Raw genomic sequence first — 269591 nt, 5'->3', positions numbered from 1 at the left:
CTTCTTTCACCTACCCCCCCTTTGCAACTTGTTCCAGGGCATTACTTAGTTCACTTGAGCACCTTAGAGTGCTTCCAAAGAATCAATACGATCATCAAGAGTAGCAACAGCAAGAGCAGCAACATCAGCGTGATTTGTACTTGTTTGTTGTCGCCTCCTTGATCAACCTGCCCTATCCTCTAGCTCCTAGGACTCCTTTTGGCTTATGGCAATCTTTAGAACCTTCCTTGACATCTTTGGCATGAGTTTGGGCATGAGTTGGAGCTCTTGGGTTTAGCCATTAGCTCATAGTTTATGAGAATTTGATGTATTATAGTTCTAGATAGTCACTTATTCTTCTCAGGATATCTATTTGATATTAGATCATCTTGGGATGTTAGGCCAATGTATTGGAATGCTATGAGACTAATTTGATCATTCTTGTGCTAAGTTTTATAGATGTTTTCTATTGTTGCAATAACCACATTTGAACCTAATTTAATTAGTGAGATAGATACATATTGCTCCTCAATGCTTACCAACTACTTGGATTAATATACCGATACTTATGGTTCATGTTACATGCTTGGTTATGCTTCCGAATTGCCTTTGAGCTAAGATTGGAGCTTTGAATCTTGACATCAATTTCCATTCACTGTTACATATGGTTATTTGATGCTCCAAATTAAGCACTTTGCAAGTTACTTGGGTCGAATGCTTCCAAATATATGCTACTTGGATCTTGAATGTACGGATGCCTTTCACATGATGTTTTGAGCTTTGTTTGCTTGTCTGGCATTCACCTTTTGTTCCAGTTGGAGCCACTTCTTGACATTTGGATTAATATTGAGTATTTGGTTATGTAGTTAAGCCTAAGGGTCTTACAATGAGACCTTGGGATTTGGTGACATGTACATGCTCTTTTCATGCTTTATGTACATAGTTGATGCTTGATGGGATGATCTGACATTACTTTTGGGCCGGCATCTATCTATATCATGATGTCGTTAGTGATGTATACATCTTGGATGGTTATGTATTAAGCTTCTGTTGCATTGCTCAGTCTGTTGTGCCTCTAGTTTGTCTCTTCTATTACCTATGAGAGCCGCTCTATGCATGATGATTATGTCTATGGGATGCATTCCAGTTTGACACACTGATTCTTTGACAGCTCTCAGTGCTAGTCGCATATTCACTCACTGCTAGAAGTTGGAGCTATTTTTTGGTGGTTGCAACTTGCCTTATATCAATGATTGTCCCTCTTTGGCATTGATTTCTTATTAATGTACTTCAATTTTAGTATGTTGTAATTGCAATTTTACTGCATTGTTTATGTGGACAGTCACCTTCATTTGATAGTTCTTTGCATTGAGTTTGTGGATAGTTCCTTAATTGCTTAGTATCCCGTCTTTTTAGCTGGATCTAGCAATGGTTTTACGACTACTTGTAGTAATTACAATAGCTTGTTTTGATAATTTGTGCACTTGTTTGCCTTCATTATGGCTAGTGGTTCGACTGATAGTGCTATCTTTAATATTGACAAGTTGGATGACACCAACTACAACTATTGGAAGGGCTAATTTGACAAGTTTTAGTGCAAAAGATACATGCTAGGCCCTTCAAACATGAGGATATCAACCCAAACTTATTGATGCAGATGATTGGGCTGAATTAGATGAGCTAATGGGAAAAGATTCACAATGTCTATGACAAGCAAAGCCCCACTTCTCAGATGTGTTGGCTGAAGCAACTCATGGACCTTCGCATGAAGGACGGCACTTCTATGTTAGCTCACTTAAATAAGTTTCATTCCAATATCAGTCATTTGTCTTCACAAGGGATTTAATTCAAGGGCACTCTTCTTCCCTTGTTCCACTTAGTTACACTACCTGAATCATGAAATACATTTTGTATTGTTATGTGTGCACTCTTAACTGAAGAAGCTAACAAAAAGAATGTCGATGCTGGAGGTAAAGGTGCCTCCGCCTAGCCGCCCGTGTATTACTACATTGACAGTACCCGCCACTGCACACTCTGCAGGTGGCGGGCGCTCGTTATAGTCACTTATTCTTTATTTCTTTAGTGATAGTTTGAATAAAGGAAGGCTTGACCACACATTGTGGTTGTTGGAGTTCCCACTTTTGAGTCTCTCTCTCTCTCTCTTGGCTCTTGCTCTCCATTTGCCATAGCTCTCACCGCCAAGCTTCTTCCTCCTGGGTTCCACTTCCCTTTCAACTGGTATAAGAGCAAAGGCGTTGGAGCTTGCCCGGAATTCTCTTCAGCCCAGATTTGAAGAGCTTTAACTCGAGCTTCAATGGCAGCCATGGCACCTTCATTTGCAGGTATGTTTTGATCTCCCACCTCCTCCTCGAGCTTTCAGACCTTCATCGGCTTCTTCCTGGGTTGCATTGGAGCCCCCTTGACATTGCTGAGTATCCTCAAGGCCTGTTGAAGACCCCCCAATCCCCAGGAATAGCCAATGAAATTCTCGACGCATTTTTAGGGGGCTGGGCTGACCTACTCCTGACATTTCCCTGCTCTTCCTCGGCTTCCCGGCACTCTTGGCAACCTTTTCGAGCATTGTTCGACTCCCCGACATCAGTGCTTGGCTCCTAGTGATCGATTTGAGTGCTTCCCCCTTTATCCCTTTGTTGTATACATAGTCTAGGACTATCAAAATAGGGCAATACTTAACATTTACTATTTGATGCTTCTTGGCATTGCTCGTTTGATGCCTATTGATTCCCAGTGATGCCCGGATGTTACGGGATGCTATGTCTATAATTTGGGACTAATTTGGAGTAGATCTGAGCAACGTTTGAGCTTCATTTAACAATAAATTTCTTGTTGTAATATAGTGGCCTAAAGCTCATTTACTTGGTGCATGCATTGGTTCATGGATACAGGGTGTTTATTGGAGATTTGAATGATCATATCGATGTATTTGGAGGTTGTCAAAAGCTTCTTCTTGGTTCTAGAATTCTTTTGAGCTTGGAATAGGCTCCGCCTTGGTCATCATCACTAGCATTTGGTTTCAGTTGGCATACTTTGGACCGGTTTATGCCTATTGTCACTGCTTGACATTTAGGCTTCTTGCATTTACGCTTTGGTCAGATATGGATGCCACTTGGTTTGCCCATGTTTGACAGCTACTTGGAGCTTCATCTTCAGATGTATTTGAGCATTTTGGATCTACTGGGCATTACATTTGGTTGTCAGTTACATGCTCTTTGAATGCTTTCAAGCTTATGCTTTACGGATCTGAGATAGCTTGGGATTTATGCTCCGGATGTACCCTACTAGGATTTGGCATGTCTGATGCTATGTATTCAATGTATTAGAGCGTTGCTTGCTCTCTTTGCATCTAACTTTACTTCTAGTGGGAGACTCTTGGTACATTCGGATGTACACATAGTCTTATTTACACTTGAGCTTGAGCTTGTGGAATAGTTACATACATTTGCTCTCTTGAGAGCTTTATGTCTGCAGTTAGTCTGTAGTGGGCTGATTTGATATGCCTATTGGGGCAGGCACCTATCTCTATCACAAGTTTGTTAGTTTTGTATGCATCTTGCATGGTTATGTATTGAGCTTCTTACTTTATCAGTTCTGCTTATGCTTGGTCTCTTCTCTTACCTCGAGACCTATTACATGCATGACCTCTAGACCTATGAGATGTCTCTTGCCTAACAGGTGATTGGTTTAACAGTCCTTGGTACCTTCTTACCCCTGGACACTCACTGTTGGATGTATCTTGCTACCTGGCAATTGCAATGACATATGTATTAGTGATTGCTTCATTTTGGGACAGTTTTACATATTGTTGTCCTTTATTACAACAAGCTGAAATTTGTAGATTTTGAGCACTTCTATGAGGGTAATGCTTACTATATAATGTTATCTTAGTCATATTTGATGGACATGTGCTTCTCTTGGTGAAATCCACTCTTTCAACTAGTTTTAGCAGTGGTTTTAGTGCATTTTTTGCTAATTACAGCAACATGCAATTTTGCTTTTTTGCTTTGACTTGGGACAGTATGGCTGGTCATCTAAAAGATACAGCTCTCTTTAACACTGCTAAGTTGGATGGTACCAACTATGGGTATTGGAAGTCCCAAATATGGTAGGTTTTGGTGCAAAAATTGCAGATTAAACCCTTGCACTTCAAGGGTGTTAAACATGAGGATATGGATGATAATGTCTTGATGGAAGTTGATGAGCTATGCAAGTCTACCATTATTTTGTCACTCTCAGAAGAGGTCCATCATAATGTTGTTGAAGATGAAATCAGAGTGCATGGGATTTATGGAAGAAGATTCAGGAGCTCTATGCGCAGTAGAGTCCTGCGTCACAGATGTATTGGATAAAGTAGTTTAATGGACCTTCATATGAAGTAGGGGACCTCCTTTTCATCTCATTTCAGTCAGTTTTATGCTATCATGAAGATTCTGTAGTCATAGGATATTGAGTTCAAAGACAACTTGCACCCATTGTTTCTGCTTGGCACCTTGCCTGAATCATGGGATGTCTTCCGTACTACCATATGTACGAACAAGCTTGATGGGCTGAAAATCAAAGATGTCGAGAGTGCTTTATTGATTGAGGAAATCAACAGGAGAAACAATGATGCTTCGCGCTCTTCACATGCATTGACCGTTAGAGGTGGTAGATATGGCAGGCATGATAATGATCATCAGGGCAGGGACTCTCAGAAGTCCAGGTCCAAGTTATGTAGTCGCAGTAAGTTTCGTGGGGACGGAAGTTTGATCTTACCTGTCATTACCATGGAAAAGCATGACATATTAGGCTGCAATGCCATAAATTGCCGATGAGAAGCGCAAGGAAAAGGGAAAAGAAAAAATGCAGGAAAAGTCTTCTGAGCACAGTATTGTATCTGCAAAGTCCAGAGTGAAGATAGAAGAGGTTAATGTCATGCAGGCCACTAATTTAGATGATGATTACATACTTGCAGCTTCTTTGTGCAATGCCTTACAGGATTCTGAGATACATTCTATGTATGCGCAGTGCTAGCTCTTGGATTTGGGCACGTCCTTTCATGTGACACCATGTAGAGATTGGTTTCAAACCTATTGTACCATATTTGGTCCTGTGCGTCTTGGGTGATGACAGGTCTCTTGACATTGTGGGCATTGAAGATGTTAGGCTGTAGTTTCCTTTTGTCAGTTCTTTTGTTTTGCACGATGTACGCTATGTATGTACGTTGACTCACAACCTTATGTCAGTTGGATAGCTTGATAATACAGGGTATTTTGTGTCTTTTGGAGACTCTGCATGGAAGATTACTTGTGGCAGGCTTGTGCTTGCAAGAGGTGCCAAGTCTGGCAGCCTCTGTTCCTTACTTGTATCTAGAGAGCTACATTGGATCATGTTTTGTCTGTTGATTTTATTCCCCATGTATCCCTTTGGCATGCTCGTTTGGGGCATATGTCTATTAAAGGAATGAAAATGCTCAGTGCTTTGCAGTATCTTCCGCCTTTTGACTCTTTGCATTTTGATTCTTGTGATCATTATTTGTATGGCAGGTAGACGAAATACACGTAAAAAGTTTGGTAAGAAATGCATGGGTGAGCCCTTGGCTCTTGTGCACTCAGATGTATGTGGGCCCATGCCCTATCAATCACTTGGTGGGGAAAAGTACTTTGTTACTTTCATAGATGATTACTCACATAAGGTTTGGGCTTATCCCATAAAGAGAAAATCCGATGTCTTAGACACATTTCAGCATTGGCTTGCATTGGTAGAAAATCAGTCTAGGAAAAGGCTAAAATGCCTAAGGTTCTATAATGGGGGTGAGTATGTATCACGTGCTTTTGAGCAGTTTTGTGATGAGCGGGGTATTAAGTGTCAGTTGATCTCCCCTTACACCCCTCCCCAGAATGGTATGGTTGAACGCATGAATAGGACCATTTAGGAAAGGGTCCATAACATGCTTAGCCAGGCTAGCTTACCAAAGCACTTTTGGGTTGAGGCAATTACTACTGCAATGCATCTCATTAACAGGTCGCCTAGCAGTGGCATTGACTTTCAGGTTACAGAGGAGGTATGGACAGGCAAGCCCCCCCTCTTATGATAATTTGCGTGTCTTTTGATGTGAGGCATTTTGCCATGTGCCCAAGGACAAACACAATAAGCTGGATCCTAAAAGTGTCAAATGCATTTTCATTGGCTATGGAGATGCAAGAGAGATGGGTTACCATCTATGGGATCCGCAGCGTGGAAAGTGATCCGCAGCCATGATGTCATCTTTCATGAGGACAAAATGCATATGCAGCCTGAGAGAGTGGTTGAGGTACGCAAAGTTATCTCTCAGGAGGAGCCACTTGCTCCCATTCAGCCCGCTCCACGACCAGCTAGACAACGTGCAACATCACCTAATGCTCATGGCCCAAATGCTAGACATGCTGATGTTAGATAGGATGTCGGTCAAGCAACAAAGCCTAGGTTGAGTCATTCAACTAGAGATAGACGACCTCCTAACCGTTTTTCGCGCTCTATGGATTATGTATTGGTTACTGATGTAGGAGAGCCTCTCACTTATGATGAGGCTATGCACAGGGGTGATTGTCACTCTTGGGAGAGGGCTATGCAGTCTGAGCTTGACTCATTGCACAAGAATCAGACTTGGGATTTGGTTTCCTTGTCTCAGGGTAAGAAAGCTTTGCCGTGCAAGTGGGTGTACAAGCTTAAAAGTACCCCTGGACACCCCAAGCTGGCATACAAGGCTTGATTGGTTGTTAAGGGTTTTAAGTAGGAGCATGGTGTTGACTTTGATGAAGTCTTTTCTCCTGTGGTCAAGATAACCACCTTGCGCTTAGTCTTGGCCTTGGTTGCACAACTTGACTTGGACTTATACCAGATGGATGTCAAGATGACTTTTTTACATGGGGCTTGCATGATGAGATTTACATGGAGCAGCCTAAGGGCTTTGTAGACCTTGGCAAGGAACACCTAGTGTGCAAGCTAAAAAAGAGTCTATATGGCTTGAAGCAAGCACCTAGGGAATGGTACCATAAGTTTGAGTCACAGGGCTATAGCCACAATATTATGGATCTGTGCTTGTGCATGAAGAAAGCCCGTGACAGCTCTTTACTGATTTTGGTACTCTATATGGATGACATGCTTTTAGCAGGGACAGCTCATGAGGAGCTAAATGCTCTTAAGGCTCAGCTCAAGAAGAGCTTTGAGATGAAAGATCTGGGACAAGCCTCTCATATACTTGGTATGCTCATTACGCGTGATAGATCTCAGGGACTACTCTATCTGTTCATAGAGGGAGTACATTCATAAAGTCCTTGAGCGCTTCCGCATGTAGGATGTTAAGCCTATTGGCTGTCCATTACCTTCTCATGTGAAGGTTTCACAAGCCGATTGTCTGCAAACAGATGAGCAGAGGGCCAAGATGGCCAAGATTCTGTATGCATAAGCCGTGGGCAGTCTTATGTATGCCATGATAGCCACCCGTCCAAATATAGCTTTTGCAGTTGGGGTTGTGACATCTTATATGGCTACACTTGGCAAGAAACATTGGGATGCCCTAAAGGCTCGAGGCGGTCACCTTATAGAAGCCCTCTATATAATGTGTGTTCAAAGGATACTTTAAAAACCCATTTTTTAAAAAATTTCACCATTTTGTATACCCCTTTTGTGAATTTTGAAGGCAATAGTTATACCCCCTTTGTAAATCTAAAATTCAAATCAAATGTGCATTTTCATGACCCCTTCATGATACTACAGTATTTTAGCCATGGAATTCTCACAATGATCCAAGATGGATATCCGAGCACGATGTTGATATTATGAAACTTTTACAATAGCACTGCAACATAGAGCTATACACAAAAGACTCCAAGATCCACATGTCTAAATCATGTCTTATACATTTGGATTGTGTAGTATGATAAAGGCTGTATATTATAAAAAAGAATAATACATAATTATGTTGACTTCATTGCTTTCATTGACTAGCCATCTCCATGCATTATGCTGCTTGAGAATCCCAAAAGATCAAGACGCCACAAAATTGGTTTGAAATCAAAACAAAAACAAATTCCCTCTCATCAAGCACTCACACATCAATAGTGTGTGCAAAGTATATAGCATAACTAAAATCAAAAGAAAAAGATTAGATATTACTTACAATATATGCACCATATTTTAACCATGATGTAACAGTGATACATCACTTTAACACTTCAACTACAAAAATATACTTCTATCAATGTAGCACATTACCATATGACTACTTTGAAGATATCTCAAAAGAACTCTTCGGTTGCAATACTCCATCTGCAAAGAGTATACCCCAACCTTGCTAAGTTCTAGCTTGAACGCTCATTACCTACAAGAAAGAAGACACTACAATAAAGGTAATGACCTTATTTAGAAAGGCGATACAAAGCTTATCATAGATTAAAATCACTTACTTTGAGCATGAAAATGATTACTCAGTGCATTTGAGAAAGTCATTAAATATCTTATAATCATTGCCATCTAGTTGGTATCTATCATTTGATGCATTGTATGTTGAATTTGCCAATGCGATGCCTGACTCCATAGCAATCATATTCAAGTTAGTTAATTCATACGTGAACATACGTTGTCCTTTCACCCTCTGGTACCAAAACCGAGCTGAACTTCTATCCCTTGAGGTCAATTTGTCAAATTAAAGGCCCGTTTATAATCCACATATCTACATCCTACTTTCTTCCTCATCTTTTGGACTCGACCAAGATACCATGTGCCACGAGACTTATCCATTTTATTTAAGTTTGTGGCTTTTCCATCTCTCTTTGGATGCTTGCTACTACCTTGATCTTGTGTGTCATACACAAAATATACCACACAATCACAACCTATCCCAAAGAAATTCACATTGCTTGATGATTGTGATTTTGATTCGTGAATGAAATAGACACCTTGCCTCACTCTTGTCGATCAATCTTTTGACAATGTTGAATTCCCATTCAATTGGCTGACCAATGTGGACTTAAAGATATAATTTCCATCAACTTCTACTATTGGGTTGATCTTTTGTCTCTTTGCAATAGTGTCCAAGTCATGAACTTCATCCAAGATCCCATCGATTTCATGTCGAATCTTACTAAGAGCAATGATCTCATCCCCATCTGGAACCTCTTGTAATTGCTGGTCATCACCGCTTGGTTGTGCAAAGTCATTGTACTCATCAGCCTCCCCCATCTCAACATCTAGTTTTGACCATGTCAAATCTATATCCTCCCAGGGGTGTAACCACCAATTCAAGTTATCTGCCTTGCTAGGTTTCAATCCCAATGACTAACACAACATTTGTGATTGATGCAAGCCCTCTTTCAAGGCATCCACTATTACATCATCTAAAGACACACATTCATAGTTGCCTAAATCTACTTTTACAATTCCATCTTTTTTATTCAAGCATTTTCATATATGCTCTTGTTTTTTTATGAGCCGTTGAGAAAACTAGCCCATCTGAACTACATTCATGCATGGCAATCTTATTCAAGGTACCAACACTATGCAACAAATCTCCAAAGTCAAAGGCTCTCTCTTGTCCAACCATACCTCCAATTTTACTGAAATAAATTTTAGTTGCATCCAATCTAGTGAGATGCAATGGACACTTGAGAGTAGGATAAAAGTCACAAAAAACCTTTATGAGAAGCACAACAAAATGGCATGAGAGTTGAATAGCTGTGTAGGCCTCTCTACTTATGAAATTTATCTTCAAGTTGTACATTGCATGTCGATGTATCCACAACCTCCAAAGCTTGAAGAAGAAACTAGCCTTAGCCGCTATCGCCACATGATCCTTCAAATTTAGATACGGTGATAGGAAAACATCAATGTAATCAGCCACAATATGCAAATATGCCACAGTTCCTTGCATACTTCTCTCTTTCTTCTGTAATTGTCTCATACAACATTACACTTGTCTGCTTGCAACCCTTTGGGTAGCTGCCCAATTTTGACGATCATTTCTTTGTATATCTCCATCTTATAGCTTGTGTTCATCAATGGAAAATGAGTTATAGATCATTGCAACATGATTGAGTGTAATCCAAACTTTACCAAATTGCAAGTTGTTGAGTAGGGCTATCAAGTGGACTAACAAGCTTTTTTCCACAATGTACAAAGTCATGATCATGTTTACACATGCCCTTCTATTATTCTCCCTCTTAATTTTCATCCACACCAATTAATAAAGAGTTGGTTGTTATGCTCTCCAAGGTAATCTTCAAGCATGAGCTTGCACCGTCTACTATCTCCATGTGAAGCATGCCCAATTATTGGACCTATTGTATCCTTTAGCTTTGCACTCCATAAACACTCCACAAGATTCCATTGATTTCTAATAAAAAAACTATCAAAGCGATTACATGTGACTTGCACTACCAAAGCTAGTCGTGGAAGACTCTCATAAAGAGGGTTCACTATCAAAAGTCTTGCATGATTTCCCACCACATGATTTTGAAAGGCATCCACTATCTTATTATAACCCTGTGACCCCTCTCCCATAATAATTGTGTCATTTGTAAGGCATTTGTGATGTTCTCATTTACTTCCATAGAATCTAATAAGAGTGTCATCCTTTGCATTCCACATGCATAAATAAAAGTTCGCTTTAACGTTCAATCTTACAAACTTCATTTACATGATTGAAAGTAAAAAAATGTTGCAAACTACAAGACATTAGATCTATTAAGCTCACCTTATGCGACATTTGATGGCTGTCTCATCTTCAACAATGATAATTGGCACCATTGACATTATTCCATGTTTACTTTTTGCATCCATGTATATCTTACCCACTGCCTCAAATATATACTCGTGCTCTCCAGGCATGAAGTGAATTGCTTTCTTCCCTTGCCTTCTTGTAGTGCACATGGATGGCCCTCCAAGGTTAGTACTCATAAATTCATGCAAGCGTGGCCCGCCCCAAAGCCTAACAAGCTCAAACATGGCCTTTGTGGACTCATTGAATCGTTGTGCTTGTTTTGTTCATATTATATTTTTTGCTACATCTTGAAAAAAGTCCCACAAAGCTTGTTTACCTCCAAATTTACCTTGTCGGTGGGCCTCAACTATAATATTACAAAAGCACCGCACATCCTTCCTGTTAAAGCATTCAAAGTTTCCTTGTTTCAAGGACCTAATCCTCATGGAAAGCATGACAATTCTTGCTTCTAACCACCATAGCTTTCTCTTGGCTTCTTTCAAGTCTTTCTTGGACTTACCTGTCACATTTTTAAACTCTTCACTGCTAAGATAGTCTAATCGCCTTCCTCATCTTGTATTCCTAACCCCTCTCTTCTCAATAGCAGTACTCTCTCTATATACTCTCATGCGAAAATAATCATAAGTGGGAATTTTTTTACAATACTCACAAGTAAAACTTTCAAAGGGATTTCCACCACATGAAATACAAAGGCAATTTATGTGCATGTAGCATCCATCTACCTTAATTTCAAGAGATCTGTCATATAAGATGGCTTTTGTATATGGCTCTGGATACCATTCCTTTCCTATTTTAAGGTCATGTAGAATAGATTTTATGTTGACATCACATGCTTTGTAAGGCACGGTCCTTTGCGATAATCCCCAATAGAGAAAATTTGAATCACAATAAGAAGGCGTATATAGGTCACCTGTACAAGTAGAAGGTCCTTCTGAATCTATTAGTATGGTACTTTCTTTGGTTGGGTGGATAAAAGAGCTTAGTGACTTTTGTTGTGGATCTGCATGAAAGAGCTTCTTTGGTCGCCCTCTAGCATTTGTCAAAACTACATGGTTGGTAGATGTTTTTTTGGATATAGCCATGATGTAAGACTTTGACTTGATATGCTCTATGAGAATCGCATGCAAGTTTGATCTTAAAGGGCACAAATGCAACCATTTTTTATCATACTTACATACAACTCTTACTCTCCCTTTATCTTTGTAGTCATTCAATGTTGCCTCAATAAGCTCAAAATCAGATCCTATACGATTTCAAGTCGAGACTTACAAATTAATCTCCAAAATGATTAGAAATTATCCCTAAGATACATATACAAAAGTGATTTAAAAACAAACCCAAACCTTACTAAAACTCAACTCTTTCATAAACTAGTAATTGTCGTATATGAAAATAACATTTTATTGGAGGTTTCAATGGTTAAAAAGATGTCACTTGCCTTCATGAGTGCTATTAAAAATATCCATCTCCCCTACTGCAGCTAAAACTGCAACCATATTATCTTCATTGCTTTCTTCTACGTCTTTTGAGCTAGATGTCGGATTTGTCAAATATCTTATTTGATGCGCTTGACCTAATAATATATGGGTTCGCATGAAATTAGAAAGACACAAATAAGTGGATTACTTGCTAATGACTCATGATCCATAAGGAGCTTCACATTCATGGCACCATACTTGAGCCAAGGGTGCACCATTAAGATATTCTGTGGCAAGCTCAAACCTATCATCTCTTAGTGGGTTTTGCTCCCTCAACTTCTTGTGAGTCTTCTCACATTGGTTTAGCCAGCTTTCAAGAGTAGACTTTGAAATCAATGTGCTCTTGAGCATGATTTTAATATGCTTTATGTTGTCACCTGACTTGTGCAAACTATGATCACCTTCATCGCTTGCATTGAAGTTAGTGTCCTCAAGAGTATCCTTCAAGCCTTCACATATGCATTTTCTAGGCCTGCCCTCATCCCCAACCTTATCTACCATGCTTGAATCTCTCTTTATACCAATAAACTTGACATTCTCTACATGCCAACGTTCTTCTTGTACTGGGTTTAGGGTGCAACCATTGTCATCATCTTCATCTTCAATTATGAAATTAAAGGGACCACATATAAGCTCATCTTGTGTAATCTCTTGTCGTATTGCATTATACGTGGAATCAACCATAACTCGAACATAATCCAAAAGTTTCTTCTCGCTAGACCCATAATCAAAGACCTTCATGCGAGTTCTTGAAGAAATGAATGATCAACCTTATAACCAAACACAAAGTAAAAAATAATTTAGTAACTTCTCATATGTAAAAAATACACTAATATTTTTTAAAAAACTTAGAAGTGTTTCCATCACATAACACAAGCATCAATTTCTACTCAGTGAAAAATATACCCCACGTTTTTAACTTGTAACTATAAAAGCAATGCATCTAGTAAAGCCTTAAATATTTATATGATAAAGCCTATCCATAGAAAATAAAGTACATAGAATTAGAAATGATAACAAGATATAAAATTCACCAATACATTCTACACACTTGATCACGTTGATGATTAAGCTTACAAAACTAGGGTATTTCTCACAGGAGAATGTATACTTGCACTAGTGGAGGTGACAAGTTATTGCATCACTTCAAAAGCAATAGTTTGTTGGGGAAAGTTTAAGAGGTTTGGTATCATCTATAATTGCGGGGTACAATTGGTCATTAGTTTTTTAATAATTCATTTATAATGTATTATTGTTTTCTAATCATTAATAATTTAAAATGCAATATGAATACAATGTGAAAATCGTAGCTTTTTAAACCATTGAAGTAGTTCTCTTTCTTGCATGCTTGTGTGTTTACAACAACAATATCTCCTTGGAAACTTTAAAAAATCGCACGTATACAGCACTTCACTTGCATAATCATATTTAGCAAAGAAAGTAAGACAGATTGAAACTTTGTATATAGATTAAATGGTTCGTGAATGTTTCATGTATGCTAGTTAGAGACTATTTATAGATATAAAATCTACACCATTATACTAAATATGAAACAATGTAGTTATTAAATTTCAAAACTTGAGAAAGCCAGCCATGCAAATTGATGACAATACACATAAAGACATAGAATCTTGAGATAATTTCTCTTGAAGATGTATATTCACATACTTAACTTAATCTTAAAGCATAAATTACAAGTTGTATTGTATAGAGTATAGAGCTTTACAAAAAATATACAACTATCCTTGGTTTCATGAGTCATAGAGACTCCAAAAATTGATAGGTTGTTTTACAAAATACAAGGAGAGATTACAAGAGGTGGGCTGTTCAAAAAGGGTGAGCTAGAATAGGGCCAAGCTCTACAAGCGGTCTTTGTGCCTTTGTAGGATCAGTGCTGCATTGTGCTCTCAAAAAGTCATCGAGATCTACAAAGGACATTCACATGGCCTTATCATCTAACAACATGCGATCCCTTGCCATGAACTCTATTAAGTGCATGATGAATTCATTTGGGGCATCTCTCGACTCCCTATGCAACCACAAACGTTGGCCTAAGTGCCCAAACTCAACGCGACAGATGATGAGCCAACCAACTGTGTATACATCTGACTCCTTGTTGTAAGTAGACTCGCACAATGGATCATAGATCTCAAGAGCAATCCATGGCCTTCTCTTTCTTTCCAACACTCCTTTTTGTCGACGCTCATCTACGATGTGCATGGGCTCATTTGGTCCCCCAGATGGGTAGTTGAGAGCTCGTCTTTTCATACCAGAAATAAGCATGAGACCCCAATCTATGATGCCCACCCTGGGGATGTTATCTCTGGTGAAATCCAACACCATGTTCTTGGCATGTAAGTCCAAATGGATGATACTAGCACCATGCACGACCTTCATCCCATCCACCAATGCATGAATAATGTTTGGCATATTATTGATGACGCCCACGATCCTAGCCCTCTCCTCTGCAATAGGCACCATGTCGTCAGGATCAGGTATGAACCCTAGTGATGGCTTGTGGAGGTGCTCCATGGTTTTCCTATATTTGCATGGTTGAAAAGGTCCCCACATCAATATATCATCTATTGTACCACCATTGAAAAGGAAAGACCATAACCCAAGGGGGTTCATAAGTAAAGCCAATGCATCGTACAATGGATGCATTGACCTTTTGCATCCCATGCTCCATTTGGAATTGCTGCAGCTTAACATTGTTAAAGCCCTTGTACATTTTGGCGCAATATGTTAAATCTAAAGGAAACTAAGTAATATTATCTATAGTAACTTGGACACACTGTCCAAAGGAACCTTCACCAATGACTTCACCTAGCTTGATGGCGTCAAAGGGAATGCCAATCGTTGGTGCGCATTGGTGATTCCTCAATGTGTGCAACATACTTCATGCCCCTAATGGATTCTCTGTCTCTACCTTCTTGCAGAACTAGAATTGGGACTTGCATTTATAGTGGTCTTTAGACGCCTTGGTAGAGAGGTTGTCTCGGACAAGTCCTTTGCTTGCTTTAAGCGTGCCACCTCTTCTCTCCACTTCATGTTCCAAAAGGCTAAACTCTCCTTCGATGTAGACACTGGTGCTAACTCCTTAAGATCTTCAACGATCTTGGGTGCATTCCCAAGTAGTGTATGACAAATATGCAAGTTCTTCTCAGGATCCCAGAGTGCATCAATGACTAGGTGTGAAAGCCCTTGCTGTTGCAACATGGTCTGCATGAATGTACATGCTAAATTGCAAAAGTTGACAAATACAATTTCATTACTATTGATGAGTGATATTTGCTCTTTTGTGCTGGATGATATAGCATCTATCAAGCAAATGTGTAGTGCTTTGGCAACGTTCAAGGCCATCTTCACAAATTGTAAACTCTCTACAATAAAGAAAAGAAGTGTATAAGCATAATGGCCAAGGCTTAAGCTACCAATTGTAAGTTAAGCTACATAACTTTAATATAAATGTATGACATATAATCTTTGATTAACAATACAATTGTATGATATCAATCTTAATTTATATTGGTGTTGCATATGAACTTCAATTGCATGATACCATCTAAACATTGAAAAGGTAACACAAATTACATCAAGTCATAACTTATAAAAACATACAAATGCAAGAACATGATAAATTGAAAAAAAACTACACATAGGTCAAGACATTTTTTGGCTGAATAGACGACCTAAATGCCCATCCCATCGAACAATATCAAACAATTAATGTATCAGGACATTAATCAACTGAATACATGATCAAATGCCCATCACTTATTTTGTGTGTAGCCTGTCAGGACACTATTTAGCCAAATTCACGACCAAGTGCCCATCTACACCCAAGGGGGAAGAGAGGATATCACAACCAAAGTGACACCTCTATGCCGAGTTCACGACACAATGCCAAGTCAATTGTGACATACTTATCAAAAGACACTCACTTGCCAAGTTCATGACTAAGTGCCTATTTGACAAGCACCTTTTGGCCCTACGAACTCATCACAAGACAAACATATCATGATGCATTCATCCCCTAAGACACACTCATCCCCTGAGACCCTTGTACATAGTGATGATTCTAATCATGTGTGTGTACCTATGTTATGCATTCAAGGAGGCAAGGGAGCATTAAGTGTTAATCATAGAAGTACATATACATAAATACATACATCTATTAAGATAGAAGTACATATACATAAATACATACATATATCTATTAAGATATTAGTACATAAGAAATCTTTCAAATTATACACATTACTTTGCACATTTGTCATAAAATTCTTTTTCACAATCCTCTTCTTATCCCCTCTTAATCAAAGGGATTCTCATTACAATTTTGAAGCTTTTAAATCAATTTGTAGGTCCTAGGGAGGGTCTAAGCAATAATATATTATCCTATTTTCAATATTGCAGAAGTAAATCTCCATTCATGCTAATTCAACCAAAATAGGAGAGGTGCACGCTGAATAGAAAGATGAAATACCAGTACGAGAAAACCATCTATGTTGGAAAGCATTTCTCTATGACATATAACGGACCAAGCATCTCGGAGTAGATGTCTTAATTATTCTTAAAATAAGAACACAAAATTGGATTGTTGAAACTGCATAGACCTCAAAAAAGATGAGGATGAGAAATATAAATTGTTAGCTTTGAGCACACCTATATGAGAGAAAGAAAGAGAGAACACACACTTGATCAACCAGAACTACTCACCCTTGTGTAGGCTTGGCAGCCTTCTCCTTGTTCCAAGTCACCAAGGTGTACCTACAAATTATACAAAGTAAGATAAAGATGATGGAAAAGAGCTGATTATATGTCCTACATGGGATGGTTTTACAAGGGAACGATTATATTTAATGAGTGAATAAATACCTCCTTAAGCTTTATCGCCATTCATTCCATGAAGCGTCTATTATGTTCTTCCTAGTCACATGCTAGTCAATGTAGCGGTTATCACATGGAGCAATGCTTATATGTGTTTTCCCTTCCATTTTTAATAACCACTACTTTGGTTCTGTGTTAACTTTGGTGCCAATAAATTGCATTGGAAAAGAGCGTAGATAGTCGAGGTGATATAGCGTGGTAATTATTTCTAGCAAATCCTCTCGTTGGAGAATGACAAATCATATAGTATTATCGTGATGGCATTCTCCAAATCATACAGTATTATCATGATGTCACCTGTTTGCTAGCACAAAGTAGATGGAAAGGGATCAGCTGAGAGGACAAAGTAAGACTCTTTAGATAAATTTTGAATAAAATAGAAACAAATTTGGACTTAAATAGGCATCATCGTTGAGGCGTGGGGCATCTTGGTGAGAGGGTAGGAGCTCACGTGTGCTTAGCAGCATGGGGTAGCTTGTTGGCGGCAAGAGGCAAGGTCACTTGCGGAGGACTTCTCATATGCTGGGTAGCTCAACAGCAGCATTGGGTAGCTCCAAGAAGTCGTCAGCTTAGTAGCAGCATCGGGCAGCTCCAAGTAGCAACATCGGGCAATGATCATCAGCTCAGCGACTGTCAGCTCAATGAGCATCACAGGTAGCAGCGACTATTAGCTTAATGACCGTCAAGTAGCAGTGACCGTCATCTCAAAACCGGTAGCTCAGTAGTAGCGATCACCAGCTCAATGACCATCAGCTCAATAGCAGCATGTAGTAGCTCCAAGTAGCAGCATCGGGCAATGACCGCCGTTAGCTTAGTAGCAACATCGGTAGCTCCAAGAAGTCGATAGCTCAATAGCTAAAAAGGGATCAGTTGAGAGGATAAGGCTTCATCCTGAGAATTAGTACAAAGCTTCAAAAGGGCGATAGAAGCATGGCTCAGGCATGGGGCAGCTTGGTGAGAGGCAAGGAGTTCAAAGCATGGGGAAGCTTGTTGGTGAGAGGCAAGGTCACCTGAGGAAGACTTCTCGTATATGTTGGGCAACTCAATAGCAATATGGCGCAGCTCCAAGAAGTCATCAGCTGGAGAGCTCTCGACAGAGTAGACTGGAAGATAGGAGAGAGAGAGAGAGAGAGAGAGAGAGAGAGAGAGAGAGAGAGAGAGAGAGAGAGAGAGAGAGAGAGAGAGAGAGAGAGAGAGAGAGAGAGAGAGAGAGAGAGAGAGAGAGAGAGAGAGAGAGAGAGAGAGAGAGGTCGATGGAGGGGATAGAGGGGACCTAATTGTGATCTAGCAACCTCTAGGAAATTTCAACCATTAAATCACTATCTTTATAGAGAGTGGCAATTATGAGAGAAAGAGAAGGTGGGCAATTATGACAGAAAATATGTTTTTAAAAAAATTAAAGGAATGAAGCACCTAATATGCAAAGATGCTTACTTGGTGTAGCAACCTCGAGCAAAGTTATTGGTAGCATTCTCCTTGCCATTGATTAGTCGCTCAATGTGAAGTATGTTCATGTGTGCACTCCATCGATCGTAGTGGCCTCCACATCAACAAAGACAACCCATGGTACATGCTTTCTTTCCCGAAACATTTTTTAAATAATTGTTAAATAAGGTTAAGAAAGTATCACAAACTTACAAGGCACTTACAAGTCACTTGCTAGATTTGAAAGAAGTTTAGCAAGCCCCTCGTTGTACGACTGCAATTCTACACCTTTTCACTCTTCTTCTTTTTCACTTTTCATGAATTCCTCATGGAGTCCTCATGCTACATGATAGTTTTTGTTTTACAAAACTTTTATATTCATCAACCTAGTCAACAACCCTAGGGATTACATAGACTATATCCCGCACTACATCCCATACACAGGACTTTCATCAAAAACTTTCCGTGATTTTGTAAATCTACCACACTTAGGATACATATCCATTAGAGCATTTCCAAGCACAAAATTTCCCTCCAACAACCCTAGCCTAGCAATCTCTTCATGAATTTCTTTGTCCTTGTCAATGGCTCTTATGTCAGCACACATGCTTTCAAGTCAGTCAAGAAGGTGACTGCATTAGGAATGTGACCCTCTTGTCGTGGCTTGTCAAAACATTTTAGTGCTTCCTTACATTGCCATGTTGTGCATTACCTACGATAAGTGAACTCCAAGAAACATCTCTAATAGGGAGCTACTCACCCTTCCTTTGCAAATGCACTACACTTGGCATACATATATTCACCACAAAATCGCTAGGCACACTCTCTCTCTCCAACCACCCTAGTCTATTTATCTTATCATGAATTTCTTCACCCTTTACAATTGTTTTTACATCTCCACATGCTTTCAAGGCACAAGCAAAGGATTGTAGTGGGGTAGTGCCCCTCATATCACATCTTATTGAAACATTTCAATGCCTCCTTCCCTTGCCCATACTGTGCATACCCTACACTCACTCTACAATTCATGCACTCCAAGACACTAATAGTGCATAGGAAGCTTGCCCAAGAGCTCGTGCACTTCTACAAGTGCACCAAATTTGGCATACATGTCCACCAAAGAATTGCCAAGCATAACATTTCAGCCCCCAACCACCCCAATCTAATGATACAGTCACAAATTTGTTTACCCTTGTCAAGTGCTCCTACATTGGCACATGCTTTTAAGGCACAAATAAATGTGACTAAAGTGGGGGAGTATCCCTCATGTTGCATCTTATTGAAACATTTCAAAGCTTCCTTGCCTTGCCCATGTTATGCATACCTTGCAACAACTACTGCATTCCAAGTGACTACATCTTGGACAGGAAGTTCATCCAACACTCCTTGTGTTTTTCCCAATGCACCACAAGTGGCACACATGTTCACCAAAGTAGCATTACTAACAAGTACAACATATTTATCCAACAACTTTGATCTAACAATCTCATCACAAATTCATTCACCCTTATTGAGTGATTCTACACAAGTATAGGCTTTCAATGCACATGCAAAGGTAATTGAATGTGGAAAGTGGCCTTCGTGTTGCATCTTATCAAAGCATTTTAGAGCTTCATCATCATGGCCATTTTGTGCATATCTTGCAATCAGTGCAGGTCATGAGAATCTATCCATGAACAATACCTTCGTCAGGTACTTGTTGTGCTTTTGCAAGAGCACCACATTTAGCATACATAGTTATTAAAGTGCTTGTAGCATAGGGGCTTCTTTCAAGTAAGCGCCATTTGCAAATGTCCTCATGTAGCCTTTGCCCTTGAATAGATTGGTTTGCTTTGCACAAGCCTTAAAAAGTCCCATAACATGAGTAGTCTCCTATCAAAAAGTAGATCCTTTCTCCTCTTGAGGCTCCGTTTTGTTCAAATCAAGTATCAACTTTGATTTGTTTTTCTAAGCTCTTCAAAAACCTAGGTTGGATTGTACTGGCAATCCAACCACAAGACTTCTATTGTCACTTTGTACTTGAAATCTAGAGACCTTTTCACTGGCTTGCGGTTGGAATGGGTGAGAGAAAAATCCATGTCTCTATGATAGCTCATAAGATTTCATGTTTTGCAGAGGTTGAATATGTCATGATGAGATATGTCAGGGCAAACTAACTTATTGTTGTAATTGTCCTACCACAACGAGAGATCTTTAAACTACTGCATCCATAATGGCTCCATCTTCACTTTCTTGATATTTGATTGAATGCAAAGGGGAGCTACTGATTGCCAGACAATCTCTTTTATTGAGACTTGTAGAAATGCTACTGGTACGAATGATGATTTGATTGATGACAATGGTGAATGATGATGATGATGATACCTCCTCTTCTACATCTCTAATTGTAGGAAAGGATGGAGAAAATTTGTCTAGTATCAAGTCATCAGGCGACCATTTGATGGTCTAGTATGCATTAACCTAAAATAAAGGACTCCTTTTTTTGGAGGTGACTAAGTATTGTATTATTACTAATGGTGTCAAAAAATAATCTATGGGTTACAAAATTAGAAGCCATTTGGCTAGCTAACTTAACTCATTATTGCTAAAGTGATTCTCCTTACAAAGTCCCCTAAGATATCACCGAACTTTTGGCCATATTGCAGCCTAGACAACTTGCCCATCTCCTTCTCCTAAGAAGAGTTTAACATGTGCCTACCATATCTCACGTACTGTAAATCACCTAATTATGTTAACGGCAAAAGTTTGCGAGCTAGGATATAGGATTTTGGGTTGTGAATAGTTAATCCCCATTGACTCAATTTGGGAAGAACCTCCCTCCAAATATGGGGGGCATGGAAACCATCCCAGAACAAGTGTGAAGGTGTTTCACTCCTCCATAGACACATAGGCAATCTAAAATGCCTTTGTTCTTTAATTTTTAACATATAAAGAGAGCACCCGAAATGAGTTTCCAATCAAATACTCTATCTCTAAGAGGAGCCCTAATGTTCCAAAAATGAACAAGTGCCCCCTCAATCTCAACATCTCACAATTCAATGCCCCAGATTCTGCAAATGTGGCTAAAATCAAGTCTACACCTTAACAATAGCTTCCTAACATGAGTGGAAGACAATGATTGGTTGAACTTCTTGCCTTCTATGCAAAGAGGGGGGTGCTATCCATACTAAGATGCAATTTACTATTACACCATTGTACCACATCTATTTTGACCACTATCCATGATAGTTTACAAGGTTGAGTGAGTTGAACAACCTCTTGATTGCCCTCCTCCAACACTTCTAATCTGCCTTGATGTAGCCAATGCCTAATTTTAAGGACTCATTTTTTTCCAAGATCCACAACTCTTAACTCATAAAGTGGGCCACTTTACTCTAGTGAGCCACTTTACTTGAGTTAAGTGTGGCTAATTTTTTGGAGCCATGCACTGCCTTGCCATGCACCATTTTACTAGCATATTCCCTAAAGGGAAATGCTAATAAAATTGCAAGGAGAGGGAAGAATTATGGATACTTTGCCTCACCCGACAAAAGCACCTGTGTTGCCTATAATCCTCAAACTTGGAAGTTTTCTAGATTACAATGTGAACACAAGGTAATTTCATATTCATGAAAAACTATGATAGAATCCCCCTCCCCCCCTCCCCCATGCTAGTTGTAAATATTTGTCTCATGAGAACATATATGCATTTAATTATTGATTCCCCTCCCCTCATCTTCCCCCCACCTATCCCCTTCCCATCCCACACACACACCCTCGCTCCCCCCCTCGCTTCCCTCCCCCCCCCCCCCCGCGCGGCTCCCCAGAAAAGTGTGCTTCTAAAAAAAGTTGAATAAAAAAACCCCTTAATGTAAATTTTACATGAGATGCATTTATAAACCCCTTCTGTTTTTGGAAAACTGTAAGTCAACATAATAAAAATACCCTTTCTCTTGAACTCACATGGTATATTATATGTTCTATAAGATGACCCCCCAAGCGTAAAGGGTATCATGAGGTACTTGAAGGGCACAACAGATATGTGCCTTTGTTATGGCGGCCACGATACAGGAGTCATGGGGTACACTGACTTTGATTATGCAGGACATGTAGAAAGTAGGAAGCCCACTTTTGGCTATGTGTTCACTTATGCTGGAGGGGCTATCTCCTGGATGTCCAGGCCGCAGAAGTGTACGGCCCTTTCTACTACAGAGGCCGAGTATATTGCAACTACAGAGGCTTGCAAAGAGGCTATCTGGTTAGACCGTTTGATTGCAGACCTTGGTATGACAGATGCTATGCCTACACTGCATTCAGATTCTATGAGTGCCATTCAATTGGCCAAGAATTAGGTCTTCCATGTGAAGACAAAACATATTGAGGTGAGGTATCACTTCATTCACCAGGTCGTTGAGAACATGCGTATTTATCTTGTCAAGATTCTGATTGAGTAGAATCCTACAGACTTGCTCACAAAAAGCCTCACTACTGAGCACTTTCCCTTCCTCAGGAGATTGATGGGCATTGGATGAGATGATGTCTTTTCCTCATCATGTTGTACATGTGTACATGTTGTACTGTCTTTTCTATTTTCTCTCTCATTTTGGGGCAGATTCGCCTTTAAGTGGGAGGTTGTTGAGGGTAAAGGCGCCTCGGCCTAGCCACCTGTGTATTACTACACTGACAGTACCTGCCACTGCATACTGCACGTGGCCGGTGCTCGTCAATCACTTATTATTTATTCTTTTAGTGACAGTTTGAATAAAGAAAGGCCCGGTCACACATTGTGGTTGTTGGAGTTCCCACTTTTGAGTCTCTCTCTCTCTCTTGGCACTTGCTCTCCATCTGCCATAGCTCTCACCCCCAAGCTTCTTCCTCCTGGGTTCCACTTCCCTTTTAGTCGATTCTTCCTACACCTCTCATATTTTGATAGGTAGAGACAATAATGGTAGAGGCATTAATAACCGCCATGGGAGAGACTCTCAATAGTCTCGCTCTCAGTCACGTGGACAATCTCACAGTAAGTCTCATGGTCATAAGCCCTCATTGACTTATCAAACTATGGGAAACTAGGGCATATTTGTCCATAGTGTCATAAGATGCATGAGGATAAGTGCAAAGAAAAGGGAAAGGGTAAAGTACAATACAAAAATGATGATCACAACATTGTCCCTAACAAGTCCAATGTTAAGATTGAAGGGGTTAATGTTATGCAAATTGATTCTTATGATGATTTCATACTTGTAACTTCTTCTCTTGACACTTCATAGATGGTTGATACTTTATTAGGATATATTCAGTATTGGTTGATGGATTTAGAGGCTTCCTTTCATGTGATTCCTTATAGAGAATGATTTCACTCCTATTGCAGTTTGACTAGATTTGTTAATTTGGATAATGACCTGGCATTGGAGATAGTTGGTATTGGTGATGCCCAACTGTAGTTTATTTCAGGTTTCATGTTTACTCTTCATAATGTACATCATGTATCAGCTCTCATGAAGAGCCTTATCTATGCTATTGGCACTTTGGATGATACATGTTATGTAGTTTCTTTTGGTGATTCCTCATGGAAGATTACCCATGGGAATCTTATCATTGTACATGGTGCTAAGTCTAATACTCTCTACCCCTTGCTATATTTGGGTCAGTCGACCATATTTTGGCAGTGGATGAAATTCCACATGTATCTCTTTGGCATCATCGCCTTTGGGTATATATCCTTGAAAGAAATGAAAAGGCTTACACGTTTGTTGATATGCATAGGTGAGCCATTGGCTCTTGTTCATTTGGATGTATGTGGTCCCATTCCTTGCAAGTCGCCAGGTGGAAAAAAGTACTTCGTTACCTTCATTGATGACTATATGAATAAGATTTGGGCATGTCCTATTAAGCAGAATTCAAAAGTCTTGGCTACATTTTAGTGTTGGCTTGCATTGGTTGAGAACCAGTCTGGTATAGGCTGAAATGCCTAAGGTTAGATAATGGGGGTGAGTATATCCCTAAAGCCTTTGAGTAGCTTTATGACGAGAGGGGTATTAAACCTCAGTTGACTGCCTTGTACACCCCACCTTAAAATGGTATGGTGGCTGAGCACATGAATAGGACAATTCAAAAGGAAGCTCGCAATATGCTTAGCCAATTAGGCTTACCACAATATTTTTGGTCTAAGGCAGTTACTACTATCATACACTTGATCAATCGGTCCCCATGTGTACTACTCTTGACTATCAGGTTGTAGAGGAGGTATGGTGTGGGAAACCTCTCTCATATGCTCATTTGTATGTCTTTACTTGTAAGGCTTTCTGCCATATATCCAAGGACAAGCGCAATAAGTTGGATCCTAAGTCTAGGAAATGCATATTTCTTGGTTATGGGGATGTAGGTAAGATGGGCTATCGCCAATGGGATATGTAAGCTTAGAAGGTTATCTATAGCCATGATGTTTCCATGAGGAGAAAATGCATAAGCAGCATGAGCATATCGTTGAGGTATGCAGGGTGATATTTTAGGAGCCTCCTATTATTATGCAGCCAGCTAGACAACCTACATCAACCCCGCTCCTGATGCCCCAATGGCCTAGGTCCGTGATGCTCTATAGGATATATACACCCTAGAGCCAGCTTTGAGGTGGTCTACTAGAGATAGACATCAGCCTCTGTGATTTGAGTCCTTTATGGATTATGCTATAGTAACAGATGTTGGTGAGCCTCTTACTTATAATGAGACCATGCAGAGAGGTGATAGTCACTCTTAGGAGAGGGCCATGCAATCAGAGTATGACTCATTGCAGAAAAATCATACATGGGATTTGGTTCATTTGTCTAGTGGTAAGCGTGATTTGCCATGCAAGTGGGTGTACAAGTTTACAAGTACCCTTGAATATCCCAAGCCAGGATATAAGGCCAAATTGGTTACTAATGGCTTTAAGGAGGAACATGTCTAGACTTTAATTAAGTCTTTTATCTTGTTGTGAATATGACTATCCTACACTTTGATACTAGCTTTGGTTGCTTAGCTTGACTTGGATCTTTATCAGATGGATATCAAGATGGCTTTTCTTCATGGGAACTTGCATGATGAGATTTACATGGAGCAGTCTAAGGGCTTTGCAGAACATGGCAGGGAACACCTAGTGTGCAAATTGAGAAAGAGCCTTTATGGCCTTAAACAGGAACCTAGGGAATGGTACCACAAGTTTGATGCCTTTATGTATTCATAGTGATATTCCCATAGTGATATGGATCCATATTTATATATAAAGAAAGCTCATGATGGTGGCAGCCTTATGATTTTGATCCTCTATGTTGAGGATATGTTGATTGTTGGAAGTGCTCAAGTTTGATGCCTTTATGTATTCATAGCGATATTCCCATAGTGATATGGATCCATATTTATATATAAAGAAAGCTCATGATGGTGGCAGCCTTATGATTTTGATCCTCTATGTTGAGGATATGTTGATTGTTGGAAGTGCTCATAATGAGTTGGATGCCTTGAAAGGTCAGCTCAAGAAGAACTTTGAGATGAAGGACATGGAACATGCCTTGCATATTCTTGGGATGTGTATTGCACACAATTGCTCTAAAGGGGCTCCTCTACTTTTCATAGAAGAAGTACATCCAGAAGGTCTTCGAGTAATTTCATCTTCAATATATCAAGCTTATTAGCTATCCTTTACTTTCTCACATAAAGGTTAGTCATACCGATTATCCAAAATCAGATTGCCAAGATCCCTTATGCATTTGTAGTGGGCACTTTGATGCATGCCATGATAGCTACTCGTCCTGACATAGCATTTGCAGAGGAAGTTGTAGCATGTTATATGGCCATACTTGGCTAATAGCATTGGGATGCCGTCAAGGGTATCATGAGGTACTTCAAGTACACATAAACTATGTGCATTTGTTATGGTGGCCAGGATAGAGTCATAAGATATATTGAATTTGATTATGCAGGACATACAAACATTAGAAAGTCTGGCTATGTCTTCACCTTTGCCAGAGGTGTTTCTTGGATGTCCAAGATGCACAAATGCACGACCCTATCTACTACAGAGGCAGAGTATGTTGCAGCCCCACTAAGGCTTACAAGGAGGCTCTTTGATTAGGCCGACTAGTGATACATCTTGGCATTACTTATGTGATCCCCATATTGCATTCAGATTTTATGAGTGTAATTCAGTTGGCCAATAATTCGGTCTTTCATGTAAATATGAAGCACATTGAGGTGCGTTACCATTTTATATGAGAGGTCATTGAGGACAAGTCCATTGAGCTTGTCAAATCTCAATTGACCAAAATCTTGAAGATCTACTCACTAAAAGCCTCTTAGCGAAGTGCTTTGCGTTCCTTAGGAAGTTGTTGGGCATTGGATGAGATGATGTCTTTCCTCATCCTATTATACATATGTACATTGGTACATTGTCCCTTTTTTCTTATTCTCTCATCACTAGGGAGACATTTGCCTTTAAGTGGGAGGTTGCTCAAGGTAAAGGCACCTATGCCTAGCCACCCATGTATTAGTTACACTAACAATATCTGTATACTCGTATACCAGTACATTGTAGATGGTGGACGCCCATCATTGTAACTTCATTCTTTATTCTTTCACTAACATTTGAATAAAAAGAAGGTCGATCACACATTGTGACTATTGGAGTTCACACACACACACACACACACACACACACACACACACACACACACACACCTCTCTCTCTTGCTCCTTCCACCATAGCTCTTGCTTCCACTCCATGCTTCCATATATAAATAACAAGATTATGAAAATACATTTAATTTAAAGATAAATACTTTAGATATTTATAAATATAGAGCTATACTTCACAATTGTAATTGTTAAATATGTGCATAAGTATGTCTATAAGGACCATCATCATACAACTATTAGATTTACAATACATTTTTGTTTCTAAAATATATTAGTAAATATTTGAGAACCAATTTTATAATAACAAACTTGATATACAATGCTTAGGGATTACTTCCTTCAGTATATATATGAAATTAAATATCACCACTTTCAAGTCTTAGTTGACCACTTAAAAGATATGAAAAGTAATAAAAAATGTATTAGCATTGTCACGACTTAAAAGTGATCTAAAAGTGATCAATATTACAATTCACTACCATGCACTATGACTTGAAACTTGTGTTCTACCACTTACCAATAACACTATAGTACTACTATGAGAACACTTTTATATCTAAGATTTTAATTAGTATACAATATCTATATTATATGAACAACCTTTGCTATATATGTGATGAAGCAAAATATATTTGTACATAGCTATTATTCTATAGTCTTGACACATTACTATATTTTTTGGGCTTCACATTTTGCCCCAAATTGTTGACCCAAACTAGCCATATTAAATATTTTATACCAAATGTAAACACTGGCTGATACTAATATGTTTTCATAGATGTGTCTTCTACCACATTTACACATTGATTATGCATGCCTCTTTTGTAGGGTAAGGATACTAATTACACAATGCATACATGCAATAAACCTAAGTTGTTGGGGAACCCTTATGCAATGTTCTTTTTCTTTAGCGGCATGCCCTTCCCCAAGTCTAAGATGCTTTCACAACTTGGTTCTTCATCCTAAAAATAGTCACCACAAAATACAATATCTACATGGTGAATGATGATTCCTATAAACCACCACAAAATACAATACCTTGGAAACAATATTTGCAACCTTAATGATGATGCATATAAGCATGCATGTAGTCCATAATATTTACATGATGCAAAACCTTCGAGCCTATATAGCTACACATGTACTAAGAGCACGATACTATGCAGAAGCAAAGACCAAAATATTCAAGAAACAAAGCAAAGGAGAATATCTTATACTTCAAAAACAAGTTGGTTTGGCTAGTCTAGATTTCTTAATAGCTATACATACATACATACATACATACATACATACATACATACATGCAAACATATAGACATATATCTATATATATGTATGTAGCAATTTTCAATGTGGCAAAAGACTGCTTTCTAGTGTTACGATATTGCTTTTTAGTTATATAAGACGACTTTTTAGTGGTATTATACCACTTTTAAGTGATATATGAAATTAGAAAGTACGACTTTCAAGTCTTAGTTGACCACTCAAAAGTAATCTAAAAGCAATCACATGTCTTAGCATCATCACCACTTAAAAAGTGATTTAGAAGCATTCACCATGACAATGCACTACCATGTGTGCTATGACTTGAAACTTGTGTTCTACCACTTACCAAAAGCATTAGACTGCTCCTATTAGAGGGCTTTTATAATTAAGCTTTTAAATAGTATGCAAGATCTATATTGCATGAATAATCTTTGTTATATATGTGACAAATCAAAATGTATATTTGTACATATGTATTATCCTATAGTCTTGACATCTTACTATTATTTTTTGGGCTTCACACTTTGCCCAAGATGTTTCAGACTTGAAATGGTCTTGATGAATGTTTTATGCCAAATGTAAATACACACTAATTCTAACATGTTTTCAAGTATGCCTCTTTTGTAGGGAAAGTATACAAATTACACAAATGAATGCATGCAACAAACTTGACTTGTTAGAAAACCCTTGTGTAGTTCTTTTTCTTTAGTGACCATACACTTCCCTGAGTTTGAGGAAGACCCTTTTGCAACTTGGTTGTTCATCCTAAAAATAGTCATCACAAAATACAATATCTATATGATGAATGAAGATTCCTATAAACAATCACACAATACAATATCTTGGAGACAACCCTTTCGCAATTTGAATGATACATTCGAGAAACAAAGCAAAGGAGACTATCTCGTGCTTCAAAAATGAATTGCTTAAGCTAATCAAGATTTCTTAATAGCAATGTGTGTGTGCGTGTGCGTGTGTGTGCGTGCATGCGCGCATAACACTTTTCAATGGTGGTAGACTACTTTTTAGTATTGTAAGACCGCTTTTTAGGGATGCAAGACTACTTTTTGGTAGTGGCTACCACTTTTTAGTTATGCATACTACTTTTTAGTGGTGGGTACCACTTTTTAGTGGTGTTATACCACCTTCTAGTGCTAAACCACTTTTTTGTGATGGAAATCCACTTTCTAGCAGTGATACCACTTTTTAGTGGTATATGAAATTAAATGTCACCACTTTCAAGTCTTAGTTGACCACTTTTTAAAAAATCTAAAAGCAATCAAAAAGCTCTTAGCATTGTCAGCACATAAGAGTGATCTAAAAGTGGTCTAACATCACAATGCACTACCATGTGCTATGACTTGAAACTTATTACAATGCCCCTATTAGAATAATTGTATAATTAAGCTTTTAAATAGTATGCAATATATATATTATATGAACAACTTTTGCCATAGATGTGATGAAGCAAAATGTATATTTATACACATCTGTTATTCTTTAGTCCTAGCATCTTACTATATTTTTTTGGAATCACACTTTTCCCCAAACGTTTGAGACTTGAAATGGCCATGATGATGGTTTTATGCCAAATGTAAACATAGACTAATTCTAACATGTTTTCATATATGCCTCTTTTGCCAAATTTAAACATATTGATTATACATGCCCCTTGTGGGGAAAGGATACCAAATACACAAATGCATACATGCAACAAACTTGACTTGTTAGGGGACCCCTGCGTAGTGTTTTTTAAGCTTCAATGGCATGCCCTTCCCCAAGTCTGAGGGAGTCCCTTTTGCAACTCGGTTCTTCGTCCTAAAAATAGTCATCACAAAGCACAATATCTATATGATGAATGATTATTCATATAAACAACCATAAAATACAATATCTTGGAAATAACCCTTTTGCAACCTGAATGATGATTCATATAACCATGCATGCAATCCATAATATCTACATTGTGCAAAATCTTCAAACCTATATATAGTTGCATATGTACTAACTACATAATTAGAGGCAAAAATATTCAAGAAACAAAGCAAAGGAGACTATCTCGTACTTCAAAAACAAGTTGCTTCTATTAGTCAAGATTTGTTGATAGCTGTGTGTGTGTGTGTGTGTGTGTGTGTGTGTGTAATAATAAGGATGGAGAGTAGAGTCAAAGAGAGTTGTCAACGAAGATTTACACTTATATCAGTGCAACCTTAATGATATGTAAAGTTATCCCACTTCCAAATTAGTTCATAAATCAAACTTCAATAGAACTTCATGTATCGTCAAAAATCTTTTTTTGGTCACCACCTTTCAACGAGAGCCTACACAAGTAGAGGTTTGAGGTAGGTAGAAAGATATAGTAATAGAAGAAAAAAATTCAAGATTATCCACACATCAAGGTGACTTGTGATTCTATCACAAATGGTACCTCCAATTATACAACACTAGGAAGTGAGGTTGCTAGGAATCACACAAATGGTATGCACTATTTGAGATACCTTCATACTCTATACTCATTTTGTATATCACAATCATCAAGCCATGTTTGAGGTACATGTAGCAAGGTATAGAGGCATTAGATACCTTTATTTCAAGATGGTAAGCTTGGTGATTTATCATATAACCTAACCAAGATTTTCCTAGTAATGCCAAGTGAACTCAAAAGCACCCAACTTGGAAATTGTTCAACTTTGCGATGTAAATCATAGTCTAGAGAGGCATTACCTATGATGGATTAAGCCCAAGTCCCCATGAAAGGTGTCAAAGAGGGTGAGAGCCCCGTTGAGCTTAGATCCTATCACTCCATGATGCACCATCGATGAGTCAAGTACCATCTTAGACACCTATATTCTCATTTGGCATAGTAACTCTCAAGTTTTCTTCATTGACTTATTGCATTGTCTAAAGCAATTAAAAATAATAGATGCCATACCTAAAGCATTCATAAATCAATTAATGCATATGATACATGATAGATCGTTCTTGATTATGCCATCATATCATGTATATAATGGACTTGTTGCATAACCTTGTAGTCAATTGGACCACATTGCAATGCCATGATATGGGAGTATTACCGTCTCACATTTTCATACAATGGGTCTCTTTGGTTTTGGCAATATGTTTGTTGATGTTGTAGCAGTGAATATATTGAAGCTTGGTTGGAGCACTAATGATCACCTTGGCTTAATTTTTTATGCATTGATAATTGAGCACTCTCTACAACTACACTATCACTTACCTTCTCCTTGTCTATAATGCTTGTAACATGTCCCTAATCCCCACTATACAGCTATGGGATTTAACCAACAATGGAGAAGAGAGAAACGAGAGAGTGAAAGTAAACAATGAGTAGACAATGTGAGCTAAAAACGATAGATTGTACTTGCTAAATTGAAAGGAACCTTAGGTCTAAGGTAGACCAAACCCGAAACTTAACTCAAGTTAGCTAACTCTAGAAGTGGTAACACAACTTATTAACATACTTGTGTTCACACTGCAAACCAACTCACTAAAGCATTGGGCATTGCCCATAAAATTGGTAAATTCTAATACCCCCATGTAGTGCCAATGTAAAAGTACAAGATGATCAATTACCAAAGGGTAGCGAGTTCAAGGACTTTTGAAAAGCCTCAAACTTCTCACAAGGAAGTGCTTTGGTAAAAATGTCTACAACATTCTCGTGTGTAGGGGCATACATCAAACTAACTCTCTTGCATAGCCTCTCTCTGAGACATAATGGTAATACACCTCAATGTGTTTTGTGCAAGCATGAAACACAAGATTCCGTGCCACTGCAATAGCACTTTGATTATCAAAAAGAATGGGTGTAAGACCCTCCATAGAAATCTATAGATCAACCAACAACCTATGCATCCATACACATTCCACTTTTGCGATAAAGGTTGCCCTATACTCAACCTTCAATTTACCCTTGCCCTTATATTTAGAGAGGTATGGCAACATCCCCCGACCTCATAGCAACATTCCATCGAGTTTGTTCCTCTTTTAGCAAGAGGCCTTCCAACTCCACAAAAGTAAGAGGTTGCTGCACCCCCTCCCCCCCACTCCCCCCCCCCCCCCCCAACCCTTCCAAAATGGTAAATTCGGTGAGGTGTGAAAACCAAGATAAGCTCGAGGAGTGAGTTCAAAGTGACATTCACCATTTCAGCGTCCAAAAGAACCTCATCAATGTTCAACAACTCCTAACAGATATCCTACAAGTGTGTGAGGTGATCAATCATGTTGTCACTCTCATCCATATGTGCATTAGTCAATTCTCTCCATACGTAGGAGATTTTGGCTTCATTACCAGCTGCAAACATGTGCTCCAAAATATCCCAAGCTACTTTAGAGGTTTTGCGAGACCATATATGCGGTATGATGACTCTTTTCACTAACAAGACAATCAATGCCAACACAAAATATTAAATCAAGTGCAAAATTGTCAAGACTCCCTTCTCAAAAAACGTGCCACACTACAACTTACAATAATTAAAAATCCCTCATTTTTAAGTGCAAATTTTAGATTTACTAAAATCTCTCTCCAATGTCACAAACAGCAAAATAATGCTATTCCAATACCTATCCACAGCTTTGGAATGTGTGCCAAGTAAAAGCCCTAAAACTCGATGAAAAACTTTTGAGAAATTTCAAAGATCTATACTTATAACCTGAAAATCTAGTGGAATGTCACCTCCAAATGTGTATCCACAGTAACCAACAACTCCAAAGGTGCCTTGGGATGCGTGCCAAAATGCAAGAATCACAAAAGCCCCAAATTTCATGTGCAAATTTCGAAGCAATGGCACAATGTGAGGATGTAGGACTTCGATTTTGCAAAAAGCCCCAAATTTATAGGTGCTTCCACCTCCTCGAGTAGCGTGCAAGCAATTGAGGCGACATCACTATTGCAAACACACGTGTGCCCATGGCCGTAGCTGATGTGGTAGCCGCTAGAGCTGGACAAGACAGGTGGCACCAGCGGGATAGGGCGACTCGACATCTGCTAGTGGATGCCACCTTCTGTAGCACGCAACTCAAGCGGCAAATAGGGCTATGTGGACTGCGACTCGACAGACTCGGCCAGCGCAAAGCGGCACAGACTGGAGGCACCTAGCAAAGAAGTGGAGTGCAAGCAGACAGGGAGTTTGGGTAGATGTAGCAGCCACTACGGACTAATAGGACATCACGTGGTGGCATAGGCAGTGCAGCTAAAGCAGAGGTTAGGCGGCGCTGTTGGTAGCAAGGACTAGCACAGTCAGACAAAGTTGGAGCTGACAGGGTTGCTGCAGGGTGGCACTGGGTGGTGGCGGCCTACTAAGACAACAGCTGTGCAATCCTGGACAGTCTTCTCCTTCTTCCTCCCCGCTAACGAGCATAGCTAGTGGTTGCAGGACCTCAAGCAGAGTGGCACTGACTGGCAGTGGCTGAGCGAAATCTGCGCATTGAGTTCTGCTCTAATACCAAATGTTGGAGTTGACCGGCAATGGAGGAGAGAGAAAAGTGAGAGTGAGTATAGACAATGAGTAGATAGCATGAGCTGAAAACAATAGATTGTACTTGATGAACTGAAAGGGAGTGTGAAAGTACAACCTTAGGTCTAAGGTAGACCAAACCCCTAACTGAACTCAAGTTAGCTAACTCTAGAACTAGCTCTAGAAGTGGTGACAACATATCAGCATAGTTGTGTTCACACTACAAACCAACTAACTAAAACGTGGGGCATTGCCCATAGAATTGGCAAATTCTAACAACAGCTTCAAGATCTATCTATGCACCTCTCTCATAGATCATATCAAGGAGATCTAGGGTGAAAGCCGAGGTGTCTAGCGAAACCAAGATTCACAAATGGTCTAAGAGAGTAGTCCACTTGTCTACTGTCTTGGCATTCCACCTCACTAACACGACTTATTTGATCACTCTAGCAAAGCAATATCTAGCCTTCTATACCCTAAGAGAACTCGAAGGACCCCTCCCTCTTGTGAAAGGCTCTCTCTAAACATAGCACACACCAATTATAAATAGAAAAGCCTCCTACTCTCCCTCTTTAAGCCTTTAAACTCTAGTCCTTTGATCTATTAATACTCCAAAGTCTCAAAATTTTTGAAGTTTTCCAAAAATCCAAAAGTCTACTACAGTATCTGTACCACCATCTAGAATCAAAAGGCAAACCTCACTCTAATTTCAATCAGCACATAGATGACCTGACCCAAAAAACCTACCTACTACAATGGACCCATGGTCTCTCAAACAGCCTTAGTCTCAGTCCAATTGAAGTGCATACCCTCCACCCCTACCATATGCATCCAATTGAGTGCTTCCAATAGCTGAATAAACCTCCTAAAAGCACTTTTCTAACACAATCAGCATGTGACTTAAGGTGCTTGTATTCCTAAAGTGATAGAATGTCAATTGGTTCCAACAAGGTTGGTTGTAGATCCTATCAAACAACCAATCTCCTAGTCTATGAGCTCACTAAAGTAGAGGTTGCTAATATTCCAAGATGCTAAGTCAATACTTATGATGGCTCAGTGTGTATCTGTCCATCGCGTTGCTGCCCCGCCATCATGCCCAGCTTCCCCCTGCCCCCCGTTCCCCTGCTCTGTTACCCCTCCTCATGTGTTGAGCCTCCCCTTCCCACTAGGCAATCCTCCTCCTCACGCTCCCCCCCCCCCCCCCCCCTGTGCGGCCCTATCCGGCAAGCCCCCCACCCGTGCTGTTCCCATTAGGAGCTGGCCATCCGTGGCATGCATCGCCTCCCCCACCACCAAAAAACAGCATCTGCCCCTCCTCGCCATCGTCGTGGAGGATTTCGCGCTCCACAATAGGTTTCTTAGATATCCAATCACCTTACTATTCCCTGGACTGGCAATAGAGTATCGTCAGTTAGTGGAGGACTTTGGACAGCTCTTTAGCACAGTTCTTTCTACCTCCTTCGCGGATGTAGTGACAGTTGCAAGAATCCCAAAGGTACGGGTGGCTGTGAAAGATACAAAGAATATACCAAAGTTTCTGGAGATTGAGGCAAGCGGACACTCCTTCAGGCAATAGGTTATTGTGACTAGGCAGCTAGGGCAGTGCTTGTGATGCCATGACTTTGGGCATTAGGTAGCAAATTGCATGCGCTTCGAAGCCAAGGCGGCTCCGTCGACAAGCCCGCAGGTGGATGCTAATGGCTTTACACGGGTCCAACGAGACGATAGAGAGGGAGACGGCAGGGGGGGCCTTAGTCAGCCCCTCAAACAACCACGGCAATAGAGAGCAGGAGGGCGAGTGAGGGAACCTCGACAGCCCCAGACAAAGCACCCCGCAGCCTCCCCTAGCTCATCCCACCTGACAGGATCACAGACCTCCACATCCACCACCCACGGAGGCGTCATAGGCTACCTTAGTCGAGATCCCCCCGCTCCCCCCCCCCCCTCCCAGACCCTAGCCCACAATCTCTCCCTTCCAGGGCCACCGCCCCCCCCTCCCCACACCTGCCTCATACCTCCGATCACCCCACCATCCCTCTATCTTCCTCCTCCCCACCATCTCCCCCACCGATCAGTCCCCCTGATCCTCACCCAATACAGGTGACCCGCCCCCCGCCCATCCCCCTTCTTCCCACAGGAGGTGATGAGCCTTATATGCCTATATCCTCCCCTCACCAACAGCCTAGTCCCCCCCACCCCCGCTTCCCCACACAGCCACCAGCTCATCTGTCCCTGCCGCCCGTCACACTTTCCCCTGAGACAAGCGCAGCTGCTACCACATGAGTTTTTCCACAGTGGTCCATGGTCCTGGTCTGTGGTCCTACTTGAGAGTTACGGAGCGCAGAGAGTTTCCACTACCTCTAAAGGTGGGGATCTTTGTGGTCCGCAAGTCAAGGAGCGGCAAAGGTCCATTTACTAGCACCACTGAATGGACCAAACTATACTTTCTTCCTTCAGACCTCTCATTTAAGAGACTGTATGATGACACAGATAGAGGAGGAGGTGAAGGGCAAGGTGGCAAACCACATCTCCAAGTGGATGAGAGGAGGAGGACTAGCACTCTTTTCCCAGCAGTGGCCAGGTTGCATGATGGACATCAACTGGTGGGCTGGAGTCGAGATCCCACATCTGAGCATTATTTTTCAAGCCCCTCCATAGTGGAGAGCACCCATGGATGTGATTGAGTTGCCCTTGGCACAAGCTACCCGTTTCTACCAGTGTACAGAGTCACGCCTCTCAGCCTGGCTGATAGATGCCCTAGTGGTACCACCTGGAGTATCTATTACTCCCATGGTCCGCGTCCGAGGGCCACCATGGAGAAATGGAGTTCACCTTCCAGACCTGCGGCAATGCGTATTTGCATGCCCCATAGCTCTTCTTCTTCTTTATCAGTAGCTTCCACGCTTGTTCGATCAATCACAGGCTTCTCTATGAGTCTACATCTAGCATCTTGGAATCTAGCCTACACTACAATGGGGCACGTGGTTCCAAGAAGTTGATTGTTCGACAAGAGTTGTAGCCTGCCCCTGCCAGACAGATTGACATCTGACTTCTGCAGGAGCACAAACTCACCCCTGCCCAGGTCCATCGGGTAGGGAAGGTACTCCCATGCAGTTCACACACTTACTGGGAGTACTCTATCAATGCCCATGGCAAGAGTGGAGGCGTATGCACCTCTATTGGCCCGAGCCTCACCGCTTGTGTACGTGACCACAAGACGATTATGGCAAGGAGGGTCCTATGGATCAGATTGGATATTGGGGACTTGTGCCTTAGAGTCCTCAATGTTTATGCCCCTACTGAGGTTAAGGCACCTAGCAGGTTCTAGGTGGAGATCGCAACAGGACTCCCAGAGGTGGACTCCTAAATTGTTAGAGGAGACTTCAACAACCTGGAGGCCTTAGAGGACCAGCAGGGCAGAGGCAAAGACTACTAGGGTATGGCAGGGGAGGAGCAAGAGGCATGGGAGGTCTTCCTCCTCGCAGTAGGAACACGTGATGCTTGGCGGGACCCAGCTTTCCATAAGAGGGAGAGATCATTGGACCTCTCTTGGGGATACAGGTGGCTGGGTGGAGCTCTTTTGGAGCGGTTGGACAGGTTCTATGTGGGAGAGTGGGGGTGCTCTCGCGGAGGCCAAGTAGGGCAGTTGGCTGGCACCACTTTGTCTTATCACTGCCCGGTCCTCCTTACACTCGATGCTCCAGTTTCAGCCCTAGACACGCAATCCTGTCGGATCCCTGACTCGATCTACACGACGGAGGAGGTGAGGAGGCAGATTGAGCAACTCTGGACTAGGGAGTGGGATAGGAGGGACCGGATCGTAGAGGACGTTGCAGAGGTCCTAGTCGAGTCGAGCAGGATCTGCCAGTAGGCAGTGCTACAGGCCAGGCAACAAAGCTGGGAGGAGGAGAGAGCACTCCGGCGAGACCTAGTAGCCACACAAAGACTACTCGAGGACACACCAGGGGACCCCACTCTCCACGCACAGGAGGTATGCGCAAGGGCAACCCTCACCGGTCTTGAGGATAGGCACTCGGAGTTTTCCTTCCGTACCTCAGCAACCTTTTGGGCATGGAGGGGGACACGGAGTGCAGGGAGTTTTCCCAAGTGCATCAGCCTCGCACCTTAGGAGATCAAATTCGCAACCTCCATAATCAGTATGGGAGGATTCGCTCTAGCCCAAATGAGGTGATGGAGATTGCCACTAAGTACTACAAACACCTTTTTCAGCAAGAAGCAGTCTCAACCAGAGAACAACGCTATAGACATTAGGTATGGGGTCACATTCCGTCCCTTGTCATAGAGGAGATGGGACGCTCCCTCCCAGACCCCTTTATAGAGAAGGAATTAGAGGAGGCTTTCCATGCACAGGACGGGCAGAAATGCTCGGGAGAGGATGGCCTTTCTAAGGCCTTCTTCACTACCTACTGGGAGGTGGTGAAGGATCCCCTACTGCTAGCCTTCTAGGAGATCTTCAGCTTAAGACGGATGCCAGGGAGTCTATCGGCAGGTCTTATTAGTCTCCTCCCCAAAGGGAGAGACCGGTTGGAGCTATCCCAGTGGAGACCGATCACCCTGTTGTCAATGGCCTATAAGGCACTGGCCAAGATGATCAGTAGGTGACTCCGCCCCGTACTTCTAGACATCATTCATGACACATAAGCACGTTTTATCCAGGATAGGAGCATCCTAGACAATGTCTTCACCTTCTTCGAGACGACTGAGTGGGCCCAGCACAATGGTTAGCGATTGGCTGTACTTCTCCTGGACTTTGAGAAAGCCTATGACAGGGTTGACTGGGACTTCTTAGAGGGCACCATGGTGAGGTTAGGGTTCCCCAAGCATGGATCTGCGAGGTTTCTGCACTTAACAGATCGGCTATCAGTATGGTTCTCATAGGTGGTAGGAGAGGGGAGGAGTTTCGGCTCGAGAGATCGGTCCGGCAGGGCTACCCTCTTGCCCCATATATGTTCCTACTCTTTGCAGAGGCGATGTTCTACTTCCTCTGGTCACATCTAAGTGGGCTACGTGGTCTTCGACTTCCGGTGAGGGAGGAGACGGAGCTGTTAGATTTAGAGTATGTAGATGATACTGCCCTTTATATAGAGGATGATGAGTTGATGCTGGAGAGAGAGAGACTAGCTCTGGAGGTGTTTCGTACTGCAGCTGGAGCAAATATCAATTGGCGAAAGTTGGTTGGTTTTCTTACGGACCTAGACTCTAGCACGAATTGGGGTGTCCACTTGGGATTCAAATGGGTGTGCAGAGGACAGACCGTCCGATACCTAGGGTTCCAGGTGGGACTCGATATCACTCTTGCCCAGCAATTTCTTCCAGTTCTCGACTCTATCAGCAGACGAAGCTGACCTATTGAAATATCACCGCCTCTCCTTAGTGAGCTGAGCCTTGGTGGTCAACCCGGTCCTCCTAGCAACGGCTTGGTACATTGCCTCGTGTTGGTGCTTCTCATCTTGTGTAGTTCACCTTCGCACTTAGTGCATAATTTTCTCAAGGCCGGCGGTTTCAGGGATTCTCAAGCCAAGGTGGCGTAGGTGACTATCATCTTGCATCTGTGTGAGGGAGGGCTTGGGATCATAGACCTAGAGTTCCAAAGCCTGGCCCTTTTGGGCAACCAGGTCCTCCTAGCAACGGCTTGGTACATTGCCTCATGTTGGTGCTTCTCATCTTGTGTAGTTCACCTTCGCACTTAGTGCAGAATTTTCTCAAGGCCGGCGGTTTCAAGGATTCTCAAGCCAAGGTGGCGTAGGTGACTATCATCTCGCATCGGTGTGAGGGAGGGCTTGGGATCATAGACCTAGAGTTCCAAAGCCTGGCCCTTTTGGGCAAGCTAGTAGTCCACGGGCTCACACCAAGAGGGCAGACTTGGAAGGTCCTTTTGTAGGAGGGTCTCTAGGAGTGCAGACCGAGGCTTGATGGTGATTGGAGGCCATCCTTGAGATGGATCTTCATGACGGCCCAAATCACGCCACCCAGATTCTCCTTCCTCCACAGCCTACTTTGTGTGTGGCAAGGCCTCCACAAGGCCGTAATTCCTAGCCCCCCATGATGCCAGGAGGAGATAGACTAGTCTGGAACCCCCAGGTCTAAGATCGGGACAGAATACAAATTGGCGAGTGCTCCCACATCCAGTGGGCTGGATGGGAGCCTGGCCCTGCTCGTACTATCAGGACATGGCGGGAGGTGAATAGGATGGTGGACCAAGAGGTGCTGTAGCAAGCATCAGGTTGTTAGCAAGGAGCTGAGTTTAGGAGAAGGAAGATTGACGCAGCGATCCCTCAGGAGTGGCTTGACCCCCCAATCCGAGAGTTGGTAGAGCCTGGCGAGGTGTGGGCCGCTAGATTCTCACCGGCAAGTATCCCCCTATAGGTGATAGGTAGAGTGGGTGGTGTCCCCTATGGGATTTTCTTCACCGTGCAGGATGGGGGGCGTTTGGTCCTTGACAGAGGGCAGCAAGATGAGGAGATCGTTGGCCTTCCTTGAAAGAGGATTCATCTGGTTGGTCTCCAGGGGAAGACCTAGCATCTGGACCCTTATGTGTTCTGGGAGAAGTTTCAGGAGTGGCGCCTTTGGATATGGGAGAGCAAGCCACTTGATGAGCTGGAGTGGGACCTTGGAGAGTGGCTATGGACGGCCACTGCGGTCACCAAGAAGCCATTGAGGTTCTTGGAGTACACAGCCAGGATTGGCAAAAATGTACTGATGCAGGAGGACGTGGACTGGGCGCCTTCGCATAGCAAATACTAGGCGGAGCATAGCATCACGAATGCCTTCCGTCCAACTTTCTGGTGCCGCCTATGGGACAATTGGAGACCAAAGAGGGTATCGTATTTCCTATGGCTTTTGGCACATGGAGGTCTAGCGGTTGGCTAGCCCAAATGCAGCAGGATGGAGGGTGTAAACGCTGCCCACAGCACCTTTTGGAAACTCCAAAGCACTGCCTTTGGTCTTCTGAGGCGGCACAACTCGTGTGGAGGAGGCTGCCGCATTCTTCACCATCTGGTACCCAACCTTGGATATATCTCGTGGGGAGCTTTTTGCTGGTAGGTAGTTAGCCAGGGCTGTCACCTTTTGTATGAAGCTGGGATGCAGGACACGATCCTCATCATTGAGGCTGGGTCTTGTGCAATGGTCGGCTTGGAGGCTTTACCCAAGCACCAAGTACTGGAGCCCACAGCAGACCGCTCTGAGGTATGGGAGATCGTAAGGAGTCTTACAAGATGGCACATTTGGAAGGCACACTGTCAAGAGGTTTTTGGCGGGGAGTGCCTTTCGGTACAGGTGACTTTGGCAGATCTTTGGACTTCCATCATCCACTCCCTCTGTGGCCAGTGGGACTAGGTGCAGGGCAAGTCTCGAGCTCGTCTCAGGAGCTCCATCTTCACTTTCTACGCACCTAGGGTGGCTAAGACCTATTCTTCATGATGCAGGCAGGCAGCCCCAGATGGCGATACACCCCCCTCCATGGCTTCTTGCCCCCATCCCCCCCAGACTGCCTTGAGAGGCTTGTATACATGATGTATTCGTGACTTTGCATCAGCTCCAACTAGTCTGTTGAGCATGAGCACTCCGTTGTAGTCAGCCTTTTGAGTAATATAATTAGCCACATTTTACTTGCAAAAAAAAAAAACTTATGATGGCTCCTTATAGGCATCAAACACATTCCTATTCAATGTATTCGGAGATGAAGTGGTGAAGCTAGAAATCATTTAGCTGCCAGTTTAGAGGGAAAATTTGCTTCACTGTGCTTGCCTAATGAGGGCACACGAGAGGGGTGGTGTTGCTCCTTGAACCAAGGAAAAGTCCTCTATCAATCAAGAAGTCAACTATGCCTATGTAGCGATTAAAAAAGAAGCCATCTATTGGCACCATCCACTCAATAATGTCCATAGTTAAACCACCACTTTCAAGTGGTTCGAACAATGATCCTTATGAGACATTAATAAAACTTATGATGCCAAAAGATGTCCATCACACAAGTGGGCTATTGCTCAAAGAGTAGTACAAACCCACGATACCAATCAATACAAAATATACTCTTTTGCATGGCTTTTGATGGTCTCCTCTACCAACTTCTTTGAACATGCACAAGCGTTTGGTTTGGATAAAGTAGTAGTTGAGAGTTGGAAACATCAAGAGAAGTCACTAGATGATCATTTTATCCTTCCCTTTGCAAGGATTTTCACCATCCACCCTACGTGTCCCTATCCCTCCTCCACAAGCCACTCATGCAGTCACCATGCCCATGCCTAGTCAGTCCATTCCCACTTTTGGATCCACTGTGCAACTTCACGCATGCATGGTGGGCACTCTAGGATTCATTCCCAATTATACTCCATTCCCTCACCCTACCCACCTTTATCCTCCTACAACACTACCACTCCTATTGCCACAACCAACATTATCTTCACAGATAAGACTCGTTTTAATAGATCAAATTTTACCAATTAGTTAAACTTCATGCAACAAGTGCTTGAATCTCAAGGTCTTTGGGACCTAGTCATTGGTCTAGAGCCTATGCTTAACAAACTCACCCTGCTCACATCCATCACTAAAGAGCCCTCAATGTCACAACCAATGTTGAGTTAATGCAAGGATTGCTTCCCAAGTTTCATTCTCAGTTACAGTGTTTTTCCCTCACATTTGAGAGTTGGAGTCATCTCATTGACCACTATGTGGCACAAGATCGCACTCGATGTATCAATCTTGACCTTGAGTCTCAAGAGTTTTCCATTAAGGAAGGGGATGATTTGAAAGTCAAGTTGGTTAAATATCGGCAATTACTCGCTGAATTTGCCACTAATAACTCACCAAAGTTAAATGACCTTCTTTTTTAACAAGTTTCCTAAAAAATACTTCCACTTCACCTTGCACATTATTTGGTCGCCCGGATTGCCAACCTTCTATGAGTTTGAATGTCACTTCTTGCGTTATGTGAGCCCACATAATCAAGTCACAAGAAGTCCTTTCCACATTCTAATTCAACGAGGGGTCTAGTTGCCTTTTATTCACGAAGAAAACCGGAGGTGGCACGAACTCACAAGATGCTAAGGCAACTCAAAACAAGGGTGATACCCATTCCTCAGATGGAACCAAAGCACCTAAACGCATCTAGCAAAAAAAAGAGTAGGTTTTATACACACTATCAGAGATTGGGCCATGTGGACCAGGAGTAATGTGCCAAGGCCCAAGGTCCCCCACGTAAGAAACCACTGCAGACCACTGCGATTGTCTCTACTCTTGCAAGACAATCCAAGGGGCCTATGCCTCCAATTGCTGCCCCATCTGGTCCTTTTAACATAGTTGTCGCTAGACATGTGGCACACGAACAGCCTCAACAACCAATATCTTTCACTATCCCTAAAGGATTACCTGATTGGTCTATTGGTTCCTCACCCATTGCATTATTTGCATCCATTCCGAGGTCTTGTCCTACACCCCATCCTAGGCACACTTCTCCACCCCATCACCTGTTTCATTGCAGCGATCTACTGATGGCCGTACATGTTGGTGGCCACACCCTTAGGTTAGCACTTCTGTAAGTCCCTTTGAACACCCTAGGTTAGTCTAGCATTCCTTTAGATCTTTAGTCTTCTACTACACTCACTTGTACACACATACTCATTCCATTGTTCGTTCAATTAGCTTTACTTTTCTATTTTGTTTTGCTTTGGAGTATCTCACCACTAACCTTTGTTTTGCAAATCCTAATCTCCCTTGCAAGGTTGTGTCTTTCAATATAGGGCTAACATGGAGATTTGCATCAGTCCTTGAGCTGGACACATGGGCTGTGCATCATTTCTTTCATGGTTTCATCTTCCAGGGAGATTTGCTCTTCGACTTGTACAGAGGCTTCCCCTCTTGAGGCCAGTTGTACAATCTCTCTTGATGCTATCATGGCGGTGACTTCTACTTTGCTCTTCTAGTTGGGGTGCTTCATCTTCATCTTCATCTATTATCATGGTTCTTTGCACCACCTGAAGAGCGACATTAGATTCTTATTCCTCCTCCCGGATCAACATCTATGATTGAGAGGGGGTTATCAAATCCCCACAAGCATTTGCAAGTCTAAGAGTCTCTTTCAAGCGAGTTTCAACCTTGTATAATGACTTGTCACTGACAAATTGACTCAGAATCCACCCAACAAAGCATCACCAGCACCTATTGTGTCAACTGCACTCAATTTAAAGCTAGGAACTTTTCCACGAAAATCCTTGGTATATTATCTGCAAACTTCCTGACACTAAATCCCATGTTTGATTCTTAATGATGGAATCAAACTCAGCTTGCATTGCCGCCATCCAATGCACATTATGTTGTGCATCCTCAAAACATTCAGGCTCCTCATCATCAACTGTATTTGCTGCCATAACAAACTCCATGGTATGTGCAATATCATGCATACGAGCTTGCCTTCTAGTACAACCAGCCATGGAAGCATCCAAATGACCATCTTTCATAGTTTGTAAATACCATCTAGGCATTTGTCTTGCCTCCTGACTGTGCACAAGCTCTTGCTGAATTTCAAATTCAGCACTTTGCTGAGTATTCAGATCAGCAATTGACTGATTTTCTGCGTTTCCCAATGGAGCAGCTGGCTGAACATTAAGTTCACTTCCTGAAACTCTAGCTGAATCACCAAATGTAATGGGCAGCAGCCCTTCAAATACATCATTGGTAGCTTGATATGTGTCAAAACTAGCAAGGGATAATTCTGATTTTTCATCAAAAAGTACATCCCTACTAACAAATATCTTTTTAGAGACAAGATCATATAGTCTGTATCCTTTGCTCTCATTGATGTACCCCACAAAAATACATTTAATAGCCTTATTATCCAACTTTTTTGTAAGTACCTTGGGAATGTGTGCATATGCAAGACATCCAAAAGTATGCAAGTACCCAATAGAAGGTTTTCGGCTGTTCCAAGTCTCAAAAGACATGACATTATTTAATGCTTTGGTGGGGCATCTGTTCAAAACATGGCAAGCACACATAGCAGCTTCCATCCAAAAACTGTGTGGCAAGCTCTTTGCTTCCAGCATACATCTGGACATCTCCATGAGTGACCGATTCTTCCTCTCTGCAACCCCATTTTGCTGTGAAGTATAAGCAGTAGTGAACTGATGAACGATGCCCTTCTACTTAAAAAAGGAATTCAGCATAGAGAACATATATTCCCCCCTCGGTCCGAACGGAGAGTCTTCACCCTACAACTAGACTGGTTCTCAACAAGTGCTACAAAAGCCAAAAATGCATCATACACTTCTAACTTTTTCACTAAAGAATAGACCCAGCAGAAGTGAGTAAAGTCATTAATAAAAGTCACAAAATAGTAACATCCATCCAATGACTTTGTCTGCATAGGGCCACATATATATGAGTGCACAAATTGTAACCTAGCTGTGGCTTTAAAAGCAACATTACGGAAAACGAAAACCGATGCATTTTTCCCAAAATACATCCCTCGCATAAGTGCTCAGAAGGTCTCTCCGAAAGAGATAATCCATCTACCATCTGTGTACGTTGTAAGAGCATCAAGCTACCATAGTTCACATGCCCCATGCGAGCATGCCATAACTCCACTTGTAACATAGCAGGAGTAAGAGTGGACGCTAAGTACGCTGACAGATCAACTGAAAGAGCATCCAACTCATATAACCCATGACATAGAGTGCAATCAAGACCAAAGTCATGTGCTCCTTATCTCGCACCGTGCATCTGTCATCATCAAACGTGACTTGCAAACCACACCATGCCAAAGAAGAAATAGATAACAAATTCTTCTTTATGCTTGGCACAAACAAAGCATCCTGTAGGCAGAGAATAGAGCCATCAATGGCTGTAAGCACAATCTCCCCAATACCTCTAACAGGATATGATGCATTGTTGGCACACTGTACAGACTTGCCAACTAGAGCTGCACCAACACAAGCAAACAAATCTTTGCGAGATGTGATGTGCCTAGAAGCACCACTATCAAAAAACCATATGCTTGCATCCTTAGTAGAGCTAACTGCTCTATCAGCCCAAGAAGAGCCATAACTGCATGTATAAAAACAAAAGTCCCTATCTGCAAAACATAGGATGCTGACGCAGTCGCAATGGAAGGAGCATCAGAAACAGACATCCACGACTCCTCCTTGACTATGCGTTTTCTACACTCAGTGATGTTTTTTTTTTTGCAAGTAAAATGTGACTGATTATATTACTCAAAAAAACTGATTACAACGGAGTGCTCATGCTCAACAGACTAGCTGGAGCTGATGCAAAGTCACAATTACATCATGTATACAAGCCTCTCAAGGCAGCCTGGGGGGGATAGGGGCAAGAAGCCATGGAGAGGGGGAGGGGGGGGGGTATTGCCATCTGGGACTACTTGTCTGCATCACGAAGAACAGGTCTTGATTGCCCCAAGTGCGCATGAACTAACAACGGAGCTCCTAACAAGCTCTGGACTCGCCCTGCACCTGATCCCATCGGCCGCGTAGGGAGTGGATGATGGAGGTCCAGAGCTCTGCTAAGGTCACCTGTACAGAAAGTCTCTCTCCGCCAAAAGCCTCCTGATACCGCGCCTTCCAGATATGCCATCCAATAAGACTCCCCATGATCTCCCATACCTCAGAGCGGTCTACTGTGGGCTCCAGTACCTTGCAGATGGGTAGAGCCTCCAAACCAACCATTGCACACGACCTTGCCTCAATAATGAATATCGTGTCCTGCATCCCGGCCTCATAAAGAAGGTGACAGCCTTGGCTAACTACCTGCCAGCAGAAAGCTCTCCATGAGATACATCCAAGGCTGGGTGCTATACGGCGAAGGATGCGGCATGCTCCTCTCCACACGAGCTGCGCCTCCTCACATGACAAAAGACAGTGCTTTGGGTTTCCAGAGGCTATTGTGTGCAGCGCTTACAACCTCCCTCCTGCATTTGGGCAAGCCAACTTCCCACCGCCAAGCCTCCATGTGCCACCAGCCATAAAAATACGAATCCCTTCTCGGCCTCCAGCTATCCCATAGGTGGCGCCAGAAAGTCCATCGGAAAGACTCCGTGATGTTGTGCTCCGCCCAGTGTCTACTATGTGACGGCGCCCAATCCATATCCTCCTGCATCAGTACATGTCTGTCAATCCTGGCAGTGTACTCTAAGAACCTCAGTGGCTTCTTAGCGACCGCAGTGGCCGGCCATAGACACTCTCCTGGATCCCACTCCAGCTCATCAAGTGGTCTACTCTCCCAGATCCAAAGGTGCTACTCCCTGAGCTCCCTCCAAAAAACATAGGGGTCCAGCCGCCATGTCTTCCCCTGAAGGCCCACCACCCGAATCCTCCTCTACAAAAGGGTAGCTATCCCCTCATCCTGCTGCCCTCTGTCAAGGGCTAAACGCCCCCCCTCTAAACGGTGAAGAAAATCCCTTGCGGGACGCCGCCCACCCTAACTGCCACTTGTAGCAGGATGCCTGCTGTTGAAAACCTAGCGGCCCATATCTCCCCAAGCTCTATCGGCCCTTGTATCAAGGAAGCAAGCCACTCCAGAGGTATCACTGCTTCTATCTCCCTTCTCCTCAACTCCACTCCTCTCTGGCAGCCTGATACACGCTGTAGCACCTCCTCGTCTGCCATCTTGTATACCTCCCACCAAGTCCAAATGGTACGGGCCAAGCTAGTCTCCCAACTAGCCCACTGGATGTGGGGGCGCTCATCAATCTGTACCCCTTCCTGATCTTTGACCCGGGTTTTCCTGATCACCTGCAGACGATCTATCTCCTCCTGGTAGCCTAGGGGGCTCTGGATTAGGACCTTACGGAGACCCTGCCACACGCGGAGTAAGCTACGTAGAAAAGCTGATCTGGGGGGGGGAGGGGTGATCTAGGCTGACGTGAAGATCCATCTCAGGGACAGCCTCCACTCCCCACCAAGTCTCGGTCTACAATCCTGAAGACCCTCCTGCAATAAGACTCTCCAAGTTTGCCTGCCTGGTGTGAGGCCGCGAACAAGGCCGTAGACAACTAGCTTGCCCAAGAGGGCCATATTCTGATACTTTGGGTCTATGATCCCAAGCCCTCCCTCTGACCGATGCCGTATGATGGTCGCCCATGCCACCTTGGCCTTGGAATCCCTGGAGCCATCTGACCCTAACCAAAGGAAATTCCACACTAGGCGGCGAAGCTGCACTACGCAGGATGAGGAGAAGCACCAACACGAGACGATGTACGACGCCGTCGCTAGGAGGACCTGGTTGACCATCAGGGCTTGGCCAGCTAGTGACACGCGAGCCGTGCTCCAGTAAGTCAGCTTTCTTCGAATAGAATCAAGGATAGGGAGAAACTGCTGGACATGAGTGATGTCGAGTCCCACTTAAAATGCTAGGTACCGGACGGTCTGCCCTCTACTCACCCATCTAAATCCCAGGTGGACGCTCCACTCCGTGCTAGAGTCCGGATCTGTGAGAAAGCCAACCGACTTTCGCCAGTTGATTTTCGCTCCAGCTGCAAAACAGAGCACGTCAAGAGCCAGTCTCACTCTCTCCAGCATCAACTCATCGTCCTCAATGTAGAGGGTTGTGTCATGTGCATACTCTGAGTCTAACAACTCAGACTCCTCTCTCACTGGAAGTCGGAGGCCGGGTAAACTGCTCACACATAACTTGAGTAAGTGAGACATCGCCTCCGCAAAGAGTAGAAACAGGTATGGGGCCAGGGGGCAGCCCTGCCGGACCGATCTCTCCAACCGAAACTCCTCCCCTCGCCTTCCACCTATGAGAACCCTGCTGGTGGCCGATTTGTAAAGTGCGGAGACCCCACAAATCCAAACCTGGGGGAAACCCAGCCTCACCATGTTGCCCTCTAGGAAATTCCAATCCACCCTATCATAAGCTTTCTCGAAATCCAAGAGTAGTACAACCAGTCTCTGCCCACTATACTGAGCCCACTTTGTCGCCTCAAAGAAGGTAAAAACATTGTCTAGGATGCTCCTATCCTGGACAAAGCCTGTCTGTGTGTCATGGATGATGTCTGGAAGCATAAGGCATAGTTGCCTACCAATCATCTTTGCCAGTGCCTTATAGGCCACTGACAATAAGGTGATCGGTCTCCATTGGGAAAGCTCCAACCGGTCTCTCCCTTTGGGGAGAAGACTGATAAGGCCTGCCGAAAGACTCCCTCGCATTTGTCTTGAAGTGAAAATCTCCTGAAAGGCCATCAGTAGGGGGTCCTTCACCACTTCCCAGTAGGTAGTGAAGAAGGCCTTAGAGGCCATCCTCTCCTGGGCATTTCTGCCCATCCTGTGTATCGAAAGCCTTCTCTAGTTCCTTATCTCTAAAGGGGGCTAGGAGGGAGCATCCTGTGACGAGGGATGGGATGTGATCCAGACCTGCTATCTACATCAATGTCCTCTAGCTGAGGCCGTCTCCTACTGGAAAAGGCGCTTGTAGTAGTCAGTGGCAATCTCCATCACCTCATCTAGGCTAGAATGAGTCCTCCCATACTGATCCCGAAGACTGCGTATTTGCTCTCTTGTAGTGCGAGGCTGGTGCACCTGGAAGAACTGCCTACACATCGTGTTTCCCTTCCGCGCCCAGAAGGCTGCCGAGGTGCAGAAAGAGAACTCCGAATGCCTATCCTCTAGACCAGCAATGGCTACTCGCACGCGCATCTCTTGTGCGTGGAGGGTGGGATCCCTTGGTGCCTCCTGTAATAATCTCTGCATGGCTACGAGGTCCCGCCGAAGTGCTCTCTCCTCCTCCCAGCTTTGCTACCTGGCTTGTATAGCTGCCGCTTGGCAGATTCTACTCGACTTGGCTAGGACCTCTACAACCTCCTCTATCTATCTCGTAACCTCCTCCCTCTTATAGATCCAATTAGGGATGCGACAGGATCGTGTGTCTAGGGCAGACGCTGGCAGATCAAGTGTCAAGAGAATCGGGCAATGATCGGACAGCGTGGTGCCCGCCAATTGCTCAATCTAGCCTCCACAAGAGTCTCCCCACTCTCCCACACAAAACCTGTCCAACCGTTCCAACAGGACTCCACCTAGCTGCCTGTATCCCCAAGAGAAGTCCAGCAACCTCTCCCTCCAGTGAAAGGCAAGGTCTCTCCAGGCATCGTGTGCTCCGACTGCCAGTAGAAAGGCCTCCCATACCTCTTGCTCCTCCCCCGCCATGCCCTGGTAGTTTCTGCCTTTGCCTTGCTAGTCCTCCAAAGCCTCCAGATTGTTGAAGACTCCTCCAACAATCCAGGAGTCTATCTCTGGGAGTCCATCCACGATATCCACCCAGTACCTACTACATGCCCTAATCTCCGTAGGGGCATAGACATTGAGGACTCCAAGGCACAAGTTCCCAATGTCCAATCTGATCCAAAGAACCCTCCCTGCCACTATCATCCCGTGGTCTCGTACACAAGCGGTGAGACTCGGGCCAACAGAAGTGCATATACATCCACTCTTGCCGTGGGCACCTATGGTGTGCTCCCAGTAAGTGTGCGAGCTGCCCGGGAGTACCTTCCCAACCCGCTAGGCCTGGGTGGGAGTGAGCTTATGCTCCTGTAGGAGTAAGATGTCAATCTATCCGGCAAGGGCAAGCTAAAGCTCTTGCCGAACAATCAACTTTTTGGAACCACGTGTCCCACTATAGTGGAGACTATTCACATTCCAGGATGCAAGGTGTAAGCTCATGGGGAAACCCATGACTGACAGAATAGTAGGCATCTGTTCAGTGTGGAGGCTGCTGATGAGGAGGAAAAACTACGGGGCATACAAGTACGCTTTGCCGCTAGTCTGGACAGCGAACTCCAGTCCCCCATGGTGGCCCTTAGTTGGACCATAGGGGTGATAAATACTCCAAGTGGTACTATCAATGCATCTATCAGCCACGCTGAGAGTCGTGACTCTGTACATTGGTAGAAATGGGCCGCCTATGCCAAGGGCCACTCAATCATATCCCGCGGAGCTCTCCACTGTGGAGGGGCTCGAAAGATAATGCTCGAGTGTGGGACCTCGACACCAACCCACCAGTTAATGTCCATCATGCAACCAAGCCACTGTTGTGCAAACAGTGCTAGTCCTTCCTCTCCCATCCACTGGGAGGTATGGTCCACCACCTAACTCTTCAGCTCTTCCTCTATCTGTGTGGTCGTCCACTCCTCTAAGTGAGAGGACCGAAGGGAAAAAGCATAGTTTGGTCCACCTACTGGTGCTAGTAGATGGACCTTGCCCCTCCTTGACTTACGAACCATGAGGATCCCCACCTCTAGAGATAGTGGGAACTCTCTGCACTCCTCATCTCGTAGGTAGGACCATGGGCCACTACGGAAGAGCTCCTATGGCAACAACTATGCTGCCTATCTCGGAAAAGTGTAATGGGCGGCAGGGGCGGATGAGTTGGTGGCTGTGTGGGAGAGGAAAGACTGTTGGCGCAAGGAGAATGTAGGCGTGTGTGGCTCATCACCTCTTATGGAAGGAGGGGGCGTGGGTTTGGGGGGGATCACCTGAACCAAGTGCGGATCAGGGGGAGGTACTCAGCAGGGGAGATGGTCGAGGGGAAGAGGGTTAGGGGGGATGGTGGAATGGTCAGAGGTACATGGCGGGTGTGGGGGGGGGGGGTTTTGTGGACCAGAGTTAGGGGGGGCATGGGAGGTTTTTTGGGGGGGGGGGGGGGGGAGGGGGCTGTGGGTGTGGGGGCTATGGGATCTTAGGTGAGGTAGTCTGTAGTACAGGTGGTGGATGTGGGGGACTGCGGTTCTGCCGAGTGGGGCGGGCAGGGGGGCTGTGAAGTGCTCTACCGAGGTGTCGCCCGCCCTCTTGCTCCCTGCTGTTGAGGCTGGGTCTGAAGAGCAGGCTGCGGCCCCCCTGCTTTCTCCCTCTCTGTCATCTCTGGACCTGTGTAAAGCCGTCAGTGTCCACCTATGGACCTTTCGGCGGAACCGCTCTGGCTCCGAAACACGTACAATCTGCTGCCTGATGCCCAAAGTCATGGCACCGCAGGCACTACCCTGGTTGCCCAGTCACAATGACCTGCTGCCTAAAGGAATGACCTCCTGTCTCAATCTCCAAAAACTTTAGTGCACTTTTTGTGTCCTTCACGGCCACTCGTACCTTTGGGACTCCTGCAGCTATCACTGCATCCGCAAAGGAGACAGGAAGAACTATGCCAAAGAGCTGTCCAAAGTCCTCCACTAACTGGCTGTACTCTACCACTAATCTGGGGAAAAGTAAGGTGACTGGGTGTCTGAGAAAACTGTTGTGGAGCGCAAATGTCTCCACTGTGAAGCCGCTATACCAGAGAACCATGTAGATGATCCCCTTCGTGGGGACATAGGGCGAGCTCTCCACTAACTCACGAGTTGCGTCTGCAGAGCTGAGTCGAACCATAAAGATACCTCGACCCATGAGGACTGCCTCCACGATCTGTGCTGTGCCAATGCGCAGCGTGGAGTGAAGCCAGTCCTGCAGCTGGGCCCTCGATAGGGAGTGCCCAACGACATGACCAAATATCGTTGTTTCTTTTAGCTTCAACTCTGTGGCCCAGACGGCTAAGAGTTGTTCCTCAGAGAGGATGATGCGCAAGGTGTTTGACTGGGGGGCACTCGCAAATGTGCCAGCATCTGACCAAGGGTTTCCATTGCACGTCCCTGCTGGGAATCTACCAATCGAGCAGGGGGGAAGGGAAGACTATCAAGCAGGAGGGAGGGGAAGGACTGTCGAGCGAGGGGGGGGGGGGGGGGGGGAACTGGCGTAGGGCGGGGGGAGGGGACTAGCGCAGACGGGGAGGGAGGAGACGACTGATGCGGCGTCGAATTAGACGGAGGTGGGGGGGCAGCTTGCGACATGATGGCGGGAGCTCAACTCAACTCACTCAGTGATGTAGTGACCTCGCTTCTTGTAATAATGGCATTTTTCCTTTTTGGCTTGCGTGCGGCATCCCTTGTTTCTTATTACCCTGTGAAGTGCCTAAATTTCCAGAGCTCTGCGGAGCATTCTTTGCTTGGCTGCCATTGCCCTTCTGTCGTGCCATGAAAATCTGCTCAGAGGCTATAATATCCACACCACTGTTTCTTCTTGTCTGCTTCTCCTCTAAGAGCAAACTAACCAGCTGAAGAAAAGTAATCGATTGTGGGGCAATCCTCATGGTGAGGTTCAAGGCCATATGAAAGGCCAAGTACGAGGGCGGCAATGAATTCAATGTAGTAGATATCAATTGTGCACCTAAGTAATACTCATCGACATTCATAAGCTGCTCACGTAAGTCCAGAATTTTGTTTAGGTGATCCTGCATAGAATCACCCTCATCCATCTTCAGTGTCTCAAGCTCTTTCTTTAAGGAAGAGATGCGGGTCTCATTCTTACCATCAAATATCTACTCCAAAGTCAGCTAGGCTTCTCATGAAAAAGCTGCAGACCGAATGTGAGGGATAATAGACCACTGAACTGCCAATGCAATTAGCAACAAAGCTTGTGCATCCCGTGTATCCCATGCCTTTTGAGCTGTTGATCGTTGGGGAAGTGGCTGAAGTGGAGCAGGCTGAACAGGCTGAGTTGCCCATTGTCCACATCCTCTTGGAGGAGTAGCAGGAGCCACAACTCTGGGCCTAACTTCTTCTCCGCTTATGTAGTTCCAAAGATTCTTCGCAATCAGCACATTCTTCATCATGAAGGACCAGAGTGAATAGTTGTTACTATCCAACCTATCCTCCTTGGATACATAGGTAAATACATCACCTCCCTGATTTGCCATGATAATCAATGCCAAGAAAAGAGCAAAAGAGCAATGTCCAAGCTGGACCAACCTAGAAATCTCAAAATTTCTAGAAATTACAGCAAATAGCTTGCTGCAATTAGCAAACTGAAGTACACTCTGTCAAAACTGTCTGTAATGCATGCAGGTCAAAGTGCATTCAATACTCAGCAACACTGTAGAAGCAAAAACCCCAAAATTTCTTGCCCCAAAATGCTCAAAAAACAGCCTATTTCAAACTGCAACTACTTTGCATGTACCAATGTCTTCACAAAACCCAAAAGCCCCAAAATTCTTGACTTATTTGCCAAGAAATTTTTACATCAATCGTGTCCCAGACACCTATCCTGATTGTTGTGCTTGCCCGAGCAGAAGCCCCTTTTCCAGAGATGAATCTAGAATAAAAAAGTATTGTTTTTTATTTTACCTTAGAAACCAGTCGAGCTGGTGGCATTGGGCACAAGAGCGCAGGGGGGGAGCTGTTGAAGACAGGGTGGCGCAGGCTGTCGGCGCTGGCCACTGGTGGTCAGGGCATATGCGGGCGAGTATGGAGCAGTAAACGCCACTCACAGACCAAGGGCGGTGTGGAGACCAGGGGTGTCAAGAGAGGCAGAGCGCTTGCGGACTGCAAGTGAGTGCAGCACTGGGCGCACAGGTGAAGTATTGGCAAGCTGCGATACAGGGCGCAAAGGCGGAGGGTGCTAGGCCAGGGCGCGAGCAGCGCAACAAGAGCACAGACGGGCTGGAGGGGAGCTGCTTAGGCCGGCACAGCGCTGGGCTGAGACGGCTCAAGAGTAGGGAAGCTGCGTAGTCGGACTTCTCAGGCAGCAGCTTTGGCTGACTGGGCAGCACTGTTTGCAGGGTATTGATTGGCGTAGAAGGGAGCTGACTGTTCCAGTTGAACTGAGCTGTACTCAGCTTTGATACCAACTGTGAGAGATGGAGAGGATCGAAGCTCGACTGAGAGTGGAGTAGATAGTGTGGAGAGTGAAGCACGACACCCAATGCAATAGACTGAAAGTGTAAGATGAAAGTACAAGGTACAACCCTTAAAACTTAGAATTGTAAGAGGGTGTTCACACCCGAAAGTGTGTGCAACATGATAAGTGCCCGTAAATGTGTAACATAGGCACATAAAATAAAGAGAATAAATCTGGGGGAAAAAACCTCTCGTACGGAGAGTAAAAAGTGCCCCAGTGTCCTATTGATCACCAACACTCCTCTGTGAGTGTAGGCGTGAGTGAAACCCAACATACATCCTTCTACATCATAGTATTATGGGAAGAGAATGGGAAATATTGGCCATGATTTGCAATATGGCCGCCCCTCTTTAGATTGAGGACAGGTTTGCTATAAGGACACTGAAGAATGTGGGTGAGATAGTACTCTCCATTGACATTTAGCCTGTCATGAAGGCGCTTGGGGCTGCCGCTTATTATCCCCATCAGTGATAAGCCTTAAAACAGTGGCTTTGTTTCGCAAGGCTGGAATGGCTCCTCTTTCAGTGGTTATCAAATTCCCACAGGCATTTGCAAGTCTAAAAGTCTCTTTCAAGCGACTTTCAACCTTGTATAATGACTTGTCACTGACAAGTTGACTCAGAATCCACCCAACAAAGCATCACCAGCACTTGTTGTGTAAACTGCACTCACTTTAAAGCTAGGAACTCTTCGATGAAAATCCTTGGTATATTATCTGCAACTTGCTGTCCTCCTTTATCACATCGGCCTCCTCCCAGATTCTGAGAATTCCTTCACTTGCTGCATCAATCAAAGGCTGTGTACTCCTGTAGCTGGCCACCATGACCACCTCCACCTATTCAATCTTCTATTGTTGTTGATAGTCTGGTGAGAGGCCTATTTTGTCACGCAGTCAGGCCACATTAAATGCTGAATAGCTCCCAAAACAGCACCGACTCCTTCACATTCAGCGTTGATAAATAAACGAAAGGGTAGTCCTCCTCATGCATCTGTCTTCTCTCCATGGTTAGAATGACTTGCACATCATCCGGGCTCTCCAAAACTCCAATGCTCAAGGCACGATCACTGCAGTGAATAATGTTGACGAAAGAACTAAATTGTGGAGATGGTCATGTAGCTCTAGCAATTACATCGCACAATCAGCCATGAAATGTCTCTTTTGCATTAGTGCTGCTCTCTTCAACGCTGGTACTTCCTCTGATGCTCCCAGAAGAGCTGGCTCAAAACCAGTCAGATCTCATCCTCTCCACTCTGCCTAATATGGCAAAAACTTTTCAGTGGTGAAGATGAAGTTCAGAATATGACCCCCTAAGCTTTCCCTCCTTCCCATGCACCCGAGTCTTCCATATCCAAAAAGCACATATTCTTTTTGTAAAGAACATGCTTGTTTTTTCTCTTACCCTCCACTGCAGTCCTCTCTTCTCAAAATTGATCATTAATAAAGGTGATTGCTTAACTGAGCCTTTATCCTCATCATTGGTGGTGTTAGCTGGTTGATTGGCTAATTTTAACTCCATTGGATGGAAATTAGCACAAAGACATGTTATGTTGAACTCTTTCTCCCCGAAATGATTGTAATAGCCTTCATAAATAACCTCCCATGTAACACTGGTTAGCAACACTAAGAGTATAGATACACTACTTTATGTAAACATTCTCTTATGTCCTCCAAGGTGATTGCCAAATCCTGAGACCTCATGTGATTCTTCAGAATGATCACCAATCATTGAGTCTCTTACCCCTTTCTGACACCCTCACTTTTCCTTCATCCATGCAAGAGCATGGAGGAAGCATTACCAAAAAGCACATGACACTTCATGTACGCTTAACGTGTGTATTGCCACCTACTTCTCTATCAAAGTACTGAGCCCTTCATGAATCTTCTTAACTCCTTTCCATAGCATTGCAAGAATCCCAGCTTAAACCCTTAGTTTTCTAAACTGGCAAAACCTAAAGTAAGCAACAATAGCTGCACAAACTACACTGCTCATCAAACCAAAACATGTAGAAGTGATGCTAACTTTATTCCCACTAATCAATTGTCAAACATCCTCCTTCCAAGGTTTTTCGAGAGTGAATACACAGCATCACAATACCAGCTTTGAAGTCTTGGTAGGCCACCAGGCAGCCGACGAGCACCCTTTGTCCGATGCCTTGGCCTCTCTGGATGATCACTTGGACTCGCTTGGTAAGATAACCATCGCCTCTGTAGTCTTGGTAGGCCAATGGGCAGCCGACGTGCACACTTTGTTCGATGTCCTAGTGATTGGTGGTTATTGTATTCGGAAACCATCTTTGGTGGTCAACACACATCGACACCTCCCTCAGCCCGCCCCCACAAGAGCCACCAACTGTTGGACAGCCCTATGTTTAAGCATTCTGTGCATTCTCTCATTCATTCACAGCATTGATTCATTCACTTCAGAGTTCTCTTTCTTCTCTGTTTGTGTTTGTGTTTTTGTGTTTTGTGTTTTGCGTCTTGAGGAGGTAGCGAGCAGCAAGGAGTGAGACACGAGCTGGCAGTGGTGACAAAGGGCATCAGTTGCTCAGGCAGGGAGGGGTGGCATTGGCAGACTGCAAGGAGGCAGCAGTAGAGAACCTACATGAGCGGGGCGGGGTGTAGCAGTGATGGGCAGCAATGGGCCCAAGGGGGAAGAACTGGCACTGTGGGGAGCTGGCAGTGGCACAGTTGGTGAATGGGATGGAGCAGCTAGTCGAGCATTAATGATCAAAAACATTTCTCAGAACTCAAATATAGGCCAGATTGCAGCAGGTCAAAGGTCCCTAAAAGTGCAAATTCAGACGATGTCAGTTAATCTTGTCTTCAACTTAGTAACTAGGTCCCCAAAATCATTCAAGATCCGGAGGCAATGGAACAATTGAATGTATATACTAGGTGTATCAGACATTCCTCATGCAGCAAATGTGAATGAACTTAAACTACTAGACTTGGGAAAAGAGAACTGGCAGGCCATAGTCAGTACACAAATATAGGCAATGACTTGTTAAATGTTGTATGTTTCAGAAAGTTTCTGAAAGCTAGAAAGGTCAGTACTTTGACCGAAAATTTGACATTCTAAAGAGAAACAGGATAAAGTCTTTAAAATAATACCTTTTGTAAGTATGCAAATCAGAGCAGTTCAAAAATCTGCAAACAGTCATACAGAATTATGTTTTAGTATGCCACCTTAAACCATAGAGACGACAGCATCAAATTAACTTTTGATCAGAATTAAATTTAGAACACCTGAATAGGCATCTCATCAATGACAATACCACATCCTTCTTCAAGATTCTTCAAAATGCCAATTTCACCTCCAACCACCATGCTGATTGCAATACCACCTGGACAGTTGACAAGCTCCACTCAGTACGATTTAACACATTTAGTACGAAGTGTTGAAATCATACATCTCTTGAGCACATGAAATACCTGATGTCCCAGTTGATGTATGACCCAGGCATGCAGCTAATCGTCTCTGATAGGCTTCCTGTATTTCAGAATGATTGGCTTCAAAATGAAAGGCCAAACCTATGCTTTAGCAGGGTCTTTATTTGAACATGCATACATAGTAAGACTGTCAACTAACCAGATTACTTCCAGAAGAGGGCACAAAATCAATTACCTTCTTAACAGGAAGATCATAATTTATTAAGACCCTGCCAGATAAAGGGCTCTCCCCAAGTGCTTGAGAAGGTAAACAAGTATCTGTAACTACGAGAAGATGAGAATATGTTTCTTGCAGCTCAGTATTCAGGCTGGTCTGCAGAATGCCATCTGAAGAATCATTCCAATTTGCTACTGTCTTCTGAAATTTTTGGAGTACTGTAAAGCGCTCAGCCTCGGAGAGATCACTGTGCTGAAACCCAAAGATACAACCCTTGGAAATTAAATTACTCCGGACATGAAGACCATGGAGTTTATGAGATTATAAATAGATTAAAGACAAGCAAGACTCTCAACACCTCTATTTAATAGGCAGAACTTAGTTGAATACATTATATCAAATTTTTCTCTTCCAAGAAGCTGGAAGAAACACTCAAAGGTGTCAGTATGCACAGCATATCATATAAATCCCAAAGAAAAGTCTTTGAAAATTTGTGTGAAAGGCATTTGCAAAAATCATAATGCATCTGGGCTTTCTGCACACTTCCCCATTGGAAAGTCTGAAACACAAGATTTTCATTTGGCCTTGTTCCACAAAGTTTAACAGTTGAAAAACTGGGTAGTGCATTACACATAAGAATGCACGCATGGCTGCACACATGGTCTGTGACTAAAACAAGGCCAAATTGACATTGGCAACTGTCTAAACAGCATCGCATTGGAGCTGGCTGCACAGGGGACACATGCTTCTTGATATGTTCATATGCATTACATCAAACAGCCAGGCACCCATTTTCAGGCGAGTCACCTGTGCATACGGACATTCTAGCATTGGAAAGGTAGCACAATACTGAAGTTAGACTCCATCTTTCTCACCTTGAGGGGCTGCTACTATTTTCCCCCGTTGTCCATATTAGTTTCATTTTTTGACTACCCAAATTGTTGGATCCTTGCTTTGCTACCCAAAATGTTGCTCCAGGCAGATGTTGAGAGTTTTTTGTGCAGCTCCATTTTGGCACCGACAACTTTCTACACAGGCTTGACCTAGTGACCAGCTGAATTGGACTGTAAATGCTCAAATTGATCAAATCATTTCTGTTCAAAACCTGCCTTGGATATCCTATATTTGCATGGCAAACTACAGTTCATTTTTATCTCAGTTCACCCACAGATTCACATATTGCACCAGCATTCTTTCAACTTTGAGTTTGTTTTTCCATTTATTTTACTTTTCATTAGTTTCATCCAATAAAATTAATTCTCAAAATATTAATTCTGAAAAGTAATTTAACTATCAATTCTTTCTCAAAAAATAATTATACCAGCCAACAATAAATTGGCTAGGCTAATTTGTCATCCAAGTATTCTTGAGCATTTAATAGCTAATGTCATCATTGACATTAATGGCTAATAAGATCTTCTCGGCCAAAATTTGACACCAAGTATCTGGTACCTGATTAATATAACTTATTACCACTTTTGCCTTTGACACCCACTGACTTCTAAGGGTCCTTGGCTTGTCACTGTGAAATAACTAACTTGCACATCACATGTGCACCTCACATTTGCATATTTGATTAACAACTTAATCAAATGCTAAGCAAAGTGTCAAAATTTCACATCCTTGTGGCACCAATCCACTCAAAGACATGGAGGTTTGTTATTGTGTTTACTTTGCATATTGTGTTTCAGCATCTATTCTTATTCACTTTGAGTCACTCTTCACCTTTGGGTTCTACTTTTTATCACACACTTTGTATGTTTATCTTCTTTGCTTGAGTATTTCTTTATATGCTATCAGAGCCACGTACACATTGAAGATACTTTAGCCTTGATTGAAAAGCTCAACATTGAAGAGAAGTAAGAAAGTAGAAAGGATGATGCCTTTAAACACTTCATCACCAAAGCAATCTCCAACTTAACCTATGCCAAGGACCGAACAGGAGTGGTATTCATAGCTAACTCCCAAGAAGTCCAACGCAGGTGGAGATAACACCAATTACTATGGACATTATAGGGCATATCGAATCTCTCAGGCTCAATAAGATTTGACCCTCAATGTGTCAGATCCAACAACTTCTTGAAGGTAACTATTACAAAGTCCCTTCAGATTATGTGTACAAATCTTAGGAACTTGTGGGACAGTCGGAGCCCCCGATTGGGACTGACCCTCCAATAAGACAAGGAAACACAAATTACATACCATTATTGATCTTCATCAATGAAAGATAAACAAGTTGAAATTTCTAGTCATTTCTCCATTGCTCCTTCTGTTAGATATGATATTGGATTACATCATGAAGAAGATCACTTCTAGTTTGTTGACAGAAAAAGAGATGATTATAATAAAAGCCAGCTATATCTTCTTCAAGTTATCATTCTACTAGTCAGAGTTTATTTTTTGTGCTTCATCTTCATCTTCACAAAATCCATGATCAACATTTCTATTTAATTCACAAAATCTTCCCACCTCATGCACTTCACCTCCATCCACACCACAATTTCAAATCCACCCATCCCGCCGTTTCCTTCCATTGCATCTTCATTCTTTCCTTCATCTATAGCACCTCACATCACATCGGGGGGACCATCAAACTTAGACACATATTACTTCTTGAGGCATCTACTTTTGTGCAACTAGGTGGTGCACATGCACTAGTGGCAGGGCCTTCTCTCCCAAAACAAGCACTTTTGGGGTTCTACTTGTAAGGCTTACCCAACCCAGCATACCTAACCCTCTTGTGTTGCATGATTGGTACTACAGTTTGCACATATGTCCTTGCTAGAAGACCTTTTGGCTATATTTCAATGTCTCAATCAACAATTGGGCAAGGGTCTCAAGTTCCAATGCTCCTCGTTTGGCACCTTTTGGTATCACAAGCTCGATTGCTCACTTTCCACCCTAACCCTCTTATCTGACACCTTCAAGTTCTTATTCTTCACCTGCCTCTACAAAGAATGCTTTCACTGATAATGTAATATTCCTACTGAAAAATATTATATACACACGTGAGTCTCAGGCAATGATGATGCCGGCATTGAATATATGGACGATGCAATTGTACAATCTCCATTGGCATAAAAAAGACCAAAGAAAAAGAAACCGAATACCCTCATATGAACCTCCTCTTGGGAGGAGGTCAAGAGGATAAGGATAATATTGGAATTAATGCAAAATTTTTTAAATCCTCTTTCCCCTAGCCGAAGCGTGGCTAAGGGAAGAGGATGGTGCTAAAATGGGAGAGTGTAGAGGTGGAGGGGAGTGACTGCATGCAGGCACCACCTGGGGGAGGGAGGCCTTACCCCCTCTTCCCATAAATACCTCCCCCTGTAAGGCCGTGAGAGAGGGAGACGAAAAGAATAACGTGAAACTGTCAGAGGAAAGGAAGAGGCTAAAGTCGTGAGGAGGAAAAGATTGCGCAGAACGTCCGCCAATTGCCGTCGAGAGGCTGAAGGAGATCCTGAAGAGGAGGGGACGCTACCACTGCTATCAATCCGCCATCTGCCGCCAAAGCTCTGCCACGGCCATCATTCGGCCTTGCCACCAACAAGCCGCCATTATTAATCACATCTCCTACACGTGTAGAAGCCACGCCTATAGAAGCTTCAAGAAGCTTCTTGAAAAGCTTCTAAGGGGGCTTTCATAAGCCCCCCTTCACAGGCGATCTTTACACCCCCTTTCCCCATTTTTCAATCCACTAAGTCCATTTAGCCCCCCCCCCCCCCCCCCTTTTCCTGTGGGGTTCCATACAAATCCCTTTTTGGCTACTTTTAACCCCCGGGTTTCTTAAAACCCCTTTCCTATTGCCTCTCAAGTGGGTTTTTATAAACCGCCCGAGATTTAAGCACCCCCTTTCCCGTGGGGTCCCACTAAAAGCCTATAAGCTCACCTTGCCCAGGGTTTAAAGTAAACCTTCCCGTGGAAATCCTCACTTCCGGGTTTCAAAACCCCTTTTCCCATCGGCCCTACAAAGCGGGTTTTTTTTCAAACCCGGAATTTAAGCCCTTGTATTCCACAAGCCAATTTTAACCCTTCCGTGGATTTTTTCCCCCACACAAGTTCTTTAAGGGCTCCCATGACGTTCCCACTGAAACCGTAGTAGAAAGTTTTACACCCTCTTTCATTAGTCCTCCTTAAGTTCACTCTAATCTTCTGGATTCAAGAACCATCTTTCCTATTCAACTCCCACAAGCCTATAAAGTCTTCTAAAGCCCGATTCCGAAAGACGATGCAATCAGTCAAGGAAGCCGAATCAGTCAAGGAGAATTGCGTACGAAGGAGACATGCGAAGATCATAAGTCTGGGACCAAGGCAAGAAGGTCGAAGTCTCGATGGCTCCTAAAAAGGCACAAGGCGCAACCGCAGGAGGATCATCTCCTAACATCCATGTGGACATTTCATCGAATCCACAAGTCCAGGTTTTCTTCCTATTTTTGATTTACATCGGAATATCGTAATTATGCATGGTTAATTCACGAAAGTAAGATGCACTTTTACGAATGAAAAACATTGGCTATCTTAGGGAAAATAACTCACAATTGAAGAATCGGTCATTTGTATTTTTTCAAAGGAACGAATGAAAAGAAGGACATAAGACATCTATGCATTCTTAGCCAATTGTTTATAGGCATTGCAAAGTAACGAAATTAGATCAACTAATGATCATCTTTACAAAGTCGAATTTATTGTTGTACACTTCGATTATGCATGGAAAGTATAAATCGCATGTCGCATTATTAGACATCTTTTCTTCGCAATGATTCGTTAAAGAAAGTTGCTAAAAAATGTAGGAATTTGCAAGGCATGGAAATGATTCTAGGGCTGCATGAAGTAGATTAAATTCTAGGAAATTGACATAAATCTCGATCAATTACGTAAGTAGTTACGAAAGGTTGTGTAAATTCAACATACAAATAATTCCTTCAGAAATGAAATTAGGAAAAGGCTACATGGTTCACATAAAACCCTAAAGCTTAGTAGCATGAATCTTGATTGCATGTTATAGAAGGATCATTAGAAATTATGCCATAACTTAACATACGCTTTGATCTTAACCAAAAAAGTTAGGGTTTGTAAATCTACTCATACGTAGGCAATGAATCATGTGATTACGAAAATGGTATCGTAAATATCTTCAAGAATAGACAAGTAAATTGGTTTAACCTAAATACCTAAAACGCAAGGGACTCGCTTAGGAATGGTTAAATCGATGCAAAACATCCCAAAGTGCTAACTAGGGTAGCACATTGAGGACGTGACCTAGTCGCATTTATTGCCAAGTTGAAACTCTCATACCATAAAAACCTGTCCACATTCATGGAATGCAGGGACAATAGGACATACTTGCGAGAAATGATCTAGGGTTTCTACCCTAAGGATCGCTCGCTAAAAAGATGAAACTCGGTTTGAATTTGGAACCCTAGGACCGACAATGTCGGCCTAGTGCATTCAGAAACGGATTGTTATGAAGACACCCTAACCTTGTTTCCTATCTAATCATGATTCCGTGATTAGAAGACTCCGTTTGATGGGTAAAATAGTCCCATGGATTAGATGTGACACTTGTGCAACAGGTTGCAGAGTCGCATGATCTTGTAATTTGATCACAAGGGAATGGCCAAATTCCTCGGAATGAGATTGGCAGATTCTTGCGCAAGTTTATCTTGCAAGAGGATGAGTAATCATCCTGACATAGCACCTTTCTTGGAAAAAGTGACCAAGATACGGGGATTAGATATTTGCGTGGAAGCAAAAGACCAATCAGTAAATTGGAATAACATATTTACTGCTAATAGAACTTAAGGTATCGGTTAAGTTGGGTTAATAGGGTACGGCCCTAACCCAAGGATATAAGGGTTAACAAATAAACCCTTGGGAATCTTGCCAAGTCGCAATTGATCCCGGATTGAATACTGAATGCATTCGGAAAGAATGATTCACTCCTTAGCAGTTGGCCAAATAACGATCTCTGGAAATGATTGTGCTTGTAACAGTTTTAAAGAGCATTGTTTGCTTTGTTTGCTCAAGGAATTAAAGGATGAAAAGATATCTAATGCTTCAGGTTGAAGGCCTGAAGGGAGAGGCAGTCTCAGTTACCCCCGGCTGCCTGCCTGACCCTAACCAAGGGGGTTGTTAACCGTGCCGGGAAGGTGGACCGAACCCACCGCGAGAGGTCTCTCCGTGAGCGCTACTTGGAGCAGGAGGACGCTTGGGTACCAGGGGGGCTCTGGCCGTAGATCCCTTGCCTTCCGAGCCCTGCACAAGAGACCAACGTGACTCGGGATTGGCTCTCGAGGCCCGCATACTAGTCTACGGCGGAATCTTGGATTAATAATCCCCGTGGATTGCTGGATAGCCTTCGGGCGGATTATGGATAAGCCTACGGGCTGGATTTTATAAATGTATTCCAAAGATAAAAATGATAAGTTGTTAAAAAGGAACTTGTTTGACATTGCTTTTCTATGTCAAGTGCTATGATTACATGAAGGAACCAGTGCCTAACGGGGTAATTAAGGAAGCTGATTGATGCATGTCCAACTAAACGTGGTAGGTAATTAGATAACTAAATCAACCTGAGGAAAGTGCGGTGAATGTGGCCATGGGTCCGTCCTACGGATGGATGGTCCTGGTTGGCCGGAAAATTTTCTCAATCATAAATGATAGCAAGAAGATCGTTTCAAAGGACATCAACAGCAAGGGCACTGACCTAGAGTCTAAGTTATAATAATCCCGATTTACGTTGTTTTAGGGAACGGAATGGGGCTATGCCTAATGGCAGAGAGGTTGAGTTTTGCATCCCTCTCGTTTCCCATTCTCCTTGAACCAAGTGCAGCATGAATCCGAGTCATGTTTATGACTGCGATGCATTCCCCGGATTATCGACAAAGGGTTGAGATGATGAAGATCCTAGATCGTATCTATAATCCATCACCTTTGTACATGGAACGAAGATGGACGGGAGACTCAGGAATCTACTATATAGCTGCCCACCGGTTTGCATACCTTCAAACCAACCTAAAGAGGATCAAGTGGTTGGAAGACCTGAAGATCGTGAAGTTGTTCAATTTTGTGGAGGCTCACGTAAACTCAACTTTACATATTCGAGGTCGGAGGGTTGAGCTAAACTCATATGTATATAAGAAAGTGACCCGTGTAATCCCCGCCGACAGGATCAAGGTATTGGGGCGCTATGAGAAGAATGGGTTCCAAAGGAAAAGATACCCTAATCTTCCGATGACTTATCGATTCCTGAAGATCCATGAATTGAAACCATACTATTATCCAGTTCCCGTAGATAAATATAATACAACATTGTTATCCCCAAACTAATGTAACAATTGCACTATCATCTCTGGAAATGTTGTACTCCGAAAGGACTAGGCCCACATAAATGGAATAAGACTTCTTTTTATCAATGTTTGTTTCTGTCTATGAGAATTGATAAAAATTCAAGTGGCTAGATTGCTTGGTTGATAGCTGAAAGGGAGATGAAATATAAATCATAACGATTAACGAGTAATAACGTTAAGAAACCTTTATCCAGGCACAACCCCAGGTACAGATTCCCAGTTCGCCTCCTACATCAAGTACTGCAGTAATCCAAGAGAAGAAGTTTCTTCTCAAGCAGATTAAGCCGCCTGAATTTGACGGGAAAGGCAGGTCCATCCAGGCAGATGCTAAAATTTGGATTGAATCCATGGAGGATTACTTTGAAGCAGCCGGTATTGTACCCGCCAACCAGGCTATGCTCGCCAAGCTGAAGCTCACCGGCGAAGTCAGGCCTTGGTGGAAGCAATGGTGCAGAGATCAAGGGATCACGGAAGAATCTGTTACGTGGGAGAAGCTAAAGAAAGCCGTGCAGGGAAGATTTTAACACTTGTGTATCGCACGCAGAAAATGAATGAGTTCTACGAGCTGAAACAACTGGGACTCACTCTTGACGCATACTACTCTAAATTCGTCTCACTTCTTAAGTATGCGCCACAAATGGACATGACACAGCAGGTGTCAAAATTTTGTATTGGTTTAAATCCACCAGTGAATACCCGTCTCGAATCTATGCACCCATCAGATCTTCAAGACGCACTCATTCGAGCTACGCCTATAATTCAAGAGGTGCAAGCTAGACCAAGAGGTAACAAAACTTGGTCTTATAATGACCTGAACAGAGGAGCATATAGACCTCAAATGAAGAGAGTTCAAGGTCAGAATTGGGAACAAAGAAAGGAAGCAAGGACTAATAATATCAACAACTTTGTCCCTACCCAAAGCAATGGCCGAAACCTCCGTTGTTTCCACTGCAACGAGCCCGGTCATTTCAAGAGGCAATGTCCCAAGCTTGGAGGAGAACATCACCAGGCACCTTTCCAAGGAACGGGCCGTGGCTAGGGAGCCGCTACCCGCGACAGGGGAAGAACTGCCTGTGTTGCCAACAGGGAAATGTGAGAATAAGAAGATCCAACCATGGAAGCAGATTTTGAAAGGGCGACAATCCATACCGCTCTTCACAAGAAAGGGCTGAATCGCCAGTTCTCGGTGATTCAGACACCGTCAGACTATCAAGGTAAAGGTTTCAAGACCTTGATTGATTATGGCAGTACACATTCCTTTATCTCACCAGCTTGTGCAAAAAGATTAGGAATAGCCACAGTAGAAGCACCTACCTTGCTTGTGGAATTAGCAAATGGTCGTAAAGTCAATTGTACCGGGCAAACTGCTAAGGTGGAATTCTTTCTGGGAGGAAAGACGACTTTGGTCAAATTCAGAGTCATGAACTTAGGTATCCATGAGTGTCTACTCAAAATGGATTGGCTTAAACCTAACGACGCCCACATTCACTGTGGAAAGGGCCAAATTTCCTTTCGGAACTCTGAAGGGGATTTAGTCACAACTCAAGGTGAGGCAGGAAAGCCAAAAATTCAATTGACCAAAGCATCTCGGATTGTAAAGGGAGTTAGAAAGGGACTACCTGTCTACTTGATTAAGCTCAATAAGTTAGATCAGAAGTAGGAGTCTAGTGAAGAACCTTCTTGGCTAAAGGAATACGTGGGCGTATTTCCTGAAGAGTTGAGAGAACTCCCGCCCCAAAGAGAAGTGGATCATGAGATTAAGCTAGTGCCAGGAGCTGCGCCAATTGCAAAGAGACCCTATAGAATGTCCATACCAAAAGCAATTGAGGTGAAGGAACAACTCAAGCAATTGCTAGATCAGGGTTACATCCGTCCTAGCAGTTCACCATGGGGAGCTCCAGTACTATTCCAGAAAAAGAAAGATGGAACGCTTCGAGTGTGTATTGATTACAGAGGGTTGAATCAATCAACTGTCAAGGACAAGTATCCTATTCCTAGAATAGATGAGCTTCTTGATTGTCTTCAGGGTACAAAGATCTTCTCCAAGATTGATCTCAGGTTTGGTTACTATCAGATAAGGATCAAGGAAGAAGATATCCTAAAGATAGCCTTCAACACAAGATATGGACACTTTGAGTTTCTAGTTATGTCATTCGGACTTACGAATGTGCCTGCCACCTTCAACAGGTTAATGTAGGATATCTTTAGGCCATATCTTGATGACTTCGTGCTCGTCTTCTTCGACGACACTTTAGTCTATTCTAAACAGGAGGAAGATCATAAACCCCAACTTCGGATTATCCTTGAGACAATGAGGCCACACAAGCTGTATGCCAAGATAAAGAAATGTGTATTCATCAAACGTCAGATTGAATATCTGGGATTCATTGTATCAACGGAAGGAATCTCAGTGGATCCGACCAAAGTCAAAGATGTTCTAGAATAGCCAATACCAACAACTGTCAAAGAAATACGCAGTTTTCTTGGATTGACAGGATGGTATAGGGTCTTCATAAAAAATTATACTTTAATTGCAGCACCTCTGACGGACTTACTGAAAAAGCAAACATCCATTGCATGGTCAACTGCCGAACAAACCAGCTTTGATAAATTGAAGCAAAGTTTGGTATCAGCACCTATCCTAAAACTTCGAGACCTCAGTAAGGAGTTCGAGGTAGTAACCGATGCTAGCACGCTTGCCTTAGGTTGTGTGCTCATGCAGGAAGGTCATCCTGTAGCATACTCTTTAAGGAAACTGAACAACCATGAGAAGAATTATGCTACCCATGATCTAGAACTGTTAGCTGTCATCCATGCCCTAAAGCTTTGGAGACACTACCTGTTGGATAACAAGTTTACACTAGTGACTGATCATAAAAGTCTCAAGTGGATCTTTACCCAGAACGAGCTCAACATGAGACAACGTCGGTGGATTGAAGTGCTGGAGAAGTATGACTTTGAAATCAAGTACCGACCGGGAAAGGAGATCCCTATCAAGGACCAAGACCAAAAGCTACAGGCTAAGTATCATGAATTCTCTATCAATAGTGGACTTGTCTACTATAGAACGAGGTTATGTATACCGGCAAGCCAGTCACTTAAGCAGAAGATAATATGGGAAGCTCATGATTCCCCTTTCTCAGGACATCCTGGCTATGCCAAGACTCTCAATGCAGTTAGCAAGAGCTACTATTGGGAGAGGCTTAAAGGTGACATTCTCAAATATGTCACTGAGTGTTTGTCTTATCAGCGTATCAAAGCCGAACATGTCAAGATGCCAGGGAAGTTGCAACCACTTGACATTCCCCAAATGAAATGGAAATTCATCAGTGTGGACTTTGTTGTTGGCCTACCCCAAGTTCAGGGAGGATACAACTCCATCATGGTTGACATGCTTACTAAGGTTGCACACCTTATTCCGATAAAGACAAACTATAAAGCCTCAGACATTGCAAGGTTGTTTATCAAGGAGATATTCAAGCTACATGGGCTACCCAGAAGAATCATTAGTGATCGTGATTCTCTCTTCACATCACACTTCTAGAGAGCTATCTTTGAAGCCATTGGGACTCAACTCTGTTTTAGTACAGCTTACCATCCCCAAACTGATGGCCAAACGGAGCGAGTCAATCAAGTCATTGCGGATATGCTAAGGGCACACTGTTGTCGTGAGCCAAAAAGGTGGATTCAATACTTGCCTTTAGTGGAATTTGCCTACAATGCTTCTTACCAACAAAGCATTCAGATAACCCCTTTCCAAGCATTGTATGGTCATGACTGTCGAAGTCCCCTAAACTTCTCAGATCCAACCTTGAGGGTTGAAGCTTCAAGGCAAATGTTGGAAGAGATGGATAACCAAGTAAAGTTAATAAGACAGGACACCCAAGCCGCCAAGGATAGACAGAAGGCATACGTGGATTTGAAGCGTCAAGATAGAATCTTCGAGGAAGGAGACATAGTCTTCATTCGCGTATGCCCAAAGAAGAGTTCTCTATCCTTAGGAGATTGCAAGAAGCTAAGTCCAAGGTATCGTGAACCATACAAGATCCTCAAGTGCCTAGGACCTAATGCGTATAGACTGCAACTCCCTGAGAACCTGAGGGTTCATAATGTATTCCATATCAGCCTATTGAAGAAGTATGTACCAAATCCTAGTCATGTACTTAATGACCAACAAGTTGTAATGCCTAGTCAAGGAGTCCTTGAACTATGGCCTGACAGGATCTTAGATGTTAGGGATAGACAACTGACATCCAGAACCTTGAGAGAATGCCTCGTCCAATGGAAAGATTATCCTCAGGAGGATGCCACTTGGATAGATGAAAACACTCTCAACCATCAATATCCCCAATTTATCTTGAGATGAGGATATCTCGATTCCTCCAAGGGGGAGAGAATGTAATATTCCTCCTGAAAAATATTCTGTACACGCGTGAGTCTCAGGCAATGACGATGCCTGCATTGAATATATGGACGGTGCAATTGTACAATCTCCATTGGCATAAAAAAGACCAAAGAAAAAGAAACCGAATACCCTCGTATGAACCTACTCTTGGGAGGAGGTCAAGAGGATAAGGATAATATTGGAATTAATGTAAAAAAAATGTAATCCTCTTTCCCCTAGCCGAAGCGTGGCTGAGGGAAGAGGATGGTGCTAAAATGGAAGAGTGTAGAGGTGGAGGGGAGTGACTGTATGCAGGCACCACGTGAGGGAGGGAGGCCTTACCCCCTCTTCTCATAAATACCTCCCCCTCTAAGGCCGTGAGAGAGGGAGAGGAAAAGAATAACGTGAAGCTATCAGAGCGAAGGAAGAGGCTAAAGTCGTGAGGAGGGAAAGATTGCGCAGAACGTCCGCCAGTTGCCGTCGAGAGGCTGAAGGAGATCATGAAGAGGAGGGGATGCCGCCGTTGCTATCAGTCCGCCATCTGCCGCTGAAGCTCTGCTACGGCCATCATTCGGTCCTGCCACCAACAAGCCGCCATTATTAATCACCTCCTCTCCTCCACATGTAGAAGCCACGCGTACAGAAGCTTCAAGAAGCTGCTTGAAAAGCTTCTAAGGGGGCTTTCATAAGCCCCCCTTCACAGGCGATCTTTACACCCCCTTTCCCCCCTTCTTCAATCCACTAAGTCCATTTAAACCCCCCCCCCCCCCCCTTTTCCGTGGGGTTCCATACAAATCCATTTTTGGCCACTTTTAACCCCCGGGTTTCTTAAAACCCCTTTCCTATTGCCTCTCAAGTGGGTTTTTATAAACCCCCCGAGATTTTAAGCACCCCCTTTTCCGTGGGGTCCCACTAAAACCCTATAAGCTCACCTTGCCCAGGGTTTAAAGTAAACCTTCCCGTGGAAATCCTCACTTCCGAGTTTCAAAACCCCTTTTTCCATTGGCCCTACAAAGCAGGTTTTTTTTTCAAACCCGGAATTTAAGCCCTTGTATTCCACAAGCCAATTTTAACCCTTCCGTGGATTTTTCCCCCACAAGAGTTCTTTAAGGACTCCCATGACGTTCCCACTCAAACCGTAGTAGCAAGTTTTACACCCTCTTTCATTGGCCCTCCTTAAGTTCGCTCTAATCTGCCGGATTCAAGAATCATCTTTTCTATTCAACTCCCACAAGCCTATAAGGTCTTTTAAAGCCCGATTCCGAAAGACGATGCAATTAGTCAAGGAAGCCGAATTTTCAAGGGAGTTTCGCGTACGAAGGAGACATGCGAAGATCATAAGTCTGGGACCAAGGCAAGCAGGTCGAAGTCCCGATGGCTCCTAAAAAGGCACAAGGCGCAACCGTAGGAGGATCATCTCCTAACATCCATGTGGACATTTCATTGAATCCACAAGTCCAGGTTTTCTTCCTATTTTTGATTTACGTCGGAATATCGTAATTATGCATGGTTAATTCACGAAAGTAAGATGCACTTTTACGAATGAAAAACATTGGCTATCTTAGGGAAAATAACTCACAATCGAAGAATCGGTCATTTGTATTTTTTCAAAGGAACAAATGAAAAGGTCATAAGACATCTATGCATTCTTAGCAAATTGTTTATAGGCATTGCAAAGTAACGAAATTAGATCAACTAATGATCATCTTTACAAAGTTGAATTTATTGTTGTACACTTCGATTATGTATGGAAAGTATAAATCGCATGTCGCATTATTAGACATCTTTTCTTCGCAATGATTCGTTAAAGAAAGTTGCTAAAAAACGTAGGAATTTGCAAGGCATGGAAATGATTCTAGGGCTGCATGAAGTAGATTAAATTCTAGGAAATTGACATAAATCTCGATCAATTACGTAAGTAGTTACGAAAGGTTGTGTAAATTCAACATACAAATAATTCCTTCAGAAATGAAATTAGGAAAAGGCTACATGGTTCACATAAAATCCTAAAGCTTAGTAGCATGAATCTTGATTGCATGTTATAGAAGGATCATTAGGAATTATGCTATAACTTAACATACGCTTTGATCTTAACCAGAAAAGTTAGGGTTTGTAAATCTACTCATACATAGGCAATGAATCATGTGATTACGAAAATGGTATCGTAAATATCTTCAAGAATAGACAAGTAAATTGGTTTAAACTAAACATCTAAAACGCAAGGGACTTGCTTAGGAATGGTTAAATCGATGTAAAACATCCCAAAGTGCTAACTAGGGTAGCACGTTGAGGACGTGACCTAGACGCACTTATTGCCAAGTTGAAACTCTCATACCCTAAAAACTTATCCACATTCATGGAATGCAAGGACAATAGGGCATACTTGCGAGAAACGATCCAGGGTTTCTACCCTAAGGATCGATCGCTAAAAAGATGAAACTCGGTTTAAATTTGGAACCCTAGGACCAACAATGTCGGCCTAGTGCATTCAAGAACGGATTGCTATGAAGACACCCTAACCCTGTTTCCTATCTAATCATGATTCCGTGATTAGAAGACTCTATTTGATGGGTAAAATAGTCCCATGGATTAGATGCGACACTTGTGCAACAGGTTGCAGAGTCACATGATCTTGTGATTTGATCACAAGGGAATGGCTAAATTCCTCGAAATGAGATTGGCAGATTCTTGCGCAAGTTTATCTTGCAAGAGGATGAGTAATCACCCTGACATAGCACCTTTCTTGGGAAAAGTGACCAAGATACGGGGATTAGATATTTGCTTGGAAGCAAAAGACCAATCAGTAAATTGGAATAACATATTTACTGCTAATAGAACTTAAGGTATCAGTTAAGTTGGGTTAATAGGGTACGGCCCTAACCCAAGGATGTAAGGGTTAACAAATAAACCCTTGGGAATCTTGCCAAGTCGCAATTGATCCCGGATTGAATACTGAATGCATTCGGAAAGAAGGATTCACTCCTTAGCAGTTGGCCAAATAACGACCTCTGGAAATGATTGTGCTTGTAACACTTTTAAAGAGTACTGTTTGCTTTGTTTACTCAAGGAATTAAAGGATGAAAAGATATCTAATGCTCCAAGTTGAAGGCCTGAAAGAAGAGACAGCCTCAATTACCCCCGACTGCCTGCCTGACTCTAACCAAGGGGGTTGTTGACCGCGCCGGGAAGGTGGACCAAACCCATCGCGAGAGGTTTCTCTGTTAAGCGCTACTTGGAGCAAGAGGACGCTTGGGTGCCAAGGGGGGCTCTGGCCGTAAATCCCTTGCTTTCCGAGCTCTGCACAAGAGACCAACGTGACTCGGGATTGGATCTCGAGGCCCGCATACTAGTCTACGGGCGGAATCTTGGATTAGTAATCCCCGTGGATTGCTGGATAGCCTTCGGGCGGATTATGGATAAGCCTATGGGCTGGATTTTATAAATGTATTCCAAAGATAAAAATGATAAGCTATTGAAAAGGAACTTGTTTGACATTGCTTTTCTATGTCAAGTGCTATGATTACGTGAAGGAACCAGTGCCTAACGGGCTAATTAAGGAAGTTGATTGATGCATGTCCAACTAAACGTAGTAGATAATTAGATAACTAGATCAACCTGAGGAAAGTGCGGTGGATGTGGCCATGGGTCAGTCCTACGGATGGGTGGTCTCGGTTGGCCGGGAACTTTTCTCAATCATAAATGACAGCAAGAAGATCATTTCAAAGGACATCAACAGCAAGGGTGCTGACCTAGAGTCTAAGTTATAATAATCCCGATTTACGTTGTTTTAGGGAACGGAATGGGGCTATGCCTTATGGCAGAGAGGTTGAGCTTTGCATCCCTCTTGTTTCCCATTCTCCTTGAACCAAGTGCAGCGTGAATCCGCTCCGGCCCTGGCGTTTCTACATAAAGTAGTGGGAACGGCCAGAATACTTCCGCTACGTGGCAGACGTGAAAAGTCCTAGATCACAAACCCCCTGACATTCCGAGGGAGTGCCAGGCGGAGCTTTCTAGATCTCCTTTCTGATGGATTGCTAAGACGTGTCTTAAAGGGAATAGGTGGACACGTTACAGATAATATTCCTTTTAACACGCCAAATTACACAATATGGTTGAATCTCATGAGGCATGTTTTAGATTCATTAATTTATGGTATGCAGCTAGGTGGCAAAGGTGCACTGGTGGTGGGGGCTTCTCTCCCAAATTAAGCACTTCTACTCCCAAGGGTTACCCACCCAAGAGTGTCCACCCCTCCTGTGTTGCCCAATTGGTACTGCAGTTTACAAATATGTCCTTACCTAGAAGATTTTGGCTATAGCCTGTATTTCAATGCCTCAGTCAACAATTGGGCAAGGGTCTTCGGTTCCACTGTCCTTATTGGGCTCCTTTAGGGAATATCTACTCTTGTAAAGCAAGAAATGCTTCAGCCATAGTTAAGTTAATGCAAGGTCTTTTTCTAGAATTCCAACTCACAATTGCAATATTTTGACCTAGCATGTGAGTGATGGAAACACTTGATTGACCACTATGTACCTTATGATAGGACCGGTTGTATCAACCTTGACCATGAGCTCCAAGAGTTCAAAATCGTAGACCAGGATAACCTCAAGGTCAAGTTAGTAGAATACCAGTATTTACTTGCTCAGTTTGCCACTATGGGGCTTCCTAAGTTCCCTAATGACAAAGTCACATTGTTCCTTTTAACAAACTTCCACATAAATATTTCAATTTTATCCAACAAGTGATCTCACAATCTAGTATGCTCACTTTCTATGAGATTTGACTACCAACTACTACAATACACACAGTTGTTTGATCAATTTCATAAGAATGCCTCTCTCATACCTTCAAAGGGGAGCCCCTGTTTCCACTCCTCAAAAAGGGAAGAAATGAAAGGGAAAAAGGATCAAATTAAGATCAGAAATCTAGTTGCTCACTGTTATGGGAGCACCGGAGTGTGCTTGAGAGACTAGGCTAGTTGCAAGATTTGTTACAAGAATTTTGATTACAAGATAACCCCATGCAACGGCACAAGGTACAATGATAACTTAAAAAGATATGGAAAATCCCACAACTTCGGACCGTAGGTATGAATACAAGATATAAAAAATACAAGATCTCCCTTGACGGGGATGAACAAGATACAAGATAGTACTAGACAAGATCTCATACTACGAGATTACAAGGTGACAAGACAACACGAGTATAATGGAAGACAAGACAAGACTAGATACTATGACTAGACAAGAAATAGAACTGGAACTCAACATTACTTACTTGGAGGTCTTGACTCCTTGGGCTCCAAAGACTGGCATTGGCAAGACTGAGGAGCTCTATGGTGAGCCCCTTCCTTTATAGATGTTGGAGGGTAGCTAAAGATATTATAGAATGTTTCATGATGATATCATTGATGATGCAAGCAATGACTTGGCATATCTTCTGGAAGGTTCTATAATGACATGGCAAGGGTGGATTCGTATGGTTGGCTCGAGGATATCTTGTTAAGGGTGGATTCGCATGGTTGGCTTGAGGATATCCTGTTAAGGGTGTGTTCGCATGGGGTGTGGATTCATATGGTATGAGCAAGAATTAATCTGTGCACTTCATCATGGTATGTCCGTTACATCACCCCCTCCTCTTGCAATGAGTTTCACGAGGAGTGGCTTGGTGGTTTGTTCCAAGATTCGTTGGATTCCTCTTGTGAAATTCTTTAACTTTGAGAGGTACTCTTTGGAGATATTCTGTAGGTTCCCAAGTGCAATCATTAATATCATATCCTTTCCAGTGAACAAGGTATTCCAATCGACCTTGGGAGATCCTCGAGTCTAAAACATGCTCAACTCAAATTCTTCATGATATTCAATCTAGACAGGTGATGGGAGATTAGATCTCTACCCCCTAAGTGGTGAGCTATGATATGGCTCGAGCAAGAAAATATGGAAGACTAGGTGGATCTTCATGGTTTTGGGGAGTTGGAGTTGGTAAGCAACTGGGTTGATCTAGGCTACGATAGTGAAGGGCCTGAATCTCTAGTGATCTAGCTTGGTGGAGGGCCTTGCTGTCTTGAGGTTATGCCTGAGTAACCATATTTTACCACCGACTTTGCATGTTGGATATTGGAGAAGATACTGGTCCGCATAGTGCTTGTATTGATTTTGAGCCTTTTGGATTTGTTGCTTGAGTTCTTGGTGTATATTTGCTAGGTGTTGAGCTTTATCTCGGGCGACAAGGTTCTTTACTTGATTGGAGAGATGTACATCCGTCCTTGGATACTGGCCATAGTTTTGCAAAGAAAGGAGTTTACTTGGAAGATGCATGGATACTATAATTATAAGAAATCTCTACAAAGGACAAGAGCTCAAACCAATCATTCTAAGGTAGTTGATGGTGCAACAGAGATATTGGTCCAAGACTTGATTTACCTGTTCTGTTTGACCATTAGTCTGTGGATGATAAGCTATGTATAACTTAACTTAGACTCCAAGGAGGTTGCAAAGGCTTTCCAAAAACTAAATATGAATTGGGGACCCCTATTGCTAATAATGTCGTTTGGGAGTCCATGTAATCTGAAAATTATTTGAGAAAGAGTCTAGTGGTAGCTACATCTGTGATGGTCTTGGTGGTAGGGATGAAATGTGCCATTTTTGTGAACCTATCTACCACAACAAGAATAGAGTCATATTTGTCTGATTTGGGAAGATCTGTTACGAAATCCATGAACATAGAAGACCAAGGTCGCGTTGGAATGCGCAAGGGTTACATGAGGCCATGTGGTTTGTGACGAGGTACCTTGACCTTGTTACAGGTATCACATGATTTTATATATTCCTTAACTTCTTTCCACATTTGGGGCCACCAAAAAACTCTTGAAAAAAGCTCTAAGATCTTATTAACTCCAAATTGTCCTACTGCTGCTGGGGTGTCATGGCATTGTTATACCTGGAGTCTCAACTTTCCTAGAGGAATGTAAAGTAGATCCTTATAGTATAACAATCCATTAGTTTCTTGAAACTCATAAACTTCATTTCCTTTTCCCTCTTGATTTTTTATCTTGACATTGTTGGCCAAATCATCATGCCACAGGGCTTCATGGATTAACTAGATCAAGGTAGGGTCGTCTTGGTCACAACTAGAGATGGCTACTAGAGGTGCTCTGGCTTGAGTAGTATTTCTCATAGTTAATCAAAAGATTCTTCTCCCTTCTTAAGTGCCAAGTAGGATCTTCTTGATAAAGCATTTGATTGGTATTGTTGGCGTCCTAGGCGATAGGTAATGACAAAGTCAAACCTAGATAAAAGTTACTCCACTAGGATTTTCTTCGATTGAGAATGGGGGTTGTAAAAAAGTATTCTAGATTTTTGCGATCTATATAGACGATAACTTTATGGGCTGCACCCTCTAGATGATGGGACGCCAAGTATCGAAGGCATCTCCAAGGGCAAGGAGTTCTTTGTCATGGATCTCACAGTTTATCTGTGGAGGGGAGAACTTCCTTGAGAGGAATGCCACTAGATGCATATGACCATCATCTCCATCCTGCAATAAGATGGCTCCTAAGGCATGGTCCGATGCATCAGTCTCCAAGAAAAATGGCTTGATAGGATCTGGATGGACTAGGATTGGAGCAATGGTGAAAGCGGTCTTCAGGGTCTAGAAGACCTTCTTGACTTTTGGGGTCCATGAGAACTTTGAGTTTCCTGTGAGTCTCGTGAGTGGTGTGACTATCTTTGAGTAATCCTTGATAAATATCCTATAGAAGTTAGCAAAGCCAAGGAAACATTGGACATCGCGGACAATGTGGGTGTCTGCCAGTCAGGAATAGTCTCGATCTTCTTGAGGTCCATGAAGATTCCTCTCTGGGAGACATTGTACCCCAAGAATTCCACTTCTATCTAATGGAAAAAACACTTCTCAAGTTTTGCATATGGTCCTTTTTCTCTGAGCTTTTTCAGAACTAATTTTACATGGTGCTCATGCTCCTTTGGATCTTTTAAGAATATCAAGATACCATTCAAGTATATAACTATAAAATCATCTAGATGCTCTCAGACGATATCACTCATCATATGTTGAAACATTGCAGGAGCATTGGTAAGACCAAATGGCATAACAATATACTCAAAGTGACCATACCTTGTGCGGAAGGCTACCTTCTGTTCATCTCCTTCTCTAATACGTACAAGATTGTAAGCCCCTTGTAGATCAATCTTTGTGAAAATCTTGGCTTTTCCAAGGCGTTCCAAGAGCTCTGGTATCAACAGCAAAGAGTATCGATTCTTGATTGTTATCTTGTTGAGTCCTCGATAATCCACACACATTCTTCTTCAAGAACAGAATTGGGGCACCAGCGGGAGACTTTGAGTGCCTAATGAACCCCTTAGCTAAGTTCTCATCAATGTTCTTGCGTAGTTCAACTAGTTCATCAAGGGATAGCCTGTAGATGGGTCCAAAAGGTAGTTGAGCCCCCTCATGGAGTTCTATAGTCTATGTTCAGGCAAGAATCTGCATTTTCTTTTCCAAAGACATCTTGGAATTCTTAATACTGGCTTGCTAGCTTGACTGACTCATTCTTACTAGGTTCTTGAGTTGGTATATGATATATCATCTAGGTCAGTTCATGCCTTGTTTTGTGCATAAAGGCTTTGGCTCCTAGATGTACTGACTTTTCTTGATTTTCACAACATGTAATCTTTTACGTAACCCAATCAATTTCTGGGTTGTGTTTCTTTAGCCAAGGCATCCCAAGGATGATTGGATTTGTGGGACTAGATACAACATTAAAGCATACACAAGATTTGTGATTGTCAAGAGTTACCATGAGTGGTCAAGTTTCCTTAGTAATATCTCCAGATACTAGAGATCTTCCATCCACAACTTTAGCTGTTGCAGGATTGTTCATTTGAAGTACTCGAATATAGTATCTATTCACAAAGCCATCATCAATGAAACATACAAAGGCCCCGGAGTCGACCAGGGCTTTGAGAGAGAGGGTCTTTCTCAGTAGGATCATCTAGACTGTAACAAGGAAAGTTTCCATGGGTATGGCTCGGATCAAGAGACCTTTTCTTATATCAAGGCCCAATTATACGGTCTCATTTACAACCGGATATCCTTGTTTTCCTACTCAAGGATGGTTGCAGCAACTCTTGGGCTTCTTGCCCTCTTATTTGGGCAAAATTTAGGGCGATGTGTCCAGGGTTTCTACAACATAGGCATACATGATTGTCTTCGCTTTTCTTGTAGGGTCAAGGGCTAGAATTCGGTATTATCTATTTGCATTGGTTCGAGCTTGGTTTTTTCTCTGATTGGATCTCTCATGGGACTAGGTTCCATTGGCGAGGCCTTAATTCTTCTCGCTTTTCTTGCTTCCTCTCAAACAATCTATTATCACATTGGATGGCTTGCATGATATAATCATTGAGTGTTTTTGTCTCACGCATAGTGAGCATGAGATCCTTGATGTCATCTCAAAGACCCCATCTGAATTTGCTGATAAAATACTCCTTATGCCAACAAGTGAGATCACAGATTAATTGCCTAGATTCAGATGCATAAGCAGAGGCATGGCCGTTACCTTGTCATAGCTTCCTAGCATATTCTTTTCCAAGATCGAGGCGAACCATGATAAAGCTTGTTGACCACAAAGCAAAGTCCCAATGAATCCCACCTTGGAAGCATCATCTAGCCAGTTGCATGTGGATATAGAGCTTTACTTGTTGCAAGAATCCCCTAAGCTTCAAATGGTCACCATTAAACTTCTCTGGCATGTTGATCTTGGGTTCTCTTGTTAGGGGCTGATAAACACGCGGAATCATCTAATCACTTCCTCTGTTGTTTTGCAAGTCTTGGATTTGGTCTTGCATCTCTTGAAGCGCAAGGCTTAGATGCATAGGGTATTCTATTTGAAGTTGCGCTTATCATTCCTTCAAGTCTTGAATCTATTGTTGAAAGTTTTGAAGGGAGGCCACGATTCTTTCAAGGGTCACCTCCATGGTGCTCAGTAGAGCTAGAAATGAGTCTTGCCAAATTGTTATGGGAGCACTAGATTGTGCTCGAGAGACTAGACTAGTTGCAAGATTTGTTACAAGAATGCTGATTACAAGATAACCCCACGTAGGGGCACAAGGTACAATGATAACAAGATACGGAAAATCCCACAACCCGGAACCGTAGATATGGATACAAGATATCAAAATTACAAGATCTCCCACGATAGGGATGAACAAGATACAGGACAGTACAACACAAGATCTCGTACTATGAGATCACGAGGTGACGAGACAACACGAGTTTAATGGAAGACAAGACAAGACTAGATACCATGACTAGGACAAAAACTAGAACTGGAACTCAAAGTTACTTACTTGGAGGTCTTGACTCCTTAAGCTCCCAAGGCTGGCATTAGCAACACTAAGGAGCTCTATGGCAAGCCCCTCCTTTTATAGGTGTCAGAGGGCAGCTAAAGATTTTCTAGAATGTTCAGTGATGACATCATTAATGATGTAGGCAATGACATGGCATATCTTCTAGAAGGTTCTATGATGACATGGCAAGGGTAGGTTCACATGGTTGCCTCGAGGATATCCTATTAAGGATGTGTTTGCATGGGTTGTGGATTCATATAGCATGAGCAAGAATTAATCCGTACACTTAATTATGGCATGTGTGTGACACTCATAAGGGAACACCCAATCACAGCTCAAACCAAGATAGCAGAATGTACCCAAGAAAAATAGATACTACCAACACTATCAAAAGGTTGGCCATTCTAACGATGAGTGTCGATCGAAGCCAAATGGTACCCAATCCAAACCCCCTCCCCCCCAACCGAACCCTCACCTCATAGTTATAGGATAACCTCCCACAATCAAGGCAAGATAGTGGCAATCAAAAAAAGCATCGACACTGGAGATCTCACAATCCCTCTATACAGTCATTCTTCACAATTGCTCTATCCTCGACTCTGAAGGGATTGGTCAGTGATAGACTTCAGTCCTCAAGCCCAACCCATATCTATAGAGATTAGAGGATGAGAGCTTGATCCACATATGTGAGTTTCCCACAAATGAAGCTATCATAGAGGCCCACCCTACATGATCTTATGGCCATACAACTACCTTGATTGTGAAAAGTACTACCACATATCACATAACCTAACTCAGTAACATATATTTCTCTCCTGGTCCTGTTGCAGTTGGGAATGAGCGGTGTAGTACCAACTTCTTTGCCAAGATTCAAGGCATTGGTCACATCAAGTGTGATACTCATGATGGCCTGGATCTCACTTCGTTGGATGATGTATATTATGTCCTTGAGCTTTGGGTAAATCTTTTATCCATCCATCAGCTTTGCTGCTTGGGGAGAATAGTTTGCTTTACAACGACCACACTCCAAGTACTTGATGCCAAGTTTGGTTTAGGGGTTGCTTGTAGTGAGGTACAACCTAATGGCATCTATCTCATGTCACAACTTCTATCCCACTTGACAATGGTGGCTGAGGGCTTCAAATTCCATAGACTTCATGGCCTAGTTGCTACTAAAGACCCTATGAATTAGAAGCATCTCTAGCATTATCGCTTATGTTACCTTGGGTATGACTCTCTTTACAAGTTGTCACATTGTGAGATAGTTCAGGGCCTTCCACGCCTAAAACTAACCGAGGATGTCAATAAAACATGACAGTTGGGAAAACAACATCACACACCATACCCTCAACAAACCACACATTGAGCTAAGGGGCCCTTAGTAAATAAATACTCGAACACAGAATACAAACACAATTGTGCAATAAAGCACAAATAGATAGAAAACCTTAGTAGGGTTAGGGTAACTCAAAGATGATGAACACTGAAGATGAATGAATAAGTACAATGCTCAATGCAACAAACACACTATGGTATCAATCTGTGTAACAAGCTGCTATAGGACTGGTAGTCCAAGGGAGGAGGCCTTCTAACAAATTGCCATTACAAAAGCTAGACAACAGGCTAAATATCAAGGGAATCCAACTTCCATGCAGGAGAGAGCACTTGATACCACAAACCATGTTGAGTATTTCAAGGTTGCCACCAAATGATATAGGAGGGACTACCAAAAAAAAAAGCATTGCCAATCCCAAACCTGAACAAAGCCTACACAAAGAAAAAGCAACTAAAGCGTGTGATGATCCATAAGAAAGGAGAGCTGAATAAGGGGATTGAGATCATCAAGAGGCATGCTATCAATACAAGGCATCAATTGAAATTTTAATGGAGAGAGTGGAGTCAATGATAGAAGTGCTTCAAAGGGCACATTGTACTTGGCATATACGACATAGAAGAAGCCTAGATGAAGGATGGATCGGCGCAATATTTGCACCTCCAACTCTCGTGTCTCTGAAGGACTGAGGCAAAGGATATGAGCTCAAGAGTGTGTGGTTGTCGCAAGTGCAGAACTACACTACCCTAACTAAGATGACAGCTGGCTGGAAAGTGAAAATGCAAGCTGCAACAGGTCAAACAGCAGCAAACACAGCCTATGAAGGATGTCTCACAATGGGCGAAGGTTGAAAATCAGTTGCCAGAAGAGTTGGAGAAGTAACATTGATCAGCAAACACAAAAGGAGGGCTGCAAACTCTCGCCAGTAGCTGGAGGAGGGATGGATGTAGGCATCAACTAATGGATAGCAAAGTCAAACTGATATATTGGCCGGAAGGAGTGCAAACAGCAAAGAATAGGCGCCAGCAATCTACAAAATAGAAATCTGGCTGATTAGTGGTCAGCCTGTCTATTTTAGATTATTGAATCCTCCCAATTAGGGCTTGGCTTATGGGCACACATACTCTCTAGGAAATGCTAGTAATAATTGGGTTTTCCGGCTGTAATGCATTTTTTAGCTCAAAACCCCCTTCTCAAGCCCAAAATTGAAACCAGGAAGGGACTACAAAGCATAGCTTAGCCCATAAATCATCCCAAGGTGTCCCACCCCACGGCAACCAAAGCTATTGTACTCACCAAGCCAAACATGCAAACCCCAAGGTATGCCAAACATGTGATTGGCCTCACCAAGATCCTTCATATCAAAGCTATTGTGTAAGCTTTACTTCAAGGAGTCCAAGGCATGAACATCCCTGCTTGCAATCAACATGTCATCCACATACAAAACCAAGAGAATAAGGTTGCCATCTGCTACCTTCTTGGTGTATAAGCAATGATCAACTTGAGAGCGATGGAATCCCTGAGATTGCATAAATGTACCAAATTTATGATACCATTCTCATGGTGCCTGTTTCAGCCCATACAAACTCTTGTTGAGTTTACATACCATGTGCTTTTTCCTCTTTGCAACAAAACCCTCAAGCTGCTACATATAAATCTCCTCATGTATATCACCATGTAAGAAGGTTATCTTGGCATCCATCTGTATGAGTTCCATATCTTCAAATGCAAACAAGCCCAAAATTGGTTGCAAAGTAGTCATTTTGACTACAGGAGAAAAGATTTCATCAAAATCAATTCCATGTTCTTGCTTGTACCCTTTAGCAACCAAGCGCGCCTTGTACTTTGGCAAAGAACCAAAAGTGACTTTCATTTTGTAAACCCATTTGCATGATAGCACTTTCTGCCCTTTAGGCAAATGCATCAAATCCCAAGTATCATTTTTCATGAAAGATTCCATCTCTAACAGCATTGTCTTATGCCATTTCTTAATGTCTTTTCCGTCCATTATTTCCTGGAAGCATGACGGCTTATCACAATCTATCAACATGACGTAATCAACCACATAGTTAACACCAGGAACGAACCTATTTGGCTATCTTTGCACTCTGATCGACCTACGAACCCAATGGTCAAGATTTGTTGGCTGTTCAGCTTGCAAATCTGCATTAACAGCTTGTTGTTCTTCAAGTTCGACATCATGTACAACTGGTCCTGGTTGTTCCAAAGGCATTTGTTCTTGCTAAATTTGCGGTACGTTATAGGCAAGATCTTGCTGATCATTTTCAGCATTATTCCCTGCATTTTCAAAAACATTTACAGCAAGTATTTACTGCTGTCTAACGGGCATTCTTTGCTGTCCTATCGGTACATCCTCCCGGAATACAACCCTTCTGACCTCCTCTCTCTTTTCAGGCTGTTTGTTCATGCGATCTTCCCGGAAAATAACATCATTACTGCGTACTACTTTTCTTTTCTTGGGATCCCATAATCGATACCCCATCTCACCTTCATGACCAAATCCTAGGAAAATACGTTTACAGGACTTTGGCTCAAGTTTTCTATGTTCTTCCTAGCGAATGTGCACAAATGCCTCACAACCAAACACTCTCAAGTAAGCATACGAAGGTGGCTGCCCGACCACGCTTCTTGAGGGACCTGTTTGATGATTGATTAATCAAATGTATGGCTGTCATAATAGTCTCTACCCAAAATCCATGAGGTAAAGCAACATGTGACAACATTGTATGGACCTTGTCTTAAATGGTCATTTTCATGCGCTCTGCAACACCATTTTGGAGTGGATTATGAGAAGTGGTGAGTTCCCTTTTCATCCCTTTGCTATCACAAAGGTCCTAAAAGGCTTTGGACACATATTCCCCGCCATTGTCAAAGTGAAGACACTTTAATGTCTTGCAGGTCTCATTTTTATTAAGTGCCAGGAATTTTTTAAATCTATCCAAGGCCTTGTCTTTGCAACGGATTGGATAAACCCATATTTTGCATGTGGCATCATCAACAAAGGTAATGAAATACTTTTTTTCCCCTAGAGATAATCCTGACATTTGACATCCATCTGAATGTACCAACTATAAGGGTAAAGACTTTAGATAAAGAGATTTCTTATGTGACACTCGAGCATATTTACCATAAATACAATGATCACACTGTTCAAAATTAGTATACCTCAAAGACGGAAAATAACCCAAGCAAGAAAGTACTTTCATTCGAGTGTGACTCATGTGTCCCAACCAGCTATACCACAAAGAAACACTTGGTTGCTCGGTTATGGCGACTACATGGTCACGCACACTAGATACATGCAAAGGATACAAAGTATCACTTTTGGAGCCTTTGGCAACAATGTGAAAACCGTTACAAATTTTCCATTTGCTATCCCCAAAGGTGGTATAATAGCCTTCATCATCTAGCTAACTTGTGCTTATAAAGCTCCTCTTGAGTTGAGGTACATGTCTCACATTATGCAAAACAATACGGAGCCATGCTGAAATTCTAGTTTCACACTGCCAATGCCTGCAATTTTACAAACATAGCCATCCCGCAAGTGGACAACACCACGTGCACCACCATTGTAGTCAAAAAACCACTCATGATGTGGTGTTACATGAAAGGACGCATCTAAATCAAGTATCCAAGTGTGCATGTCGTCCTCAGAATCTGCAATCAATGCATGTGCACTCAAAGAAGAAGAAAAAAGTACATCACCATCACTATCATTCTCATGAGTGACTACATTGATCTCTTCTATTTTTACACTGCTCTTCTTTGCAGGCTAGCTGCCCTTTTCCTCAGCCCTGCTATCTTCAATGTTTTTAATTTTGCCTTTCTATTTCTTCAATTGAAAACAATCCTGTTTATAGTGCCCTTTTTTGCCACAATGATGGCACTCCAATTTTTGTCACAAGACTTGTTATGTGCTCTATTTTCAGAACTACCCTTTTGCTAAAATCTGCCTCTAGTGTGCAATGCATTAGAAGACTTGTTTGCTGAATTACTTTACCTATTGAGTTCTTCCATTAGCAAAGAACTCTCCAAGATATTGTAGCATTGTTTTTGCCATATTGCCAAATTATGTGCACCCTCACGCTTCTTGATGTGCAAAAGATTGTTGTTGTCATTGTTTCCAGCCATAATTTGCAGTACTAAACTAACTAAAAAATCACCAAATGCAAGGCCGAGTGTCACACAAGTAACCACGGTACACTGCAAGTAACAACTAACAATGAAAATCTAGAGATTGTAGAAATTTCAGATCTGCAAATAGATTTTCAGAATTAGAGAGTGTCTGTTGCTACACTCCTCAAGCAATTACTAACACATTTAGAGGCCAAGGCATCAATTACATGTGCACTATCCCCAAAATTTGATTGCAATTTCTGCTCCAAAAGCATTCCCGAGCACAAATCTGATAATTTTGGTCAAAAGCCCCAAATTTTCAGAAGGAAATCCATCTAAATTGCATCAATACATGTACCCAAGTGCATGTTGCACAAATTGAAGGAACTTTGCAAAAGCCCCAATTTTCTTGGGTCCTTGGGTAAATGTGCACCAAATGTGCAATTTCTAAGTCACATTGTCTTGTCCTGTATTGAAGCCCCCAAATCCAGGAAAAGCCCCAATTTTCTTGGTCAAATTTGCATACTATGTTTGTGCATATGAATGCCTAGCAAAGGGGAGAAGGAAAAAATTACAGAAATTAAAGAAAAATGAGGGAAAAGAAAATGGGTCTGTCCTAGCGTTGACCAAGACCCATCTCTCAAAACCTGCATTCATATCGCCCACCTAACCAGCCGACCAAGTTCTCGCCCGTCGGCCTTGCATTTGTGTCGCCTGCTTGTCTAGTCGACCAAGTTCTCATGCCGGTTCTGCACACTGAGTGTCGACCTGTCGCTTATGCCCTCCGTCTAGCCTACGTGCTGCGTGTCAACCTATCACTTGCGCCCTCCATCTGGCCTGCGTGCTACATGTCAATTTGTCAACTGTGACGAATGCCTTTGGTCTGACCTACGCAACTCGTCAACTGCTCACCTGTCTACTTGCACAACCCATCAACTACTCGCCTGTGATAACTCACCAACTTGTCCGCACCCCGCTCTAATACCAGTTTGAGAGCAAATGCTAGGATCGAGACAGAGTACAATGCAGGCTGAGTGCACAAAGAAAAGTGAGTTGAAGCAATGAGTGCACGACACAATCAGTATTTGGTACAATGATGAGTGTACCACTTTAGGTTTAGATAATATATAAAGTACAAGAGTGTAAGGGTGCATTCACACCCGAACACCGTAAAAGGCACGGTGAGCCTTTATTCTCAACAAGGCCTTTATATCTACAATGGTAGTAGAATCTGAGCTTATAAGAAGTAAATCATCAATGTACAAAAGGATACAATTGACCAATTCTGAAGTAGTTTTGAATATGAATTTGGATCATATGGGGTAGAATTGTATCCATGCGTTCTAAGAAATCAATCCATCCTATGGAACCATGAATGCAATGTTTGCTTCAACCCAAGCGAAAGACCTTAACCTTACAGTCTAAACAAAAAACCCAAGAGACTACTATACATAGACTTTCTCATCCAAATAGCCGCTCAAAAAGACACTTTGGCATCCATCTAATAGAGCAATCAACCATGGTGAGCGGCTAGTGCAACAAACAGGCAAAATGATGTCGACCACAAAATTGGAGTAAAGGCCTCTTCATAGTCAACTCCATGCTTCTCTCGAAACTCTTAAACCACAAGGCAAGTGATATACTTGTCTAAAGTCCCATCAACTTTCAATTTGTTCCTAAAGGTCCACTTATTCCCAATGACCTTGTGGTGATAAAATGATACCAAACATCAATATGTTTGGTACATGCATGAAACATAGCATTCTTAGCCACGCATACAACACTCTAGCTATCACATCCAAGTACATGTGTTTTGATGGGCATCCCAAATCCTTGACTAAACAACCAGATCAAACAGCTTCTTTTGAAGCTTCAGTGGCTGAAATATATTCAATTTCAGTGGTAGAGAGTGCTACTATCTTTTGCAATCTAGAGCACCAAGAAACTGCCCTATCACTCAAGGTAAATATGTACTCACTAGTAGACTTGCGAGTATCCAAGTCACCTGCCATGTTTACATCTAGTGTACCCTTTCCATAGAAAATACATTTTCTTTATGGGCCCTTAAGGTATCGTAAGATACATTTCACTGCTTTTCAATGTGCTTTGCTACCATGATTTGACATAAACCTCCTCACAACTCCCACTGCATAAGCAATGTCAGGTCTAGTAGCAACCATAGCATACATGGGTAAACCACAAGCTAAAGCATAAGGAACACCCTTCATAGAGCTAGCTACCTTATCATCTTTTGGGCAATCTGCTTTGCTAAGCTTAAGATATGGTGGTAAAGGAACACCGAGGGTCTTAGCATTAGCCATAGAAAAACAATCACGTACTTTGCTGATATACTTTTCTTGTGAGAGAAATAAGAGCTGATGTTCTCTATCTCGTCACATGTATGCCCAAAATGTGTTTAGTTACACTCAAATCCTTCATGGAAAAGGCTGAATTCAGCTGCCTTTTCAATTCATTAATCTGGCTTTTATGCTTACCAACAATAAGCATATCATCCACATAAAGCACAAGTATAATAAGGCTTCCATCATCAGCTTTCTTAATATATAAGCAATGATCTGCATTACTTCTTTTAAGCCCACGTGATAGCATGAAGGCATCAAACTTTTTATACCATTGTCTAGGAGTCTGTTTCAAACCATACAAGCTTCTCTTTAGCTTACATACCAAATGCTCCTTTCCTTGTATAACAAAACCTTCGGGCTGTTTCATGTATAGCTCTTCTTCCAGATCACCATGCAGGAATGCAGTTCTAACATCCATCTAATCAAGTTCAAGATCCATAGATACTACAATGGCAAATAATACTCAAAGAGTGGTCATTTTGACAACAGGAGAAAACACTTCCTGAAAATCAATGCCCTCCTTTTGTGTATAGCCCTTAGCTACAAGTCTGGTTGTGTATTTGAGTTTGCCATCCACACATTTGATTTCATAGACCCATTTGTTAAGAATGGCTTTCCTATCCTTGGGTAATGTAACCAAATCCCAAGTATCATTCTGATACAATGACTTCATTTCTTCCTGCATAGCTAACTCCCACTTTTTCTTTAATTCACATGATAAAGCCTCTTCATACATAAGAGGCTCACCTTCATCTGTGAGCAAAACGCAGTCCAAAGAGGGATCAAACCTTTGTATAGGTCTTCTGACACATGTAGACCTTCTTACCCAATGATCTGTGTTATCGAGTAATGGATCCACATCCAAAGGAATGTCAATGACCTCATTATTTGGCTGCTGAACTGCATGTTCAAGTTGCTGTAATACAATTTCAGGCTGTTGTAACTCATTTTCAGCATGCTGATTTTGTTGCCCTAGCTGATTTTCAGCATCCCCTTGCTGCCCATTTTCATCTGGCTCAATAATGATACACTGATTATCATAATCAGCATCAAAAGTTACTGAATTTCAGTGGCTGATGGTTGTTCAAGTGACTGATCATACTGAAATTTCACTTTCTTTTTGTCTAAGTCATTAGATGTGACATTTTTCAGCAACTTTGACTCGTTAAATACCACATCCCAGCTGCGTAGCACCTTTTTTATGCTTGGAACCCAAACTCTATAGCCCATTTCACCCTCATCTCCATAACCCATGAAGATGCCTTTATGAGATTTCATGTCAAGTTTGGTTCTACTATCAACAAGTACGTGTACATAGCATTCGCAGCCAAAGACTCTTAAGTGGTCATATGAGGCAGGTTTGCCAAACCAAACCTCTTCAGGAATGCCACTTTCAAGTGTACAATGTGGAGATCGGTTGCAAATATACAGCGCGGTTTTTTTAAGTGCCTCTCCCCAAAAATTGCGGGAGATTAGCTATGGACAACATACACCAAATCTTCTCACATAACATGTGATTCATTTGCTCAGCCACACCATTAGATGATGGATTATAAGGAGATGTAAGCTCCCTTTTAATCCCATTGGCACCACAAAATTTATTGAATTCTTTAGATACATACACTCCCTCGTTATCTGTTTTTATGCACTTTAATTTTAAACCCTTTTGAGTACTAATGGATCCTTGGGAGGGGGACCCAAGGAGCTGAAGACTTTGCAAGTGGATTAGGAGTAGGTAGTAGATCTATGGCATTATCTCGAATAATGTAGGCTTAACAATCGGCCCAAAGGCCGGTGCAATGGGTTATACAATATCCCTCTCATCAAAAACTACATCTCTTCGATTAATGACTTTTTTAAATTCTAAGATCAAACAAGAGGTAAACTTTTGCTTTGAAGAAATAACCTACAAAGATCGAGAGATCAACAAGGCTTGAGCTTTTCTATTTTATATTTATTAGGAGTGTGTGTATTAGCAAGACTCCCAAAGACTCTAAGGTGAGAAATGAGTTCGTCAAAATGGCCAGTCTTTTTGACAATGTTGATAGTACCTATTTCTCTTAGGTACATTCTACCACCTAAGTTTGAGAGATGACTGGGAGTTACCTTGTGATTCATTATTTTAATATGGAGTTTGAGTTTGCTTTGATTTTGATTTTGGTTTTGTGCTTGCTTGCCCTTCCCTTGCTATCCCTTTTGAGAAGTGGTAATAAGAGCCCTCTCTAAAGAGTGACTTGAATTGTTGTGAAACTCGTTGAATAGTTGAGGGTAACGAAATGGTTGATACTCAAATTCATAAAATTTGAACATAGATGGCTATGAAATCACTTGTTGAATGAAATTAAAATATTTATTGGAAAGCTTGTTCAAGAGCAAAGTGACTTGGTCATTAGGGAACTTAGGACCCCCTATAGTGAAGAAATCTAAGAGTAAATGACAATATTCATCCATCTTGGACTTTAAGGTCATCTTGGTATGAGATCTCAAATTCTTGGAGCTCATGCTCGAGATTTATATGCTTTCTATCCATGGTTTAACATAGCTAGGTAGTCGCATGGTCTCTACCCAAGATGTTGTGGCAATTGAGGATTCTTCCACAAGTTCTACTCTTTGGATAGATACTCAGGAGGGTGGGATTTATAAGCTCGTTGTCCTTCTTGTGCAAACTTCCCACCAGCTTGGGCTACTTTGGCATACCCGTTATGGGCACCTGAATTTGGACTCCATTTGCAAGGCTTCTCTAAAGAAGTTAACAAAGAGACTTTTAGATTTTCCTCTCGTTCTCACTTTATACCCTAGTTGCTTACAAGGCAAGTGGCATAGGCATTCTCAAACATAGATTGCTTCTTAGAGGGCTACTACACCACCAAAGTTGGTGCACACTAACTTATGCGAACTTACGGGAATGCCTCCCTTGGGAAGACTAAGTATTTGATGCTGATCATTAATGATTTCAACGTATATGTATGGCCGTACTTCTTGAAGTACAAGAGTGAGGCATACTCCAACTATTGGACAGTGTTTGCAAAAACACAAATGACTTTCAAGGTTTAAGGTTTTCAAGCTGACCTCAATGGCGAGTTTTATTCTAATGTTTTTTCTAAGTTTTGCAAGCGGGAGCCCGGCTATAAATAGCCAACAATCAGAATCATATTAGCTAGCATTTAGACCCAAAATAGCAATCAACCAGCCATATGACTAGTTGGCCATAAAATAGGGACCAATAAACTATTGCCCACTAATCCCCACTAAAAAAGAAATGCATAGCCCACTAGAACACATCTAGACTCTCACATAGATTGACCAATCTGCTAACATATTCTCTTAAATCATGGGTGATCTAGTACAATATAAGAGATTGATAATGACTCATCATAGTACATACAACAATGACGATCAAAATGGACCATGGATACCTAAGCAATGGGTGATCAAATCATTGCTTGGGTATCCATGGTCCATTTTGATTGTCATATTGGCCAGCATTTAGACCCAAAATAGCAATCAACCAGCCATATGACTAGTCGGCCATTAAATAGGGGCCAATAAACTATTGCCCACTAATCCCCACTAAAAAAGAAATGCATAGCCCACTAGAACACATCTAGACTCTCACATAGATTGACCAATCTACTAACATCTTCTCTTAAATCATGGGTGATCTGGTACAATATAAGAGAGATTGATAATGACTCATCATAGTACATACAACAATGACGATGAAAATAGACCATGGATACCCAAGCAATGGGTGATCAAATCACCACCAAGGTGCCTCACAAAAAACTTGATGTGGAAGACCATCATGCCAACTCCTAAAAATAGATAAGAATCATAGCAATTGTCTATGTTTGTCAAACAATCCATCTGCAATAGCATATGTGACCATCAAGTTAATAATGCCGTTGAGCTTGTGTGACCATAAATTCCCCACCTTTGGCCAAACTGCCAAAATGTCCCCCTTATGTGAGCTCGATGACTAGGAGCCAATCCCAGTCTCTGTCAAAAAACAGCCCATCGTGAACCTGGATGTCAATCCGAGCTCCTAGGATTTCAATACCTGCGACACTTCAGTGGATGCATCAAGGAATTGGGAGAGTGCAATAGAAGAGGAACATGAACACAAAGAGAAAAACAGAAGAGAAAGACAGCAAGAATGAAAGAGAGATCTGCATAAATCTCGAAGGAACACTAAATATAATGATGGACTGATCAATCCCTGCACCCAGCCCAAAGCGATAGTGAGGCACTTGATCAAAGGTTGAAGATGATGGCAGCACCGAAGATAGAGACAGAGACGGAGTGTGCAATCTGCAAAAGATAGAAGATGATCTACCCAAGACAGACTCGCTGCTATATAGCAGAAAGCCAGTCAAACGAGCGGACTATCAAAAAGATGTTGGAGTGCACGGGTAGCGGAAGCGTGAAGATTTGCAGCAGAGGAAGTGAGCAGGTGAGTGAGAGTGAGAGTAAGAGTGACGAACTAATTTGGGTGTATCAACAATGTGTTGGTACACAAAGAATAAAATGTATTTATACTTAGGGCCCGTAAGGGTGCATTCACATGTACAACATAACAATACACGTGTAAAATACACGGAGGTGAATAAAGGACCTTTACATCCCAACAACCTCCCACTTAAAGGTCCGGAGTGAACCTTTAACCAACTCCCACTAGTCGTATGCAATGCTCATGCTGAGCCTTGCCTAGACTTTTAGTGAGAACATCTGCAAGGTTGTCCTGTGTTTTGATCTTGGTCAATGTGATTAAACCATCTTCCAGAATCTGTCTGATAAAGTGATATCGCACATCAATATGCTTTGTGCGTGAATGATACATGGCATTCTTAGCCAGATACACAGCACTTTGGCTATCACATCCCAACACTAGAGTACTCATAGACATGCCGAGATCCTCTGCGAGTCTGCTCAACCATATAGCTTCCTTAGACGCTTCAGTAGTAGCTGATATGTATTCAGCTTCAGTAGTACTCAGTGCTAGGATGTTCTGCAACCTAGAGCCCCAAGAGACGGCCCCTCCAGCAACTGTAAAGACATACCCGCTAGTGGACCTGCGAGTGTCTAAGTCACCTGCCATGTCTGCATCACAATAACCCTGCACATTAAGTACACCCTGCCCATAGCAAATACACTTTCTTTGTGTACCCTTCAAATATCTAAGAATACACTTGACAGCCTCTCAATGTGGTTTGCCAGGATTTGACATAAACCTGCTGACAATTCCCATTGCATGAGCAATGTCTGGACGAGTAGCCACCATAGCATACATAAGAGAGCCACAAGCTGATGCATAAGGGACTCCCTTCATAGCATTGGCTTCCATGTCATCTTTTGGGCTATTGGCTTTACTAAGCTTAAGGTATGGAGGTAAGGGTACTCCGACAGGCTTAGCTTCAGCCATGTTAAATTTGTCCAGTACCTTTTCAATGTACTTTTCTTGAGATAAGAACATCAATTTCTGTGTTCTATCCCTACGAATGCTCATGCCCAATAAATGCTCTGCATTCTCCAAATCTTTCACGGAAAAAGCTGATTTCAGCTGATCTTTGAGAGCATCCAAGCTAGTCTTTCTCTTCCCAGCTAGCAACATATCATCCACATACAAAACAAGTATGATAGAGCTGCCATCTGTATCCTTTTTCATATACAAACAATGATCTGCATGGCTGTGTGTAAACCCATGAGAGAGCATAAAAGTGTCAAACTTTTTGTACCACTGCCGTGGTGCTTGTTTCAGCCCATATAAGCTGCGTTTTAGTTTACACACCAACTGCTCTTTTCCAGGAACTACAAAACCCTTGGGCTGTTTCATGTAGATCTCCTCATCAATGTCACCATGCAGAAAAGTTGTTTTCACATCCATTTGGTACAGCTCTAAATCCAATACAGCAGTGAGAGCAAAAAACATACGTAGTGTGGTCATCTTCACGACAGGTGAGAAGACCTCCTGGAAGTCAATCCCTTCCTTCTGTCCATACCCTTTGGCAACCAATCTTGCCTTGTACTTGGGTTTCCCATCAACTGTCTTTACTTTGTAAACCCATTTGTTTGGAAGAGGCTTTCTTCCTTTGGGCAACGACACAAGATCCCAAGTATCATTAGCATACACAAATTTAATCTCTTCCTGCATAGCTAACTCCCACTTATTGCTGAATTTGCATGACTTAGCCTCTTTATATGTAAGAGGCTCACCCTCATCAGTAAGTATCACATAATGCAAAGAGGAGTCATACCTATGTGGCTGCCTTCTTAGGCGTGTAGACCTGCATACCCAATGATCTACATTCTCAGGAATCGGATCTACATCTGGAGGCATGTTATTTTCAACATTTATTGGCTGTTGTAAGCCATTTTCAGCATGCTGTTCATGCTGTACAGCACCTTCATTTTCATTTCCAGCACCTGCATTTTCATAATCAGCAAGTCTCTCTTGCTGTCCATGACCTCCCTGTGCTTCTATTTGCTGTCCATCATCATCTGGCTCAAAGATAACCGGCTGATCATCAGTTTCAGCCTGTGGTACAACACCATGAGGCTCATCATTTGAAGTAATAGGTGGCTGCGAATTCTGAAAATTGGCCTTTTTCATGTCTTCATCAGAGGCTAAAGTACTTTTCAGCAACTTTGCCTCATTAAACACAACATTACGGCTGCGAACAATTTTCTTAGACTGAGGTAGCCACACTCTATAGCCAAATTCACCCTCATCACCATATAGCCCATGAAAATGCCTTTGGTGGATTTCGGGTCAAGTTTATTCCTCAGCTCATCTCTAACATGCACAAAAGCATAACGGCCAAATATTCGTAAATGGTCATATGAGGTCGGTTTGCTAGACCAAACCTCCTCAAGGATGCCATTATTTAAGGACCTGTTTGGAGAGCGGTTGCAAATGTGAACCGCAGTTTTAAGTGCCTCTCCCCAAAATTCATGAGGGAGATTAGCAGTGGACAGCATGCACCGCACTCTCTCACATAGAGTCCTATTGTATCTTTCAGCCACACCATTTAAAGAAGGGCTATAAGGAGCTATAAGCTCCCTCTTGATTCCATGTAAGTCACAAAAGGACTTAAACTCATTAGATGTGAACTCACCCCCATTATCAGTTCTCAAGCATTTCAACTTTCTACCTGTTTGAGTGGTCACAAATGTATGAAAAGTTTTAAAAACAGTAAACACTTCACTTTTCTTTTTCAACAAATAAACCCAAATCTTCCTGGAACAATCATCAATAAAAGAGGCAAAGTATGCAGCACCACCCAACGATTTCACAGGCATGCTACATACATCAGAATGCACTAACATTTGACTTACGGGAGACACCAGAGTAAAAGGAATTTTTCGTTTGCTTTCCAAACTGACAGTCATTGCAAAAATCAAGTTTAGAGCCTTTTCCATCAACCCTCTTCAAAGAGATAAGGACATCAAGTCCTTTCTGGCTCATATGGCCTAATCTCTTATGCCATAACTCCAAATGATAGCCAATTTCAGCAACTGCAAGAAACTTGCCATTCAAAGCTTTATAGTGCAGACAATACAAAGTGCCCTTCTTGGTTTCTTTAGCAATCAGCATGGAACCCCTTTTTAATTTCCACAAACCACCACCAAACAGTGTGGTGTAACCATGCAAGTCAAGCTGTCCAACAGATAGTAAACTCTTCTTGATGCCAGACACATATCTGACATCTTTCAACACAAGTTCTTTCCCATTATCCAAAGACAAGTGTATGGTGCCAATCCCATCAATGCTGCAAGCATGATTATTTCCAAGGTAAACCTTGCCATAACAGCCTGCATCAAAAGTAGCAAAGCACTCCAAGCATGGAGTCACATGGAAAGAGGCACCAGAGTCTACAATCCAAGTCTGAGTGACACCATCATCAACTAACAAAAGTGCATCAATCACATCAGCCTTGGTGATCTGCATATCCTGCATGTGACATACAAGGACATCATAATCCACTGCACATAATAAATCAACCTCTGTATCCAAGAGCTCCTCTATGACAACACTGGAGGCCACATTGGCCTTTTCCTTGCCTTTGGCTACCTCAGACGCATCTGTCTTTTCCTCTTTCTTCTTTTTGTCTCCTACATTCTTCTTTCTCTCTTGTTCCTTCTTGTAATACCTACAATCAAGCTTCTTATGGCCCTTCCGACCACACTGATAGCATGTAACATCACTCTTTTCTTTTCCTTTGCTCTTGCTCCTGCTTCTCTGTCCAGCATTTGCATTTTTCTTTTCAGCCCTGCCTCTAACATTATAAGCTGAGTTGCTGCCTTCTCCACTAGACTTACGTCTAATTTCTTCATTCAAGATCGAACCCCTCACACCATCATATGTGAGACTAGGGTTATTACTGAGAGAAACAACCAAAGTCTCCCAAGAGTCAAGCAATGTCATGATCAAAAAGATCGCCCTCAACTTATCATCAAAATCCAAACTTGCATCCTTGAGCTGATTTAAAATGCCAGTAAATGCACTCAAGTGCTCAGCTACAGGCTTGGACTCATCCAGCCGCATATTCACCAACTTGCGCATTAAATGCACCTGATTAACAGGTGTGGTGATCTCATAGGTAGTTTTCAACTTCTCCCATATTGCATGACCAGTGTCTAAACCCTTAATGTCTGTCAAAATGTCATCAGTGACACCCATCTTTATATAAGCCACAACCTTTTTATTGACTTTGGCCTAATCTGCCTCAGACATTTGTGCGGGTTTATCCTTTTGCAAAGCATCCTCACAATCCTTTAAGAACAGTATGCCCTGCATACGATCTTTCCAAAGATCAAAGCCCTGACCATCAAATCGCTTGATTTCCATCAAACTTTTAATGTCAGAACTGGAAGAAGTTGCAGCCATTTTTATCACAAGTATAAGTGTAAATACACTGAACTACAAGAGCACAAGCTAAATCAGCAAATACACTGCTGTTCTTGCATAACCAGCAATAATCCTCTGCTGTTTTTACATAAACCAGCCACTACACAGGCAAATAATGCAGAAACTTATCAAATTCTGCACAAAATCCCAAATTTCCAGGTCCAAATGTGCACAAATGTCAGCCAAACTGACTCAGCTGAGCAAAATTACATCAATACATGAAAAGCCCCAATTTTTCTTGGTCCAGTGCCAAGAAATTTTACTCGGATGAGCAAAATTTCAACAAATTTGGAAAAATCCCCAATTTACTTGAGGTCAATGCGCACAATGTCTGCAACTTCTGCCATAGATGTCACTGTCAAGCATAAACAGCATCAAATCTGGGAAAAGCCCCAAATTTCCAGGCTCAAATTTGCCCAAATCTGAGAACTGTGCTTACGCGCGCGAACTCCCATCAGTGGCAAAGGGGCTGCTTGCAGCAAACCTTAGAAAAATTTAAAAATTTTCTGGAAGAAAATGTGACGAATCTGCAGCCGTTGACCTTGCGCCTGCCCATCAGCCCATTGCCTGATGCCACACAGCCTGTCGCTGTCGCCTGATGCCACGCAGTCTATCGCTGACTGTCGCCTGGTCAGAAAGTGACGAACTGACCTGTCGCCTGCTGCACGAGCTGTCGCCTGACTGTCCTGAACAGACACGTGGCTGAGAACAGTGACGACCTGACCTGTGCTGACCTTGAATGGCTGTGCCTGACCTGTCTGATTGCAGACTGAGCAAAAACAAGCCTGCGGCACTCTCGCCTGTTTCTCGCGTGCTCTCGCTTGACCAGCAGAGATGACGACTTGCTGATTTCTTGTGAGCAAAACACTGGCGATGTCTCGCACGGGCTCCGAGAAGCGCGCACACCTTAGCCGAAGCTCTGATACCAGTTGTTGGAGTGCATGGGTAGCGGAAGCGTGAAGATTTGCAGCAGAGGAAGTGAGCAGGTGAGTGAGAGTGAGAGTAAGAGTGACGAACTAATTTGGGTGTACCAACAATGTGTTGGTACACAAAGAATAAAATGTATTTATACTTAGGGCCCGTAAGGGTGCATTCACATGTACAACATAACAATACATGTGTAAAATACACGGAGGTGAATAAAGGACCTTTACATCCCAACAAAAGAGCCCCAAAAAATAGCAATCAGTCTGCTAAAAAACTGGCAGACCAATAATATCTGGTGGCAAAATGCTAACGTGGCACTATCTAGGCTGATCGCTAATGCACATGCTGCATGGTCCATGGCAAGACCTATGGAATGGCTATAAACATTATGCATGCACACCTGACACAAACTTGGAGAGGAAATGCACACAAAATTAAATGGAAAAGACAATCAGAGCTCCAATGCCTCTGTCAAAATGCACAATTCTTCCGAACAAAGTGGTACTAAACCTCCATGTGCTTCGTTGAAACATGAGGTTCTTCGCCGGAGCTAAGGCACTCTGGTTATCCATACACAGTTGTGTAGGTCCTATCTGTGAAAAGCCAATCTCCACTAACAAGTGACAGAGCTAAACTACCTCCTTAGTTATAGAACAAGGAGCACATTACTTAGCCTCTGTAGAAGATAAGGCTTTCGTAGGCTTCTTCTTACTACTCTTATGAGATAGCTCCTGATCCGAGGAAAAAAGTAAAACCTATAATGGGGCATTTCCACTCCATATCACATGTCCAATTTGAGTCACTCCATCCAGCAAGAGTGGCCCCCTCTCCATTATAATCCTGCAAGACCAAGTCCCTTGTAAGTATTGCAACATGCACAAAGCAGCTCTCCAATAAGCCTATGTAGGAGTCTTCATATAAAAGAAGACAGCAAAGCACCACAAAAGAGATGTCTAGACAAGTATGAATGAGCCACATCAAGGATCCAACAAGACACATGTACTAGGTAGCATCAAGAAGGGGATATCTGGTAGTAGCATAGTTGCCAAGGATTTCTAAAACCGGAGGTATGAAACAAATTTCATAGGTTTCATACGAGTTTCGTTAAATGTTAGAAATGGGTTTCATTCGAGATATAAAAAAGTATGAAAGTTTTATATATATACAATGTATGACTCATGTAATGTAGAAAACACAACTTGACATTATTCATTATTTTATTCAATGCAAATGAATATTCAATGTACCATCAATATTTGCACACATCATGGTCCACTATCCATGCCCAACATCAACTTTAGTTGTAAAAGGAGCCATCAATATATGCACTCATCATGGATAACAACTCAAAAAAAAACTCTGGCAAGCAATGTCAATATCCATGTCAACATGTGAAGTAACTTCATGATAAACAATGTAAGTCCCAAGACATTTAGATTATGGCATTTATGAAAGTTTAACATAGGTGTTTCATACATTTATAAAATGCCTAGGTATGAAATGAGTATTTTAACCTAGTCTTATGAAAGGTAAGTTAGGTGAGTTCACTACAACTCGAGTTCACTACATGATCCTCCTTCCCTTGCACAAGAAAACCAAGAGGCTGTAAAACACAAATGTGCTCCTTGAGTATGCCATTCAACCACTCACCTTCCGCTTACGTGGGCACACAACCAACTTCCAAGTTTGGTTACACTCACCAAAAAGGGAAAGGGCATGCTTGCCCCTCCTTTTGTTGCCTTCTAGTGTTGGTGGTGTGGTCATCCCTCATAGTCATAAGTCTCCAGTGCCTAAGAGGGAGTGTGAGAGGGTGGTAAGGTGGAGCAATTGGGCCTCATCTTTACAAGTATACACGCGCACACGATCCAAAGAGGATGTTTCCTAATGTATCAACTAAAGTCTCGCAATTGTTAAAATCTTGGAATTAGGATTGACATCCAAGTTCATGATGGGTTGTTTTCCAACAGAGACCCAAATTGGCTCCTAATAATCGAGCTCACGTAAGGGGACACTTAGGGAATCTGACAAGGAATCCATGGTCACGTATACTTCGAGGCATTACTGATAGGATGTTCACATATGCTACTAGAGATGGATTGTTCAACAAACATAGAGAGCTACTATGATTCTTCTATATTTTTAGGAGCTAGTAAGATCAACTTCAACAATCAAGTTTTCTCTAACGCACCTTGGTAGTGGTTTGATTACCCACTACTTGGGTATCCATAGTCCATTCTTATGGTCATAGTTGTATGTATGTGATGATTCGTTATCATTGACTCTTGAATTGTACCAAACCACTCATGATCTAAGTGAGTGTTAGTAGATTAGTCAATCCATGTGTGAGTCTAGATAAATTTCAATGGGTTGTGCATTCCGTTTTCAGTATGGATCAATGGGCACCCCTTATAAGGCCCTCTTTTATGGATGACTAGCCATTATGGCTGGCTGACTCCTATTTTGGGCCCAAATACTGGGCAACCTAATACTAATTGTTGGCTTTTTATAGTTGGGCTTCCTCCTCACAAGTATTTATCAGCATCATACACTATTACTTGCAAGTCCTATTGGAGAGAGATAGCTAGTGCTAGTAGCCCACTCAATCACTACTCATATTGTATTCAATCGTGTCATGTCTTGGTATACAAATTCTATTTTCCAAGCATCCTCTTGAGTTCATTCTTTGTAGTGTTCTTCTCATCCTTTGTGGTCTCTCTTCTCTCGTATTGTGCGGTCTATTACAACAATTTCACGCGCCCCCATCATTGCACCCACTTCTAATACAATATTGCACTCATTAGACACGGTGCATAGCCACACCTCTTAATCCCATTGTGAAACTCTCTAAGGATCCTCATGCACAACCTTTTGATAAGCATATCTATCATTCCATGGTGGCAGGAAAGCTCCTATGGTTGATTCACACCAAGTTGAATTTAACATATTTAGTTTCATTGCTCAATCACATTTCAAAATTCAATTCACTGAAACTTTCACATTGGATTGCATGTTTGAGTGTACTAAGATATGTTAAATGTACTTATTCCTTTGGCTTACATTTTGGTAAAGGTTTGATTTTACAAGGGTACGCTGACTCTAATTGGACAAGAGATCTTGAAACCCGATGTTTCCATGGTGGCTACATTTTCTCTTTGAACACAGCTTCAATTTTTGGTAAACCGATAAATAAGAGACAGTTGCTTCCTCCACTACTAAGATTGAGTATTAGGCTCTCCACAATGGCACCACAAAGGCCATCTATGTGAGCAGGTTGTTGGCAGAGCTTTATTTTCCAACTATGATCTATTATGACACCTTAAGTGTGATAGCACTAGCTGATGACCCCATTGTCAATCCAAAGATGAAGAATGTTAGTATGCACTATCATTTTACCATAAATCAAGTAGAGCTAGACACCATTCATTGTACCATCGTCAACCAATTTTGCAAATATTTTATCCAAACCCGATTCTACATCTTCTTCCATGAATTGGCATGGGTGCTCCCTCCCCTTCAACATTGGCATGATAGTGAGAGGCAAACCCCATAGCTTTCCCTTTCAAAGGCCATCTGTGTGAGGAGGTTGTTAACAGAGCTTCATTTTCCATACTAACTATGATCTACTATGACAACTCAAGTGTGATAGCACTAGCTGATAACCCCATTGTCAATTCAAAGATGAAGAATGTCGGTATGCACTATCATTTTACCATAAATCAAGTAGAGCCAGACACCATTCGTCATACCATCGTCAACCAATTTTGTAAATATTTTAACCAAACCTGATTCGACATCTTCCACGGATTGGCATGGGTGGTCCCTCCCCTTCAACATTGGCATGATAGTGAGAGGCAAACCCCATAGCTTTCCCTTTCACCGTCCAATGGTGAGAGAAAGCGGCTTGTTCTCTTGGTGCTTATATGATTTTGGTCACTATTCCTTTCGCTACATTTGTACTTTAGATCATTATCCATTTGCATCTTGATGACCACAATTGTAAAAGGGCACTTGGGCAAGTAAACAATTCCCCAATGAGGGCCCTATCCAAGTGACATTGTTGCATAGCATTCTATTTTAGCATAACACTTTGCATTACCCTTTGCATACATCATGCATTGGCACTGTGTTTTTGTGAATGCAATGCTTTGGATGTGGGGCAAACCTATATTTGCACAAGCCCATCCATCAAAATATCCTTACAACTATGAATTCTATTCATTTTCCTTCATCACAAAGCGGTCGACTTGGAATCCACTATATTCACAGTATATGATATGTTAACTTGAGACCTCTATTGTAGTACATCCTATGGCAACATACAGCACATACCTCTATATTTTCCCTCGTCACCACTATCCTAACAGATGGTTGGGATATTCTTTTGTTTTGTGATGTTGGAGCCAACAATCCTCACTCTCCCCAAGGGCACAAACTTTACATGAAAAAAAGACCCAAACAAACCTCTCCCCCCTCCCCAAAAAAAAAAGAGAGAAGATAGTTCAATGCAATTTCATCACCTTTGCAATTAGTGGTAAGCCACTAGATAGTCGATGAGCATCCTTTGGCTAGTGTCTTGGCCTATCTAGGTGGCCCTTTAGGCTCTTGAGGTAAGATAACCATCACCTCTATCGTCTCCATAGGTTCCAGGGAAGCCATCATGCACCCTTGGAGTGATGCCTTAGTTGTCTTGGGATGGGATGCCTTTGTGAGAGTGGAGGTAGGATCGAAGCTCAGCATAGAAAACAGTAGACAATAGAGAGTGAAGCACGACACCCAATGCAATAGATTGAAAAAAAGTGTCAACTCAAAGTACAAGGTACAACCCTTAAGCCTTAGGGTTGTAGGGGGGTGTTCACACCCGAATACGGTAAGTGCCCGTAAGTGTGTGTCATAAGCACATACGAAATAATACCATAAGTCTGGGGGAAAAAACCTCTCCTACCGAGAGTAAAAAGTGCCCCAGTGTCCTACTGATCACCGATACTCCGATGTGAGCGTAGACGTAAGTGAGGCGTGAGTGAAATACCCAACAAACCCCCCTGGAGTGACGAGTGATCAAGAGTACAAGCATCATCCACCACCAAAGGAGATCGAATTTAAAGCATTGCGAAATGCTTCAAATTTGTCACGTGGAAGAGCTTTGGTGAAGACGTCTGCCACATTACTGGTGGTAGGACAATAGACAAGGCTGATATCACTTGCATGTAGCCTCTCTCTGACAAAGTGATAATGTATCTCAATGTGTTTCGTGCGTGCATGAAACAATGGGTTCCGTGCCACTACAATGGAACTCTAACTGTCAGTGAACAGGAGTAGGCTCCGTAACAAATACATCCAGATCAACAAGCGTCTAATCCATACACATTCAACTATGCTAGTGAAAGCTGCCTTGTATTCAGCTTCACATGACGATGTGGCAACAGTGGACTGCTTCTTGCTAAGCCAAGATATGCAAGACGAGCCAAGAAAGAAACAATTGCCACAAGTGGAGTGACGTGAATCATAATCACCGGCCCAATCAAAATCAGTGTAAGCATGTAACTGCAATGGTCCCCCCTTGGCATAAAGCAATCCAAGAGATCTAGTACCCTGCAAGTAACGGAAGACACGCTTAACAGCTTGCCAATGTGACATGCGTGGCTGATGCATATATCTGCTCAGGGCTGAAACTGCAAACTGTATGTGTAGCCTAGTGTTGCATAAGTAAATAAGACATCCAACTGCTGGAGCATGTGTGTATATCAAACAAATCAATGTCATCATGTAATGACAGTTTAAGTCCAGGTTCCATTGGTGTACAAACTGGCTTGCAATCCTATAAGCCAAACTTCTCAAGAAGTTTACCAATGTATCTTGACTGTGATAACCCAATACCTCTAGCATCATGTATGAACTGAATGCCCAAGTAATAATGCAAAGACCCCAAGTCTGACATGTCAAAAGTTTGCTGCAAATTTTGTTTAAATGTTGAAATCTGATTAGCATGTGTCCCTATAAGCAAGAGATCCCCCCTCTTTACATACGTAAAGGGTAGACTCAGATGAGCTGTTAATGAACCCTTGGCTAAGCAAGAAAGCATCTATCTTTGCATACCAAGCTCTAGGAGCTTGTTTCAAACCATACAAAGCTTTTTTCAGCTTGCAGACCAAGTGTTCCAAGCCCTCAACTGCAAAACCAATGGGCTGCTGTACATATACTTCCTCATGAAGTTCCCCATGTAAAAATGCAGTTTTAATATCCAATGGATGCACAGTCCATCCATAATGAGCAGTCAAAGCAACCATAGACCTTATGGTCGTCGTACGGGAGGTAAGAGCAAATGTCTCCTCATAGTCAATGCCTTTTTTCTATGCATAGCCTTTAGCTACAAGCCTTGCCTTGTATTTGTCAATGGATCCATCTGCATTCCGTTTCAGCTTGTAGACCCATTTTGTTCCAATGGCTTTCTTCCCAAATGGCAAAGACACCAAATCCCATGTTTGATTCTTAGTGATAGAATCCAATTCAGCTTTCATTGCTGCCATCCAATGCACACTATGTTGTGCGTCCTCAAAACATTCAAGCTCCTCTTCATCGAAGGTGCCTGCTGCCATAACGAACTCCATGGTATGGTATGTGCAGTATCATGCATACGAGCTTGCCTTCTAGTACGACCAGCCATGGGTGCATCCAAATGACTATCTTTCATAGTCTGTAAATACCATCTAGGCATTTGTCTTGCCTCCTGACTGTGCATAAGCTCTTGCTGAATTTCAATTTCAGCACTTTACTGAATATTCAAATTAGCCAATGGCTGATTTTCTACATTTTCCAAAGGAGTAGTTGGCTGAACATTGAGTTCACTTGCTGAAACTCCAGCTGAATCACCAAATGTAATGGGCAACAGCCCTTCAAATACATCACGGGCAGCCTGATATGTATCTAAACCAGCCAGGAACAATTCTGATTTTTCATCAAATAGTACATCCCTACTGACAAACACCTTTTTAGAAACACAATCATAGAGTCTGTAGCCTTTGCTCTCACTACTATATCCCATAAAAATCCATTTGACAGCCTTGTTATCCAACTTTTTCTTGAGTACCTTTAGAATATGTTGCGTATGCAAGGCACCCAAAGGTACGAAAGTGTCCAACAGAAGGTTTTCGGCTGTTCCAAGCCTCATAAGGCGTAATTTTCTTCAATGCTTTGGTGGGGCATCTGTTCAAAACATGGCAAGCACACATGACAGCTTCCATCCAAAAACTGTGAGGCAAGTTCATTGCCTTCAGCATATATCTGGCCATCTCCATGAGTGACCGATTCTTTCTCTCTACAACCCCATTCTGTTGTGGAGTATAAGCAGTAGTGTACTGATGGACAATGCCCTTCTGCTTTAAAAAAGAATTCAACATAGAGGGCATGTATTCCCCCCCTCGGTCCGAATGAAGAGTCTTAATTTTACAACTAGACTGGTTTTCAACAAGTGTAATAAAAGTCAAGAATGCATCATATACTTCTGACTTTTTGACCATAGAGTAGACCCAACAAAATCGTGTAAAGTCATCAATAAAAGCCACAAAATAGTAACATCCTCCCAATGACTTTGTCTACTTAGGTCCACATACATCTAAATGCACTAACTGCAACCTGGCTGTTGCTCTAAAAGCAACATCATGGGGAAACGAGAAACGATGCATTTTCCCTAAAATACATCCTTCGCACAAGTGCTCAGGAGGTCTCTCCAGTAGAGGTAATCCATCTAGCAATAGTAACATCCTCCCAATGACTTTGTCTACTTAGGTCCACATACATCTAAATGCACTAACTGCAACCTGGCTGTTGCTCTAAAAGCAACATCATGGGGAAACGAGAAACGATGCATTTTCCCTAAAATACATCCTTCGCACAAGTGCTCAGGAGGTCTCTCCAGTAGAGGTAATCCATCTAGCATCTGCGTACGCTGTAAGAGCATCAAGCTGCCAAAGTTCACATGCCCCATCCTGGCATGCCATAACTCTGCCTGTAGCATAGCAGGAGTAAGAGTGGATGCCAAGTACGCTAACTGATCAACTGAAAGAGCATCCAACTCATATAACCCATGACATAAAGTGCCTGTCAAGACCAAAGTCATGTGTTCTTTGTCTCTCACCATGCATCGGTCATCATCAAATGTGACCTGCAATCCACAACGTGCCAAAGAAGAGATAGAAAACAAATTCTTCTTTATATCTAGCACAAATAAAGCATCCTGTAGATAGAGAATAGAGCCATCAATGGCTATGAGCACAATCTCCCCAATACCTCTAACAGGGTATGATGCATTGTTGGCACACTGTAGAGACTTGCAAACTGGAGTTGCATGAACAAATGCAAATAAATCTTTGCGAGATATAATATGCCTAGAAGCACCACTGTCAAAAAACCAAGTGTCTACATCCTCAGTAGAGCTGAATGCTCGATCTGTCCAAGAGGTGTCATAACTGCATGTGTAAAAACAATAGTCCTTGTCTGCAACAAAGGACGCGGACTTAGTAGCAGTGGAAGGAGCATCAGAAACAAACATTCCTGATTCCTTTTTCTTCTCTTTGGCAATGCGATTTCTGCACTCAGTAATTGTTAACGATATTTTGAGAAGGCTGCAGAAAGCGCAAGTGCTGGATACTATTTTTTGGTGGATTACTATTTTGTGGAGCTTCATTGTATTACTTTGGACACTTGTGTATTACTTTTTACTCATGGACATCATCAGACTATCATGGTTGTATTATTTTGTGAGAGCTGGGCTCACTCCCGTGCACATTGTATTTATCACCCGTACTTGTATTTGTCGCACCCGCATGTGTTGCGTGGGTTACGCACATGTAATTGTGATTAGAATAGTGTAGACTTGGTCTATTTAGGCTAAGGTTCAAGCATGTTTCAAGGATTGACCGGCCTAAAGCCCACTATGTGGGTAGGATGCCCAAAGAGGGTGCAAACCCTAATTCACAGTTGTGGAAACCCTAAACGCAAAAGGGGCGCAAACCCTAACCCTAATGCTATGTCTATATAAGGGTGGGAGGTCTCAGTTGTATTCACCCCCTTTGGCACATTCATGCTGCAGAAGCTCTGTTAGTGCAACCATTCAATCTTTCTATTCTATCATCTTGCTTCCATTGTGTTGAGAGTGACTGAGAGGGAGAGAGGGAGAGGTGTGTTGAGCGAGGGACTGAGGGAAGGTGAAGCTCTTCGTCGTCTTCTTGCTTTTCTCGCCGTCTCTACTAGCTCTTCGACTCGTTGGTGTGCTTGGTGGTGGATGCGAAGGAGCGACGGCATCGGATCGTGTTGATCGTGGTCGTGGAACTATCTTCGAGCCTTTGAAAGGTAAGTCAGGTGAGTTCACTACAACTCGAGCTAGTCTTGTGTTCTTGCTTCCTTGGGTTGGAGAGGAGAATGCTTGGTTAGTTAGAGCGGAGCGTGAGAGACAAGGTGAGAGATTGTCGCCAACGTGAGTTGCAGCTTCTGAAAGAATAGAAGTCCGTCCAAAGTCCCGACTGTTGGTGCGTTTGCCTCAACATTTTGGTTCCGTTGCCGGGACCTAGGATGGTGCAACTGCCGAGGTTCTCGCACTCCCACCGTGTGGCGGAATAGGAGGCTTGTGCATGGGCGTAGATAGGATCGATGTGGTTCCGATCGTCCGCGTTTGTGGCTAGCTTCCGAAACCCATGCGGCTAGGTTAGGAAGGGCCAAATCGGAAGGAACCGGTTTGTTGGATTGAGATTGGAATAGGGTAGAATAGAAGAAAACACAAACCATAAACTCAAAAACACAAAAACACAAGAAAACACAAAACTCAAAACTCAAAGCGCTCTTCTTGTTGTTGGACATCTTGTGTGGGAACGTTGGGAGATGAGAGTTCATCGTTCTTGCTTTTGTCATTGGTTACATACATGTTTATGGTTGAGATCTAACCAAATATACTGCTTGCCTTTGTACTCGTCTTCTAAAGTTCTTGGCTTGTGAGGTAGAGGAAGGAGAAAGCAAAGAAGGCCAAGAAGAAGTAGATAGAAGATGGTTGGGAAGAAGAAGAGATAGATGAAAAAAAGGGTGAAATAGAGAAAAAGGAAGGGCAAGAGGTAGTGAGGAAGAGAGCTAGAAGAAGAAGAGTAAGAAGAAGAGAAGAAGAATACAAGAAGAAGAAGAAGAAGATGCAAGGATTGAGATAGAAGAACGATAGAAGAAGAAGAAGAAGAGGAGGATAGAAAAACAAGAGAAGAAGAAAGTAAGAAGAAGTGAGGAAGAAGAATAAGAGAATTGGAAGAAAGAGGGGAAGAAGGTGAATAAGAAGAATAAGAAGAAGGGGATAGAAGAAGATAAGAGTACGAAGAAGAGGAAGCGTAGGAGAATATGAGAAGTTGAGGAAGAAGACTAGGAGAGAAGGGAAGTGGAAGCAGTTGAGAAGGAGAAGCGGATTAACGAGAATAAGTAGGGAAGTCGGCCAGAAGGGTCGGTAGGGGAATAAGAAAGAGATATATATATATATTTTTTTAAATTTATTTATTTATTTATTTTCTCTTTTTTTTTCTCACCCTTGCTCTAACACATCAACTCGCACCACCTCACTTACTCGCACCACCATCCTTGAACCGCCTAGGGTTTGCACAATCTTACAACTCGCACCACCTCATTTGCACTAGGTCATACTCATTTGCACCACCTAGGTCATACTCATTTGCACCACCTCATTTGCACCACCTAGGTCATACTCATTCACACCACCTCATTCGCACCACCTAGGTCACACTCATTCGCACCACCTCGTTCGCATTCGCACCACCAAGGTTTAGCAATGGTTTATGCAGTTGAGAAGTTTCGGCATTATTTGCTTGCCACTCCCTTCACATTTTTTGTTGATCATCAAGCTCTACTTTATCTTGTGAACAAGCCATGTGCCACAGGCAGAATTGCACGGTGGTTGTTGTTGTTGCTTGAGTTTGATTTCTCTGTGGTTGTGCGGAAAGGGAAGCAGCATTACATGGCTGATCACATGTCTCAATTAACCAGTGGAGAAAAGGCTACAGGAGTTGATGATAATTTACCCGATGCCCATTTATTCTGCCTTCAACAGGAGGCCCAACTGTTCAAGGCTGATCTTACACCTCATTGGGCCGATGATATTGTTGCTATTTTAGAGAATGGAATTCCTGAACGGCCCATTGAGAAAGCTCGTCTCACTCGCTTGTTGATTAAGACCCGACCCTACCATATGATTGCTGGTCAACTTTATCGACTAGGGCAGGACAGTCTTCTTTGACGATGTGTTTGTGAACATGACATGGAGCGTGTGCTTCAGGAAGCCCATGGCGGCATTGTTGGCAAACATTTTGATGGTCAGGCAACAGCACGTAAGGTCTTACAGGCCCAGTTGTGGTGGCCCACCTTGTTCAAGGATGCGACACGTTTTGTTAAGCATTGTGATGAGTGCCAGCGTACCAAACTTCCTATTCGCAGGGACAAGATGGAACTTTCACCTATCATTGCTAGACAACCTTTTGAAAAATGGGGGATTGACTTTGTAGGACCTATCACTCCAGCTGCTCAGTATTCACAAGCACGCTACATCATAGTCGGAACAGACTATATGACAAAATGGGCTAAGGCACGTGCCACCCGTAAGAATGATGCTCGTACAACAACTAAATTCTTGTGGGAACATGTGATCTCTCGCTTTGGCTGCCCGATCGAGTTGGTTAGTGATCAGGGGACTCACTTTTTGAATGAAGTCATTGAGCATTTGCTCTCCACCTTTCTTATTATCCACCGCAAGTCATCTCCATATTATCCTCAGGCAAATGGCCAAGCTGAGTCCTCCAACAAGATTTTGCTTAATGTGTTGACCAAGACTGTTTCTGCTTCACGCTCTGATTGGGATAATAAGCTTATGGCTGCCCTTTGGGCTTACCGCACTGCCTTCAAGACTGCAACTGGCCAAACTCCATTTCGACTCACCTATGGTACTGACGCTGTTATGCCAGTTGAGTTTCTCATCCCCAGTCTTCGCATTGCAGTATAGGAGCGTTGGAAAGGCACTAGTGCTTGGACCAACCGCCTTGTGGAGTTGGAACGTCTCACCGAAACTCGCCTTTTGGCCACACATGCTCTCCTTGCTGAAAAGGCCCGACATAAGGCCTGGTTTGATCGACATGTGCAACAGCGTTCCTTTGATAAAGGTGACTTGGTGCTCTTGTATTCTCTTAAGGGCCATAAACAGAAATTGAAACTTCGCGGCCTAGGACCGTATCGCGTTCGTCAAATTAGCAGGACGGGCAATGTTGAGCTTGAAACCCTAGAGGGGGAAGGCATAGGACATTTCAATGGCACCCGCATTAAGAAGTATTACCCCCCAAACCATTATTTGCATGAACGCCCCATGCACCCTCCTGATGTTCCTGTCAGTGCGGTCATGGTGGCTGAACAAACCTGGTATGAGCAACTTGAGCAGAAGGCAGATGCTCGTAAGTTGGCTTCATCTAGCACCACACAGAATTCCTCTTCATTTTTTAATGTACGAGCTGTTTCTATTTCTTTACTTGACCCTGAGGATGACCTTGTCATTCCCCCGGCTTTCCTTCGAATCCAGTTGACTGCTGCCAAGCAGGTCGCTACTGACGCTCTCATTGATGAAGGTTCTGACTTCAACACCCTTCCATATAACCTGTGGATGGATTTGGGCCAACCCACCTTGACACCCACTCACACTAAGCTTAACCCCTATGGTGGCCAACCTTACTCGCTCTTGGGTAAATGTAAGCTTTTGCTTACTATTGCAACTGAGAGCATCCCTCTTCTTTTTTATGTTCTTCCGAACCGCAAAGATGTGGGCAAGGAACTTCTCTTGGGCCGACCTTTCAAGTATCAAGTTCCATGCACTATCAACTATGTTGATCAGCGCATTACATTGCAATTTCCAGGTGCCCATGTAGTTTCTGCTTTCAGTAAAGGGGATCTTTCTGCGGGGCCAACGCCAATTCCTCTTCCCACCCCTTCTCAGTCCGATAGTTCCTTATTTCATCAGTTGCTGCAAGCCCAACATCACCATGCTACTCCTGTTAGTCGCGCCTCAAAACCCACGCCTATGAAGTTTCCTCACTTCCAGTGGCCACCTCGCCTCCCCTCACCACCTCCATTTCCACCTTCACCACCCTCAAAGCCGTTGCATCGCCAACTGAGTCGACGTCGTCGAACTCCTCCAAAGCCCACAATTTCCTTGTGTTGGGTGGCACGTGCTCTCTTGGAGGCTCAGGGCTATTACCAGGGTAACACCTACATTTGGATTCCCAAACGATCTAACTTCTCATCTATCCCTTTTTCTTGGGCTTCGTCCACCGTTCCTCCAGGCTGCTCGAAGCGCCGAATGTCTTATCCGCGGGTTTCTCATTCCTTCCTACCTCCAGTCACCCCGTCTCATGACGAGTCAAAGTCTACGCCCCATTCCGCTTCCCTTAACCAACCACCTCCTAATAAGAAGTCATTTCCACTATCTTCCTCTGTCTCCTCATCTCCATCTTTCGCTCCGGAACCCCCTCCTGACCCTCTTCTCACACCTTCCCTTGGGCCCTCAGCTTCCTCTGAGGCATCCTCCTCTTCCAATCTCTCTCGGCCAGTCCACCAGTTGGATCCGGCAGCCCAAGCTAAACTCCAACATGAACGCGGGGACCCGGTTCCGCCTCATCTTCAGATTAGTTCCACCGCTCCTGATCCCCCTTCTGGTCTAAAACCTCTGCTCATTTGCCGCTCTCTTAGTGGCATGGCTGCGGACTTGGCCACGAAGGACAACTCCTCTGACGCTAGTTGGTTACTCCAATTCGATTCTATGTTTACCACCTTTGCGAAATTGTTTGCTATGATTGACCTCGGTCTTGCTGACAATGAGGCACTTGAACTTGCTACTCGATGGAATCCCACGTGGGAGGAGCATGAACATCTTTTCCGCAAAAGTCTCTTGGTGCAGGCTGAGTACGTCAAGACTCTTCCTCAGAAGCGTCTCTAGTCCTCCCGATTAATCTCTTCTTATGCTCCAGTGACCAAATGTGTTGATTCCGCCGAGCTTGCAGCTCTTACCACCAAACAAACCACTTCTAGTCTTTTCTTGCGCCTCTGGTATAACCATCGGCTTGAGATTGCTCAGGCTGGCAGTCGTCTGATGACCACTGCCGAGCAACGGCGCGCCATTAGTAACCTTCGGTCTAATCCTACATATCATTCTCCTGTTTCACTCCATGCCATCATTTTGGCTCGTGACCTAGAAGTGCCTTCCAATTTGCAACACCATCCCCTGTTTAATAAAATTCTAACGGCGGAAGAACTACATGTGGCTAGTCGCTTTGCTGGTCCATGTCTCCTCACAGATATTACCACTTATTTGTGTGGTTTGGCTATGCGCCCATTTAACCTTGATACATTTGCGGAATTGGAGTATAACCCCAACTTTTACGCTTTTGGTGGATGTCCATCCTTCCTTCATTTTCCCCGTCCACCTAGTTGTCTTTCCATTTTCTTTGTCCATACTTCATCTTCTTTTTCTTTTTCCTTTTTGTGTTGCCCTATCATCTTTTCCGTCCTTTGTTGCTTACCCCTGCAAGCTAGAAAGCTTGCTAGGTCTTTTTGTTGCAAGAGGGCAATTGGCAATCCATTTTGGCATTAGTTTTATAAAAAGGCAAAGGTATAGTTTGACTTTTATATTTTGTGTAATGGTTAGCTAGAAATTTCAAGGTATAGTTTGACTTTTATATTTTGTGTGATGGTTAGCTAGAAATTTCTCAAGATGTGGTCTTATCTTTTGATTTAGCAGATGACAGGTTCATAGTTTGAAATGTCTACAATGTCGACATTGGTGGCTGTCAAGGATCATCATTATGAGGACAGGGGAGTATTCACTATGGAGCAATGCAAGGAGTTTGGTCTAGAGACCAGCATATGGAGTTTTGGGGCCTTGAAGTTTCGTCAACTTACCAACTTGGAGAATATTGTCAACAGGTATCCTAAAATTGGGGAGTTGGTGGCTAAATGTGGGCTAGCCAACTATATTAGAGCAACCAATGGGCCTATTCACTTTGCCAATTGCTACAACTTTGTTCAAAACTACGATCCTAAGACTAAAACAAGTAGGATGAGCTACTGGGATGAAAAAGAGTAAAAAGTTGGGGAGGTAGCACTTACTTCTAAGCTGATAGAACAAGCCTTAGGTCTTTGTCAAGGGTCAAGAGGGCATGGTAAAGCTAGTAAAACTCATCTAGTGGATCAAAGGTGGGAGGGAAAGCCTAATGTTACTACTGGTGGTCTATTGTTCTCTGCCATTGAGGAGTTGGATCTTAGAGCCACTGCACAGGTGTTTCACCATTTGTTTACCTACAACAAAACCAGCACTCGTGCAGGGAGAATACCCAAGGGCTTCATGGAAGATATCTTATCAGACAGGATACTTAATGAGGATTTAAATAAGTTTTGGATGGATCAGATTTGTGAATCCCTTGCCAAGGCACATGAGACTCTTCCTAAAACTCCTGAAGGGAGACTCACCACTACTGAGGCCAAGATATGCATGATAAATTATGGTGGTGCACTCAGTAAGGTCATCACCACAGCCTTGGGACTCTCCGAGCCCTTTCAGGTGACACCCGCAGTTGCTGAGATGGGTCAACTGAAGGACAAACGACCAAGGGAGGAACAAGAGCCAAGTGTTGAGAGTTCACTAAAGAAGATAGGTCAAAAAAAGAGTAAGAAAGGAAAATTTAAGACAGAGCACCACGTAGCGATCGAGGAGTCGCTAGAGAATACACAACACTTGGGGGAAGCTCTCCACAAGGAAAAGGAGAATCAAGCCACAACCATACAGGAATCATCCATTAAGGACATGAGAGGGAAGGAAGCCTCCGCTCCACAGGAAGTTGAAGAAGACGTTGCTAGGAAACCTGGAGATTCTGACAAAGGAAAGGGAAAGACTCAAGGAAAACAATCGGTGATTGGTCCAGGAGATTTTCAGATGCTCATGACCACTTTACAAACCGTGCAAGCCCAGATAAACATGTTGGAACATGGTAGACAGAATGAAGAAATTACAGTCACTTCTAGTGTAGAGAAGCTGCGACCGGATGAGACTACCACTAGTTCAAAAGTTTGCACAAGAAGGACACCAGCGAATTTGGATGTTCTTACCACATTAGAGCTCTTATGTGAAGAGTTGAAACAGGACAAGGATCAAGCAATTCTGGAAAAAATTGAATTACAAAAGAAGTATGAGGCAGAGAGATCATCTCATCAAGAATTTTTGAAACACTCAGCCCAGCAGTTACACGACTTACAGACTCAGATTGTGGAGAACAATAAGGAGATGGAGGGGCTAAGGGAACAGTTGCAAGAAGTTGAGGTCCTGAGGAAAAGGGAAGAAATTCTCTGTGCCCAGGTTGCAGATCTTGTGGTTCAGCTAAAGGAGGAAAAGGCAAGGACATCAACTCTCACCAGAGAGTTGTCAAAAGCACATCGGACTCAGATGCAGATGAAGATAGCCTTTACAGGGTTGCAAGATACAATTGCAATGAGTCTGACTACTGCTATCAATCAAGTTGAGGAAAAATCTAACAAAGCTTACCAGGAGATGTTACAACAGCTACTCACAGACTTGGCTCATTCCCTTCACAAGGAACGCCAGTTTAAGCTTCATGCAACTGCCTATCAACATGCACTATCATTACAGCAGGGGCTTTATCATCAGGCCATTTGCACTTTATCATCCAAAAGCACCGATGATGTGGAGGAACTCAAAGCTCAGTTGGGAATTGCTACCAGTGCCTTAGCCGCTTTTGACCAGGGTAAGGAGCTCATGTTGTTGACCTCAGACCCAACTAGCAGCCAGATGATTGATCATTTGCATGACATGGGCTATAATGATCAAGAATTGAGGGATGTAGAAATGATGCAGCCAACATCTACTGAGCCATGTGACTTACAATATGAGACACTTGTTGAAGACCCTATTGCAGTAGAGCCTTTTGAAGATATGGTTCCTTCTGAGGATTATATGGATCCTCAAGATTTTGCTGAGCAGGAAGATGGAGCTACTGAGGAAATACAGGTACCCCCAACAGTGTCGGACAAGGAACTTGAGGTCCAAGAGCGCTTTGATAGGATGGTTCACGTTCTTAGGGCTACCCCTCAGGATGTGCCAGAGTATTCCATTGACATGCAAGGCATCGAGGCACAGAGAGAGGATCTAGATGAGCCCATTAAGACCTATCATGAGAAGCAGACGAGGGAGGAGACCATCATTTTTGATTTCAATGTCTATGGAGATGCCAAATTCAGAACACCCTTACCAGTCAGTACAGTGCAAAAGCTTATTAAAGTGGGAGAGAAGATTGCTAAGAAGTGGTTGAAGAAACAAGATAGGTCGGCTTTGAAAGGAGCTTGTAAGATTCCCAAGGAGAAGAACAAGAGGGAGTATCTCACCGAGAAGCCACGAGAGGTGTGGAAGCTTCAACCAAAATGGCGATATCCTATCCTTGAAGCGGATGAAATGGCCCATTCCGCCTTTTGCTACTCAAATTGGAAGACAGATGTACTCCATTGCCCCTATCCGAGAAGGTATGGCAGAAACTATGATGCTGAGAAGCATGGCAGGCATAACTTTCCCAAAATTCCCAATATCAATGCTCCGCATGAGAGTGATATCTATCACTTCCAGTTGCGTGATCTGCTACCCTCTTTTGACAGTTTCCTTAAACTCTACTACTCAAATTGCCCCGATCCTGCCTTCATAGTCACTTGCAATTATCTCCGCCTCATAGTCAAGCTCTTACAGCAGCCACCGACTCCCTATGAGGATGGCCTGCCACCCTTATTCTTCAACATCAACACAGGGATTGACCGCATTGCCATGGCAAGACTTCTTCTTCGAGCTGTATTATTCCCCTCTTACTACGTAGCCTTGCTTGAGGATATGGTGGATAGCAGATTTGCTCAGTGTACCCATCCTTTTTATCCAGAATTACCCATTTATCTCCGAACCTTTCTTAAGCCATATCTTTTGAGCAAAGGGTGTCTTTCACTTACCTTGCAGCCACTTCCTGAGAAGTGACTCCCTTGTGCATCACATGATGGGAAAAAAAAAAAAAAAAAAAAAGCAAAAATGTATATATATATATATATATATATATATATATATATATATATATATATATATATATATATATATATGCACTCACATGCACTGCACTGCACCTAGGGGTCCTCAAGTTGGATGCGTCCAGTGGCTTTGGTCGGCTGGCTCCGTCTCTAACCCCCTAGCCCTTTTTCCATTTCCCCACACATTTTCTTAAGGCACATCAAGGTCAGGACATACCTAGGGAGTCTCGGCTCGCCTAGGTTAGACCTGTCACCCTGAGTCACGTGCACTTTTCATTTCTACTTCATTTATCTCAGTAACACCACATCACCTCAGGTCACCTACCACATGTGGTTGATCCAATGGAGAACCATGCACTTCAAGAATTCCTTTATCTATCCCACTTAGGTGTCTCCCTTGCATCTTCAACAACAACCTTTTTTTTTCTCAGTACCTACCATTCTTTCCATCTTCATCAAATCAAGCTCCCTTGCTTCCTCATCATCGAGCATCATCATCAACAGAAGCACCCATGGAGAAGTCTTCTACCTATGTATTAGACTATGTATGCACGCGCACACACTATAGTATTTGCACCATAACCTATTCACAGTTTTGGGTCCTCAAGTGTGGGACAACACTTCAGGCTTGCCTGGAGTTCGACCCGTCTCCCAAACCAACATCATCATATGTCCTGTGCACGATCAGAAGACTAGCACTTTTCCCCTAGGGAGTGACTGCACGTGAGGTTTTACTTTGCAGGTATTCGAGTTGTGGAGAATCATGCGCATCACTTCTACATCAACATTGCATCTCCCATCTTCTACGACCTCTATTCCATTTTCCAATGACCATTCAAATTCTATTCATCAGAAGGATCAACAGTCAAGTGTATCTTCAGCATAGCCAAATTTTACAGGATTTGTCACCAGCAACACCATCAGTCTCACCATCTACCACAATTTGAGCAACATCATTTGTACCACCCGCAGCAGGCAATATCCTCATCTTCAACAACCACCGTTCTTCATCAGCCACATCCATTTCTTCATCAGGACTACTACTTGATCAGGACTGTTCCCAGCATTCCGCGTCTTCGGTGCAAGCTACAGCATGCTACCTACGACGTGAGTGCCCTGGGACTGGCACTCGTCTAGGGGGGAAATAATGTTAACGGTATTTTGACAAGGCTGCAGAAAGCGCAAGTGCTGGATACTATTTTTTAGTGGATTACTATTTTGTGGAGCTTCATTGTATTACTTTGGACACTTGTGTATTACTTTTTACTCATGGACATCATCAGACTATCATGGTTGTATTATTTTGTGAGAGTCGGGCTCACTCCCGTGCACATTGTATTTATCACCCGTAGTTGTATTTGTCGCACCCGCATGTGTTGCGTGGGTTGCGCACATGTAATTGTGATTAGAATAGTGTAGGCTTGGTCTATTTAGGCTAAGGTTCAAGCATGTTTCAAGGATTGACCGGCCTAAAGCCCACTATGTGGGTAGGATGCCCAAAGAGGGTGCAAACCCTAATTCACAGTTGTGGAAACCCTAAACGCAAACGGGGCGCAAACCCTAACCCTAACCCTAAACGCAAAAGGGGCACAAACCCTAATCCTAATTCTATGTCTATATAAGGGTGGGAGGTCTCAGTTGTATTCACCCCCTTTGGCACATTCATGCTGCGGAAGCTCTGTTAGTGCAACCATTCAATCTTTCTATTCTATCATCTTGCTTCCATTGTGTTGAGAGTGACTGAGAGGGAGAGAGTGAGAGGTGTGTTGAGCGAGGGATTAAGGGAAGGTGAAGCTCTTCGTCGTCTTCTTGCTTTTCTCGTCGTCTCTACTAGCTCTTCGACTCGTTGGTGTGCTTGGTGGTGGATGCGAAGGAGCGACGGCATCGGATCATGTTGATCGTGGTCGTGGAACTATCTTCAAGCCTTTGAAAGGTAAGTTAGGTGAGTTCACTACAACTCGAGCTAGTCTTGTGTTCTTGCTTCCTTGGGTTGGAGAGGAGAATGCTTGGTTAGTTAGAGCGGAGCGTGAGAGACAAGGTGAGAGATTGTCGCCAACGTGAGTTGCAGCTTCTGAAAGAATAGAAGTCCGTCCAAAGTCCCGACTGTTGATGCATTTGCCTCAACAGTAATGTAGTGGCCTGGCTTCTTGCAGTAATGGCATTTACCCTTTTTGGCTTGCGTGCCCCCTTGTTTTTTGTTTGCCTAGGATGTGCCAGAAGTTCCAGAACTATGCGGAGCATTCTTCACTTGGCTACCTTTGCCCTTCTGTCTAGCCATAAAAGCCTGCTCAGAGGCTATAGCATCCACACCACTATTCCTCCGTGTTTGCTCCTCCTCTAGGAGCAAACTGGCTAACTGAAGAAAAGTGATTGGCTGCGTGGCAATCCTCATTGTGAGGTTTAAGACAGTATGAAAAGCCAAGTAAGAAGGAGGTAATGAGTTCAAAGTGGTGAATATCATCTGTGCATCCGAATAGTACTCATCAACATTCATGAGTTGCTCTCACAAGTCCTGAATTTTGTTCAAGTGATCCTGAATAGAATCACCTTCATCCATTTTCAACGTCTCTAGCTCTTTCTTTAAGAAAGAGATGCGAGTCTCATTCTTGCCTGCAAACATTTTCTCCAAAGTTAGCCAAGCTTCTCGTGAAGAAGCTGCTGAACGAATGTGGGGGATGATTGACCGCTGAACTACCAATGCAATCAGCGACAAAGCTTGTGCATCCGTGTATCCCATGCTTTTTGAGCTGCTGTTCTTTGGGAAAGTGGCTGAAGTGGAGCAGGCTGAGGTGCCCATGGTGCACGTCCTCCTAGAGGAGGAGTAGCTGGAGCCACAACTCCAGGTCGAGCTTCTTCTCCACTGACATAATCCCAAAGATTTTTGGCCACATGTAGTGAATAGTTATTTCCATCCAATCTATCCTCCTTGGATACATAGGTGAAAACATCTCCTCCCTAATTTGCCATGATTTTTCAATTATCGAAAATGCAAAAGAACAATGTCGAAGCATAACTTCACTGGAAATCTGAAAATTTCCAGAAATTGCAGGAAATAACTTTCTACAGTTAGTGTACAGAGGTGCACTCTGTCAAAATTGTCTATTATGCACACAATCCAACGTGCAATCAGCGTTCAGCAACACTGTACCAGCAAAATCCCCAAAATTTCTTGCCTCAAATGTGTTAAAAACAGTCTTTCTGTGACTGTAGCTGCAGTTCATATGCCAATGTCCTCAAAAAACATAAAAGCCCCAAAATGTCTAAGAAATTTGGCCAAAATTTTGAATTCAATGTGTCCCAGACACGTTACTGAATACTGTGCCTGCTGCGTAGGAATCCCCTCTTCCAGAAATTTATCTGGAATGAAAGGATAAAGAAATTTTTTTTAAAAATACATGACGGGTTGTCGTTGACATGGCACAACAGCACACGGCGGACAGGAGGCGTCAAACACGGCGCTGAACAGAGGGGCTGAATAGAGGCGCTCTACTGGCGTGACGAACAGCACGCGGCCTACTGGCGTGATGAATCAGCACACGGCGAAGTGTTCTGATGACAAACGGGCTGTCTGGCGGCACACATCTGACGCTGACGACTAACAGGCTGTCTGGCGGGACAGTTTGGACTGACCACAGACGCAGGTAACTGAAGACTGGCAGGGCACGCGTGATGAGCAGGATACTGATGATGCAGGCAGAAGAGCAGGGCGTCTCTTGAAGGTTGAGGCTGGACCTGAGCAGAGAGTCCCAAATGCTGAACGGAGCTGAGCTAAACAAAGCCAATGCTGCTCTGATACAAAATGTGAGAGTGGAGGTAGGATCGAAGCTCAGCACAAAAAACAGTAGATAGTAGAGAGTGAAGCACGACACCCAATGCAATAGACTGAAAAAAAGTGTCAACTCAAAGTACAAGGTACAACCCTTAAACCTTAGGGTTGTAGGGGGGTGTTCACACCCGAACACAGTAAGTGCCCGTAAGTGTGTGTCATAAGCACATACGAAATAATACCATAAGTTTGGGGGAAAAAACCTCTCCTACCGAGAGTAAAAAATGCCCCAGTGTCCTACTGATCACCGACACTCCGATGTGAGCGTAGGCGTAAGTGAGGCGTGAGTGAAATACCCAACAGCCTTAGGGTAATCTCGGGTAAGCTATGATTGCAGACCCTTCTAGGTTCTAGTTTTGGGCTTGAGAGGGGGTGTTAAGCTAAAACATGTGTATAACAGCTTAAGAATTCATTAGCTCATTTTAAACAGTCCCAAAACTCAAAACACTACAAGGTTTCTATGTCTCATAAGCAAACACCCAAACTTTTGGTTGGATCCACATCTTTAAATAGAGAGGCTATCTAGCTACTTGTTAATCTTGTTTTGCAGACCGACACCCTTCATTGGCTGGTACCCCGTTCCACTACTGTCTAAACCTTGCATGAAGGACATCTCAGTTCATGGACTGCATATCCAGCCTTCCCTAGCTGAGGCGCTTCCTTGGCAGCTGTTGCCCATCAACTGCATCCTATTCCCGAGCTATCTATAACTGCACTTGCTGCTATCAGCTGCCAACAGCTCAGCCTGGAGCCATCAATTGCCATCAATCACCCCAATATTTGCTCATGTAGTAAACAGGATGCTATGTGGCAGATCCTACATTGAAATTGTTGGGATGTTTTGTGTCCTACAAAGCATGAGTTACAAAGAAGTGGGTAGAATCCTATACAATCATAGCTTCAAGTGTTTTTACATTACCCCCCGCCCCAACTGCGTGCACCCACCCTATCGGCCACTGCCATTGCGTACCCTTCCACTCGCCCATTGTCTTGGGACACACCGCCCCCTCCCATCTCCCTCCCCTGCAGCGCTGCCCCCCCCCCCCCCCCCCCCCCGGGGGCGCTAGCTCCACCTTGTGATCTCAGCTCCGTCCGGCAGACCTACCACTCCCCGTGCAGTGCCCACCGTATCCCGACCATCCATGGCGTCCAACACCTCCCCCACCGCCAAAAACAACAGCTTCCCCCCCCACCCTCCAGTTGCTCCCTCTATCTGCAACAACTTTTCCCCTAAGGTAGCATCGTGACGTGATTGGTAGTTTTTCAGAAGGGATGCGCAATGGAAACTTCTGATCAGACGCCGGCGAATTCAATGAGTGTCCCCCCAGTCAAACACCTAGTGCGTCGTCCTCTCTAAGGAGCAGCTCTTAGCCATTCGGGCTAAAGAGCTGGAGCTAAAGGAAACAGCGATCTATGGTCAAGTAGTAGGACATTCCCTAGCCAGGGCCCAGCTTCGGGACTTGGCTTTACTCCACGTTGCGCATCGGCACAGCGCAAATCATGGAGGCGGTTCTAATGGGCCAAGGGGTCTTCATGGTTCGGCTCAATTCGGCAAATGCACCTCATGAGTTACTTGCTACTTCACCATATGCATCCACAAAGGGGGTCATATACAGGTTTGTTGGTACAATGGCTTCAATGTGGAGGCCCTTGCACTCCACAAGAGGTTTCTTCGACACCAGATCACCCTTCTCTTTCCCGGCCTCGCGATAGTATCGCCAGTTTGGTGAAAGACTTTGGACGGCTCTTCGGCACTATCCTTCCCGCGTCCTTCACAGACGCAATGACAGCCACAAGAGTCCCAAAGGTACGGGTGGTAGTAAAAGAGGTCAAGAATATCTCACAATTCCTAGAGATTGAGGCAAGTGGACACTCCTTTAGGCACCAAGTCATTGTGATTGGGCAACCAGGCCATGACTTTGGGCATCGAGCTACGTAGGAAAGGTGATCTGGGGGGGTGATCTGGGCTGACATGAAGATCCATCTCAGGGAAGGCCTCCACTCACCACTGAGCCTCAGTCCACACTCTTGAAGACCCTCCTGCAATAGGACCTTCCAGGTCTGCCCTCCTGGTGTGAGTCCACGGACGAGTAGCTTGCCCAAAAGGGCCATACTCTGATACTCTAGGTCTATGATCCCGAGCCCTCCCTCTGATTGATGTCGTATGATGGTCGCCCACGCCACCTTAGCCTTGGAATCCCTAGAGCTGTTTGACCCAGACCAGAAGATGTTCCGCACTAAGGGGTGAAGCTACATTGCACAGGATGAGGAGAAGCACCAACACGAGGCGATGTACTAGAGTTGCTAGGAGGACATGGTTAACCACCAAGGCTCTGCCTGCAAATGAGAGGCGAGTCGTGCTTCAGTAGGTCAACTTCCTCCGAATAGAATCAAGGACTGGAAGAAATTGCTGGGAAGGAGTAATATCGAGTTCCACTTGGAACCCTAGATAATGGACGGTCTACCCTCTGCTCACCCATCTAAAGCCCAGGTGGACGCCCCACTCCGTGCTAGAGTCCGGGTTTGTGAGAAAACCAACCGGCTTTCGCCAATGGATTTTTGCTCCTGCTACAGAACAGAACACCTCAAGAGCCAACCTCACTCTCTCCAGCATCAACACATCATCCACAATGTAGAGTGCTATATCATCTGCATACTCTGAGACTAGCAACTCAGTCTCCTCCCTCACGGGAAGTCGGAGGCCGTGTAATCTTCTCACCCGAGACCTGAGGAAATGGGATATCGCCTCTGCAAAGAGTAGGAATAGGTATGGAGCCAGGGGGCAACTCTCTCGGACCGATGTCTCCAGCCAAAACTCTCCCCCCTCATCTACCACCTATGAGAACCCTGCTAGTGACCGATCTATAAAGTACGAAGACCCCGCGAATCCAAGCCTAGTGGAAACCCAACCTCATCATGGTGCCCTCTAGGAAATCCCAGTCCACCCTGTTCTAAGCTTTCTCAAAATCCAAGAGTAGTATGGCCAGTCTCTGCCCACTGTGCTGAGCCCGCTCTGTCGTCTCAAAGAAGGTGAATACATTGTCGAGGATGCTCCTATCCTAGACAAAGCCTGTCTCTGTGTGTCATGGATAATGTCTGGAAGCACGGGGCATAGTCGCCTACCAATCATCTTTGCTAGTGCCTTATAGGCCACTGACAATAAGGTGATTTTCCTCCACTGGGAAAGCTCCAACCTGTCTCCCCCTTTGGGGAGAAGACTGATAAGGCCTGCTAAGAGACTCCCCAGCATCTGTCCTGAAGTGAAAATCTCCTCAAATGCCATCAATAGGGGGTCCTTCACCACCTCCTAGTAGGTAGTAAAGAAGGCCTTAGAGAGGCCATCCTCTCCCGGGCATTTCTGTCCATCCTATGTATGGAAAGCCTCCTCAAGTTCCTTCTCTATGGAGGGGGCTAGGAGGGAGCGCCCCATCTCTGTGATGAGGGACGGGATCTGATCCTAGACCTTCTATCTACATTGATGTCCTCTTGGCTGAGGCTGTCTCTTGCTAGAAAAGGCGCCTGTAGTAGTCGGTGGCAATCTCCATCACCTCATCTGGGCTAGAATGAGTCCTCCCATACTAATCTCGAAGGCTGCATATCTGCTCTCCTAAGGTGTGAGGCTAGTGCACCTGGAAAAACTCCCTACACATCGTGTCCCCTTTCCGCACCTAGAAAGCTGCTAAGGTGCGGAAAGAGAACTCTGAGTGCCTATCCTCAAGGCCAACAATGGCAGCTCGCGCGCGCATCTCTTGTGCCCAGAGGGTGGGCTCCCCTGGTGCCTCCTATAATAATCTCTACGTGGTTGCAAGGTCCCGCCGAAGTACTCTCTCCTCCTCCCAGCTCTGCTACCTGGCCTGTATGGCTGCCTCTTAGTAGATACTGCTCGACTCGGCTAGAACCTCTACAACCTCCTCTGCGATCCAATCCCTCCTGCCCCACTTCCTAGTCCAAATCTACTCAATCTTTCTCGTCACCTCCTCCCTCCTATAGATCAAGTCCAGGATCCGACAGGATCATGCATCAAGGGCAGATGCTGGAGGATCAAGTGTCGGGAGAACCGGGCAATGATCGGACAGCATGGTGCCTGCCAATTGCCCAATCTAGCCTCTACGAGAGCATCCCCACTCTCCCACATAAAACCTGTCCAACCACTCCAGCAAGACACCATCTAGCCGCCTGTATCCCCAAGAGAAATCCAACGACCTCTCCCTCCTGTGGAAGGCAAGATCTCTCCAGCCATCGCGTGCTTCTACTGCCCGTAGGAAGACCTCCCATGCCTCCAGCGCCTCCCTATTCATGCCCTGGTATTTTTTGCCTCTGCCTTGCTCGTCCTCTAAAACCTCCAGGTTGTTGAAGTCTCCTCCAACAATCCAAGAGTCCACATCTAGGAGTCCATCCATGATCTCCACCCAGAACCTGCTACGTGCCCTAACCTCAGAAGGGGCATAGACATTGAGGACTCCAAGGCATGAGTCCCCAATATCCAATTTGATCCATAGAACCCTCCCTGCCACTATCATCCTGTGATCTCGTACACAGGCAGTGAGACTCGAGCCAATAGAGGTGCATACGCTTCCGCTCCTGCCGTGGGCACCGATGGCATGCTCCCAATAAGTATGCAAGCTGCCCAAGAGTACCTTCTCTACCCTCTGAGCCTAGGTGGGAGTGAGCTTGTGCCCCTGTAGAAGTAAAATGTCGATCCGACTGGCAAGGCCAAGCTGCAGCTCTTTCCGAACAATTAACTTCCTGGAACCACAAGCCCCACTATAGTGGAGGCTATTCACATTCCAAGATGCAAGGTGTAAACTCATGGGAAAACCTGTGACTGACCGAACAAGCATCTATTTGGCGTGAAAGCTGCAGACGAAGAAGAGGAGCTATGAGGCATGCGGATGCACTTCACTACTAGCCTGGATGGTGAACTCCATTCCCCCATGGTAGCCCCTGGTCCGGATCATGGGGGTGATGGATGCGCCTGGTGGTACCACCAAGGCATCAATCAACCAAGCTGAGAGGCGAGACTCCGTACACTGGTAGAAATGGGCCGCCTATTTGCCAAAAAAAAAGTGTTTTTACATTAGAGCTTGGTGTTCCTATTGGAGCTCATTCTAGTGTTGTTGCTAATTGTTCATGAGAGGTTCGAAGCTATGTTGATTAAGAGAGATATATCAGGTAGATTTCTCGTTGTTGAGATTACCTGTGATAGAGAGGTGCTGTGGTTGGTTGGTGTATGTTCCCCTAATCATGTCTCTAGCCATCACAAATTATGGTAGAAATTGCATTCCTACTTTTGGAAGGCATAGTTTTATCATGGGGGACTTTAATATGTGTGCAGATCCATCTCAGTCTACTTCTAGACATGCCTCGATGGATGGTCTTGAATGTCAAGATTCGAGTGCTTTTGCATCATTGGTGTTGAAACAGAATCTATGGTCTCGGTTGTCACACTTGACCATAGTTATACCTTTTATTCAGCGCAATACTTGGAAACCTATAGTCATTTAGATCACATATATGTCATGCATAAGGAATCCTTTTTGCCTGAATTTTTTGGAAATCCAAGTTTTGCAATACTATTGCAAAGGAAGCATGTAAACAACAATAGAATTGATGGGGTTAACAATTATTATCTTGCAATCCCTCTTATATGCAGCAATTTTAGCCTGCTGGTAAGATCACATCTAAAAAGTATAAGCAAGTTGTGCCAATCTTGTAGAGGCAGAAAGCAAGGAGTTTGCACATTAGAGAGAGTGCCCTTTTAGATGGGAGATCTATTGTGAACTGGTGCAATAGTTGTGGCATGTCCGAGGAAAGAAGAATTAAAATGCAATGGCAACTTGTTCAAGAAACATCTAAAGGGACAAACAAGGTGGTTAAGCATCTCAAACACCAAGGGAAAGCGATTAGAAAGCAAGGAAAAATGTGGTCAAACTGAGTACTTCTACAAGTGAAATGTTGCAGACCATCAAGCCATTGTGCATATGTGCACAGATTATTTTATGGATTTGCTTGGGTCGCAATCATCTATTTCAGACACCATCTTGGTCAGCCTGCTCCTTGTTTTGTGATTTGGTCAAAAAAAATTGCCAAGTACAGCTGAATTCAGACACAAACATAACACGAGATCAGGTGATGGATGTTTTGTTGCATCTACCTAAAGACAAGAATCCTTGTTGGGATGGACTCACTAATGAGTTCTTTGAGACAAGCAACTCAACTAGCCGTGCCTTTGGCTGCCCTATGTCAACAATTCCAGATGACAAGGAAGATGCCAACCTCTTGGAAGGAGGGGTGTCATTCAACTAATTCCCGAAGTGTCATCTCTTTCCACTCTCAAGCGTTGGAGACCAATTTCTTTGATGGGTAGCGTGTAGAAGATCTTTACAAAAGTTCTGGCTGAAAGACTACACGACCACCTTCCTACTATTGTGCACCTTGCGCAATATGGTTTTATCAAAGGAAGAAATATTCTTCATAATATATTAAATGCCCAAATGGGGATAGACTGTGCACATTGCACAAATCAAGAACTGGTGATGGTTCAATTGGATCTGGAAAAAGTTTTTGACCATCTGGAATGGTCCTTGGCTCACTTAATGCAATTTATGGGATTTGGTCCGAGAATGTTTGGATTTGGATCATCCCATTTCAACAATGCTGTTCAGCCTCATGGCTAATGGTGAGCTGGTTGGTCTTTCTCTACATTCAAAGGAAAAGCTGGTTGGCCAAGCTTTGGCTGATGACACCTTCACGTTCTTGAAGGCTGATCATGACAATATATGTTAAGCAATGGAAACCTAGGACTTGCTTGCCCTTGCTTTGCGGCTTTGAATTAATGCCTCTAAATCAGCCCTTATTAGCTGCACAAAAAATGATCTTCAAGCCTTGGGTTGACAAGGTGAGGTGGTTCCAAAAGACAAGGTTTGCACATGTTTGGGCTATCCTTTGGGGGTTAATGTTTCGGCTAAGCAGCTGCTGGATAGGATTTCCACATGCATTACTAATAAGTTTACATAATAATGGAATAGCAAGCTTGGGCTTTTCATGTGCATCTAAAGGTTGTCAAAAATAACAGGTATGCTCTGATACCATCTCAAAATAAGCAACAGTGCAGAGAGACAGTAGGGTTTGCGAGGGAAACACAAAGTGTGTATGGCAAACACTAAGAGAGAAGAGAAACTCAGAAACACAAGAGGAACACAGTGATGATGCACTGAATCATGCTATGAGAAGAAAAGCTGACACAGTGGAGCCCAAGCTCAGAAGATAACTTCGCTCTCCTGTCTAAATCAGGCAATAGCACTTGTGGGAATCTACACAATGAAGGGAGCAAAACATCGTCCTCCAAGCAATGGGCTATTGAAGTAATCACTGGAAGGTGAAAGACAGTTGTCAAGGGAGCGTGGACCATAGTCCTCTAATGCCATCAAAGATGTGGAAGATGATCACCAGTTGTCAATGGAGCGAACCACAATCCTCCAATGTAGGGGAGTGACCTGGGCAGCAAAACGCAAATCCCAGAGTGTTGGAGCTATCAAACCTAGGGAGAGCAGCCCACATGCTAACGCCAAGTGGATAATGATGACGCAAGATGATGGAGGATGAGCCAGTCTACAAAAACGCAGGTCCCAACAGCCCGTATGATAAATGAGTGACGCCAAGTGATGGAAGAGGAGCCAAGATGCAAAAACACAAGTCCAAACGGCCCCTATGATGGACAAGTGATAAAATCACTGACGCTCGGAGATGGAGACTGTCGCCAGAGGCTAGCATGCTGACACCTACGTGGAGATGATGACACCAAAGGAGAAGGCCTCCAACCTAAAAAACGCAAGTGAAAGTGGAGCCTAATGGAGAAGGGTGCTGATGCCAAACAAATGATTGTGACGGTAGGTGGAAGATGCTCCAAACACAAGGCCTGTACTAGAACAGGGCATATGAAGCAAAAGAGGAAGAGTGAAGGCAACCACAAGCCACGAACCGCAATGTCCTCCTGAAGGGGTGTGAGGGCAGTGGAAGGGACTAGTGAGAGAAGAGAAGTGGTGGTGGTGACCGAATAAGGTGGTCAAGAATGACTGAAGAGAGAGTGGGATGGTAAAGAATGAATGAAGTGACTGCCTATTTATAAGCATAAGCTGTCTAGGGTAGCGCACCACTATGTGAGCGCCCACTAAAAAAGTGCCCAAAATATGGACACCAGCCCTTTTGGGGCTATTAGTGCAAAACCCTAAATCAAGTGTGTACACTAAAAAGAAGTGGTTTCTCAACAAAGGTGGCTTAGACTATTATGGTACCCATGATTTCGTACTATTTACCATTGCCTCCTTGTTCAAAATCTCATATGAGGGAAATCACTCAGCCTATTCAATTCTTGCTTTAGAAGAATGATTTCACATGTAGGTGGCCATCACTCGCAATGTACAAATGTGTGTGTACAATGTGCAAAGTAAATGTAGGTGGCTAGGCATAGGTGGCCTCGAACCCCCGGTAACCTCCCATTTAAAGGAAAATGTGTCTAAGTGTGGAGAAAACAAGAAAAAAGTGACAAAGTACAAAGTATACATATAAGTACAATGAGATGGGGAATAGCCATCATCTCATCCTATGCATATTATCTTCCTCAAGAAGGCGTAACATTTCATCGGGTGACTTTTAATGAGCAAATCTGCAAGATTCTCATCTGTAAAGATCTTGACAAGCTCTAATTGTGCCTATCCTTAAGCACCTCTTTGATGAATAAGCATTTCTTTGATCTCTTGGAATCATGTTTGCACTCTCAAATGAATGGGTGGTGAGGCTGTTTTGGACATCAAGAAACATACGATTACTCTTCATTGGTCTCTATTTCAAGTTTTGTGTGAGGGACAGCAGCCCTAAACTTTGATTGCCAGATTTTTTATTGAAGACCAAGGTACTATGCATGGGAACACTGAGATTCTTGATGCATGGTGGCATGTGGTAAATGTTAAACAGCCAGTTCATCTTAAATCTTCTTTGCTCTTGAATAATTTGGTCCACTCTCGGAGATTGTTGCTTGCCAAATCTATTTGGCATCCTCCTCTAGATCATGAGTTGGCAAACTCCTTGAGAGCTGAATTGTTGGCTGTTTTGAAGCCTTTTGTCATGGGGAGGCAGATAACAACAAAGGCCAATGCTAAACAAAATGGCACGACTAGGGCTGATCACTGCTACTAATGCACTCCTTCCTACAAGTGTTGTCATGTCTCTCCAAACAGTTCAGTGGGTTTATCATGTTCCCAAAGGCTATTGCCGTTTATGGGACACCATTTCAACCTCCCTACAGGCTTTGCAGCCTTGTCCTCTTTTGAATCAAGTTGCCCCTTGAGAAGGTTAGATGCTTAATGGTCGGCTGCCTTTAGGCAATGTCTTGATAAAACAAATATACCACTTGCTTATATGAGAGATGAACTAGTTGGCTAACAAGGGCAACTGCACTTGGGGTCTTCAAAAAGGCAGCACCTAGTTGAAATCAGTGGTGATGGTGGGTTGGCTTAATAAAACTCCCTATAAGAACAAAATCTTTCTCTAGAGAATGTTGATTGATGCTTTACCCCTTGTGTCTGCACTCTCAAAGCATGGTGTTTTGAATGGATGCTATTGCTTTTATATAACATGTGAAGAAGCTTGTTGTCATCGGCTTTTGTCTTGTCCGGTGGCGAGGAAAGCTTGGTCTCTATTGTATCTTGTCTCAAGTTGTATACCAATCAATGTCTCCAAAGGCCTGGGTTTTTGAACAGCCCAATTTCTCAAATCTCAGGCAGCTTGATATGAAAGTTCTTTTCCATTTCTTGCATTTCTGGGGCTGTTGGCACATATGGACTATGTGCAATGCATTCATTTTTTATTCCATTTTTGGAATGCAAAGTTACTTTGGCCGCTTGAGAGGCCTTTTTCATTGGCAGCTCAATATCATTGAGCTAGCAAATGTTTTTCCTCAGCAAGATTTGCTTTCTTGGCACACTGCTATTTCTTTGGTTCCCTTGGTCATATAGACTTTTGTACTTGTAGTCATGTTGCTGACTTGGTAATTGATACAATTACCCTTCACGAAAAAAGAAATGAGAGAGATCTTAGAAAAGAGTGAATACTGAAGATTGAAATCTGAAAGCAGTGTATGTACACGATGAGTGATGGAAGCATATACTCAACCAACCTCGCAATCTCTCTGACAAACTCGGTCTTTCACACACGGACCAAGCATATTGAGATCAAGTACCATTTACATTTTGGAGAAGATATTAGATGGCACAGTCAGAGTGGAGTATTCTAAGATTGAGGATAACTTGGCGGATCTTTTCTCGAAATCTCTCCCTTCTGTAGATTAGTACTCCAGGTCCCCAAGTCTTATGATCCATCTAGGATTTGAGAGGGGGTGTTAGAGGATCATCCCTTGGATGATCAATGGGTAGGTGTAGGGCAGTCAGATAGGATTGATGGGGTGGGCAAGTGGAGATGGTCAAGTAGTGTGAGCACGTTTTCGGGTAGCACATGCAGCCCTGTGGCAGTAGGTAGGCAGTTGGGCAAGCAGGGCAGACATGTTGCAGCATTTATTGTTATAGATTGGCCAATTTCGGCTTGGCTGTCTTGATCATTTTGTCTTTTTCTACAGCCTATTTATTGTTGCTCGGCCCCATATGAGAAATGGCAATGCAACTTTGGTTATTGCATAGGATTAGGAGTGACATGGCTCTGAGAGAACAACCAAGTTCTCCTAACAATCCCTTAAGCCACACAGTTGCACATGTGGTAGTACATACCACTACATATTCTACCTCAATAGAAGAAAAGGCCACCATTGATTGCATCTTATTGCTTCATGAAAATACCACCTATACCAAGTAACAAGTAATAACCAATAGTCGATCGCTGATGATCAACATCTCTGGCCCAATCGGAGTGGGGTGGATCCATTCATGCAACACCAGGTTCATATCACTTGCAACTGCTAGAAAGAGCAAGCCATGGTTAGCTATATTTGCCAAGAATCTCAAAATCCTTGTAGCAACATGCCAATGAGTTTTCTTGGGCTCACTCATAAAGCCTACAAGGAGACCAACTGAAATGCGAAAATCAATGCAAGTGTTAAGTAACCAAATCAAAGATCCTTGAGCCTTTGGTAACTAGAAGCACAACCACCTTTGAATCTCCGTAAGCTGAAACCTTCCATTTTGAATCCATCTGAGTGGAAATGGGACAACAGGCTCTTGGCTCAAAGGGGGCCAAGAGCTCATGAGCATATCACCATTGAGAGAGGAAAGTCCTCTCGCTATACTACATCAAAGGCCAAGGAAGAAATGTAGCAGCCCCATATCGGTCATCTCGAACTCCTAGCTGAGGGCATCCTTGGCTTTCTATGCCATTTGCGTGTGGTCACTTGTCAATATGAGATCATCCACATAGAGCATGAACATAGTTGTTCAGCCAAACAAGATTTAAACACACAAATTGGGATTGGAGTGTGATCTCTCTAATATCCCAATCTTTCTCGAAGAAAGATATCAATCTTCTTGTTCTACGCATGAGTGAGCCTATTTAAGGCCATAGAAAACGTTCTTTATCTTGTACACCTATCCTTAGACAGCTAACTATGTGAACCCAGGAGGCTGTTTGACATAGATCTCCTTCAAGTCTCCATTAAAAAACATAGACTTCACATCTAGTTGACAAATCGGCCATTTCCTATCACTAGCAAGTGTGAGAACTATTCAAATAGACACCATATGTGCAAGGTAGAGACCAAGGTGTCAACAAAATCTACGATTGGGTTCTCAACAAATCCCTTAGTCACCAATGTGGCCTTGAGTTTATCCAAAGAGCCATTGTTGTGACATTTGGTCTTAAAAACTAGCTTCACTCCAATATGGCTAATCAAAGCACTAGTGCCCATGTACCATTCCCCTTTAGCTTCAAGATTGTGCTCCATGGCTCTCTGCCAATGGTCATGCTCTAAGGCTTCTCCAAATGATGTAAGGTCCTTGTCTCTCATAGCACATGTCATCAACCCATAGTTGGTGTGAAAAAAATCCGCCTAATGGGCCTAATACCAATAAGATTGCATCCTGCCATTCCCAATCCTCTAGAACACCCTCAATACTTGTATCTCTAAGCGTGATGAGCCCACTGGGGAGAAGGTTGATACTCCCGTTATCCTCTATCTCAGACACAAGGCCTAAATCAATCACCAATTGCAAAGCGGATAGCGGTGCATCATCCTTCTCTAGAGCCTCAATCTCTAATAGCTTTGACTGAGCTAGCAGGAATGGAGATATGCTAGGGTCTGCAAAAGAAAACACCAAGTGTATAACCATGATTGAAACACAAAGCACTCGAACACAAATGCAAAGAGGCAAAACACAAAACGCAACACACAAAAACACAAACAAAGAAGAAGGAGAACTCTGCATGAAGGTTGTAAATGAAGGAAAATTTGTACAAGATGCTCAAGAGAGATCTATCCAACAGCCGATGACTCCCTTGGGAGTGGGTTGAGGGAGGTGTCGATGTGTGTTGCTCATTGGAGTTGGGTTCTAAGTGCTCAAACCACCAATTGAAGAAGAGGCTAATGAAGAAAAGTGCTGAAAATGCAAAAACGCCCTGCTGCTCCAATTGATGATGGTATTAACAAGCTAGGGAAAAACACAACTTCTAAACAATCACCAAGCCAAAGGGTGATAGCTGGAGATGACCACTACAGCAACTTGAATGACATGCTTGATGAATGGAGGTTGGGAAGAACTGGAGGTAACCTGCAAAACAAGGGATGGCGAGACTGGTTGTGGATGTGGTAGAAGTGGCATGGCTTTTCATTAAAGAGATCTCTCAAGAGCATGGCTTTCCAAAAAGGATCGCTTGATCGTGATTCTAAGTTCACTATTGGGTTTTGGAAGGTTTGTTTTGTCGCCATGGCAAAATGTTAGTGGTTTCTACTACTTTTCACCCACAAATTGATGGGCAAAGGAAGAATTCCAATCATATCATGATCATCCTGCTTAATTGCTATTGTCAGGATCATCAAGATACACAAAAGGAGTATCTATCAGTGGTCAAGCATGTAATCAATGATGGGGTCCATGCCTCCACCAAGGGGACACCATTTGAGATAGTTTATGGGAAGCCAGTACCTTCAACTATGCTTTGGAGACCTCTATCAAGAACTATGTGGCAGATAAGTTAATTGTGGATATGGATCAATTCATATTGAAGCAATTTTGTGAGAATATCACCACGTGTTGTAAGCAAATACCCGACGAAAGAATAATGAATGGATAGATACAATGCTCAATACAATCAACGCACTATGCAGTGTGAATATAAAACCTCAAACTCTCTGTTGAGCTGAAAATGCATTACCCATTGATTAGCTCTTTAAAACTCCCCAAAACAGTAAATTACCAAAAGTTTCATTAAATGGGGAGTGATTCTAGAGAGCTTTTGTGACCCACATACAAAAACATAATTTGGGAGGGATGGCGAGACTCGCTGTGGATGTGGCAGAAGTGGCATGGTTTTTCATTAAAGAGATCTTTCAAGAGCATGGCTTGCCAAAAAGGATCGCTTGATCGTGATTCTAAGTTCACTATTGGGTTTTGGAAGGTTTGTTTTGTCGCCATGGCAAAATGTTAGTGTTTTCTACTACTTTTCACCCACAAATTGATGGGCAAAGGAAGAATTCCAATCATATCATGATCATCCTACTTAATTGCTATTGTCAGGATCATCAAGTTACACAAAAGGAGTATCTATCAGTGGTCAAGCATGTAATCAATGATGGGGTCCATGCCTCCACCAAGGGGACACCATTTGAGATAGTTTATGGGAAGCCAGTACCTTCAACTGTGCTTTGGAGACCTCTATCAAGAACTATGTGGCGGATCAGTTAATTGTGGATATGGATCCATTCATATTGAAGCAATTTTGTGAGAATATCACCACGTGTTGTAAGGAAATACCCGACGAAAGAATAATGAATGGATAGATACAATGCTCAATACAATCAACGCACTATGCAGTGTGAATATAAAACCTCAAACTCTCTGTTGAGCTGAAAATTCATTACCCATTGATTAGCTCTTTAAAACTCCCCAAAACAGTAAATTACCAAAAGTTTCATTAAATGGGGAGTGATTCTAGAGAGCTTTTTGTGACCCACATACAAAAACATAATTTGGGAGGGATGGCGAGACTCGCTGTGGATGTGGCAGAAGTGGCATGGCTTTTCATTAAAGAGATCTTTCAAGAGCATGGCTTGCCAAAAAGGATCGCTTGATCGTGATTCTAAGTTCACTATTGGGTTTTGGAAGGTTTGTTTTGTCGCCATGGCAAAATATTAGTGTTTTCTACTACTTTTCACCCACAAATTGATGGGCAAAGGAAGAATTCCAATCATATCATGATCATCCTACTTAATTGCTATTGTCAGGATCATCAAGTTACACAAAAGGAGTATCTATCAGTGGTCAAGCATGTAATCAATGATGGGGTCCATGCCTCCACCAAGGGGACACCGTTTGAGATAGTTTATGGGAAGCCAGTTAGCAGTACCTTCAACTGTGCCTTGGAGACCTCTATCAAGAACTATGTGGCGGATCAATTAATTGTGGATATGGATCCATTCATATTGAAGCAATTTTGTGAGAATATCACCACGTGTTGTAAGGAAATACCCGACGAAAGATAGATACAATGCTCAATACAATCAACGCACTATGCAGTGTGAATATAAAACCTCAAACTCTCTGTTGAGCTGAAAATTCATTACCCATTGATTAGCTCTTTAAAACTCCCCAAAACAATAAATTACCAAAAGTTTCATTAAATGGGGAGTGATTCGAGAGAGCTTTTCTGATTCACATACAAAAACATAATTTGGGAGGGATGGCGAGACCTGTTCTGGATGTGGCAAAAGTGGCATGGCTTTTCATTAAAGAGATCTTTCAAGAGCATGGCTTGCCAAAAAGGATCGCTTGATCGTGATTCTAAGTTCACTATTGGGTTTTGGAAGGTTTGTTTTGTCGCCATGGCAAAAAGTTAGTGTTTTCTACTACTTTTCACCCACAAATTGATGGGCAAATGAAGAATTCCAATCATATCATGATCATCCTGCTTAATTGCTATTGTTAGGATCATCAAGTTACACAAAAGGAGTGTCTATCAGTGGTCAAGCATGTAATCAATGATGGGGTCCATGCCTCCACCAAGGGGACACCATTTGAGATAGCTTATGGGAAGCCAGTTAGCAGTACCTTCAACTGTGCTTTGGAGACCTCTATCAAGAACTATGTGGCGGATCAGTTAATTGTGGATATGCATCAATTCATATTGAAGCAATTTTGTGAGAATATCAGCACGTGTTGTAAGGAAATACCCGACGAAAGAATAATGAATGGATAGATACAATGCTCAATACAATCAACGCACTATGCAGTGTGAATATAAAACCTCAAACTCTTTGTTGAGCTGAAAATTCATTACCCATTGATTAGCTCTTTAGAACTCCCCAAAACAGTAAATTACCAAAAGTTTCATTAAATGGGGAGTGATTCTAGAGAGCTTTTGTGACCCACATACAAAAACATAATTTGGGAGGGATGGCGAGACTGGCTGTGGATGTGGCGAAAGTGGCATGGCTTTTCATTAAAGAGATCTTTCAAGAGCAAGGCTTGCCAAAAAGGATCGCTTGATCGTGATTCTAAGTTCACTATTGGGTTTTGGAAGGCTTGTTTTGTCGCCATGGCAAAATGTTAGTGTTTTCTACTACTTTTCACCCACAAATTGATGGGCAAAGGAAGAATTCCAATCATATCATGATCATCTTGCTTAATTGCTATTGTCAGGATCATCAAGTTACACAAAAGGACTATATATCAGTGGTCAAGCATGTAATCAATGATGGGGTCCATGCCTCCACCAAGGGGACACCATTTGAGATAGTTTATGGGAAGCCAGTTTTAGCAGTACCTTCAACTGTGCTTTGGAGACCTCTATCAAGAACTATGTGGCGGATCAGTTAATTGTGGATATGGATCAATTCATATTGAAGCAATTTTGTGAGAATATCACCACGTGTTGTAAGGAAATACCTGACAAAAGAATAATGAATGGATAGATACAATGCTCAATACAATCAACGCACTATGCAGTGTGAATATAAAACCTCAAACTCTCTGTTGAGCTGAAAATTCATTACCCATTGATTAGCTCTTTAAAACTCCCCAAAACAGTAAATTACCAAAAGTTTCATTAAATGGGGAGTGATTCTAGAGAGCTTTTGTGACCCACATACAAAAACATAATTTGGGAGGGATGGCGAGACTCGCTGTGGATGTGGCAGCAGTGGCATGGCTTTTCATTAAAGAGATCTTTCAAGAGCATGGCTTGCCAAAAAGGATCGCTTGATCGTGATTCTAAGTTCACTATTGGGTTTTGGAAGGTTTGTTTTGTCGCCATGGCAAAATGTTAGTGTTTTCTACTATTTTTCACCCACAAATTGATGGGCAAAGGAAGAATTCCAATCATATCATGATCATCCTGCTTACTTGCTATTGTCAAGATCATCAAGTTACACAAAAGGAGTATCTATCAGTGGTCAAGCATGTAATCAATGATGGGGTCCATGCCTCCACCAAGGGGACACCGTTTGAGATAGTTTATGGGAAGCCAGTTAGCAGTACCTTCAACTGTGCTTTGGATACCTCTATCAAGAACTATGTGGCGGATCAATTAATTGTGGATATGGATCAATTCATATTGAAGCAATTTTGTGAGAATATCACCACGTGTTGTAAGGAAATACCATACGAAAGAATAATGAATGGATAAATACAATGCTCAATACAATCAACGCACTATGCAGTGTGAATATAGAACCTCAAACTCTCTGTTGAGCTGAAAATTCATTACCCATTGATTAGCTCTTTAAAACTCCCCAAAACAGTAAATTACCAAAAGTTTCATTAAATGGGGTGTGATTCTAGAGAGCTTTTGTGGCCCACATACAAAAACATAATTTGGGAGGGATGGCGAACCTGGCTGTGGATGTGGCAGAAGTGGCATGGCTTTTCATTAAAGAGATCTTTCAAGAGCATGGCTTGCCAAAAAGGATCGCTTGATCGTGATTCTAAGTTCACTATTGGGTTTTGGAAGGTTTGTTTTGTCTCCATGGCAAAATGTTAGTGTTTTCTATTACTTTTCACCCACAAATTGATGGGCAAAGGAAGAATTCCAATCATATCATGATCATCCTGCTTAATTGCTATTGTCAAGATCATCAAGTTACACAAAAGGACTATATATCAGTGGTCAAGCATGTAATCAATGATGGGGTCCATGCCTCCACCAAGGGGACACCATTTGAGATAGTTTATGGGAAGCCAGTTAGCAGTACCTTCAACTGTGCTTTGGAGACCTCTATCAAGAACTATGTGGCGGATCAGTTAATTGTGGATATGGATCAATTCATATTGAAGCAATTTTGTGAGAATATCACCACGTGTTGTAAGGAAATACCCGACGAAAGATAGATACAATGCTCAATACAATCAACGCACTATGCAGTGTGAATATAAAACCTCAAACTCTCTGTTGAGCTGAAAATTCATTACCCATTGATTAGCTCTTTAAAACTCCCCAAAACAGTAAATTACCAAAAGTTTCATTAAATGGGGAGTGATTCTAGAGAGCTTTTGTGACCCACATACAAAAACATAATTTGGGAGGGATGGCGAGACTCGCTGTGGATGTGGCAGAAGTGGCATGGCTTTTCATTAAAGAGATCTTTCAAGAGCATGGCTTGCCAAAAAGGATCGCTTGATCGTGATTCTAAGTTCACTATTGGGTTTTGGAAGGTTTGTTTTGTCGCCATGGCAAAATGTTAGTGTTTTCTACTACTTTTCACCCACAAATTGATGGGCAAAGGAAGAATTCCAATCATATCATGATCATCCTGCTTAATTGCTATTGTCAGGATCATCAAGTTACACAAAAGGAGTATCTATCAGTGGTCAAGCATGTAATCAATGATGGGGTCCATGCCTCCACCAAGGGGACACCGTTTGAGATAGTTTATGGGAAGTCAGTTAGCAGTACCTTCAACTGTGCTTTGGAGACCTCTATCAAGAACTATGTGGCGGATCAGTTAATTGTGGATATGGATCCATTCATATTGAAGCAATTTTGTGAGAATATCACCACGTGTTGTAAGGAAATACCCGACGAAAGAATAATGAATGGATAGATACAATGCTCAATACAATCAATGCACTATGCAGTGTGAATATAAAACCTCAAACTCTCTGTTCAGCTGAAAATTCATTACCCATTGATTAGCTCTTTAAAACCCCCCAAAACAGTAAATTACCAAAAGTCTCATTAAATGGGGAGTGATTCTAGAGAGCTTTTGTGACACACATACAAAAATATAATTTGGGAGGGTGCTTCCGCATCTAAAAATAAATAGGCTGCCCACCATTCAGCCCCATCCTTGCGTGCAAGTTTCTCACTCTCACATGCAAATTTCAGCCAATAGCACCTTCCCTCTTCTGTCCAACCCCTGCCAACTACGGCATCATCCTCTCTAGCACGTAGTGTCTCCATCCCTACTATCACCTTACTGCCTAGAGACCTCACATTGCTGCGTTTTCAGCTGCCAACACAGTTCCCTCACCATCAACATGTAGATCAGCTTGTGTTAACACCTCCACACTTGGCGACAGGCTGATCTCCACGTAGCAAATACATCTGCCTTACATCATCCTCCACTTCCTCTGCTATCACCTAGGTCTACTGCCTTGGTGATCAATGCCTTGCAATTTCTCGCACACTAACATCCACGACTGGTAGCCAGAGCATTCAAGATCCATCTCCAATGGATGTCACACTCCGACACTCTTCAGCTGTACCCTTGAGCATTCTGCACTCTGTTACATTCATTTACAACATTCATTCACTTCAAAGTTCTCTGTGTGTGTGTGTGTGTGTGTGTGTGTGTTTTTGTTTATTTCTATGTTTTGAGTTTTGAGTTTTAAGGATAGGCTTTGAGTTTTGCATGTAAAACCAAATTTCCTCCTCGGATACGATGGTAAATAACTTGATTAAACACTAATTACAACAAGCATAAAATTCACATAAACTGAAAATACACACTTTGCCACTTTAATCTTAGACATTGGACTCCCTGATGGCCCCAAAACTAGCGCCCCTTACAGTATTTCTTTATCTTATATTGCAAAAGGAAGGAGTACAACTGAGATCCTCTGATCTCCTCCTTTAATCCAAGTGCCTCTTGCTGTCAAAACTTGAAAGACAAATTCAGCGCCAAATCAGATATTGTCTTGTTGGCCTCTTGAATCTCCTTGAAGTTCCTCAATTTCAGCTGTTGGAATTCAAGTCCTAGGTGTTCAATTCTAAGTATGCATCCCGAGGTGGCTGTCAAACCCTAATTTTTGCTATAAATTAGGGTTTACAACAAAGATTGATTAAAATCTCTTCCTCTAATAGCTAAAACTGTTGGAAAATGTAGAGATAACTTGAGAGAATAGCTACGGGATGAGAGAGAATGCTCTAGAAAGAGAAATTGTAGAGTTTCATCGCAAGAAACACTAAAAAGCTACTATTTCCCTACTCAAACAACCATGGAAGTTGTCACTTATAGCTTAGGACCACCAGAAAGACTATTGCCCCCTTCTGCATGCTGTCATTTGCACCAAAAGGACCTTGGGTTACTCTTATCTCCTTCTGGAGGGCTCCAAACTATTATCACATATTGAAGGACTAATCCTTGGTGGCTACAAATCACATCAATAACCTCTCCTTGCTCTCTAACAACCTTCTCCTCTCTCAAAATGGCTGGAATAGACTTCCACTAGCCCCTAAAAACGTTTATCCCACTAGCATGGGCAAGTTTTGCAAAGTGGTTGTTAGCCGGCCTATGTTAATCTTGTTAGTCTATCATCTCCTGGTTGTAGGCTCCTGTCAAAGTCTGACGGAGACATAGGAGCTCTAGCAATTTAGGTGCATTTTCTTTATTTTTTTGCTTCCTATGTGCATTCCTAAGCCAATTTCTGCTTTCCACAATCTACACCTACAAAATATTGTCATTGTCATCTGTTAACCCCAGTTCAAGACAGAGAAAAAAAAGTCCAATTTAGTCCAAGAAAACTCCAAATGCAAACACAAAGGAAGAAGCAGGAAGGGAAATGGCCAAAAACGCAAGGGTGGCCTCAAAAGCTAAGTCAAAGGCAAAAGCACATTTTTAAATGAAAGGCGCCTATAAAACTTTTGAAAAGGAGTGCCAATCTCCCTCCTGTGCAAGTTGTAAAGTCTAAACGAACATAGGTGAAGGGCTAAGGCAACTAGAAGGAAATAGAGAAAGAGGACCTTGACAAGTTACCTAGTCATGTAAAAAAGAGATTTTGTATATAAACTCAAAAAGTAAATGAAAGGCTCATTCTTGGTGTGTGGCTAAAGTGGTCTCTTCTTCTTCCCTTTTCTCCTTGCTTGCTTGTGTGTGCTTGAGAGAGTGAGTGTGTGAGCGTAAGGGATCAAGGAGAAGCAGCTCTCCATCATCTCCTCTCTTCTTCTTCTCTTCTCTTCTCTTCTCTTCTCTTGCACGTGGCTATGGAAGATGGTGCTTGAAGGTGGAGGCTTAAGGTTGTTTGAGCTCGCATCTCAAATCGTGGAGCTACCAGGTTGCTTAAGGGAGAAGGCTACTTGTTCGGGTATCAAGGTAAGCTCACTACATCCCCATAGGATCAAAGACACGTCGGCTAGGTAAGAGATAGCCATTTGTGTTGGCTTGAAACGCTTGAAGCAATAAGCGGTCCATGGGTCTTGCCGGTTAAGCATGAGCTCCACTACATTTTGGTTCCATTGCAGTGACCAACGGATTCAAGCTTGAGCACTTACGCGCCTCAAATCAAGCATCAAAGTAGGGTTGCATTCCCAAACTGGTGCTTGAGATAGGTAGGAGATTTGGGCTTTTAATCTTCAAAACAAATAGGTATTTTGGGTTTTTGATGAGTAGACAAGTAGGAGGATTCATTTCAATATTTGTGTTTTGATTCTTGTTGCATTTAGAATAGGATAGGAGCAAGAAATTGAAACACAAAGCTTTAGGGTTTCTACTGTAAAATAGGCCAAAACAGGGCAAAATCAAGGAAAAATGGGCTTGCACTCCATTGACAAGGCTTGAGCACTAACGGGACAGCACTTGGACATTAGGACAAGGGTTTAAGACCCAAAGAAGGGGGGTAGAAGACTCATTTTCAATTTCTGTAGTAGAAAGACAGAGAGAAAGAGAGCTTGAGATGAGTGAGAGACTTGGAGCTTAGGGAGAATCAATCGGCTTCCCCAAGAGTTTTCCGTACGCATCAGGTACATAGAACCCTCCCTCTATATGCATTCTTGCATTCTGGAGTTCCTTGCGTATGGGCATGTGAAACCAGCCTTCCTTCTCGGAATGGGTGGTGATAACCTGATTTAAGAGTTAATTACAGCAATAAATAAATGCACATAAAATGAAATACACACTTTACCATAACATTCTTGGACAGTAGACACCTTGTTGGCCCCAAAATTGGCGCCCCCTTGCGGTATTTTTTTAGCTTTCATTCAATTGGAAGGAGTACAACTTGAGAGTCTTCAATCTCCTCCTACTAACCAATTGCTCTTGTTGTCATAAATGTCCAGCAAGCCTTTTGGGTCATTTGCCCCTTGTTTCACCCAGGACTTCTTCTCCAATTTGACCCTTGGCTGGCCAAATGCTGCCCCAAATCAATTCAGGATGGGTTGGCTCCTGAAATCCCTTGATAATCTTCAATTATCAACTGCTGATTTTAGTCCCTTGAGCCTTCAATCTTTGGCACGGATCCCAAGGTGGCTGCTAAACCCTAATTTCTGCTGTGAATTAGGGCTTACTGCAGAAATTACAGATCAGCCCACCAAAAATGGTTGAGATCTCCTCCGAATGGCTGAGAATTGCTGAGAATGGCTGAGCATAGGCTAAAGGAGATGAGAGAATGCTGTAGAGAGAGAAAATTTTGAGATTTGTCGTGAAAAACTGATCAAAATCAGTTGCTGCCCTGCTGTACCAGCCCCAAACGGATGCACCAACAACAATAAGAGCATCAGAGACTGTGATCTTCAGGAGAAAGTGCATCAGCAGCAATTATCAACTTCCCAAGATCAAGAATATGCAATCTCCATCACCAAAATGGTCTCCAATGGTTGGGAATTGGCCCCAAAAGCTGACAGCAACAGTTCAACACCTCTTTCCAACAGCTCCAAAAAGGAAAAACAAGATTTCCCTCTCCCTTCAGCCCTATTTAGCCTTTCCCCCACTTGCATGGGAAAGTTTTGCCAAGTGGCAGCTTTCTTAATCTATTTCAGCAATTTCCAGTCATTTAATTAATTTTTAGAATTAATTAATTTAACCCTTAATCCATGCCCAGAAAATTGACCTTGCCCATCCAAAAATTAATTGGCTAGGCCATTTGCAACCCAAAGTGGTCGAATGCATTAATTGACCCTTGGACAAGCATTAATCCATTAATTAATGCCTAGTCCCTAGTATCACCACTGACACTTAATGGCCAATTAATGCTCCTAGGGGCAAACTGACACCAAAATTCACCTAGAATCTAACAAGTGTAACTTGTTACAACTTTTGCCTTTGACACCCATCTTTTTCACAGGGTCCTTCGGTCTTCAACTATAAGAAAGTAGCTTGCACCTCACATGTGCAACACATGTGCATCTTTTAATTACACATTTAATTAATCATTTAATCAAATGTCAATTAAACATAAGCAAGCATCAAATTTTCACATCCTACACTGGAACTTTCACAAGGCATCATAGTCAACACAACATTGGCCACTACTGACTATCTCATATGCCCACCATTTGCTGAAAATTTCCAGCCAGCATAAACATAGCATAAAGCTCAACAATAGTCTAGAACTATTGCGAGAAACTCATCGGATGCATCCCAAACTCTTGTTTCTCAACAGTGCTGACTACACAACCATAGTAAAACATAAACCGAGCCGAAACTATGGCTGAATTATCAATGGCATTCGTTTACATGCGGTTGTCCATGGAATCAGCTATAAACTATTAAAAACTGAGCATGACCTGATCATAAATTGATCATGGACTGATATGAGAACTGATCACAAATGGCTGCAAATGTGACTCCAAACTGATCACAAGCTGATGGTTTTAAAAAACTGATCAGAAATCGATGCAAAGCTGATGCAAAACTGATCCCAAAGTGATCATAAACGGTTCTCAAACTGATCAAAAACTAAGCTGACACTAATCAGAAATTAATCTCAAAACTGAGGCAAAAACTCATGCCAAACTCATCCAAAAACTCATGCCAAACTGGTCTAAAAACTCATGCATAAGTATAGTCTCAAAGCCCAGTGACAACCATACTCATATACATATATCTCACAGTGACTAGTACACCGAGTATTGACCTCATGGCAGACATACTGTCAGCACAGTACCTTGGATGCATGCTGAATATATCGGAGATCCACTACATACGAGAGCTATCCAAAACCGGTCGAGTGGAAGTGCTACCTCCCCCTTGAGCATCAGGCAATGCTCCGAACGCCCGCTCTACTAAACCTGAGTAAGCCTGATCCAAAGTCGGCTCTAACTAAAAGGCATCGAGATAAAGTTGCAACAATTGAGGATGGTCTACCAAGTCATCCTCTTCCATCCATTTTGCATTCATTGGTGAATAATTTTGAAACTTCACCAAATATCTTCTGGAAACTTTACCTCTGACCTTCCTTTCCTTATGTGTCAAAATCTGCTCGGGTACCAAAATCTCATCTAGTTCCTCAACCTCTAGCTGAATTTCAGCAGATACATCTTTTGGCACATCACCATGAAAAGGTCTCAACAAACTGATATGAAAGGCATTGTGTATCCGCCAATGTGGAGGTAATTTCAACCGATATGCATCGCTGACCTTTTCCAATACTTAAAAGGACCCATAGTATCTCATGCTTAACTTCGGACACAACCTCTCTCTTCCCTTCATCTTTTTCAGCCTTGTCTTTTCGAAACGCAGCAATACATAATCACCCTCTGCAAACTGCAAAGCACGTCTATGGCGATCAACTGTCCGCTTTTGCTTGTCCTGTGACCTCTGAAGTGCGTACTTTATCTTTGCATAGGCTGCATCCAAGCTTTCCACAAAGCGATCAGCCTCAAAGATCTTATCCTTAGTGTGCAAAATAGATGGAACCTTCTTTTTCTCTCATTGGAGAGGCAATGTGCTCACATACAATTTCATTAAGCAGCCTTAGGTGCATTGGAGAGACAATGTGCTCGCATACAATTTCATGAGCCGCGCACCAAACTGTGGCTTTTTGACACCTTGGTTACACCCACACTCCTATATGGGGCAGCTATTTGGGGTCCGAGTCTGTTTCACACGAGGAGACAGTCTTTGGGAGACCAGGATGGACCAGAGAAGGAATACTATGATGGATGGGAGCATATGGAAAGACCACTGGTCATGATGATCTCACGCATGATACGAGCGAAGAGCTCGACCCCACATGAGATTATCAGAGCTGAGTTGGGGACATCATCCATGGTGACTGAGGCCTTGGTTCAGGCAGTGACTTTCATACATAGACTATGGGAGCTCGCCCAAGATAGATACCCACGGCTAGCCCTGGCCTCTTCTAGACAACTAGCAACAGACGGTGACAGACACTGTTGGTATGCTCAGATGAGTGTGTGGATGCGTCTACATGTTCTGCAGATTGACAGACTACCCCCCTTTGACTATAGCATGGATTGCCGTACACTTGACCTAAGCCGATCAGAGCTAAACCATGTGATCAGAGCAGACATACTAAAGTTAGATACGGAGAAGACCTCGATCCGACCCCCCTCGCCCCATGGCACGAGGATGGCACACTACCAGACCCACTTCCTCTAGGTATCTGAGGATGGTTTCATCACCCGACCCAATTACATGGACACACAGCTGCCTCATGGACTACGCACAGTTATTGGTCAAATCCGCACCTCATCCCACCACCTGAGGATTGAGACAAGCAGATGGGAGGGTATACAGACAGAAGAACGCATATGCCCACTATGCGACACAGAGCCAGAGCCAGAGACAGAGGAACACTACATCTACCGATGCACTGTATATTATGACATATGAGGTAGAAACCACTGTCTGTTTCGAGAGGGTTTTGGACCCCTGAGACGGATCATGCAGTTTGAGGATCAGAGATGCTTGGGATTTTTCCTCTTGGAGCTCCAGAGGCGCAGAGCAACAATTCTACGGAGTAGCAGGCCCCCACAGCTCGGCTCACATAGACAGAGAGCAGTCACTGACTTTTTCACTGATACACGACAGAGTATGGCAGATACCACTACAACTGCCACACAGCCTACAGGAGTACATCATCATTGGACCTCATCTTCTGTAGGTATCCCTTTGGATAGAGCAGTGGCACTTAGCCGGTCTAGGTGCCCACGTCCACCCGGACGAAGGCTTAGACATCCACACCACAGACAAATTAAAGCCATCATTGAGCGCCACAGGAGATAGATGCCGAGACGCCTCAGCCATGCAGAGATACACCTCCCTAGAGAACATACATATCATTGATGGAGAGTTTTTCTTTTTCTACTCTCACTTTCAGATCACTGACATGTTTCCCTTTTATAGGACACTATTTCATTTCCTTTTCAATCTTATAGGCATGTTTTTCATCTTTTTTCTCGTTCCAGATGAGAAACACACCATCATTGTATGTACTGCTTTGGTCTCATAAGCCACATTGGCCTTTTAGAGACGTTAATATACTCTCTCTCTTATATCTCTCTCTCTCTCTCTCTCTCTCTCTCTCTCTCTCTCTCTCTCTCTCTATGTTTCATTTTCAGATTGTACACATTGATGGTAAAAAGAATGTTGTGGCTGATGCAGTGTCACGTAAGCTACAAATTTCAGCCGTCACTATGGTTTATCACACTAAGTTGGATGCCATGAAAGAGCAATATGCTGTTGATTCGGACTTTGCTAATGTTTATGATGAGCTTTGCAATGGTCAAAGGCATGAGTATTTTATGCTAAGAGATGGATTTCTATTGATGCATGGACATCAGCCCCCAACAAATAATGTTTCCACGTCGACAGTGCATGAATTACAGACAAGAGCTCTTTCTCATAAACCTATAAATTCCTCTCTGCACCGTGGAGAATTCGGCTCTCATAAGCCACAACTCGGCCATCTTGCATAAGAACAACCCCAATGCTGTTACCACATGCATCACACTATACCACAAATGACTTCCTTAGATCAGGCAACACAAGCACAGGATCTAAAGTCATCTTTTCCTTCAACTTTTCAAATGCTGAAATTTCCATTGCTGTCTATCTAAATGGCACATCTTTCTTTTGCAAAGCATGCAATGGAGATGCAATTTTAGCAAACCCGCGTACATACTTCCTATAGTAAGAACATAAACCCAAGAAGCTACAGATCTCATAAACATTCTTCAAAGCTGGCCATGAACGTATTGCTTCAACCTTAGCAGGGTCCATATGAATACCATCAGCCAATACAATATGTCCCAAGAAGTGGATTTCATGCAAAAAGTATTTACTCTTCTTGTCATTGATAACCATCCTATGCTTACGTAGCTCATTGAAAACAATGTCCAAGTGCTTTCTATGCTCCGTCTCATTCTTTGAATAGACAATCATGTCATCAAAGAAAGTACCCACAAATGCTCTATGTGGCTGAAAGATGCAATCCACCATCCGACTAAAAGTAACAGGAGCATTCATAAGTCCAAAAGGCATGACAAGAAATTCATATAGCCCAAAGGATATCCTAAAAGTTGTCTTAGGCACATCCTCCAGTCTAATGCATATCTGATAATACCCACTTTTCAAATCTATATGGCTGAATATTGCTGCCCCCTACAATCTATCCATACCATCATCGATCCGAGGGATCGGAAAGCGGTTCTTTATCGTGATCTTGCTCAGAGCACGATAGTCAATGCACATACGCCATGAACCATCCTTTTTCTGCACCAAAAGCACTGGAGAACAGAAAGGAGATAAGCTGGGCTGAATCAGTCCTTTTTCTAACAACTCATTTACCTGACTCATAATCTCCTCCTATTGGGCTGCACTAACACTATAGGGTGGTTTATTAGGAGGGCTACTTCCAGGGATAAGGTCTATGCCACGATCTTCAGGTCTTTCAGGTGGTAGCTGCCCTAGAAGTGACTGAGAGAAGCAATCAACATACATTTTCAGAAATGACATGCGATCCTTCTCTGATTTAGACATATTACCAACATTCTCACTATCATCCTTATCCTTAGCAAAAACTAAATACACTGAAAGATGATTTTTCATTACTTTAGAAATAGCAGTTGCAAATACATCAGGGACAAATTCCCCTTTCAACTTTACATCAAGTGTGAGTGTCTTTCCCTTATGTTGAATAGTGATCTCTTTTGCATATGAATCAATCACTGCATGCATACAGTGGCACCATGACATATCAAGCAACACATCACAACCCTCAAGTGGACCAATGTAAAACTCTTCGCTGTCCACATATCCCTATATGTGCAACCGAAGCTTTCCAATGAGTGGTGTAACAGGTTCTCCATGACCCTTACATGCCATTCCAACTTCCCCCATGGCTCCCATCTCATTCTCTTTGATGCCTAGATGGGCTGCCATGTCAGTAGAGATGAAGTTGGCTCGTGCACCATTATCAAAGAAGATCAAGGTATGTTGATCCCTAATTATGCCCCATGCTCTGCACAACTAAGTAGCATCATCATTGGGCTAATCACTAACAACATCGGGCACCAATCCCACTGATGTTTTGGGCCTTTTACCCTTAGGATCTCCCTGATTTTCTGATTTTGCAGCTTGCTGCGTATTGGGACAATTCTTTGCAATATGACCCTCCTATTCACAAATAAAGAATTTATTTGCAGCCATCAATTCCCTACGTTGTGCCAATGTTTTTGAGTCCTTTCTTTGCTGTTCTGGCCTCTTTCCAGGCTAGTTTTCAGATATGCCTCTTTTCTCAACCTTAAACAACTTTTTATTCGGCTTTTCCCCGCTCTCTTAGAAGCCCAAATCCTTTCCACGCAACAAAGCATCAGCTGTAACAGCAGTCTCTATGAGCAGCCATCAATTCCCTACGTTGTGCCAATGTTTTTGAGCCCTTTCTTTGCTGTTCTGGCCTCTTTCCATGCTAGTTTTCAGATATGCCTCTTTTCTCAGCCTTAAAACAACTTTTTATTCGGCTTTTCCCCGCTCTCTTAGAAGCCCAAATCCTTTCCACGCAACAAAGCATCGGCTGTAACAGCAGTCTCTATGAGCTGAGACATGTTAGACACGGTGGATTTTATGCAAAAATCCCTAATTCCTTTGGATAGCCCACATACGTATTTTTCCACTTGCTCATGAAGGGGTACGACACGATAAGAAGTGACAGGCAGCAATGACATAAATCTTCGATATCATACCGTGACCACTCTGTAATAGCAAGAGAGATGTCCTTTTGTTTCACCACCTAACTTCGCCTAGAAGAGTGCTAGCTCCTCTCCCTAGTTCCGTCTGCCAACCGTCCGCTTCAGGTGAGCCCTACTATTCTTAGACTCACTCTCTAGGCTCCCCTTGACCCTGTTCGAGTGCCCAAGGCCCCCGGACGGTCATCCCTCACGCCCGTCTCCCATAAGATACATTTATTAATGTAACATTTCATTCCCCTTAAGAATCAGTTTCATTCTCGAAAACGATACTTGGAAGGTCCAACTGTAAATTGAGAAACCTTTTCCTTAAAGTACTTACTTGCTCCCATGTTGAGCTTTCTTCTGAACAATCTTTCCATTTGACCAAATATTCTTGATAAATAGTATTTCTCGTTCGTCTATTACAAACATTTAATATTCTTTCTAGTTCATGTGGATTAGATTGGTCATCTAATAGCTCCTCAATGTTATCATTTAAGATTAGATTATCCAAATCACCCAGCTTATTCCTTAGCTTACTTACATGAAAAACTGGATGTGTTTTACTACCAACAGGTAGTTGAAGCTTGTAAGCCTGTTCTTCCACCCTTTTAAGTATTGTGAAAGGACCACAATACCTGGGTGACAGCTTTGGACATCGTCCCGTTTTCATGGTTTTAGTTTGTTCAAGTACTTTAAGATAGACCAATTCCCCTTCTTCAAAGGAGATGTCTCTTTGGTGAGGATCTGCATAAGCTCTAGCTCGATTTTGAGCTTTCTTAATATTTTCTTGAGCAAATTTTAACATATTATTCATATCCTCCAAAAAGTCCTTGGCTGCCTGAACCTTTTCCTTATCCAGTCCTACTACATGAGGAGCTCTGAGCTAAAACCCATACATTAGCATAAATGGACTATATCCAGTGAAAGAGTGTTTGGCACTATTATATGCAAACTCTGCTATCGGTAGATACTCTTCCCAATTAGTTTGCCTTCTACTTACATATGCCTTGAGCATATCTTCAAGGATTTGGTTAACCCTTTCACTTTGCCCATCAGTTTGCGGGTGGTCCGCCGTACTCATGCTAAGTTTAGTATCCAACTTCCTAAATACAGCACGCCAAAATTGACTATCAAATTTTCTATCTCGATCAGAAACTATATTTGCCGGAAGGCCATACAATCGGTATATGTTCTCTATGAACAATCTAGCCAATTCTGGTGTTTTAACATCAGTTGAAGTTGGAATAAACCTAGCCATTTTGGTTAACCTATCCACAATCACCCACACAAAGTTGTGCCCCCTCTGTGTTCTGGGTAACGCAACAATAAAGCCCATGGAGATACTCTCCCATCTTCCCGAAGGAATCTCTAATGGGTGGAGAAGTCCTCCCATTTTCAATCTTTCAGCTTTATTAACCTGGCATTTATTACATTTGACCACATAGTCAAGGACGTCCTTATTCATTCCAAGCCAATAGAACTGCCTTTTAATAAGACTATAAGTATTATTAACTCCTAGATGTTCCGCACTAGGGATATCATGACACTCAAAGAGTATCTGGCGCCTTATTTCTTCATCTTTCGGGACACATACCCTACCCTTGTAGAGTAAATAACCATTATCAATGGTAAAATTCTTCCACTTGAACCCCATTTGAGAAACCCCTGATGCTCCATTTCCTTGATAAACATCCTCAGATATTCCTTCCTCTGTGGAGGCTCTTCCATTTGGATCCCCATTATTTATTGCTTCCCATATGTTGGAATATACCGGATCAACCTGGCATTTCTCTTTCAAAGATTCAAGTAAATCGGAAGTGAACTGAGTAAAACTCAATTCATTTATGATGGGCATTCTACTGAGTGCATCAGCCACTATATTATACTTCCCCTTTCTCTACTTAATTTCGTAGTCGAACTCTTGAAGGAGTTCGGCCCATCTAGCTTTACGCCCTTGTAGATCCAGTTGGTCATTAAGCAACTTAATGCTTTCATGATCCGACAAGATCAAAAGTTTAGCACTGTACAGATAGTGCCTACTCAGTTTACTTATGATGGGCATTCTACTTAGTGCATCAGTCACTATATTGTACTTCCCCTTTCTATACCTTATTTCGTAGTCGAACTCTTGAAGGAGTTCGGCCCATCTGGCTTTATACCCTTGTAGACCCGGTTGGTCATTAAGCCACTTAAATGCTTTCACGATCCGACAAGATCAAAAGTTTGGCATCGTACAGATAGTGCCTCCATTTCTTCATTGCATGTACTATTGCATACAACTCCCTCTCATAAACAGAATAATTCCATTTTGCACGGTCTAATTTTTTGCTTTCAAAAGCAAGTGGTCGACCTTTTTGTAATAAGACCGCACCTATTGCTTTATCACTGGCATCGGCTTCGACCACAAATGGTTTATTGGGATCCACAATTAATAGTACTAGAGCTATAGCAATAGCTACCTTAAGTGTTTGAAAACTTTCATTTTGGTCTGTTCCCCAATTAAAGCTCTTCCCTTTCCCTTTAAGTTGGTCTGTCATTGGAACAGCTATTTTGGCATAATCTCGAATGAATCTACGATAAAATCCAGATAAACCTAGGAAGATCTGCAGCTCTTCCAGGTTCCTTAAAGATGGCCATTCAATAATTTCCCTTACTTTTTTTGGATCCACCTTGATTTCCTCTTTCGAGATAATATGCCCCAAATATTTGACCTCTTGCGCGAAGAATTCACATTTAGTTTTCTTCGCATAAAGGGAATGTGTTCTTAACAATTGGAATACTAATCGTAAGTGTTCAAAATGTTCTTCTTTTGATTTACTAAAAATCAAGATATCATCCAAGAAGACTACTACAAAGTGTCCTAGATAGGACCGTAACACACTATTCATCAACTTCATAAAAGTAGCTGGTGCATTAGTGAGGCCAAAAGGCATCGCCAAAAAATCATAATGCCCATATCTACTACGAAATGCTGTCTTAGGAACATCCTGTGCCTTAATTCTTACTTGGTGATAGCCTGATCTTAAGTCTATCTTTGTGAAGAATTTTGCCCCTTGTAATTGATCAAAAAGATCTTCCATTCTGGGCATAGGAAATTTATTCTTCACCGTTATCTTATTAAGTGCTCTATAATCAATACAAAGTTGCATAGAACCGTCTTTTTTCTTTACCAATAAAATTGGCGAAGCCCAAGGTGAATTGCTAGGTTGTATAAACCCTTTATCAAGGTAATTCTTAATTTGTCTTTCAACTTCTTGGTACTGTGTTTCACTTAGCTTATAAGGTGGTTTAGAAATAGGGTGTATCCCTATCTATGTCAATTGGGTGATTTACAACCCCCCTATCTGGTGGAAGACCACTTGGTAAATCAGAAGGAAACACATCTTTAAATTCATCTAGCAAACCACTTAATTCCTTACTTACATTCAGCTCACAAACATAAGAAAATTGTTGCTTTATATTACAAAAAGTAAAAGTGTCCTGTACAGAGAGGGACCATAACATATATATACCTCACAAGCTTCCTTCTTTATCAGCTTTTGAACTTCAGTGAAACACAACAAAGGGTTATCAGATACTTCATGTTCACCTTGAATCACAAAAGTCTTACCATCCCTTTCAAATTCCAGTGTATTATGATGATAACTACGCTTTAAGGATGGTTCCAATCCCCATAGCCACTCCCTCCCTAAAGCAATATTGTCTCTTTCCATATTCATAATTTGAAAATCAAGTTTATCTTTATATCCTTGGATCTCGATTTCCAAATTGGATACCATTGTATCCCATATTTTATTATCCTGACCTTGTATCATATGAACAACATATTAATGCCCACTCTTTTGTTGGGAAAGTTTCAATTTTTTGACAAGTGCATAATTTATGAAATTTTAGGTGGCAAAGTCATCAATCATGACTCTAACCCTCTTTCCAGCAATCAATCCATGCACTCTAACTAAATCATGTGGCCCAAAAGTAGGCTGCCACATAGAAGTTGACATACAACACTTGTGTTGTACATCCTTGTGCAAGACCTCTAAAGATTTATACTTTCCATGCCCCTTTATTTCCAAGGTCTGCACTACATGGATTTGTTTTTCTTTTCCCTTGCCCTTGTCCTTGTCCTTTCCTTTATCTTCCCCCTTTTTCCTTTGAGGGCAATTCCAGGCAGCATGGTTAGGGGATAGGCAATTGAAACACAACCTTTCATTTTTTGCCTTATCAAAGTCATCTTGACTTAACTTTGGCCTTACATATTGTTTCTTTTCAAAGGGTTGTTTCTTGCCCTTAAGAAATGGCATTTTCCTTTTAAATTTGCCTACAAATTTTGAGGTTTCAAATTTCTTAGTCTTGGGCTCCGTATTAGTGAGACTAGTGAGTGTACCTGGACGCGTATTATCTTCATTGATTAATGCAAATTTAATTACCTCTTCAAGTGTCTTAGGTGAACTCCTTTTTACAAGCCTTATCTAGTTCCCTAATGAATCCTCTTGTCTTTTGAAATTCATCTATTCCTTCCAATTTGAGGATTATCTCACGATACTCCTCCAAATATGTCAGCAAATGTATTCCTTTTTGTCTAACATAATCCCAATCTTCCCAATTTCTTTCCATTTCATTTTCAAGAAGGAATTCTTTCAAAAAGATTGATTCAAATTGAGTCCAAGTTTCAGGTATTTTATTTGCCTCCTTTAAAGTTTGCCACCATTTATATGCCTTTGGCCCCAAAGTTAAACTGGCCTCCAACACTTGGAGATGTGGAGTATTTTTAAGTTTGTGCAAATCCTCCCATTTTTGGAGAAAATTAAAGATAGTGTCTTTATTTCTGTCTTTTTCCTCCCCGAGAAACTAAGGGGGTTTCATATCTTTTAACACTGGGTTATCCCTTAACTTTTGGTGGGGTTCCCTAGGATCTCGCATAGTCACATCTAGATCTTTCGATGAAGATGGAAGATCCGAGGTTTCTACCTTATTTTTATCCCTTTCTAGTAACCAAGCTAATTGAGATTTTATTTCTGTGAGTATTTAAATTAGAAACTCCATTTGAACCCCCTGTGCTTGCACATGAGCAGTTAAATCATCAAATTGTTCTCGTGTAGCAAAAAATTCTTCCCATTGTTCTTCTTGAATTTCTATTTCATAGGGATCCGCCATAGGATGGTCCCCAAAACTAGAATCTTCCGTCACCCCCTTTTTCTCTTTATCCTCCATTAATACACTGGAATTAGAAAGCAAATATAAGAAGTTTGCGTACAAAATGAAGTACTTCTCTAATTATAGTGATAGGGCAGCTGTTGATGGCTTTAACAGTTTAGTGATAACCAAAAAGTGAGGAACAATTCGACTTTCCTCCAAACCGAGCCAGTCGCGTTGAAATGAAGCCTGTCAGGAAGGAACACAAAATAAGGAGGGGATTAAACACACACCCCCCCCACAGGTCACGTATAAACTAGTTGTATCCACAGCTATATCTCAAACGGGACTTTGTCCGACTAGCTCCATACTGCCGTCCACTTCCGTTACATGAAATCTGGTGATGGCGCCAATACTGTCAGGCGACCGTGGCCAATCCGAGGAGGGGATTTACAGTTGTGACGGATGTTACCGGTCACGTGTGTTGAGGTGCAGGGCCAATCCTGTCAGGCGACGGCTGGTCAACGTCAAGTCTGTCTGGCCAGTACTAACGTAATCTGTCAAGTACTCGAACTTTGACAATGGTGCCCACACGGATTCGAATCCAAGCTCGAATTGAAGATTGGTAGAGCGTGAGACCAACGTGCCAACACGAAAGCATTCGCCTCAGTTAAAATGGGACCCAACGTCTCTTCTAGAACACGGGACCCAACGGCTCTTCCAAAAGACCGGACCCGACGGCTCTAATACCAGTATAAGATTGCCTGTCATAAATCTTCAATATCATACCGTGACCACTCTGTAATAGCACGAGAGATATCCGTTCATTTCACCACCCAACCTTGTTAACAATCAGAGATAGAGACAAGAGTGAAGAGACAACAGTCAGAGCAACGTGCTCTCTACTTATTCCATTATTTCATAGACTACTAACATAACATAAGTGTATACAATAGTACTAAGGTCCGTAGGACCATTCACACTAGGTCTAAGACCACCGACTTATTTAATGTCCCACACTTGCTAATACAGCTCGACACAGCTAATGTCAGTCATACATACTGACAGGAGAGTAATGGGAGCTTGATATTCTAACACTCCTCCTCAAGCTCAAATCATCTGATGAACTCCAAGTAGCTGTCTAAAACTACTAAACTTATCTTTACCCAAAGACTTGGTAAAGATATCTGCAACCTGTTCATCAATCTTCACATGCATAAGATCTACTCTCCCTGCAAGAACCATATCTCTGATAAAATGGTAGTGTACCTCTATGTGTTTTGTCCTGGCATGGTATACTGGATTCATTGCCAGGAGTATACTACTGAGATTGTCGCATAATAAGGTCACTGGAGCATCCACCTGAATATCCAAATTAGCCATAAGCTTAAGCAGCCATGAAATCTCGCATGCTGCCAATGCAGCACCCCTGTACTCTGCCTCAGTACTAGACAATGCAACCGTTGGTTGCTTCTTCCAGCTGGTCATGCCACTTCCAAAGCCAAAAGCATAACCACTCGTAGATCTGCGATCATATGAGTAACTTGCCCAATCCGCATCTCCGTATCCAACCAGTTTCAAGGGCTTATCTCTCACATAGAACAACCCATAATCTACAGTGGACTTAACATATCTCATAATGCGTCTAACTGCATCCAAGTGCGGCTTTCTGGGCTTCTGCATAAACTGGCTTATGAGCCCTACAGCATAGCTTAAGTCAAGCTTAGTGATGGTCAAGTAAATCAGACTGCCAACCATCTACCTGTACATAGTCACATCCTCTACTTCAACTCCAGTGCTCATGTCTAGCTTGACATTCTGATCAAGAGGTACATCCAATGGTTTGCATTCAACAATGCCATACTTTTTCAAGATTTCCATGGCATAGTGCTTCTGCATCAGCCATAAACCATTTTCAGCTGGAACTACCTCAATGCCCAAGAAATACTTCAGTTCTCCTAGGTCCATGTCAAATTCAAATTTCAGCATCTTCATTACATGCTGTATGCCCAAGTCATCATCACCAGTGATTATCAAATCATCAACATATATGACCAGCACTACTAAACCACTGTCAGTCTTCTTTGTAAATAGGCTGTGATCAGCCCTACCAACAACAAATCCCAATCTCTGTAAGTAGTTACTGATCCTAGCATGCCAAGCTCTCAAAGCCTGCTTCAACCCGTACAATGCCTTTTACAGCCTGCATACATAATGCTGAAAATCAAGGTGAACTGCTGAAAAATAACAAACACCTCATCCTTTGTCTTAAGAATGTAAACCCAAGTATAGCGACTGTAATCATCAATGAATGTCACATAATACTTTGAGCCTCCCATAGATGTATTATGGACTAGCCCCCAAACATCAGAGTGCACTAACTGCAATGGACGTATACTCTGCCTTACATGCCTGACAAATGGCAACCTGGATTGCTTACCAAACTGGCAAGCATCGCATACATCGCATACATCAGATGGACACTGCTGTTGCCAAGAGCCTCTGCCTCTAGGGCTAGATCTCCTCCTGCCTCTAAAGTTTCCACCACCTCTTGCATTCGATATATGTTGGTTGTTATTGCCATAGGATGCATTCTGTTGGCCTCCTCTGCCAGATCTATAGCCTCTACCTCAGCTGCCACGACCGCGCTGATTCGAATAAAAAACTGCATCCTTATTTTTAGAACTGCTTGACCCTATAGCCAAGCCAAGTTTAACCTCCTCATGTATAAGCAATGCAACCAGCTCCTTAAAATCAGGCATTTCAACCCTCACACACACAGAAGTGTCAAAAGACTTATACTCAGGCCCAAGCCATTCAAAGCCACAGCAACCATGTCTTCATCTTCAACCTGTGAACCAACAGATGCCAGCTAATTCGCAATGGTCTTAACCTCCGTAACATAATCCTGTATAGATCTGCTCTTTCTCTCCATGTTGTTGAACTTCTGCTTCAACTGTATCTTCCTGGCATTTGTGGTTGTGCCATAGTACTTGACCAAAATGTCCCATGCATTCTTAGGAGAGATACAGTTTATTATCTGAATTACCATGGCATCTGAGATACATAAAGAGAGCCAGTGCAAGACTCTATGAGCTCTTTCTGTCCAAGCTCGGTGTAATCGTCTCTGATCAGCCGTAGGTCGATCTGGGAGCTCAGGTTCAACTTCTCCTCTAGTCACCAACTTCCAGTAGCCTTTCCCTATTAAGAAGTTCTCCATACGGAACTTCCATATGGCATAATTGTTACTGTCAAGCTTTTCCCCCACTATCTGGGTTATATTGTCAGTCCTCTCTGCATTAGCCAGTTTGTACCAGACAATATTTAGTCACTGCCTAACTTCCTGCAAGCCAACAAGTATGACTGACCAAGTTCAATCCTCAACCGTTTATGACAGTTTTCTGCAATTAATTGCAGTAAAAAACCAGGGTATTTCAGCCCAATGACAGCTCAAAACAGTCCACAAACAAGTGGTCTAACCCGTAGGTATAACAGTCAATACATATGCTATGTAGTTGCTTCAGCTTAAACTCCTGCAACCTCACCGCCAGGATAAATACATACAGTTTGAAAACTGTAAACTGTGAGTAACCAACAGCAATTTCAAGGCCAAAATCAATGTGTATATATGTCATACATGTCCCAAACCCTCCAAAATATCTACTAGTACATGTGGCAGTCCAGACATAAGCATATGGGTACAAAACAGTGCATAACCAGCAAGTACGGTTGTCAAATAACTTGTTCACAGATTGCAGTCAGTAAATACTCAATGAAATCAAGCCTTTTTAGCTCCAAAATAGCTCAAAAACATGCCATACATCCACTTTGAAGTATCAAGGTCACTGCATGACCATATGGGCACCCATAGACAAGCTGTCTTCAATAGCTAGTGCCATACATTGCATTTACAGTTTGTACCCAGCTAAGACAATGTAAATGCATTCAATTTCAGCTTCAGATTTCAGTTTTTAATCATGCTCAATGCCCAATTCAATGCTCCAAGCATTCCCAGACATATTCCCAATAGCATACAGTTGTTAGAGACCAACAGTGTCATAACATGCTTTAGTAGAAGATGATGCTTGCTGCCCGCATTCAATGACAGTTTTCAGCTTGTCAATGGCTTCCAGATCAGAATATTTCAGTCATAAAAAACCAGCTCCAACACATGAGAACATGTACATACGGCCTCCAAGCAAATGTCTAAGTCTTGTTGATGCTTTTTGGGCATGACCAGGAGCTTCTGTAGCTCAATGATGATCAAATGCAAGCTGTCCTTTCACTTTCCCAACAGTTCAGGACTGTTTTACAAATCTGTAAACTCTGATTCCAGCTCATAACAGAGATCCAACACAAGCAATAGCTTCTTGTAGTCTTCAAGTACCTTCCAAAGAGTGCAAACATGCTTTATGGCACTTTGTAGATGATCAATGGCTTGATTTTCAGCCAACAGAGGCAGCCTTCTGTCCTAGTGCAAACACACAGACTACCCAGGAGTATATAGCAAAGACATTTGATCTTCATACTGATTAATGACCTCTCTAATGTGATCAATGGCACCTCCAAATGCTCCAGACAAGAGCCAGACAATCCTCAACCAATACTTGAGCCAAATGAAGACCTGATAAACCAATGCATACCTTCAGAAAGACAATGGCAGACAGCCCTTCTTCTCTTTTCAACCTTGGCAGGTCAGTCTTCAGGTCTTCTTCCCGCATGCACTCCACAAAGCCCAGTCATGGGTGCTCTGATACCATGTTAACAATCAGAGACAGAGACAAGAGTAAAGAGACAACAGTCAGAGCAACGTGCTCTCTACTTTTTCCATTATTTCATAGACTACTAACATAACATGAGTGTATACAATAGTACTAAGGTCCGTAGGACCATTCACACTGGGTCTAAGACCACCGACTTATTTAATGTCCCACACTTGCTGATACAGTTGGACACAGCTAATGTCGGTCATACATACTGACAGGAGAGTAATGGGAGCTTGATATTTTAACAAACCTCGCCTAGAAGAGTGCTAGCTCCTCTCCCTAGTTCCGTCTGCTAGCCATCCGCTTTAGGTGAGTCCTACTATTCTTAGAGTAACTTACTCTCTAGGCTCCCCTTGACCCCGTTCGGGTGCCCAAGGCCCCTGGACGGTCATCCCTCGCGCCTGTCTCCAATAAGATACATTTATTAATGTAACAAGGATGATCTTTCTTTGCCCTCCAAGAGGGGGCATCTACATCTACTACAACTTCAAAAGGGGCTCCTATTCCTCCAGTTTCAAAGGGGATCCCCCTCCACCGCTGAATCCTTCACACACCCTGGCGGAGGTCTTTTACCTTCTTCTTCTACCCTTAGATGAGGTGGCTTCCTTCCAAAGGTTATCTCACCTATTGATACCCAGGATCTCGAGGATCTACCTAGATCGAGACCGTGGAGATTCAGTTGCGAACTTGGTGATGAGGCCTTCGTATTCCTTCTTGCATGGATGCACAGAGCTAGTGGCTTCTCTCTCGAGGTTGAGTTTCGGGTTCTCCAGTTCACTCTGTCTACTGTTCTTTACTACAGGTTACCTTTCAGGTGGAAATCTTGGATCTTAGGGATCCTCTACATCTTCTTCCTCCTCTTCTTCTTGCCTTGGTCACTTAGTCAACATAGAGCCAACTCCCAAGATCGAGTACAGGCATATCCCTATAGCTCTCAGCACCACACAAAGTCCAACATTCCTCCTATGCATTGCATGATTTCATCATCTTTGTACTAGGGCGCTTAGGCAAGTGGATAATTTCCTCACGAGGGACACTGTCCAAGTGGCACCTACTACATGAGCATTCTTCAATCTATAGCATTCCATCTCCACCTCACTCCTCTTCTTCCCCTTTTTGGGCCTGAAAGGGGGTGTTGAGAAACCCTTCACATGCAAAAATGCATGCTCTAGAATGAGCTACCCCCTCTATCAAAACACATGACAAACATGTCAAAGCTCCTAATGTCCCTCTTTAACTCAAACTCAGGCTCATAGACAAGAGATGACAGTGCATGACAAACATGACTTCTAACATTGCCAATCTTCTAAAGCGCTTGTGAGCGCAGTGTGTTGGGTTTTGGGATGTTTTCACTACCAAAAGGGTATGTCAAAGACAGGAAAATAAAAGTAGGATCTATAGAGCGAAAGAGAGAAGCTAGACTAGAGTGTGCCCTACAAGAATCAATAAAAATGTAAGTGAGAGGTGTGGCAAGTCTATGGTTAACATCACCGACATTTGAACCAAAGCAACGCTCCACGATCTATTGAATCAAAGAATCTCTAGGGAAAGGGGACTAACTGCTTTTGGCTATACACTCGATGTAGAGGGCAACTCAAAAAGAGATGGAATTCATCAAGTCTATCCTCAAGGGAGGCAAGGAGTACCTAAGGACCAAAGTCCATAGTAGTGACTTAGGCGGACCAATCAAATAACCCCTTAGATGTAATTAGGGAAAACCAGACCTACCACAATGTGATCAGCAAATCTATCCCATTTTGTTGAGGGTTCAATAATCGATGCACATTTTGAATGTGCCATCCTTTTTCTAAACAAGAAGAACTGGTAAACAAGCTAGTGAGCTGCTTGGCCTAATTAGCCTACGATTAAGTAGGTCTTCGACTTGCTTTTTAATTACTTATTGCTGAGGGTGGCTCACACAGAATGGTGCTATATTAGGAGAAAATTTGCCCAAAATAATATCAATATGGTGGTCTTCTGGGCTTTCTAGGGGAAGTTGATAAGGAAGATCTTTCAAAAAATAATTTTTATACTTTTCCAAAAGTTTAAGTTACTCTTGGTTTTCATCATTCATGTTATCTTTCATATCATTGACATAAAGTAAACAACATTGAACACAATTGTTAATTGCTCTAGAGACTTGCATATGGCTTACCATAGATATGGTGTCTCCACATACTCCAACCTGAATCTCATACTTCCTGCATCTGTTAGTGATTTCTATCTTCTTCTTTTGAGAAAAGATGGTTGAGTCTACCGTATGATTCCAAGGCATGCCAAGAATCACATCACGAGCATCAGTATTTGCCATAGAAAAGGTATCTTCATCGTTGTAGCCTTGGGTTTGAAATTTGAGCTCGCCAATATAGGATATTATGGTCTTCACTATGTCACCTTCATTAACACTTCAAGCCTAGTGAACTTCCGCCAAAGTCTCCATCTCTTCATTCTTTAATCCAAGCTCTTTAGCCAACTCCAAGGAAATAAAGCTTTCATTCGCTCCAAGGTCTATCAAGAAAGTACTTGCTTACCTTGCGACTGTCTTCAAGCTTTCAATAGTTTGCATATCTTTAGAGTATAATGTATATATGCAACCACATCACTAACAGCATTGATTATTACTAGCGACTTGGACTTATTGTCGGAAACTTTGCTTTGTCCTTTGTTCGGACATTGCTTTGCTATGTGGCCTATTTATCTACATTTAAAATGCTTCTCTTCTTATCATTCTTTTGGAATGATTTGTTGCCATTATGCTCCATTTTCCATGTTTCGACATGGTCAATGAGTTCCTTGAGACTAAAACAATGATAATGATTAAGAGCAATATGAATTTTCAAATGCAAACCTCCTTGGAACTTCCTAAGCTTTTCAAAGCTGCTGATTTTCTTGAAATGTTGAACCTTCAAAAGTAGCTTTCAAAACCTCTTTGTGTCATCATCAAGTGACTCATTTTTTCTTTGCACATCCCGTTCCATTTTTACATCTCTTTTAAAATGAATAGGAAGAAATTGGCATTGTATCATACAAACAAAGGACCACCAAGATTTTGGGATAGTATGATCGTATTCCAAACCCATCCACCACGTATGGGCTAGGTCAGGCTGTAAAACTTAATCTTTTCTTTTTTTTTTAATACTTGTCACAACCATATAAGGTTTGAGACTGATGAATAAAGTTAAGAAGCAAATCAAAATTTCAAAAACCATCACATGTATTGAATTTGATCTTCTTTTCAAGTTGAGATAATGACTTATTCTTCTTTTTAAGCATCCATCCACAACTAGATCTTGAGATTAAAGAGAATGAAATGGTTGATGGGAATGAAGATGGAGACAATGGTTAAGAATGTCACTATCTCTGTCAATAACAAGGTCTCCCACAATAAGGATATGACTCTTCACCACTTAACGAAGATACATCAGAGAAGGCACCATATGACTTTGAAGAAGAGGATGGACTTCAATGCAATCTCTTTCTTTGTCTTGAGTAGAACGGGACCTCTCACTTGTTCCACTATGCTTCTTGAAGTAGTTAGACTTCTTGATCAGCTTCTTTCATTGGTATGGCTTTGTCTTCTTGAAGCAAATGGGCTTTTTTCCTAGATTTCTTTGGGCTTGTCAACTCTTTCTAGTTTGAGAAGTTACTCATAAATATGTCGGTTCTCCTCTTTAAGGCTTTGAATGGCTTGAAGAATAGCACTCAGCTCTTCCATTGGAATTCTAAGAAAAATATGCTCAAGCACTCAGTGTAAGGGTTGGAAATAAATAAACTTATAATTGTAAGCACTATCAGTGTTGGGGTGAAAATCAAGCCATGAACGCCCCAAACAACATAGTATACTCAACAGCTATAATATCCATTTGTTTTCAAGACTTGATATTTCAAAAAATGCAAAGAACAAATACTTAAAGCTAAATATAGCAACTATTCAAAAATTTACATTCATGGAAATGTAAAAGTAATGGAGACAAGATTGAGAATTGAAGATGGGTAAACTCCCCTGAAGGAATGTATTTCTGTTGAACCCAAGTCCTTTAGGAAAAAGCTCGGTTACAATCTAGCAAAGAGAGTGAGAAAAAGTAGGTCTCACTCTCACAAGATCGTATAAAAATATACATGCACACGTGCATTACTTATGCAATAAAATCAATTGATTTCTTTACAAGATGAAAATAGAAAAAGTAAAAAGCAAGCTTTATCCATTGATGAACAATAATACATTGATTTAACTTGCTTCTTGTTCTTGAAATGAAAGAAGAGCTTGAAAAGAAAATGTTGTAATGAATTTATAGGTCTGCTTCTTGGGACCAACTTTAGGCTATCTTCAACTACTATACAAGAGATTACAACCAAGAAAACTAATGTAGAATGAGGACAAACAAGCTCTCTTTAAAGAAGAAAGAGTAGTATTGCAAAAAGAAAAAGTGTAGCCCGAGATAAGTGTCCAGCCACATGTCATTGTTGAGCTAAAAATGCATTACAAACTTATTGGCTCTTTTAAACAGCCCTAAAGCATGTAAATTTGCCAAAAGTTTCATTAAACAAGAGGGTGGCCCTAGAGAGTTTCTATGTCCCATAAGCAAAACCCTAATTTGGGAGGATCCATCTATATCTATAAATAGACAGGCTACTCACCTTTCAGCACTATCCTAGTGTGTAGGTTTCTCACTCTACCATAAAATTTTCAACCATTAGCCACCAATCATCTATTGTCCAGCCATCATCAACTTTAGCCCATCACTATCCAACCCAGGTGGATTGTTTCCAACCATCACCATACTATTCTGAAGGTTTGTACTACTGTGTTTGCTATTCCTGATGATCAAGCACCAACAGTCCACGTCATCATTGCAGTACTCTGCCCTGCGTTTGCTGCCCCGACTACCAAGGAGTATGCTGTTCTTCACTCCTACTCCGAACAGACTCCATGACAATCTTTAGCCCCTATTCAACCATTTACAGCTGCCATTCTGATCAGCCAAGTGCTAGAACTACTACGTTTTACTATTGCCTTGATCCCTTGTTGCCATCACTATTCAGGAGGTCTCCACCAGCTCCAACGCACTCCTACAAGCTGCATTTAGCTGCCTAACCCTCTCCTACATCTCCACTAGTGGATTTCAACACTTGGGATCCATATCCCGTGGACGTAACCCTCCAACATCATTCACTACTCTGCCCTTGAGCATTCTATGCCAAACTTTTAATTCTTCTTTCTTGCTTGAAAGACTTTGATTTGTGAACCCTTGCTCTTATCTCCGTGTCAAAAGCAGGCTCGCTTCAGGCTTTGGGGTCCAGCCTTATATCTTTTCAGCATACTCATCCATTCATCTACAGCATTGATTCATACACTTCAAAGTTCTCTCCTTTTTTTGTTTGTGTTTGTGTTTGTGTTTTTGTGTTTTAAGTTAGATTTGTGAGTTTGTATTTAGGATTTGCATTTATTGTGTTAGAGTCTAAGGTATTGTATTTTAGTTATGGACCATGGTGGTACATTCTGTATTTTCTCTATGCAGACCCTAGCATATCTTCACATGCTATCAAAGTCAATACTCTTTTAAAGATACTATGCTATTGTGGAGGCTTGGTTTTGTGCGAGATACACGGGCTTGATTAGTCAAGCTAGGGCTATGAATAATTGAAGATCAATACATACATTCTTGATGAGAAACACTTTAAAAACATTACTTTTTATGTAAAGAAACGTAAAAAATGCAAAAATTATTGGGCTAAAGATAAAAGATACGTAGGGGTTGCATGCAAAGCTTAAAATAGGACACTAAAAGTTATTGTAGACTAGGAAGATCATGGAATTTCAAGTACTAAGGTTGAAGATACTAGCATTATTGTAGCTAGACTTTTTTATCCACCTTGATATTATTGTGTATCACTTCTGTCATAACTTTGTTATCCATAATCCACTTGTAATCCAAGTGCTTCTAGATTTACCAACCATTCACTTCAAAGTTCTCTTCTTTCTCTATCTATGATTGTGTTTTTGCACTTCGAGTTTGAGTGGTGAGTTTCGCATTTAGGATTTGTGTTTATTGTGTTACTGTCTGAGTTCTTGTATTGTAGTCATGGTCGTACATTATGTGTTTTCTCTACACAAAACCTAGCATATCTTCACAGTCATGAGGTGTGACAAGTGGTAGGACACTTGGAAGCTTGTGTACTATCAAGAATAGAGACAGCCAAATTAAGTAAGCATATCCACAGCACAGAACTTATTAGTTTTAAAATGTCATTTATATTTTTTAGGACTAGCACTTTAGACCAATCCAAGGCTCCTAAATTTTAATTTAGGGATACTCCCAATATGAATGTTATATGAAAGCTCTTTACGAGCATATTACAAAAACAATATTGAAATCTTCATACAAGTTTTTTTGCAAAGATGTATGCATTCTACACTTTCAACCTACACATGCACATTATACAAATATCTCTTGATCATGCTATCTTGTTGATTGTAACTATTTGTTCTGGTAGATCTAGCCCGTACTTCAAGGCATTAATCCTTCCTGTATGGGAACCTAACCTTGATATGCTTGAGTTTTAGTCACAAGTACCAAATCAGATCATATAGGGGGAAGTGTGTACTATATTTTCTTCAACCCACTATGTTGGTCCACCGTACCCAGGACCACTCATCAATGGCCAGCTCTAATACACTTTTCTTTGCATCTAGTAAGTGCAAAGTAAGCAAATTTAATAAACAATTAAATATACAAAATAATAGAAAGGATACAAGTTCTTTTTTTCATGTGTTATAACACAGAGTTCCTAGCAAAATGTACAAAACCAATGCTTTTTAGGCAAGTAATGCCAAGAGAGTCTTTGTGAGTGCAGCGGTGCGGAAGCGTAGGACTGAGAGAGAGAGAAGGCAAAGAGAAAAGGGAGAGAAAGAGACAGTGTACAATGAAGATCTGCTGTATAAAGAATACTGAATACAAAGATATACACGGGCGCAGTGCGCTGGACTGCATGTCTCCACCTCGACGATGCGACCTGCTGTCCACCTCGAAGTCTGCTGCAGTCTGCACTGTCTGCTGTCTGAAATCTGTGAACAAAGACAGAAATCTGCACGGCACCGGTCTGTAATCTGCAACAAAGAATAGTGGCCAGACTGCTGAAAACGTTAGCAATAAATAGGCGAAAAATCACCTAGAACGGGGCTCAAAAATGGGGCGCAGCCTGGAATAAAATGGCTGCAGGCAGTCGGACTGCCACGTGGCAGTCCGACTGCACAGTCCGACTGTGCAGCTGGTCTGACTGCTGGACCAGCTGTGCTGCTGCCTAAAAAACAGGCTATGAACTCTAACACCCCCTCTCAGAGCCTGGACAGGGCAGAAGCCTGAGGGATCTGGAATGTTGCCGAAGTAGAGCCTGAGGAAGCGCCTTCGTAAACAAATCCGCAAGATTATCCTCCGTCTTGCAATACTCCACAGTGATGGTCTCATCCAGAAGCTTTTCTCGAATGAAGTGGTACTGAATCTCAATGTGCTTCGTCCGGGCATGAAAAACAGGGTTCCTTGCCAAGGCAATGCAACTCTCATTGTCACATCGCAGCAATGTAGGACGAGTCTGGGGGCACCCAAGCTCCTCCAACAATCTCCGAAGCCACACAACCTCGCATGTGGTGAAAGATGCAGCCCGATACTCCGCCTCAGTAGACGAAAGGGCTACCGTGGGCTGCTTCTTGCTACTCCATGAAATAACACCTGCACCCAAAGTAAAGCAGTAACCTGTTGTAGACCGCCTGTGGTCCACGTCACCGGCCCAATCCGAGTCGCTCCAACCTGCAAGTACAAGATCTGACCCATCTGTCCCTGCGGGGTAATGAATCCCCAAATCAGACGTCCCCCTCAGATACCGAAGTATCCTCTGAGCAGCCTGCCAATGCACCGTCTTAGGTTCACTCATGAACCCTGCCAACAGCCCAACAGCAAAACATAGATCAACCCTCGTGTTGAGAAGCCAAATCAAGGACCCTATCAACTGTCGATAGCGGGAAGCATCCGCCAAAGGAGAAGTTGAGTGGGAAGTGGCCTTCCAGTTCGGATCCATAGGAGTAGAGAGGGCCCGACAATCTTCCATCTCAAAAGTCACCAAGAGCTCCTGTACATATCTCTGTTGGGAGAGAAAGATCCCCCTCTGAGACTGATAAATCTCATGGCCTAAAAAGAAATGGAGTAGCCCCAAATCCGTCATCTCGAACGTCCGATGTAAAGCTGACTTTGTCTCCTGGACCTGCTGTGCATCATCACCTGTGACAATCAAATCATCAACATATAATACAAACAGCACACAACCTTCCCCGGAAGTGTGAACATACAGCTGCGGATCGGCCTTGGACCGCCGATATCCCAACTGAGTCTGGAGGAACGAATCAATCTTCTCGTTCCAAGCTCGCGGGGCCTGCTTGAGACCATACAGGGCCTTCTTCAACCTGTAGACTTTCCCATCTGAAGAACCAAAGCCAGGAGGCTGCTCAACGTAGATCTCCTCCTTCAAATCACCATTCAGGAAGGCCGACTTCACATCCAGCTGATAAACAGGCCATCTCCTATGGCCAGCCAAAGCAAGAACAGCTCTAATGGTTGCCATACGAGCTGTAGGGGCAAAGGTGTCATGACAGTCAATCCCTGGGCGTTGGGCAAAACCCTTAGCAACAAGGCGAACCTTGTGCTTATCCAAAGTACCATCACTGAGATATTTGGTCTTGAAGACCCACTTGACTCCAATCACCTTCTTCTTCGGGGGGCATGGCACAAGTGACCAAGTGCCATTCCTCTCAATAGCCTCCAACTCAGCTTCCATAGCTTTCTTCCATGGGGCGGACTGTAAAGCCTCCTTCACGGAGGTGGGCTCTCGATCCTGCATAACTCGGGACATCAAACAATAATTGGAGCAAACAAGCTCCGAAGAATGCGCCTGGTGCCTCCGTGACCGTCGCGGACCATCCTGCGGTCCCCACTTCTCAAGAACCCCCTCGATCCCTGAATCACGGAGTGTGTCATGGGCCCAGCGAGGAGGAGGCTGAACCTCCCCTCGTCGTTCTCCATCAGTAGAAGACTCTGGAATGTCCACCGGTGGTAACTCCTCAGAAGGATCCGGTGGAACAGTAGACTCTGTGTCAGAAACAGAATCATAATCAAACGGCACAGGCTCCAATGGAACTGTAGAAGGAGCCAAACTCTCCCCTGGATCTCCAAGAACGGGATGCTCCTCACCCGTTGAAGAAGCCGGAACCTCCACAAACCGCACATCACGGCTAGTATATACATCCCGCTTGACGGGATCATACAGTCGATAGCCTTGGGACTGGGAGCTGTAGCCAACAAATACCTGTTTTCGGGAAGCCGCTTCAAATTTGTCACGGTGAGCCTTGGGAATGTGAACATAGGCATCACACCCAAAGACCCGAAAGTAAGAAACATCTGGCTTCGTCCCAAAATAAGCCTCAAATGGAGTCATCCCTTCCACGGCCGAAGTAGGGGATCGATTAAGGATGTGGACTGCAGTAGCCACAGCCTCGGCCCACAGAACCTGAGGGGTCTGTCGGTGCTCCATCATGGTGCGCGCCATCTCGATCACACTGCGGTTCTTCCGTTCTAGAATACCATTTTCTTGAGGAGTATTAGTATTGGCAAACTCCTGGTGAATTCCTCTATCTGCACAAAACCGAGCAAATTCATTAGACACAAATTCACCTCCCTTGTCGGATCGCAAGGTCTTCAACTTCCGGCCTGATCGGTTCTCCTCAAAGAGAAGCCAATCCTTGAAGTGCGAGAAAGCTTCTGACTTTAGTGCCAAAAAATAGGCCCATGTCATCCTGCTGTAGTCATCCACGATCAGCATGAAGTACGAGCTCCCACGCAGGGACTCATTCCTCATAGGGCCACATAGATCCGTAGATACTAGCTCCATCGGTGAAGTAGACCGCCGCGAAGCTGTGTGGGGAATGGCATCCCGATGCTGCTTCCCCCGTATGCAAGAGACACATGGCTGCTGGCTCACCACTATATCCGGCAACCCTCGAACAAGCTGTCCACGTGACGCCTTCCGAAGATAGTCATAGTTCAGGTGACCAAACCGAGCATGCCATAATTCAGACTGTGACTCTGAGGTAAGAAGAAGAGAAGAGAGGGCAGTGGAAGACTTCAGTTTGTAAATGCGGTTCTCCTCATATCCAGATGATAGAACCTTCCTCGATTCACGATCAAGGACTCGCACAGTAGAACTGTCAAATTCCACTAAAAGACCAAGGGAGCAAATCTTATGAACTGAAAGGAGATGGTACCCCAATCCTGGTACATGCAAAACCTCTGAGATATGGGTGCCACCTCGTCCATCCGGAATAAGCTGCATCTTACCCCGACCTGCAATAGAAACTGAAGAGCTGTCTCCAATGAGAACCTGCCCACGCGAAGGTCGCAGCTGGGCAACACCATCTGATGAAGGAGTCATGTGCCGTGAGGCACCACTATCAATAATCCACTCTCGAGATTGGGAAGCCGCCATCGCAGCATCAGAAGCATTCGGTGAAGCGTCCTCAATGACAACTAAATGTAGAAATGCAGCTGATGAGGGTGCAGCCACCACTCCAGAATCCTTGGTTTCCTTCTTCTTGGTGTCCTTCGAGTCTTTGTCAGGGCAATCCTTCTTCCAATGGCCAGTCTTTCCACAAATATGGCATGTGGAGTCTTTGTCCTTGTCCTTCTCCTTGTCCTTCTTGGACTTGTTATCCCCCTTCTTCTTCTTTTGGTCCTTCCCCTTCTTCTGAGAGGCTTGACCTGTCAACGCCTCCATCTTGGAAGCATTCTGTCCCTTTAACTGTTCCTCTTGGTCCAAGACCATAGGAACCAACTCTTCCCACCGAAGAGTAGACTCTCGCCCCGAAGCAATAAGGGCAGAGTAAAATGTACCGAATCGTGGCGGCAACTGGGACAAGAGTGTAATCGCCATGTCTTCGGAGGAAATTGGCTTCCCCGCATTCTGAACCTGCATCTGTAGCTGCCTTAGCTTGTTAATGTGTTCCCTTAGCGAAGGAGACTTATTGACGGACAAGGTCCACATCTGTACCTCCAAAGAAACCCTCTTCATCAGGGTCATCCGATTGTACATTTGATCAAGCTCCAGCCATATCTCACGAGCCACCGTCAAGTGCTCGATGTGAGCGATCACGGCTGTAGTGCATGATAGAAAGAGAAAGGATCGAATCCTGGCATTCAGTTTGTCCCAATGAGACTGGGCCCTGGCCAACTCCGCACGAGCATCGGAAGAGAGTTTGGACTCATCTCTTACCGAAGGCCGGTCAATATCTTCCTGTACCAACTCCGCCAAATCATAGGACTCCAGAATGGCCAACATCATAACGCGCCAAATGCGGTAGTTGTCTCCGTCGAGCTTCTGATCTGTAGGAAGAGCCGGTAGGACAGGCACCTTCCGGTCCATAATCGCCTGGAACTCCAAGTCCATCTCTGTAGACATCTTCACCTGCAATGCCTTCTCAAAAACAAAAAGCAGCCCCCTCTGACTGGGTAAACTCAGCCTGCTAAGGCTCTTCCACGTCACGGAGCTTCTTCACCCGCCGGAGGCAATGAAAAAGCAAAACCTGCACTTTTAGGTTGAAAACTCAAACTTTCTCCGCGTAAAACAGCAGTAAACAGTAGCAAATCCACCACCTGTACTCCTTTCCTGAACGCCCACACTCGTTTCAGCCTTGTTTCAAGGCGCAGCCCTCCTGTCTGCCCTTAAACGCAAAAAACGCAAATTTTTGTCGCGATGGAAACTCCTCTCCCTTTTCTCTCTGCGTTCTCTCTCTCTCAGTCCTACGCTTCCGCACCACTGCACTCTGACATGGTATCAGAGCAGTGTTTGAGGGCTGACTTGCAGGTTGGAGCGACTCGGATTGGGCCGGTGATGTGGACCACAAGCGGTCTACAACAGGTTACTGCTTTACTTTGGGTGCAGGTGTTATTTCATGGAGTAGCAAGAAGCAGCCCACGGTAGCCCTTTCGTCTACTGAGGCGGAGTATCGGGCCGCATCTTCCACCACATGCGAGGTTGTGTGGCTTCGGAGATTATTGGAGAAGCTTGGGTGCCCCCAGACTCGTCCTACATTGCTGCGATGTGACAATGAGAGTTGCATTGCCTTGGCAAGGAACCCTGTTTTTCATGCCCGGATGAAGCACATTGAGATTCAGTACCACTTCATTCGAGAAAAGCTTCTGGATGAGACCATCACTGTGGAGTATTGCAAGACGGAGGATAATCTTGCGGATTTTTGTTTACGAAGGCGCTTCCTCAGGCTCTACTTCGGCAACATTCCAGATCCCTCAGGCTTCTGCCCTGTCCAGGCTCTGAGAGGGGGTGTTAGAGTTCATAGCCTGTTTTTTTAGGCAGCAGCACAGCTGGTCCAGCAGTCGGACCAGCTGCACAGTCGGACTGTGCAGTCGGACTGCCACGTGGCAGTCCGACTGCCTGCAGCCATTTTATTCCAGGCTGCGCCTCATTTTTGAGCCCCGTTGTAGGTGATTTTTCGCCTATTTATTGCTGACGTTTTCAGCAGTCTGGCCACTATCCTCTGTCGCAGATTACAGACCGGTGCCGTGCAGATTTCTGTCTCTGTTCACAGATTTCAGACAGCAGACAGTGCAGACTGCAGCAGACTTCAAGGTGGACAGCAGGTTGCATCGTCGAGGTGGAGACACGCAGTCCAGCGCACTGCGCCCGTGTATATCTTTGTATTGTCAGAGTGCAGCGGTGCGGAAGCGTAGGACTGAGAGAGAGAGAACGCAGAGAGAAAAGGGAGAGAAAGAGACAGTGTACAATGAAGATCTGCTGTATAAAGAATACTGAATACAAAGATATACACGGGCGCAGTGCGCTGGACTGCATGTCTCCACCTCGACGATGCGACCTGCTGTCCACCTCGAAGTCTGCTGCAGTCTGCACTGTCTGCTGTCTGAAATCTGTGAACAAAGACAGAAATCTGCACGGCACCGGTCTGTAATCTGCAACAGAGAATAGTGGCCAGACTGCTGAAAACGTTAGCAATAAATAGGCGAAAAATCACCTAGAACGGGGCTCAAAAATGGGGCGCAGCCTGGAATAAAATGGCTGCAGGCAGTCGGACTGCCACGTGGCAGTCCGACTGCACAGTCCGACTGTGCAGCTGGTCCGACTGCTGGACCAGCTGTGCTGCTGCCTAAAAAACAGGCTATGAACTCTAACACCCCCTCTCAGAGCCTGGACAGGGCAGAAGCCTGAGGGATCTGGAATGTTGCCGAAGTAGAGCCTGAGGAAGCGCCTTCATAAACAAATCTGCAAGATTATCTTCCGTCTTGCAATACTCCACAGTGATGGTCTCATCCAGAAGCTTTTCTCGAATGAAGTGGTACTGAATCTCAATGTGCTTCGTCCGGGCATGAAAAACAGGGTTCCTTGCCAAGGCAATGCAACTCTCATTGTCACATCGCAGCAATGTAGGACGAGTCTGGGGGCACCCAAGCTCCTCCAACAATCTCCGAAGCCACACAACCTCGCATGTGGTGGAAGATGCAGCCTGATACTCCGCCCCAGTAGACGAAAGGGCTACCGTGGGCTGCTTCTTGCTACTCCATGAAACAACACCTGCACCCAAAGTAAAGCAGTAACCTGTTGTAGACCGCCTGTGGTCCACGTCACCGGCCCAATCCGAGTCGCTCCAACCTGCAAGTACAAGATCTGACCCATCTGTCCCTGCGGGGTAATGAATCCCCAAATCAGACGTCCCCCTCAGATACCGAAGTATCCTCTGAGCAGCCTGCCAATGCACCGTCTTAGGTTCACTCATGAACCCTGCCAACAGCCCAACAGCAAAACATAGATCAACCCTCGTGTTGAGAAGCCAAATCAAGGACCCTATCAACTGTCGATAGCGGGAAGCATCCGCCAAAGGAGAAGTTGAGTGGGAAGTGGCCTTCCAGTTCGGATCCATAGGAGTAGAGAGGGCCCGACAATCTTCCATCTCAAAAGTCACCAAGAGCTCCTGTACATATCTCTGTTGGGAGAGAAAGATCCCCCTCTGAGACTGATAAATCTCATGGCCTAAAAAGAAATGGAGTAGCCCCAAATCCGTCATCTCGAACGTCCGATGTAAAGCTAACTTTGTCTCCTCGACCTGCTGTGCATCATCACCTGTGACAATCAAATCATCAACATATAATACAAACAGCACACAACCTTCCCCGGAAGTGTGAACATACAGCTGCGGATCGGCCTTGGACCGCCGATATCCCAACTGAGTCTGGAGGAACGAATCAATCTTCTCGTTCCAAGCTCGCGGAGCCTGCTTGAGACCATACAGGGCCTTCTTCAACCTGTAGACTTTCCCATCTGAAGAACCAAAGCCAGGAGGCTGCTCAACGTAGATCTCCTCCTTCAAATCACCATTCAGGAAGGCCGACTTCACATCCAGCTGATAAACAGGCCATCTGCTATGGCCAGCCAAAGCAAGAACAGCTCTAATGGTTGCCATACGAGCTGTAGGGGCAAAGGTGTCATGACAGTCAATCCCTGGGCGTTGGGCAAAACCCTTAGCAACAAGGCGAGCCTTGTGCTTATCCAAAGTACCATCACTGAGATATTTGGTCTTGAAGACCCACTTGACTCCAATCACCTTCTTCTTCGGGGGGCGTGGCACAAGTGACCAAGTGCCATTCCTCTCAATAGCCTCCAACTCAGCTTCCATAGCTTTCTTCCATGGGGCGGACTGTAAAGCCTCCTTCACGGAGGTGGGCTCTCGATCCTGCATAACTCGGGACATCAAACAATAATTGGAGCAAACAAGCTCCGAAGAATGCGCCTGGTGCCTCCGTGACCGCCGCGGACCATCCTGCGGTCCCCACTCCTCAGGAACCCCCTCGATCCCTGAATCACGGAGTGTGTCACGGGCCCAGCGAGGAGGAGGCCGAACCTCCCCTCGTCGTTCTCCATCAGTAGAAGACTCTGGAATGTCCACCGGTGGTAACTCCTCAGAAGGATCCGGTGGAACAGTAGACTCTGTGTCAGAAACAGAATCATAATCAAACGGCACAGGCTCCAATGGAACTGTAGAAGGAGCCAAACTCTCCCCTGGATCTCCAAGAACGGGATGCTCCTCACCCGTTGAAGAAGCCGGAACCTCCACAAACCGCACATCACGGCTAGTATATACATCCCGCTTGACGGGATCATACAGTCGATAGCCTTGGGACTGGGAGCTGTAGCCAACAAATACCTGTTTTCAGGAAGCCGCTTCAAATTTGTCACGGTGAGCCTTGGGAATGTGAATATAGGCATCACACCCAAAGACCCGAAAGTAAGAAACATCTGGCTTCGTCCCAAAATAAGCCTCAAATGGAGTCATCCCTTCCACGGCCGAAGTAGGGGATCGATTAAGGATGTGGACTGCAGTAGCCACAGCCTCGGCCCACAGAACCTGAGGGGTCTGTCGGTGCTCCATCATGGTGCGCGCCATCTCGATCACACTGCGGTTCTTCCGTTCTAGAATACCATTTTCTTGAGGAGTATTAGTATTGGCAAACTCCTGGTGAATTCCTCTATCTGCACAAAACCGAGCAAATTCATTAGACACAAATTCACCTCCCTTGTCGGATCGCAAGGTCTTCAACTTCCGGCTTGATCGGTTCTCCTCAAAGAGAAGCCAATCCTTGAAGTGCGAGAAAGCTTCTGACTTTAGTGCCAAAAAATAGGCCCATGTCGTCCTGCTGTAGTCATCCACGATCAGCATGAAGTACGAGCTCCCACGCAGGGACTCATTCCTCATAGGGCCACATAGATCCATAGATACTAGCTCCATCGGTGAAGTAGACCGCCGCGAAGCTGTGTGGGGAATGGCATCCCGATGCTGCTTCCCCCGTATGCAGGAGACACATGGCTGCTGGCTCACCACTATATCCGGCAACCCTCGAACAAGCTGTCCACATGACGCCTTCCGAAGATAGTCATAGTTCAGGTGACCAAACCGAGCATGCCATAATTCAGACTGTGACTCTGAGGTAAGAAGAAGAGAAGAGAGGGCAGTGGAAGACTTTTGTAAATGCCGTTCTCCTCATATCCAGATAATAGAACCTTCCTCGATTCACGATCAAGGACTCGCACAGTAGAACTGTCAAATTCCACTAAAAGACCAAGGGAGCAAATCTTATGAACTGAAAGGAGATGGTACCCCAATCCTGGTACATGCAAAACCTCTGAGATATGGGTGCCACCTCGTCCATCCGGAATAAGCTGCATCTTACCCCGACCTGCAATAGAAACTGAAGAGCTGTCTCCAATGAGAACCTGCCCACGCGAAGGTCGCAGCTGGGCAACACCATCTGATGAAGGAGTCATGTGCCGTGAGGCACCACTATCAATAATCCACTCTCGAGATTGGGAAGCCGCCATCGCAGCATCAGAAGCATTCGGTGAAGCGTCCTCAATGACAACTAAATGTAGAAATGCAGCTGATGAGGGTGCAGCCACCACTCCAGAATCCTTGGTTTCCTTCTTCTTGGTGTCCTTCGAGTCTTTGTCAGGGCAATCCTTCTTCCAATGGCCAGTCTTTCCACAAATATGGCATGTGGAGTCTTTGCCCTTGTCCTTCTCCTTGTCCTTCTTGGACTTGTTATCCCCCTTCTTCTTCTTTTGATCCTTCCCCTTCTTCTGAGAGGCTTGACCTGTCAACGCCTCCGTCTTGGAAGCATTCTGTCCCTTTAACTGTTCCTCTTGGTCCAAGACCATAGGAACCAACTCTTCCCACCGAAGAGTAGACTCTCGCCCCGAAGCAATAAGGGCAGAGTAAAATGTACCGAATCGTAGCGGCAACTGGGACAAGAGTGTAATCGCCATGTCTTCGGAGGAAATTGGCTTCCCCGCATTCTGAACCTGCATCTGTAGCTGCCTTAGCTTGTTAATGTGTTCCCTTAGAGAAGGAGACTTATTGACGGACAAGATCCGCATCTGTACCTCCAAAGAAACCCTCTTCATCAGGGTCATCCGATTGTACATTTGATCAAGCTCCAGCCATATCTCACGAGCCATCGTCAAGTGCTCGATGTGAGCGATCACGGCTGTAGTGCATGATAGAAAGAGAAAGGATCGAATCCTGGCATTCAGTTTGTCCCAATGAGACTGGGCCCTGGCCAACTCCGCACGAGCATCGGAAGAGAGTTTGGACTCATCTCTTACCGAAGGCCGGTCAATATCTTCCTGTACCAACTCCGCCAAATCATAGGACTCCAGAATGGCCAACATCATAACGCGCCAAATACGGTAGTTGTCGCCGTCGAGCTTCTGATCTGTAGGAAGAGCCGGTAGGACAGGCACCTTCCGGTCCATAATCGCCTGGAACTCCAAGTCCATCTCTGTAGACATCTTCACCTGCAATGCCTTCTCAAACGCAAAAGCAGCCCCCTCTGACTGGGTAAACTCAGCCTGCTAAGGCTCTTCTGCGTCCCGAAGCTTCTTCACCCACCGGAGGCGATGAAAAAGCAAAACCTGCACTTTTAGGTTGAAAACTCAAACTTTCTCCGTGTAAAACAGCAGTAAACAGCAGCAAATCCACCACCTGTACTCATTTCCTGTGCGCCCACACTCGTTTCAGCCTTGTTTCAAGGCGCAGCCCTCCTGTCTGCCCTTAAACGCAAAAAACGCAAATTTGTGTCGCGATGGAAACTCCTCTTCAGGTTGATTCTGCGCTCAGTCAGCCCTCAAACACTGCTCTGATACCATGTCAGAGTGCAGCGGTGCGGAAGCGTAGGACTGAGAGAGAGAGAACGCAGAGAGAAAAGGGAGAGAAAGAGACAGTGTACAATGAAGATCTGCTGTATAAAGAATGCTGAATACAAAGATATACACGGGCGCAGTGCGCTGGACTGCGTGTCTCCACCTCGACGATGCGACCTGCTGTCCACCTCGAAGTCTGCTGCAGTCTGCACTGTCTGCTGTCTGAAATCTGTGAACAGAGACAAAAATCTGCACGGCACCGGTCTGTAATCTGCGACAGAGAATAGTGGCCAAACTGCTGAAAACGTCAGCAATAAATAGGCGAAAAATCACCTAGAACGGGGCTCAAAAATGGGGCGCAGCCTGGAATAAAATGGCTGCAGGCAGTCGGACTGCCACGTGGCAGTCCGACTGCACAGTCCGACTGTGCAGCTGGTCCGACTGCTGGACCAGCTGTGCTACTGCCTAAAAAACAGGCTATGAACTCTAACAGTTTGGACTTTACCCACTTTCTTTTTTGTTCAAAGAAGGAGACTAAGCATTGGCATTGGAATGTAATCCATGTTCAAGATCAATCAAGGAGGGTTGGACCAAGTCTAAATGTGAGATCAATTCCTTTCCACTCCCAAAGCCCTTCAAGGAAGGATATGGATCTGTCAGAAGTGGTGGAGCAATGGAAGCGTAAACATAAGCTATAATAAACTGCTAAAACACAAGACAAAGTGAAAGGAAAAGAAAGAACACAATACAGATGGGAACTCAAATGAATGTTTGGGAAATGGAATCCATATATCAGACACGAGACTGTCGCATACAACAGTGAGTCACTGGCTGCATGGGCACTAGTACCGGCTCCTCTCTCCACGGGACCTCCAAGTGGTGAGCTAACCAACTGAGGAGGAGGAAATAATGCCATTAAAAATGTCAGGTCGGCTAGTAATAAATGCCCAATATGACCATAAAATGACACAATAAAAAATGCCTAAATAACCTAAATAATGTGCCCAAGCCTTTGCAGCTCAAACTCACACATGAGCTGACATATCTTCTAACAGGCTCATCAACATAAGAAGGGGGTTTATGTGTTTGAGCAACCGAGAAGAGTGGTACAATGTGTAGGAGAGAGATTCCCCACACAACAAGACCAAAGGACAAAGGGTGACGCACTTGCAGATATATAGGACGTATACAGGGTGTGGATGGCATTCTTGACAATAAAGCACCATGGTGCAAAGTGATACACCTTTAAGTGTCTAACAATTGCCTAAAACCTAAATGTGCATCAAAGACAACATCAGCTAAGACAAGATAACCTATAGCAAGTCTAAAATAGAGATCTAGATTAAATATAAAGGAATCTAATGTGAAGTCAAAGTAGGATAAAGGACAAAAAGTGCGAAGATAAATGGGAAGCATCAAACTTATACTCAAATGAAACAGAGGATGAAGGATTATATTGTGGAATGTCTCTAATCATAGAGTTTTATTTTAGTCCATGCGAGTGGAGTCTTTCCTAAACTGAGAGATGATTAGTCTCATCACCAAAGTGCTCCAAGTAAGATACACCTTGTGAAGGAATATGAGACAAGAAGAGCTAGGGCTTGGTAAATGATCCCAAAAAAAACTTTAGTAAATGGAGCGTTGTCCTCCAAATCAAGATCATAATGCCTCAACAAAGCCTCCATTGTAGGATAGCCTAAGAAAATATCAAAGGATCCAAAGATGGAGTGGTCTAAGGCATCGTGAACCAACACATGACATATAGTGTAATAATCCAAAAAAAACAGTTAGTAGATGGAGTGTTGTCCTTCAAGTCAAGATCATAATGCCTCAACAGAGCCTCCATTGCATAAGAAGCTTGAAAAAACATCAAAGGTTCCAAATATGGAGTGATCTGAGCCATCGTGAACTAGCACATGGCATATAGTGTAATCAAGAACAAACCAAGCAATCCACGATAGCCTCACGTAATTCTTTAAAAGTGCACCCGTGCTAACACCATATAAAGATATGCAAGGGTTTGCAAAAGAAAACACGCAGTGTATGACTACAATTGAAACACAAACAACTCAAATACAAACACAAAAATGCAAAACGCAAATAATAAAGAAGAAGAAAAACTTTGAACTGAATGAATGAACGTTGTAAACGAAGAAAAGAGTGTATAAGATGCTCAAGATGGGAGCTGGCCAACAGCTGATGACTCTCATGGGAGCAAGCTAATGGAGATGTAAATCTATGTCATCCACTAGAGATGGATCCCAAGTGCTCTAACCACCAATGGGAGTAGAGATTGATGATAAAAAGTGTTGAAAATGCAAAAAACAACCTACTATAGATAATGATTGCATTAGCAAGTTGGGACAAAATGCAGCCTATAGAAGTCACCAAGCCAAAAGGTAATAGCTAGAGATAACCACAGCAACAAATTGAATGAGACTCTTGATGGATGAAGACTGGGAAGAACTAGAATAGCCTGCAAAACAAGGGGTAAAGAGAGTGGTTGGGCAACCTCCTATTTATAGATGTGGATCCTCCCAAAGTTTAGGTGTTTGCTTATGGGACACAAAATTGTCGGTCAATTTTGAGTTTTAGGGCTGTTTTAATGAGCTAATGAAGATTTAATGTGTAATTCATATTTTTTGGCTTAACAATGGGGGCAACCACCTATCACCTGCATCTCCAAGAATGGGCTGCTCCTCACCCACCTTTGAGGCTAGAGTCTTCACAAAGCAAACGTCTCTACTGGTATAAATATCCTAAGTCTCTAGATCACACAAAATGATAACCCACTACCTCACTGTCAGAGCCCATGAAATAGGTATTAAGAGGCTTTGGATCCATCTTCCCTTGTTCCTTCAAAATGTGGACATACACATCACACCCAAAGTTATTGAAATAAGGAACATCAGGTTTAGTACCAAAATACACCTGAAAAGGTGTCATGCTCAGTCCTCAGAATTATTGACATCAAGAATCTATTAAGGATATGAATAACCATCACTTTGGCCTCTGCCCAAAGAGCTTAGGGCACCTTCTGACGCTGCTAATCACTCCCCCCAGACTACTAAAGCTGTGTTTTCTTCATCTCTGCTACATGGCATCCTCCGACATTTGAGCTTTGTGGTGTGCTGCTTTGGGTTCTTTTGGAGGCCGTCTCCCATTGACTCCCTACACTCAGTCCACTTCTTGAGAGACAATGGTTTGAGTTTCTCTCTGCTGTCTCGACATACATTGTATCATTCAGTTCATTGAATCATTCCTTCTCCCTATGTTTTGTGTTTTTGAGTCTCTCTGAGTTTAACCATTAGTCGTGTTTGTACATGTGTTTTCTCCACAAACCCTAGAGTGTTCTCATCGCAGCATGTACAATAGTGCACTCCCAACAGCTAGATCACGAGGGCAGACTGATAGATATCTCCAGAGCAGTAACCAGGTGAGTGTGCAGACTTGTATCTCTGTAGTCCCTGAAAACCAGCAAAATGCAGCTACCTCCAATCTCTTGATAGCTACCATGCACGTCAACAAGCAATGGGAACCTGAACACCAATTTCCTGACCCACAACAATGTCTTTCACACAAAGAGGTCAGAACAGGTCACATATAGTCCAAGAGGGTTACAGCAGCCACCACTAGTGGCGAGAAGAAAGGGTGCAGATGTTGCATCTGAGCAGCAGCACTGCAAAGAGCAATGCCTCCACTTCTTGGAACCATTGCTTCTTTCATTCAAAACTTTGACAGAATTGCTAATGTTGCTACCCTTCTCCCTCACAAGCACACAAACAAATATCACTCAGTTCAAACAAAATTGAACAAAATTGAACAAAAATCAATCTCTCTCTCTCTCTCTCTCTCTCTCTCTCTCTCTCTCTCTCCAAGACACCAAGGCCCTTCACAAAGGCAGCTCACAAACTTCTTTGCAAAAGAGACTCAGAAGACTTCAATACAGTTACAGCCACAGCCCACACGAGAGCCTCTCTCACCGCCATAGTCCACACACAGACAAGGAGTACCGATTGATCGAGCCATTCAACTTAGTCGATCCAAACGTCCTAGGCCTCGACACAGACACCAACAACACCTTCATAGGCGGATACAGGGGATTATTGCTTGGGCTAGAGCTAGGCCCTCCATACCCACATGAGATTGTACCATTTTGGAGCTCATTGTTACTAAATAGAGCTCTATGTTTTACACATAGCCATAGTTAGTTTCCTTTCTTATTTTGCTTGTGCTACATATTTTGGCCAATCAATTGTACCATCATACACATGATTGTAACTCATGGTCTCATAGGTCATTTTGGCCTTTTGTAGACATTAATATATCATTTCATTTCATTTCTCTCATGTGCATGTGCATGCACACACAACAATAGCTATTCTCACACACAAGCCACCTTAAAATACACACATACAATCATAGTGCCCAGTGCACACACGCACACCCACATCCAAGCTCCTAATATTATTATTATGATAATGCTACTTCTAATTTGCAATAATTCATTTTAGTAATCCGATTGAGAAACATAGATTCTATCATACTTTAGAACCTTGTGATGACACGTCCTTTCCCATTTCCTCCCTCTCAAGAATTGCCGTTTCCATTTCTGTTTCTGTTTCCATTTCCCACTTTTCCATAACTATGGCACATCCTTGTTACTCATTTGTTTCAACGTTTCTTTGGGTTGTTTGACCACCTATTCTCTTTCGGAGCTGTCCTTGTCTATCACCCACTTTGTGTCCAAATATGGTTCCTCCAGTTTATCTTCAGCTCATCTATGGCACTCTTTGCCTTCACTTGTTGCTACCATGGCATTTCATTGTTTGAACATTGAACATGCAATGTTGAAAGGCAGAAGCATATGTTGCTCCAATGCAGCATGTGAGCATAGACTATCCAAATGTTGTAAAACAAGTATAAGAACAGAGTAATGTCCGAGGGTATATTGAAAGCTGTCTTGTCAAACCTTCACTATTTTTTTTTCGATTAAGATTGGTTGCACACTGCTGTCCCATTATAATCTTGTGAAATCTAACGAGTATCGGCAAGTGTAAGGAATCAGTGCAGTTGACAAGGTAGTGGGAGAACACACCAGACAGGTCACAGACATATGCTGAGACGATGGAAATTGACTGCACACGGCGTCGAGGCCATCTCGAGAACTGCAGCACATGATTAACGGCAGCCCCTGTTTCCTCCCCAAAATCTTCATTAGCTCTAAAAGGGTTCCCTACATGAAGTAAATCAGATATTAACCTATAAGATAGCACCGTCAACAGGCTATATGCTGATCGCGACATTGTTGGGAATAACAATCGACTGTAGTCATTCACAAGAGAGTGAAGCTCGAGAGAGACCATCTTGAATTGGTGGCGATCGACAGCAACATAATACTGTTGCAAAGCTTCCATGTCCTGCAGGTTCGAGCGTGGCTATGTATGTCAAATCCACTACTCTTATATTACCAGAAGGTTTTGCGGGGGGCCACGTGGCACATGCGGAGACCCTCCCGCACGTGACCCCTGGGCGGTCCTGCCCGCACGCACGCGCGCCCACCGAATCCCGGTGAGAAGCACGAATTGTGTATCTGCTCGCTTCCAAAGAAAAAAGTTAGTTAGCATAAACATCTAATTCTAATGCTCACATGCCCAATAGTGACAAATATTATCCAACTCACGGCTGAAAAAATGTTACTTGCACATTGTGATGCCATAGTTTGGAAGAGGTAATGTGTGGCTAGTCAATCGAGAGTATGTCTTTATACATGTCGCACAAATAAAGTCTCATGCGACTATAATCTAATTATGGTGTCGTTCAACTACTTCTAAGAAATATGTTCACTTGTAACATCCACTTGTTTGTAGCAAAACTATGGCATATACATTTCTATCCTCTCATCTCTTCTAAAGAAACATGCATTGTCACCACTTTAATAACTTTGAATTAAACATTGTATTTGATAATCATATTCCGCATATACACCTAATTCTTGAATTAATGATTCAAAGTTATTGATCCCTAAATTAAGGATTACAATATAGTCAAATGCTTATGTGTATGAGCTATGCATCGTTAAGGTTTTACAATAACATGTACAACTACCTGCCCAAACTTGAAAATGAGTTTCATAAACTTCAAGACATTTTTTTCATATTTAATAAGCTCCATATTGAGTTTTGAACTTGAAGATGTATTGTGTTTGATAGGCTTGTGATCCTTGCAAAGTTATGCCTTGCTCACTTTGCATGCTACTCCCCTTTTTGTCACAAATACCAAAAGAGACCAAGTTGCACTCAATGTACATATGGAAGAGTACTTGTAAGATAACTACCTTGTGACATTTGGAAGTGTACTTGTAAGATAACTACCTTGTGTATATACAAAAACTAGATACAACATCCCTCTTTATTTTGCACATAAATCTATGACCTAAAAGGCATAAAGTATAGCTCTAATTCTTGCTCTTCTTGGAGGCAAATTAGTTATTCTCTTGAAAATCAATTGTTAACTTGCAAACTATGTTTAGTAACTCTAAAAAGACGAATTAGATTACAATCAAATTCTCTTACTAAATTGTGTTTAGCAACTATAAAGACAAATTAGGCTATGATTCAATTAAAGTTGGATCATTGCAATATAGAAGAGCCTCAAAGGGAGTGAATATCAATCGTTGGCACCTCTATCTACTATATTTATATATTTTAAATATCTATTGAGATATATTAGTCCTAAAAAGACCCTAAACCCATCCTTCACAACAAAATACAATGAGTTGTACTTTAACTAACTTTGGACTCTATTTTGATAGCCTTAACTTTAGAATTAGTAATGTAGAATGGGGAAATAATTTATAACAATTTTCACTAGCCATAATTCTCTAGTTATACTCTTGAACTTATTCTTAAGTCATGTGTCTCCAAATAAAAAATTAACTTGGTCAAATTTCCAAGTTAAAACTTTGTAGAGACTTAACTTCCCAACATTGTGACTTTCAATCAAATTTAAATTTGAATCTACCAATATCTACTTTGTTTTAAAAAGTACTTAATTAAATATATTTTGTAGAGCACGTAAAGATATGCAAGTTACATTTTATGCATATTTTCTTAATCCTTGGTGACTCTTGAGATATTTTAATCCTAAGATGCTAAGCGAGGAACATGTTTCTTTAATAATAAAATATTATGTCAATCCATTTTTACAAATCCAAATTGGTGCACTTATTATGCTTAGAAGTAGCTATTCTTTAATAATATCTATATTACATTATTATTTGAGCTATAGGTTTGGGAGATGTCGAAGCACCAAGGAACTCCTAAGCCTAACTCCCAAACCAAACCAAAGTGTAGGAGTCTCACATAGAAATCGCAACTTCTCCATAAACCTCAAATGCATGGCTTGTGTGTTATCATCAAGGAGTCCCTTGTACTCGGTCTCAAATAAAGATGTGGCAATTGGTTTTTGCTTCCAGATAGACCATGGAATGGGAGCTGAACTAAAAGAGAACATATAGTAACCATTAGAGTGCATGTGCCATTAATTGCTCACATGATTCGGGGTAGAGAGAAACGTAAGTGGTTAATCACTCAATGACTCCCACGATTGGGGACACAAAGAGATCTCTTTTCACCACGTCGTCCTCTCACTCTCACTTTCACGGGCATCGAGTAGGAGCAGGCAGTAAGAGAGCAAAGCAGGCAGCAGTCAGGAGAGCAGAGCAGCAAGCACGAGCAGGTTAGTCCTCTCTCTCTCTCTCTCTCGTGCACACATGCGCACACACTCTCTCTCCAGTTGATACGGTCTCCAGTCGGTCCTACTGCCATGCTAGCATGGTCTCCAGTCGGCAACGCCACATAGCGCCATGCAGTTGGGTGCACCATGCAGTCCAACAACGCCACGCAGTTTGTAGCAACTAGTAACAGTGTGATGTGCAACATGTGGCCAGGGGACAGGTGGAGCGCAACATGTGGCAGTCGATGGTCAGGGAACAGGCGGCGCACAACGTGCGACAGCTGGCGTTAGGGGATAGGCGGCATGAAGTCAACGCGAAGTGGGAGGGGATAGGCGGCACGATCAAGGGACATGTGACACGCAATGTGTGGCAACACGGTGAAGTTGAAAGGCGGCATGGCGCGCAATGTGTGGTAACAGTCAACAACAGCGTTGTGTGACTGTCCCGTGGAGAGAGAGAGAGACATTGTTCCCGCAGAGAGAGAGAGTGTGTGTGTGTGTTTGGACTGTCCCGCGGGGAGAGAGAGATAGAGTGTGTGTGTATGTGTGTGCGTTGGGACTGTCCCGTGGGGAGAGAGAGATAGTGTGTGTGTATGTGTGTGTGTGTGTGTGTGTTAGGAGCCCTCTTGCAGAGGGAGAGAGAGAGAGATAGAGAGAGAGGGAGAGAGAGAGAGACCATGTTCTCGCGGTGAGAGAGAGAGAGAGAGTGTGTGTGTGTGTTAGGAACTGTCCCGAGGGGGAGAGAGAGAGTGTGTGTGTGCGTGTAGGTTAGTTGTTAGTAGTTTAGTTAGTTAGTGGTTAGGTAGGTTAGGTTAGTTTAGTTTAGTTGTTAGTATAGTTAGTTGTTTTTTTTGAGAGAGAGAGAGAGAGAGAGAGAGAGAGAGAGAGAGAGAGAGGGAGTAGGTTAGTTGTTAGTAGCTTAGTTAGTTAGTAGTTAGGTAGGTTAGTTTAGTTGAGAGAGAGAGAGAGTAGGTTAGTTTAAATTTTAATTGATTGTTGGTTAGTTAATTTTTAATAGTTGGTTAGTTAATTGTTTAATTTTTAATTTTTTAATTAGTTAGTTGTTAGTAGCTTAGTAACTTAGTAGGTTAGTTGTTAGGTAGGTTAGGTTAGTTAAGTTAGTTGTAAGTAGTTAGAGAGAGAGAGAGAGAGAGAGAGAGAGAGAAGGTTAGTTGTTAGTAGCTTAGTTAGTTAGTGGTTATGTTAATTTAGTTATTTTGGGGTTAGCTTAAATTGTTAGTAGTTAGGTAGGTTAGTTTAGTTGTGAGAGAGAGAGAGAGAGAGAGAGAGAGAGAGAATATTAACGTCTCTAAAAGGCCAATGTGGCCTATGAGACCAAAGCAGTACATACAATGCTGGTGTGTTTCTCATCTAGAACGAGAAAAAGATGAAAAACATGCCTATAAGACTGAAAAAGCATGAAATAGTGTCCTATAAAAGGAAAACATGTTAGTGATCTAAAAGTGAGAGTAGAGAAAGGAAAACTCTCCATCAATGATATGCATGTTCTCTAGGGAGATGTACCTCTGCATGGCTGAGGCGTCTCAGTATCTGTCTCTTGTGGCACTCAATGATGGCTTTAATTTGTCTGTAGTGTGGATGTCTAGGCCTTCGTCCAGGTGGACGTGGGCGCTTAGACTGGCTAAGTGCCACTGCTCTATCCAAAGGGACACCTACAGAAGATGAGGTCTAATGATGATGTGCTCCTGTAGGCTGTGGTAGTAGTAGTGGTATCTGCCATACTCTGTCGTGTATTAGTGAAAAAAACAGTGATTGCTCTCTGTCTATGTGAGCCAAGCTGTGGGGGCTTCCTACTCCGTAGAATTGTTGCTCTGCGCCTCTGGAGCTCCAAGAGGAAAAATCCCAAGCATCTCTAATCCTCAAACTGCATGATCCATCTCAGGGGTCCAAAACCCTCTCTAAACAGACAGTGGTATCTACCTTGTATGTCATAATATACAATGCATCGGCAGATGTAGTGTTCCTCTGTCTCTGGCTCTCTGTCGCATAGTGGGCATATGCGTTCTTTTGTCTATATACCCTCCCATCTGCCTGTCTCAATCCTCAGGTGGTGGGATAAGGTGCGGATCTGACCAATAACTGTGTGTAGTCCATGAGGTAGCTGTGTGTCCATGTAATTGGGTCGGGTGATGAAACCATCCTCAGATACCTGAAGGAAGTGGATTTGGTAGTGTGCCATCCTCGTGCCATGGGGGGAGGGGGGTCAGATCCAAGTCTTCTCCGTATCTAACTTCAGTATGTCTGCTCTTATCGGCTTAGGTCAAGTGTAGGGCAATCCAGGCTATAGTCAAAGGGGGGTAGTCTGTCAATCTGTAGCCCATGTAGACTCATCCATGTACTCATCTAGGCATACCAACAGTGTCTGTCACCGTCTGTTGCTAGTTGTCTAGAAGAGGCCAAGGCTAGCCGTGGGTATCTATGTAGGGGGAGCTCCCATAGTCTATGTATGAAAGTCACTGCCTGAACCAAGGCCTCAGCCACCATGGGTGATGCTCCCAACTCAGCTCTGATAATTTCATGTGGGGTCGAGCTCTTCGCTTGTATCATACGTGAGATCATCATGACCAGTGGTCTTTCCATATGCTCCCATCCGTCATAGTATTCCTTCTCTGGTCCATCCTGTTCTCCCAAAGGCTGTCGCCTCGTGTGAAAGAGACTTGAACCCCAAATAGCTGCCCCATATAGGAGTGTGGGTGTAACCAAGGTGTCAAAAAGCCACAGTTTGGTGCGCGGCTCATGAAATTGTACGTGAGCACATTGCCTCTCCAATGCACCTAAGGTTGCATATGCTTTTGCCAAATGAGCCTCTAATGTCTCTCTCCAAGAGAACTGTGGTCCCTTCAATGTGACCCCCAAATAGACATATTGCCTAACCATTTCCATTGGCTCTCCATCAAAAGTAAACTGGTGCTCAGCTCTTGTCACCCAAGTAGCTGAAGTGTTAAATACCATAACTTTAGTTTTCCCAAGGTTCACCTTGTTAGAATTGAGCATAGAAACCCACTGTAAGCAAGGGAGTATAAGGGCAAATGAGTATGAATAGCCCTAGGGGCAGGGGAAACCCTAACCCTAGCTGGCAATGGCTATATAAACAACCTATGGGTCACTATCAAAGTGTGAGAGAGTGTACCCAAGTTGTACTCTAAGCAACTTAGTAAGTAAGATTTCATTCTTGTACTTTGAGCTCTCTTCTCCCTCTTGTGCACACATTCTACTGCTGTAAACTTTGATTCTCAACATGGTATCAGAGACATCTCTGATCTCCTTAACTTCTCTCAGCATCAGTTATCACTAAGTGCATATGAGCTGTCATTTTCTTCATCATATCCTTCTTTCCTCCATAGCTGCCTGTAACCTACCTCCATTGGAGGAATTGGAGAGGACAAAGGAGGCTATATCTCTCTTTGCTTTCTTTTAAGGAACTCTTTCTCATCTCAGGGTCCAGTTGCCTATTACCCTGGACTGTGAAATAAGGCGCGCAGAAGGACAGCATTGCGTGGATTTCAAAAACGGCGCAGTTCTGGGCAGGCTACTTCCTCGTGTTGAAACGCAAGCAGCAGGCGGCGCAATCTCAGCCACCACCATAGAGCTTTGATAGCCACCCAAGTGGGCTATCCTCAGCTAAGAGAGCTCTGAGAAATTCATCCTCTGCTGGCTGCTACAAGCCAAACCCTAACTGTGTTTTTTTGGGTAGCCATAGCCAACAAGCTCCAAGCTTGATATTTTGTCATTTTTACACTCTGAGCTTCATTAACAGTGATTCTAATCACTGAAGCAGAGCCTCTGAACCCTATTCCAGAGTCTAAAGCTCTTGGGCATGCTTAATGGACATCCCCAAGCATCGGGAAGCCGACTTCCAATCGGGTTCCATTCAAGCACTTCACTAAGCTTGACAATAGTGTTCTTTTAACACTAATCATAAATCATCAGGTTAATTGCTTGCTGGGCATTCATTTAAGCCCAGTGAGTTTTTTATTCCTTTTCATATATTGTTGTAAGGTTATGTGTAAAATTAACACATAGACCATCATGCACAAGAAGTGTAGTGCATACCGTGAGTGACTTTGTCTCAAGTACATTGGTTAGTGAAATCAATAGCATGAGTGTCATCATACTCTCCTCGGAATCATCAGCAACAAGCATTGAGATCATAGACAAACCGTGTCCAACACAAGCTTCATCCATTAAGTCGTACCACAAGGAGGAGCCTGAAGTCCAGTCTAGGTTTACTTCATTAAAACCTAAAAAGACTATTAAACCACCGAAGAAGCTTGCTCATAAGAAAGGACCACTAAAGTCATACTTTGAAATATTACACTTATATGATTTTCAGCCATTCTCTTCATTGCAAATTTGACTTCACATTATCTAATTTGCTTCCGCATTCAATGAAAAGTTTGTAAGGGACTAGACACTGCCCTTGTCCTAACAAGTGGTAAGACCTTCCCAATGACCACAACATATGCTGATGTCCATCCTCAAATTCGAAAGTTTGATGGTAAGGAATTCCACCCATGGTAGGTACTTATAAAATACAAAATGATGGAGAAGAGGGTATTGGCCTCTTATTCAAGGTAGTAGAGTTGTAAACTCTGCAAATATGATTGATATAGAGGATGACCAACATGCTCAAGCAATCATAATGTTACACTTAGATAAATCCCTGATTCATCATGTTGATCAACTAAACACTACTAAAGAAAAATGGGATGAGCTTGAAAAGCTCTATGGAGCCACTGGCAAAAATACTAAAATCTTCCTTAAAATTGAATTCTTTAGCTTGGAATATCGTTCAGGAGAAGATTTGGGAAAATTCATTTCTCATATGAAGGGACTTATGACACAACTTGCTTCTGTACAAGCTCCAATACTTGAAGAAGATGCTATTGCTATTCTCCTAAAAGCTGTAAAACAGGTGTTTCCTACTCTTGTAACCACTCATCAACATTCCAAATCCTACTTTGGCAAGTACCATTCAATCCTGTTTGGATGAAGAAAAGAGGAACCACAAAGAAAGTAGCAATAGTCAAGCAACTTCAAATTCCCGTGAACAAGTATTGGTTCATACAGTTCTCACTAAATATTCTTTCTGTAAGAAAAAAGGACATCTTGTAAACAACTGCTGGAAGAAGTATCTCGAGAAGATGAAATGTAACAAATGCAAGAAGATAGGGCATATCACTAGTAAATGCCCCAACACTCCTGAAATACCCAAAGAATTGGTGGCCAACTACGTCTCCAATTCATCTGAAGATTGACTATTTTGACTATTTAAATCATCTACCTAAAACAACCTTGTAAGCCTGATTTATAAAGGCATTCCAAAAAGGGGGGGAATCTCTTACATGCCTTGTAATCCAATGCCACCCTGGCATTGAGGGGGGGTGTTAGAAGATGGGCATAGAAACCCACTGTAATCAAGGGAGTATAAGGGTAGATGAGTGTGAATAGCCCTAGGGGCAGGGAAAACCCTAACCCTAGCTGGCAAGGGCTATATAAATAGCCTATGGGTCACTATCAAAGTGTAAGAGAGTGTACCCAAGTTGTACTCTAAGCAACTTAGTAAGCAAGATTTCATTCTTGTACTTTGAAGATGGGCATAGAAACCCATTGTAAGCAAGGGAGTATAAGGGCAGATGAGTGTGAATAGCCCTAGGGGCAGGGGAAACCCTAACCCTAGCTGGCAAGGGCTATATAAACAGCCTATGGGTCACTATCAAAGTGTGAGAGAGTGTACCCAAGTTGTACTCTAAGCAACTTAGTAAGCAAGATTTCATTCTTGTACTTTGAGCTCTCTTCTCCCTCTTGTGCACACATTCTACTGCTGCAAACTCTGATTCTCAACACACCTTAAGATCTCTATCTCTGCAAAAAGTTGATAATGCATCCAAGTGTCTATTTAGTCCCTCAGGTGAGTCAGATATAAGTACAATATCATAGGCATAAAGCAGTAATGGTATCATCACTCTAGCTAGGCTAGCTTCAGCCCCACCGGTCCTATCCACATATTCTGAAATTTCATCTATATACAGCCCAAATAGTGTCGGTGAAAGTGGACAGCCTTATTTCACCCCAATGGTGCTATTGACTGTATCTGAGATGCCCTCAAGTGTTCATACTCTGCCTGTCACTGTCTCATACAAGGCATAGATACTCCACTATATCGCTACAGGCACATCAATGTTTTGCATTCTTCTCATGAGTCTAGCACGTGGCACTATGTCAAAGGCCTTGCGAAAGTCCACAAAACAGCAATATATATTTTTCTTGAATGCCTTGCCTTCTTCGATGATTGCCCTCAATGTAAAGATATGATCTAGAGTTGTATATCCCCTCCTGAAGCCAGCCTGGCCTTTTGATCTCAAGCCGTGCATCTCGACCCATTCAGTCAATGCTTGTTCCACGATAGAGCCATATAACTTGGCCAGCATGTGTCCAATCATGATAGTTTGGTAGTTACTAAGTAGCGTGGGGTCTCCACTCTTAAAGAGTGGCACAATAATATGGTCTGACCAACAGGTTGGAAATCCCTCACAAACTGCCCTATTAAAGATGTGAGCCAGCGTTGGTGCCAGAATATCACATGCATGCATGAAGTGTTCAGCCTAAACCATCATGATCTTGGGCTCTTCCATTTTCTATTTTCCATATGGCATTCCTCACTTTTTTTTCTATGAAAAATCTGCAATTTGCTGGTCTTGAGGTTGAGGGGAGTGGCATAGGCTCTTGGCCAGGAATATCATAAAGTGTGCAAGCATATCCATGCCAATCATCCGGTCTAGTAATTTGTAGGGGTGGCTGGTTCTCGTGTATCTTTTTCCATGCTCTCTTGCTGTCCTGCCCCAAGAACTGGAATACATTTGTGTTTCTAGTCTGCTCAGGTATTCCCGCTTCTTTTTTAGTACCAACCGTCTGAAGAGTGTTCGAGCATGCTTATGTGTACATATGCCAAGTGCCATCTCTCGCTGAAAACGTACTCGTGTCTCTCTGCACTCATCATCATACTAGTCATTCTGTGGGGCATTACCTCATGGAGGTTTATCTGACGATGTAGTGTGTGGGAAAGCGTATGCTGCTGAAGTGTGTATTATCTCGGCCAACTGTCCTGTAAACTCATCCAGAGAGGCTTGTGTGTCTAGCTCCCTCAATGCATCTCGCACAGTAGTGCTATATATATGTGAGGTCACTTCCACAAAATCATAGCATGGTAATTTTGGTATGTGTGACTATGCTTCGTGTATATGCTCATATTGCATTGTGAAAGCTAGAATAGCATGGTCTGCTACTAATCCAATTGGTTTATCTGAGATTTCAAAGCTTTTTATGTCAGGTAGTAAGTTGGGTGATCCGATCAAATAGTCCATTGTGCTTGACCCTTTCTTGCTATTCCAACATGTAAAGCCATTAGATCTTGGCCACTATGGTAGCCCGTTAAGGATGGCCAAACCATGTGCACTTCCCAATGCCAGTAGGTGTGTTCCATATTCTGTTATCTCTTTATCTTGGGCTAGTCTAACTAATCCCACTTCATCTAATGCAATATCTCTAAACATCTCATCACTAGTGTCAAAGAAAGCGAATTGGTTGTTTCCTGTGCATGCATTAAAGTCTCCTGCTAGTAGAACATCCCCAATTCTCATGTATCCCATTATGTCCTCATATAGTGGTGTATACGGGGATGCCTCTTTAGGGGCAAACTTAGAGTATGTAGGGGAAAAATAGCATATGGCAATATACATGTCTCGAGTTCTACTTGTACGTAACCTGATCCACATGTATCTTGCCTCTATATCTCTATGTACCACTTGGACTGTATCTCAGAGCTCTTCTCTAAATAGAATTACTACACCTCCTGATCCCCTCGTCCCTCCAGGCCGCCTAGGCTGAGGGCGATATACACTTTCCCATCTATATCTATATACATCAGGTAGACGGCTGTCTTTACATTGATGTGTCTCAGTATACATAGCAATTTCTATCCCTTTGAAAGTATCCTCAAAATAACATGCATCTATCTTAAGGGAGCCATTGCAATTCCACAGTGTGAACTTCAGGGTCTCATAGGCCATGCAACGTCATGCCGTCCTTTTCTCTGTGATGATGACTCTTCCATCTCTGTATACAGCCCATTTACCTGCTTTCCGTGCCTCTAGAACACGTGGCATATTTTCCCTCATATGGGCTAACTGGGCTGGGGTGAGGTCTTTATCTAGGTAGATCTTTTCTCCCTTGAGAGCGAACCTCTTGGAGAGGAAGGCTCTCTTCTTTTCCAAGTCTCCAAACTTTAAGATGAGGACTTTTGTTTTTGTGTCAGCTTTCTCGAGTCGCCAAGCCCCAATGATGGGTACATCCATAGCCCCAATTTTGATGGCAAGAGCTATAGCATCTTCAATTGGGGAGCCTTTCTCATCTAGTCCAACCACTCTTACGTGGAGTGCACGTGCCCGTCTTTTTGCCTCTTCTTCCAAGGTGGCATTCATAACTTCGACTTTGTTGCCATGCATTTCTATGTTCTTTTTTGCCACATCTATCCATTCTACATTTTCTTTGATGGTATTCTCAACATTCTCCATTTTCTTTTGGGTGCCTTCCACCACACTTGCATAGGTGTGCATATCCTTTTTTAAAACATCCATTTCTTTTTGTAGTTCTTTGTGGTTTGTGGTTCCTTTTGTGCGTCCAGTTTCTTTTTGCATTCCTGTAGTTCTTCTTGTAGATTAGAGATCATTGAGTCTTTCTCTGCCATGTGTGCATCCAATGTTTGTTGCATCCCCTTTTTTAGTTCTTCCATCATTTCAGCTCGAACCCGCTCTTGTATATCCTTTTCCATTTCCTTCCTCATGGTACGTATTTCAGCATGGAGTATGGTCAACATCTCCTCATATAGTGTTTCATTAATTTTGCGGGATGTCTTCCCATATCTACTCGACCTTGGAGAGACATTCCAATCTCGGGTTTTACGCCCATAGGTTTTGTATCTCGTGTTCTTTGGCAGTGTATGAAACATTGTCTCCATGGTTGGTTTTGTGATTCCTTCATTGTCAGTTTCTTCCATCATGATTATAGTATGTGCTATAGCATAAAACTGTTTACAGTCTGAGTAGAGTAGTAAACCAATAACATAAACTATCACTATAGCATGAACTGTCAGTATATTATAAACTGTCAATGTGACTGCATCATAAGATATGACTGTAGCATGAACTGTCAATGTATCATAGAACTATCAATCTCACATAAACTGTCACTGTAGCATGAAATGTTAATGTACGTCAGTCTGAAATCATGTAGGTCTCCAGTCCACACAGCATGCAAGGTTCACATCAGTCTGAATACATCTGCAATCTCAATACATTCACAGTGTCTGCATTCATGTTAGTCTGAGAGAGTCTATAGATTTCTTATACAGTCACAATCACGACCCAAAACTGTCCCATTAGTCCTTGTGTATCTCTGCAGATACTGCTCACAAGACCCACCACTGTTTACTACCGATACATCCCGTCACTGTTCATTTAGTGCTCATTCGTCATTGCTGCCACAATACATTTGTCACTGCTGCCATAGCACTCACTCGTCACTGCTGTCACAGTCTGTTCGTCGTAGTGCATTCATCAAACTACATTTGTCAGACTTCATTCGTCAAAGTACATTGCTCTGCTAGATACGTGTACCGGTGTCACGTCTGTCTTATCTGCATCCGGCTTGTCATGCCTGTTGTGTCAACATCCGTCCGTTGTGCCTATCACACTAGCATCACGCAGCTCACGATCTCATCACACCCGTCTCGTCAGCGTCACGCCCGTCACGCCCGCCAGCATCGCACCCGTCACGCCAGAGAGATGTCACGTCAGCTCCCCCTCACGCCAGCTCCCCCGTCACATCGGGGGGAGAGAGAGAGAGAGAGAGAGAGAGAGAGAGAGAGAGAGAGAGAGAGAGAGCATGTTAGTTTAATTTTTAATTGATTATTGGTTAGTTAATTTTTAATTGTTGGTCAGTTAGTTGTTAGTAGCTTAGTAGGTTAGTGGTTAGGTTAGTTTAGTTAGCTTAGTTAGTTAGTGGTTAGGTAGGTTAGGTTAGGCTAGGTTAGTTTAGTTAGTTGTAAGTGGTTAGAGAGAGAGAGAGAGAGAGAGAGAGAGAGAGAGAGAGTGTGTGTGTGTGTGTGTGTGTGTGTGTAGGTTAGTTGTTAGTAGCTTAGTTAGTTAATGGTAGGTAGGTTAGGTTAGTTTAATTGTTTTGGGGTTAGCTTAAATTATTAGTAGTTAAGTAGGTTAAGTTAGTGGTTTAAATGTGTGTTTACTTTAGTTGTTAATTGTTTATTTTATATTATTAGTTTGGTTGGTAGATTAGTTGTTAGTAGCTTAGTTAGTTAGTGGTTAGGTAGATTTAGTTTAAATTGTTAGTTTGGGGTTACCTTAAATTGTTTTCTTAGTGGTTTAGCGTTGGTTTAATTTTTAATTGATTGTTGGTTAGTTAATTTCTAATTGTTGGTTAGTTAATTGTTTAATTAGTTAGTTGTTAGTAGCTTAATTAGTTTTAGTTGTTAGGTAGGTTAGTTAGAGTACATTGTTGTAACTTAGTTATGGGTTGGTATGGCTTAATTTATTGGTGTTTTGGTTTTCTTGGTACAGTTTTGTTTGTGGGATTGGTCGTTGGGATGGTTTTTGACTACTATTATTCAGGTTGGTGATCTCTTACCATGTTTGTTAGTTTATCTGTTGTTTTTATTGGTTTGGTGTATGGCTTGGTTGGTTGGTTGGTTACGTTTCTCTTTCTTAGTTGGTTAGTTAGTTAGTAGGTTGGTTAGTGTAGGGTTAGTTGGTTAGTTTAGTTAGTATGTTAGTTGGTCAGGTATTAGCAGGTACCATCTTCTTCTCTCACCTCTGTCTCTCTTTCTTCTTCTCTAACCTCTCTCTCTCTCTCTCCTCCTCCTTCTCCTTCTTCTCTCTCTATCTCTTTCTCACTTCTTCTTCTTCTCTTTGTCTCTCTGTCTCTCTCTCTCTCATCTCCTTCTCCCTCTTCTCTCTCTCTCTCTCTCTCTCTCTCTCTCTTTCTTATGTTGGTTAGTTTAGTTAGTATTATGTTAGTTGGTTAGGTAGTTACGGAGAGAAATCTTCATCTTCTCTCTCTTTTTCTTGCTTCTTTTTCTTCTTCTTCTTCTTCTTCTTCTTCTTCTTCTTCTCTCTCTCTCTCTCTCTCTCTCTCTCTCTCTCTCTCTCTCTCTCTCTCTCTCAGTTGGTTAGTTAGTAGGTGTAGAGAGAGGGAGAGGGAGAGGGAGCAGCAGAGAGAGAGGGTTAGTTGAACTTCGGCGGTATTAGATATGGGAGTTCTCGTTGTTTCTAAATTTTGAGAATATTTTATATATCCCTCAAGGTTAACGCATGCTTTTTGCCCAGTATGGAGGCTTCTGTAGCAAAAAAGAATATGTATGTAGAAGATATTATACAGTGCACTCCTAACATGCAAATGAATGTACGCAAAATAAAGGAGGTCATAAGGAAGAAGGTAGCTCGTTGTGCACTTAAGCATGTGGAGGACATGATAGTTCCATTAGTTTCTTGAGGTTTATTCGCCGCTTGGATGGGATGCTTCTTTGAAGAGTGGTTCACAATAGGTTTTTGGCAATGTTAACCAATGCTTCTTTGTCGTGGTTTTCTTGGTGTATGTAATCCCTACAAGACTTCTTAAATGAATTGTTTGATGAAAATCTCCATTTTGAAACACATTGTCTGTGTCTTGCAAATTATAAAACTACTTTTAAACCATTTTAATAGTCCCTCTTTCTCTATGTTTCTCTCTCGATTACTATACAATTTTGCTAATGTGCTTTTGCAACTTAGATTGGATTAGGTACATAGAATGATTGAAGCTTTCATATGTTGGGACATTTTGTATAGTTTGGTTTTGCAATTAGGGTACATATGCCTCCCTCCCTCCCTCCCCCCCCTCTCTCTCTCTCTCTCTCTCTCTCATATTTAGGTGGCTTATGTGTGGCTCCCTCACTGTATCTCACTCACGCTCTCATTCTTCTCTCACATGCATACAGATACACTCTCTTCTCTCATTCTTCTTTGTGTTTTTCTTCCTCCTCTTCTTTGTTATGTTGGGACGCTTTGTATAGTTTGGTTTCAGTAATCACGGTACATATACCTCTCTCTTAGTGGGTTGGTACATATACCTCTCTCTCTTCGTTATTGTGAGTTGGTAAGTTATTGTAAGCCATCTCAAAATATAGTCCTATGGGATGGGCACCAATAAGTATTTTGAGACTTGAGACACCTTCCTATGTAGAACATGTTGTTTTCTCTCAAGATTATGCAGATGTACGTGAATGAACATCCATTGGTAGGGCCTTTAGGCAATGCGTGGCTAGTGCTTGGTGAGTGCCATGTGTGCATGATGTCACTCATGCATAGCATACATATATTCTTTCATGCATTTACGGTTTGTGATTGCGAATGTGTATATTGCTTATGTCTTGAATAGCCTTGAGATTTCTTTGTTCTGTGACTCTTATGTTCTCTTTAAAGTTTGGTGTAGCCATGGGAGATATTCCCGACGTAGTGCTTTTGACTCCATTGAATGTAGTGGCTTCACTTGAATTAAACAAAACGGTAACGACATCATCTCTTCGATGCTTGCCAGCTTGGAGCCATTCGCATGGGTATGGAAGATAGTTGCTTTAATTGTGATTGCATCAAAGTGCTACTATATATATTTTTGGAGATGATTATTTATATATTTCATTGTAGCCAACATATGGGCTCTAATAGAATGAATGTGTAAAAAATGAAAGAGGTGGCAAGGGGACATGAGATGCATGTTGCTAAATATACAAGAGCTACAACGATTCGGAGAAGCACGAGCGCTACTTCAAGTGCTTCAAACTTTAAAAAACTTGAGGCCAGGATGAATGAGTTAATGGAAATGCAGACGAGTTTATGTGCGTGTGTTGATTGTGCACTTTCCATGTACTCAATGTAGTTACATGAACAGGCTAAAGGTCTATATGGTGTTGTGTGTGAGACAAAGAACACGCAGGGTGTTCTCCAGCAAGTGTTGATTGATTTGGGTGGTGAAATAAGGGCACTTTTAGCAATTATTTCTGAGATAAGTAGATTAATGAATCTACTGGTGAATGATATGTGAGCTTCGGTTTGGGGGCTTGGAGATGACCACGAACCTGTGATTTTCCAGAGGGATTGTCGGTTGTTGTTCTTGTAGTTTCAAATGAATGTTAGTAGGTTTAATGCTTTGTTGCAACAATTGATCCGTTAGATGAATGGTCGCATCTAAGGAGAAATAATTGCTTAAGATGGGACTCATAGGTTTGGTTTGTCTTGCATATTTTAAAGTGATTGGGCTAGCACTTTTTATGATAATATATGCTTCCTTTTTGTAAAGCCTACATGGAATGTGCTAAGATGTGTAACACATTTGATATAACAAAGTGTATTTGAGTAAAATGTATTGAGTGTATATAATGTGATGTCTCTTTCTTGAGGTTTACATGGAGTAGTTTGGACAGTCCAATGATGGTTAGTATAGATTTACAATTGACGTATTGTGTACATCGAATGTACGCAATACATTTAGTTTTGAAATCAAACCATGCCTTTGATAAAGTGTGTTGATAACCGTTTCTATGGTTGCATGTTTACTTTATTTTATTAGTTAATTGAAATGGATCAATTATTCATGTGTTTATATCTAAATTCTCTATCTTAGCAACAAGACTCTCTCTCTATTTATCTATCTATCTATCTATCTATCTCTCTCTCTCTCATGGGCAGGTGCAACGTCTTTGTAGACAAATACATTGACAGGGTTGCTTGTATTGACTCAAATAAATTGACTTGGTATTGTGACTTGATATTTAATCTAAATATTTAAACATTTAAATATTTAAATATTAAATGTGTATGTACGTATATGCTGATCCATGCCTTTGATGGAATTAGTTGATAATAGATTTTGTGGCCATCCAATCAATATGGGGTGTTCGCATTGAGCAACTGGTAGAGACTATGTGTTGCGTGTTTGTAGGGATGTGCTTACATCCACAAGGTACGAGCGACGGTAGATTGCTAGGCTTAAGGCTCGGAAAGGGATTTTAGATCATGGTTGACCCATTCATAGGGATATTGAAAAGCATGCCTCTTCATCAGGAGATTATAAGTGGTCATCATGAACTAGGCCAACCACAGTTTGGTATAGACTTGGTTAATGTTTTGCCATCAGCAGATAGAACCATTAGGGAATTTCAAGTCCGACGACAATTTGGTGTGGATTTGACGAATGCTTTGCCATTGGTGGGTGGTTGCAATGGTCTTAATCATGTGATTATCGAGTTACACATTAATAATGTTTCAATGTCTAAGTGCCTGAATGGGGGAAATCTTAATGAAGTGGTTTGTGAGAGTGTGTCTTGCCATGTTGAAATTGTAAATGGGGATAATGAGCCAGTTGAACACCATGTTGGTATAGATTTGGCAATGATGCATGTTGATCGAGCAATGCCTGATATTGTTACGTCAATAGATGGTTGTGATTTTGGGAATCACCACAATGTGAAAAATTCCATGGTTAATCATAACATTGCTATTTTTGATCCACAGAGTGGTGGATTGTGCTCCATTTTACATGCTTTGCCTACAACAGATGTTCACCAAGCAATAGCGGTACTGCTATTTCAAGAGCCGGATGTGCATTCCATGGGAGGTCTTTCTGAAATGTGTGAGAGGTGTTTAGCTAAGTTGTGGAGATGCGAGACTTGGGTGCAATAGTCGATTTTTTTTGGAAGGCACTCTGTTGTCGAAATGGAAAAGCAATGTTGCCACCATTGCAACGTCCACCACAGCCATTGCATGATTTGTTGCATGGTATGCACCCTCAGAGTAGGATATTTACAAATAACATATGAGCATACAACAATGCTCTTACATTTGTATCGCTCGGAGCTAATGTTGATGAGCTACGTGTTATCGGGAATGGTTACATCTTTAGAGTGTATGGCTCTATTTATCACCGTATAGATACTTTGCTTCTTGATTTGCAGCATCAAGAAAGGCCAAGATTTGCACAACTCTATGTTTATGATACCGAGCATGAGTTACTTAATAGGCTGGGGGTTATCCATTATTTACTACCAAATTTGCTAGGGGAGCTTTAATGTATGATGCATCGACACAACATATATGCACAGGCTTTTAGGTCTGTGGGTTTGCAACTGCAAAATAATCCCATGCAAGAACTAAGAATGAGTATTTTTGGTGTTCAAAGAATTAATAAACAATGCCGTGGCAGGGTGACGAGGATACTCTTGATCATCAGGATATTCATGTTTACACTAGGAGTGGTCGATGTATTGCTATTTAAAACTTGCATAGAGCATATATGCCAATGCTACATGTCCTCCTTTTTCCTATGGGAGATGATGGTTGGCATGTAGAGGTTCCCTACAGTAATGTTAGTGTTCCTATTAGCATATATGAATTGTCCAATAAAAAATGTGTTACCCAAATGCAATTTTATGCATTTTCGTCTTCAAGTATACGAAGATACTAAGGTGTGCATATTGTATGGTGGTCGACTATTGCAACAATTTATTGTTGATGCTTATTATAGTATAGAGCAGTGTAGATTAACTTGGTATCACCAAAATCAATTAGTGTTGCGATCAGAGGCCTACAAAGGCCTGGTGGACATGGTGGGGGCAAATGATAATGGGCCAATGCAGATTGTTGGTGCCTCTGTTGGCAAGAGGATAGTTTTATCGTCGTCATTCATGGGTGGGCTAAGGCACATGTATAAATTATATCAAGATGCCATGGCTATAGTGCGATGAAAGGAAAAACCTGACCTTTTTATAACAATGACATGCAATCCAAAGTGGTTGGAGATAACTAATGCTTTATTGCCTAGGCAAAGTGCTTATGATTGTCTGGATTTGACTACTTGTGTGTTTCATAAAAAGCATGCTGATTTAATGAATACGTTGTTGCGGAAGGATCTCTTTGGAAAGATTGCACGCTATGTTACTGTGATTGAATTCCAAAAGAGGGGGCTACCACATTCTCATACTTTGCTAATTTTAGAGTCGTCTTTCAAACCATCTAAAGCATGTCACTACGATACATCAACCTAGAACCCTAATCTTCGGCAACAGCTTAGGTGATGTGACTTTTTGGGACTCACCGCCTACCTTGCACATGCAGCCAATCATGCTCATCCTCGAGGGCAAGGGATATACTTTGTTAATGGCCCATAGGATTTGTTGACTGGTGAGTCTCCTTTTAGCATAGCAGAGATGGCATCTAGGTTGACTGGAGTGGTCTTCCAAGTATCCATCTTGACTCTTACATCCTCCAATCTATTGCCTAAGAATATGAAACTGTTGCCCTAATATTTTATCACTTGTGTGTTCCTCGCAAGATGTCTCCTATGACAAGGAGGGTAGTGCTATATTGATAGACTTTAGACTAGTCTCAATTATGGCTTTAGGTAGGGGAAAAGGTACAGGTCTAGGAGGGGGCCTTAACCAAGAGCCACTAGCATGTTGGGTGTGTTGATATCCAGGGTACATTTCATCTCATTACCCTAAAAAGGAGCAAGTAAACAAGCACAATGCCAACTTGAGATGTCTAGAGTGTGGAGTTATACATTTTGTGTGTTGATTGTGCTAGATAAAAACCCTCCACAAGTACAGCAATTGTGCGATTAGTACCACTTGGACTCTTTAGTGTCAAAATGCTTGATGATGAAGCCACACCAATCTCACTAAATGTCATAACCTGAGCTCAAACAAAGCAGGCTGGTATCTCATTACTTAGACCTAGCAACTTAAATATAACATTTGATGAAAAGAAGAGCTGGAGGAGGAGAAGGAAGAGGAGGGACACCAGGATAATACTCAAAATTGATAGTGCCACCACATTGACCAAAGGGAAACAAGCTACAGACATGGAGGCACAAACATCTACTCCTAAGATAGTGGAAAAGGGAAGTGCTAAGTTGGGAGAATACCCTGACCCAAAACACCAATTAGAAGTTGTGGACAAAGTCAAAGAGTGGGTGAAGGAAGCTCACTCACATATGTAGGATGTAGAGTCTATCGTGGAGGATGAGATTAATGAGATCTCTAGCGCGAGTCCACGAGTCTCCCCTAATAAACTAAGATCAAGAGACATATCAACCACACAAGTAGAATCTAGATGCCACGTATAAACAAACTGCCCAAGAGCATTGGCAGAAAGGCCTTGAGTTAGAGGAAAAGGAAAAGTTTGGCAATTTTCTCATGACACTAATATCAACTCCTTTAATTTTTCCATTAGGAGATGTGCTTAAGCAAAACCCCATGCTATGGCAAGTGTTGAAGAAGTGGGTAGAACGACCCAATAGATGTGGAGCAGTCGACTTGCTAGACCATGATGCAGAGATGCATATACTAAGCTTAACCCTGGATCCATTGTCTAAATCTTTACAAGTGAATGCCTTTTTGGAGAGCATGGAAATGCACACAGTCTTACATACTGTTGCATTAGGCGATGCCATATAGAAAGGAATTATGGACATGGGAAAACCCACAAGTGGAAACTCCACGGTTTAATGTTAGACTAGCGAATGGAATGAAAGTCATGCCATTTGGAGTGCTAAAAGATTGGCCTCTAAAGATAGTAGGAATCCAATTCTGAGTTAACATCATAGTCATGAAGGGAGTGGACTATGATATTTTATTAGGTTGGCTTTGAATGAGAAATGCTCGAGTGATAGAGGATAAGGGTAATGGCATGATATTCTTGGGCAACAGAATAGAAGCCGTTTAAGTAGAGATGGACACTTGGAAAACCTCACAAGTTGACCTTGATGCTATCTCCGAAATACTAAAGGGTGACTCACAAGGAAAGCGTGAATATGGACCCTTAACATAATATAGCCCTGAGGATGATTGTGTGTTGAGTGTTGAAATGATCTATTTTTTGGCTGATTTTTGTTGTTTTTGAGAGCTGAATGGTTGATCTTATGAGATGATTGATTGGTTTGGAAGTGGTTTGAGAGTTTTTTGGATGATATTGATTATGTTTTGGAAGTTCATGATGTTTATTAGTGGAGATATGAGGTTCTGATAGGTTCTGTATACCTTCTATATAGCTTCTGTTTTGTTCTGATTGTTTTCTGTAAGGAGGGATGGATTGATTGATGAAGATTGAGATCTTGTGAAAGCTTATTGAATATTTTTTGATGGTTTGGAATGGTTTGGGTATGAGTTATGAGGTTTTGATGACCTTCTGTAGATCTTCTGTAGAGCTTCTGTTTCTATACTGTAACTGTACTGTAGTTGTTTTGGTACTGTGCTATGACTGTTCTGTATGCTTCTGTATGTGTTCTAATGGATGTATATGTAGCTTGGGAAAGTTTTCTAGCCTTGGAAAGAGGTGAATACAAGTGCAAAAGAGCTAAAAGAAGGGAAAGAAGTAGCTGCTGAAGACTCAAGTAAAGACTGAAGTGAAGTGACAATAGTGAGCCGTGAAAGGACACTGTAGTGGCTCTGGTGACTCTTCATATCAGACATACCTCTTGGAAGGGGTATCCACGACCTAAGAAGGATTATTGAGAGTGATTATGAGATGTTATAGTGAGGAGATGATGTATTATTGATGGAGAGAGAGAGAGAGAGAGAGTCAGAGATAGCCAATTCTACTAAAACAGAGTGATTGTATGTGAGAGATTGAGAGAGAAGACTATGAAGATATTGAAGATGAATATTATGTGATGTATTTCCATTCAAAGATGGTGTATTCCTTTGCTTTCTTTGTTATATTGATGGATTTTGTGAAAATATTGAACAATATGGTTGATTCTATCAAATCCGTGGGAGATCTACATGATGTTGCATGAAGATTTGTTGTGCTTGGTGTTCTTTTCTTCATTGTGATCATATAAAACCTAATAAAAAAGCTTGTTGATAATACAATATAGATTTTCTTGCAAGAGAATTTCCTTTTCCTTGGTGTTCCTCTTGGGGCTCCATGTTTTTGGTGCACAGTCGGGGAATCTTGCCATCAACAAGCACCAGAACAGGCTGAAAATGAAGGAAATGGCATTGCCAAGAAGAGAGGAATTCAATGGATGTTTGTAAAGTTCCTTCTTCCACTGAAGAGTTGGAATTTCTCATAATCCAAGCCACTTTCCACAAGAAATTCATCCCACAATGGCGGAAACACATCACCATAATGATGCATGCTCTATGTGGTGGACAGTTTCCTATTCTTGTTGAAGTAGCAGAAACTTGCATCTTGGTGGCAAACTGTTTGGGGACAAACTGAAGAGCAGAAATAGAGAAAATGACCATACATGGAAGATTTGACATTCATTGAGAAGTTTTCATACATCATCAAGTGGGAGATTGTGAAGAAGCTTCAGGAGTCTTGGTCTGTGGAGGTTCACAAAGACAAGAAGAAAAAGAGTTGGAATTTGGTCATGGATGCTCAATAGCAAGATACATGGGATGCTTGGTGCACTGATAATCTTCTATTTGTTCAATTAGCAACCCACTGGAAGTTGGTAGATAGAGTGTTTTTCACAACATACACTGTTAAAACCATCAGAAGCTGGTATTACTATGATGATGGCATCACTACAATGCTCAGACGTATGCATTTTGACACATTCAGAACCGAATACCTTCCTCTGTGCAGTGGCATGAAAGCAGAATTCAGAGACATTGAAAATGAAGAAGTAGAAGAAATGTTGGCAAGAGAGTCCTCCAGAGATTGAAGCCTTTTGTTATCCCTCTATGGAGCACTAATAACATAGTGGAGTCAACCCCCTGATGAATGACGCAATAAAGAGGCAAGCGTTAGAACGAGTCCAGAGGTACGTGAGAAGAGAGAAAGCAAAAATTAGAGCTAAGAACGAGCTCGCAGTAGAAGCCGCCTTTGACGCCCTTGCGAAACTCTTTACAGAAGTCCCAATGGCACATCAAGCCCTTCCTTCTCCTGTAGGAGGTCCACTTCCAAGCCAGATCCATCCTGGAAATATTGATGATAGGCCAGCGATATAGTTCCATTGCCAGTTTTTAAGGGAGAGTACAATGAAGATCCTGATCTTCATATAGCAGAGTTTATGGTAGCATGTGTGGCTAACAATGCCAGAACCCCTGAGCATTGTTTAGCAATATTCCCCGCCACTTTCAAAGGCGCGGCGTTTCAGTGGTATGAGAGAAGCAGCAGGAACTTTTGGTATATGGGACGACCTGAAGTTGGCATTCCTCACTAAATTTAGGCGTGAAGGTTTTGAAGAGCGGATGCGAGAGGAATTTATGAATCTAAGTCAGTCCTCTAGAGAAAGAGTAGAAGCTTATGTCTCACGAATGGAATCTATCCTGAAGAGATGGACTAACCATAAACTAGATGATGGCATTCAGAAGGGGGTGTTTCTCAGAGGATTACAACCAGAAGTTTGTTAGTTTGTGGAGTTGCAAAGACCAGCCACACTGCAAGCTGCAACTGAAGGTGCCAGACTGTACGATGAAGTGGAAGCTAGATTGGCGATGAATCCATGAAGAGGAGTCCTACCTCCTCTGATGCCAGGAATGATGTACCCACCAAATGCAGTCCCAAGGACAGTTCCCTACCCCTACCAACATATGCCCCCAGCATCACAGTACAGTGCACCAAATCCACAGTGGTCACAATCTATGCCTCAAATGATGGTTCAACCACAACACCAATGGTCTCAACCAATTTCCCCAATGCCAAATCAGCAGCAACAGTGGAACCCTACCACAACTGGAGCCAACAGCCAACAGTTCAAATAGAAGCTCTGAATTAGAACCAGAACATAGATCCCTCTGCACCAGCCCAATCTGTTTATGCAGTGATTACAGAGACTCCTTAAAACCCTACTGCCAGTACCTCAGGAGGAGAAAGCTTGAAGGATTATTTATCCAACTCAGTTGCAAATATAAAAAATGAGTTGATTGATGTGATTATAGAGCAGCTACAGACGCTGAAAGTGAATACCGCTAGCATATCCAACGTTGTAGGAGCAGGAAGAGATGTGATGCGGTCAAATACTTGGTATGGTAAGTGTCATCAAGCAGGCCATTTAGCCATTGAATGTACACGAAAACCAACTATCCATGGAGCCTTCTGTTCTTACTGTTTACGTAAGAACCATACAGAGGATATTTGCTCTCTGAAGGAGATGCATGATAGGAGAAGGAAGCAAGAAGACACAAGATTCAACTTGCTGGAATCCAAAATGAAAACAGATGATATTGGACCCAAGCCTAGAGAGTTTGGTCCTAATTTCAGACCCAGAATATTTCCATCCTAAAGTTACAAAGGAAGACAGTCTGGAGGTGGTCAGAGATTAGAAGTGGAGTGTTACAAATGCGGAGAAAAGGGACGCATTTCACCAAATTGTCCAAATCCCAGAAGGTCAGTGGATTACAAGCCCTTATGCAGTCGATGCAAAGGAGAAGGCCACACTGCAAAAGACTTTCCTAGCCCAGCCCCAGTGAAAAACAGTGCTACTGATAGTCCGGCCAAGGCCCAAGAGCCTACCTCCAATTTAGTGGAATTGGAAGTTGCTGCCATCACGCGTGTTAAGAAGAAGGAATCACCTATCCAGAAAGAAAACAATCCTCCTGCCAGAACAGTGAGGTTCAATCTTCCACCAGAAGAACAGAACAGAATAGAGCCTGACAGTGCCGTATAGAGCACCACAGTGCCACAAAGAGTCACAGAGACAGTTCTAGAGACAGGACTAGAGATCCAGGAGATAGAAGAGAAGGAAGTGCCACAAGTGGCAGAAGAAGTTCCCATCATGCCCCTGTTGGAAGAAAGAAGGAAAATGAAAATGGGTGTTGCCCCATTCCCTAACCGGTTAGAGAAGTCGGTGGATCCTATTAAGGAATACGATCTGGTTAGAGATCTAGATGCCTTTAAACCAAACCTCACATTCCGACAATTATTGATGCTGTCTCCCAGTTGCCGAAAAAGGTTTACAAGTATACTGACAAGAAGACGTAGCTTAAGGATTGCTCCGTCAACAGCAACAAAGTCCAACAAAGCTCCAGAGCCTGTAAAAGAAGTGGACGTGGCTAACACCTTCCTAGATCCGGGTACCCCAGAGACTTGTGTGTGGATAGAAGGCTGTTTCATTGCAAATGCACTGATTGATGGTGGTTCATCAGTGAACATTATGACGGATGTGACAATGAATGATCTAGGCCTACAAGGTGTGCAACCAACCCAATGGCTCATCAGACTGGCGGATCATAGCAGAATCAAGTCTTTGGGAATTCTCCCATATGTGAAGACTATAGTGGCTGGAAAAGATTATTGGCTAACCTATCTGGTGGTGAAGCCAAACTCTTATGGTACATCCTACCCTCTGTTACTGGGCAGACCATGGCTTTTTGAAGCTAGAGCAAGGACGGATTGGTTCAAAGAAACCTTGACCTTGGGTAGAGGACCTAACAAAGTGGTGCTGAAGCTATATGGTGCTCAAAAAGGGCATGGATCCACCTCCTTGGAATTATCTTCTGACTCCCCTAATGAGGCTATAGATGGAACATCAGCAGACGAAGATGTTGTCAAACAGATCATTCCCTTAAAACAGTGGCACGTTCCTTAACAGTGGATAGTGTAAGCCAACTCCCAAAAGATGCAAAGCCATTATCAATGGGTGAATACTTCCTACCTGAACCAGGAATGATTTCCGAAATCACTTCTGACAGTGAGATAGAAGCATGGATGTACTGCTCTCCCTGTTACATGGCCAGAGCAGAGCCAGAGACAGAGGCAGAAGATGAAACAGAGAACCTATTCTTCTCTTATAGAGCTTCTACAGAGACAGAGATGGAGATAGAGACAGAGACAGAGCCAGAGACAGAGATAGAGAGAGAAGAGGAAGGAGATGATATGGAAGAAGAAGGTTATGAAAGCAAGATGGAAGAGTCTATCCTACCCGAAGAGGTTACATATGAAGAAGAAGTTCCAAAGGCATCAGAAGCAGACGAGCTCATGCTGTGGGACAGAATGGCGATGGTACCATTTGGTCTGGTAAATGGATTTTCTCATATGCAAAATCTTTATAAGAAATGGATTAAGAAGAACAAGCCGTCTTTCAACAGTGGCTCTTGCCGCCCTCACCCACCCTTGCCAAAGAAAGATGATGATGATGCACCATGCCAACAAGCACCAGCCTCACGAATCCAACAGGCATCAGAGGGTCCCTATTATGTGACATTCCTGGACGCGTCATCAGAAGATGAGTCTTCAAGCCAAGAGGTAACTAATCGTGAAACCAAACCCGAAACGGCCCTAATCCCATTCCAACATCTCAAGAGGCAACCTAAGTCTCTATCAAAAGAAGAAGTTGGTTCTAGTGGGATATCAGAAGAGGATACCACTCCTTTGAAGGAGTTGGATCTGTATCCATAAGCAGTCCGTGGGACCTTCATCCGTGAAGTAGAAGGTGAAAGGCAGTTAACCTTTGTGGATGCAGATGGCATTGAACGCCACTTGAAGGTGGGTAACAGCCTCCCAGAAGAGGAGTTGTCAACCTTGTACAACTTGTTGAAAGCGAATTTGGACGTGTTTACATGGTCCTACAAAGACCTAAAGGAGATTGATCCCACCATATGTCAACATCATATTGACTTGGAGCCTGATGCCAAGCCAGTATGGCAACGACATAGGCGAATGAACCCGAATTATTCCACATTGGTGAAAGCAGAGCTGCTGAAGCTTTTGGAAGCCGAGTTCATCTATCCAGTGGCAAATAGTGAATGGGTTTCACCCATCGTGGTTGTACCCAAGAAGAATGGCAAGCTTCGAATATGTGTGGACTTCCGCAAGTTGAATTCCAAGACGCAGAAGGATCACTTTCCTATCCCTTTCACAGACCAATTGTTGAACACAGTGGCAGGACATGAGCTTTAGTTCCTTCTGGATGGATTCAGTGGGTATAACTAAGTGCAGATAGCAGAAGAAGACCGATTCAAAATAACCTTCACCACAGAATGGGGGACCTACGCTTATCGATTGATGCCATTTGGGCTCTGCAATGCCCCTGCTACTTTCCAGCGAGTCATGATGGCCGCATTCCAAAATCATCTGCACGACTTTATTGAGGTATATTTGGATGACTTCTGTGTCTATAGTTTGATCCGGAAACACTAGGGACACCTGGAACAATGCTTTGATCGATGTCGGGAGTATGGGATTTCCCTCAACCCCGACAAATGCATCTTTGGAGTCTCTTCTGGAGTTCTGTTAGGCCACATTGTCTCTGTACAAGGGATATCAACAAACCCTGCAAAGATCGAAAAGATCGCAGCTTTGACAGCACCCACCAACCTCAAACAGTTGAGGGGATTCCTAGGCCATGTGGGTTACTATAGAAGGTTCATAGCCCATTTTGCAACAAAGGCAACCTTCTTGCACAAGCTTCTGAGGAAAGATGCAGAGTTTATTTGGACGGACGAATGTGACACAGCCTTCAACACTCTAAAGCAGTGTCTAATTGAGGCACCCATTCTCCAACCTCCTGATTGGACGAAAGAGTTCCATGTATATACTGATGCATCTATTGAAGGCTTAGGCGCTGTCCTATGCCAGAAGGGCTCCTCGAAGCTGGATCAACCGATCTATTACGCAAGCTGAAAAGTCACTGATAGGGAATGGAACTATATAGTGACAGAGCTTGAGTGCTTGGCAATGGTGTTTTGCCCTAGGGAAGTTCTGCCACTATCTGCTATCTACCCACTTTAAATTTTATGTGGATCATGAGGCCCTGTCCTTCCTAATGAACAAAGCAGACGTGAAAGGACGAATGATGAGATGGGTCCTATTTCAAGAGTTTGACTTCGAGGTAATTACCAAACCTGGTCGTTCCCATGTTTTGGCTAATCATCTGTCGCGTATCCCACAAACTGCAGACGAGGAGCAGGATGATCCAGACCTTCCTGATGCTTTCCTATTCTTGGTAGAAACTGTAACTCCCTGGTATGCAAACATTGCCAATTTGCTAGCAATCCAACAGTACCCTCTTGGTATTTCTAGTCGGGAAAGGAAGAAGATTTTGTTAGAATTAGCCCCCTACACCCTACTAGGCGGTGCACTGTACAAGAAAGGCAAAGATGAAGTGCTCAGAAGATGTGTTGTAGGAGATGAGATTGGGATTGTTCTGAAGGCTTGCCATGACGAGCCATGTGGAGGCCACTTTGCAGGAGAAGCCACAGTTAGGAAGGCTCTACTAGCAGGATACTGGTGGCCTACCATTCACAAGGATGCCTATGATTACTGTAAAAGATGTGATGCTTGTCAGAGAATGGGGAAACCCACGAAGACAAGTGCCATGCCACTGTAACCTATCCTTCCTTTGAAGCCTTTCAAGAAGTGGGGCATCGACTTCGTAGGCCCAATCGATCCTTCCACTAGAAGGAAACAGAACAGATACATCCTCGTATGTACGGATTATGTCACAAAGTGGTGTGAAGCTAAAGCCCTAAAGTGGGACAATGGTAACAACGTGGCCTTGTTCATGTATGAGAATATCATCACCCATTTTGGTAGTCCCCTAGAGCTTGTAAGTGACAAAGGCACTCATTTCATTAATAAAGTCATGGAAGAGTTGACAGAGCTGTATAAGATCCGCCATCGCAAGTCCACTCCTTATTACCCTAGAGCCAACGGCCAAGTTGAAGTCACGAATCGCATCCTCTGCTCGATTCTGACAAGAACGATTGCCGCACATCGTCATGATTGGGATGATCGACTTACAGAAGCCCTCTTGGCATACAGAACCTCCCATAAAGCAGCAACATGACAGACACCCTTCCAGCTGGTGTATGGTACAGAAGCTGTTTTCCCTGTTGAACTGGAATTACCCTCTTTGCGAGTGGCTATCAAAGAGTGTTTGGGGAATGATGATTCACTGCAATGCCGTCTCCTACACCTGGAATGTTTGGACGAAACTCGTAGGATGGCTCTACAATGCATGGAAGCCACGCAAGCTTGACGTAAGGCTTACCATGACAGCTTCATCAAGCACAAGGAGTTTAAAGAAGGTGATTTGGTCCTAGCCTATGATTCACGATTTGGCAAGTTTCCTGGCAAGCTTCAACAGCGGTGGATGGGCCCATATAAGGTACTTGCCGTCAACGCTAATGGCTCTGTTCAAGTGCAGACCGTTGATGCCTCTGATGATCCCTTCCTGATCAATGGATATCATCTGAAGAAGTACTTTCCTCCTTGGGGATCTTGACAATCATGGTCACCTGATCTTTTCCCTCGTTGGCGTGGCACTGTAACTCTTATGATGCTACTTCTGATAGCCGTTCTTCAGCCACTCCTGATGAGGTGGATGCAATTCTCTGTCCCCTCAATCCCACCTTCCAGCCTTGATCTCTTATCCTCTATTTTCCACTAGCGACAGTGGCGAGGTGGGTTCTGAGACATGGTATTTCTACCATTCCCTTGCTTAATTCGAAAGGCAAAAAAAAAAGAAAAAAATATCCATATCGGTCATGGGAGAAAAGGACTTAGGTCCTTGTCATGCCGACCTATTCTTCGAGAAAAGGTGGAAACACCCTCGGGGGTAGGAGAAAAAGAAAAGAGAGAGAAAAAAAAGAAAAATCTGTTATGGGAGAAAAGGAAGCAATTCCCTGTCATAGCAGGCCTCGTTCCAAGAAAAGGTGGCCAACACCCTTGGGCGAGAAGCTGGCTGTGGAAAAGGTGGCAACACCCAGCAGTCCAGAAAGTGGATTCATGAATTGATATCCCCAGGATCCAATTTTGAAGCTGCCTCCCTTGATACGCTGTGTCTTGGGTCTCTCTGCAGAATGTCTAACTGTCCTCTAGCAGACGATGTCTTATCCAACACAATGTTCGATTTGATGGCTACCTCTCTGGATACGCCTCTTCAACAAACTGACGACGCGATCTTCATCGACAAACAATCGAGTGACATGAGCTTTCATCCTAACCGGATGGGGAAGTGAGTATGGTTGCCCTCTGTATCTATCAGAGAGTGAGATTAGGGGTGGGGCGAGAGACCAGTCTTTTCCCTTCCAATCAAATGAGAGGTAAGCAGTGTGAATGAAATGTTGCACGCACGGGATGAGCCTCTCAATGCACAAAGCATAATTTGTTTTTGTGCACTGCACCATAAGGCTCCCTGGCCTTCCTTCTCGCACCGTATGCTGGCACAGGGCGGGATGCACAGTTGCACCATCAAATGCGCACAAGGCATACAACCTTTGCACAAGTGACTGTGAAGATTACATCAATGGGTTTCAGGACATGGTTGCCCTCCTGTATCTATCAACAGAGCGTGAGACAGAGGGTGTGCTGAGTGTGACTTGAGTTTCTTCAATCATTTACCGAGAGGTGAGACTGAGGGACGTTACAACACTTGAAGTCAGGTATGTTCCCGTTTTCCTATGCACCCCTGGGGTGGGTCTCTACCGTCATCACATGACACATCACCCTATTCTGTACACTGCACTGTACGGCTCCCTTGCCTTCCTCATTGCACTTATGCCAGACGGGTTGGACGCACTAATGCACTATCAACTGTGCACCTTGGCATACTCCCTCTGCACCATCTCCCCTTGTCGATTTCTAAACCGGGTGTGAGATATGGATTTCAATCATTCTTCCTCGAGTGATATTAGTCCTGGGGTGAGTGACAGTTCTTTCATTCCATTTGAGTGATTGTGAATTGAGTGTAGTATTCCTCATCATCGACAAATTTCCTGCGATTCCTTCAACCAGCTACCTCCCTGGGTGCTGCCGCGTGGTCCCTGCCATGACGGATGTGTGTTGTGAAGATGCCTTGGTACCTCCTGCCGCCGCCAACGCCAGTGGAAGTGCCATTAACAATCAACCTTGATTCTCGACAATATGGGCCAAGTTTTCTAACCCTATACCTTCTGTTTCTCAATGACGATCATGTTTTAAGTGTGGGGACATTAGTGGTTGGTCTGTTGTATGGTTCTAGGCCCCTGTTGCTCGGTTAACCCTATCCGTTAAGGTTTTAAGTGTGGGGACGCGTCCCTGCGCGTCTACATTGCATATCCTTTTGCATATGCCTCAACCTGCTAATGCATATATGCCATGCCTTGCTTTTACCTTGATGGGGTCCTTTCCAACCCACCTGTCCATTTTCCACCCACCCTTGGGACTGTTCCCTTGCAGTTTTCCTTCATTCCCTGATTTTGCAGTCCTGCCATGTGAACGCACCCTACGTTCACCAAAATCCACATCTGACCTTATACTGTGTTCTTCCCTTTGAGCTGATCATTTTTCCTTTTTACCTACCCCTGTTTCAGTGCACGGTTCTCGAGTTATTAATTTTTTAAGCATTTTGCGTAAATTAGACGATTTTCCATGTGAACGCACTTTCCTTGCTTCAGAACTATGATCAGAGGTCATAGCCCTGACAAAAACTTTTCCCCTGACATTTTTCCTTTTTACTCCATGTCATTTTGATGCACAATTTGTCCAATATTAATTTTGCGGTTTTTCGAGACCTTTTCGTGCGTCTTTTTGACATTTTTCTATGTGAACCTGCCCTGTTTGCATCAAAATTTCTATTTGATTTGACAACCATGTCCACCATGCCTTCCCCACCTTTTTCCTTTTTCCTCCATGCTCTTTCGCCTTCTGGATTATTTATTATTACTTTTTAAATGTGTTTTTGGGTGTATTTTTGGTGTTTTTCGCATGTGAACCCCTCTTACTTCCGTTGACACTGCGTTCTAACGTGACAACCATGTGCTACCCCTTCCTGCGGACATTTTCCCTTTTTACTACCTGTCATTCTGGCGAACCGTTTGTCCAATCTTAATTTTCGATTCTATTTTTGGGTTTGTTTTTTGGGTTTTTCCCATGTGAACGCGTCTTATCTCAGTCAGAACTATGTTTTGACATGATAGGATTGTCGGGCACATCTTTCTGTACATTTTTCCTTTTTCCTGCACCTCGTTCCGATGCACGGCTCTTCCGCTATTCATTTTTAATTGCGTTTTTGGACCCGTTTTTTCCATTTTTTGCATGTGAACGCCCTGTCTTTCCCCCGGAACCCCCGTTGCTTTTTTTCCCTGTCTTTCCCCTGTCGTCCTGTCCACTTTTTGTTTTTACGAAATTTTGTTTTGACGTCCGGATTGGGAGTTATTAATTTTTCTTTATTTTTACGTGTTTTCACGCGACTTGTCCCGCGCGTGAACGCGCCTGTTTTTTATTTTACGCGTCTTACCACGCCCTGGTCGCGTCCGCGTGTCCCATACCGCTATCCGGCACTCTTTTGATCCCGTCACGGCAAATTTTTTTTACCCCGCTCCGCGCACGTGCGCGGGACAGGGATATGCCTCTCCTTTATGGGCCCCTCGCCCATTCTTTTCCGTTGGGCACCCTAACCCATGGGCTCCCCTACCCACCCTTCCCCCCCTACCCTTCCCCCGGGCACTCCACCCCCTTGAACACCCCCCATGGGCCCCTGCCCATCCCCACACCCTTTCCTATCTCCCCCTACCCCGACCCTCCCCACCCCAACTACCTCTCTTCTCCTCCCTTCTTCCCTCCCTGCGTGCTCCTCCTCTGCTCCTTTCTTTTCCCTCTCCACCTCCTTTCTTCTCCCTCTCCTACTCTTCTCTCTCCTTCTCCTCCCTCACTCCTCTCCTCCTCGCTGTTGTGCCCTCGCCCCTCTGCCCGCGTCTTGTGGCCCGCCGGTGCCCGTGTGCCCCCTCCTCGTCCTACAACGCCTACGCCGCTGTGGGCACTCCAGCCCCGAGTACTGCCTCTTCCGCTGCTGACGACGTGGAGCCCGCCTCCAGCCCCGAGCGCCGCTGACGTGGGGCCGCCTCCACGCCGCCGCTGACGTCGGAGCCCGCCCCTTTGGCCCGCCCTCCAACCTGTGACGCCTGCCGCTCTCTGCGCCCGCCCTCCTTCGTGCCGACGATGTGGCCTTGGACCCCTGCCTTGGGCGACGTGCTGCCCGTGTTCACCTAGCGCCCTCCCTGCCGTGACGTCCTCCTCGCTGTCGGTGGTCTCCTCCCGCCCTGCCCGACTCTGCACCCGTTAACCTTCGTCTCCGTCCCTGCCACGTGCCACCTGCATCACCCACACACACTCCTACCCTCCCTAAGCCCCCCTTCCCCCCATCACACACACACTAAACACACCTACCTCATCTAAGCCCCCCTTCCCACCATTACACACCACCCTACCCTGCAAGCCCCTTCCCCCCCCCCCCCCCCCCCCCCCCCCCCCCCCCGCCCCAATCCCGCACACCCGCAGCCCTCACATTAAACCCCCTACCCCCCTGTAAGCCCCCTGTCCTATCCTAGTAGACCCGCAGCAGACAACCCCCTCCATAAATCACCGTCCCACCCGCAGACACCCTCGAGACGCAAACACATGCGCAGGTGTGTACGCGCGAATGGGTGATTGAGATTGTTCGTGCGAGTGTGCGGGATAGTGTACGGGTGCGGGAGATCGTTAGCTAGTTGTTGACACGCAGCTACCATGCAGCCTCTTTCTGGGTATTTTCCCATATTTTTAATCCAAAAACCCGCAAACCTTTTTTAAAAAATTGAAAAATTAACAAAAAAATCATTTAAAAACACTTAAAATTCACAAGAAAATTACAGAAAAATCTTGAAAAATCCCCAATCTTTTTGTACTAAATTGCACTATTTTTCTAAACTGAAATTTCAGAAGAAAAAAATTCAGACCCTTTTCAAAATTCAAAATTCTTTTCAAAATACCCAAAAAAATGAGAAAAAAATCATTACAAATGCTAAAAATTTCCAAATTAATTGCCAAAAAATTCATACAAATTCCATTTACATTTTTACTTATTTTTGGACTATTTTCTAAGCTGTAAAAATATTTCATTAAACACCCAAATTCATTTAAGAAAATCATTTTTCATTCAAAACACCCACTGAAAATCTCGAAACAAATCCAGATACCATTTTGGATTTGAGAAGAGCGCGTTCCTTGCATTCACATACATCCACTACCAAGTATTTTTCCTTTTTTATTTTTATTTTTTTTGCTACCCCAAAATCCACAGTTAATTATTAAAATGAACCCTAAACACCACCGTGACATGCGCATTCGTGCCAAACACACCATTTTTTTAAATAAAAATTAACCCGTCGTTCACTTAGCACGCGCTAAGTGCGCTTAAGAGGTACTTTAATATTTTTAATTAAAATGAACCAGCCGTCACAAGAGCACGCACTAGCAAAAAAGAGCTCCACATCACCTTAATTTTTAATAACTGAATTTGCATTTAGAGACCCAGTCTGGGTATCGAAGTCCGGGATTCGGATTAAAGCACCGCTTTAACCTAATAATTGGTAATTAAAATTTTAAGAAGGAACCGCCGTTTTCTTGTTACGGTTTATCACTTAATAAAAATTCACCCATTTTTTAATAATTTATTAAAATTGACCCTTCATTAAATTAATTTCCCCTTACTGCACTTATTTTCCCTGTTTAATGAACTCGTTTCGTGGGATGGGTACGCGAAGTCTTTGGAGTTGTCTCCATGGTCAAAACCTGATTATCAAAGTTGTGGTCTTGATATGTGTGGGTTGTTGTTATGTTTTGGTTCAGCTCTTTTGTTACGGTTCAGGGTACGGTGTGTAGTTTTTTTCTTTATTGCCTGATACAGGGATTTGGGTGTTTGCATGTTGCATAGCATGAAGCTTTCAGTCGCATATATCCAAAGGTCATGTCGAATTTTTTCTAGGCTGTGATTTGCTTGGGGATAGTTGGTTGAGTCATGTTTTATCGTTTTGGTTGATATCTTATCCTTGGTTTTTTGTCTGTTGCTTTACAGGCATTCTCCTTGTTTGTCTGTGTTTGTGGTGTGTGCGTAACCATCTGAATGGCGCCTTCTCACGCTCCTCCCCCTATCCAGTATGTCCCACTAGTCAGTAGGGATTACTCTTTCCTACTCACTTTTGAGCCTCTTACGAAGGCGGGACTCGCTGCTTTTGTGGCTGCCTCTTTTCCATTGCTTCCAAAGGATCCATCAATGTGTGATGAGTTTCTGGCCTCCTACAGCAAGAATTCGGGACTGGTCCAGGGTATTTCTATGACTTTGACACCTCGAGGCCTAGGGAAGGCTCTGTCTCTTCCCTCCAAAGGTGAACCCTTTGTTACAACTCGCCAGCTTTTCTCTAATGAAGAGATTTTGAAGCATGTATTGGCAACCATCATTGACTTGCCATTCTCAGACAATGAGGATGAGTATAGGCAAGCTATAGAAGTAGCTAGTAAGCCCAACAAAGTCGTAGCTTCTGAGCTACCCAATAATGATGCTACATCATCAGTACCTCTCTACATGATGGCTAGGAGTTCCATCAGACGACCAATGCCTACTATCACCTACTATCATCTACGTGATGGCCAGGAGTTCCATTAGACAACCAATGCCTACTATCACTTACCATGTACCAACTAACAAACTTGAACTCCATAGGTTGAGTACTTGACAAGAGAGCTAGTTGGTAACCCAATTGCAAACTTTAAAGCCCTTAAGGATCTCATAGAGAATTCGGAGTGGTAATGGACTAAGGTGCATAACCTAAATCTATTGTACAATTGGGCCCTCATTACAGATGAGAAAATTCCTACAAATGGGAACCATGGGAATGATGAATAGTTTAAGTATGAGGATTTGGATGATGAGTATGAAGGTTTCTGTTCCAATGGTGAGGAAAGTAAGGAAGAAGCCAAGACCATATATTACAATACAGATGGATGAGTGGTTGAATAGACAAGAGTGAACTCTAAATCATGAGAGACCAGTGCTTTTAGAGTGGAAAGAGGAGTCATCAAGGTAAATTGTAATCGCACATGGTTAGAGCACCTAGAGGTAGTGGACTACGAGTGAGCTGGATTAGTTCAATCAGATGCCATAGTTCAATCAGATGCCACACCACTGCTTACAGTGGAATGAATCTCAGAGCTACAACCACCAAGGGAAACTCCTTCTTCCAATGAAGGCTATGAGTTTAACTCTTAGTTAAAAGCCAGCTCTAAGAGTGATTCAGAAACCCCATGACCATAGAAGACCAAATGCACCAAAGGGGACCTCCTGGTCCATTTGAGGCACAGAGGCTCAAGGAAGAGAGAAGGAAATAGTCAAAATCCTCAAAAGCTGAATGAAAAAAGAAACCACATGACTTATCCAAATGCTTCACGAAATATAAGAAGAGTGATCGCATAGTAGTGTTAGTAGGAGCCAAATGAGCAGGATAGGTTAGTGAATCCATTGAGAAGGACCCACTAAAGTTAAGGAAGCCAACTTGGCAAGAGAAGGGGACAAGCCTCAATTCGTGTACATAGCCGATGACTTAGGTAAGCAAGAGGAGACAAATCTCATTAATCTCTTACGAGAGTATGTAGATATATTTGCTTGGTTCTTAGAAGAGCTAAAAGGAATTGATCCAAGTATTGTGACTCACAACATTCCTATGATCCCCAACGCAACACCAATCAAACAAAGACCGTACACAATGAATCCAAAGCATGCTCATGTTGTGAAGGAGGAAATAGACAAGCTGTTGAATGACAGATTCATTTATGAGATTGAGCACACGGATTGGGTATCACCCATAGTAATTGTCTTCTTGAAGAAGAATGGGAAGATTCGAGTATGCATGAATTACAAAAAGGTTAACACAGTGACAAAGAGAGATAATTATCCAGTATCGTACACTACGCATATGCTTGAGAGAGTGGTAAGGAAGAAAGTCTACAGTTTCTTGGATGGCTTCTTTGGCTATAACCAAGTGCAAGTGTGTTGAGAATAGCAAATGATGTATGCCCATAGAGGCTGAATGTGTGCCCAAAAGAGGCTTGCCCATAAGTGGCTTTGTATGAGAGATATGACAAAGATGTATGCTCTAGAAGCTCTAAGAAGAGATGTCCAAAATCCCATATGCATAGTGAGGTACAGTGGTACTATCCAAAAAGCTATAAAGGCATGTACTTGACACTCATTTCAATGTAATGGAACTATCAATTTGAGCTACTCAAGATTGTGTTTATGAGTCCAAGCTAATCTATCTTGGAACCTAATTCACTTGAGTTACAATCTCTCATTTTGATAATGTATCATGTGTTTGATTTGCGTCCACCATAGCTAACTAGCTCTAGATCCGTGTTTTTCAACAAAGTGCACCTAGATGACATGTATAAAATAACATTCACAATAGAATGGGGTGTGCTTGCCTACATAGTCATGCCATTTGGCCTGACTAATATGCATGCTACCTTTCAACGTCCTATGTATTCTATTTTCAAGGACATGCATTAGAAAGTAGTTGGAAGTATTCATTGATGATTTGTGTATTCATTCTAGTTGGGAGAAGCAGCTAGACAAACTTTTCATAGTCTTTGAGTAGTGTAGACAATACGGTCTCTCACTGAATCCCTTAAAATGCCAATTTTGGATAAAGCATGGATGTATCTTAGGACACATGGTCTCAAAAAATGAGATTGCTAGCAACTTTTCCAAATTTAGAGCGATTTTTGATTTACGACCACCAACCAACTACAAGGGAGTTCAATGCTTAATTAGCCACATAGGGTACTATTAATAGTTTGTATTGAATTACGCACTCATTGCATGACCACTTTACAAGCTATTGATTGTATTTGAGTGAATTGAGGAATGTCAACACACTTATGAAGAATTGAAAAAGGCTTTGATGACTACACCTATTCTATGAGCCTTAAATTGGTCCATTACTTTCCATGTGCACATTAATGCATCACAGTTCACCATGGGAGTAGACTTGTGCCAACTTGGAGAGCATAACTTGTGTTGGGGATAAAGGTGCCTCCGCCTAGCTGCCCGTGTATTACTACACTGACAGTCACCGCCACTGCACACTGCAAGTGGTAGGCGCCCATCATCGTCACTTTATTCTTTATTCTTTTAGTGACAGTTTGAATAAAGGAAGGCCCGGTCACACATTGTGACTGTTGGAGTTCCCATTTCTTGTCTCTCTCTTTCTTGATCTTGCTCTCCCGCCATAGCTCTCAAGTGCAAGCTTCGATCCTTCTCACCTTCCAACTGGTATCAGAGCTCGGCTTCCTGACTCTTGAGCTTGGCTCGTGGCATTCTCAGCTTCCCATAGACTCCCCACTTGCATTGGGTCTCCTTCCTGGCAGCCACAGCTCATTCTCTTAAGCTCTCGTCACTCCTCGGCTTCTCGAGCTTCTTCCCGACCTATTAAGGCACCATCAAGGCATTGACATTGAAGTATTGCTTCATTAATTCAGATATTTATCTCAGTCCACAGGTCTAGGTAAACAGGGTAGCCACCATTGAAGCTTCCAACCTTCATATCCCTTTGCCACTGGTTGTGGGCTTGTTTTCAGGCCTCTTTGGCTCATGTTTAAGCCTTCCAACCTCTCAGATTTACCATGTGGACCAACAGGAGCAACATCAACCTCACGGAAATTTGCACATGTTTTTTGAACAACCACCATTTAGCCACTTCAGCTCCAACTCCAACTTGGCATTAGGCACTTGTTCGGGCTCTATTTTGGGCTTCTTGCACATGTATTGATACTTGGCATTGATCCTTTGAGATTAGGCATTGGTTGGTGGTTGAAAACAGTGTTTCATGATTGTTATAAATAGTCCACAGATATTTGATGCTAGTGCTACATTCACAGTTTATGCCTATGCTTGTTTGGGCATGACTAGATAACCGGTTTGATGCCTATTGCATCCCGATTGATTGGGGGATTGAAGCTACATGTAATGCTATGATTTTGGCCTGATTGTGGGACTGGAAATACTCAGTTTATAACAGTAAATGCATGCTGAATACTCCTGGGCTGAAGTTATCTTTCATGCTTTGACATATGCCTATTGGTTCCGGATGTATGTCTTGGGTTATGCTATGATGTATTGATCATCGAGGGAAGATTTTGAGCTCATCATTGGATCCGGATGTTTTTGGAAGCTTGAGCTTATTTAAGCCTACACTTATTGACATCGGTCTATGCTTGACAGTGGTCAGTGCTTTGACAGTTATATGCTCTTTGGGTACATGCTTACCCGACGCCTACGGCTTGATGTATTTGTCTTGGCACATTGTACCATATACTTGTTGCGCTTTAGTGCTCTCTGAAGACTTGGCTTGGATTCTCATTTGCTATTCCAAAATTTTGTATTGGATGTCACTTTGGTTGTCAGAGATCTTTATTGAGATGTGTGTCTTGCTCATGGACACTACCTACAGTTGCCTTGTAGCCGTCATGCTCTTGGAATGCTATTGAGGCATTGTCTTGGTTACCTGTCTTTGGTACTTTGACCTGGTTTGATTGAGCTATTGAGCTCGTTTATCTGCCTTTTGTGCTAGTGGGAGCATCTTGTATGCTTGACCGACATTGAGCATGAGGTTTATGCTATTTCAACATTTTGTAGATACTTGAGACTTTGGAATCTCTTATACTTAAACATTGCATGATTCATGCACTAATATCTTGGAGTTGCTTTGGACCTGAGCTTGGGCTTTGCACTCTTGTGAGCATACACCTACTGGTGTCAGGTCTTGCCAGTGTTATGTATACTTTGCCCTACTGTCTAGGGGGTATGCCTACTCACTGACGGATGCTTTGATGACATGTTTGAGTGTTTGCTCAGGGTCTTGATGACTATTTGGTGCTGATTTATGCATGTTTATGGCTAGTCATGTCTTGGCTATCATTTATTGACTTGGTGCAGTGATTTGGTCAGCACTTGATGCTCACAGTACCCTGTTGTCATTTATTACAGCAACCATATAACTCCGAACTGACATGGATTTTTCATGCTGAAATATTTTGAAATGATGTACTTTCACTAGTACTTGGTGGGCAACAGCTTTGGTTATACTTTTCTCGCCATTTTCTCTCGATTTTGGTGATTTTTTGGTCATTTTCTGTGGTAAACAGCAAGCAGTTTTGAACTGTCTACAGTCTTCCAGCTTGCATTATGGAGTTCATCCACTGATCATGCTATTTTCAACATCACTAAGGTTGATTGTATGAATTACTCTTATTGGAAGAGCCAGATCTGGCAGGTGTTGGTGCAAAAATCGCAGATCAAACCATTGAGGTTGAGTGGGCATCCGCCTGCAACTATGCCAGATGAGATATGGCTTGAGCTTGATGAGTTATGCAAGTCCACTATTGTCTTATCTCTCATAGAACATGTTCATTACAATGTATTTGAGGAAGAACAGAGTGCATGGTAGTTGTGGGATAAAATCAAGAATCTCTATGACAAGAAAAGTCCAGCGAGTCAGATATATTGGCTGAAGTAGCTTATGGATCTACGCATGAAGGAGAATGTGACTATGTCTACTCACTTGAGCCAGTTCCATACTATACTCAAGAACTTGACTTCGCAGGACATCACTTTTGCAGAGGATGTCACTCCTCTTTTCTTGCTTGGTACTCTTAATGAGTCATGGGATATATTCCGCACTGCATTATGTGCCTCTACTGCTACCTTGAAATTATCTAATGTTGAGAGTGCTCTTCTGCAGGAAGAGATTAACCATAAGAATTTGGATGCCTCTCGTGTGTCACATGCTATGACAATTAGAGGCAAGAATGATGGATATGGAAAGCATTGTCAAGATTGTGGGAGAGAAGGAAGGAGTCTCGCTTGAAGCTTTCTTGCTTGCACAATGGGGGAAGACACACAAAGGTGGAGGCTGAAAAACAGTTTTCCTCTTCTTAGTTGTGTAAGCCAAAAGAACTCAAATACAAAGAAATAGAAGAACCCTATATATGGGTCTCAAACCAAACTCAACTAACTAAGGTGGCATACTAACTGAGCCACGAACTAGAGTAGATAAGGATAGCTATCATGTAGCTATTATTCATGGGCGGTGTACCAACCGCGTCTGCAACTGACACGTCGGTGACATAAATGCACAACGGTCACCCTGGCGTATCACGAGTGGAGCTCGATATCTCAACACTCCCCCTCGAGCTCAATCCCAATTCCTGCACACCAAGCAGGTCTCTGAACTTGCGCAGCTTCTCTGCACCCAATGCCTTCGTGAATATGTCAGCTACCTGATCCTCTGTGCTGACATAAACTAGATCAATAAGACCTAGTAAAACCCTCTCTCGTACATAGTGATAATGCACCTCAATGTGCTTTGTTCTAGCATGATAGACTGGGTTATTTGCCAAGTGTATACTACTCATGTTGTCACAATAGATGACAACTGGCCCATCTGTAGACTGATGCATATCATAAAGTAGCTTATGCAACCAAGCTACCTCACATGCAGCCATTGCTGCACCCCTGTACTCAGCCTCTGTGCTCGACAAGGCAACTGTAGGCTGTTTCTTGCTGCTCCAAGTGACTGCAGCACTCCCAAAAGAGAACACATATCCACTGGTAGATCGTCTATCAGAAATACTACCAGCCCAATCAGCATCAGTGTATCCATGCAGCTGTATCTGAACCCCAGTCTCATAAAATAGTCCATACTGCAATGTGGACTTCACATACCTGAGTATGCGTCTAGCCGCATCCAAATGCGGTTTCCTTGGAGCCTGCATAAACTGACTTACCAATCCAACAGCATAGCTCAAATCTGGCCTGGTAATAGTCATATAAATCAAACTTCCTACTATGCGTCTGTACATAGTAGGGTCTTCTAGAAGCTCACCTGCATCTGTGCTCAGCTTCACATTCTGCTCCAAAGGAACTGAAATAGGCTTACAGCCTGTCATCCCATATTTGGACAGCATGTCCAATCCATACTGCCTCTGCAAGAGCTGTATCCCACTTGGTGATCTAATCACCTCAATGCCCAAGAAATAACGCAGCTCTCCCAAATCCTTCATCTCAAACTTCTGCTTCAATAGCATTTTCACATGAAGGATATCTTCATCACTGTCACCTGTCATAATCAAATCATCAACATAAATGACAAGTAGCATAATACCTTTCTCTGTTTTTCTCACATAAAGTGAGAAATCTGCCTTGGAAATCTGAAAGCCAATAGTGACAAGATACTGCCCTATCTTGTCAGACCATGCTCTAGGTGCTTGCTTCAAGCCATACAAGGCTTTCTTCAACCTGCAAACAAACTCAGGATGAACAGCATGCACATATCCTGGTGGCTGCTCCATATAGACCTCTTCTTGCAAATCACCATGCAAGAAGGCATTCTTTACATCCATCTGATGTAAAGACCATCGCTTTGATGCAGCCATAGCAATGACTGCTCTTACGGTTGCCATCCTTGCAACCGGACTGAATGTTTCTTCATAGTCAATGCCATATGTTTGTGCATACCCCTTGACTACTAATCTTGCCTTGTATCTGTTCACAGAACCATCTGCATTGTGCTTCACCTTATAAACCCACTTACAGCCAATTGCATTCTTATCTTTAGGCAAAGGTACTAACTCCCATGTAGCATTTGCTTCCAAGGCATCCATTTCTTCATCCATGGCTTTCTCCCATTTTTCTTTTCCCATGGCTTGCTCAAAAGAAGTGGGTTCTGGTTCCTGTATCACCTTGACCATATATGCATAGTGAATGGCTGTAAATCCATCATATTTCAGCCTATCCACAGGATACCTAACTCTGGTAGACCTGCGCAAAGTGGGTTCACTCCCAGGTGCTCTCAAAACATCCCTGGTCTTCCTTACTCCAGGTGTAACAATAGAAGGAATACCCAACTCATCATCAATGCTCTGTTCTGAGCCACTGGATTCACCATCCACATAAGAGTGACCTGCATTCACATCAAACATGGGCTGATCAACCTTCTCTTTTCCTTTTCGTGATACCTGCATACCACTATCTGCATTGCTTTGAGAAGAATCTCCTGATCTCAATCTGCCTGTCCATGGCGAAGAATGTGAACCACTGCTAGAGGACGCTCCAGGTCCACTAATATTTTGTGACTGCTGCTGTGAATTCTGTGCAGCATTACCATTTTGTGCATCTTCATCATCAATCACATTTACTGGTTTATACCAGCTACTCATCTCATCAAAAACAACATCTCTGCTCACTGTAAACTTACGAGTAGAAGGGTTATAGCATCTATACCCTTTTTGCTGCAGAGAGTAACCAATAAAGATGCACTTCTCAGCTTTTGGATCCAACTTGGATCTCAGCTCATCTGGCACATGTACATAGGCAATGCAACCAAAAATTTTCAAATGAGAAATATCTGGTTTCCTACCAGTATACCTCTCCTCTGGAGTCATTCCATGTATTGCTGCAGTGGGCGTCCTGTTCATTATGTAGACTGCTGTAGCAACTGCTTCAGCCCAATAAAAATCTGGCAAGTCTTTTTCATTGAGCATGGCACGAGATACCTCTCCAATATGCCTGTTTTTCCTTTCTGCAATTCCATTTTGTTGTGGGGTATAACTGCATGAATATTGCTGCTTTATGCCATGCTCCTGCAAGAACTTTGCAAACTCATTTGAGAGGTACTCTCCCCCTCCATCTGACCTTAGGCATTTTATCTGCAAGCCTGTTTCTTTTTCAACCATAGCTTTAAGAGTTTTGAAATGCCCAAAAACTTCACTTTTCTTTTTCATAAAATACACCCAAACTTTTCTGCTATAGTCATCAATAAAACTGACAAAATAATGACAGCCTCCAAGAGATGCAGCTTTAGTTGTCCACACATCAGAGTGAATTAATTCCAATGGCTTCTCACTCTCTTGAACATGTCTAGGAAATGGTTTCCTTGCCTGTTTTCCAAACTGACAGGCTTCACATACCTTATGCATTTCTGCAACCTTGAATTTGGGCAATCCTGCAACAATATTTTGGGCCTGCATTGATTTAAGTCGCTGTACATTAACATGACCAATGCGTTTATGCCAGATATCAATATCTGCAACTACACCGGTCCCATGTGCAAACATTGCTGCACTCAATTCAGACATGTCTGCATCCAATGTAAACATTCTGCCCTTCTTCTTTCCTTTTGCTATCAAGCGACCTTTATTTTTCATATCCTCAACAAAGCATCCATGAGGATTAAATCTGACCTGCAAGCCCTGTTCAACCATTTGACCAACTGAAACCAGATTCTTGGTGATATTCGGGACATGAAATACATCGGACAGGTATTTCTTTTTCCCATCCTGCATAGACAAAGGAATTTTTCCAATCTGCACAATAGGATGTGCAGTATCATCACCAGTCTCCACAAATCCTGGTTTTTCCATTTTCCTTGCATCCTCCATCCATTCTGCATGACCTGTCATATGGTTTGATGCACCTGAGTCAACATACCATACATCGTTGCTTTCTTCTGCACTTGTCACAGAATTGTTCATGTGCTGCACCATAAACAGATGCTCATTTCTGTCATCACCCTGTCTACTAGAGGATGCATAATTTCCTTGTTGCAGTTTTCCATTCATGATGTCATTCTGCTTTTTATAACAGTCTTTAGCCATATGACCCATTTTACCACAGTAGTAGCATTCAACATTACTGTTTGCATTTTGACCTCTTTGCCATCCACCACGACCTCTTTGGCTCCCCCTGCCTCTAGAGTTACCACGTCCTCCTCCATAGGACTGGTTTTCTTGAGTTTGCTGCATATTCTGATTTCTGCCACGGCCTCCAAATCGGCCTCCTCTACCTCTGCCTCTACCTCTTCCAGCATTTGAGTAGAAGACAGCTTCTTTTGAAGTTCCTCCTGAAGAAGATGCACCACCATTTCTCTGTTCCTCAGAAATTAGAAGAGCAATCAACTCCTCAAAATCAGGAAATCTTTCACGAACTGAAATGGATGTCCGAAACTGTGCATAATCCTTTCCTAGACCATTCAAGGTCACGGAAACTAAATCATCATCTTCCACTGGCGACCCAATGGAAGCAAGTGCATCTGCAATCTTCTTCACCTTCATGTGGTAGTCGTTGATGCTCATACTTTCTCTTTGCACATTATGCAACTCTTGCTTGAGCTGCATTTTCCTGGCTTGCGTATTTGTGCTATACATTTTTGACAAAGTATCCCATGCCTCCTTTGGCGTACTTGCATCCTGAATATGCACAATCATAGAGTCTGAAATACTGATAGACAGCCAATACATAACTTTCCTGGCTCTCTCATGCCATGTTTTAAATGCCTGCATTTGTTGTTGATTGGGAACATCAGGAAGAACTGGTTCTTCTTCATTTCCTGCAACAAATTCCCAATATCCTTTTCCCATAAGGAAATTCGTCATTCTAAACTTCCATGCCTGGAAGTTGTTCTTGTCAAGCTTTTCAGTGACAATCTGTGAAAGAGAATCAGACGCCATTACAGAATACTGCAAGAAATTCTGTCACTGCAAAAAACACAGCTTCACCCTCACAAGGGCAAATCTGCAAAACTAGCGAAAGTGGTATTTGACCACACAGTCACTTCCTAGTGACGATTTTGCATAAACAGGAACCAAGGATGATTCTGAAACTCCCAATGTCTCTGCGCACAAGCATACGATGCAATTTCTACAGTAACTTTTCACCGACCTGTAGAACAGTGGTCGCACAGCATAAAACTGAGCCTTTTCTTGAGTGCGTGCAGAAAACTTCCGTCTGCAAAACAGGCCCCGAAATGGCCTCAAATCAAAAAAACAAGGTCGCCGAGGGCTAAAGCCCTCTCCCGCAGCATATACTGCCCTCTTACTTCACCGCGAAGGGCGTCTCAACCTGAGACAATGCACTCCTGCAATTTCCGGCTGTGCTACCTGCAGAGATCTGCTCCCAAAACAGGAAATGAAAGCAACACTGCTCCTCTTACCAGACCACCGCGAGCTTGGCTTGCTTTCTTGAGCTCCTTACCACGAACAAGGCTCTGATACCATGTCAAGATTGTGGGAGAGAAGGAAGGAGTCTCGCTTGAAGCTTTCTTGCTTGCACAATGGGGGAAGACACACAAAGGTGGAGGCTGAAAAACAGTTTTCCTCTTCTTAGTTGTGTAAGCCAAAAGAACTCAAATACAAAGAAATAGAAGAACCCTATATATGGGTCTCAAACCAAACTCAACTAACTAAGGTGGCATACTAACTGAGCCACGAACTAGAGTAGATAAGGATAGCTATCATGTAGCTATTATTCATGGGCGGTGTACCAACCGCGTCTGCAACTGACACGTCGGTGACATAAATGCACAACGGTCACCCTGGCGTATCACGAGTGGAGCTCGATATCTCAACAAGCATAGCAGTGGCAGTGACCGTGGACGGGATTCTTAGAAATCTCGGTCTAAGTCTCGTGGGAAGTCATGTAGCAAATCCCGTGGCAGGAGTGCAGATGTTACTTGTCACCATTGTGGAAAAAAGGGCCATATTAGGCCACAATGCCATGAAGTGCACAATGAAAGGTGCAAAGATAAGGGGAAAGACAAAGTGCAGAATAAGTCTTCTGATCGTAACATAGTGCCTGCAAAGTCCAGTGTTAAAATTGAAGAGATCAATGTTATGTAGCCTAAGGATGTTGATGATGATTATATCCTTGTAGCTTCTTCCAGTGCTTCGCAGATGACAGAGATATACTCTATGTATGCACAGTGTTGGCTCTTGGACTCACGTGTGTCTTTTCATGTGACACCTTGCCGAGAGTGGTTTCATTCATATCGTCCTGTTTCGCGTTCTGTGCACTTGGGTAATGACAACTCTCTTGATATTGTGGGCATTGGTGATGTTAGACTGCAGTTTCCTTCTGACTGCAGTTTTATTATGCAAGATGTACGTCATGTACCTGCCTTGACACGCAGTCTCATGTTAGCTGGACAACTTGATGATGCAGGTTATCATGTATCTTTTGGAGACTCTGCATGGAAGATTACTCATGGCAGACTTGTGATTACGAGAGGTGCCAAGGATGGAAACCTCTATCCCTTGATTGTATCGGCTTCTTCCCTTGATTATGTTTTTTCTGTGGGTTCTATCCCACATGTATCTCTTTGGCATGCCCATTTGGGCCATATGTCTTTGAAGGGAATGAAAATGCTTTCTGGTTTGTAGTACTTACCGCCCCTAGATTATGCATGCTTTGATTCATGTGAGCATTGTCTTTATGGCAGGTAGACTAGGTCTACGTATAAGAAGTCTGGTAGGCCACGCATGAGTGAGCCCTTGGCATTGGTACATTCGGATGTCTGTGGGCCCATGCCTTGTCAGTCTATGGGTGGTGCAAAGTATTTTGTTACTTTCATAGATGATTTTTTAGGAAAATTTTGGACTAGGTCTACGCATAAGAAGTCTGGTAGGCCACGCATGAGTGAGCCCTTGGCATTGGTACATTCGGATGTCTGTGGGCCCATGCCTTGTCAGTCTATGGGTGGTGCAAAGTATTTTGTTACTTTCATAGATGATTTTTTAGGAAAATTTTGGGCTTATCCCATTAAGCTGAAATTCGATGTCTTGGTTGTGTTTCAGAGATGGCTTGCATTGGTTGAGAACTAGTCTGGGTGTAGGCTAAAATGCCTAAGAACAGATAATGGGGGTGAGTATGTCTCACATTCTTTTGAGCAGTTATGTGATGAGAGGGGTATTAAGCATCAGTTGACCATCCCCTACACCCCCCTCAGAATGGTTTGACTGAGCGGATGAATAGAACCATCCAGGAGCATGTACGCAATATGCTTAGCCATGCAAGCCTACCACAGAGCTTTTGGACTGATGCAGTTAGTATAGCTATGCATATCATAAACAGATCACCTTCTAGTGATTTGGATTTTCAGGTTGCAGAGGAGGTATGGACTGGAAAACCTCCCTCTTATATGCGCATCTCCGTATCTTTGGCTGTGAGGCATTTTGCCATGTGCCCAGGGACAAGAGAAGTAAGCTGGATCCTAAGAGGGTCAAATGCATTTTCCTTGGTTATGGGGATGTAGGCGAGATGGGTTACCGTCTCTAGGATCTGCAGGCATGGAAAGTCATCCGTAGTCATGATGTAGTCTTCCATGAAGACAAGATGCATAGGCAGCCTGAGAGAGTTGTTGAGATTTGCATGGTCATATTTCAGGAGGAGTCGAGAGCTCCCGCACAGCCAGTAGGACAACCTCCAGTTGCAGTAGATGCTCATGGTCACAGTGTTGGTAGACAAGTAGCAGAGCCTACCGTGAGACGGTCTACTAGAGACAAACGTCCATCTGATAGATTTCAGCCTTCGATGCATTATGTCTTGGTTATAGATGTAGGAGAGCCTTTCACTTATGATGAGACTATGCGCATGGGTGACAGTCACTCCTGGGAGAGGGCTATGTAGTCTGAGATAGACTACTTGCATAAGAATGAGACTTGGGATTTGGTTTCCTTGCCTAAGGGCAAGAAGGCTTTGCTATGCAAGTGGGTGTACAAGCTGAAAAGTACCCCTAGACACCCCAAGCCGGCATACAAGGCTAGATTGGTAGCAAAGGATTTTAAGCAGGAATATGGTGTGGACTTTGACGAGGTCTTTTCTCCTATGGTTAAGATGACCACCCTCCTGCGCTTAGTCTTGGCTTTGGTTGCTCAGCTTGACTTTGACTTATACCGGGGATGGATGTCAAGTCGGCTTTCTTACATGGGGACTTAAATGATGAGATTTATATGGAGCAGCCTAAGGGCTTTGTAGAACCTGGCAGGGAGCACCTAGTGTGCAAATTGAAGAAAAGTTTTTCTGGCTTGAAGTAGGCATCTAGGGAGTGGTATCATAAGTTTGATACCTTTATATAGTCACAGGGCTACAACAGGAGTGCTATGGATCCGTGTCTTTACAGAAGAAAGCCCGTGATGGTTCTTTATTGATTTTGGTACTCTATGTGGATGATATGCTGATAGCAGGGAAATCTCATGATGAGCTAGACGCTCTTAAGGCTTAGCTCAAGAAGAGCTTTGAGATGAAAGATCTGGGACATGCCTCTCACATACTTGGTATGCTCATTCGACGCGACAGGCATAAGGGACTCCTCTACTTGTCACAGAGGGAGTACATTCATAAAGTCCTTGAGCGCTTCCGCATGTAGGATGCTTTCACTCCTCACTAGGGCAGATTTGCCTTTAAGTGGGAGGTTGTTGGGGATAAAGGCGCATCCGCCTAGCCGCCCGTGTATTACTACACTGACAGTCACCGCCAATGGACACTGCAGGTGGCGGGCGCCCATCACTGTCACTTTATTCTTTATTCTTTTAGTGACAGTTTGAATAAAGGAAGGCCCGGTCACACATTGTGGTTGTTGGAGTTCCCATTTCTTGTCTCTCTTTTTCTTGCTCTTGCTCTCCCACCATAGCTCTCAAGTGCAAGCTTCGATCCTTCGCACCTTTCAACTTGGATTACCTAGTGAGCTTTGTAAGTAGACAGCTCATTGACATGGAAATGAACTACTCCACAATAGAGAGACAAGGGCTAGCTATTGTATTTGCTATTAAGAAATTTCAACATTACCTTCCAGCTACACCCTTTACTTTCTTTGTTGATCATCAAGCATCGCTTTATCTTGTGAACAAACCCTACGCAATAGGATGCATTGCTTGATGGTCACTTCTACTATTAGAATTTGATTTCTCTAGTAGTATGCAAGGGCAAACATCATTACATGGCACACCATATGTCTCGCATAACCATAGGAGAAGTAGGTAGACAAGGCATTGTAGATGACCTACCCAACACACATCTTTTTAGAATTTCCAAAAAAAAAAAGAGATTTGTTTAGAGCAGACCTTACACCTTATTGGTGGTGGGTAGATGACATAGTCCACAGCCTAGAACATGAATTATCTGAATGTCCAATTGAGAAGGCTAGGCTTAAACGTCTTATTCTAAATATTTAACCCTATCAATTATGACAAGATGGACTATTCAAGAGATGTGTATGTGAGCATGAGATGCATTATGTGCTTGTAGAAGCTCATGATGGAATTATTGGAGGACGCTTCAATGGGGACACTATAGCATGTAAGGTGCTCCAGTCTCCATTGTAGTGGACTATACTATTCTATGATGCAACTAAGTTTGTGAAGCACTGTGTAATGAGTGCCGATGAACCAAAGTCCTTGTCCATAATGGAGTTGACCCTAGTGATAGCATGCCAACCATTTGAAAAATAGAGAATTGATTTCATTGGTCCAATCGGCCTTGTAGTACAATACTCACAAGCATGATACATAATCATAGCCCACAGACTATCTCACTAAGTGGGCTAAAGCTCAGGCAACATGAAAAAAATGATGCTAAGACTATTATCAAATTTATTTGGGAGCAAGTGGTCTCATAGTTCGGATGTCCCATAAAATTAGACAGTGATCAAGGCACACATTTCATCAATGAAGTGATTACCCACTTGTTATCCACCTTCTTGATAATCCATAAAAAATTCTCACCGTATTACCCTCAAGACAATGGTTAAGATAAAGCCACAAATAAAATTGTAGTGACTATCCTGACCAAGGTGGTCTCTACCTCACACAGTTGATTGGGACAATAAGCTAATGGCAGTATTACAGGTTTACAGGAGGACAATTTACAAAACGATCATTAGATAGACACCATTCAAGCTAACCTATGAAACTGAAGCAATCTTACTAGTTGAGTTCTTTGTTCCAAGCTTGAGAATATCAATCCAAGAGAGATGGGATACCAAGGAAGCATGGGCAAGTTGCCTAGTAGAACTAGAACACATATCTGAAGCCCAACTCATTGCAACCCATGCCCTAATCTATGAGAAGGCATGATGCAAAAGTTGGTTTGAGAAGCATGTCAAACAATGCAACTTTGAACAAGGAGACTTAGTGTTGTTGTACTTTATAAAGGGTTACAAACAAAATATAAAGTTTAGGGGATTGGAACCTTTCAAAGTCCATAACATTAGTAGAATAGGAAAAGTCGAGCTTGAAACCCCAAAAAGAGAGGGTATAGGCTATTTCAATGGCATTCGCATCAAGAAGTACTACCCTCCATCACACCCACTAGATGAGCCTCCAATGATAACACCACCTATAAATGTTAGAGTGGTGACTATCACAAGCATAACGGATGAGGACAAAGAAATAGTAGCACCAACTTACTTGTGCATAACTATAACCGCCCAAAAGACACACACCTTTGATGCATTAATCGACGAGGGAGCTGCTAATAGTATCATCAAATATGATCATTGGACCCTCATTGGTTAGCCCCAAGTGTAACCAAAACTCAGTCCATTTGGGGGGCAGTCCTGTCCACTACTAGGAAAGTGCAAGGAAATGATTTCTATCGAGACTAAGAGCCTCTCGATCATCTTTTATGTATTGCCTAACAAAAAATGTATTGTTAAGGAATCACTTTTAGATCATGCTTTCAAGAAATAGACTCACTGAAATATTGACTACGACTCTCAACGCATCCACCTTACGATAGGCAATGTTAGATACTCATGACTTTTAGCAATTTTACTGTGGCTTCACCAAAGGCCACGGCGCTACCAATAGTTAAACCTAGTGTCAACCCTAAGAAGGGGGGTATTGAACACGCACAAACACCCAATGTGAAGTACTTATAACCAAGTGGGTTCCCAAATGTAAATTGCAACCTACCAAGGGAACATCCGCAAGATCTCATAGCTTTCATATCCCTACACCAAACCTTTAAAAAAAAGTTGGCATTATATGAACCGCGATGGGTGCCAAAAGCCTTATTACATGCCTAAGGCTTCTATGATAGCAACACCTTGGTGTGGTTTCGTAAATCCACAAATGGCACACTTTCCCATCCACCGCAACCTCCCAACCAACATACACTACCCATAAGCATGCAAGAGGTAAAAACCAGAGTGAATAAAAAGATGCTCAATCCATGAATAGTTAATGGGTCTATTGCTCGAAAGTCTAACCTCTACTAATAGGCCTTGCCCTAATACCTCCAATGCACCACCCACTCTCAGGGAGTTCTATCATAAATATATGTTTGTATCACATGGGTTCAACATAAGGGATTTTTAAAATACAATTTCTATATATTTTTTACATACAAAAGGCTCCCATATAAAGGGGTTACTTATAGAATGAATAGAAAATGGTTATGCTTTATTAAGGAAAAATTCATAGATAAGGATATTTAGAAATAAGCCTTGAATGCACGTGATATAGAGGGTATACACAATGAACTCCCTAGGCACCCACTATACAAATAGAGAACCATACATCCCCTAAACCACGAGCTCAATCATAGGTGACAGATAATAAACACTCAAATGACCACATCCCATTGAAATCTCCCGAGAACAAGCCTTAAACCAATGGTTAATCACATCCTTTAAGAAAATTAGAGTTCCAATATCACCCAATGAACTTAATGAGCTGAAAAAGCTAGCTCAATCTGAATCCAATTTCCTATGGAAATGGTACTCTCCCTGCATCCAATGGAAACAAGAGGATTGTCAGATCATGACCAATGTAGAGCAAAGACACTCCATCAAGACTTTTGAATCTTACCCCACTTATGTAGCCCTAACTTCATTTAGAGTACTGGCCATGACACAAGACAACTCATTAGAAGACACTATCATGTTGCCTCCATACTTAGATAGGATCCTAATAGAAGAAGAGCTTCATGTTGCCCGTAGAATGAACTTAGTTGATCTCTTGGCCAATATATTGACCTATATCACACATGTGGTTCGCCCACAAGATGGGCCGCCATGCTACATTGGAGTATAACCCAAACTTTTACAATTGGCTCCTGAAACACTAGAGCACACCAAGAGCGTACCAAATGCCCTTACCCCTTTATTCTCCAATCCTAGGAAGGATTCTCATCGTCCCAAGAGGGGAGGAAGTAAGGGGAAAGGTGAATATAAATTGAAATATGATTGAACTCCAAAGAGAAGGATGAATTGAATTTTCATTTAGTTGAAAATTCTTCACAAAGTTCTTGTGTGGAATGTAAGGATTGATTGATATGAAAAATTTCATTCCTTGCCTTATACATTTCATTATTTGATAATGTTTCCTTCTAACAACTTCCCTTTTTAAGAAAAAAGTGTCCTTTAAAGAGAAGTCATTGTGAGCTATTGTGTTATGATATGAATTCAAATGGTAGGGCTCCCATTTTTCAAGAAAGAATGGAGCCAGATAGAGCAATGCAATCTAGCCAAATACCTCAAGAAGGTCAACCAACAAATAGATCATGACAAGTGCATAGAATTTCTTAGATCCTTTAATGTCAAGAAGAATAGTGGTATAGTGATGGTCAAATAAGGGGATGTAACCAAGAGTGTGGAAGTTGTGCTTAGCCCAGTGTTAGTTGAGAAAGCTCTAGGGTTAGTGGACAAGCCAAAAAAGAGGCCAAAGAGAGACATGTACGGCATGCTAGGAATGAATAAGTAACGAGTGTACATGAATGATGGAATCAACCTATTAGACATCCTCGAGCCCATTGTTGGATTGCAAGCTAAGATGGTGCATGCTCTCTCCTCAAGCTAGAGGTACAATGTACTCACAAATATAGTTTGGAACTCTTTCTCTACATCATATACACATCATATACATAGAAGAAAGCAAAGAAGATTGAAGGGTATTTAACTTTGCATGAATTCCTGACTGTAAATCATCTTCATATTTTTGTTATAGTTTATCCTCAATAGTGTCTTCTAGCATATGTTAAAGAGGAAGGCATTGCTAGAATATCTCAATGTAGGTCAATAGTGAAAGGTGAGAAGGATCGAAGCTTGCACTCGAGAGCTATGACGGGAGTACAAGAGCAAGAAAGAGAGAGACAAGAAATGGGAACTCCAACAGTCACAAGGTGTGACCGGGCGTTCCTTTATTCAAAATGTCACTAAAAGAATAAAGAATAAAGTGACGCTGATGAGCAACCGCCACCTGCAGTGTGTAGTGGCGGTGACTATTAGTGTAGTAATACACGAGCAACTAGGCGAAGGCGCCTTTACCCCCAACAATCTCCCACTTAAAGGCGAATCTGCCCTAGTGAGGAGTGAAGATAAAAAAGAAGAAGACAGTACAACATGTACACATGTACAACAGGATGAGGAAAGACGTCATCTCATCCCACGCCCATCAACCTTCTGAGGAAGGCAAAGCGCTTTGTAGAGAGGCATTTTTTAGCAGATCTGCAGGAATCTAGTCAATCGAGATCTTAACAAGATCAATAGACTTGTCCTCAACGACCCCACGTATGAAGTGATACCTCACCTCAATGTGTTTTGTCTTCGCATGGAAGACGGAATTCTTGGCTAACTGAATACCACTCATAGAATTTGAATACAGTGTAGAGATAGCATCAATACCAAGGTCAGTAACCAAACAACCCAACCAAATGGCCTCCTTGCAAACCTCAGTGGTTGCAACATACTCGGCCTCTATAGTAGAAAGGGCAGTGCATTTCTGCACCCTGGACATCCAAGAAACAGCACCTCCAGCATAGGTGAATACATAGCTGGAAGTGGACTTCCTACTATCTGCATGTCCTACATAATCAGAGTCAATGTACCCCACGACTCCTGTATCCTGACTGCCATAGCATATGCACATATTTGCAATGCCCTTCACGTACCTCATGATACCCTTTACGGCATCACAATGCTTCTTGCCAGGTGTAGCCATATAGCGTGCCACAACACCAACTGCAAAGGAAATATCTGGACGAGTGGCTATCATGGCATACATAAGACTGCCCACTGCGGATGCATAGGGAATCTTGGCCATCTCAGCCCTCTACTCATTTGTCTGCGCAATCAGCCTATGATACCTTCACATAAGAAGGCAATCGACAACAAATAGGCTTTATGTCCTGCATGCGGAAGCGCTCAAGGACTTTATGAATGTACTCCCTTTGTGACAAGTAGAGGAGTCCCTAATGCCTGTCACGTCTAATGCATATACCAAGTATGTGAGTGGCCTATCCCAGATCTTTCATCTCAAAGCTCTTCTTGAGCTGAGCCTTAAGAGCATATAGCTCATCATGAGCTTTCCCTGCTATCAACATATCATCCACATAGAGTACCAAAATCAATAAAGAACCATCACAGGCTTTCTTCGTGTAAAGACACATATCCATAGCACTCCTCCTGTAGCCCTATAACTGCATAAAGGCATCAAACCTATGATACCACTCCCTAGGTGTCTGCTTCAAGCCATAAAGACTTTTCTTCAATTTGCACACTATGTGCTTCCTGCGAGGTTCTGCAAAGCCCTCAGGTTGCTCCATATAAATCTCATCATGCAAGTCCCCATGTAAGAAAGCCGACTTGACATCCATCTCGTATAAATCCAAGTCAAGCTAAGCAACCAAAGCCAAGACTAAGTGTAAGGTGGTCATCTTAACCACAGGAGAAAATACCTCATCAAATTCCACACCATGCTCCTGCTTAAAACCCTTTGCTACCAACCTAGCCTTATATGCTGGCTTGGGGTGTCTAGGGGTACTTTTTAGCTTGTACACCCACTTGCATGGCAAAGCCTTCCTGCCCGTAGGCAAGGAAACCAAATCCCAAGTGCCATTCTTATGCAAGGAGTCTATCTCAGACTGCATAGCCCTCTCCCAGGAGTGATTATCACCCCTGCGTATAGCCTCATCTTAAGTGAAAGGCTCTCCTGTATCTGTAACCAAGACATAATGCATCGAGGGTTGAAATCTATCAAGTGGGCATCTGTCTCTAGTAGACCATCTCACGGCAAGCTCTGATGCCTGTCTAGCTGCTTGTCCAACACCCTGACCATGAGCATCTGCTACAGCTGTAGGCTGTTTAACTGGCTGTGCGGGAGCTCTCGGCTCCTCCTGAAATATGACCCTACGGATCTCAACAACTCTCTCAGGTTGCTGATGCATCTTGTCTTCATGGAAGACTACATCATGACTGTGGATGACTTTTCGCGCCTGCGGATGCCAAAGATGGTAACCCATCTCGCTTGCATCCCCATAACCAAGGAAAATGCATTTGACACTCTTAGGATCCAGCTTACTTCTCTTGTCCCTGGGCACATGGCAAAATGCCTCACATCCAAAGACATGGAGATGCGCATAAGAGGGAGGTTTTCCAGTCCATATCTCCTCTACAACCTAAGAATCCAAACCACTATAAAGTGATCTGTTTATGACATGCACAGCTGTACTAACTACCTTAGCCCAAAAGCTTTGTGGTAGGCCTACATGGCTAAGCATACTGCGTACACGCTCCTAGATGGTTCTATTCATCCACTCAACCAAACCATTCTGGGGGGGTGTAGGGGGCGGTCAACTGGCGCTTAATACCCCTCTCATCACATAACTACTCAAAATCGCGTGAGACATACTCACCCCCATTATCTGTTCTTAGGCATTTTAGCCTATACCCAGACTGGTTCTCAACCCATGCAAGTCATCTCTGAAACACAGCCAAGACATCGGATTTCAGCTTAATGGGATAAGCCTAAACCTTTCGTGAAAAATCATCTATGAATGTAACAAAATACTTTGCACCACCCATAGACTGACAAGGCATGGGCCCACAGACATCCGAATGTACCAATGCCAAGGGCTTACTCATGCGTGGCCTACCAGACTTCTGATGCGTAGATCCAGTCTACCTGCCATAAATACAATGCTCACATGAATCAAAATATGCATAATCAAGGGGTGGTAAGTACTACAAACCAGAAAGCATTTTCATTCTCTTCAAAGACATATGACCCAATCGGGCATGCCAAAGAGATACATGTGGGATAGAACCCACAGACAAAACATGATCAAGGGAAGAAGCCGATACAATCAAGGGATTGAGGCTGCTAGCCTTGGCACCTCTCGCAATCACAAGTCTGCCACGAGGGATCTTCCATGTAGAGTCTTCAAAAGATACATGATAACCTGTGTCATCAAGTTGTCCAGCTGATAGGAGACTGTATGTCAAAGCAGGTACATGATGTACATCTTGCATAACAAAACTGTTGCCAGAAGGAAACTATAGCCTAACATCATCAATGCCCACAATATCAAGAGAGCTGTCATCACCCAAGCGCACAGAACCCGAAACAGTACGATATGAATGAAACCACTCTCGGCAAGGTGTCACATGAAAGGATGCACCTGAGTCCAAGAGCCAATATTGTGCATACATAGAGTGTATCTTTGTCATCTGCGAAGCACTAAAAGAAGCTGCAAGGATATAATCATCATCATCAACATCCTCAGGCTGCATAACATTGATCTCTTCAATTTTAACACTGGACTTTGCAGGCACTATGCTGCGCGATCAGAAGATTTATCCTGTACTTTGTCTTTCCCCTTATTTTTGCATCTTTCATTGTGCAGTTCATGGCATTGTGGCCTAATATGGCCCTTTTTCCCACAATGGTGACAAGTAACATCTGCATTCCTGCCCGGGATTTGCTACATGACTTCCCACGAGACTTGGACCGAGATTTCTGAGAATCCCATCCATGGACACTACCACTGCCATGCTTTCCATATCCATCATTCCTGCCTCTAACTGTCATAGCATGCGACATAGGAGAGACATCCAAATTCTTACGGTTAACCTCTTCCTGCAGAAGAGCACTCTTAACATTAGATAATTTCAAGGTAGTAGTAGAGGCACATAATGCAGTGCGAAATACATCCCATGACTCATTAAGAGTACCAAGCAAGAAAAGAGGAGTGACATCCGCTGCAAAAGTGATGTCCTACGAAGTCAAGTTCTTGAGTATAGCATGGAACTGGCTCAAGTGAGCAGACATAGTCACATTCTCGTTCATGTGCAGATCCATAAGCTACTTCAGCTAATACATCTGACTCGCTGGACTTTTCTTATCATAGAGATTCTTGATTTTATCCCACAACTACCATGCACTTTGTTCTTCCTCAAATACATTGTAATGAACATGTTCTATGAGAGATAAGACAATAGTGGACTTGCATAACTCATCAAGCTCAAGCCATTCCTCATCTGGCATAGTTGCAAGCGGATGTCCGCTCGACATCAAAGGTTTGATTTGTGATTTGTGCACCAACACCTGCCAAATCTGGCTCTTCCAATAAGAGTAATTCGTACCATCAGGCTTAGTGATATTGAAAATAGCATGATCAGTGGACGAACTCACCATAATGCAGGCTGGAAGACTGTAGACAATTTAAAATTGCTTGCTGTTTACTATAGAAAATGACAAAAAAATCACCAAAGTTGAGAGAAAATGGCGAGAAAAGCGTAATCAAAGCTGCTGCCCACCAAGTACTAGTGAAAGTACATCATTTCAAAGTATTTCAGCATGAAAAATCCATGTCAGTCCAAAGTTATATGCTTGCTGTAATAAATGACAGCAAGGTACTATGAGAGTCAATTGGTGACCAAATCACTGCACCAAGTCAATAAATGACAGCCAAGACATGACCAGCCATAAATGGGCATAAATCAGTACCAAACAGTCATCAAGACCCTAAGCAAACACCCAAACATGTCACCAAAGCATCCGTCAATGAGTAGGCATACCCCCTATACAATAGGGCAAAGTATACATAACACTGGTAAGACCTGACACCATTAGGTGTATGCTCACAAGAGTGCAAAGCCCAAGGTTAAGTCATAAGAAACTCCAAGACATCAGTGCATGAACCATGCAACATCCAAGTGTAAGAGATCCCAAAGTCTCAAGTATCTGCAAAATGCTCAAATAGCATAAACTTCCTGCTCAATGTCAATCAAGCATACAAGATGCTCCCACTGGCACAAAAGGCGGATAAACGAGCTCAACAACTCAATCATACCAAGTCAAAATGCCAAAGACAGGTGACCAAGACAATGCCTCAATAGCATCCCAAGAGCATGATGGCTACAAAGCAACTGTAGGTAGCATCCATGAGTAAGACATACATCCCAATAAATTCTAACAAGCCAAGTAACATCTAAGACAACTCTAGATAATCCAAAATGCATCCAAGATAGAGATTCAATGAGCACTCAAGCTCAACATATGCATAGGGTAATCAACCGAGACATGAGCATTAAGCAGTAAGTAACTGGTATGCATAGACCCAAAGAGCATCACTGTCAAAGCATATACCACTGTCAAGCATGAACCATATCAATGAGTGCATAATGTCAAAGCTCTTCCAAAAGCATCTAGAATGGAATCCAAGCTCGAAGTCGTATCCCGAAGATCAATACTTCATTGCATATATCCAAGACATAACCCGGGAATCAATAGGCATAACCCAAAGCAATCAAATGAGCTTCAACCCGCTGTTATTACAGCCAAGAATGACTGTCAAAACTGAGAAATTTTAGTATTCAAATCAGTCCAAAAATGATGGCCTAACATGTGCAATCCATCCCCAAGTCGATCGGCATCCAATAGGCATCAAACTGGTTGACTATGTATGCCTAGACAAGCATAGCATTTACTGTCAATGTAGCATCAGCATAACATGACTGTGAACTATTGTAAACAATCCCAAACAGTGTTTGAATCATCCCTAAATCAATGTCCAATGCTCAAGCCTTCAAGAACAAGCCATAGACCATGTCAAGAGTGCATTATGAAGCCCAAACATCATGCCAATGACCACTAGGAAGTTGGGGGCTGCTTTGGTGCTGGACACAAGCTACAAGAAGATGGCACAAACTATCCAAATCTATAGGGGAGGCTTGTTGCTCACATGGCTGAAGTTTGAGGTGTTGGGGGGCAAGAGAAGTGGCCAATGGTGGCCCACAATGATCCCCAACAAGTCTTGTTCAACGGCAAGTGGGATATGAAGCAAGGGAGCTTCAATGGTGGCTGCCCCAATCCTGTTTGCAGCCTGTGCGACCTGAGAACTGAAGTAAACCCTGAAGAAAATGATCAAATACCTTTGCTTGAATGCCCTGAGGGGAAGCTCGAGAAGCCAGGGAGTAACGGGAGCTCGAGAATGTCGGATATGGCTGTCGGGAAGGAGACCCAATGCGAGTGGGGAGTCAATGGGAAACTGAGAATGCCACGAGCCAAGCTCAAGAGTCGGGAAGCCATGCTCTGATACCAGTTGAAAGGTGAGAAGGATCGAAGCTTAGTGGGAGAGCAAGAGCAAGAAAAAGAGAGACAAGAAATGGAAACTCCAACAGTCACAATGTGTGATCGGGCCTTCCTTTATTCAAACTATCACTAAAATAATAAAGAATAAAGTGACGGTGACGGGCGCTTGCTGCCTGCAGTGTGCAATGGCAGTGATTGTCAATGTAGTAATACACGGGCGGCTAGGTGGAGGCGCCTTTACCCCCAACAAATAGGGCATCTTAGTCTTGCCATGAGAAATCGGCCTAGTTACATCTAGCTTGTAAGTGAAATTGTGGAGGTTAGAATGATTCCTTTACCTTAGACTAGAAGTTATCCCATATAGCAGGCTTATTGGCACTATGGTGGAGAACATTCCACCAAAGAGAGGCTTTATTAAACAAGTAAGTAGTGGCATATTTAATCTTGTTCTTTTTAGTAAATGTTCATTTAACAAAACAATCATCAAACTATCTAAGCAAAGATAAAATAACTTTACCATCTTTGCAACCATCAAAGTTTTTAACTTAAAAGGATATGGTTGATCCTTTTATTATCCTTTTTTGCTTATAGTGCATTGAAAAGATGCATGCAATTCAGTCTTCTTCATATTGGGATGCTTGGGTTTGTTGTTGCTTACATTGTAATGGCGATCTCACGCTCAACTGCCAAGGCCCAGAGACTGCCTATTGTTCAAGCATTTCAATCTGAGCACTAATGCCTACCTCTCACATAGCTGATGCACTATCTCTCTCTATGAGTGTAGTGAACTTACCTCCATACTTGATTGAGTTGCCTCCTCTCTCGAGCACTGTGATAGCTCCATGATCCAAGTGCAAGCTTCAAGTAAGCTCAATTCTCAAGCTCCACGCTCCAAGCTCCATTGCCGTGAGCAAGAGAAGAGAAGAGAAGAGAAGAGAAGAAGAGAGGAGAAGATAGAGAGCTTCTCCACCATGGTTCCTCACCCTCACCCTCTCACACTCACACTCACACTCTCATACTCCCTTTCTCAAGCACAAGCTCAAGCAAGCAAGCAAGAAGAAGAAGAAGAGGAGGAGGAGAGCTACTTTTGACCACACAGAAGAATGAGCTTCTCATTCACTTTTCAACTTTATATACAAAATCCTAACCGTAATTCCCTTTGGGCGATCATCCCCTTTTTGGTTTGAGCTTGGCTCATTCCTCCAATCCTTCTCCTCCTCTTTTCCTATTGGCATGGCCTCAACCCATGCCTCTAACCATATACAATTTGCACGGCCCGTCGCTCTTTTACAAAATAAATCATAGTTCACCTTGCGCTCTTTTACAAAAGTATCGACTTGCACTTTTTCTTATGCGCTTCTCTCCTTGATTTAGGAATTTTTGCACTTCTTGTGTTTCCAGATTTCTCTTGGCGCACCTTCATCTTTCATTTCACTTTTTCCTTAGCCTTGTCTTCTACTTTAGATTTTCTAGATTTTCCACCTTGTTCATCTGAGGGTTAATACAAGCCCTTACAGGGGATGGTGTCGAATGGATCAGCCCTTGAAATTTAAAATGGTATGGGGTCTGGTCTCGCACTGGCGATGATGGTGGGTGGATCTGTCCTTGAAATCGACGATGGTGTTAGATAGATCGCCCCTTGGAGAATGGTGGGTGGACTGATCTGGCTTTGAAGTTTAAGATGGTGTTGGACAGATCCCCCTCTCGCCCTCCAAGGTTGCAACAACACAAGCGGAACATGGCTTTTCCCTATTCCCTTCAAGTTTCCTTATCCCTTCACCTATGTCTGTTTAGAGTTCACCACTTGCACAAGAGGAAACTTGCATTCCTTAAAAAATGAATTACATTGCGCCTCAGGTTTTCCTTGCGAGAGCCTTCAGAGGTTCTCCCTCATCCTTGAGGGAGCCTTGCTAGAATATTCTGTGCTTTCTGTCGTCCATGAGAGAACCGCACCAAAGTAGTTGAAGCTCCCCCATGCTTTTTTTGAGGTTACCATCTCCTGCATCGTTCCTACCTGAGCAGAATGAGCCTCTTTATTCACTTTTTGACAGGGGCTTCCTTGGTTTTCCTCTATGTCGTGTGGGCTGCATGGCGATATATTGTGTAACATTACCCCCTCCTAGACAGTTGTAAGTTCTCAGACACTAGGAGTTTTTAGTTGATGAAGGTTCAGTGATTTAAAAGGGCGGTTGTGTGAGTCGATGATGATGGGGTCTCAGGAGGATTGGTCTTGGGAAGAAACTGATCAACTAGTTAAGGTGGTGGAGGCCAGGAACGCATTGCATGGATGATGGGGCCTCCAAAGTTGGTGGGTTGCAACATTTATATTTACTTAAAAAGAAAAGAATGTGTACTACCTGGGGGTGTGTCTATCTTCTCGTGGGGTGCATTGTGCTTCTGCTAGTGAAATTAGGAGTTGGGTCAAGCCTCGATGTTGACCCACACTTGAGGACCTAGTTTGTGCATTGTTAGAGGTGCGGTGCACGGCTTAGGGAGACATGTCGAGAAGCCCTGGCCTTGAGGTGCCCTAAGCATGATGTTGGTTAGGGACAGAGATGGCTCACGGAGGTCACTGGATGCACCTAAATTGAGGACCCCTAGGTGCAATGACGATGATTTGCATGTGTTTTACTTTTTTTTTTTGTCGCACATTGATCCAGCCATAGAATAGATATATTGGCCGGCATTGGAGGTCAAAAAGGAGTGGTGGGGGCATCCTTGTTGTAAAAGTCTCCCTTTAAGGGGCTGCTGCTTTGCTGTCCCGTTTCAAAACTTGGCCCTACGTCTTCAGTTGTGGCCTTTGCTTTTCTTCTCCCTTATGCTCTGGTGGCTCTACTTTAGTGGGCCTTGCAATTTATGTTTGGACGTGTAGCCCATGCCTTAGAGCCATGCAAGTGATCTCAGATTTTTCTTTAAGGACTCAACGACCTCCTCTTCCTCAGATTGTGTGGCGTCTAAGAGAGTGTGGAAGAAGGCGCGTTGTTGGGTTTCCAAGGTCACTTGTGTGGCCTCTGCCCCACTCTCGGCTAGCAATTTGTTGCCTTCTGAAAGAGCTAGTCAACGCACTAAGGCGCTCACTCTTTCTTCGCTCCTGTTCACCCAATCATCTACTTTTTTCCTCATATCTTCTAGGCTTTCATTGTGCCTACATGCTAGTGCCCTTAGCCGTCTCTCTTGTTCTTCGATTTCTCTTTCTAAGCATTGTTGTTCTTCAAGCTCCGAAGGCTAGAATTTGTTCCAGATTTTCTATATGCTTTAGATGCCATCAGCTTCTCTTCTTCTACTGCTACTAGCTACTCTGTAGCATCTTGAATCTTTTCATTTTCTTTTTGGAGCTCTTTGTACAGTGCCACTAGCTCATCAGAATTGTGTTGTAGGTTCATAAGACTATGTGTTTCCACTGTGAGTTTGGCTTGCCATCTCTCATCTTCTTCTCCCTTGGCCTCAAGCTTCTCTTTTAGCTCCTTGATCTCTCTTTGATAGATGGCCACTTGATGAGTCCTTTCTAACTAAGAGGCTACCATAGTCGCCCTTTCGGCCTCGAGCTCAGCAAAGGCTATCTTCTTATCTTCATTTTCCCATTCCAGCTGTGACAAGAGTTCCTACACATAGCCATCGTAGATTGTGGACAATGGTAGTGCAGAGGGACTCGTGGTTGTAGATGCCTCTATCTTTGGCCATTTGAGATCCTGTCTGGATTCTGCGTCTATAGTTGCCTGTCTTCTTGCTCCCGTTATAGGTGTTCCTGCACTCATGCCTTGAGTCACCTCTTTGTTGACCAGGAACTGCACCCATGCCACTAGATTGCTAGCATCTATCATGGTAGAGGAGTCTTGGGTGGATGCAATGACTGGGTTGGCAGGTAATAGGATGGTTGGGATAGGGTGGACCAACAAACCCTTGCCCTTTCCCTTGGTCACTGGGGGTGGTAGGTCTTTGGGTGCCTTGGAGCTAGTGCTTGGACCTTCGTGTCAGGGTGGGCTCATGGCTACCAACTCCTCTTGCCTTGAAGGTTGCTCCACTGAGATTGGCGGATAGCGAGAGCTATGTCATCCTCCTTCTTCCTCAGTTCCACCTCTTCCTCCTTAGCTCTTCTCTTTCTCTCTTCCTCAGCTCTTCTAGATTCATCTTCTATTCTCTTCGCCTCATCCCTTTTTTTCTTTCTTTTGTTGTTCCTTCATGCTTGTGGACTCACATTGTGCTTTTTGTAGTTATGTTTTCCCCTTCTTCTCCCTCTCTTCTTTGGCCTTCTTCTGTGGAGTCTCTTTCTTTGACTTCTTGGCCCTTCCTTGGCCAAATTGTGCTTCTTTCTCACCTTGTCCTCACTCACAATCCTTTTGCTAGACTGTTCCTATCCTTGGTGCAGAGGGGACGTGTCGAGTATATTACCAATTGTGCTTTCCCTAATGCTCCTCTTATGATGGTGGCTGTCAAGATTTCTCCAAAGCCAATGGTGGAGGCCTTTGAGGACGATGACGATTTCATGGCCTTGGAGACCGGGGATTCTCCCCCTACACGTGCTCCACTGATGGCTAAGGCTTTTGCCGACCTCTCTATCGCCTTCCTCACAAATCCATTGAGGTCTACCTCATCGAAGGACTGGGCAGCAATGCTCTCTAGAATTGGTGGCTGTTTATTCTATTCGTCAATGCATTATACCACTGACTGGAGAACAAAGCATGCACCATTTTGGCTTGGATTTGCACCTCGGGGTTGAGGATGTCGGCTAGGCTAATGCCATCATTTGTGTGGACTACGACTTTGTCCATCCCTAGCATGTCATACACATCTTGTTTTGGTCGTCTCTCCACTTTGTTTGGTAGGCCTAGTGCTTTCTATACCAACTCACGACTCAACTCGATTTCTACATGGCAAGCTTCATTTTCTAGGTGCACCATGACAGCGCCCCCGTTTTGGTTGAAGGTCCGAAGGAACTCAGCGCACTTCTCATAGTCAATGGCTTGGCCCACCTTTTCCACGTACTTCCATAACCTGCACTGCTTCACTAGTTGCTGGATTGTTGGTTCCTCCATTACTATGTCTTCTAGATTTAGGATATACCTGAATTTGAGTTGATTATAAACCCTAGTCTCCAACGAGAGGCCGTATTTTTCTTGCTTCTCCTCTGAGAATGGAAGTTTACTGCTTTTTTCTTGACCTACCATAGTGGGTATCTGTCATAATGCCATAGTTCACCATTAGTGTTCTCAAGGCAATTTCTTGCAGGAAGGTGAGCAGGATTTGATTATGCTTTCTAGGAAAGAATAACATGCTTAATTACAAGGAAGAGCATTTTTCCTTCAACAAGCAGTCCATTCATTTCAAAAATTTTATGACTTTTCATCAATCATGAGTTGATTTTGATCCACTCTCTTCTACTCTTGGTCATCACTGATGGAGGTTTTATTCGTGCGTTTCATTCATCTTACCGATTCACACATTTGATTCCACCTTGCCCTAGAATCCTTCCTAGCATTAACAGTTGAGGGGTCAAGGGCATTCAACGCTGGCTTGTGGTCGTTTACTTCCATATGAGCCAATCATAGAATTTTGGATTATATTCGAGATTAGCATAGCGGTCCATGTTGAAGGGATGGATGCCTACTTGAGTGATGTAGGTGAGAACATCCCGGTCCTTTATGTTTAGGCATCCATTTGAATCGTGGTGCATGGGCCTTAACTTTGATTTCAACGGTTTGCTAGCTTTGAGATTTGGCAAGTTGTGATGAGTTACAACCCCCCTCTTTAGGCTTGATGGTGGGTTGCTCTACCGATGGCTTTGTAGGCTTTGATGGAGCCGCATTGCCCTTGCTGAAGGCTATGACAATTTTACATTGCCGATGGCCGAGTGAATATACTGTGATTGGTAGTCAACATTACATTGAGTATGCTTGTTAAAGGTCTGTGTCCTAACAACGATTCCATACCTACATCTTTCATGCTTGGCAACACATAAAAGACCATGGGCAAGCTTTCACACTTGATAGAGACTGCAACTTTGCACTTTCCCAGAAGTGCATATGCTCAACCCCCCCCCCCCCCCCAAATGGGCCGAGTTTAGCATTAGTGGGCTATAATTGTGGTTTGCCGATTTGAGTCCAATGATCATGACTCAATATATTAAAATCAGCACCCTCATCAATCAATTCATCAATGGCATGTGCTTGCTTGGCCATGATAGTCATGCATAGGTAAGTCGGAGCTACTACTTCCTCATCTTCATCTTCAAATGTCATAATAGTGGCCACTCATACATTGACAGGGTTAGGTGATCTATGTGAGCTCCTATATCATACAGACTAGTACTGAGGGTGTGTCACTAGGCTTACCAATTGCCCTAGTGACTTGCTCGTACTCCTTATCATCCGAGAATGGCAAATCAATCCTGGCTAGCACATGCATCCAATCTCGCTCATCCTCAGGACAAGGGATATACTTAGTGAGTGGCCCGCATGATTTTCTAACTAGTGCATCACCCTTTAGCATGGAAGAGATGGCGTTCAAGTAAATTGAAGTGGTCTTCTAGGTGTCCATCTTCACTCTCACTGCTTCCATTCAGTTAGCTAAGAAGATTAGACCATTGCCCCAGTTTTCTATGACCCCTACATTGCACATCCACCAGGGTTAGCCTAACAAGATGTCATAGTCCAGTCCCTTTATGACTATAAATTCAATAGAGAATTGGATTCTTGTGATCTTCAAGGGCTAGCTCTTTAACACTCCAAATGGTCATACTTTCATTCCATTAGCTAGCATTCTCAACAGGTGGGCTACCCCAGTCCCCTGGAGTACTGCATGGCTCAACATACTAACTCCTACTCACATATCTACAATTCCCTTTCTCGTGGTGTCTCCTAGAGCTAAGACCACTAAGACTGCATGCCTTTCGGTGCCTTCCCAAAAATCATTAATGTGCAAGGACTTGGGGCATCGAGTGTAGCATCAAATTGGGTATCTGAGTTATCACGTCATGATCATGTAGATGAGTTGTTCCTTGCTCCATTGGTCCTTCAACCCACTACTTCAGCTCTTGCCATAGCATCGGATGTTGCCTAAGGAGATCCCCTAGGCTTAGAGTCAATGGGGTGGTCACTAGTGTGGTGAGGAGGTCATTAGCTACTTGCCTCTCTCCTAACTCTATGTTTCTTGTCCAATGGTCCCGACTGGTTTGTTGGGCCATAGTGTGTAGACTCTGTTTAAGCGGCACTACTTGTGGCACAGTTGTGTCCTTTGATTTTGGTTGTGGAGGCAAGGCTGGTGTGCTTACGCTTGAGAGATCATTAATCACATCTACCAATATAGTTATAGTATCCTTCAGGTGCTCCTAGGCTTCTTTCACCCACTCCTTAACCTTTTCGATGGCCACGAGTTAGAATTTTGGGTTGGGGTACTTCCCAACCTTCTCACTCCCTTTCTCAACTGTGTTTGGAGTTGACGTTTTTGCCTTTATGTCTGTCACCTTTTTCCCAATAGGTAGCATCGTAGCACTCTCTATTTTTAGTGTCACCTTTGCATTAACTTTCTTTCTCCTTTGCCTTCGAATTTTCTTTTTGATTGAGGCTGCATTTAAGTTGCTAGGTCCAGGCAATGATATGTCGGCCTACTTTGTCTACACATGGGTCATGACATGCAATGTGATGGGTGTGTCCACACTCTAGGCATCTAAGCTTTTCCTTTTCTTGATTAGCCTGCTTCCGTTCAGGACAGCATGAGGAGATATGTCCTATGTGTCCACAAGTCCATATTGGTTCTTGGGTCTGCCCTCCAAAGCCTCTGTCTCTACCTCTACCTAACGCCATCACCGGTTTAGGTTGGTAATCCATAAGGATTGCATTGCCCTCTTTGTTATATGACATGTAAGGGTGCACATAAGGCTCTTCGTCATTTGGCCCCTCCACATAGTGGACTTGAGCGTTGCTTGGAAAATGGGTCACATAGGGTCTAGGTGGTCTAGGTATGCCTATAGGATTCATCTCCATCCTAAGAATGGCCAGTTTGGTGTCATTAGGTGCTGGGAGAGCCAATGGGGCTCCACTGTTGAAAAATGTTTGCGGCCTATTCGCTAGGTAAGGCTGTCCTTGTGGTTGTGAATATGGAAGTCTCCTTCCTACAATGCAGGGTATCGTGACGAAAGCTACTGCAATTGGCGCAAGGTTGGGACCTCGGGTCTTAACATTCGGCTGGCAGGTGGTTTCCACCACAATATACGCATTGGAGGTGAAGGCGTGTTGGTTGTCTCATCATTTCTTGTAATTTTGCTAGCTATGTCTTCATCTCTGCTAGCTACGTTTGTGCCCTTCCCTTTATCCTGAGTACTTGAGTCTGATCTTTCACTTAATGTTGAAACCCTCTCAAAGTTTCTAGCATTTGTCTCCCCTTGGGTCGAGCTCTTGGAGCTTCTCTCTTTGAGTTGGTCATCCACTCTAATTGTCTCGTCAAAGACCCTAGCTAGCATGTCTCATTGCAAGCTTGAATTTCCCACCAAGGCCTTGTAGAGTTCCTCACTGTGTATCCCATTGATGAAGACTGTGGAGACTACTCTTTCAATGGGTCGCTCACCAATTGGGATCCTCTTAAAGAGACTCCACACGTGGGTGACATAGTCTCTTATGTCCTTGTCTTTCTGGTTGACGTTCATCAACCGCACTAGAAGGTTATTGGAGCACCAAGTCTGGCTCAGAGAATCTCTTGATGAAGAGACCCTTAAGGTTGTTAAAGTCAATTCGCTGCAGACTCGTGTACTAGGTCCTACCCTTATCTCCTAAGTATAGATCGAAAGCTTGTGAGTGCAGAGTAAGATCGGTGAGGTTGTTGGCCTTGCAAACCTATTCAAACTACTCTAAAAAACTATATGGGTCATCGTTTGGATGATACTTGTCTAACTTCTTAGCCATGACAGGGATTCTTGGTTGGCTCTTAGAGTCTTGGTTAACTCCTAATCCTGCAAGCAATGAGGTTGCCATTGTAGCAACTCTATACTCTGTCATGAGTTGTCTAGCAGTCACTTCATAAGAAGCTTGCTCAATGTGAGATCGCCTTCTAGAGCTCTTTTCCTCTCTACGTTAGGTCCTATCCTATTTCGCCTTGCTAGGGCTATCAATCGCTGAATCTTGTGTATTTTTATATTCTATCGCAAGCTCCTGGCTTGTTGCTCTTGATTGTAAGTCATTATGCCCTGCAAGGCTTCCTGCGCTAGTCTCCTCTTCTCTTCGAGGTCTACTATGATATCCTCGGATGTCTTGTCATGGTGGTCTATCCAAATCTGTAGGTCATAATTGGTGACTAGCCTCAAGATTTCTGTCGAGAAACCACCTAGGTCTAGCTCTTTGCCATGTTTGTGGTTGGTGCTTGACTCTGTTGTATTCTTGGTCTCATGCTCCACTAGGTTATCGATGAGATTAATCAAGTCGGGTAGATCCACTCCTCCAATTGTGTTGGTCCTTGCAGCGTCTGACTCCTTTGTTGCATCTGCCCTTGGTCCTATACTTGAGGTTCTCAATCATCTGACTATGTTTTAGGGTTTTCTCCTACCCGTGGGTTTGTTTTGATTGTTAGGTCTGAGTGAGTTTCTTATTATTTACAAACATTCCCTAATTAAACTCACTCGATATTTGTGTGTGTGCTCACTTTCGTGCACATTGTGAAATCAGGCTTTCAGCTTTTCTTAAGTGCACTTTAAGTGTGGAAAACAATGTGGATGTGAATACAAGATGATGATTGCAGCTGTTTACCATAGTACAGAGGAACAGAAAATGGAGCAGAAGTGCGAAAAAAATGGAAGCCTGGAAATTTGAATGATTTAAACGATGATGTCGCCTTGAAAAAAGAAAAGAGTAAAAGCGCGCCATTAGATATGAAGGCGCTCTCAAATCTTTGTAAAAAGAGCGTCGAGCTCACTCTTGTGCAAATTGTATGCATTAGTGGAACGGGATGAGTTGGAACGGTGGGAAATAGGAAAAGAGGGTTAGGCTAATGGCCGGCCATGTAAAAAGTGTGGATGACCGCCCAAAAGGTAGGGCATGTATATAAAGTTCAAAAGTGAATGAGAAGTTCATTCTTGGGTGTGGCTAAAGCTTCTTCTTCTTCCTCTCTTGCTTCTTACCTTCATGCTTGTGCTTGAGTGAGGGATTGAGGGAGTGTGAGGAAGTGAGGGAGTGAGTGTGTGAGAGTGAGGGATCGTGGAGAAGAAGCTCCCCATCTTCTCCCTTCATTGTTCCTTCCCTTCTCTTCTCTTGTCTCACACGGCTATGGGGGATGGAGCTTGACAGAGGGGGCTTGAGGTTGCTTGAACTTGCCACAAGGATCGTGGAGCTACCGAAGTGTGAGAGAGAGGAGGGGACTCAATCGAACATCAAGGTAAGCTCACTACACATGCAAGGTAGGTATTGTGCGTCAGCTATGTGAGAGGTAGCCATGGCCGCTCGGCTTGAAAAGCTTGATCAATAAGCGGTTCGTAGGTCTCGGGGTAGAGCTTTGTAGCTCTCTTACATTTTGGTTATGTTGCCGGGACCAACGGAATTGAGCCTTGAGTGCCACGTGCATCAAATCGAGTATGGTAGTAGGGTTTGCAGCCTGAATCAGTGCTCGAGATAGTTAGGAGGATTAGGAGGTTTTAATCCCTGGAGCAAGTAAGTATTTTGATTTGCTACTGAATGTTAGAGTAGGACCATCTGTCTTTATTTCTGTTTCTGATTTCTGTTGCAATAGGTTAAGGGTAGGATAGGAAAAAGAAGGGAACAAAAGGGTTCTGCTGCTACTAGAGATAGGGAAGTTGGGGCACAGATTCAGACATTTGGCTGGAGGAGTGTATGAGATTAATCTCTGAGTCTACAACAGACTAAGGGAGGTAATAAGCGGCCCAGGAGACCAGGGGAGGCCACATTTGACACCCTGCCTTCTGAGAAGACTGTGAGTCTGAGAGCCTGGGAGAGAGTAAGAGAGGGAGAGAGTTGTGGGAGATCGAAAAGTGTTGACCGATCGAGCGTCCCATCGCTTCGAGGTATGCCAGACGTTTCCCTCTGTTTCTCGCATTTATTTGGAAAGCGTGGCACGATTTAATAGACTAGGCATTGACCTAAAGGCATCTTGCGCAACTTGCAGGTCGTCAGCTATGCCGTCGAACCAGTTCGTCCGATTCCTAGAATCGGACCATCCGATTTCGAGAGTCGAACAGTCCGACTCCCATAATCAAACCAGCCAAAAGAGAATCGGACCATTGATCCGATCCGACTCTTATAATCAAACCACTTGAAAATCAGACCGTTGGTTCGATCCGACTCTTATAATTGGATCAGCCCATCAAGTCAGGCCACGTGTCCTAGTCCCGGACTTGAGCCACCCAACCCATTGCAATGGTCGAACCATCCCTATCCGACTAAGGGAAGTCGGACTGGAGTAAGAATGGACACTCCCGAGTCCGTTCGATTCCAAGAATCGAACCAGTCCGTCAGAGCTTGAATAGAAGGTTGTTCACCTAGGCCACAGTCCTGGGTACCTTGGTCACGTCTCTGATCCCCCAGGGAACCCAGTTTAATCTTGGAAGCTGGAGACCAGACAAGGTGACCGAAGATTCACCCCGAATAGCTAGATACCGGGCGAACATAATTTGGAATTGGATGTGACGTTCGGCGACCAACCAACCAACTAACCAACCATGTGTTGAGATATCGAGCTCCACTCGTGATATGCCAGGGTGACCGTTGTGCATTTATGTCACCGACTTGTCAGTTGGATGCGGGTGGTACACCGCCCATGAATAATAGCTACATGATAGCTATCCTTATCTACTCTAGTTTGTGGCTCAGTTAGTATACCACCTTAGTTAGTTGAGTTTGGTTTGAGACCCATATATAGGGTTCTTCTATTTCCTTATACTAGAGTTCTTTTTGGCTTACACAACTAAGAAGAGGAAAACTATTTTTAGCCTCCACCCTTGTGTGTATTCCCCCATTGTGCAAGCAAGAAAGCTACAAGTGAGACTCATTCCTTCTCTCCCACAATCTTGACATGGTATCAGAGCCTTGTTCGTGGTAAGGAGCTCAAGAAAGCAAGCCAAGCTCGCGGTGTTCTGGTAAGAGGAGTAGTGCTGCTTTCATTTTCTGTTTTGGAAGCAGATCTCTGCAGTCAGCACAACTGGAAATTGCAAGAGTGCATTGTCTCAGATTGAGATGCCCTTCGCGGTGAAGTAAGAGGGCAGTATATGTTGCGAGAGAAGACTTTAGCCCTTGGCGACCCTGTTTTTTTTATTTGAGGCCATTTCGAGGCCTGTTTTGGAGGCAAAAGTTTTCTGCACGCACTCAAGAAAAAGCCCTATTTTATGCTGTGCGACCACTGTTCTACAAGTCGGTGAAAAGTTACTGTAGAAATTGCATCGTATGCTTGTGCGCAGAGACATTGGGAGTTTCAGAATCATCCTTGGTTCCTGTTTATGCAAAATCGTCACTAAGAAGTGACTGTGTGGTCAAATATCACTTTCGCCAGTTTTGCAGATTTGCCCTTGTGAGGGTGAAGCTGAGTTTTTTGCAGTGAAAGAATTTTTTGCAGTGTTCTGTAATGGCATCTGATTCTCTTTCACAGATTGTAACTGAAAAGCTTGACAAGAACAACTTCCAAGCATGGAAGTTTAGAATGATGAATTTCCTTATGGGAAAAGGATATTGGAAATTTGTTGCAGGAAATGAAGAAGAACCAGTTCTTCCTGATGTTCCCAATCAATAGCAAATGCAAGCATTTAAAGCATGGCACGAGAGAGCCAGGAAAGTTATGTACTGGCTGTCTATCAGTATTTCAGACTCTATGATTGTGCATATTCAGGATGCAAGTACGCCAAAGGAGGCATGGGATACTTTGTCAAAAATGTATAGCACAAATACGCAAGCCAGGAAAATGCAGCTCAAGCAAGAGTTACATAATGTGCAAAGAGAAAATATGAGCATCAACGACTACCACATGAAAGTGAAAAAGATTGCAGATGCACTTGCTTCCATTGGGTCGCCAGTGGAAGATGATGATTTAGTTTATGTGACCTTGAATGGTCTAGGAAAGGATTATGCATAGTTTCGGACATCCATTTCAGTTTGTGAAAAATTTCCTGATTTTGAGGAGTTAATTGCTCTTCTAATTTCTGAGGAGCAGAGAAATGGTTGTGCATCTTCTTCAGGAGAAACTTCAAAAGAAGTTGTCTTCTACTCAAATGCTGGAAGAGGTAGAGGCAAAGTAGAGGAGGCCGATCTAGAGGCCGTGGTAGAAATCAGAATATGCAGCAAACTCAAGAAAACCAATCCTATGGAGGAGGACGTGATAACTCTAGAGGTAGGGGGAGTCAAAGAGGTCGTGGTGGATGGCAAAGAGGCCAAAATGCAAACAGTAATGTTGAATGCTACTACTGTGGTAAAATGGGTCATATGGCTAAAGACTGCTATAAAAAGCAAAATGACATCATGAATGGAAAATTACAACAAGGAAATTATGCATCTTCTAGTAGACAGGGTGATGATATAAATGAGCATTTGTTCATGGTGCAGTACATGAACATTTCTGTGATAAGTGCAGAAGAAAGCAACAATGTGTGGTATGTTGACTCAGGTGCATCAAACCACATGACATGTCATGCAGAATGGATAGAGGATGCAAGGAAAATAAAAAAACCAGGATTTGTGGAGACTGGCAATGATGCTGCACATCCTATTGTGCAGATTGGAAAATTTCCTTTGTCTATGTAGGATGGGAAAAAGAAATACCTGTCCGATGAATTTCATGTCCCGAATATCACCAAGAATCTGGTTTCTATTGGTCAAATGGTTGAGCAGGGCTTGCAGGTCAGATTTAATCCTCTTTGATGCTTTGTTGAGAATATGAAAAATAAAGGTTGCTTGATAGCAAAAGGAAAGAAAAAGGACAGAATGTTTACGTTGGATGCAGACATGCCTGAATTGAGTGCAGCAATGTTTGCACATGGGACCGGTGTAGTTGCAGATATTGATATCTGGCATAAACGCATTGGTCATGTTAATGTACAGCGACTTAAATTAATGCAGGCCCAAAATATTGTTGCAGGATTGCCAAAATTCAAGGTTGCAGAAATGCATAAGGTATGTGAAGCCTGTCAGTTTGGAAAACAGGCAAGGAAACCATTTCCTAGACATGTTCAAGAGAGTGAGAAGCCAGTGGAATTAATCCACTCTGATGTGTGGACTACTAAAGCTGCATCTCTTGGAGGCTGTCATTATTTTGTCACTTTTATTGATGATTATAACAAAAAAGTTTGGGTGTATTTTATGAAAAAGAAAAGTGAAGTTTTTGGGCATTTCAAAACTCTTAAAGCTATGGTTGAAAAAGAAACAGGCCTGCAAATAAAATGCCTAAGGTCAGATGGAGGGGGATAGTACCTCTCAAATGAGTTTGCAAGGTTCCTGCAGGAGCATGGCATAAAACAACAATATTCATGCAGTCATACCCCACAACAAAATGGAATTGTAGAAAGGAAAAACAGACATATTGGAGAGGTATCTCGTGCCATGCTCAATGAAAAAGACCTACCAGATTTTTATTGGGCTGAAGCAATTGCTACAGCAGTCTATATAATGAACAAGACTCCCACTGCAGCAATACATGGCATGACTCTAGAGGAGAGGTATACTGGTAGGAAATCAGATATTTTTCATTTGAAAATTTTTGATTGCATTGCCTATGTACATGTGCCAGATGAGTTGAGATCCAAGTTGGATCCAAAAGCTCATAAGTGCATCTTTATTGGTTACTCTCTGCAGCAAAAAGGATATAGATGCTATAAGCCTTCTACTCGTAAGTTTACAGTGAGCAGAGATGTTGTTTTTGATGAGATGAGTAGCGGGTATAAACCAGTAAATGTAATTGATGATGTAGATGCACAAAATGATAATGCTGCACAGAATTCACACCAGCAGTCACAAAATATTAGTGGACCTGGAGCGTCCTCTAGCAGTGGTTTATATTCTTCGCCATGGACAGACAGATTGAGATAAGGAGAATCTTCTCAAAGCAATGCAGATAGTGGTATGCAGGTATCACAAAAAGGAAAAGAGAAGGTTGATCAGCCCATGTTTGATGTGAATGCAGGTCACTCTTATGTGGATGGTGAATCCAGTGGCTCAAACAGAGCATTGATGATGAGTTGGGTATTCCTTCTATTGTTACACCTGGAGTAAGGAAGACCAGGGATGTTTTGAGAGTACCTGGGAGTAAACCTATTTTGCGCAGGTCTACGAGGGCTAGGTATCCTGTGGATAGACTGAAATATGATGGATTTACAGCCATTCACTATGCATATATGGTCAAAATGATACAGGAACCAGAACCCACTTCTTTTGAGCAAGCCATGGAAAAAGAAAAATGGGAGAAAGCCATGGATGAAGAAATGGATGCCTTGGAAACAAATGCTACATGGGAGTTAGTACCTTTGCCTAAAGGTAAGAATGCAATTGGCTGTAAGTGGGTTTATAAGGTGAAGCACAATGCAGATGGTTCTGTGAATAGATACAAGGCAAGATTAGTAGTCAAGGGGTATGCACAAACATATGGCATTGACTATGAAGAAACATTCAATCCGGTTGCAAGGATGGCAACCGTAAGAACAGTCATTGCTATGGCTGCATCAAAGGGATGGTCTTTACATCAGATGGATGTAAAGAATGCCTTCTTGCATGGTGATTTGCAAGAGGTCTATATGGAGCAGTCACCAGGTTATGTGCATGCTGTTCATCCTGAGTTTGTTTGCAGGTTGAAGAAAGCCTTGTATGGCTTGAAGCAAGCACCTAGAGCATGGTCTAACAAGATAGGACAGTATCTTGTCACTATTGGCTTTCAGATTTCCAAGGCAGATTTCTCACTTTATGTGAGAAAAACAGAGAAATGTATTATGCTACTTGTCATTTATGTTGATGATTTGATTATGTGACAGGTGACAGTGATGAAGATATCCTTCATGTGAAAATGCTATTAAAGCAGAAGTTTGAGATGAAGGATTTGGGAGAGCTGCATTATTTCTTGGGCATTGAGGTGATTAGATCACCAAGTGGGATACAGCTCTTGCAGAGGCAGTATGGATTGGACATGCTGTCCAAATATGGGATGACAGGCTGTAAGCCTATTTCAATTCCTTTGGAGCAGAATGTGAAGCTGAGCACAGATGCAGGTAAGCTTCTGGAAGACCCTACTATGTACAGATGCATAGTAGGAAGTTTGATTTATATGACTATTACCAGGCCAAATTTGAGCTATGCTGTTGGATTGGTAAGTCAGTTTATGTAGGCTCCAAGGAAATCGCATTTGGATGCGGCTAGACGCATACTCAGGTATGTGAAGTCCACATTGCAGTATGGACTATTTTATGAGACTGGGGTTCAGATACAGCTACATGGATACACTGATGTTGATTGGGCTGGTAGTATTTCTGATAGACGATCTACCAATGGATATGTGTTCTCTTTTGGGAGTGCTGCAGTCACTTGGAGCAGCAAGAAACAGCCTACAGTTTCCTTGTCGAGCATAGAGGCTGAGTACAGGGGTGCATCAATGGCTGCATGTGAGGTAGCTTGGTTGCATAAGCTACTTTATGATATGCATCAGTCTACAGATGGGCCGGTTGTCATTTATTGTGACAACATGAGTAGTATACACTTGGCAAATAACCCAGTCTATCATGCTAGAACAAAGCACATTGAGGTGCATTATCACTATGTGCGAGAGAGGGTTTTACTAGGTCTTATTGATCTAGTTTATGTCAGCACAGAGGATCATGTAGCTGACATATTTACGAAGGCATTGGGCACAGAGAAGCTGCGCAAGTTCAAAGACCTGCTTGGTGTGCAGGAATTGGGATGGAGCTCGAGGGGGAGTATTGAGATATCGAGCTCCACTCGTGATATGCTAGGGTGACCGTTGTGCATTTATGTCACCGACTTGTCAGTTTGCAGATGCGGTTGGTACACCGCCCATGAATAATAGCTACATGATAGCTATCCTTATCTACTCTAGTTCGTGGCTCAGTTAGTATACCACCTTAGTTAGTTGAGTTTGGTTTGAGACCCATATATAGGGTTCTTCTATTTCCTTGTACTAGAGTTCTTTTTGGCTTACAAAACTAAGAAGAGAAAAACTGTTTTCAGCCTCCACCCTTGTATGTATTCCCCCATTGTGCAAGCAAGAAAGCTACAAGTGAGACTCCTTCCTTCTCTCCCACAATCTTGACACCCTGAAGCAGAACAGGGAATGCAGCAGGGCCTTTCTATAAGACTTTAGATTGGCCAAGACCTGCACCTAGAGCCACATCATGCTACAAACTTAGGCAGTAGGGTGGAGTTTGCATCAGGCATTTAGTGCATCCTCACCTCACCTTCTGATTTCATGACCTTGGGTGCACTACAAGGAAAGGAAAAGCCTACTTCCACACTGAGCACTAGAAAGCACGAAGCACAAGTTGTGGATAAGATTAACGATGGTTTCCAGTAATAAGGATCTCAACAGGAAACATAATAACATCAAGGAACCCACTACTAGGAGAGGATCCCAAAGCATAGATGGCTACTAGAGAACCCCATCTGTAGGGCCCTAAGAGGACACGAAGATCCGGAAGACAACAACATAGAGAATCGGACGCTGCCAGAGTTACTCAAGTTGATCAACGACCTGGTGAAACTGGAAGTGGAAGCAATGTCAAGATCTCAAGGCGGACAAGGAGAGGACCGACTGGACTTGGGAGAATTCCGAGTCATGGTGCAGGAGTTAGTCAACGAGTATGACTTGCTGGCCAGGACAGTAGTTTAGGGTAGGCCAGTAGAGGAAGTGGTAGCAACCCTAGAAGAGGAAAGAAAGGCGATAAGAAGGGCGCTAGAGAGAATGATTGCCTAGAACCAGAAGCAAAAGGCTAGGAAACTCCAACAAGACATGGATATGTACAAGGCCCGAGTGCTAGCCCTGGCTGGAGTAGCAAAAGCAGGACCAAATGCAGAGAGAGAGCGGGCAGTGGAGGCTGACTTATCATTAAGTGAACTTGTAGCCAGGCAACTCATGGACAACACGTCTGCTGAGCAAGGCGCAAAAGCCTTAGCCACAGCCTTACTCTCAAGATTAGGGATCACACAAGGGGCAAAGGGGCAATCTAGGATCCCTATAGTGGCAAAACAACTGGACAAATATGAACCTAGCAACGACCCATATAGCTTTGTGGAGCAGTTCGAACAAGTTTGTGAAGCAAACGGCCTCACAGACCCTACACAACGCTCCCAAGCTTTTGGGCTTTGCTTAGATGATAAGGGGAGGCTGTGGTACACTAGTCTAGATGCAGCTAAGCGCGGAAACTTTGCCTATCTTAAAGACCACTTTATCAAGAGGTTCTCTGAGAGGCAAGATACTCCGACAACCTCATCGTCCACTTGATGAATGTCAGTCAGAGGGAAAAGGAGGACGTGAGAGACTACGTCACACATGTACGTAGGCTCTTCAAGAGGATCCCAACCAATGAGAAACCTAACAAGAAGGCTGTGTCTACAGTGTTCATAAATGAAATCTGTAGCGAGGAACTCTACAAGGCCTTGGCTAGTAACTCCACCCTACACAGAGATGTGCTAGCTAGGGTTTTTTATGAAGCAATAAAAGGGTGGACAACCGGCTTAGGGAGCGAAGCATGAAGAACACAGTCGGGATGGTACAGGCCAAAGGGCTTCAAAGCAGTCAACGACGTCAAGTGAGAGAGATAGCTCTAGCGCACGAGATAAGGGAAAGGGAGTTGAGCAAGGCCAGGACCTGGCTGAGGTGAGGATGGAGCTTGCACGTTTGCAAGAACAAATAAGGAAGCCTACGTGAACTCACGTGCAGTGTATACACTGTGGTGGAAACCACCTTCCAGCCGAGTGTCAAGATCCTAGATCTAGGCCGTGTTCGAACTGTGGTAGGTTCGGTCATGACACGTTGCACTGCAAATTGCCCAGGAGGTTTCCATATGCACAGCAATACAACCCTCCTTACCTAGGCAACAGGCCATGTAACTTCCTTCGTTGGCAGAGGAGCCCAGCTGGCACTTCCAGCACCAAACGACATGAGACCAGTCATCCCTAGGCTAGAGATGAACCCAACAGGCATACCCAGACCACCAGGACCCTATGTAACCCATCCACCGAGTGATGCTCATGTTCACTATGTGGTGGAACCTAGTGAAGAAGAGAGCTACGTAAACCCATACATCTCCTATGACGAGGAAGGCAATCCAGTCCTGATGGATTATCGACTGGTGCCGATGATGGCGTTGGGTAGAGGAAGAGGCAGAGGCTTTGGAGGACCAAGCCAGGACCCAATCTCATGTTGGACCTGCGGTCATCCAGGCCATATCTCATCACACTACCCAGAAAGGGAACAGACAAACCAGGATAAGGCTGACCTTTGATGCGCCGAATGTGGGATCACACACCTGTTTCCTGACTAGGAAGATAGAAGGACAATGGGAAAAAGTCCTAGGCTATGGCCGGCCATGTAAAAAATGGGAAAAGGGGATGAGCGCCCAAAAGGGATTTAGGGTTTTGTATATAAAGTTGAAAAGTAAATGAGAAGCTCATTCTTGTGTGTGGCCAAAAGTAGCTCTCCTCTTCTTCTTCTTCTTCTTCTTCTTGCTTGCTTGAGCTTGTGCTTGAGAGAGGGAGTGTGAGAGTGTGAGGGAGTGAGTGTGTGAGGGTGAGGAACCGAGGAGGAGAAGCTCTCCATCTTCTCCTCTCTTCCTCTCTTCTCTTCTCTTCTCTTGTCTTGCTCGCGGCAATGGAGCTTGGAGCATGGAGCTTGGGGATGGAGCTTGCTTGAAGCTTGCACTTGGATCGTGGAGCTACCGGAGTGCGCGAGAGAGGAGGTAACTCAATCGGCATGGAGATAAGCTCACTACACCCGTAGATATGGATGGCGCGTCGGCTATGTGAGAGGTAGCCATTAGTGCTCGGCTTGGAACGCTTGAACAATAAGCGGTCTGTGGGTCTTGGTGATTGAGCGAAAGCTCCCACATTTTGGTTCCATTGCCGGGACCAACGGATTCAAGCCTTGAGCGCTTGCGCGCTTCGAATCGAGCATTGGAGTAGGGTTTTCCCTGAACCGGTGCTTGAGGTAGATATGTAGGAAGCGAGGGAGTTTGAAGAGGTATTCGATCTCCTTAACAAGTAGGTTTTTGGTTTTTTGGATTTGGAAAATCATGTTGGAGTAGTGTAGGTGATTGCTTTGTGATTTGTATGCATTTAGGATATGAAAAAACAAAGAAAAAGAAGCAAATAGTAGGGTTTTCTGTTGCTGTATGGCAGGCTAAAACAGGGAAATAGGGGCATAGATCCTCGGAGTGCCGTTTGATTTGAGTACCATAGTGATTCCAGGCATGTCTGTTATTTCCTTGTAGTGTTTTGTACCTATTTGAAAGGCATTGGACAATTTAGTGTAGTAGACGTCAACCTAGAGGCATCATGTGCAACTCACGGGCCATCGGCCGCGTAGTCGGACCAGGCTGTTCGAGTCCCAGAATCGGACGCTCGTCTGATCGGACCATCCTGTCTGATCGAACCACTCGGACCAACTCGTCCGATTTTGAAAATCGGACCACTCCAGAATCGGACCAGTCCATAATCCGACCAACTTGTACAACCGTCCGATCGGACCATCCTATCCGATCGGACCACTCGGACCGACCCGTCTGATTTTGGAAATCGGACCAGTCTAGAATCGGACCGTCAGAATCGGACCACCCTGTCCGATCCGATTCCTAGAATCGGATCACTTTGAAAATCGGACCACTTTTTCGATCCGACTCCCAGAATCGGACATGACCAAAATCGGACTACCCCAAAATCGGATGTTCGATTCTGATAATCGGACTCCTGAAAATCAGACATTTGAGAATCGAGCAGAAAATTGTCAGAATCGGACAAGTATCTGGAACACAAATTTTGACACATCTAAACCCCGAGATTGACCCCAAAGGCTACGTAGAGCTAAAGGCACATCACGGGTCGATCACTGGGCTGAAATTTAGAGCAAGTAGTTCAAAATTTGGCTATAAACGGTCCTCCAAATTGTGCATGGCTTTTACGGTAACGGCCCTGCGGGCCAGGGGGAAGTGCCCCCCCCTCCCCGGACCCCCGCATCCGCACCTCCCCTGAGTAGGTTGGAGAGAAAACAAGCGCTGTGTGACAGGTCCTCCAAATTGGACCCTAGTGTAGCAATGGCTCTACATGAGCATGGATTCTCCCTTGCAAAAGAGCAACCAAAATCCCGTGCCCGAATAGAGACAAATAGAGACGCTAGAACCTCAATGGGCCAATCTAGCCATCAAGGGCAAAAAGGCCACACCACGAGAACACAAAGACATTGTGTTCATACCATGTCTAGTCAGAGCGAAATGCAACATCAGCAAGCTACAAATTCCAAGATGACTAGACATGACACTCTTGATGAGAGATGTACCTTGAGCAACACTGCACAGACAACCCAAGACATTGGTGGAGAATCCACGTCTGGTCATGTAAGTGGGGACTCAAGGGCATTTGTCAGAAGGCTTAAATTTACAAGCTAGGACCCGGAGATGAAGACATAGTACCACCTGCTTATCTTAGGGTCAAACTCACCGCGAAAAGAGAGCATACTATTGATGCTTTGATTGATGAAGGAGTAGATTTTAACATCTTGACCTATGAATCATGGACCCTACTAGGCCAACTAGAGCTCACACCGACTAGTGCAACTCTTAGCCCTTATGGGGGACACCCACAAACACTCATAGGGAAGTGCAAAATCATTGCGACAATTGAAACGGAAAGCTTGCCTATCCTATTTCATGTTCCTCCAAATAGTGCTAACTGCGGGAAAGAAACCCTCCTAGGAAGACCCTTCAAAAGGGCGACCAAGTGTGAGGCCAACTATGTAGCACAAAGGATACACCTGACACTACTGGGTGTGAGGATAGTCATAACCTTTAGCAAGGGTAACCTCATCAAACCTCGAGGGAAAGGCAAGCAAGGTGCTGACATAACAGTCAAGCTTACTGAGGAGAGCAAGGACTTGTTGGAAGAGTTAATACAAGCACAGGTCGAACAACGAGAACCAGTGAGTGAGGCCATGCCTGAAACAAGAACGTCAAGAGATAATGCCAAGGACGGACTTTGGACTTACAAATATCGAAGAAGGCCCCAAAAGAAGCCCAAGCCTTATAGATGCAAGCATCGATGGAGGGTCAACACAATGCCACGATGGATATCCAAAGTGTTGCTACACGCTCAAGGGTATTACGCAGGTAACCGATGGATTTGGGTACCAAAATCCCCTGCTAAACCATCTCTATCAGCTGAAGGCAAGATTGCATCAAAAGCAACGAAGCACAGGAGGAAATCTAAGAGAAACTCTAGGTCTTGAGGCAAGAAGCCAGACATGAGTGCTCGAAAGAAAGATCCTCAACCTAGCGTGCTTGACAAGCAGACATCAGGTGTAATCATTGAGGATATGCAAAAGTCACTAGTGCCCAAGGAGCCTTTGATTCCCCAAGAGGATAGCAGGCATCATAGGCACAACATTGCTCATGGCAAGGGTAAATGCTCAACAGAGCAAATAGCAAAATCATCTAACAGCCACGAGCAAATCATTTAGCCAGTGCCAAGTCCACCCAAGAGTCCTAGATCTCCTACATCCTCTTTTTCCAAACGGACACAGGAAGCACAACAACGGTCGTCAATGGTGGCTGCTCACTCCCAATCTCTATCTCCATCAAGGCTTCCAAATATCCAAGAGGGGGGACATGACACTAGCCGTAGCTCTCAGCCCAAGGATATGCCTGTGCAACCCAATGTGACCAAATCAACTCATGCCCGATCTACACTGACGAACACCCAAAGGGCAACAGAGGATGTGACCACTTCTAATCGCCCTAGGGACCTGACACTGCAATCCACCAAGGGTAGCTAGCCCACTAAACTAGCTGCCACTACTTCCAATCAGGGATCAAGCAGTCACAGCCCTTGGCTGTGACAATGCCCTGTGTGGAACGTGTCCCTAGTAGTTTACCTATGGAGGAGGTGTCGCTACCAACTTCCTCGAAAACTCCAGCACTTTCAGAGTGCCTAAAGCCTAGGCTGGAGGAGTTAAACTCAAGGGAGTTGGCTGAAGAGCTAGACTCTCTGAAAAGGGAGGCAATTGTGCTCTCACAACCTAGCAAGGCTATTCAACAAGCCACGGCCATGTCCCATAAGGACACACTAGAGAAAGAGAATGCTGAGGCCCAACCAAGCACATCAACGGTTGACCTAGTCCAGGGTCCTGAGTCGCTGACAGATGCACGTTCACTGACCAGGAAAAAGAGGAGAAAACGACGAAGACAACAGCAATCACAGGTGGTTGTGGACCCCAAGAGCATTGAGACCAAGAGCGATGGAGAGCTGGGGAATAAAGCATCAAGTTCATCCACCAATGAACCCATTGATGTCTCTCCTAATAGCGGTGAAACCTCAGTCACATCCATGTGCTCTAAAAAATCAAAGCAGTCGTTGCCATCAATAGTTGCTTTCAACACTCAACCCACCGACAATAGAACTCACATCGACCAATCAAGAGTGGATACAACACTGTCACGACAGGATGACGAATTCACACCAGTCACACCCAAGGGGAACCATGACGCAATAACGAAGCCTCAAGAGAAACATGGAAACCCCAAGAGCATGAGCATTCCTAGTGTTGACCAATCTTGCTCATATAGGCCTGAACCCCCAACTATGCTAAAGCCTAGACAAACTCCTAGAACCTTGCATGAGATGGCAACTAAGCAAGCCCTCGTTGAACATAGAAGTATCGCAGAATGCTTAGCTGAGTTGGATGCTAAGCTCAAGGTGTTCGCACGAGTCTATGTCATTGCGGACGTGGGCACAATCCCCAAGGATCAGCTTGGAGATTACTTGCCCTTTCCTCTATCCTGGGAAGAGCAAGAACATCTTAACGAGCACTACGATATGCTCCTGCATGAACGCATGTGACTCATCTCTGACGAGGAAGCCGACGAACTGCGCTTAACTATCACGTTCAATGATGTGCTCTACCAACAAAATCTCTTAGAGATAGAGCAACTAAAGCGACTAACAGAGGGCCGAAGTTGATTTGAACAGCGTTGGTGTGAGAACCGCGTTGCAATGGCCGAACTAGGGGCTCAGATTATGACAGTCTCTGAGGAGCGATTGGCCAAATGGCGATCCCAAAGGGACCCAACCTATGTGGCACCAACTTCCCTTCGAGTGCTGACTACCATTCGGGATACAGACTTGGCTGAACCTAGCCAAGAAAACTCTTTGGTTGATAAGGTTCTCACTAAGGAGGAGCTACATGTTGCCAGTAGACTTGGACAAGGGTCCATGCTGCTTGATGTGGAAAAATATATATCGGTACTAAGTAAGTTGCCACGAGTGCTAGATGCGTGTGCCACGCTCCAGTACAACCTTAAGTTCTACAATTGGTTCTTATCCTCGTGAAGTGACATGGATTCATAATATGTATATAAATAAACACTAATTTTTGCATGACCGTGTATAGACAATATCAACACACACAAGCCATGATAGTTAAGTGCAGGGAGAAGAGTTGGGTCTGACAGGCTAAGCTCCTTAAATCCTCCTCTCATCACGCATTTAAAAGCCATGTGACCATCCCCACCTCCAAGCGGAGGGCATGCAACCCATATTACCGCCATAGGAAGCCTTGATCAACAACTCTGATGGTGTAGACAGGGTATAGCCCCTTTTGTATACACCTTCTTCCCTTCACGATCTATCCTTCCAAGGCTGAGCCTTGCCTAAATTCATGACCGCCAACAGATGTAACTCAGCATGAGCCAAAATCTACTAATGGTAGGAGGCTAAGTATGCATCACGGGGGCCATCCCTCTACAACAAGCACTACATGCCCTACCCCTCCCCTTCTCGTCCTATGCGCTTGATAACCCGCACTATAATCCCTTACATATGAATGGTCTTATCATGTAACAAATCCTAATCCTTGATTCGCATCTTATAGGTCCCCCTGCGAGGAAAGCATGGAGAACCAAGGGCAGCTAGCTTGCAAGGACGCTCTTTGCAGTCAATGGGAACATGCAGTACACACCCCTCCACCGATGCGCTACGTGCCCACTCTTAAAAGGTACGCCAAGAAATGCGGCCCCAAGCGACACCGCCCCGGATGAAGGTCGAAGAATCCGCGGGCCAGGGGAGCGGACGCTCAGGAAGGCACACAAAATGTGGCTACGCCAGTTGCACAGACCCCCAACGCACGCTCGAGCACTAGGTACTCACGAAGTGACAAGGCCTCCAAGGATAGGGCAAAATTTAATTAATTGTTTAAAGACATTCTGGAAATGGTAGTGGCCCGAGACTACACCATTCATGTCCCGACTTACATGTTTCTTGCCTAGCCTCACGGGAGCCCTGCACTAGCACCGCCCCGGTCACCTAGCCAACCAGACTCAACCCGCCTCATACCTATCGACTAAATCCCTATGATGTACAAGTAGCTCGACAAGTTTGCATGCCAGAACATTTTATTTTTTGATGAGTAAAGGGGCAAGATCCCCACTTGTACACATTCCCGTTACTTTTTCGTTAATGTATGCGACCTTAACAAGCAATGAAATAGGCATCCCAATAAACATCATAGAATTCTGAAAAATCATGTCTTATCATGATTGCATTTGTTCGATGCAGTTAACACAAGCAAGCATATACTCTCATGAAGTGACAAGTGGATGCAGGATAATACATGTCCTTGTGCGAAAGTGTTCAATGCCCGATCACCGCAAGGCCATTGACCCCACAAAGGGCCGCAACAAAGCCACGCTGCCGAAAGCAAAAGTCATCCTTGCTGACCACCCACATCGCATGGCCCAACGCACATTCATGGGCCATGCTCCCTTTCTGGGTGAAGCTCTATAGTTGGCTCACGGCAATCGTTACCTCAATTGTACCAACATCGCGTGTGTCGCAAGGAGGTTTGCAATATCTCAAGTGTATCTCCCCATCTTAACAACTGCTTCTCTAACAACGAGGCTAGGGCACAATCATCATTGTAATATTCATTTCCTAAGCCTTCGAAGCTTGACATTTTCCAACCTATTGAAAGGCTGATAGCCTCAACATATTGTAATGGTTGTACTCAGGCAAGTTTGAAAAAAAAAATGAGAAAAGAGACGAGAACGAAAGAAAGAAAGAAAGAAGGAAAGAAAGAAAAAAGCACAAGAAAAAAAAAGAAACGAATGAAAATATAAGAAGCACCCACCATCACAGCACAGCACCTAGGGGTCCTCAAATTAGGTATGTCCAGTGACCTTGGTCGACTGGCTCCGTCCCTAGTCCCCTAGCCCTTTAACATCACCCACAATTGTTCAAGGCACATCAAGGGCAGGACATACCTAGGGAGCCTATCTCGCCTATGGTTAGACCTGTCACCCTGACCCACTTGCACAATTCTCTCTTGCACTCTGCCTTAGTACCATTGCAATCAGTGGTGGTAAGCATCGCACGATTGGCCATGAAAAGTACACCGTCCACATCAAGCAAGTCCAATAGCAGGTCTGCACCAAAGTACATGAGTGAGTACATTGTTACGAGAAACTAGCCCACGGTCTTCTAACTACGTAATATCTAAGTATGCACGAGCATTTACATCATATCTGCACCGAATTATATCCACAGTTTGGGTCCTCAAGTGCAGGACAATACTCTCAACTTGCTTAGAGTTCGACCTGTCTCCCAAACTAATCAAATATGTCTTGTGTACGATAAGAAGACTAGCACTACCCCTTAGGGAGAGGCTACACAAGAGGTTTTCAAATTGTAGGTATTGAAGCCTCCAACGAAATTTCAATCGCTCTTTAGCGACACCCAACTCTGAATGCTTATCCCGTACCATCCAACAAGCCCGCAAAGAATCGTCATGTGCAGAATCCCCAACAAACCTACACTTGTGCTGGCCATCAATGCAATCCCCAACACAGAACAACCCTACCACCAACTCCAACAACCCTTCCACCAGCCACCTTGGCCACCAACAGGCCCCCAGGACCTTCTTTCACACCACCACCAACACTCCTCCACGGAAACCACAGGCGTCCTTGTCACCCACGTCTTTGGTGCATGCTATAGCTTGCTACCTACGACGGTGAGTGCCATGGGACTGGCACTCGTCTAGGAGGGGGGTAATGCTAACCCCAATACGAAGAAAGCAAAATGAAATAAAAAAGATGTAGGGCAAAGGTGGAAAAAAGGTAGCCCGACTGAAGAAAGAATAGGAGAAAATGCCAAAAGCGCAAGGGCAACCTTAAAAGTCCAAGGCAAATGCAAAAGGAAAAATGTGCATTTTAAAATAAAAAGGCGCACCCTGAAATCTTATAAAAGAGCGCCGGGCTCTCACCCGTGCAATTTGTAAATGTAGACGGGCAGTGAAAAGGAAGCTAGGAAGATAGAAGGACAATGGGAAAAAGGGCCTAGGCTATGGCCGGCCATGTAAAAAAGGGGAAAAGGGGATGACCGCCCAAAAGGGATTTAGGGTTTTGTATATAAAGTTGAAAAGTGAATGAGAAGCTCATTCTTGTGTATGGCCAAAAGTAGCTCTCCTCTTCTTCTTCTTCTTCTTCTTCTTCTTCTTGTTTGCTTGAGCTTGTGCTTGAGAGAGGGAGTGTGAGAGTGTGAGGGAGTGAGTGTGTGAGGGTGAGGGACCGAGGAGGAGAAGCTCTCCATCTTCTCCTCTCTTCTTCTCTTCTCTTCTCTTCTCTTCTCTTACTCGCAGCAATGGAGCTTAGGGATGGAGCTTGCTTAAAGCTTGCACTTGGATCGTGGAGCTACCGGAGTGCGCAAGAGAGGAGGTAACTCAATCGGCATGGAGGTAAGCTCACTACACCCATAGATACGGATGGCGCGTCGGCTATGTGAGAGGTAGCCATTAGTGCTCGGCTTGGAACGCTTGAACAATAAGCGGTTTGTGGGTCTTGGCGGTTGAGCGAAAGCTCCCACACCCACTGTAGGTCATGACACAAGTGCAAACAAGACGAACAGGCATCTCATTGCCTAGGCCAAGTAACATGGATGCAGCCTCTCTGGGAAAGAAAAGCCGGAGGAGAAGGAGAAAGAGAACAAACGCAAGGATCACTCTTAAGACTAAGGAAGCTACAACCTTAGTGGAAAAAAAGGGGGTCACAGATGCCGAGGCAAAGACCTCAGCCCCCAAGACAGTGAAACTAGGTAGTGCCAAGGTGGGAGAATACCCTCATCCCAGATGGCAACTCGAGTCTATAGCCAAGGTTAAGGAGTGGGTCAAGGATGCCCAAGAACACCTTAAAGATATAGAACCCATATTGGAGGATCCAATGGAGGACCTTTCTAGTGCAAGCACACCCGATTCACCATCGCGACCCCAATCGAGGAATGCACTAACACCACGAGAGATGCCATAAAGGCAAGGCCAGGGAGAAGCATGTCAACAAGCTAGCCACGACATGTGGTCGAAGAGTGGTGACCAAGGAGGAAGCCAACTACCCAACAACCTCCTCACCACCTTAGTAACCACCCCAGTGAAGACTTGCTTCAGCAGCACCCTCCATTGTGGCAA

The 269591-nt window shown here is 43.2% G+C and overlaps 2 protein-coding genes across 4 annotated transcripts; both read right to left on the bottom strand.

Moving 5' to 3' along the window:
• Positions 1 to 13938: 13938 nt before the first annotated feature.
• On the bottom strand, positions 13939 to 18238 carry LOC148018349 (uncharacterized). The gene is made up of 4 exons (XM_087661900.1): positions 17558 to 18238; positions 17095 to 17403; positions 16936 to 16986; positions 13939 to 15435 (listed from the first exon to the last, which is right to left on the bottom strand). Exons 2-4 carry the CDS (start codon positions 17113 to 17115, stop codon positions 15139 to 15141), a joined length of 369 nt encoding a protein of 122 aa, XP_087518026.1. The 5' UTR covers positions 17116 to 17403; positions 17558 to 18238; the 3' UTR covers positions 13939 to 15138.
• An 11639-nt stretch (positions 18239 to 29877) lies between these two features.
• Positions 29878 to 181808, bottom strand: LOC148018348 (initiation factor 4A-like protein). 3 transcript variants are annotated; one of them, XM_087662256.1, is made up of 7 exons: positions 181578 to 181808; positions 181313 to 181450; positions 58279 to 58512; positions 58086 to 58143; positions 57900 to 57997; positions 57765 to 57800; positions 29878 to 30264 (listed from the first exon to the last, which is right to left on the bottom strand). In XM_087662256.1, exons 1-6 carry the CDS (start codon positions 181629 to 181631, stop codon positions 57783 to 57785), a joined length of 600 nt encoding a protein of 199 aa, XP_087518382.1. In that variant the 5' UTR covers positions 181632 to 181808; the 3' UTR covers positions 29878 to 30264; positions 57765 to 57782. The 3 variants fall into 3 exon arrangements, with proteins under 3 accessions (XP_087518382.1, XP_087518383.1, XP_087518384.1); XM_087662257.1 differs by lacking the exon at positions 29878 to 30264 and adding an exon at positions 32566 to 32842; XM_087662258.1 differs by lacking the exon at positions 29878 to 30264 and adding an exon at positions 57324 to 57436.
• Between the last annotated feature and the right edge of the window lie 87783 nt (positions 181809 to 269591).

This window comes from Lygodium microphyllum, chromosome 21, assembly GCF_053477565.2.
Source record: "Lygodium microphyllum isolate KBCC chromosome 21, Lygodium_microphyllum_v1.1.10, whole genome shotgun sequence".
NCBI classification, from domain to species: domain Eukaryota; kingdom Viridiplantae; phylum Streptophyta; class Polypodiopsida; order Schizaeales; family Lygodiaceae; genus Lygodium; species Lygodium microphyllum.
The sequence above is the reverse complement of the archived record's forward strand: the minus strand, read 5'-3'. Positions and strand labels throughout refer to the sequence as shown.

Coding starts and splice junctions, on each gene's coding strand:
- LOC148018349 (XM_087661900.1), bottom strand. CDS start 17,115: ATGGCGATAAAGCTTAAGGAG. Junction 16,987..17,094: donor TGGCGATAAAGCTTAAGGAG/GTATTTATTCAC, acceptor TATAATTTGTAG/GTACACCTTGGTGACTTGGA. Junction 15,436..16,935: donor GCTGCCAAGCCTACACAAGG/GTGAGTAGTTCT, acceptor ACATTCATGCAG/ACCATGTTGCAACAGCAAGG.
- LOC148018348 (XM_087662256.1), bottom strand. CDS start 181,631: ATGGAAGCTTTGCAACAGTATTATGTTGCTGTCGATCGCCACCAATTC. Junction 58,513..181,312: donor ATATGTCTGTGACCTGTCTG/GTGTGTTCTCCC, acceptor TTTGGGTTTCAG/CACAGTGATCTCTCCGAGGC. Junction 58,144..58,278: donor ATGATCTTCCTGTTAAGAAG/GTAATTGATTTT, acceptor TCTGAAATACAG/GAAGCCTATCAGAGACGATT.